This window comes from Anser anser, assembly GCF_964211835.1.
Source record: "Anser anser genome assembly, chromosome: 3".
NCBI lineage: Eukaryota > Metazoa > Chordata > Aves > Anseriformes > Anatidae > Anser > Anser anser.
The window spans coordinates 69066367-69273255 of NC_139722.1; the positions used below are offsets into that span (position 1 = coordinate 69066367).

The following is a 206889-nucleotide window of genomic DNA, read 5'->3' on the forward strand; positions in this document are numbered from 1 at the left end:
GGACAATCCATAGAGTGCATTGGTATTACTCTATGTAAATATCATCGGAATCTGGACCTTTGTTGTGGATTGCTCTCCATCAACTATTTTTTTTTCTTTGAGGCCAAATTTACACTTAAATCAATACAATGAATTCTTCTTGGATGTAGGAGGCAAGACATTTATTTAAACTAATTTTCTTAGCAGCTGATGAACCACAGGCTTGATCCGTGTGTTCTGTCCTGGAGAACACACAAGCTGCACATAGAGCATTGAAAAAAGCAGCTCTAATGCACACTGGGCTGCAAGTGAATAATGACAATGTAAGCACTTAAGTGTATCTACAGGAATTCCTGTGCTCCATTCAAATCTTAACCTGCACTCATTTCAGGGCATTCATGATTTTTCTAACACATTTGGAACCCAGCTACTAAACAAAACAAAAATAAAATGTGCTTTTTTTTTTCAAGGCCTTTTGAAGCCTTCCAAAAGCCCTTAGGTACCGAATTTGCACGCACACACACACACACTCTACTAAATACACACAAATACAACTCCTTCAGCACATCAGAAAAAAAATGATACTATAATATGCATCAATAAAAGGCCTATTCACTTACAGTGACTGCTTCACACATTCAGACTTGCACTGTTTTCAAGGAATCTGCTCAAGCATGCAGGTAGCATCTATCTTTAGACTTTTAAACTGCGCGTATCCTCGGATATGTACATTAAATTGTTATGGACATCATTATGTACACTCACTAAAAAGTTGAATCCTTGACATGGAGCTCAAACTCATCCTATGCCTTGCTGCCTTCACAATTGCTATGTAACTGAAACTCACTGAACACAGACTCTGCTTGTCTAACAGTGAGCGTGGTTAGACATAGGCACTCCTGTACCCCATTAGTTGCACTATTTCCTATAATTAGTTACAGGATATTCCAATCAGCATAACCTAACATAAAGACATCGACTATAGTAGTAAAAGAAGCATCCCCAAACCCTCCTCCAGCACTGTGGCCTGCTGCTATGAAGCAGCCTATACACATGCTATAGAACTTCCTCGCTGACAGGTGGTCACTTCCAACCAGCTATTGAACTAGTCCCTGGTGGTCCATGCTAACTCTCAAACTGCACCTGAAAACCAGACATGCAGACAGCACAGGCAAAGATTATCATTAAACTAATAAATCATCCCCGGCATATATAATAATCACATTCCAGTACCCAGCAACATTCCCTGACATGTTTAGTTTTCTATCCTAGAGGCAGTCAAACAGCAGCACCAAATCCTGTTTTGGACAGTTTATATTATGGATAGGTTGGTCTTTCTTTTCAGTGTCTCTCCTTCATGAGTTGCTGAAATTCTTACGGTCAGTAGACCTTGTGTATATTTATGGTTGACCGGAAGAATCCGACTAACCTGCACAAAGAACTGTTACACATGTGCATGGAGAAAGCCAGATTTACCTTCCTTTCACCTGGGCATGCAGTCCTGGAGTCTTCACCATGTCTGAGACACATTGTCCACTTCTGATATCACAGGTGAGGTGGATCTTAACAGTGATTTTTGAGTTTGTCCCAACAATAGCTGAAGAAAGCCAATGCAAAACCTACTGTTCTGGCTCTGATGGCCCTCAACAGTCTGGGTAGGCAGGACTACCATGAATGGAACAATCCCACACTGCTATGCCAGTCTTATGACATCCTCACCCTTTGGTTTGTAGCGCAACAAAGCAAAGGAGAGGGAAAGGTGTTTTTTTTTTTGTTTGTTTTTTTGTTTTTTTTCATAAAACAATGTATGTGCGATAAGGTGAGTTTTAATTTTTGTTGTTGGTTCTTTTCTGGCATGATGATTTTTTGTACTCACGTGATCTGACTTAAGAGCAATTATCTATAATATCATTGCTTGCCATTTTGACCTTGTTTTAAACACTGCTGAGCAACAGAACAGTTTAGCTTCATAGGATAGGATAGGATACACACAATGCAATTTGGCTAGAAGATATGATAAGAGGACCTAAAAGTTTGGTCAGTATGATCTTGAAAGGGAGCTATCTGCTGATGTAAGCCAGTAAGGCAAAACAAAAATTTTAAGAAAGGGGGTACTTTCCACTGTAGGAAGAAGAGAGGCAGGAATCTACCTAAACTACCAAGGCAGCCGCTAGCAGTACAGTTTCACTGTGACACACTAAAAGGCCAATCAATTTTCCGTTATCCCCCACTAAAACTCATTCAGAATCTACCAAACTTCTTCAAAGTTTCAAGCAATTCAAGGATTAAATGGGCTCAGAATTTGGGGTGGATATCAACAAAGGCTCCCACTCAGGAAGATACCAATATGCATGGCTGGTATGGCCTATTAATTTATGGTAAAATGAATGTTTAAGTTTATATTAGGACTTACCCAACTTGCATGCAAAAATAAATTAAAACACTGCAAATTCAAATTAAGTTAGCCTGCCAATCCTTGCTGGCTCTCCATAGCAATGAAACATCTTTCAACTAGAATAAGCAATCAATTTAGGCAAGCGCTTGACAAACACTCAAATGGAAAATACAGGTTACTGATGTCATTGGAGTGTTTACATAGGTGGCACTGCAGGTGAAATGAAGCATGAGCTAGGTAGTACACTGCTGGGTTTCTCATACCATTATATATGCTGACTTTTGTTTATATTGTATTCTGCATATTCTCCTCTTCTTTACTGTTTATGTAAAAGGACTGCAATGAATGAGAAGAAGCCGATGCAGTCGTCAGCTGGCTCCGGTTCTCCTCTTCCATCGGTGCAGCACTCCTGGCTGCTGGGGCATGCAGGCGGTGAGCGTCCAGCATCTCCAGCAAGAGATCGTAGAGTGGAACTATGTTTTTGCACTTCATATTGTACAGGTGCTCCATTCCTTTGTTGCTGTGGGTTTTAATGAAACAACAGTTACTTTCCAAATGTGCTATAAAAAAAGCTGTCAGCTAATCATAGTTGGGTTCAAATAAATTCCTCCTTGTACAAAGCAACTAACTTAGCAGTGTAATTGCTGCACACTCCTTCTAAAGTTTGCAGAAGTCAGCTTCAAAGAACAATTCAGGCTGTCCATGAGCAATTGCCTTCTAAATGTGGCTATTTTCTCTTTTGCCAAAAAGGTGACCTAGAGCAAATGGACTCCTAATTTAGGCACTTTGATTACGTGGTTGGGATGAATCTTGGTTTTCCATAATTGAACTTTTTTTTCTTTTTTTTTTTTTTCCTAGAAAATAACCTTTTGGCCAATTTGAGTTAATGCTGTCTTTGCAAACTATAGAAACAGTAATTCACTGTGCATCTGAGCTTCCTTAGTTGTTCAAATTCTTAAGAAAACAAATGCCAAAAAGGTGATTAACATGAGAACAAAGAAACTCCCCCAAAACATACATATAAAACACATACCCCTTAACTTTTTCCTTGAGGTCTGTATGTCAGTCCAGTATTTAAAATCTGTATGTCTCAGCTTCAATAGCTATTTTGTGGTGATTAATTTAATTTTAATTTTATTAACTGAGATAATGAAAATTAAAATCTGTTTAACAGCAATGCCTCTTATTACTTCATAAAACTAAAATATGTACTGTGTCTTTGTATAGGCTTGTCATGCTGCACACACTCCAGCTAGTGAGCAGCTACCTTAAGAGGTAATTACATTAGGGAGAATGACTGCTGAGACTACCAACAAACTGAATGCCTCAGGCACTTCACCTCTAATTAGCAAAGGGCACAGTGCTCTAGACTGGGACTCAGAAGATCTGCATTTTATCTTCACCCGTAAGATACATATAATGATAATAATCTCTTTTCTAAAGTGATTTGCAATCAAGCCACTTGTGATAGGTGGCTATACAAATGCAAGAGTTTTATTAAATCTTATATTAAAGGAGACTAGAATTTGTAGAACTAGGCTGCTGTTACATTGTTTTTCATCTGCTCGCTACCTTTCAAACAGAATAACAAGGCACATAGTATTAAAAGCAGACAGTGCTTATGGCACTGTCAAAGCTACAAGTAAAGGAAAAGAAAAAAAAAAAAGAAGAAGAAGAAGAAGAAGAAGAAACAAATTGGGAAAATGTTTACCCCTTTCACACCATAATCCAGCATACTGTTTTGTGCACAAGCTCCATATATACTTATGGAAAGAGGACAATGATCTATCTTTTATATAATGCACACAGTTTGCACTCCCCTCCATGAAGAAAAGCACAACTCCAAGCACACCTGTGCATTTGTGAAACCTCCCTGCACCTAACCTTGTGCTTGCTCTCACCTCATATGCCTGATGTGAGAGAGGATGAGGAGAAGCTGAGCCAGGCGTCGGTGCTGCTGCTGCAGGGAAAGACCTGACTTAGCCATTAAATGTATCAGAGTATCCGTGATTTTGTCTAGAACACGGTGGATATAGTCTCTCTCTTCCAGGGATTTCAAGGTGCTGGAAAGAAAAGTGTACACACCTGGAGCAGGAAGGAGAAAGAAAACAAACAAACCACAGGCAAAAATTACTTTGTTAGAGTCAGACCTTGTGGCTGCCCTCTTCAGCTGTGTTAAACCATACAAGCTGCCTGTGAGCATCCTACTTTGGAAGGCACCTCTACATATAAACTTGTCATTTCCTGGCAGCTGGGAAGGATGTGGCGACAGTCATGACACAGGAAAGAGTGGCTCAGAGAAGCACAGGGGAAAAAATAAATCTCCCAGAAAGGGCTGCTGGGCAATGGAGGCATTATCTACGACGCTGTACACGGAATTAATCAGTTCATTTAAGGAAGAGAGTAAAGAAACTAAACAGTTCACAGAAATGTGAAGAACACAGTCTTTGCCCTGAGACAACTTTCATCCCACCCTGAAGCCTGGATTTGGTCACTGTGGACAGAGCAGAAACAAGGGGTGGCAGAGGTCACACATATCCTGGAGACAGACCTGACCTCAGGCTGCTCATTTCTCTTGGTCACGCAGCTCCAAAAGGAGGAGATGCTGTTGCCACTTGAGAACTCTGCCATACTGATTGAACCAGCCCAGGCTGTCAGCAGTTTTTCCCATTTTCTCTGGTGTTTAATGTTTGGGTTCCGGTAACTTGCTAGGCAGTCTAGGACTGAATAATATGTTACCACAACACGTGTAAACAAAACCAGGGTTTGTTTATTAGCACTGGCCTCAACAAGACCCTCTCAACCAACTAGGTTGGCTGTATTGAAACCTGTTTAAATATAACCATCTTTCATGGCTTCTTGAAATTGAACTACATGAAAGATTTGGACCAGGAGGAAATTTTTCCAGAGATCAAACCATCTTGAGACTCCCCCTCCAGCAAGCCCCTCTACACCTAGAAAAAGCTATTTTCCATGAGTAGCAGCTCTTGGGTACATGAAGCACATCAGATTTCTTCCTAGGAAGTTCTATAGTATTCTGCACTTTTTTACCTTGAATTCATTCTGTAGGAAAACACACAGCCAATGTGAAGTATGTCACAGTAGCGTTATGCTACCAAATGGCAGCTGTTGTCTTCAGAACTACTTTTTAAATTTTCTGGATTGATCTCATAACTCTATATAGATCGTATTAGTATAATCCATCCTTGAGTCAGCAACAGCTTAAGAAGTATGTATGCTGATACAATCAAACAGACTTGATCATGACCTATCTTCACTGACCTGTCTCCATAAAGTACTTGACAAATCCTGTGTTTTATGCTTTCTGCATCAACTTACAGAGCCAAGAAGTAATTTGTGAGGGGGTGTTTGTTTGTTTTTGGTCCCTGGAAAAAAATGGTTCATGAAATTGCTATTCATTTAGTTTTTCTTTAAAGGATCATATATAGCAAAATATGCAATCCAGTTAGGGATATTAAGAAAAAAAGAAACATGCACTAGAACACTCAGTAACACATGTACTACAGCTTGTTTGTACTGTTTGCAGCTGGGTGTTATGCCATCAGATTTGAAGATAAGCATATTTATTAATGTGTCAGAGCAGTCAGGGAATTGAGATTTTTATTTTTTATTTTTAACCATCTTTGTGATGTGTCTCACATCCTCACATCATCCTGGTATATCAAGGACCCAGTACCTAGAAATACTGTAACCTGCAAGTAGGTTTTATGACTTTGGGTCTTCTGCTCTAAAATGAAACATAAATTTGTATGAGTGTATATGTGAGAGAGAAACTGCTCAAAATCAAAAACAGAACAAAAGGGTAACAGAAATAAAGCACAGCTTCTGCAAACCAATAGTCAGAGCTCTTTATTTTGGTAATGATTATTGCTTTGAATTTGATATAGACAGATAGTACAATGGCCTCTTTTCTCACAAAGATTTCAATGATTATTATTTTTACTGAAATGAATTCACTGTGAAGAAACAGCTCTTGGGGTTTTTCTCAGCTGGATGACTCCAGAAGCTATTAAAAAGTATAAATCAAAAAACAAACAAAAAAACACTCCCCCAAAAATGAAGAGACTTCAGGCAAATGACCATCAATAACTGCCAAGAAAAATGACAGTTGGTTTTCCTTTCTACCCCAAATGACTGCTCCTGCCGCAAGCCAATGACCAGAAATTTCCTCAAAAGAAATACCAGCTATCCATCATAGACACACACACAAGCAGAGTTTTGGAAAAAAAGTGCAGAAAACTTGTCTTAGTAAAGTGAAATTTAACTGTCTCAAAGGTCTTTCCAAGCTCTGAAGCAGACAGAAAGCCTAAAGCAGAATTGAATAGCTATCGGTTGGTTTTCCAACTATATGTCATTATTGTAAAACATCATAGGAGAGAGACTAGAGACAGCACTGCCCTGTGAACAAGCAAAGCCTACCAGGCTGTGCCCAAACACAAAGCTATGTACACAGATTTCCTCAGGGACTGCAGTGCTACTGTGCCAGTTGTTGGCATATCATAGTAAAGTTATACAAGTATTGCTATATACACTGATACAGGCATTACTGTAGAGGAGAACATCCTCTAAATTTTTTCTGTCACAATAAATCCTGTTTTAAAACATATTTACATTCAGTGTTCATTCTCACAAAACAAACTAAGGGTCTTTTTCCCTTCTATCAAGCCCCATCAGTCTGTACCTGTAGCAAGTCAGGCTGAGCAAAGAGCAAGTTCAGCTATGTACGATGCACTCGTGTAATTCTCCGCCACCAAAGTAAAGAAATCAATTAAAAGCACAATTCAACAGGAGAAGGAAAAACCAAAAGAATAACAGTCACAGGAATGATGAATCAGGGAAATTTACAGGATACATAAAATCAGCAAAATCTTACCATCTCTGTGGACTTATCAGCAAACTAAGTAAATCAGCTGCTAAGGAAGATGTGACCTAAATCTGTGTCTCCAAAATGAAAACCTGTTGCTTTGTCACATAGCACCACTCCCCTTTTTAGATCCACTCAAAAGTAAAACATCTGTCATTGTGTTGCCCTTTCATGTTTCTTAGAACATGAATGTTCATAAGAAACAGCATTCTGTTATTGAGCTGAACGTGGTTTTGAAAAATCCAGTTTTGCTTTTTAGTCAAAAGACATTGCTGCAGCTTTAGAGGGGCACCTTTGGTTTTGTTATTTAGCTGGAGACAGTGCTGTCCTTGTTGTTACAGACATGCTGTCTCCTTGATATCTCAGGAAAAATTTGGAAGCAGCATAAATGTATATTTTGCTTTATAAACAAAACCTTCCATCTTTTCCACACACACTGAGGGAAAATAAAAATAAAATAAAAAAATAAAAATGTTAAGACCACATGAAAAAGCAGCAGAAAGATATTAAACAGCCTTGAAAGACACTGAAAGAAAAAAAGAGAAAAAAAAAGAGAGAAAATAAATGTCCAGCAAAAGCAAACAGCCCTGCCTCATGTGAAAAGACTAACATGTCCAAGGATTTAACAAAGTAATGTTTGTGTACACTTGGGGAATAAACTCCACACAGACTTTTATAATGCAAATAGAGAATGCTTTGAAATATGAAGTGTAGCAAAATTAGTGCAATTCAGTTTTGGAAATTTGTTTAAAACCTTTTAAGATCAGATGATTTAATCATATGTGTACATAATATAAATAGCAGAGCTGAAGAGATCATTTTGTGTGTATCTGCTGTTTCTTTAGTAAAAGATATGTGTGTATATATATATGCAACCTTAGAGAAGCTAGAAGGGAGGTTTTGTCCTCCTCAAATAGCAGTAACTTCAGGGTCAGATCAACCTGCCCAACGGTTGCTCATTTGCTCAGTTGAGTTTTGGTATCTCTGAGGATAGAGATCCTACCACCTTTCTGGCCAACCTGTTCCAGTGCTTAACCTCTCTCACTGGAAAGAATTTTTTTCTACTCACCTCTGAGGAAAGTCTTTCCCTGTTTTTTCTGTAACCTGCTCATAAGCTATATGAGGACAGCTGTCCCTCACCCTTCCCTTTTCCAGGCTGAATATACCCAGCTCTCTCAGCCTCTCCTCATACACCACATACAATGTGTGCTTCAGAGCACATAAGCACATAACATTTCACGTGTGTCCAGCACTTTGCTTCAGGGAAGCTGGCTATATTATATGAAGTAAAGCATCTCCAGAAGACATTTCAGAATATCTATGCCAAACAACACTTAAACAGATATTACACATACCCCAAATTATCTTATTTCTCTGTCTCTGTAATGCAGCCTAGCTTCCTAAAAGGGATCTGACATTCAGAAGCTTGTGTCCACATTCCGACCATCCAGTAGTTAACTCCTCTGACAGTTATAAAATACTTTGGTTAAAGGAATGTAAAAACAGAAATAGAAAATTACCGTTATGCATAAAGTCAATGAAAAGCAATACAGGCATACATTCTGTGACCATATATATATATACATTCAGTTTACAGTGTACTCAGAAATACTGCAATGAGTGCAGTATGCAAACCAGAGTAGCACATGATGATCTACATAACAATGATATAAATTGTTTTCATCATGATCCTGTAACAGCTTAGCCTGAACTATTCCTTCTGAGCTGTCACCACCAAAGCTCTTGTAAAAATGCCAGCCTTCTGAGCAAATATAAAATTTCACTTAATGTAATAAATAAACATACAAATAAATAAAAACACTCTAAATCAGATCATTAACCAGAACATCAGATCAACTCTGACTTTCTACCATATAAATACCATCATTTCAAACCTGTTGTGTGGTGCTGAATCTTGAAGGAGTGAAGATCCATAGCTCCTAGCCTCGCCTAGTGGGCCCATCTCTCTTATGGGCAGAAGGAAGTCTGCCTCTTACTATTACTGACTTTACTGGCTGCAGGTCTTTTTACAATTTTTTCTTAGAGGAATCTTGAAAGAGAATGCACCATTAATGGAAGAGAGATGTGCTTACAAAGGATATGCCTGACAGGGCTTTGTATAAATAACAAAATTATTTTTCTGGATCCATATTAAATACAGAAGTGGGGCAAAAATTCTTAACAGTATGACTCGAGGACTTCACATTCAAGACTTGTACCTCTAACACATTTCATTCAATTTTCCAATTCTATTTCTTTTCTAATTCTAGTTCAGAACTAGATTTATTTAAGACGATAATCACATTTGTTTATATTAGCTGAAAATCTGGAGCAGCATCACCTTTCTGGAAGAACATTTAATTTTAGTAAATATTCTCTAACAATTATCAGGACAACAAAAGGAAAAAAAAATCTCAAAATGTATTTAATTACAATTATCACACCTTGGCATCCAAGATAAAAACAATAGCTCTTCATTCCTAATATGCTAGATGCTTGCCTCAGATGTCACTTTTTGGTAATTAGTGGCAATCACAACAAAATCTGAACTATATTAATATCTCATAGAACATAAATGAACTATTTTATATGTGATTATATAAGTAAATAGTTCTGCTTTATTTATTTATTTATTTTATTTAGACCAGGTTGTTTCCATAAAGAGCTAAGTGCCTGATCAGTATGACAAAGTCTGGTGTGACTAGAATCATCTTTTGATAAGAATTAATTGAATTTGTATTTCATGCAACTTGAGCAAGTGGTCTGCTAGACTACAGGATAAAAGAGACACACAGTTCTCCACATGTGCTTTGTCTGGAGGCTGATACTGTCCACAACTTTAAATGCAGCAGGAAAAGTGGAGAACAAGTAAATCCTCAGGGCTGGAAAACTTTGGCATTTTTAGTCATTAGATAACTTAGCAGGGAACTGAGTCTAAAATTTTGCCTTTGGTGCCTACGTTATTTTTTTAGACCTCTATCGTTGTTATAAGAATTTTGAGGGTTTCATTTCTGCATCTAAAACAAATTGTCTGGAGATTTTTCTCCAGAAATAAAAAAAAAAATAATAATAATACAATGTTTTGCAACAGAAACTTTCTGCCACACTCTTCAACTTTTATTTGCTTATTTCAATGATGTGATGAAGAATTCATCAGCTAACTTCAGACATTTTTATCTATAGCTAGGCTTGTTATCTAGTTGTTTATTTATTTATTTTAAGTTTATTTAGAATGAGATTTACAGCCTAAAAATAATTTCATCAAATATAAAGGAAGTATAAATTGATGGCACCAGTCTTAGGTGGCTGTATTTTAACATAAACAATCATGATAATCTCAGTTACATCTTTGCCATTCTTTCCCTTCATTTTGCCATTGTCAAAAAAAAGAAAGCATAGGCCCTGGTTTATAACTAAGCATTGCTTTTGGATGCCTGCACTGTGGCTCCAGCTACCTCAGTGCCTTGTAATCAGGACTTTAACAAGACCCACCAGTTCCTAGTTCAACACAGTGCTCCAGTTGTCCTCCAAGCCAGCTGCATGCAGTGTATCAACCTCTGGTCATGTTAATTTGCTGGGTCCAATCCACACCACTGACCAGGTTTGCCGTCTTTCATCCCTACCTGGTGGTTCTGCCCATATGTCTTGATAGCCCTTTCAGTTGCTGCTGCCTCAAAATGAAAACATCACCAGAGACAACAAGCAGCACTCAAACTGCATGCAGAAGCAACGGCAATTACCCGAGTGACAGCAAAGCACTCCACTTACCAGAATTGAGCAGGATGATGGACTTAAGGCACACAAATTCCTCCCCTTGAAGGTTCATCATGCGAAACCGAGCAGCAGTAGCCAGCAGCATGTCAAAGATTTCCACCATGCCCTCTACACATTTCCCTTGATTCCTGTGTGAATACCATCAAGGGGGAGATATTCACAGCTTTAACCTGGCAGTATGAGCTTTTCATTCCCCTGGACCATTCCCCTCCAATTTGATTTCTCAAACCTCAGAGGACTGCTAGCACATGACTTCCTGGTTAATGCTCCTTGGTTGTATGTGTGATTACAAAAGCATGATTCCCAGTATCCCAAATAAAATGAATAAATAAATAAATAATGTTTTTCCTGGCATTACTGTGGTGGAACATGAGAGACTGATTCAGCCAAACCCTTACATTCAGGACACAAAAATGTTTTAAACTACATTTTGATTTATTTTTCATATTTTATTTTTTCTCTTTTTTTTTTTTTTTTTTCCCTTCAACTTACATAGCTCATTTTGTACTCCTGGTCTGTCATAATGTTCCAATATGCTGTTCCAATATGCTGTACTACCTGGTCTGTCATAATGTTCCAATATGCTTCTCACATTTTTTTTCTGCAAGCATCACACCTCCGTAAAGAATAAGCCATGAGCTCAGGAAGGACTCATTGGGCCAAAGTCTTGTTTGTATGAGCGTGTCTGATTAAAGCTTCAACTTCACTTCAGAAACCAGCTCTCTTCTTATAGTACAACTTTAAACAAAGCTGAAGTCTTACGCTGATGGGGAATCTTCATGCATTCATTAATAATGTCAATTAAACACTTCCCTCTGCTCACAACACCAGGTATTCTCACTCACAAATTTTCATCTTGCACATCCAAGAATTAATGAAGACTGTATGTAATTTAATGAAAATTTTGCCTGCAAATTTTCTGGTCATGGAATTTTAGATCACTTACAGTACTACCTTTTACCAAAAACTATCTACTTTTAATTTCATTCAGACTTCCTGAGTGAAATTTTAATATATAAATCTCAATGAGTGATCAGAGTTGTTGACTAAAAATATACTATCTTTTAGATATGGGACAAAAATTTTCAGATTATCACTATAAGAAAATGCAAAGGAAATTTCAGATGATCAGATGGCTGTCACACTGTAATTTGTAATGCAAACACAGATTAAGCGTCTCCTAATCTCACCATGATAAACAGCAACACTGACTACCAGCACGGACACACCTGCCTCATTCCTTGAGCAGCCGTGTTGCTAAGACCTCTTAGCTAATGTCTAAACTTTTGCCTGAGCCTCAAACAAAACACTCACCTTCCTCTTTGACTACAGTCTGAGAAAATTCTTTGCACTTCCAGATCCTAAACCTAAACCTGAGTCAAAGAAGGGGAGAGGACATGGGTGAGCACTTGTGCCGCAATCAACTTTTGAGTTCAAACCCCTGTTCGGTTTAACTTGGTGCTTGAACTTAAATCCGCATCTCCTTTACCGCAGAGCAGTACATATCCACCAGTGACTATGGCATGTTACAGAAGCTATTCCATCTGCTTTCAGAAATATTTAAACAAAGCAGAACAATGTCAAGAAAAGAAACTGGGAGACACTCCCTTAAAACAGCCAACAGGGTGTTGGTTAAAAAACAGTAATATAAAATAAACGATATGCTTATCCAGTGTTCCATTGGAAGTGGGAGGTCAGGGTTTGAGTTCTAGCTCTCCATCAGGTACTAGGGAGATTTGTAAGCATGGACTATGGAGCAAGTTTTTCAGTCACTGTTATAGCTGCACAAATTTGATGACTTTTCTGTGAGAAAGAGATGACTCAGCCTTGGGAGTGCAAAGAGTAGGAAGACATAGGTACTTTTAATAAGGAGGATTGGTTGCTCCTTCTTGCCTTAGGTCCCTGTGGGCTACCTAGCAGCTGCACATTGAGCACTCCCTAATTCTGCCCATGCATTTCACTTGTGAAAATGTGATTTCCATTGCTCAGCAGGCACCCAGTCACAAGCTGAAACATTTGGGAATGCAATTTACATGGCCTGTTCTGGCTTCTAAAATGTTCACTTAAGAAATAGTGATTTAAACTGTAGCAGCTTTTGAGAAATGACCAGCAACACTTGTAATTTCATGTATTAGGATCCCTCAGGCTATGGTAACAAGTGCAGTTAAAAAGTCTTGGACTGAATTCTATGTCCTAGGGTTGGCAGGCATGCAGATTCAGTGCAATGTTCCATGTAGAGCATGGCACCTCATTCACAATGCGTTGAAAGATGAGCTGAACTAAATGACTGATCTCAGCCTGGTACATCTGAACTTGAAATTTAAATATAAATTGTGAATTTGAATATAAATTGTGAATTTGTAATTCCCAGTTCTGCCTTTTTTGCTTGAAGGCTGAATTTGAACTCAGACATGGATTTTTCAGTGATGACTTATCAGTTATACTGCTCGGTGTTAGATAGAGGGAAACCTTCAGCAAAGACCACCTTGCTGAAAAACTGAATTGGTTGGATTCAATTATATTCCTCCTCTGTTTGAACATAAATAAAATAAACAAAGTCAATCTAGTATTTAATAGCACCACTGGCAAATCAAAACCAAACAAAAATCAGGCACTCAAAGCAAGGCATGAGAATACGAACAATTACTATTGCCTCAAAATCTGTTTTGTCTGATAAAATTTAAATTCCATTGAAAGAAAACAAACGTGAACCTTTACAGTGAGACAATTTCCACTGTTTCTGGTACAATTAATATTCATGTCTATAACTAGAGGAAGATTAACTTGCACATATACAATTCAGCACAGTTTCAGAGGACTAAAAGCCTTTAATGATTTTGCAATAATTTAAATGATACCAATCATTAAGATTAGCTTAAGAATTTAGCATTTCAGAATTAGGGAGAATTTAAAAGTTTCATTAGGCCACATTGCAAACCACGCATATTAAAAATAATAATAATAATAATCTTCATGTCTGGCTAAGACATCTACTTGTTTCCTAAAACCCATCAAATTACTGACAGTCAGTGTTCAAAAGAGTTCCAACACAGCCTGAACAAATTGCAAAACAAGTAAGCTATTTGTAAAATGAAACCTTTTAAAATACCTTATGGAAACTCATAAAATGGAAATGATATTTTAATAGCAAATAAGAATTATTGTCAGGTACCTTTTACAAAAATATTTCAAAGGACTCTATCTTACCAGATAATATTCCAGTCAATAATTTCTTGCCAATAGGTATAACTTATGGACAAGAATCTCTAGACTTGCAACATTTAGTCCATGTGCCTAAATTTCCTTGCGTGTCTATTTCCCACCAGCTGAATTCATATGATAGGTGATAAATAAAAATTATGTAAATTCAAGAGATTCTAAATACCTTCTAATCTCATTTGCCTTGGTATCTGCAGTGTGTGAAATACCAAAGAACTCCATAATAAATATTCACATGTGCAAGCAACAAATCAGAAATTTTTGCTTTATTTTCAGAGCTAGACAGCAGCTCCAACTCCACTGAAATTAGTGGAAACTGCAGCAGCTCAGCATCTATGACATGCAGGCTTCTAATCAAGTGTTTTTTTTATCTAGGCTACAACATTGGTTTTCTTTGTTAACCAAAAAAACTATCTGAAATAGGAATTTCCAGTTCTCCTAAATTGCCTTCTAATTTTCTAACATAAACTGAAAGTATTATCACATCTTCACAGCTATATGTCCAACAGATAAGAAGGCCGATCTAGGAAGGCCTAGATAACTTTCCTGGAGGACAAATTAAGCAACAGATGTAAAAATTATTCTTATCTCACCATCGTGCTGTTGTCTTTGTGTAGTCAGCTTACTGAAAACAAAAAAATAATGCCTTGTTTACTGAAAAATGGCAGAGCATATTCTTGGAAGAATCCTTAACATTTGACTGTTGGGAAGTGTTAAGGCAAGTGCTGCATAAGAGTGCTATGTGCATTAATTTTAGTAAGTCTACAGAATCACAGCATCACCCAGGCTGGAAAGCATCTCAGGATGTTTATAGTCCAACCATCTGTTCAAAGCAGGGTTAAATGCGTTCTCAGACCAACTCACTCAAGGCTTTATCCAGCCTCATCTTGAAAACTTCCAAGGGTGGGTGCACAACCTCTTTCAGCTTAATTACTTCCATAGCTATTTTTTCTCCCCTATATCCAGTCAGAACCTCCTCTGCTTTAATTTGACTCCTGTTTGTCAGTCTACCATCAGTCATCTTAAAGAGTCTTGACAACCTCCCTGTAGAATTTACAAGGTTAGGTATGCTTCAAAAGCTGTCTCTTGTTCAGGCTGAACAAATTTTGTTCTCTCAGCTTCGCCTCAAAAGGCATGTGCTCCAGCCCTAACCACCTTGGTGGCTCTCTCTAAGACTTGTCGAAGATTTTTAACATATTTCCTGTAATGTGGAGTGCAAAACTGTACGTGCCACTCCAGATATAGTCTAATGGGTGTCAAATAAAGGCGGAATAATCACTTCCCTTGCTCTGCTGGCTACACTGCTACTGATACAGCCCAGGGTACTGTTGGCCTTCACTGCTGCCATAGTGTAGTACTCAGACCACCTTCAGATTTCTGTTCAGTGGGACCTTAGCTCTGTTCCAGCAGAGCTGTTCCCCATCTTGAACAGGGGCAGTGAATTAAGCCCATCACAAGTGCAGGACTTTGTATTTTTCCTGAATTTCATGAGGTTCCTGTCAGTTCATTTCTCCAGCCTATCTCAGTCTATCCATATGGCAGCTCAATTCATGAAGTGCACCCCCTAGTTTCATGTCATCTGAAAATCTGAAGACTGTGCACTCCTTCTCCTCCTCCAGGTCATTGACAAAGACAGTTAATAAGACACATCCCGTGATAAACCCTTGAGAGACTCCAACTGCAACTAACATCAAGATAGAGTGTGAACCATTAACAAAACACATTGTCATTTTATTGAAGAAGGCAATCAGGTTGGTCAAGTACAATACACCTTTGCTAAATCTATTCTAACTCACCCTCTCCTTCTTCTCCTTATTCTCATAAATGGCTTCCAAGAGAATTTGCACTATGATTTTCCTTGGGATTGAAGCGATGCTGACTATTCAACCTGTAGTTTCCCAGACTGTCTTTCTTTCCCTTTTTGGGGGTGGGTGTAAGATATGCCTTTCTCCAGTCATTGTGTACTTCCCCTGATCTCCACAGCCTTTCAGAGAAAATAGAGAGAAGCCTTGCAATAACATCATCCAACATGTTTGGGTAAAGCCCATCCCATGGACTCATATGTGACTTCTCAAGAGATTGCTGACTCAGTTTTCTTCTACAAATTGAATCCCTTCCTCCTTGAACCCTGTACATATGCTCACAACCTCAGAATTTATTTAAATTTTGGAAAAACCCTTGCTATCAGGAATGTCTTTTACAAAAACATAAGATCAAATGACAGATAAGTAAACATTAACAGAGAAGGGTGTTTAGGTGAGGACAACAGGGACCTAGGGAATGTTGTCATCAAAATTTTCATTCAAAGGGAAAAGATGAAGTAGGAGCAGATACACCCATCAAACCAAGGTCTGACTATGTAGCTGGCATCTCCAGCAACATGCTGGTTTCTTTGATTGTGGTACTTTATTCAGTGAAGAGGGACTGCTGAGAACAGATGGGATCCACCAGACTAGGAGAAGGATGGTCATCTTTACCAACAGACTTGGTAACTTGGTGAGGAATCGTCTAAACCCAGCTTGTCACAGGATTCCTAAGCCTAAAGTTAGGAAACAGAGGATGTGTGATTGAGAAAAGGCTATGGGGACAACATTCCCATTTGTGGTTAGAAGGGGGGATTCGAAGGCTTACCTCAAATGCTTGTGCTGTGACACATAAGGAGAAATGAAAATTTATACAAAGTAATATGGCTGTGAAGAGACTGGAAATGCATAGGCTTGGTGGGATAGTGCACAGATAAGATAGCACGCACAATCAGATGATGGTCATGGTAGGTTCAGCTTAGTTAGGAAGAATAGGTATGGAAGAAGAGGAGAGGAACTTGAGCTCTGTATAAAGTGAGTCCTTGACCGCATAGACCAAAAGAAACCAGAACTGCATGTGTCAGGAGACTTTGGATGTAGGTCAGAGAGAAAGTAATGCTGATGACTTGGGGGGCAGGAGAGATCGCCGCCAACTGTCTGACCAAGACACTGAAGTGGATAAGTCTTTCTATAAATAACTTGTAGAAGCGTCTCAGTAATAGGTCTACAGTCTTGTGGAGGGTTTCTACATGGATAGTCTGCAATCAGTAGCTAGAAAGCCACAGCAGTACTATGCAAGCAGTCCAGAGAGTTTCTGGACTGTGTTGATGATAACTTCCACAAACAATAATCTACCAAGAGCATATCTGTATTGACCAGTCATCACAAAGAAAGAGAAACTGCTGGTGTGTTTGCTCATAGATAGGACATTTTGCTGCAGGAACCACGAGATGTGACTGAGCTTAGGATCCAGAAGTAAGCTGGGAAGACAAACAATAGACTCTGCATTTCAGAACATTCTACAGTTTATTTAGGGAATTGTTATGTAGAATGTTCTTGGAGACATGATGGGGAAAAGCATCCAGGGAGATGGAAAATATTTTCAGGAAAATTTACTGAGAACTTAGGAACAGACTCATGCCATCATAGAGGAAGACCAGGTATTTCAGCAGAAGATCCTCTTGGATAAGCAAGGAGCTCCTTAATGAACTAAACGGAAAAATTTAAAAGAAAATAATAAAATTAAAATAAAATAAAATAAAATAAAATAAAATAAAATAAAATAAAATAAAATAAAATAAAATAAAATAAAATAAAATAAAATAAAATAAAATAAAATAAAATAAAATAAAATAAAATAAAATAAAATAAAATAAAAATTAAATTAAATCAGGAAGCAAAAGAGTACCAAAGTGCTGTTCGAGCATTTACATCAAAATCAATTTAGAGCTAAAACTAGTGAGGGACTCAGAAAGTAAGAAGAAGGGAAGTATGGCAGCAACAAATGGAAGTTCAGCAAGAATGAGCAGTTGATGAATTGGGAAGAAAACCTACTGGCTGACTACATGGAATAGACTGAAGCAATCAAAACAATTTTTTTTGGTAATATTTCACTGGCAAAGCCTACTGACAGCCTTCCATCTGTACCAACTCAGTCTGAGAAAGGACAGAGGCATCCAACAGTAACATATTGACAGGTTAGGGAATTGTTTAGGAAATTAGTAGTTAGAGAAGTACTTCAAATCTGTGGAGCCAGATGGGGTTCATTTCAGGGTGCTGAAAGAGCAGGTCAATTTTATTTGTTAGGCCACTATCTAACACTTAGAAAAGAATATGGAGATTGGAACAGGTCCTGACAAACAGTAGAAGGTTGACTCATCTCTGAAAACAAAAAAACAAACAAACCAAAGAAAAATCATGAAGGAGGATCTATGAAACTTCATGTTTGACCACCCTGATTGATTTTTATGATGAAATGATTGATTAAATAATCAAAAGCAGGGTGGGTGCTGAGTTGCAACCTTGCTGGAAAGTGGATAGCAAATAAAATAAGCTAACAGCATGCTCTCATAGTGGCTAAGGCAAACTGCACACAAACTATGTTAGGATGAATGTGGCTGGAACCAGAGAAATTGTCCCCCCCTTACCAGTTGGTCCTGTTGAGACCATACCAGTTTCTCGTCTCAGGTCTCTCAGCATGGGAAGGATGTTGGATGTCTCCTCTGACTGGAGGTGGTCAGAGGCATGCAGCATGTGGCCTACAAGAAGGGATGCAATGATTTGGATCTGTTCACTCTGGTGATGAGGCAAAGTATGCACTGAAGGAGACAGGCCAAACTGCAATCCACAACTCCTAGAAGGGGCATTACAAACCGGGTGGAATCAAGCTCTTCTCAGGAGCAGTGGGTGTTAAAGCAAAGGGCATCTAACTGTTGCAAGCTGCAGTTAGCAAGGTTTGGGCTGGATTGTGGGCGGGTGATGCAATCCCGAAGGAGGTACCCATAGAAGCTGTGTATTCACTATCCTTAGAGCCTTTCAAGACTCATCTAGACAGTCATAGCTGGCCTAAACATTGCTGGTGTTGGCAACACTCTTGCTTCAAACAGCAGACTGGACAAAATGATCTGCAACTAACATTTTTGTTTCTAAGTAAATTGCTGGAGAAGTTCCTGAAAGAGTTTGGTTTCAGAGGGTGTAACTAGAAGAAAGAATTTATAACTAGTTTTGAGCTTTTTAACAAAGAATCCAAACATGAAGCCAGCATCTGAATAAAGAATAAAAGCAATCCTTAAATCATACAAATGTTTCCTGTACTAATGTAGTGGTTAAAAAAAAAAAAAAAAAAAAGCCTTTTGACTTCGGTTTCTGCATAAACCTGGCACAGAATACAAAACAGAGAAGAAAAAAATTAAAACTTAGCCTGACTTCCTGACTTTCTTCGAATTAAAAATCTCTTCATTAGTTTAAACTTGGATTTTATTTTGGAGAAAGGTTTGAAAGGAGTACAATCCTTTCTATTCACAATAATCTGCTCATTCTCAATGTATAGCTTCTCCATATTTCATCCTCCTTACATCTTATTCTCATAGTTCTTTTATATTTGGTTAGAATTTGTTTCTAATTCATTAAATTATTCAGTCGTGGCAAAGGCAAGGAAGAAATATTTATCTGTACAGGGGTAAGAATACAAATCCAGAGGGAGGAAACGTTCACATTTTTCAGAATGGTACCTCCAAGGTACCTTGATTTTGCTTCTTTTATTATTATTTTTGAGGGGTTGTGGGAGGAGTTCACTAAAATCTTTTTCAGTTGATTTACAACACCGTTACAGTAATTAACTCTCATTGTTTAAACAAATACAATATTTTTGGCTACTTATTCAAAAATATGTGCCTTTAGTGTCAACGCATGAATCACAGTCTCAGAATCACTCACAGCTGGGCAATTGGAAAATACAGGACTGGAATTAACACAGTTCAAAATGGAATCAAGTTTTTTTTCCATTGAAGAGTTGCTTGAGTTAGACATCTTCCAATAAACAAAACTGAAATATCAGTTCCAAACAAAAATTTGAGGGAGGAAAACAAGCAGCACCCCTAAGAGCAAGGCTCTCTTTTCCTCCATTGAGCTGGGGAGTTACACCTGTATTTCTTCTCATAACAAGCAAGTGACCCACTCTTTGAATTACTGCTTTTGGTACTGTAACTTTCCCAAAGCAAGTTGAAAAAAACTGTTGCCCACACACAGCAGCGGTTTTCAGCCATTGTGGCTATGTCTGCTATATCAACAAAGCAACAATTAGGATTGAGCATGAGGCTCTGATGGGTAATTCCTGCCTCTTCCAATACTAATGAAATTACCAACACACCATTCTCAGGTTTGCTAATCTTCTCTGGTGTCTGTTCTGAACCTAAAGTGGTGGCTTATTCAAAGACTAAATGGGAGATTTTAAAGTACAGCCAATAAAGAAGAGGGAATTCAAGAAGACTAGGAGTGTACAAAAGACAGAACAGAACCATCAGCACAAAATACAATTGTTATATACATTTGTGTGTTCTATTAATAGACATTGATAAACACTTTCTACTCCTACATGAAATGAAGCACTAAAAAATCTTGATAACACGTGCTATCAGGAAAGCTCCATCTGTAGTGATTTTAATGCCAAATCAAACACATCCATCTGAATGTCTTAAATATTGCCAAACTGGCTTTGGAGAACCACTTAACTACTTAAGGATTCCCCCTTTTCTACAATTCTATGCTTTATCAATAGTTAAAAAATAAGGAAAACATTATCTGCAGTGAAATTTTACTTCAGACCATCCTGCATTAAAGAAGGGAAGGGAAGACTGACTGGCCTGCAGTTCCCCAGATTTTCTTTTCCCTTTTTAAAAATGGGAGTGATGTTTCCCCTCTTTCAGTCAGTGGGAGCTTCACCAGACTGCCACAACGTCTCAGATATGATGGACAGTGGCTTAGCAACTACTTCTGCTAGTTCCCTCAGGAACCGTGGATGTATCTCATCAGGTCCCATGGACTTGTGCACCTTTAGGTTCCTTAGCTGGTCTCAAACCTGATCTTCTCCTAAACTTCTTCTCCTAATTCTTTTCCTCGTACTATCACTAAATACCAGGAAGAAATGAGCACCACACCCCCTGTGGGACCTGACTGTACTTCCGTCTCCTCTACGCGTTCTATTTATGCCCAAGTTGTTTAAGAACTCCTTATTCATCCATTCAGGCCTTCTGCCACTCTTGCTTGACTTTCTGAATGTCAGGATGGACCATTCTTGAAGCTGGGAGAGGTGATCCTTGAAAATCAACCATCTCTCTTCTTTCTGTAGGACTGTATCCTACAAAATTCTTCCAAGCAGGTCTCTGAAACAGTGAAACTCAGAACAGTGTTTTGATCCTGCTCTTTGGTTCTTGAACTGCACTGTTTCATCATCAATCCAGCTAAGTCTATCCCCGACCTTCATGCCTTTGACTGGTTCTTTCTTTTCTGTAGCTATGACATCAGGTGAAGCACCTCCCTATATCAGCTCTTCAAACACTTGTGTTATAAATTTATCATCAAAGCAATCCATAAAGTCCCTGGATTGCTTGTGTCCTGCTGGGTCGTTCCTCCAGTAGCCCATTAATCCTGACCTATAGGATCTCAGCTGGTTCCTCATCCATTCCTAGCAAGATCTCCATATATTCCCACTGCTCACTCACACACAGGGCAACCTCCCTTCTTGCTGTCCCAGTCTGTCCTTCCTAAAGAGCCTATAGCCATCCAGTGAAGCTTTCCAGATGTGTAAGCTGTCCTATCATGTCCCTGTGTTCCTAACGGCATCGTAGTCCTGCAACTGCACATAGACTTAACGCTTAGGGTGCAGCTCTTTCTACTTGGTTTGGGAGAGACCTTGCAATCAAGGTCTCTGCTGTCTATGTCACCCTGAAATTGCCAGCACAGTCTACCACCTTCCTCAATTGATTTTTCTGTCATCACCTCCCCCGTAATACCCAGTTTAAAGCTCCCTTCATCAGGTTGGCCAACCTGGGGACAAGGATGCGTTTGCCCCCACTTGGTAAAATGGATCACATCTCTTCCTAGCCATCCCAATCCTCAGAGCAGATCCAATGATTATAAAAAGCTGAATCCCTGTTGTTGACACCACCTATGCAAACAGCTGTTGACCTACACGAGACCTTCCTCAAGCCCCTTTCTCAGAACCATGTAGTTATGACCAAGTATCTTTCCTGGCTAGATCAATAAAAGGTTCTCCTACCTAGGCAGTTAAAGTAAGAGTACACTCTGTATATCAACAGTGATGACTCAGGTCTGAAACATATATACAATTAAACACTGTCACACTGTCATATCTTTTTTTTTTTTTTTGAGGTAAAAGATTTTAAATGGACCCATAAATAAGATAGGAGAAATCTCTAAAATGCTGCTATAATTGTAAGAAATCTGTGGGTTTTTTAATTTTTATTTTATTTTTAGCATTTGACAATATTTAGATTAGAAAATTGCTATGAAGGCTTTCTATAAAGGAACAGTGAAATTACAATAATTTGCTGAAGAATGTTATACAGGAAGGCCATTTTCAGTTTAATTTATACTCAGTCTGAACCACCTTACACTAAAAATACTTCAAAATTCTCTTCATATCAAATATGCAAAAAAAGTTTCATTCTGGAAAGATCAGCATCACAATTCACCATGACCTAGAACTGGGGACTGACCTTCCAAGGTCAGAGTGACTAGATGAACAAGCATTCTAAGAAGCTGTGTAGGAAATAAAGGCTATCTCAAATCCAGAAATGTTTCATTCTCTCTGAAAACTTCTGTTCTGTGCCTGCAACACTCAACAGGGAACTTCTTTTTCTAATGGCTGAAAAATAGGATGATCATAATTGTGGGTTTTTGTTTGTTTGTTGTTGTTTTCTTGTTTAGTTTTTTTTGTTTCTTTGTTTTGAGAGTTTACCACTTTGACCATTACCATGCACATCCCTAAAAACTAGAAGGATCTTCTTAAGTTATATTTATGTTTTCTGAATTACAAAATTAAGTAGTCTTTACATTTTTCTCCAAGGCCCAGTAGACTCTGATTTACAATAACTAGAACTGATCCCCTTGGCATTTTTTAAGATGTTTAACTCTGCCTCTTGTAATAATCCTTTTGGATTCTTTGGGCCTGCAATATATTAATACACCTCAAAATCCAACAATAAAGTGAAAGGTGAGGAAGAGTTTAAATCATTTCAAGACATTCTTACAGGTTGAAACATACAGTTCAATCAGGTAAGTAGCCTGATTACAGGGTGATTGTTTGAGTTGGTTTTCCAACACAGAATCTATTGCTATAAAAGATGTGATTAAAATAATATATACACATTTTTTCAAATGTATTTTGAAGTGCAAATTTAGATATATTTGTTTAATATGTGCCTTTTCCCTTTGTAATAATAACAGCAGCTAGTCACTAATAAAGTGAAGCATCTGTCACCACTTTGCTTCCATTTTTCTGGTAAGTCAAAGGTAATTAATGCATCCATAACTACACAGTGGGGAAAATTTAAAAACTAAAAATAAAAAAAACTGTCCATTTACTCAAGTGGCAGACTGACTAAAAGTACAATGTCCTTAGGGATTTGCAATATTTTACAAGGTGAGGGACTAGCAAAACACACTGATTTCATACTGACACTCTTCAACTATATCCAGTCTTCTATGAAAATATCTGAATGTGCTATCTTCACAGAAAATATAAGACTTTCTTCAGATGTGGTAAGAAACCTTCCAACCCATGAAATTTTCCATGAAATCCATGAAAACAATAAATTATTCATCTGCAGAGTCATACAGAGAATGCTGCAAGCCTTTATGCTATTCATGCTATCTGCAGTTTAAAGAGATCCATGGCCTTCTGCCATTGCACAATATGAAGGTCAGTAAAGGGAAAATACTCAATTTCTTCTAGATGAGAAAGAGAAGAATAAGCTTCATCAAGCACTGGAAGAGGATGTGAACAGCAGTTTCCAAATAAAATAACTGATAACTCGATTTCTCCATAGAAAGATTGAAATAACCTGGCAGAAATTGCAAATACTGACTGCATTTAATTGAGATTTTTGAACTCTCTAGACTGATTTGAGGCTAGTAGACTTTTTTTTTCCATAGCAAATAAAAAATAACTAGAATATAACATGAGAACAATAGTATTGGTTCCTTTCAAAAGTATATTAAACCCTGGGCTAAGCATACAGGTGTTTGGATCTGCTGATTTGTAGTAATTACCTCTTGCTTTAGATTGGAAGAGAGATAACATGTGGAGTACCATACTTCTTCTCAACCTGCTCATGACTTTATACAATTACTATCATTTCTGTTTCATTTTCCTTTTTCTACTGAACTTCACAGACAGATAAGTCAGTCTACTTAGTCATTTGTATCAAAACTTATCTGTGTCTTTGCCTATGCAACTCCACTGGATAGCCCTCCTGTTTTTTCAATATCTCTGTTACACAAGGAAAATCAGAAAAGCATGGTTTCTAAGCACAGATTTACACAGTGTACTACCAAGGTTCTGAATTATTTTTTTCCCAGTGTAATGATTCCTGGGAGGCGAGCTGCAATATTTTTACTTTTTGAATTGCTGGTGCCATAGAACTGACTAATGCAACAGTGAGATGGGAAGATCAGCTCGAATGTAGCTTATGAAGTTTAGTACTATTCTCCTCCTATACGCATTAGTTTACTTTTGTCTACACAAAATATAGATCTTGTTTAACACCTTTTGGAAATCAAACTAGACCTCCCTTGTACATGTGCTTGCCAATTTCTTCAAAGAATAATATACCTTCCAATATATCTACACCACATACCTTCTCCTTACAAAACTCATGGTGACTCTTTACCACTATGTCATGCTTATTCATGCCTCAGCCAATTCAATTCATTTCTTTAGACTGTAACCCATCAGTTTCCCTGTAATGGCCATCAGGCTTACTGGGATGAAGTTCTACCAACCTATTTAAAAACGCAGCACTGCTGGTACGCATTTTGCTAGTACTGGGGGTGTTTCAGTTGAGAAGTCATCCACTTCAGGTAGCAATTCAGTTATTTCTACCATGAGGGTTTTTTTAGAATTTTATTTCAAACTTTTAAGTAATGTCTGATCAGTGTAATATTTCAATGCAGCAAATGCTTTAAAAATATAATAAGTTATGACTTTTTCTTAGTCCTGAAGAAACATTACATTTTCCTCAAAATTATAAACAGCTTATTGTCGGGCCTGACAAATTTCAGCCCTGGTCTAATGACATTTTTAAGGTCTAGTTTATTGGGAAACCTCCAGACAGGAAACATCTGTTTCATCCCATTGCAAACGTAACCCTTTACTTCTGGATTTGCCTCATACAAGATACTAATTTTCAAAAACAGTATATAAAAGATTTGCATTTATCCTGGATTATTATTTTTTTATTATTGTATCAGACGCTGTACATTAATTGCAATCTCTGTGAGTGTGCTATTGTATTTCCTTATTGGGTTTATTTTTCTAATCTATACTTATTGTCAATTGAGCTTTTATAATAGTATCAATTGCACACTGTAAAAATGTACTATGTGACTGGCAGACTGCTAAAAGTCCTGATTTTGAATCAAGACTCAAGTGTTCAGGTAGTGCATTAACTGAAGAAGAAAGGGTGCATTATCCCACAGAATACCCTATCTAATTACAAGACAGAGTGGGAGTAGAAAGGGATAATGTGATGATATTCATCCATACAGAATACAATTGTCTAAACATACTGGCAGCTTAATTGTTGTGTAATTATTTTTACAGGCAAAGCAAAATTTTAAGAAGGAACTTAAAGTGGGTAAAAAAGGGCTACTTTATGGATATTTTCAAGGAGTCTTCCAAATGTGAATAGATACATAGGAAAATTATAGAGGTATTTATTTGAAAAGGTAACATGTACTGTCACAGAATGGGACAGAATGTAGTGTCACAGAATGGGACCCAATAAAACCCAAATAGGAGGAGCAAGCTGGAAGAACAAAAATTAGATTTGCTCAAATAAAGGCAAAATAAGAATGGTATTTTTATAGCATTTCAGACAGATATGAACAAGGCAAGACTGTATTTATCTAGCCAAGATGGAAAAAGTTGCTCTAATAAAACTTGAAGTGACCTGAGCTTTATATACAGATGTACACAAATGACAGTCTATCAGACAGAAGGAATCTATCAGTTACAAGATAAGCCTGAATGTGAAAAATGGAACAGATGAAGAAATCGGAGAGGATGCCCGGCACTGAACGATCAGACAGGCAGAGACAACATATTATAAAGCTCTATATTAATGATATTGAACATGCATTAAGTCCACAAAGACATAGGTTAGAGACAGACCAAGGCCTTAGTATCTGCAGTTGGTGACTCTGGATTATAGCTGACAGTTAAATTTACATTTGCACATGCTTTTAACTGCACAGATCAGGTAACAGGGTAAGAGTGATGGGGATTCATGACAGAAAGCTGTGGATGAAAATATTGAAAATAAGTATCCTGTAAAGAATATGTAGGTTAAGGAAAGAAGCCCAGATGAAAGAAAATGTTACTACTGTATGCATCTTTTCCATTATTTTAGCCACTCAATCATAATTTCATTATTTAAATCTACAACAATAATGCATCAAACATTTTTTTGCACTCTTCTTGTGATATATGCCCAAATATTTGATGCAGTGAAAGGACTCCACTGGCTTAGTCTTTGAAACAGTCTCTGTCCCGCCCTCTCAAATCTGGCAAATAATATGGCTCTGCTCTGTAACACTCTCAAATGGAAACATGCTTAAATCAAATTAACACATAAATTAGTGTTAGCACTAATTAATTATTACATCAATGGTTATTAAATTAATTAGCATATCAGTGCTCTCCAGAGTCAAGTAATTTATTATTTCAGTTTTGGCAAATATCCCTAACAAGTAGAGGGAAGAAAGTATATGATGCCCTGGAAAAAACATTTCTTATTATTTGAAAATGATAACATATCATAGATTTAGACTTTTATAAACAGTCCTATTTAAAAGTCAGAAAACAAAGAGTCTGTTTTGGTTATGAAGTAAATTAATTTTTCACCTCTAAAGTAATATGTGTTTCCACTTACATGCAATTGTTTCCTTTGATCCATCAGAGACTTGGTTTAAACTGCATGAATCAACTGCTCAGACTTCATTTTATTCAGAGTATGGGGATTTTTGGTTGAGAAAGACCAAAGTTTCAAATGTTTCCCTTGCTCTTTTTCTTAGCTAACAGGAGGAAAAATGGTACTCTGGCTCTGTTCTTCAGTTTTAAGTTTTTTCACACAACTTACATTACAAAATGTGGAACAGATTAGTTAGTTTTTGGAGGCTAAATTGCATTTTATAGTATTTTTCAATAGCATACTATATTTGCTTTCCTACAGTAGAATTTTTTCATTTTTATGGGCACTGAGAAATTATTTTAAAACTGATGCGTTTTCTCTATTTTTTTGCCTGGTCTAAGAAGAGTATATTTACATTTAAGCAAGCAGATATATTCTGCACAAAAAATATATTTTCTGTGGTTTTTTTTGTACATCTAGTTCCATAGCTCACAGATCATGTGCTTAGACAAGCAGAAGAGGGGCTTTCCTATGGCAATAAACAAGGCAATAAGCACTTCCTTATTTCTATGAAATATTATGTATTATACTTTTAGGCATTATTGTTTGTATTTTTCTAAAATAGAAAGATTAAATCCTTTTTTTTTTTCAAATAGAGGGGAAAAAGATCAAATGATTAGCATTGTACAAATGAAAGCTCAGTACCCCACAGTTAGTCAAACAAGCTGCTCAAAAGATGTAGCCATGGAACAATGTTAGTAACCCATTAGGCGTTTTGTCATACAGTCTTGGAACTTTATGAACTCCCAAGTAGATTTAAAACCTTAAATAAAAAAAATAAAAAAATAAAAATAAAAGAGGAAAAAAACCTTCATTAATTACTGTAATCTTTATTTTGAAACCCTTACAAGAGAAACAATTTTTCTTCTAGCAAGAGTTTTGATTAATTCACCTAACTAATGGTTGCAGTTGCTGAAGGAACTGCCTTTGACTCTTTGCTGCAATGCCTCTGCTACAGCTTACTGTCTCTGCAGCTAAGCAATAAGACCAGTAGCATTGCCAGATCTTAGCTGCCTCACATTATAGTCTAGCTCTGCACTGATGTGACCAATGTCCACACATAAGGTCTCCGCTGCCAACTCTGCTATGTGGGTGTCTTCAACATCAAAAAAGAGCACTACCCATAGCTAGGATATCTCTATCCTAACCAACTGTTCCTAGGTTTGCCACAGTCATCTGTCAAATTCCCTGCTCACTATTTATTCTGTTTCAATGCACTTTCTCAAGGCTAAATATTTTAATGACTGGAAAAAGAAAAGAAAAAAAAAAGGGGGGAGAGAGAGAAGCTTGAGTTTGCACTAAGATAGCTAGAATTCCTGTTTTGATTTTGTGAAGACTGGTAGCTAAAATCCAGGATATTGTTGTATGGCAGAGAAGCATATTTTTCTCTTTCACATAGAAACATCTACAGCATCTCAGCAAGACTACATAAAAAGGCTTAGAGAAGCAAACAGGTGTGCATTTTCCAAATTTGACTCCAGTGTTCAGAAGAAAAATAAAAACTTCAGTGTAAATAAATAAGATTTCAACTTAGATCCATCAGGATTTTCTTACAAAGTTATGTCTGGCTGCCTGAATAAACGAATTTTACCTAAGACTGGCTAGGAGGATTCTAGGTAAGCAGAAATAATTATCTGGATTAAAGTGATTAGTGTTCCAGATTTAATTTTAATTTAATTGAGCTTTGCAACAAACTGTATAAATGATAACTGGAATTTTCATCTGCTTTTGAAATAAAGTACTTCCAGCAGCAGGTAACTTTCAGATATTTTCTCTGTCTAACAAATTACTAACATCATTCACCAGAGCAATTCTAGATATTTTAGAGTTCCTTTTCCAGTCCCACCAACGATAATCCTGCTTAATTCATGACATACTGTCAAATTGTAGTATCAGCAAGATGACTACAAACTAAAAATTAATCTGATTGCAGTAGAAACAAATTAACTTAAATAATTAACAGCAGTACTCAGACTGACCTGTCCAGTAATAGGTTAGGTGCAAATAAAAGCTTTCCTGGGTGTTCCATGGAGCGCCAGACTAAGCCAATCATCAGTATCTCTAACCAGGCACATTCCAGTAGATGGACCTGATCATGGAGTGTTAAATCCACAAATCCTGAAAGAGTAAATAGGAGACAATAAAAACACTCCAGTTTTGTAAGTGGAACAAAATTTTTCAGAGAAACGGGTTAAAAAGTGCATCGGAGCTGGATAACCAAGAAGAAAAGGCAATAAAAGCAATAAAAAGAGCAAATAAAAATTTCTCCTTTTTGAATTTTCTGGTTGAGATTTGTGTATTTTCAGGTTCACTATGTCTATCCTATAAAACATTCAACACTTTCTAGCAGTGTAAGAGCCAGGTTAACATTGTACTGTGTCTGGCTGGGATGGAATTAAACTTTCCCTACAGCAGCCCATACATTGTTGTGCTCTGCACTTGTAGCTAGAACAGCACTGGTATCACACCAGTGTTGTGTCTACTGCTGAGCAATACCGGCACAGCATCAGGACTCCCTCCAACTCCCCCAGAGCCTGCAGGTTGGGGGTGGGCAAGAGGGGAGGAAGGAACATGACCAGGGCAACTGACCTAAACCAACCAAAGGGATATTCCATACCATACAATGTCACACTCAGCAATAAAATATGGAAAAAGGAAGAAGAGAAGAGCGGTGGGCTCTCATTGTGAAAACGTCTGTCCTCCCGAACAACAGCTACATGCGTTGAGGCTCTGCCTCAAGGATGTGGTCTAGCATTGCTCGTTTGTGGGAAATAGAGAGTAATTTCTTTCCTCTGCACTTCCACACAGCCTTTGTGTTTTTTTTTTGTTTGTTTTTTGTTTTTCCCTTTTCCCCTTTCCCTTTAGTATTATTATTTAATTAATAATGATTTTCCCTTAAAAATTATATTTTCCTTTAATTAAATTATCCTCATCTCAACTTGTGAGTTGTTTCTTTCCTTTTCTTCTTCCCCTCCTCTTCTGAGGAGGGGGAATGAGAGAGCGGTTGTGGTAGAGTTCAGCTACCTAGCAAGGTAAAACCACCACAAACATCTTCTTCCCCATGTGTTGCTGTTGGCCTGGGAAGCCAGGCACACACTTCAAGAACAGACAGCAATCTGCTGAACGCCCTTCCTTGTGGAATGCTGTTTTACAGATTTGTGAACTTTTCATCACTCTGGAAGTGCAGTATGGGAGAGGGCCTAATACAACATTTCAAATTAATCAGTAAGCAAATGCTTATAACAGCATAACTAGAATTCACTGATGGAGCCATTTGCTTGTATTTCTATTGGATTAAACCACCAGGAAGGAGGTGGAGGAAGGAGATGACCTCTCTTTGTATTTAAACAGTGCTAGAAACAAGGAATGCAAAATGACAAGGTGGCTTATAGCAATGCTAAAATATGGAAATGAAGAATAATGATGAAGGTAGACACGAAAGCATAATGACAATGGTCATTCATGCATTCATTTGATGGAACAGATGATGTCATTCTCTATTTGAGAATCTCACTGTTTAAGAAAATTACTTTCAATCCAAAGATACATGAAGTGGAAATTGCATAACACAATTATATCCTAGCATAAGATTCTTTAGTTATATAAGCTTGCTAAGAATGAAATGTATAGAAGTTCCCTCAAAACTGATATTTTTTATCCTTTACTCAGTGCTACGTGTGAAACATATTTTTTATCTCTCTTTTTTTTTTTTTTTTTTTTTTTTTTTTACAGTTGTGATTGATTCATATTATTCTTCAGAATACAAGTTACAGGATAGGTTACCTCACCAGCCCATTAAATGGCAATGAGCTTGCTTTAGTATTGTATTCTCACTAAAGGTATATATTGAGTCAAGTTCAAGCAATAACACCTTACGTATTCTCAAGTACTATATTGAGAGAAAAAAAAAAAAGTGGGAAAAAAAATAACAGACACATTTCTAAAGCTAGATGTTGTACCATGAAATATATTTTTGCAATAACAAAGAGAAGGAACAAAATAGAGTTCACAAATAAACTTAGAAAATGTTATAATGTTTTTCAGAACAGTTGGCGGTATAAATATTTTTAATGAAAACATCTGAGAGCTAATCAGTCCATTCATAAACAAGCATTCAAAAAATAAAAAAGAAAAAGAAAAAGAAATAAACAGCTTTGACATTTCTGAAATAAAACTCATCAATCACTAGGAGTGGATTTAGACCAAAGTAGCATTACCTGCTATTTTTATGAAGGTGGTAAGTATTTAAAAAAAAATAATAATAAAGTTGTCCTTTTTTTTTCTTGTATTTTTCCATTTATTTCGAAATGTAAAGATGAGTTTCAGACTTCATAGTGACGGAATTGCAGTTGCCTGAGTCATCACCAAACAGCCTGAATCAATAGAGCTAAAACTTAAAATAGTAATATTATTAACTACAAAGCATTGATTACAGCACTTAAGAATGAAACTGGCAGAAGGAAACTGTTGTCTATATATGGAGAACAAACAATAAACACTATATTTCCTATTAAGTATTGCCTTAATACAACAGCACACAATATAATGTTTTTATCTGTGAATGAAAAGAACCACAGCAATGCATGGGCACAATTCCCTGTGTGGTGTTTGAAGTTTGTGGCCAGTTCATATCAGTCAGTTATATTGCCATCATTTCATATGGCTGCATACTATTCTACAGTGGATTGTTTTGACTTGCAGAAAAACTGAGTTTGTTGCAGCTGTGGTAATTCACTTTACTGTAAAACTCTGCTCATTCTACAGTATTTTGGATGCCAAAATGTTTGGCAGCACTGTAAAGTTCAAGTCATACCTCAAGTCTAGATTCAAACTACGTGCAAGAAAAAACTTTTAACAAGTCTTTTTCTTCCAGAGTTTTTCAAAACATATGAAAAACATAAGAATAACATGAACAGTCATTGAAATATATCTACATATGCTGGGAAAGATTATAACTGTGTGCTATAGCAGAACCCAAGCAGGAACTAACAAATCTCATAGAACTTCAAACACCTATTCACAGCCCTGTCTTTAGTATGCAGAACAGACGTCCTTTCTTCTTGTATTTCAACTTAATGTAGTCAAAGAAACAAATTGAAAACAAAGTATGTATCTTCCAAGCTGAAAAGAGGCTGTGTTTTTCAAAGCACAGAACTATAAGGAATAACAACACCCTTTGTACAAGGGCACTCTTTTTCTGATATAGTTCTCCTTCCTCACTTCACTTCGATCTCCACACTGTCTTGGTCTTGTTTTTACTACACCTAATCTCAAAGCCTTTTTAAGAACTAGGATTTTATTAGCTCTAATTTTCCCTAGCCCTGCATACAAAATTTCAGATTGCACTGAGGTTATGTGATCTGCACAAAAACTAAAGAGAAAAAAGTAAAAAATAAATTACCTCAGTAGTTTTGCTAATCTGCTTTGAGAGAAAGAAAAATACAGCATTACAAAGCTAAAATCATTTAAAGTAGCTAAATATGAAAATTTTGCATTAAAAAGTCCTAAAAGGATTGACGAACAACATTTTTGCTACCTGGAATATTAACTTTAATTTCAATGAAGTTTCATCAGAAAACTAGGATGAAAAATAAAACTGATGATGTGTCTGTATTTTAAAGTCTTAAATGACCTGTCAGCCTTACAGTTTTGGGTTCCATAATAAATCAGCTAACACAAGCCTTGATTACTGAAGGTTTAAAAGTCTGTAATATAATAATGCACAAGAATTGTAATTCATAGAAACCTTATCAAATTAACTTGTTGGCTTTTTAGATGATATTATACATTTATTTGATAAAAATAACAGTTTTTATGAAATATGCTTTTACAAAACATTCAATTTCATAAAAGTATGCAACAGATAAACTGAATTCAAGTGTTTTAAGTGACACATCTCAGTATGCAATGGTAAAAAGAATTGATTTGAAATGATGTGTTTCTAGAGGAACCCCATACAGCTTACTTTTTTATCTTGAGCATTTTTTTAATGATGACATGGGAAAAAGCAGAAATCATAATTAAATTGACATGATGTCATGTGGAAAATAATATAACAAACGGGTTAATAATGTAAGCTATCTAGATCACTCATTAGCTTCATCATAAAACAAACAAATAAACAAAAAGTATAAAGAGAGAAATTTAAAACCAAGAACATTAGGGATATATACAAGATGTAATGGTCAGAGCTCTAGGGAGGAGCTGGAAATGATAGAGGTCATCCCTGTTTGAGCTTCCAGTGGGAAACTACATCTATAAAACCAATAAATTTTATAAAAAGCCAGGCAAACTCAAAAGGAGTTAGGAAGTTAAATTACCTCCATGCTACATGTATCTGGTAGCCACTCTTGAAGGAGGATGAGAAGTTGGACAGAATGATAAAGGTCAAAATGATGAAAGCATTGAAAAACATGCCCTCTAGTGAGGAAAAACAGCAATTTAGTTACTCTCTCTTTAAGCCAAATAGGTTAAAGAGTTAAAGGACTGCAAAATGTAAATACCTAAAGAAAAGGAAAGCGACATTACAAATGGTAATGGTATAACATACAGAAGCCCACAGTGGAACTTAAACCTGCTCCAAGTCAGACTAAAAACGAGAAGCCATTGTTAACAAAAGTAATTACCTGAGCAACATACTAAGGTTCCATGAATTTTCTGTCATTTGAAATGTTAATCAAGATTTAATTATTATTTTTAAGACATATTCTTGTTCAAGCAAGTTAATTCAGAATAATGTTACAGGAGGTTAAATTAAATGATGAATAAATCTTTAGTCAATTCATCATTCAGAGCAAGCTGCACTTTAATTTCACTAAAATTATGTGTTGATGTGCACTGCATTCCCAAATATCAGTGTTCTTTTAATGCTGAAAAGTTTTGAAAGAAAAAATATTTCTGAATTCCAAATTTTCAGTTATTGTTCCTTAAGGAAAGAGAAAGACCTTCACTTCACTGTTGATAAATTAATTGCAGCTTATTCCATATAACCTACATCTGATTCCATCTACCAGACTGACCAATTGAATGATCTTATGACACATATCAATATGCTTATGTGGCCAAAAATCTTAAGGTCTAGACTGCCATTAAGCTATTCATACATCATATGTCTGTCAGAAGCAAAACACAGATTAAAATCCATGTCTGGAATGTCCCTGTTTCATACACAGATAAATTAATGGTATTTTTGAGTGATTGCCAACAGAACACAATAATTGTTCCATGAACTCGTGTATAAATATGGAAATATGAACTTCTGAAAAGCCAGAAAGGTGTTCTGAGCACTCAGCTAAGAGTAGGTGGCAATTAAATTGGTTATGTGCAAAACAAAAATGGTAATGTTCGAACTAAACTGATTATACTTGCTAATATAAAGCAACACTATATGTCATATCGGTGATAATATGATACAAATCTCTCTCTTCCAGACAGTACTGGAAGAGGCAGCAGGTCTATGGAGGAAAAGCAATAAAAATCCCTACTTTGGTAAGCATGTCTCTAGAGGTGAAATTGGACTTGGGAATATAAACTATATCAGTCTACCATTAAGGAAAAAAAAAAATAAAAGGAAGGAAATCAGCATGTATCAGAGGTATGAGCAAATCTCTTTGGAAAGTGGGAATTTTGGTCATTGTCCAAAGGACAGGTTACCATGAAAGAACACAAGGATTGCTAGAATGAGAATTAGGTTTAAAAAGAGAGAGAGAGAACAACAAAAACAACATAAAAAACCTACTCTTGAAAACAACAGAGAAGAGGTTTGCAGTAGGGAGCAACGTAAAGCTCTGATGGTTTTCATTTATTGCTACTGTAATGTATATTGTGAACCCTGCAGCCCTCTGGATCAAATGCCAACAATATATATATGTCAAATGTTACCAGTCCAATATTTTGAAACCAATAAATTCATTATTAGTCTTAATTATTTTTGACATAGTAAGTAGCATCCGATTTAGTCAGAAAGAATTTCCCTAATAATTAACATTCTCAGATACCCAGTGATTGCAGATTTACCCCTACAACAATAAATCCTCCACTGGGTACTTATTAATATTTGGGGATTTTTAAATTATTGGCGTTTCACAGCTTCTGCTATGACTCAACACACAATTATGCAGTGTCCAGACTATTCCTCTTCCCACAACAAATGATAAAGCAATCTTCTTTTTTCATCTGATCTATCCGTAATCCTACTTACATGTTTATACCATGTCTTAATTACCATGAGTACCTAAAATATAAATTTCAAGCAATTTTTGCAAGATTATAAACAAAATTGTGCTATAAAGAATGACTCTGCCTCCAAGTGTTCTGTAAGAAAGTAAAACAAAAGCAGTAAAAAGCTTTAAAAGAAATACCAAAGGTCCATCTAGCAAAGTATCCAATTTACAACAGCAATTGATACCAGATGCAGAACATACAGCAGGAAAAACATAAAGTCATGCTTCTAGAGATGCTTTCTCAGGCTCCAGTGGTATGTGACTCAAGGACTTCCTGAGCCAAAGATGGTCTTGTTTGTTCAGTCAGTTTGTTCAGTTGCTTTTTGAACCTATGTAGACTTTTAATCCACTTCAGATTTTTTATATACTCTGGCAGTAATGCTCTTTGGTAAAAAGTTTCACACCCTAGGTTAACACTGTGAAAATCATAATCTACTCAAATAAATAAATAAATAAATAAAAATACAATAAAAATAAAAATCACTAACTTTGATTTGATACATCTAGTTATTTTAATGAAATATACCATCATTCCCTAGGTCATCATCTCACTGCCAATCTTCTCTTTTTCAAAGAGTTTATGTATATTCAAGCAATTCCTTACATTAAAATTATCCTCATTCATCACTGTCCTCTGAGCATTTTTCAGTTCAACTATATTCTTTTGGAGACAGTGAGACTAGGACTGCACAGTTTTTCACTGGCTCTTGTCTTTATCACCGTAGCCAACTTAATATTACCTGTAATTTTTAACACTGCTATTCATCCCTTTTTTCCAGATAAATTATAAATATGCTGAACCTGTTGGACTTCAAAGGTTATGTCATTTCTAAACGTCCTGTTCTCTTGCCTGGAAAGTCTTTACCTTGGTAGTAAAGAGAATTTTTATAATCTCTTCTATAGTAAAAAATACAAAATGGTATTCTTTACAAAAATGTCCTGAGAAGGCAGAATATTCTTACACCACATCATATATCTGCATATATAAAGCATTCTTTTCTTCTATCTTTTTGCAGTGTTTTGAAAAGTAGTAACTACAGGAGAAAGCTGTTATTTTCATCTTAACACAGTATTTTAGCTATGCAACTGGCATGTAATCGGGCACATTTGGAAGAAACATAAATTAGGTTAGCAAAGACAGCAGGAAAGTAGTGGTGAGTGTTGCTACCTGAGAGCTAGCAACCACTCAAAAAAAAAAATATATGGTTTATATGAACAAAATATCTATGTAGATAAACAGAGAAAAATAATGCCAACAGCAAATTCTTCTTTCAGGAAACAGACAGAAAAAGGCAAAACAACACCTGTTTCTCCTAACCTAAAGGGCACTAGAGGATCAATAGCTCCGCCATGATCGTTTGATCAACATGAGAAATTTATGCTTGCTGTAGTGCCAGTGGGCCAGTGCCAAGACTTTCCAAGCAGAGAGGTGAGACCACATCTCTGCATTTATCTAACACTTAAAATGACATTTTGGTCTGAACTTGCATGGATCGCTCAGATTCTTCAGCCTTTAAGGCAGAGCCAGGAAATCTCTTAGTCCAGCTGAGAAGTGGCTGAAGTTTTCACCCTGACTATAGCCTTGCCAATACACAACAACAGGGCAAAGAGTTCAAGAAGTGAGTCAGAGAATCATAAACACTATTTTCCATGAGTCTCAGTATTCACAGGGATATTTCTGTAATGCTGCTTATTTCTACTTCATTACACAGCTCTTCAGATCAAAATTATGACCAACTTTTATTAAGCTCTCCCTCCTTAGGGCATTTAATGGATAGAATGGTCATATTGTCTTAATTGTTTACACAACTCCAGTGTTTTAAATCAAGCTGTGTTTTGAAGAGTGAAGATCAAAAAGTTCTAAAATTCAACATTTTGGATACAAATGTTTTGGTAACAAAATAAATAGTATGATTGATACATTCTTCTAAAGGGACATTACTTTATTTTCTGTAAATGGGCTCAGGAAAAAATAGTTGTAATTTGCTAAGTTCCTGAGAGAAAAGGCTGAAAGGCAAACACCAAGCAAATGGCACACTTTGTCAACTCTTTCAGAATTCTGTACTTTCACTGCCTGTATAACTATAATAGATTAGAATACCACTCTAAACTTATAAATTGTCTCCTCTAAACCTAAAAAGTCTATCAGAAATGAAGAGATGAGATCAGAGAAAAGACCATCTGCTGTTAATTACCGTTAATTCATTTTAAAAAAAATTACTTTGCATTTGCCATTTTAAACACTAACAGCTCTAAACCTCTTTCTGTATTATAACAATTACAATTTACAGCCATAAACGTAACCTGAGTTAGGGATGTTGCAGGGGTCAGTTTTGTCACTTTTATTTCAGATCCCATTTGTAGAAGCTGGTCAATCTGCTTCCACCTAAAAGCTTCACCATGGCAATTCAAAAATGCATTTCTCAGTTGAAGGAGAACCATTTCAACCATTTTGCAGGAATGTGTAAAGTTATTATCACTTCAGTCAATACCTTCTGTTTGCAGAAAAGTGCATATTTTTTCAGGCCTGCCCAGTCCATATCTTTTCAGGATGAGGAGACTAAAAGGTTCTTGAGGCCATTCCTGGTCCAAATAGCTAATGCCCCATTCAGGACAGGAATCTCTTCTACCTTCCTCAGGTACATACCAGTCCGAACTACAACACAAATGTTCCCTGCGTACCCCAGATCTAATAAATACTGTCCTACATCAAATTTCCTATGCCAAAGCACGCTAGTGGAGAAGCATCCGAGTGGAAACTAATCTATTCAAAGCCAATACTTTGTACCACAGTCTGGATTTAGGTCCATGAAAACACTTTACTGGTAAATGACAGATAATTGCCACTGGTCCGGCATACATTCTCATCACCTGACATACACCTGCCACGTTTTTGTGAAATACTGCTGTCTTGCCTGAGAAAAATGTCAGAGGTCCACAGGACAGCACTAAGATGGCTGGCATTGCTCCTGGGGAGATGCACTTGGTGCTGGCCCAGCTGCAGCATGCAGATGCCCAGCCTAGGAGCCAGCTCCAAGAATGGAAGTGCTCTCATTGGTTTTGGGGACAGTGAATTCTCAATGCACAGCAGCCTCAACTAAATTGCTCTTCAAGGTTTGATTGTCTGGAAAAATCTGTCACAAGCTGGTGGTCAGGCCATGGCTCCAAAGCTCCAAAGCAGAAGACGGAGATTTCTCCCTCGCTAGGATCTCCCTTGCATGGATGCAGTTTGGAGAGAAGACAAGTTGTGTTGAAATGCAGCTCCAGACTGTGGTTGAAATGCAGCACAGACATAGCCAGTGAAGCTAAGTGCTTAAATTTCCCAACTTTCCTTGCATGTGTCACCATGTCTGCCTTGACTAATAAAGTTTTTATTTTGCAACTGTTTCACTTTGATAAATAAGATTATTCCAGAAAGTGCATTAGCACCACCAGTTAACACAAACATGTTGAGGCCTTCCATCAGGAAACACAATAAAAGTAATCAGCACTCACATAGCACTTTACATTTTCAAAGGGCAGTAAAGCCATTAAGTATTATTAAATGTATTTTATAGACAGAACACAGAGAGGTTAAGTGCCTCATCCAGGAGGCGGCAGGATTAGGACGGAGGTGTGGCAGGCTCTTAGCACACTCTCTAATCTTTTCAGCCACAAAATCTTTAGGATGGAGAAGCCTCCTTGAACTCAAGTGCAAGCTCTCTTTCTTGCAAATCAGGAAAAAGAAAAAAACCGGCAACTGAACTTTTCTCAAAGTGATAAAGGAAATAAAGCCTTAAAAAATCAGAGTTGGAGAAAAACTGTTTAGATTGTGAGGCAAAGACCTGCATGCAGTACGCTAAAAAAGCACGAATTCTTTCTTAGATTTTAACATACTCAATGGGCTAGGCAAGGTAACTGCCTATACTAGAACTTCCTAGACCTAAACTTTCTTCCTCATTTATACAAGTAGTTTCAAAAGTCATTAAAATAATAACAATAAAACCAACAATAATAATTGTTGCTGGTGAAGGCTGCCTGGCAGTTTGCTAGAGAAAGCTTATCATGTTGTCTTTACAAAGTAAGGAGGGATACATGCATATATTTTCTATACAAACACCAAGCAATTCAAAAGAGCAAAAAAAATTATGTTAATTATTACAAGACAATTTCCTACAACACTACCATGCTCATGTATTAAAGCATTTTAACTATCATTTATCCCTGGACTGTAATCTGAACATCCAAGACTCAGGCTACCCTTTGACAAAAATAAGATGCTACTTTAGGGCTCCTTTATCACTGAGAGCTGTTCTTTCTCTCAGGGAGTTCAGGCTTGCAACTAAAGCGTGCAGGATATTGTCTACATATTGAAAAAGGGAGAACATAAGCTGCTCCCAAAGATTTTAAGTGTAGGAACAATCAACTTCATGGGAAGGCTTTTCATTTCAAGGATGTTCTCTGAAACTTTTCCTACACAGTTGAGGTAGGATGCTACATCAAATGTATTAGCTGCTGACTAAAAAATGCAGTATGAAGTAATAAACCTTTTTTTTTTTCCCTCTACAACAGTTAATTCTATCACTCTAAATTTATATCAATATTTAGAACAGTTGCAAGTAGGTTTGTGGATTTTTTTGTGCATGATGTTTTTGTTTTTTTTTTATTTATTTTTTGAATTTGTTATATTTTTAAGAGGTCAGTACTATGCAAAATGTTTTGCTCCAAAAGCAGATCCAGCTAAAATCATTTGTGATGCTGGCTACACATTCCTGTCTGACTTTTATGAACACGAAAGACATGCTCATAAATACAAGCTGTCCTCTCCACCTCATTCTTCTTCCTTCCCCTCCCCACCAGGCTGCTGCTCTTCTGGTCTGTGCTGTTGGTTTAACTATTCATCCAACAGATGAAATAACCCCACAAGGAGGAGCGATGAAAGACATGCAATGGGCAGTCAGGGAACACCAACCACCTTGGATGAACCCTTGTTATAAACCTGCTCCAAGATTTGAGGTCATATCCAGCATGACTCAGATTTTTTTTGCATGCTTAGCTGAATTCAGACCTTTTTACTAAAGTACGTGTTTGTGCTCCAATCAGAAACTAAATCAAATATAAATAAGTGATGTGTTTTTTGACTGCCAAGAACAATCGTTTGAGCAAAAGCTTTTCTGAAGCAATTACTCATCAAGTTTCTAAGAAAATGTATAGTCACTGGATGGGGACGAAAGGAAGCAGACTGAAGTGGACTCTTTCACAGCACTGTAAGTGACCACAGCATGACCCTGTGAGGTTTCAAATGCATGCTTCAATGCACAGTTATCAGGGGAGATGTTTGAGAAACAAAGATCAGCCTGCAATACTTGCCAGTTTGCTAGTGGTATTTGCTGCAGCCCAGGCTCATGAAAAAGTCCATGAAAAACCTCAGGCCAGACAAAGGCAATGCAGGCATGCTGCACATGCTAATGGCTGGGTAGCAGGGTTGAGGTGGCAAGTGAATGAAACTTGGTTAAAGTGAATCTGGAGACCTCCTCTACCACAGACAGCTCATTATAACTTCTTCACACCTCAGTTTCCCCACAAATGCTAGGGTATAAAATATCTCCTTTGTTCCATTTTTTATGCTTCTTGTTATATTGGTTAGAAAAGGTACACAAAGGACCTGAAGGCTGTCATTACACATTCGAGAACATTTTGGAAAAGAGATAAAATTATCTTTTCAAGGTAACACAAACAGTGATCATCATCAGCTACTCTTCTAAACTAGTATTATTTATTTATTGAAGTAACTAGAAGCTGAAATTAATGATTACTAACCTTATAATTTACCTGTTTCTTAATATGCCTAAAATCCTGATTTTATTTTATACTTTTTTTTTTTTTAACTCTTTGTCAATTATATTTTCACCATTTTAATTTCCATCTCCATCCATGGTTGGAATCTTGATAAATGTCATTTTTGAACTGAAGACCTTTTTTGACTACAACTTTCAGGTGATGAAACTAGGAGGGCTCTCCTCTTTCTTCCTTCATTCATAAAATCCAGTGAACAAAACACCAAATTTTCTGCTCCTTAGTCTATTTCATCCTAGGATCTAGGGTACTTACCACTGAACCGATTAACATTCATTTCAGCAGCATCTGGAGCTAGCAGAAAAGCAGACTATTTTGCAGCCCAAGGAAAAGAAGAAGAAAACTGTCAGGTCTATACTGAACTTGAAGATTAAAACTGCTTCAAGACCACAAATAGAAACTGCTCAGAACATAATGTGCTGTACCCAAGAAATGGAGCATAACCTCGGAGTTCATGGTCTGGTCATTCTTTATAGTCATTAGGAAATAAAACTAGCTTGACTAAGGCACCTGCATCCATTTTATTTCTTCAGGTTGTTCGCTTTTGGAGAAGTCCTACTTTTCCCTAATGCATGAGTATGTGAGTAACAGAAAAAAAAAATGTATATGTATTCCTTCATGTTCATTATGTTGTTGTACCTATACCAAAACAGAAACATACACATATATAAATGTGTATGCTAAAATGTTTTCCCCTCCTATAACATTTACCCCTCCATGACTGGTTTTGAACAGAAACCAATCTCTGAAAAATTATCCAAGAAACTGTAATGACACATCAAAGAGAAGAAAGACAGCAAAATTAATTGCAGCAATTTCCTTTAACCACTACAACAACAAAAGCATTTTAGCAGCTGTGTGGGAGTGTCACCCTATGACAGAGCAAAAGAATACATTGCAGGGAAATCAAGACTCTGGAATGCAGCTGGCCATTTATATTCATTTTGTTGTCCAGGGAAACCTAATAAGTTAGCAAGGAGCATGTTCCCAGAAAACACATCATTCACTGAAAACCCCTTTTTGCACGCTCTCCTTCAACAGATGATAAATTCAAGCAACATTTCAGAATCTGCTAAGCCTCAGGCAACCTAAGGAAACTCGTTGTATGGACCAGCCTGAGGTGTGAACACAAACATTGCTCTTGGAGAACCACCGCCTTGTCCTCAACCAACCCAAACTGCTGAGGCACACACTGAAGCTGGAACTTGTTGGAAGCACTCTGACAGAATATTTACATTTGTAAGTGACGGGTTGACAAGCTTAATACACTCTGGAGAACTTGTCAACTTTTACGAAATAAAAATAAACAAGTAAAAACAGGGTGGGATCTAGCAGGGAACACATAGCATCCGTCTCAGCTATCTTAGTTTTCAGCACTCCACCAGGCACCTATTCCTACTCAACATTGTGAAAGGTACCTAAACTTCTATGAAATCTAGGGCCTTTTTTTCCAAAATTCTCATTTTCATTTTAAGCCAGTGACTAAAATATTCAAAATATTAATTAAATGTATTTCTTTTACCTGAAATGTTTCATTTTACCTGGAACAGTTACTGTTTAGCAAAAAGATAAAGACGTAATTTTTTATTAAGTTAAAATGATTCTTTTTTATTGTTTGGTACTGTCAGGAAACAAAGATATTAATTATTCACATAACTCTGATGGAAACATCTGGAAAAGTTTTGGAACGTTGTACAAGTTCATCCAAACTAACTGGACCTATAAATCCTATTTGTCATCCTTTGTCAGGACTGGAAGGTTGAATGGAATTCCATTACTTAAAAATATCACAGTAATATCTTCTAATAAGTACAATAGCAGGAATTAAAGATTAGAAAAAATATATGTAACTTAAAATTCACCAAGTTTCATCTGGAATTATAATTTGATCTTTTTTCTTTTTTTTTTTCCAACCATTAAATTGTGGTAGTTTTCATCTTCTTTTTCATTTACAGAGAAAATATTATTTATTGTGTTTTTCTTTTCTCTGTCACCTGGTCTGGAATGTATATTTGACAGATTCCTCATGGATGAAAATAAAACATTTAGCTTGGGTCAAGAAATGGAGCCACAGTTCAGACATAGCCTTGGATATTGTTTTACGACTAGTATCACCCTACTATCTCAAATATGACCTTCAAGACACAAGTTTATTGATATATAGAAGACCTTTCCAGGCTGAAGGCTCCTATCGCCAGAGGCAGAAGAACTATGTTTGGTGTAGGAGCCATGAGGTAGCAAATATGTGCTACTAAAATGATGTTGCCCACATCTGATGATATCCAGAATGTTTGGGGGGCTGAAGCTATTCTATACTACAGCTAATATATGCTTATAAGCTTCTACAAACACAGTTAAATATAGTCCTACCCCTATAAACATTAGTTATTCTCAATCTGTTTAAAGAATCTGAAGCTGAGAGACACAGTGTCACACAGGCAGTTTGTTTATAAAACAGAAATCTTCTCATCACAATTATACTGAAATATCTAGGAAAGCACCAAGATACTTCTGACATCCCAATATTGAATGATTTCAGAGAAGTTACTGACAAGCTAATACCATTATCTCCCACCTACTTAACATCAGCACTTAAAAGATACTCCACAACACTACTAGTAAATAAAATATCTCCTAGGAAAGCTGGTAATAATTATTCACTGTCAGCTGAAGAAGAGCAGATCTGAATTAATCAGACTGCAATGATGGAGTTTTACCAAAATCTCTCAGAAAGCCCACTGGTAAACAAGGTACAAAAAGCATCATCTGGAGTTTAAAGAAAAGAGCACTCTGACTGAACTGTCTGCTGAAGATAGTCAGGGAAATATATTTATGTTGCCTGGCAGTGGCTCATTCAAATGTTAGGATCTTTCTCGAAGGCTTGAGTACAAGTGGTCCCTTCAAAAAAATAAAAAAGAAAAAGGAAAAAGAAAAAGAAAAGGGAAAAGAAAAAAGAGTGGAAAAAAGGTACAAAAACATAGGGAGGAAACATGAGAAATAGATTTCATATGTTACATATTTTAATATATCGCAGTATTTCAGTTTAGCTATAATTCAATTTTTCTTAGAGGGACTTAGGCAGCAGTATCAAAGATCAATTCTTGTGATAGCCTTGCATAATACCTGAATAAAGTAGCAAGCAAAACTCCTGCAAGATATGAGACATTGTGCCAATGAGAAGCATTGAGCAGGAACATACGGAACATTATAAAAAATAATAGCAGATTGAATTTGTATTTATACCTGTAGGCTAAGAATCTTCAGATCTGTTTTTGTTTCACAACAGGGATATTTAACATGCTTCACAGCATTCCCATGCAGCAGACAGAGTCCTCTAATAGCAGTTTTGGCATCAGTAAACTGTGGTACTTTATAAGGGAGTTTTATATACAACTGACACAGAGAGACATTGGCAAAGTCAGGAGCAACAGCAGTGTTACCCATTGGTAAGGCAACATTCTTCCCAAAAGGCCCACAGTAAAAGAACATAACCCTGCATGTATGCTTGGGGGAGAAAAATAAAGGTGCATTTGGTATTCATATCAGAGTAAAAGATTCTACATAGCTGTGCTTATATGAGTACCAAGGGGGTAGAAAAATGAAGCTGAATGAGGTGTTGATAAATATGCTAGGTTTTCACTGGCAGCTCTTCTCTGTCAGCTGAGAACATACCTAGGTATACGGCTTTTAAAATGTGAAATACATAAACCGATTAATACCAGTGATTTATTGCACCATCTCTAAATGAAATACTAGAGGCTTCCTTATCCACTTGCAAAATTCTGCCCTGCAGAAGAAAGCTAATTCAGAGCTGCCCTTTCCAAAAAGTTTGGCACATGATTCTGTTGCTTCAAGTCACTATTTACTACCCACACAGACCAAGCTTAGCCCAAAGAAATTCCATAAGTTTTTGTTGTCTTTGTGGAAGACAAGGGCAGAACAACTTCTCAACAGCATGCGTGAGAACAGACAACCACAAAGTAACTCAGCAGAAAGCAAACCAGATGCTTCCTCTATAATCAAAATAGCAAATGCAAATGAACAGCCAGTCTTTGTCTCATGTGAAGTAGTCTCCTGTATCCTAGGGCTGGAGACAACCCTAACAACTGTGATCCTATATGTACTAGGATGCATCTTGATAAATCAGCTTGGGGTCTTTCTTCTTTCAAAACAAGGAGCAAGGGGAAATTACCATGCTTTTTCTTCCCTCTGATTCTCCAAACCCTCACAGCTCTGCCATAATATTTCAGAACGTATTTCAGAACATTCAGATCAAGCAGAAATACTCAAAGTAGAAATTACACATCTACTTGACCAAGCAGTATAAAGACTGCAAATGGTGCCAGTAACTAGTTTTTTTGCCTTTTGTACAGGAAAGATTGGAAAAGACCTCTCTGTTGAAGTTGGAGTAAAGAGAAATTAAATTAGAAAAAGGCTTGAGTTAGAGCTGTATTTTACCATTGACACTACAGATAACATGAGCACTTCCCTTTCTAGCACTCTTAACACTTGCCTGCTCATTCCTGGCCTACTGTCACCCTCACGTTCCATCTGACTCAACTGTTCTGCAGTGAACTGAACTGGGGAACTCACACACACTAAAGGCAAGTTGAAACACACACCCACACCCACATTAAAATATATATACATATGTATATATTTTAATGCAGATCAGTTCTTCTACTTTGCACAACTGCTATAGCTCAGGCAGAAGCAGCAGGGTAGGAACCACTCTAGCCATCACTGCAACTTGAAGAAATGCTTGTGAAACTACAATGTCACAGCAGCTGAAGCTGATTTCTAGCAGCAACTGCAGTCCCACCTCTTGACTTGCACTCACACTTGCATACTTTTGACCATGCAGTGAGGCTTATGGATGTTTTGCAGCATATTGCTGGTATTTAGACAGCTCAGCACCCTTCCACTCCTGTAATGTCTGGGCCGGAAAGAGGCAGTAACAGCAGCTGAAGATGAGGGAAGGACTGGACTGCAGCAGTCATGATTGGACCTTTCTAAGCTGCCGATCAAGGTTTACGTTACCAGTAAACATCCTCTTAAAATCAATAGAGATCAAGCAAATGGCAGTCTAGGGAACACATGGCCAACCTCTAGCATGCTGAAGGGTAGTAGGTTCTACACGGGATTATTCTTCCCCATCAGTGCCTACTGACTTCCAAAGTGTATCCTACAAATCTATGGGAAACACACATGAAATATCACTTTTGTAGCAATGAAAGGAGATTTCAGAAATAGGTCATTCATGCAGTAATACTATATTCATTTACACTAGCATGGTAATATTATCATTTTAGCTACATTCAGGTCAGTTGTTTCTAATAGAATGAACATATCCAGTCAGAAACTGTTCAGTGTTTTAGTAAACACTTTGCTCACTTCTCAGCCACCTGTATGGCCATTTCTCTATTTGCAGCCATGTTTTCTGAGGGATAGCAGCTGTTGTAGAAGATGTTTCATCATTAGTCTATTCACAAGATTTAATATTCTTTGGAAAAAAATCTAATTAATCATATTCCCTATTCTGTGAATCAAGTAAAATGAGATACCTTGAAGATTATTTTTTTAATCACCTCAAATGCTCCAGAAGGTAATTTAATGGGGAACACCTCAGTTTGTCTAGAGTCTAAGTGAGATTTTGAACTGTACTTTTCCCCTTGTCTTTATATTAGCTTTATTTCTGGGCCTTGTAACTTCCTACTGGATTAACTCAAAAAAACTCCAAACCAAAAATCCTACGCTACAGAGACAAAATCACTGAAACTTCTGTCAATAGGTTTTGTTTTGTTTTCTTTTACTTCTGAGATCAGCCTACTCATAAGGAATACTACATAACTGAAAGAATCGCTGGGTATCACCCTCATCCCCAGAAGTGCCTAGATAGGGAAAGGGTGCAGGACATTCAAGATGTTCATTCCTCCTTCCTGGTTCTATGACTCCTCTCTTCAAGAGGCTTAAGAAGCTACAGGTCTAGATCCTGGCTCTAGCTGAAGTGATAAATAATTTATCTTCATCTACCTGCTGAGTACTGTTGTGGACAGCTATGTTTATCAGAAGGAACAGCACCTTCCATAAGGAAGAAAGAAAACAATGCTTTCTTATGGCCACTTTTATCAGAGAGCAAACTTCTGGAGGAGTGATTTCTCATTCTCCATTCCACCATGGGATATGCTTTAACTTGCTTTTACTAGCTTGAATTCACAGCAGTTCATAACTAACAGACAGACAAAACAACACACCCTTCACACACATAGTTCATTTCCTGGAGAGATAATCAGAGAAAATAAATGAATTGTGTAACAGATGTGTCACATAATGCACCATTGTAGCAATATAAACAGGGCAAGAGTCTATCCGGAAAAAGTCCACAATAAATCCTTCCTAATTATTTCTGTGTATCTTAAAAAACCCTACAATATCTAATGTGAGGCTTTAGTGAATGGCTCACTTGAACAGAAAACTAATACAGATAATATTCAAATAACCTCTAAGTTGGAATTACAGCTGATTTTGCTCAGATATGTAGCACTGGAAAGAAACTAAAAGAATTATGCTGAAGTTATTAAACATCAAGTAAAAAGGGCCAATTTATGTGAATTATGTGAACAGGGAACAATGGGTATGTGCGCATGCACATACATATTGCATCAGTGCTTTCAAAACAATTGCATATTCTTTTTGTAAATTATTTTAAGAAATAAATAAATCAGGAAGGATCATTACTTACTGTTTACTTAGAGTGGAAATTAATGAGCATTTCCTGGAAAGCTCCAGGGTTCAGCATAGCTGAAACCTGTAAGACAGCTATGTTCATCCAAGAGTGTAAATTATTTATCAACTAAGGGAAAATACCAGAAAATGTTTTTATAAAGGGTTCATTTCTTTTAGAAATAAAATAGTACAGTCTAAGTATTTCTTTCATTAAATTTTAGATTAAAATATCAAGATTATTAATATAGATCCTCATTTCTGTCTCTTTTTTTTTCCCAAACCCATAGAATTTCATATTCAAATGTTTATTATCAAACAAACACAAGTTATTGAATGTTCAATGAACTCCATTATGTAAGTAGTTTTTGTTAAAAGAATGTTAGTTCCTTCTTAACTGTTCGGTATTATTTCTAATCTGTCACTATAAGACAAAAAGCTAAAGATTATTTATATATACATTGTTCCTTGTAATTCAAATACTTCTCAGTCTGGAAATTTCTGAGCAGATTCAGCCTTGTAATAGTACTTTGGGTCTTGGTTTTAAAACTACTGTGCACAAAAAGAACCTTACATATGTGGATAGTTCCATAATCTTATGAAATGTGTTTGGATATGTACAAACTTGCAGAAACAGAGATTTACAAGATAATTTCATATTCCGATTTAAATTTATATTTTAGCAAATATTAATTTCAGGGACATTTAGATAAACATGTATTTGAGGTTCATGGTTCTAAAGAATGCCATTATAAAAAAAAAAAAAAAACACTTAGAATAGAATATATTTATTATGCTGAGATAAAAAATGGATGATATTGGAAGCTTTTGTTAATTGTTTTCAGACTATTCACTTCCAAAAACAAAGGAGGGAACTAAGACATCTCTGGGAGGACAAACATTATAGCACGTAAAGATGAACTGGGCTGTCACAAAATGTCACAAATTCACTTCCAAAAACAAAGAAGGGAACTAAGACATCTCTGGGAGGACAAACATTATAGCACACACTCTGTGACAACATTTATTGATTTGTCACAAAAATGTAATGAAAAATGTTGTTAGCTAATTTCCTTATTTCTAAACATCAGAAACATATTGGGGGGGAGGTGGGTGAAAAGAGAGAGAACTTTTAGCGCATTTTACATATTCACCTCCATCTTAACAAAAACACATTTATTTAGAAGGGCAATAGACATTTTCTGTTCCTTTGCACAAAGAACAATAATTATAGCTATGCAACACAAGTAAAAGACAATTTCTGTCATTCTTTGTCAGTTTAGAAACTTGTATCTTATTACAGCTTTACTAAATATGAGGCACCTAGAAGGCTGGATAACATGCTTAATTTAATAGCTCTTTGCTGTCACCTTTCAAAGTAACTACCCCTGTGAATGAGAAGACAATATAGCACTTTCCAGGAATTACTCTATTACTGGACTTTTTTGCAACATAAGAAAAAATAACTGACATTTATCATAAATTTGAAAAAAGTATCACCTCACATATGAAATAGAGCTCTTAACTGCAGCCAAAGAACTTTGCTAAAAAGAAATACAAGCAAATGATGCATAATGGAATCAACTTATGACTTAATGTTCAGAATCTCATTCATCTGGACAAAGAAATAAAATCTGGAAAGCTGCAGAATTAATTTTATGACTTTATAAGAAAATCTAGTGAGAATTTAAAATATTATGAAATGTTGCAAGCTATGCATTAGAAAACCCTCAAAGGTATACTTCTGAGATTATTCAAAGACTCCATTTATTTTCTGATTAGGATCATCACCAAATAAAATTTACTAATATTCCTAATATGTAAACCAACAAGCAGGTAGATGTTATGAGAAGAAAAAGTTGTGAAGAGACTGATTTAAGTCTAAGCAAGGTCCTTGTGCTTAATGAAACTGAGGAAACTGGGGAATCAGTCACTACCTGGTCAAAGAAGAATGGTGATTTGCCTGTAATCATGGAAAAGTAGCTTCCTCAGCAATTCAGTGTTTCTATCTCTACAACATTTTTATCTCTGCAATATGTACTTTATAGTCATCCTTATGGCAAGTGGCAGATGCTGATGGGTTTGTAGGACACTGGCTGTGTCTCAGATACAGAAAGGAAGCAAATAGTAATTCCTTTTATTTATGTGCATATAAATACTTCACTAGAGCACGGGTTTTTACTGATCCCCATGTACCAATGCCTGTGATCTTGTTATCTGCCTCAATTCATCCTCCTCTGCATTTCTTTGGCTTCTTGTCTACAGCAAAACTGCCCATACCCAAGCTCTTCCTGTATCCACACACAGTTCTCTTTCCCTGCCTTTATTTCAAAAGCTTCTCACCAGCCACCCAGATGAGTCCTGGCTTGCTCCTCAGCAGTGCCCAGGTCGAGGCTAGGTTGTGAGGGAGACAGTGCTCACAGCCTTCCACTCAGCAAACCCAAGGAGAAACATCAGCAAGTTTTAAAATTTAAAAGTCCTTTCAGAAATTCAGTCTAAACATAACTTCATGTGAAATATTTTGGCAAAAGAAAATGTAATAGAAAATACACACACTTAATGTTATTAACAGGCAACTATTCTTTCTCATAAAAGCCTTAACCCAGATGCAGAAACCTTGAGGATGAAAAGTTGAGCTAGGGCATTGTTTTCTAAATACTTTTCCCCTCTTCACCTTGTTTCCCCTGTCTGAAAATTTACGCAATTGAATCACCCCCAGTTTGAACATATTCTTGTACTCCACGCCGACACAAAACTCCTGGGGGAAGACTGGAGCATGAAGCTCAAAGACAATGGCTTGGAAGAGGAAAAGGGACAGGGACAGGGGCACAACTTCAAAGAACCCCTGAACAAACTACTGTCCTTCAGCAAGAGCCCTAGGAATAAGTAAGAAGTCCAGGACTGAGTTGCTGAATTTAATACAGATTCCCAGTATCTTCTTCCTCTGATCCTGCTGAATTTGGTACTTTTTCTCCCTGTTGGAGCCTTTTTGATGCTGGTCAGCCTGCTAACTCTAGCTTTGATGCAATTATTTTCCCCTCTACACTCCTACGCTCCTAGAGTTTGAAAACACTGCATTGGATACCTCTTACATTTCCAGTATCAGAGCTGTTATTCAAACCCTGGTCCTTTTCCTCCTGCTATTACTGTCTTCTAGTTTATTGTATCAGCTATTGAAAGCACTGCCTGTTTATAGTTTTTGACCCCACACATACCTGCAGCCAAAGTCTAAGTACCTTTCTGAATACTTCTGCTGAGCTGTTCCTTCTCTGCTTTGGCTTTTCCCCACCTGACACAAGCTCTCAGTGCATGTAGCTCTCCCCCACTTCTCCCTGTTCTTTAGAATCCTTTAGAATCAGTGTCTTCTCCTCAAGATCTCACCAGCAAACCGTTGCACTACATGGTCTGGTCCTTTTCTCTACTTTAAATTTCTCTACAGGAGGAAATACACCTCCCTGCATTTCAAAAGCACTAAAAGACAATTCTATAAATAGTCACAGTAAAAGCTACCTGCGAGAGCAGCTTTGTCTCATCTTCACCCAGAAGATGACCAAGGAGGAGAGAAAGGGGGGAGGCTGTTGTTTTTTACACAGTATAGACATGAAAGACTAAAGACTAAAGAGTAAGAAAACACAGTGATGGAAAGCTTTTATATGATATCCAATAGTTTTAACCTTACTCTGTTGCCTCACATAATCATGCTATTGCATGATACCTCTCAATCTGCTGTTTGAATTCAAATGATAACTGACTACCTTATTCCATTGTAAGGACTGATTCTTATCTCTTGCATTCATGGCAATGAATTGAAACTTCACAGAAATTAAATTAGCAAAAAGCATCCATAAAGTCAAATCCAGGTGCTTGCTAGCATTCCTCTTTCACTTACAGATCTGTTGGCTTCCTTTATTTTCAGGGGATTAGTTAGACTATCACTTTTACAGATTAAAGTAACTGGTAAGCAGAGGATTTTTTTTTCTAATAACATTGCTGCAAAACTCCGCAGCAAACCCACTAGTCAAAGGAGAGAAGCTATTTTGCAGCTATTTTGGAAGGTTTGTTAAAAACAAAAAAAAAAAAACAAACAAAAAAACTGTTACAGCAGCTGCAAGTCTTGTCTTTTTTTAAGCTAATTGTAAATTACTGCCATAAGGACAACTGCACATGAAAACTCTGCAAACTGCCCCATGCCTAAAGACATCTAGAGCTACTAAGATACACCATTCCTGTACAAGGTTGCTTTCTTTCCACTACATGTTCACTTTTTTTTTTTTTTTTCCAAGGTTTGGTGTCACTGAATTGCAATGTAAAATTGTGGCTATTGTTGGCCTCTTTACATACTGTTCCTAACTTAACAATCAAAGCAGTTTAGAAGGTCAAATAGGAAAACAATATCTTTAGAAAATAGCAACTTCTGTGACTTTGAAATAATAATAAAAAAAAAAAAAATCAGTGCCAAAATGTTTATCTCCTCGGTTCATGAAGCCATAAAATAAGTACAACACCGTGAATCATCTCAAAACTTCAAAGCTTGTGTGCCCAGCGTACCATTTTAGGGCTATTAAGTTGTACAGCTACTGTACTTGTGGTAAATAGTTATACAAGATTGTAGCAGCAGTGCCAAAGATTCCACCCTTACAACAAACTCTCCTTAAAGCTGCACACTACCATGAGCTCACTGCGTGAGTTTGTTGTCACTTACCATCTCAAGATCCTCTCCACAAAAAAAAATGTTGACCATTACATTGGCAATACCAGCTTCCTTTAGAGAATACAGAACTTTAGATATAGATATTATGATATAAACAGTAAGTGAATAATAAAGCACAGTGAGTTAATTCCCTTGACGTATCAGCATTTCTGTAGAAAAGCAAATAAATGGTTTTGCTCATTGTATAAAAGACCATGAACAAAATTCACTAAACTAAAAAAAATAAAATATATATTGTTTGAGATTGAAGGTGGTAGTATATCCCCAAGATGTTATGTAGGCCAAGGAGAAAATAGAAAGACATGTTTTTCAGGAATACATGATTCAGAAATGAGCGAGATGGCTACTCATCTCCTCTAATACCTGTTAACATGTGATTTTCAGTGATTTGTCCCAATTAAATGGTAAAAAGCTCAGTTTACACGTGTACAAAAATTCTAGCCCACCACAATCTGTTTGCACCCGCATTGAGTGCAGCTGCTTGCTATCCCAGCTGGCTAGGGTAATCAAGGCATCACTACTGTCTTAAAGAGGCCATCTGGGAGGATTTAAGCCAAAATACCCATTAGGCCATGTAAAGAACAGGTCCTGTGGGGCATCCTGAATTTTTTGTGTATGTCATAGGACACTGTACAAGTTTTTTGCACATGTCATCTGGCAAAACCATTTGTGTCAGTGGCCAAGGTTTCAAAGGAAAATTAAAACAAGCTTTTATGGACTTGGCATATTATGAAATGCACTGTCATGGGAGAGCTTTGTTATGAGCTCAGTTAACAATCATGTTATACTTAAATACTGAAAACTGTTCTTTAAGCTTATGCACAACAAGCTGCCACAAGTTGTCTTTTCCATAGCAATTTGTCAATATCATCAAGACTGAAGAGTGAATTTATGCAAATTTGTTAATACTAAGTCAGAACTTTGAACTAATGTTGAACAACTTAAAACAAAAATTTGGATCAGCTGTCACCTTTACAATCAGGGCACATCTGCAAAGCTACTCACTTCAATTTGGAGACTGTCCTCAGCATGGCTTTACAATATGTCTCTGTCCATGTTGTACTAGGCAGCTGATTACAATGTTTTCATTATTTCTTTTTGTAGAATAAAGTTATTTCTAACAAGTCCATCTTCTAATTAGCTGTTTCTTCGTCCATGACTATCTATTTACATCATCAGAAAGATTGGCTTACCAAAACAAGGACTTTACCAGTTGCCTTGACACACTTGCCTTTAACACCTACATGGCAATATAAATTCCAAACACAATCCTGAAAGTCCTTTTTAAGCTGCATCTTCACAGAATTTCTGTTCTTTTAATATCATTTTCTTCTATCCTCAGTAAATATGCTCTCAACCCAGCAACTCACATCAGCTTTGCTCCTTCCTTTCCATCTGCTAAGAGTCTGCATTTAACTAAATGAACTTGTGCAGTGCTTCCAAGGCTTGAGAGAAGTGCATAGGAGAGGTTGCTTCCTGTAACTGCTTTTGGTACAGGTTAAAAGCACATTCGCTCTTTAGAAAAATGTTTTTACCCTGGGTTCTGAATCTCGAAACCGTAGTAAATTAGTTGAGAAAATAACTGAGTTGAATCCCACAATGCTGTTGTACAAAGTAAATAAAAGAAAAAGCAGTTGCTCAGTTTCTCTGTTTATGAATAATGAATATGAAAAAAAAAAAACCTATAATTAATCAGTATTGTGTAATTCCTAGTAATAAAACAGTATTCAAATGTAACATACTGTAGAGGTGAAAAAACAGCTTGTGTTATCAGATACATTTCTCTTAAAGTACAGCTATTGCTAGTACATTACAGAAGGAAACTTCAGCAAACAATCCAAGCAAGAGTCCTATCTTTGAAAGATGATTATTACTTCTATAATTTAAGAACTAAGAACACTCAGACTTTTCTAGAACCAAAAACACCCCCCATCCTCCCGCCTGAAAAAAAAAAAAAATCCTTTCAGAACTACGTAGAGAAGCAAATTTTAGAGACAGATAAACTATTGGGTCTTAATTCTTTTAAATCCACTTGCTAAAATACATTAATTTATGCTTTTGGACATGTATATAGTTGTGCAAATCAGGATACCAAGAACCAAAGAGGTGTCAAGCAAAGACATACGTTCAGAATACCCAAACTATTTATATTCTGTGTTAAAACTTTCAGTTGGTAAGATTATTCATAAAGTCTCTAATTGATACAACTATGACTGGGAAGGGAAGGGATTTTTTTTTTAAACCAAAGTTCATCTGTTTTATAAAATATTCACCTGTTAGAGTGCTTATTCATGTATATACACAGAGACATTTGTCTTAGTTTAATTAGTTTAAATGTAAAATACATTGGACATACATAAATAATTGATAACCTTATACATTTGGTTTTCCAAATCAGAAGTTTGCTTAAGAAACAAAGGATATATTTGGCAAAGCAAGCTGGATTTTGATCTTTCATGGATGTAATCATCTTGGAACAAGAAGTTTCATGGAGATTTCTGAATAAAAAATAGATTTGAGTTCCCTAACACTGTTGCTATATACCAAAACACATTTTGATTATTTACATTAACTATCTAAATCAAATGCCAAAGAAAACAAATGTTTCCAGTTGGAAAACTTACTGAGTTTAGAATGTGGAGTATTCATATTGGGTATAAAGTAACATTTTTTTATCAGTAGAAAAAATCAGTAGAAATATCGTTTGAATTCAGCTGTTTTGATAGTGTATCACTTTAACATTACGATCATATGTTCATCTTCCAAAAGCATTTTCTAAAGGCATGATCCAAAGCACACCAGATTAACAGAAGAATGCATCCTTGGCTTGAACAGACTGTGGATCAGGCTTTAGCCACTGAAAGAATAAAATTCTCAGGTGATTTCCTATGAGATATGATGAGAAATTGAATACTTGGAGGTTCTCATTGGTCATAGCTGGAGCCCACAAAGTGACATGTGAAAAGTGCTAAAAAGGGAACCCATAAGGACTGGAAAAGACTCAGCTTTTATGGGTTATTGATTTACCAGGAAGAGTCTTGCCAAGTTTAAATGAAGAAAAACAGAAAAATGGCATAACCCAAGTAATGCTGTTGAGGTAACGTACTCTGTAATAGTGAGTGAAAATGGTGGAAGTGTTCTCCAACATCCTTTCATAAGACAGCTACATGATGTTAATGAAATAAACAGCTCCAGTAAAAACTTTAAGAAATCTGAATCCCAATGAATTTAAAGTATAAATTATTGTGTATGCTGGTATTTTACAAAGTAAAATTACAGGATCTGTAATAAATTTTTAATAAGCTTTTAAATGTTAATTTAGTGAAAAGAAACCTTGTAGACTGACACTTTTAAAGATGATGAACCTTAATTATGAAACTGCACTCTCATTTCACTGATATTAATCAATTAAACCACATGAAAAAATGTATAACATAACCTCAACCAAAATGGTATCTCAATTCTTAAATTCCCTCATAGAAATGAGGGGTTAAAGGTAAGCAACTGTGATGCAACAAAATGTTAAAAATAACAACATCCACTTCCAGTGGGAAAAAATATTCAGAAAAAAATTGCTATTCTGTATCTCTTTTCAGACCCAAAACTTACGGAAGAGTTCTAATTTATGTTTGAAATGGTAAACTGACAATTAAATTAATAATACTGAAACTTATGGGATTGGTAGAAATGTTGAGATATATTACAAAAATCTGAGTAAACTCAATCTCAAAAGGGAACTAAATAATTAATGTATTTAGATCAAACAGATTAGATTCAGCTTTTATTAATCTATTTTAGCTTGAATTTTTGTTTGTTTTTTAATCTGAAAACAGTATTTATATTCCCCAAACTATACAATATTCAATAATGCAGAGAAAATATCTTTTCCTTCACTTACAGTCAGTTAAAGTCACTTACATTGCCCTGTAGTTTTCTATCAACCAATATAACACGCAATTTGTGATTTTTTTTTTAATTATTTATACTTGTGAACAATTAGTGTGAAATTAGGAATTTAAAACTGTATCTGTAATCATGTCATGTTTAGCCTTTTATGCTCCACTGGGGCTCTCTTTCCTTACCTGGAACTCTCTTTGCCCAGTTGATCATATGCACTAATTCTCTGTCTGCAAGGTTGGTCAACAGGGTCATCATAGATGCTTCGTTGAATGGTCTATTTGGGTCATATTCAGAATAAACTATGGGTGGCTCAGCTTCCAGCAAGGCACTGACCATCTGTTCTGCTGTCAAGGACAAAGCTGGACTGTTCTTCTTGTTATGTTTAATCACTAGTGGACTTGTCCAAAGGGTGGGAGCTCGCAGCTCTGTAGAAGAAGCCTCCCCGTTCCTGGAATCCTGTTCCTCTCTTTGCCGTTTCTGTTTCATCATTCGCCCGCCTCTGCGGTCTTTCCGGATTCCTAGAGACACACAAGAATATAATGAACTCATTTCCTTAAACACAGGCATTACATAAATATGGCCTCAGCCAGTCAGAATCTGTTGTTGATAGACCCATGGAGCATTAATGCCTGGTTTATTTTGTCAAGGCTTCTTCCTACACATGGAATCTTACATGAGTAGTTGGAGAGAAAAAATATTTCAAAAAGTATAGTGTCAGGAATAGTGACAAAAGGAAGTCAGTACCTGGAAATAAACATCTTTTTTTAAGCACAAACTTCAAGGTCATGTCCCAACCTCTAGCATGCAACTCTTCAATGATTGATCAATGTAACTTCATCATCTGAGTGGACTAGATGGATCACAGAAGTAGCTCTCAAAAACTATCCAAGAAGGTTTTGCTCAAGTTCACCAGTTTTAACTAAACATTATTACTGACGAGTGTATGATCTTCCTAGTTACATAAGAACTATCCAGAAAAGTTCCCAGCATAAGATGGGCTTATACAGCAATAAAGATTGCCATATAAGCAGATAAACAAAAGCAAGAAAAGGGAAGATAATTGCAACCTCTAATCTAATGCGGGAGATCTACTGTCAAAAGTCTGTTACAACTGGAAGAGAAACTATCTTTGTCATTACAGTACATTTCTGCAATGTGTTTAGCACTGAATGACCCTGAACCTTTGGAAATTATGAAGTCAGCCATACTAATTAGAACAATGTAAGACCTTACAGTATAACAAAATCTCCCTTTGTGGAAAAGTTACAAGCAAAATATAATGATAAAGCCCACATGGACTCCAACAATAAAGAGAAGATTAAGGCTGCTTCTGAGTGGAGGAGGCACAGGCATTCTGAGGCTGAGTTAAAAACTTAAATCAGTTATCGAATGGGGATGGGGGATGAGTAAATAAAAAGGAAGGCACACGAGGAATTGAGCTGTGAAGAGAAGCCTATGAAGGATCTAGCTCGCTTGCAACCATACTGAGGATCTCATTGCTGCTGGGTCGGCAGAGTCTGCCAGACCATTTGCGTGGGCAGCCCATGCATGAACCACACCACACAGTATCCACAGTTCATTAGTCCTAACTGAAGCAGATCACTAGAAAACAAAGTGTTTTCTACTACTACAAGTGTAGAAGCTAGGCCAACCCTTCTTTCTCTCCCTCACTTTTTTGTAAAGAGATGAAGAAGCTGACCCCCCCAAGTTAGATGCCTGCTATTTACAGTATGTACCCCTAGCAACACCCAAATCCCATTTCTGAAACTGAGAAAAAAGGAGGAAATAATCTGCAGTGTGGTCTTCTTCCATTAGGAAATAAGAGCCTCAGCTACTGAGCCCCTCCAAATGCCCGTCAAAATGGCAAGAGGACTAGTCAGAGCCTTGTAGGTAGCAGTTCCCTTACTTCCATTTCCAATGCTGTGTGGGCACAGGGGTTATTCTGGAGTTCCCATGCAATATGGTCCCATGAAAAGTTGCACCATTCCCAGTTTGATAATCAAAGGAATAAAGATCTATACAGAAGAAGGAGACAAACTATTCAAGAAGCAGAGGAAGGAGAACAATTAAAAAAAAAAAAAAGAAAAAAAACTTTGAGAACTTCTGCCAGTTGAAAGAAATGAATACAGGTCTTTCTAATGGATGGGAGAGAGGAAAACACAGTCTTTGCTCAGCTTTTTTCATACCACAGAAATATAAGCCTTCAGGTTCCCAGTTTTTGTTATTAGCACCTTCATCCCAAACCCAATATTTATTTGTATAAATGTTCAGATAAATAGCTTTTGGATCCTGTCAGCAGGTGTCCTTTCCCAGTTTCAAAGCAACAGAGTATATCTTTAGATCAATGTGCCTATTTCTTTGAATATGGTGATATTTTCACTGAATTAGTACTTGAAGATTAATACCTATAAGTCTAATTCTTTCAAAATCTAGCAGGCCTCCTGATTCTAGTCTCTCAATCTTTCCATATACAGCAAGTTCAATAAATCTTTCATCAAACTTACTACTGCACCTCTCTACATTTTCCCATTAGTTAACCAAGTTGTAAGCCAAAAGTTTGAAGTGCATCGCTGCTCCCATTTTTCATTCAGTAATACCAATTTTTTCTTACCTCTGGACTATTTCTGTTTAGAAGATGAGGGGGAGATCCTTGCTATCAAGAAAAAATGCTAGACTTATTTTGGCAAAATATCTTCCTAGAGTTATTCTCTTTGATAGCTTACTTCATTAGACTACTCAATAGTATGCATGCTCTTCCATAGCAGATATTTTTGTTGTATGCTTTATATCAGTGTAATGTTGTTGAATAGAAATTACCTTCTGAAACATGCAGACATAATCATGCGAACAAAACCACACGGTTCGTATACACTAAAGCATTTGCTAGCTTTCCCACATCCCAAATTCTACAGCTGCACATGCAGTAATTTCCTTTTGAAGAGTTAGTAGTATCCTTGGGGCCTCCACTGTTCAACATACTCATAAATAGATGGACTCAGTACTGACATAATTCAGAAACAAGATCTTAGGGTTACAATAATACTATAAAAACATCAGATAAGCTAGTTTAGAAAGTAAATAGAATGTTGGAAGTTACCAGGAGAGGAAGGGAGGACAAAGCATATTCATAAATCACAGATTACGTTAACTCATGAGACACACTACAACGAACACTATATGCAGTTCTGTTCTTCTCATTTAAATACATATATATGTAAGATATAAAAAGGGATAAGTGAAAGACATGTAAGATTATCTGAAATGTGGAATATGTTTGGTGCAAGAAAGAGCTGAATTGATTAGGTCTGCCTGGCTTGCATGTAAGATACAAACCGACAAAATCCAGAGTAGCAAGATGATTAAGATATGAAGCCAGTGGAAGGTTCAGACCAGCTGATGAGGTTCTTCTTCACACCATGCAGAAACAAAGCTGAACTTGTGAATACATTAGATATTGGTATGACAGTGAAAGATATAGGTCAAATTTGTTGGAAAAAAGAAACCATCAAGGATTAATACATGCAAGTAGAGTACCTTTGGCTTGAGTCTCTATGCCATAGATTACTGGAAGGTAGGCAAGAATTTTTTTTTGTTTTGCTTTAAACGTATTCCAGCCGTGTCTTATTGTGTAAAACAAGGATATGGTGATAATTTGACATAACAGAGGGCAGGTAGCAAATGTAAGCATGCTTAGTTGCTTAAAAATCAACTAGATTATAACTGAGAGCAATAGTTTTATTTTTAATTCATCTGCACTGGCTTCTCTTCACCCTGAAAAACATGGTACATTGAGTGAAGCTGAACACAACCTGAATTTTGAAGAAATGCCCTGCACAAATCCATTTTTATGTTTTTATTTCATGAATAATAATAACAATAGTAAATCTAGGAAGCCTACATTAAATCTTGTAGAGAACAGATCCGAAAAAATAAGAAAGGGACAGTACACATTCCTTCTGCATCCTGTCAGAAACTTTTATGATGATGGATATAAAGGTTTTTGAATCTGTATTAGCATCACACTACTAAGAGATTTATAGAAATTACTACTAAATTTTCACCTATCCCCTGGATGGTTACACAACATAGTGATTATATTATTCATTTTCTTGGATGAAATAGGAGTGAACTTCTCTCTGAAAAATGTAAGTGCTTCCAAATCTCCTTCAGCTTAATCAAATTTTATCTCTTAAAAAAAAAAAAAAAAAAAAAAGATAATAGTAATGCACAGTCACTAATTCAAAAAAAAAAAAAGCCAATTCTATTGAGCTAGTTTCATTGCCAAAAGTGACATGATCTGTAAGTTTGTTCTTTTTTAATATATGAATGCATTAATTTTGATTCCACAGTTCAGCCAATAAAGGAACTTGAATTGCCAGATGTTAAGAAAAACGATGTTCTACCAAAAATGGAAGTTCTGTGTACCTTACAAAAGCTCTCAAACAATTTCCACTTCATTGTAAAGCTAAAACAGGCAAGATTTTCAAAGACAGTAAAGCCTCGTATCTAAATTCAGCCATGGAGACAAGCTGCAAAACTGTTGAGCAATTGCATACTCCTGGAATTCGGTAGAACCTGATTAGCAATAAAATTGCATTGGGATTGTAGAATCAAACTTTAATCAGATGAAGCACTTCTGTAGCGTTTGCAAACAGGTGATTAAAATAGAACAAAAGATAAATTCTAGATTATTTTAAAAATATCCTAAATCACCAATGCATTGGACAAGCACTGAATCTCAGCCATCCAACAGTGGCTCTCAGCATGCATGCCATCACACAAGTTTGGCTGCAAACTTGTATAGACATCCCTGCAGTTGCAGCACATGCACATCTTAAAAAATAAATGCTAAAGGTTTTGAGAAAGCATAAGCCACTAGAAGGGGAAAGCTACCTTACCATTGGAAACGGGTGCCAGAGGGTAACAGAAAATCTGCATGCTCTTACTAAAGGCAAAGTGTACATTCTTACTCTGTGCTAATTTGTACTTGTGTCCACAAGCTAAAAAAAAAATTGGGGACAGTCTTTACATTCCTACATATTGCAAATGATCTGCAGAATCGTTTACTTATATTATGATACACACTTAACAGTAGTAACAAAAATAAAGCTTCAAAATTTTATTGAAGGCAAAGGATAGTAGTAAGACCACACCACAAGGTAGTTGAATATAAGTCACACAGATAATTTCTGTACTTTCTAACATTTCTATAACATTTCTAACACTTTCTAACATGCAACTTTGCAAAGAATCCAGACAGGAACAAAGTTTCTTTTTTTTTTTTTTTTTTTTCTGATGAGTGATAGGGATGTCACAGCTGCAGTATTTTTCCTCAAAATATCTTATTCAGTAAACCTGGGTTTGTTTAGTTCTGTTTATCTTGAACTCACAACAACATAAAACTAAAATAGTTTAAAGTCACCACCTTTCATTAGTTCATTATCATTGTCTAGACTAGGACATAAAAATATATTCAAAAGCAACTGAAGCAATTTATTTTCTTAACTCTCCCTCAATAAATGTGCAAAAGTACAGCATATGCTGCTCAACCATAAGTGACAGCAGATTTGACTCCAGAATTCCAGGTCCATACAGTGGGATGAGACAGTATTTTGTCCTAGAAACTGCTATATAAAGTCTACTGGAGATAGGAGCTTCTATTTAACCTTTTATAAACAAATAATTTTATCTATTAAAATCAAAGTAAAGACTTAAAATCGTACAGCCAGCAAGCAAGAAAATTAAAAGTAACACCTCATGTTGGTATGCATAAGTATCTTGTGTATTATTTGATAAACATTTCAATTTAAAACTTTAGGCACACAAAAAGCTTTCTGTTTTTAGCATGTGTTACCCCTGAAGCATACAAACAGAATATTTGTAGACAAAATCTTGGCTTCCACATTGTGATTCAGTGACAGTAGAAGGGCTTTGTAACAAAATAACAGAAGTTGCTTTTAATATTCGTAACTGATGCAGTAGTTTTCTACTTTTGCAAGGAAAATTTATGTTCCTTCCAATTGTATTTCAGATTATTCTCTACTTTTGTCAGTGGCCAGATGCTGATAGGTTTAGAGGAGAAATTCAGGGACGTAACAAGTCAATGAACTCTTAAGTCCTGTGCCTCTTTTTTCTGAAAGTACAACCAGAGAATCAGCACACTGTTGAACTCTCAGTCAGAATGTCAAAAATCAAAGACAAAAATAAAATAATCTCTATCACAATATCTGGCTTTTTTATCTTCTAACTGCTTAGAAACCACATAAATGATATGGAAAATGTTTCTTTTCAGCTCACTGTCTTTCCACTACTCACAGTGCTTTGGCATCCTACAGTTCCAAAGCTCAGCTCAACCACGTAGTGATAATGGCATCAGTAACTGCCCCAGCCATGGGCAGTAGAATGCAAGTACTGCATAAAACTCATTAGCACATAACTTGGAACTGTACCACTAATAGTACACGTGCCTTACTCTGGGAATCCTTGCAATAGTCAATGTTCTGCAAATTAACCTCCACTTTTTACTTGACAGACATTCAGATTACTTTTCAAGTATTTAAAGTAGTGGAAACACAGTAGATTTGGAAACTTGACAAGTCAAAATATAAAGGCAGGGTAAGTGCCAGAAGTGGAGAACCAGAGCTCTGTTTCTAGGCAACAAGCATATAAGCAATAGCTTCTCATTCATATCAGTGCTGTTTCATGTCTTACTGGAGCTAGCTTTCAAAACAAATAACTTTTAACACACAGAATACGCTCCTACTTAAAAACTGCCTTCTCAGAAATGAGTTTTTATCTTTGAAGTTTTTCCTGCTTTTTATTTATAATTAAGCCATGTAATGCTTATAAAAGTTTGTTTAATATTTACAGACAGTCTTTGACTGTAATAATTCAAGTCAAATGGAAGAAATAAAAGTATTACAACTAGATCATCACCCTGGAGCTGGGCCTAATCATTGAATATTATATTCTTCCAAAGCAACAGCTTTTTGCCAGTCTATATCAGTAGGTGAATATAGTCCTGAGAATTGGCTTAGACAGGCTCTTAAATCTCCATTTTTCCAACAATGGACAGAACAGAATCTGATATACCTCAATATTTGTTATGCCTCTCTCTGCCACAACAATTTACTGATACTGATTTTCAAAGTCCCCCACCAATTCAAGACATTCAAGATATATTCAAGAAATTCAAGATACTTCCTTGTTTGGGTACCTCACCCAGTATTGGACCTGGATACAGTTCCCCTTTTTTGCAATTAAATTATGTTGGACAATGGTCATATCAGATGGTTGTACAGCACCTAATGCATAAACTAAACTAAACTAATAAAATAATAAAATAAAATAAAATAAAATAAAATAAAATAAAATAAAATAAAATAAAATAAAATAAAATAAAAATAAATTAAAATAAAATAAAATAAAATAAAAATAAAATAAAAATAAAATAAAATAAAATAAAATAAAATAAAATAAAATAAAATAAAATAAAATAAAATAAAATAAAATAAAATAAAATAAAGACTACCAGACTGGAGTAGTGGCTGGTTAGCAGCCTACCAAATCAAGCCTGGGAGTTTAGGTGATGTAATCAAAAATAAAAATCCAGGGAATTTTTCATTTTTTTTTAATGGCTCTTATCTCTTTCCTAACTAGGACTTCTCACTCTATAATCAGTGCTACCTCTATTAAAAGAGAAAGAGATGCAGCAGTAAGGGGTGCCGGGCACAGGGCTTACATACAGAAATCATGGGTCTACCCCACGTTCTGCTCCACTAGTTTGCTTGGTGATTGTCACATTAAACATCGCACAGTCCTAGTATTCACATCAACTACTGTTAGCAAACAGACAAATGTAATTTGGGGTCTCTAGTGACTTTTCATAACTCACAGTTCGAGAACCAGTAAACTACTAACTACAGATAAAGGTCCAAGACATGCTTCCTCCTGATATGTATTTTGACATTCATTCTTTCTTCATAGCACATGTTTTAAAGAGTGCCACAGGATTTGTACAAGAGGAGCAACAGAAATTCAATTAATCCATCATTCAATTGAATCACTTTCAGTGCTGACCCTCCTGCACAAATCATACTAAATTTGGGCTGGAGTAATTATGGCAACAGCCCCATTTCTACATAATCCTTACAGTGAAGGCATAAACATTCTTGGGTTCACAATGAAACCTTTAAAATAACCAGATATTAACCATGATTCGGAAAAGCCAAGTCATTTTAGGAGTATGAGGCCATTAGTACATCTCTCAAAGAGAGAAATTGTAACTGCTACGCTTTAGAAATTAGATCTAATTTCTGATCTTTTCTGATCTTTTCAGTTACAACACCAGGAGCTACCTTCAGTATGGGCAAGCGGGAGACAGAGCTGGAGGCACAGCAGGAATCTTAAACTTCATTTTAAAACTATCAAAAATTTAAACAGGGACAATCTTTCTGCTGTATCTGTCATGAAGTAATATCACAACTAAAAAATAAATTTCTAATTAGGATCTTTAAAGAATGTAAATGGCCAAAAAGAGAATGTAAACAAATAGGTAGATATAATTGGCTTTACAATCTCAAAGAAATAGTATTCAATAGTAAAACATCAACAATTCTTCAGTAGTAAAATATTATTACATGACTAGCTAGAGCATATAAAGAAGCATAAAACAGGTTGTCAGGTAGGGCAAAATCTCTGTCCTTCGAGATTTTCACAACCTGACTGGAAAAGTCTTAAGCAGGCTGATCTGAATTCAGTGTTGAACCTTTGACCAGGTGGCCTGACAAGAGGCCTCCTGATGTTCCTTCCACCCTGGACTGTTCTGTGAAGTAGAAAGAGAAAAAATATATTTGCAAAAACAATAATGTTTTCTTTTTCTTATTTTGGGGGCAGAGCAATGCAATATTATATTTCAATGGCAACAATCCACTTTGCATTTGTACAGTGGGGAAAAGGAAACATTTCACTAAAAAGCCAGATTTCCACTCCATCTTCTTTTCCAAGAGCCTGCTCTAAACTCACAAAACTTTGCTTCAAATGCTGCTTAAGTATATGCTTTCAGCCCATCAATTCAGCCCAAGGTCCTACAGTTACATACTTTTCCTCGTACATTTATCAGGCCCCACCTACACAGTTATTTGGCTGAGTACAGAACAGTATGTCCAATAAATATCATAAAGGTTCTCCTCAGACAAACCAAAATAGTTTCATATTGTTAAGCCATTTGCCCTCATTCACTAATTTCTATTTTTGATATAATATTTCATTAAAAGATAATTACATGGAAAAACAGAAAGTCTGGAGCCATTCCAGTGGTTGCGTCAGACATAGATTTACCTGTGGTTCTGAGAATGATTTTAATAACTCTCTAACCTTTTCTTTTTTTCTTTTCCTTCTATTTATTTTGTTTCTAACCTTTTCTTTTTTTTCTTTTTTTTAATTTATTTATTTTGTTTTTTGTTTGTTTGTTTGTTTTTTAACATGTAAAAAGATAGCACTCATCAAGGAAGTATAGCTCTCTCCATTTAAAAACAAAAAATCAGTAATGTTCTCTGAGGTAATGGAAAATTTGCCAAGTGCTTTTTATTTCCCTGTAAAATGTTGTCTTAAACTTAAGCAACATTGTCACACTGAACTAGACTGAATTCTCATATGGTTACAGTTGGGTACCTGGTTCAACAGAACGTAAGAGGAAACCTGAAAAGAGGAATGTTTTTTCCTCCCTGTTTCTAGTAGTTAATGAACGTTTCTATAGGCACCTGACTTGTGGTTATAGCACACTGCTACATCAAACAGACTTTTATTCCCTGGGCTGTACTGCAGTAATCTTTGAAGTCTTCTCAGATAATCTCTTTGGGCAGCACTGGAGGATGTAGGTTTCAAATACACTGTGATTTCATAGTCCAGAGAAATGACACTTCTGAACAGAGAATCTTCTCTAGACAATATGAAATTCAGGCTGTTCCAAAACAATAAATACCCGTAATCGTATTCATGATCACTATTTGGATATAGTAAATGAGCTCTCAGTCCTTGATCACCATATTTAATATGTCTTGAGGTTGGGAAGCCATCAGCATATACCAGCTGACAGAATCATGTACTTCTCAGAGTCATTAAAAATACCTTACCAGGTAAATAATTGATTCTTCAGAAAGGATGTAGCATTTAACATTATAATGAATATTTTCATAGCCACATCAGCACCCTGTTCTGATCCCATAGGCACTTGATATTAAACCTGCATCAACACAGATGAAAGAAGAGGAAGAATGTAGCATTCTAATAACTAGAAATTCACATCTATTTATCACACTATAACATACTTAAGTGATAGGTAATAATTAAAGTCAGGTGAATAAGACCCTTTGGAGCCAAGCCATTAAAAAGTCATTAAAACAATGAAGTAATGGAGAACTAAGTCTATATTGGAGCAGAGATCACCTGGACCATATATACAGTTGGAGCTTCTGCAACAGCTGTGAAAACTGCTGTAGTTGCAGTTGGAGGACTGCAACTGCTGTAAATACTCCTTTTGGAGTCTGGGGGTATGTTGCAGGACCCCACACAGTGTGAAATATTAAGTTACGATACAATCATCCAAAGCAGAACAAAATCAGTCTTCATAAATGTATCAAAGGATCATATAAAAAAGCAAAGCTACTTTTCTCTGTTACCCAACCAAAAGAAAGAGGCACATGACAAAAAGCTTATTCCATGTGACTGCTATGTCCTCATATACAAACATAAGGCTGCACAGTCTAAATATTAACATATGATTTTAAGGTCTTTTTGGCTTATTCAGAAAAAGAGTATTTGGACAAAATATAACAGCTATAAACTCTGCCTCACTATAAACTTTGCCTCATATGCTATGTCACCAGAGAATCTATCAGTCTAATTGTCTCAAAGCAATGCAATAATGGATGCAGAAGGAACCACTTGCAAATATAAGAGGAGAGAAAGAAAATAGCTCTTCAGTATTGGAAGATATTTTTGAAAGACCAAAGAAAAGCTGGGTGAAAAGAATGACTAAATTTCCACACAACCTCATAAGTAAATGTTCCTACAGTAGAGCTCAAGACCCACTTAAAGCCTGCATTCTTCTGAATGAAGCCCTAAAAACACATTTCAACTGTGTCCACTCTATTAAAAATAATGTTAGATGAATTTTTTAATATTGCATTCAGTTAGATGACTTTCCAGGATTTAAACCTCAGAAACCAGAGCTTATAATTTATGTTTCAAATTAACCAGGAACAATTAATCAGGAACTCATCTAGCTTCTCCTGTTGGTACTGTAACTCAATAATATCAGCTATTGTTCAGAAGTTAAATGACGGATGAAGTCACAACCTAGCAATGTTGGCAATATATTCAAAAAAAAAAAAAAAAAAAAAAGGAATTCGGTGAAGAAAGAAAACAGATTATATTCAGAGAAAAGAGAGATTATAGAATTGTTCAAAAGGTCCTTCTAAAAGGTATATCATCCTAAGCATGTAACAATTATGGAGGTAAATATAAAAGTAAAATCTGACACAAAAGAATTTTTCTTTTCAAATGCATGATAGAACTAATCCTTTCAACAAGACAAATTCTTTTGTATGAACAAAACAAGATTATTTCAATTTAAAAAATATTACAAGACAACTATGAATTATTAAAGGAAAATATGGAACTTGAGTTAACCACAGCACTGTGTGATTCAAAAGTGATGAAGAGAAGCATTGTAAGAGACCTATTACAACAGAAAAGCTTAAGACATCTCCTCAAGGAAAAAAAAACAAAACAAAAAATGGAAAAACAAAAATCAAAGTTAACCAGATGGAATACCAAGAACATGCACTTAACCTTTATCTTCATCTGAGAGACAATATGACAATTATCAAGCAGTATCTGGAGAAAAACACATATTCTTAGACTCTCATCTATGAACCAGTAACGAACTTCAGTGCATTATTAGTGGTCCTGTAGGAGCAGGCACAATTTATACATCTGCTCTCCTTGTTTGTAATACGTAAGTTTAGATTAAAAAAAAAAAAAAAACTACAATATCAACTATTGTAAAATTGTCAGTGACTATAGAAATCTTGCATTATTGTAAAAGGAAAGAAAGAAGTCCACAGGAATTTACAAAAGTGTGGGCCACTGTACAAAACATAAACTTCAGAACACTTATATCAGAAAGAAAAAATAGCAGTCTGTTTTTTAGGGGGTGGGGGTCTTTTTTAATCTACAGAATGTTAGCTATGTTAGCTGAGAATTCTGAGCAATTTTAATGCAATTGAAAACATGTATGTACAGAACAGTCAAAAACAAAACATATCTTATAGAACAGATATCAAAAACATCAATCTGGATCATTAGTTAAATAAATAAGGAAAAATGGATGGAAAGGTGCCCAATTAAAGATGTAACAGCATCATAAAACATAATGATATATCTTAACATACATAATTATGTATCTGGCATATGTACAAGGGTCAGAGCTTAAGGCTGCGTGGCAAATTTATGTATGACATTTTCTTATATTTGCTTGTCTTGCCTGAAGCCTTTACTTCTTCAGACCATTGCTGTTATACTAATTATATAGATATGACTTTTAAGAATATCCACCAGAATATTAAGGTAGAAACAAAAAAACTCTGGATCCACAAACTCAATTTTATGAAAAATAAATGTCTACAGTCTTAAGCATTAGAACTGAAAAGAGCCTTGATGCCTTCCAGCTGTTCGCATCACTAAACTGAGAGTAACAAAATCAGTCTCAGCTCTTGAATTGAGAAAAACGCATATTCAACGTCAAAGCACAACGACACCTTTAATCTTTTCCTTCTGCTCTTTCTCCCGGAATTCCCAAACCTGGCCTACCCTGACTGCACAGACTGGACTTATAAACAACCATTTGTTGAGTGAAGGATAAACATAATGAGGTACACTTCGCTCTTGCCCCCAACACAGTTGATTTTTCTTGGAATAAGTAAACGTTAGTGTGCCACAAAAGGGAGAACCAATATACAATTTCACAATTATCCCCTTCCTACCATGAGACATGGGTTCTAATGTTTTAGTATTTTGCTAAATTTTCATGTAAAAATAGATTTGGATAAAGCTAATGAATACTCTTCATTAATTAAAAAAAATCTGGAATTTTTAGTAGTCTATTATAAGGTTTTCTTCTGCTTTAGAGAAAATATTTCTCATATGAAACCCTATGATTTCCTATTCTTCTTAAATATTGATGTAAGGGGCTTGACTTTTTCAAAAGCATTAAAAATTGGTAACTTCTGTCTGCTTTCGACAAATATGCAGTACTGTAAAACAGAGGAGAAAGCCAGGTATCATGATCAATTCAAAACTGTTACAGAAAGAACTCTTCCATGTAAGAACACACTGTGGCAATTATTCAGTATTGTCAAATATTTCTAATTTTATCTCCAAAAGTTTAACACTATATAATTTTATAAAATAATTCACTGGTGTACCACTTCAGCCTAAGCATTCAGTGTCTAATTCTTCTTCTCTGATATCATTAGTACATAAGTATCTTTCAAGAAAGCAGCACCTATCTCAGTTTGTAAAAAATAAGTGAACCTTTCAGTTTTGTTGAAATTAATTTACATCTACAATATATGTACAGTACTGGAATAAATGAATTTACTTTCCCTTCCAGAACTAAATGAATAAGTATCAAATAACTCACAAGTTTATTTTAACAAATATGGACTGATCTGAGATTATTAGTGTTTTTCACAGTGAACAGCAAAATGTCATAAAATCTTGGGTTAAGTGTCATTCATCACAATCTGGTGTCTACCACAATAGACAAAATAAAAATAATCATGCATCAAAAATACTAACAGAAGAAGCACAGGTCCACCAAAGTCCATGTTCCTATAAGTTTTGATGCAAAATTTAGCTAAGAATAATAACATAAGATTTGGGATGTTTTTACTTTTTATTTAATTGCTCTTTGATTTAATAAACTTCAGATCAAAGAAAGTAGTTGCTCCCTGCTTTAGGAACCATATCATCTGTCCAATGAATTAAAAAACAGGAAGGCAGACACCAATGCTGAGGATTTGTTGGTTGCTGTGTACATACCACCTTTCATCATTCCCACTTCATAGCATTTTCTTAGTCGGCAGGCTTGGCAACTCTTTCTTCTGTTCTTGTCAATGGTGCACTGGTTAGTAGCAGGACACATGTAGTCATTGTGCCCTGTAAAAACAGAGGGAAAGTAATGACACTGTTACACACAGTCTCAAATCACAGACATTACAAACCTGCCTATAATACTTTATCTTATTTTTCATTGAGTATTTAGTACAGCATCTAACATCTCAGTTATCATAATCTATCCCAATAGATCTTAGTGAAGCTAACACATTCACAATATATTTATTCACAAGTTCTTTACAAGTACTATTAGAAACACATAAAAATACCTATAGAATAATTTTTAAAAATGAACAATCACAAAAGGTGATAGATAATTATAAACAAGTCACTTGACTTCCTTCTTCGTAGCCTAAGAAACACAACGCCATCTGGTTCATCTGCCTGTTTTCATGCTTAAGCAATATACTGCACAAAATGATCATAGGTTTATAGAATGAAAAAGGCTTATCCAATGAACTTTTTTAGATATCTACGAAAATTTAGGGCAATTTAGAAGTTAAAAAAATAAAATAAAATAAAATAAAATAAAATAAAATAAAATAAAATAAAATAAAATAAAATAAAATAAAATAAAATAAAATAGAAGCAACACCTTTTAATTTACTTGCATATCAGGGAAAATCAGTCTCTAATTCACTTCTTATTCACTTCTGTCATTATAAATTCTTAAATTACCATGTGGTGCAACTAAGTTTGGTACCAGTACCTTTTCCTTCAGAGATCCACTTCCTCATTTATTAGGCTCTGAACCTCAGTTCTTGCTACAAACATTTTCAGCATACCATAATTTGTTACTGCCAACAAACCTCTATTCTAATTTTCCCTTAAAAAGAAGTATCAAATATGTACTCAAGCCTTCTATTAAATTATTTTCCAAGTATAGATGAAGTTTAGCAAGGATAAAAAGACTATCCAAAATGATCTTATTGGTGCTTGGTATTCATCTAAACACAACTAAGGTACAGCACACAACGAAACAATTTTACTGCAGAACTGTTTGTTCTTTCTTTCAGATCCAGGGATCAGCTTGAGGTAGAGTAGGTTGGAGGTTTGACAGAGGCCTTGGTCTCATCAAATCATCTATCCTTGACTACAAATTAGAAAATGGAGTAAAAACGAGTATCAGATTACTCCAGGAACATCTGCTCTTTAGTGCTACAAAACTGGGATCCAATCAAAATAAGCAGCCAAACTGTAAACTAGTTAACATGGTGACAGCTGACTACATACTCTCTCAAACAGACAGAATTATTATTTGTTAACTCTACTTTACAGAATGGTATATGACTGGAAAAAGCTGAGTCTTCCAGGACTGAGGTAAAGAGAGAGAACAGAAATTCAGCTCAACCTCACCATGAAAGAGCATTTTAATTTTCAGTTCCTCTGGTATGATACACACTGTTCTATATCTAATTCAAAACATTTCACAAGAAAAAGAAAGAAAAAAATAAGAAAAAAAAAATCAAGACAGAAAGAAAACAGCCACAACAGTATAAAAAATGCAGTATCTACAGGGAAAGGGAACAAAAAGGTAAAGCTCTATTTTTATGGAAATGTATTTTTATTAGGTCATACTAAACAGCAGCAAAAAAATAAAAATAAAATTATAGCACCTGTCCTCAACCACCAGCCTTGACTTATAAGCTGAGTTCTGAAATAAGGGGAAAGAAAGACTGAAAACATTAATTAATCTTTTTTTTAAATGAAGGAAAGCTTTGACATTCTATCTGATCTTCATCCTAGTGAAGTTAAAAGGTAATTTCACAAATGGAATGACTGCAGGCTCTGAATTCAGCAAGTCATTCAGAATATCATTTAACTCCATATAAGAAAAGTAGATAAATGGCCCGCTTAGGTCAAAGCTGAAGATGTGCTGTACCATGTTCGCTGTACCAGCGGATGCTCATAAGGTTCAACAATTTAAAATTTAAAAAAAAAAAAGTGACTATGCAAAAATCTAGTGGAACCACTATGAGCAGGATGGTCATTCTTTTCACAGTGTTTAAGTGGGTGATAACCTATCAATTTTCTCTGGACCCAGATCTCCTTATGCAAACTATTATGTTTTGGGAATGGATTTATAATTTGTAGAATAATATATAAAATAATCCTGACTGTGATCAAGCTACAGTCCCTATTGGAATCAATGTGATTCATACTACCTTGTTTCCATAGTTTATATTTTAAATATATGTTTTAGAGTTTAACTTAATTAGTCTGTTTTCATGCACACAACCTGCACCTTAGACATTCTTCTTCCATAGTGCTTGATCAGCTTCACAGGATAAAACCTGTAAAATTTTGAATGCCAATAAAAAGAAATATGTGTGTGAATAGCATAATTCTTCTGATTATGAGTGCCATAGCTAATGTAAATGTTTAGACTTTATATTAGCTGTAAGCCTAGTAAGAAGATAGTGCATTTAATATTTCTTACAATTTTTGGTTTAGTTGAACCCACGTGTCTTCAGAAGACTAGAAAAACATAAGCAACTTGGAGAAAATGTTAGATAATTAGAGTATACAGTAGAAATTATTATGAAATGAATAAGGGCAGAACAGGACAGAAACGAAGGAAGGAAGGCAAGACCATTTCCAGCTTCCTGACAACACCATCAGACTCGGTCACAGGAAATGAGGAAGAAAGTTTCTTTTGCAAGGAACAGACAAGAGTGGTAGTCTAGCTTGGGGTGGGATGGAATGGGAAAAGGTAGAACACAACTAAGAAATAGGTAAAACTCAAAGATTACTCGTGGTTTTAAGTAAAGTAATATAACTTAATTACTCTGCTGCAAGGTGTATTGTCTTTTAATTATTCTATTTTTCATTTTATCCTTAAAGCTCATCTCTTGGCAAAGCTGATTCTGAACAATCTGACATATTAGAAGGGATTTAGAAGGGATTTCTCACTGGTAGTAATCATTAACCTGACAGTGTGTCACATTAACAGGTGCTCAACTGCCCTACCCCACATTTTTGTGGTATGCAAACAACAATATAGGCTACAGGAGAGACTAATTAGATCATTTGGATAATTGGTATCACAGGAATGCTGAGAGGAAGAAATGTCCTTGGTGATCACTGATACTTATAAATGGAAGCACTTGGCTTCTCTGGTCTTACTGGTTTACTGTGTTTTTTTGTTTGGTTGTTTTTGTTTGGTTGTTTGTTTTTGTTTTTTGAAAATAAATTACTAGATAGTCTACACAAAAATAAAGGCACTGAGTTTTCTAGAGTAAAGCCACTCTATTATATATATGACCTTGGTTTAATCTCCACATAGCTCACATAGCTGTTAGTCTAAGGGCTCTCACAGTACATGTGGTGTATGCAATAGCAGAGCATGCTTGAATCAGTGGGAGGATGATTTATCTGTGAGGATTTCAGTCAGCAAAACACTTCATATTTCTTTAAAGTTAAGTGTTACTACATTCAGCAGAACATTTAAGCATCTGTGGACTTCTAGCTAGTATTCCCAGCATATTGTATATGGCTAAAGCTAAGTTTGAGCGTTTCACTGAATTGCATCTTTGAAGACCTGACTCCATGTTGTCCTGGACCAACAAGGATGAAAATTAGGGTCCTATTAATATATTCACATTAATTAGCATAACACAGAAACGGGCAGTTCCATATTATATTTCAGTAACCATCGAGATTAGCCTGAGGGCATGATTAGTTTAAGCAGCACAGAAGTTGTACAAACAAAATGAATCAAAGCAACGAACATGTCAACATGTCAGGTTAAGAATGCTTAAATGATACTTAATTGTACAAAGCCAATATAGTAACATTTTTAGTTAGGTAAATTTTGTGTGAAACCTAAACTGATGTAGTTGAATTGACACACACCGTACATTTCAAACAAAGCTAGTGAGTATTATTATCATTTTACTGACATGTGCTCTTCATTTTATTTATTTATTTATAATTTCAATCCTCACATCAAACAAATCTCTTCAACTTTCTTTACCTATCTACATAAGGCATCTAACAGGTTAGCCATTACCTGGAAGCACCAAGTTGTTCTATGATCCTATTCTGATAGTGAAATTAGCAGAATTTCATAAATGCAGGTGAAATGAAGGCTACAGTGGAGGAGTTTATCCACACATTAATGTACAAATCAAAGAACAGAGTGATGAGTTGGTGGACTGGAAAAAGGAGAACTAAAGAATACATAGGGCCGCTCCTTGATAGGGAAGGTCTCCTCACAGACAATGACATAGGCAAAGCAGAGACGCTTAACGCCTTCTTTGCCTCTGTCTTCAATGCCGATGATGGGCTTCGGGACCCAGGGTGCCCTGAGCTGGAGGACCGGGACGGTGGGGATGACAAACGCCCAACCGACCCTGAACGTGTGCGGGATTTGCTACTCCACCTGGATCCCTACAAGTCCATGGGTCCGGATGGGATTCATCCCCGGGTGCTGAAAGAGCTGGCGGACGTCATCGCGGAACCTCTCTCAATTATTTTTCAACGATCCTGGGAATTTGGAGAGGTCCCGGTAGACTGGAAGCTGGCAAATGTTGTGCCGATTTACAAGAAGGGTCAGAAAGAAGACCCTAGCAATTACAGGCCTGTCAGTCTCACGTCAGTGCCTGGTAAAATCATGGAGAAGATGGTTCTCGAACTTATTGAGGCTCACCTGGGGGACAAAGCAGTCATTGGTCCCAGCCAGCATGGGTTTGTGAAAGGTAGGTCCTGCCTAACTAACCTGATTTCCTTTTATGATAAGATCACCCGTATGATGGACCAAGGGAAACCAGCTGATGTGATTTTTTTGGACTTCAGCAAGGCTTTTGACATGGTTTCCCATAGGATCCTACTGGACAAAATGTCCACCATACAGCTAAATAAAAACATCATACGATGGGTGAGCAATTGGCTAACGGGCAGGGCCCAAAGGGTTATGGTAAATGGAGCTGCGTCAGGCTGGCGGGCGGTCACCAGTGGGGTCCCTCAAGGCTCCATTTTAGGGCCGGTACTTTTCAATATTTCTATAAACGATCTGGATGTAGGAATAGAAGGTATTTTGAGCAAGTTTGCTGATGACACCAAACTTGGAGGAGTTGTGGACTCGAATGAGGGTGGAAAGGCCTTGCAGAGGGATCTGGATAGGTTGGAGAGCTGGGCGATCACCAACCGCATGAAGTTCAATAAGAGCAAGTGCCGGGTCCTGCACCTGGGACGGGGAAATCCTGGCTGCACGTACAGACTGGGCGATGAGACGCTGGGGAGCAGCCTAGAAGAGAGGGATCTGGGGGTCGTGGTAGACAGCAAGTTGAATATGAGCCAGCAGTGTGCCCTGGCGGCCAGGAGGGCCAACCGTGTCCTGGGGTGCATCAAGCACGGCATCGCTAGTAGGTCAAGGGAGGTGATTGTCCCGCTCTACTCTGCGCTGGTGCGGCCTCACCTCGAGTACTGTGTGCAGTTCTGGGCACCACAGTATAAAAAGGACATGAAACTGTTGGAGAGTGTACAGAGGAGGGCTACGAAGATGGTGAAAGGCCTGGAGGGGAAGACGTACGAGGAACGGCTGAGGTCACTGGGCCTGTTCAGCCTGGAGAAGAGGAGGCTGAGGGGAGACCTCATCACAGTCTACAACTTCCTCGTAAGGGGGTGTCGAGAGGCAGGAGACCTTTTCTCCATTAACACCAGTGACAGGACCCGCGGGAACGGGGTTAAGCTGAGGCAGGGGAAATTTAGGCTTGACATCAGGAGGGGGTTCTTCACAGAGAGGTTGGTTGCACACTGGAACAGGCTCCCCAGGGAAGTGGTCACTGCACCGAGCCTGTCTGAATTTAAGAAGAGATTGGACTGTGCACTTAGTCACATGGTCTGAACTTTTGGGTAGACCTGTGCGGTATCAAGAGTTGGACTTGATGATCCTTTAGGGTCCCTTCCAACTCAGGATATTCTATGATTCTATGATTCTATGAAAAATAAAACCTTAGAAAGAATAGCCTCAACAGCAAGAAGAAAATTTTCATAAACTGTAAGAAAAAATGCACGTGGACAATAGTATAACTGTATATGCTAACCCCATGTGAACAAATGTTGAATGTAAAATAAAACGTTATACCAATTTTAAGTTAAAGTGCCCCAATAAAACGCCATATTGGTTTTTAAATCCTGGTCTGTCCTAACGGGAATCACAAAAGAACAGAAGGTTATGCCTAATTCCTATATAAGCACAGACACTCACATTCACAGCTTAATTACCCTCAGCAAGGTCTTTGGATTTGGAACTTGGGTTCTCTTAACAACTACCCAGCCCTGCTGAGAAGATGAATAATTTTCTGTTTTTAAATACACAAGGCATTTCTATATACAACAGTAAGGAAAAGGGCCTAGATTGTAATATATACTTTCTATGCATCCTGCAAGGAAGTCCTCCTTCTACACACATCTCTGACAGAAGGATCACAGAGCCACTAAAGAATGAGAAAGGAAGAAAGGTCAAAATCTATATATTCTGTATTATGCCATGAACTGAGTGTTCATTTTCAAGTGGAATCTTCTGGTCTTTGCATATGTATAGCACTGTTAACATGAGCAGTTAAATCAAGTGAAATGATTGTGATACTGATCTTTCCTTTATCCTTTCCATATACTATTCAGCTAGCAGGAAAAATTAAAAAAGAATGAGAAGAGACACTGCTTGAACATACCATACCTGCTGTCATCTCACCAATTCAGTAACTCATGAACATATACATTGAGAAAGAGTAACATATAAAAAGTAAAACACTACTTTAGCTGTATAACTATATAAATGTAAAATTATATTTTCTACCCCAGCAGATGATTTTGAAGTTTTTCTTATTGGCTTTAGTTCTAAACATTGAATTGGTGTTTCATCTACTATTTCAGCCTTGTGACTCTGTATGCGAAGTCTAGTTCTATCCCAACTCCATTCCTGTCTTTTTTAATTTTAGACAAGATAATAAAATAGGAAGCATGTTTTTTTCCTCATGACATATAAAAGACACTAATCTAGATCCAAATCTCTACAAAATCTGGCAAGGAGTGTGACATATAGTTTCTGTTTCCTTATCTGATAAATCACAATTGTTTTTAATCCTTGGAACATGATTAAAACAACAGCTGTTAAAAGAAAAAATCCCACAATATATTACTTACAACCATCTCAATATGGTCTCTGCAGGGACAAAAACCATTTTCAGAGAGAGTCACAGGCATGCCATGAACATCTTATTCCTGTAGATTTGGAATGATATCTCAGGCATTTTTTAGCTTCAGTTTATTTGATCTAAAATGGGAAGGGGAGGATTCTACTACAGAAAACTCCCACAACTAATGAGGCCAAAAAGTAAAAACAATTGCAAATTATCCTTGTACACTTAAAATCCAATAGGGTTTGGTAACAGGAAAATTAGCATATCTCTATTTTTATTGCAGGTATGTTTTGGATTCTCATGAGACCTATTGAATAAGTTTAGCTGGTCTTACTTTATATTTGGATCCTTGGTAACTGAATGTAAAGTTTGCACAGAGCTGTAGTGTATTTATCCACACAGTTACCCCCCGTAAAAGAAAGTGCCATTTATTTTGTTAAAATATCATATAAATCTTTAACATCAGCACTCCAACAGAATCCCTTTGTTGCCTGTGAACTACATTCTCATGCAAAATAAAACCAAGTTATGTTACTCTTTCATTTATTGATATGGAGCACTGATATGTGCTCGTTGGGTTGCTTATATTCTAACATCATCCATACTCTATATTATATTCATCCATTTTATATTCAGATGGGTCAACAAAGACAACTTATTCTGTTGCCCTACATTTCTTCAGCCACACTTTAGAGTGGGGAGTACCTGTGTTATTTATAACAAAGGAAGTCCAACTATTTCAATAATTTGTAACTAAACTAAAATCAAGTCTGTGAGAGATATATAATCTTACACAAAGAATGCAGACAATGAGAGATCTTCTAGAGCTGTTACTAAATTATTCCAGCAGATAATTGCCATTCTAACTCAGTGATTTTTTTTCTCTTTTTTTCTTTTTTTTTTTCTTTTTTTTTATAACCCTGAACTAGTACTAATACTTCCACAAAGTTTTTTAATAGTCTCATTTTGGAAATAAATTATATCACTTCATGCACTTCCAATAGAGTTATTATTTAAGTCATTTTACACAGTTCTGTGTAGTTTGATTTCCACTTCTCCAAAGAGAATTCAAAGGATAAACTTAACCTGCAGAAAGTCTGAAAGTTCAAGTGAGTGAAATTTATGGAATAAGTTTGAATCAATAGACCCATACAAGTTAAAAGAGGTTACAAAAACATATTTTCTTTCATACCCTCTGAAACCAAATGAAACAGTTACGCACTTTCCTGATGGACACAAAAGCATGTCCTCTTGTTATTTGTAAATGTCAAACTCTTTTCTTTTTCTTCCTCTTTTTTTTTTTTTCCCCTAGTGGATATAGTGAATATTTTGAACTGCTGACAGGCCAAGCACTGAGCTAGGAATAATGTTTGCAAATTAAATATTCCTGAAATACTTGCAACATGAAATACTCTTTAACTTTACTTTGTTGCTTGATGAGACACAACAATCAAATATAATATTCCAGAGGAAGTAAAACACCATTAAAGCTAATAATACAGGTTACATCAAGTACAGTCTCCAAGTGCTAGGAATTTTGTCTAGGATGGAAAAAGTTTTGGTCTTGGTGGAGGAAGAACCCATAACCGTTTATAAAATCAGATAACAATAAGTGAGAGTTCTCTACTTTCTGGTAAAGTATGCTGCTCAACTTCAGAAAGGCTTTCAATATAGCCTGGGAGTAACATTTCATATGTCAGCTATCTATAGTTTAGATTATGTCAGAAAACTGATCTTGGGGAGTAACTACCAGAATTCAATGTTACAGTGGAAGCTGATATTGAATGAGGCTTCATATTGTCTCTCCTAGATCAAGTCCTTCTTCAGAAATGGGTAATAAAACCATATTTATTTCATTAAATGTTATTCACTGGTAGATGATCTTTATGTGTGTTGTAAGAACAGAGGAAAGACCAGACTTCTCTGCTAATCAGACAGAAATAAATCTGAAATAAATGGCAGGAGTCCACAGGAGTCTACAGAATAAGAGTTCAAAATAATCGTGGCAAACTGGTCAAGCATAGCACATGGGGAAGGAAAAAAAAAAAAAAAAAAAGAAAACAGAGCAAAAGCAAAGACCAGTAAAAATCATTGCATTAAAACAGGAATAATCAGATGCACAAAACAAGTGGTTTCTTCTGTAGAAAAAAACAATTGAGTTTATTCTGCATCACACACTGATTGCGTGAACAGTGTCATGCTTTGATAAATAAGGCAAATATTACAGTGGGACAGAATAGAACAACATAGAGGAATACCATTGGCTAGGTATGTAAGATAATCCTATTGCTTTGCTCAGCATTGGTAAAGCAACATATAGATAGAAAACATACCTCAAAAATAAAAATAAAAGAAAAAGCGGGACACAGTACAGAATCTCCAAAGTATCACAGAATCACAGAATGGTTAATGTTGCAAGAGAAGTCTGGAGGTCATCTTGTCCCACTCACCTGTTCAAACACGGCCACCACGAACAGGTTGCCCAGAACCATGTCCAGATGTCTTTTGCTTATTTCCGAGGAGGGAGACTACAAGCCCTCTGGGCAATCTATTCCAGTGCTCAGTCATCCGTACACTAAAGAAGCATTCCCTGATGTTCAGAGGAAACCTCCTGTGTTCCAGTTTGTGGCCATTGCCTCTTGTCCTGCCACTGGGAACCAATGTATAAAGCCTGGCTCTGTCCTCTTTGCACTCTCTCCTCAGGTTTTTACATACATTGATGAGATACCCCCTGAGCCTCCCATTCTCTAGGCTAAAATGTCATAGGAGAGATGCTGCAGTCCCATAATCAACTTCATGGCCCTTTGTTGGACTCTCAACAGTATGCCCATGTCTCTCTTCTACTGAGGAGCCCAGAACTGGACAAGTAGAGCAACTAGATTAGAAAGCTAGATAACAAAACCTATGAGAAAAGGTTGAACAAACTGGGTTTATTCAGGTTAAGTAAAAATAATGTATCTTTAACAGTGTGGTAACACTCTTTGGTGCTCTACAGGCTGTTGAAGGGGAAAAGAGAACAATTTTATTTTTATTTCTTTAATTTTTCCGACAGACAGGAAAATAAATGATGAGCTTAACCTGCAGGAAGGAAGATTCAAATTTCATAGTAGCTTTCGGAGATAAGGAGAGTTAAACAATGGATCAGGGTACAAGTTTTAAGGAAGCAACTAAACAAACATATGTAAGGAGTCAGCAATAGTTGATCCTATCACAGGACAGAAAGATGGACTAGGGCTCAAGGTTCACTGCAGCCCAATGATTTGCTTAGACCATGAAAAATAAGGAAACATCTTGGATGCAATCATCTTAAATCACTGTCATATCTACGCTGTAGCATTTAAAACTCACTGGAATACTACCACTTTCAAATGTCATTGACTAGGAAAAAAGAAGTTACTTACTTTTTACACTTACTTTTTAACAGCCAAGTTTCTGTAACAAGATCACCATTAATTAGGATTCTGATATTCAAAATACGCATTAGGAAGCAATGACCAGAGCATGTATTTAACTCAAGAGGCTCTAGAAAATATATACTAAAAACACAAAAATAAAACAAAAGAAGTTCCAGATGAAGCTGGCTGATCACAGGTGATTAGGACTGTCACAATGATTCCTAAACCCTTCTGGTGTTTCCAAATACACATTTTCTGGACTTTGAACTTCTAACAGTCACCTACCTCTCAAACTGGAACTGAGTATTTTCCACCCTGACATTAGATACTGGTCTGCAGTCCCTGTTTATAGGCTGTGTTTGCCTCTGCAAGTCCCACTTAGGCTTATGTCCTATAGTTTTGCTCTTTCTACTGATAACTCATAGAATCAGCATACAAGCAGTCTTATTAGGGAGTTTCTGTCTTCTTGGCTGCAGGATCAGTACAGAATTTGCAACTGTTATCAAGCAGATTACAAAAATACCATGAAAACAGAATGTAATAATGGAAAGTTATAGGGAAGATTTCATAACACCCCCCTCAAACTGGCAATATTTCAGTTGCTGCACTGCAGCATTACTTAACCATCCACTTATTAGGCATGCTTTACCAGAGAAAGTCTTCTCCTCAACTCAGATGAAAATATGTGTCTTACTACCACTCCTAGCACTAAAATTTGAACTACATACTTTGAATAGAGCACAGCTCTATCACTGTGAAGCTAAAACAATTGATAACACTCCAAGACTACTGCCAAAACTCTCCTACTTGATGTTCACAAGGCATAACCATTAACTACAATTGATGTTCAAGACACACAACTAAAATACTTTCCAGCTTCAAGAATTCCTGCACTTCAAAGACCACTATATCTCTGTGATTCAAGACACTAATGGCAATCCTCTGCAATTCCTCAGCATGGCAATTCATACATTCTCATTTGCCAGCCTATTCTTGCCGGGCTGGTACTGCTTTGCATCATGCAGTAATTCTTAACTAAATATTTGTGAAACTTTCCAGATTTTTGTCTGAATATACAGCTGTGAGGAAAAGGCAGAGAAGGTGCACCTGAAAAAAAAATCAGAAGAGTTTATGACAAAAACAGGAAAATATAAATGGGGATTTCTAAGATACTTTGGCAGTTCTCAAATCAATATATCCTTCAATGTAGAGTTACTGCTCAGTTTTCCAAATTCCTTTTCCCCCAGGGCAGGTTCTAAGCCCCTTAAATACAGGCATTTGTTGGATGCTAGTCAGAGATGCTAGGATTAATTTCTTCCTGTCCCTTTGGTGGCTATCTAAATAACAAGAGAATTAGAAGGAGGGGAAAAGAATGTGTGAGTCACAAGGGGATTTTTAATTTTTAAATGGCATTTGTAAGGCTGATTTTGAAACAATTCATCCAATTCTGATATCTAGATTTTAAAGAGGCTATTACAGGGGAATTAGAAAAGGTCTAAAGACAAAGGAAGTGATTCAGAAAATAGAAAGATATACAGTGAGTGACTCAAGCACTTTTGTTTACTTAAGATATCAAGGTGATTTGACTGTAACAACTTAAGTTGTAAGAACCTCCCACAGGGAGGAGATACTAGGTACTAAGACTAGTTTGTGGATGTGATATAAAAGCCAAAGTAATTTAAGGTAAATAGATTTTTTTAGCAGGTGGGAGGACATTAGAATAAACAATCATCATAGGAAAGCTCTTGAGCCGACAGATCAAGGCTGGGCATCTTCTAAAAGATTTACTTCCATCAAGCTACTGGGCTCTGCACATAGATAGCATATAAAGTTTATATTGAGAAGAGACCAGACTTAATGATCTAATGGCCCCTTTTGATCTTAAAATCCATAAATATTTTAATAGAGAAGTACAGCATGCTGTGATGTGACTGCTTGTTATGCCTCTGGATTCAAGTCAGTTGACCAAGTACATTCCTGAAGGCTACATATGCTGGGCAAAGAATAAAGCACTCTTCTATCACCAAGCAACACACTGTTCTTGGTGTCATATGATTTTTTCCTCACATAAAACTTTATACATTAATATCAGTCTGCACTGTGTTTTTCTCAAAACAAAGTCCCAAATCACTTTTGTGACATAAACTAACAAAATGGACTGACATTGGAAATTTCAGCAGGCAGTTGAGATTTTCACCAACCATTTACTATTTAAAGAAAATTGAACAGTTGCAAATATTGAGAGACAAGTACTAATTCAGGTTGCCTTCTAAGCATTAACTGTTGGGGAAAAAAAAAATTGGCATTTAAATTTCACAAAATATCTCCAGAACCATTCCAAACGCTCTAGATAAAATTAAAAATGAAGCTATCCATCTCCATTTCTGGTAAGGTCCAATGTAGATGTGAGTTTTCACAAAATTTTAGTAGTTACTTATGCAAATAGGTAAACCAAACATATCACTGAAGGTAACATTACACGGTGAGGAAAACAGACTACCCCATACAGCTCATTCATGTCTGTACTCACTCACTTTTTCCTGTGGTTCTATTAAGAACCATATAGTAGTTTTGACTACAATGTATTAAGAACATCCATCTTCATTATGGCAATTCTCCTATGAAATCTCTAACGTGAAACATAAAAATAGCCAGTCCACTCCGTATCTATACATATATTGGAAAATACAGGACAGTAAAGAACAAAAGTAACACGGTCCTTCGGCATTTAAAGACATTCTATACACAAAAAGAAAAATAATTGCTGAAAAAGTACTGTATTGCTTTTGTTTATTAAAAAAAAAAAAAGTCCTATTTGCCTCAATACAGTTAAATCATATGATTCCCAGAAAATTCTTTACCCTTTTTTAGGAATATATGTCATATATACAAGGGAGATAAAATATTTACTCCACACAGTCTTCTACAAATTAGTAATATTTGTTCCTAGATATCCAATCACAATCTCTTTAAAATTATTACCATATGAAAGGTAAATGGCATGTTTTCGCATGTATATTCAGTCTAAAAATAACTGACATTCCTGTAAATTGGATACACATCCAATGAGAATATGTAATTGCCAAAGCAGACGTCTTTTCCAAATCCTGCAGGAAATACAAAAACTCCCTTAGTTCATCAAGACCAGGCACCTATGACTTTAAAATCCCTTTAGAGGGCTTTTTATACCATCTGTGATCAAAAGATAATAATTCTTTCACAAGTATTCAAATCCTTGGATTATTTTTTTGATATTAGTGGATGTCATTTCTTATGACAGCTGTTGTCCAAAAAAAGATGTGGATCAACTGGAGAAAGTTCAGAGGAGTGTAACAAATGGGATCAGAAGTCTAGAAAACATGTTCTGCAAAAAGAATTGTGTTTGTTTAGTCTAAAAAAAAAAAAAAAAGACTAGAAGACTCAGGAAAGATATGATAACAGTCTTCAACTATGTAAAAGGTTGTTACAGTAAACTTTCTTCATGCTCATGAGGAATAGGGCAAGAAGGAATGGGCTTAAATTAGAGCAAGCATGAGTTAATAAGAAAAGCATTTTATGGGACACTGAAAATTTAAGCTTTACATTTTTAAAGCCTACATACTTAAAAATTATATTAAGTATGTAAATGAAGCAAGAACTAAATTTACAAATTAGCATGTACTGTAGCACAAACAGATAACAGATCTATTGTTGAGGACTGTAAGATTTATACACATAGAGACATAGAGACTAGGGCAGAATTACCCAAAGTTTTTAAGTAGAGCCATGGAACTCAGTGAAACAGTCAGACTCATTTCTTCATCTCTAAAGGCCAAAATCTGAAGATCTGTTCCATACAGGTATTTGATAACTAACTCTTACTTTTACATAAGAATACTTCAATTTTGTTTTGTTGATGGGTCACCCACAAGCAAGTTACACTGGTACGAAATTAAGCAATTTATTCTGTCTACTTGGTATTGATCTAAATGATAAATATAAGCTAGGAAAGAAGACAACATTGTTTAAAAAAAGGGTGTTTTGGGTAAGATGACTTAGTTCAATTCGAGTTCAAGTACAGAATTCCAAAATTCTAGAAATAATTCTGATTCAGTCAGGGGACTTAAAATGAAAAAGCACTCAACTGGAGGAACTGTTGTCCCTACCTCACAAGTTTAAATATGTCATTCTGATGTTAAGTAAAAAGCATTTCATCCTTTCTCCCTCCAGTCTGGCTTATTATTGACCTCTGGCTGTAACCACTCTTTTCTAAAAATCACTTAGATGAATTTGGAAAAGCAGAAATACAAGTAACTATTAACTAATCACTGACATTCAAATCATTTCATCAATGTCTACCCTGCAGCCAATCTTTCACTTTTTTCTATAAGCTTGGAAAAGTTCTTGAGCTGAATGCTGGAAGTCTTATTTAACCCAACTCGGCAGTAGTCTTTCGACAAAACAGGCAATAATCACACCTAGTGATATAAGGTAAAAACTGGTTTTTGCTACGTTTACTTCAAAAAAAGAGCTACAGGAATTTCTGTATGTGTATATCACCTGGGAATGTAGAAAACTATAGAAACCTAACAAAAGCACAGCACTTTGCTAGTTTTCTAATTATTTGGAAAGGAAGAAATTTGTTTTATATTCATCTTCACAGTAATACTTAGATACTGAATAAGATATTCAGTAGAATCACACTTTGGTCTTACTCAGTTGTGTTGAAGAAAGCAAAAAAAAATAGCCATTCCATACATGCCAGGGATTTTAATCAAGAATTACCTTAGTCACAGTAATTAACGCTGTTTCTGTTCAATGTCCTCTAATCCAGTGGCCATTTTACACAGAACACTTTTAGCCACGACAAGACTGTGAACTATATCATTCTGTGTATAGTTCAAAGCCCTGCTTTACTGGGAGATGCAAATATTATTTCTTCAAGGATACATTCCTTTTTAACCTTGGGTCTCAAAAGACATCTCAGATCTGCAAGTGTCTGAGGGTTGGAATGAACCATTTTGCTAAAGGAACATTGAATTAAGATTAAGAAATCAACCAACATGAATTAATCTTCATCTGACTAGGAATTCTCAAAAACAAACAAAAAAAAAGTTTTGGTTAGGAAGTTAATCACAGAAAAGAGATATACATAGACTGAAAGAGTGATCATCTTGATCCAATATGGATTTTTAAATTAGATTTCTCACTACCTCCATAGTCAGACATACAGAAACCAAGATGAATACACAGAAGCTTTAATCTTCCCTCATTAATCTTGGGCTAAATAACAACATAATATATAACTGTTAGAAACATTCACCAAATACAGAGCAAAACGTATATGGGAGAGCACAGTAGCTCCTAATGAAAATCCAATAAATGTCATTGTCCTGGGCTCAGGCTGCAATCTCAGCTAGCTTCCTCAGGAGTAAACAGTTAAGGTGACTCACTTGAACAGCTTATTACCTTGAATACTCCTTTTGAAAAAAGCTTTGCAGCCCTCACAAGACCAGACCCCATAATGGTAGCCTGAAGCATAGTCGTTGCACACAGCACAGTACCGGGTCTCCTTGGTGGACTCCATGGATAGGCTCCCTTTCTCGTTAGTACTGGACATCCTCTCTCGGATGCTGTGACGCCTGCTATCAGAGCTTGGCCTGTTAAAAGCAAAAAAAAACAAACACAACTTTTTCAGCATTGTTAGGTCTCATCCACTCCTAAAGACTGAGAAAGAAAGAAGAGCACATCTAATTTTGAAACAAGAGATCACACACACACCCCCCCAAAAAAAAAAAAAAAAAACCTTGTATCTTTGTATCTCTTTCTTTTCTATTCTAATTGGAAAAGTGAAGAACTAATAAGATACAGAGAAATTCCTCACAAATCAAACTGATGTTATTAGGCACTGCACCTTGAAAAAAAAAATGCTATTTGATAAAGTAATCAGTTATTCTCAGGATATTACAAAAGAACAACCACCCCACCAAAAACAATAAAAAAAAATTTAAAAATGTGTACCTGCTCCTGTCCCAAGGGTTCAGCATGTCTGCAGTATCAGTAATGAGTCTGAGAATCTAAAGCAAAAATTGCCTAATATTTGCAACACAATTTGCAAGTCACTTTTGCAAGGCTATTTTCAAGGCTTATTGCCCAATTAGAAATCAAAACTTTCCTTACATTGTCAGAGGTATAAAATAATTCCTGTTCTCATTATAAAGCAATTTATACAAAAATGAAGCGTTTTTACCACTAGAAAAGTCAGAAAGCATTAAAAGCTCTTGCCAAAGAATTTCTGTTCTAGTAATATCCAGAGCCATATGTGCAGTATGTGCAATACTGAATGAAAACTGAAAAAATCTATAGCATAAATGGCAATCAATTCACATCTGGTAAGAGGTTATTACAGGTAGTTGCTACAGGCTTGGTAAACAGGACTGTGAGATGAGAGGATGTGAAATTACCAAGAGGAAGAGCAGTGATCTCTGAGATTGCTCCTGGAAGGTAAACAGCTCTCACATGACATGCTCTGCAGTAAGAGTCTGCACTACAAATTGTCCAAGACACAAATCCATTTGCGTGTGACAATATCATACAAGTTAAAGCATGAAGAATCCTCCTGTTTACAGTCATTACCCACTTATCATGCATGTTTTAATTGCTGGTTAGTAAACAGATGTCTCCTATCTCCCCTTGGTTCCAACCTTTTCTGAAACATGTTTTTGAACTAGGAAACCCAGGCTCTACTTCAGATTTCTCCATGTATACTTAAATTTGCCATATTCCCTTCTTCAGTGCAGAAAAACTTCCTGTGTTTTGATGAACTGAGGCATCTGGCACCAACAGCACCTCCTGCTCCAAACTAATACTCCCCTACAGCTTTCTGATGACTCTTACACTAAACCGTTCTCTTTCATCTAGGCAAAATTCCCCAAAACCTCCTGCTACAGTCTATCTCCTGAAAGCTTTACACCAGACAAAGCCACCCATACGATCTCATGTGAGCTGCCAGCCATCCTCTGGAAACTTTTTATATATACTCTCTGTCCCAAAATATGATATATTTGCATTTAACAGTTTTGCATGAATAACAGTTATTGGAGAAACAAATGGCTGTGCCATGTTAGACAGCACAATCTATTACTGGCATCATTCAGCAAATCCACATTTTTAAAACCAAAAGTTCTTTAACAAACTTTATATACCAGCTAATTTTGGAAATTTATTTTAACATTTTTGTTTTCCTTAGGACCCGTGCAAGATGGAAGAAACTGCAAATGAGGAAATGCTGACATGGCACAACCCTGGTTCTTAGTGATGTGGGAAAACCAGAGAATCTCAGAATCTGACAACATGAGTTTACCAAAGTAGGAAGGAAAAAAATAATAATAATAATAATAAAAAAAAGATAAAATCATTGCCTATTTCCGATGTTAAAATGTGAAAAACATATCATTAATAAATCATTATATATGCAACACCTACATATTATGTGTAAATACCTTTCCAAACCTGCCAAACCTAGATAGTTTTCTTATTTTTCTCCAGGTCTGAATCTTCTTTTGAATTTGCTTTATCTCAGTGCCTCACTTAATTGACTCTTTTTTTCTACTGAGCACTGATCAGAGATGTTTCTCATATTCTCTACCCCATTCCCTCTTGCCTGCAGCTAGATCACTTAATCCATCCCTTTAGTACAAATTTAAATTAACCAAGATGAAGCATTTTTAAAAATATATATTTAGGTGTGTATAACTACAAGAATATTTTAAATATTACAATTTAAAGTAAAAGAGCAAGCAAGCAGATAATTGCCAATATAATTTTACCATCAATAAACTATTCTGGTAGTCATACATGACTGACTACCTCATAGATATTCATAAATGTGGATCTTTTCTTCAAAACTGCTACAAATACGCATGTTACAGGGTTCCCAAAATAATATTCATATCAATAAGAAATAAAAATAAAAGTCTAAGTTTTAAATTAACTTTAAAAAGGACATTAAAATGCTAAAATGGAGAAAATCTCAAGTTCCAAAACAAGTGCATTTCTGTGGACATGTAGTACCTTTCCAACACCACCCACTTTCTGAAGCAATCCTAGCTGGATACAAAACAAAACACTTCAACCAATAGCTAAAACCAAAATAGAGTAAAGAAATACCAAAGAATATCAGTCATCACTTCATCCAGATTATTCAAATGCTCACCTTTTCAAACTATTTGTTTTCACTCAGATCAAGACTAGGCTAACAAATATATTTTTATTAAAATGTCATTTAAGAATAATAAAAAATGACTGAAAATTTTCCTGGAACAACAACAACCAAAGTGCTTCTCCTATCTAGAATGGATAAGAAATTTCACCCAAAAAATTGTAAAGTACAAAAGAAAAAAAAAATAAAAGCTGCATAAACAGTAACAAAGAAGATGTAGTATTTTATCATGCTGCCTGAGGGTAGTCTACTCCACAGACTGTCAGTCACAGAATCAGAGACATATTTTCAGAAGCAATCTAGAGGCAGAGGCATGTAAGACAGTTTGCTTCCTGTAAATACACAGAGGATCAGTGGTGCAAGGGATCACAGAAAAACAAGGGAATAATACCACTGCTCACGACTGCCAATAATACCCCTGCATTTCATAGTTGACTTAGACGTCCATTGCCTTTCTCCTCACAAACTTGTTATGTTGAAAGACCAGTGTAAATCTTTTGATGATGCAGATCTTCACAAAATAAAATAAATCCAAAGGACTTTGCCAGCTTCCACACCCCCACACCCAGCAAAATCCATGACACTCAAGTACCACACCGAGGCAAACTGGCCTTGCAAAATCATCATGTTCAGGCTCTTGTGAACCACAGCAGAAAGCAAATTAGAAAACCCCTAGCTCCATCCTCACCAGAAATAACCAGTTTCCATTTAAACCATGGAAATGAGACCTGGTAATAGACTTTGTGTTATCACAACTGTAGTACTTATTCAAAGATATGAGGAGGCAACCCTTTGGGAAAAGAGGATCCCAATAACTCAGAGATTGCTAAATTGAAACAACATCTCAGATTTCATCTGGAAGTCAGCTGCTAACTAGTGCACATCACAGACCACTGACGCTGTGTCTTGACAAAAAATAACAATCTGCTCTTCATCCAGTTTTCAGTTAGGTTTCAATGGTTAGCCTTCTGGAGAACATAGTGCAACAACCCAACCCAACTTTAATAACTTTGGCAAGACTATCCTTCCCAAAATACAATAGCAGAACCTTTTCAACAGTTTCCTTTGTAATCTATGCAAACAGTAAAAACAACAAAAAAAGACCAGAAGTTCTTGTCAACTATTTTTAACAAAGAGAAACATATATCAAAAAAGAAAGAAAACCGAAGATAAAGCTCTCCATCCAAGGCCCCCAGCAAAGCAGAATAGATTAGAAAGCAAAAAACCTCAGGGAGCACATGATTTACTGCTCTTTTCCAAATGTAATAATACAGCGGACATATAAAATGGAAAGACCTTCGGAACCTACAGAGCAGGACAAGCTCTTCCATGCTCACTTTTATGTTTTCCACCTATGTCACATTGAATCTGCTCTTCAGTAAATTTGTTTGCAAACAAAATTCTGCTTTAAACATTCATTGATCATCCAGGACTCTAAAGCAGCCAAGAGATCTTTAACCCCATGTTGACTGTAAGGTAAAAGGAATGTGTACATGTTGCAATTAAAGTTTTGTAATGTAAACTCGCTTTTTGCATCATAACACTGACTGGGAGGCAGAACGAATTTAGATCAACTCACAGTACACAATACAGCCAAGATTGAGGTAAGGTCCAATTTATTCATAAACCCAGCTTTCTGTGAAATCAAGAAATTTCATAGGAGGGGAGGTTCTTAAGGGGTCATTTTTTTAAGCTGGTAAAGGAGACACCCTGATAAAGATTAGTTTTCTGAATTTAATTTCTGCAAGAAAATTTAATCTGCAGATGCTAATTTTTTTTCTTACCAGAATGGACAGAAATCCCCAGTGTGAAAAGCCTCAGAAACAATGTTCAGTTCAAATGCAACCAAGGTCTAGCAGGAACAATGCTTTCCACACACTGGGCTTATTCTAACAATATTATGTTATTCAGTATGAAATTAATTAACTTGTTTTTAGAATGTGAATCTCCATATGGTGCAAAATTTTTATAAAAGATTATTTACCAAGAATTAAATGCTTGAAGATTCTTAAAAGACATCTCAAGGAGAAGTACTGCAGTAGGAACAACCAAATATACAAACAGAAAATTGCACATAAAGTGCCTCAAAAATGTACTCTCAGAAAATAGCTCCAATGAATCTGGAAAAAAAATGTTTTCAAAATGAAAATGTTGGCTCGAAATGAGTATCCCCAAATGTCTAGGGCTGTAATTTAGCTAAATACAACTTGAAGATGGAGGGGAAGTAAGGTGGGGGAGGGGGGAGGAGAGAGAGAGGGAGAGAGGGAGAAAAAGAGGTGTCACGTGGAGTTAAGTATCCGACATGGAATCACAGGATATGTTAGGTTACACAGGACCTCGGGAGGTGGCCCCAAACCAGACCATTGTTGGCGTGTGATGGGTTACAGCAGTGAGGTTGGGTTCTAGCAACGGGACCTGGAACCAGCAGCAATCTTTGTCTGAGCCTCCACTGGTGATAAAGTTTGGCCAATTCCTAGTCCATGGCTTCCCCAAAACAGGATGATTTCTTCTATGCTGCCAAGGGGGAAGACTTCTGCACAGCTCTGACCTGAGCCATGACCTGGGGGAAGGTTATTCAGCCAGGCCAAACCCCCCTCCGTGAATGTGAAACTATTAAGTGGTGAGAGACGTCATGTTAATGCCCATGCCTGTGTCCTAGCCTGGTTTAGTTAACTAATATACTTGCAAGCTTTTCTTCTCCATTATCCTCAGGTTATTATTCCCTGATCATCTTCAAGTTAATATCTCTGTTTCCAGGTGAAAAAAAATAAGCTATAGAGTGAGAAGGATCAGAATGAAATTCAGGTCTCTGTAAGGATTGCAAATCAATGCTTTGATTTGATGGCTAAACTAAAATAACAGGAAAAATAGTTTGGTATTGTCCAGCAAATGGTACTGTTGCAGACAAGGTCTCTCAACATGAAAACAAAAACATATCTTATTAGGTCGTCAAAACTGCTTATTCAATGAAATCAAACATTTCCTTTGGTATTGGTTTAATCCTCTTTCTTCATCCTTAAGTCATGTTAATTTTAAAGTGAGTGACTGAAGTACTGTATTTGGATGTGCCAGAATTTATGATTTCATGTCTGAAAAAAATTATCTTACATTTATCTAAGGGTATTTGCAAAAGTCAATTTTAGCATCCTTTCAGTCCCTTAAACCTTCACTTTTTACTTTTTTTTTTTCTCAGATCTACCACTAATATCTTCAGACTGCATTAAAATCTAGTGAGGCATGCCTATGCACAGTCACCGTGCAGTCCGTGGCATCTCCAGCCACACTTTCCAGAGTTTCAGTTGATGGCAGAGTCAGGGAGCCCATTCAGATGCTTAATGCCTGAATTTGGATGTTTTCAATATTTAATTTTCCCATATTCTCATTCCCAGGATTGGTGTTCCATGTTTTAGAAATGTAAGCTAACTATTTTGCAGTTGATCCCCTTGACTAACAGAGAAGTTTGTCCAATTTTTCTGAACAATGTAGACAGTTTCCCTGGGGGTGGTGGTGGGGTGATTCTTTAAAAGGGGAAGGCACTCGATCTGTTTGACTGTTCAACAGGTCTGAAATTTGAATTCGAAACAAAACAAAATCTTTGGAATAAGCTAAAATGGATCTAGATCTTGTAAATACTTGGAAATTAGTTCTGTTTCACTCTATTTCTTAGTGCTGTTGGAATCTAAACTAAAACTCACAGAGTCATTCTCATTAGTCTTAAGTGAAGAGTGGTGTTGTAGCTGTATGTCACTGAGCAGTCCAGAACTCAAACAGCCCTGAAGCACTGGCAATTTTCTGTTTGTTTGTTTGTTTCTTATAAACAGAATGCTAATAATTTCTTGCTGTACATAAGGTGACTGCAGAAAGACCCACACACGTGCTTTAAGGCAATATACATTCAAGGAAGATTAAGATTTTAAATATAGCATATAGCTGAACTGCACCTTGCAAACACAACTGAAACCTACATTTATCCCTCCTGTACATATGTATATTATCTTTAATTGTATGAACATACTTTTCATGGGGCAACAGTTCATCAGTGCACAGGACAGTATTTATTAAATGAGCAGCTATTCTGCCTTTGTTTTTTTCCTAACCACTCAGCATCTGGTGCCTTACTATCAGCACACCATCTGAATTCAACTATAACATCAGAATTAATTTCTTTCCAGTATTTCCATGCCACTGTAGCATTTAAGTGTTTGACAACTGCTAATGAATGTACTTTTTTCAATACTTCTGTGAGTTGAAAGGATGAAAAATGAGGGTGAGAGAGATTAAGGTCAAAAGTATATACAGAGTCATATGCAAACCTGAGATTTTAAGTACCCACCATTAAATAGCATTTTATGTGTTCAAAGTGCTACTTCCCTTGTCTGCAGCTGCAATGGTAAATGTTTAACTCTTACATAAATCAGACTGTAGGACTTCCATTCAGCACAAAGAAAATTACAATACAACATAAGACTACTTGTGAAGAATTTGATTTTAAATATTTCTAAACTTCACAGAAGGATTTGTGGCAGAGTTAGACAAAGAATTCAGTTCTTCAGGCCAGCAATCAGCTGCCTTCACATAATAATATTTGGAATTTTTGTCTCATTCCTTTTTTTTAGTTACCGGTAATTGTGAGAAAGAGTAGATAATTTACAAACAGTGTCATATTTCACTACATAAGTATGATACATTCCAGAGTTGATCTTTTTCATATGCTGAGGTAGTTGTTCACTTATGATTATCCTGTAATTATGAACATTATAATAATAATCATATTAGAAAGTGGAAGCACGAAGTTGGTCAAATAAGATTTGCACAGGTCCTTTCAATTTGGACTTATTAAAAATACACGTTGCAAACCGTTTTTTCTGTGTGCAGCTTCTCACCTTCTGAAGAGGACATTGAGAGGAAAAAAAAAAAAGTATCCTTTTGCTTTGTGTTTAAAGTCACAGATAGCAGGTCTGGAACATACTGGCGTACCTCTCACTTGCCTCAATGCAGGAGGCAACAGCAAGAGAAGACTCTCACTCACTACCCGAGCAGCAGAGGAAGGATACCAGTGATATTTGCTAACAGATGTGAATAGTGACGCTGCTTCAGGTTAGATGAAGTAAAATATAGAAAATACACAGAGGCGTATGCCATTGCTGCCAGTGACTATGTCTGCCTAGTCTTTCTGCAGCTGTTCTTTTTTCAAACACTCTTGCCTGATCTACAGAGCTCCTCTTTTCCCATTCTTACACTTACCTCTACCTTTTCATTCCAGTATCAGCCTTCTTGTCCAGAAAGAGCAAATTCCTCTCATCTGGTGCCTGGAGTGACTCCCCTGGCTACTTCTCCCATGCCCAGACTCCCCACAGGCTCCTCATGCAAAGCTCTCCTTCCCCCCTCCATTACTATTTATTTTCCTTGTGTCCTGGGCTGGAAGTTTCCACTCTTCTGCCTCTCTCTACACCCTTCACAAATGTCTGCCACAACAATGTTTCAAGTTGGTCTAAACAGAATTAAAATATTTTAATTAAAAAATATATACTTATAATACCTTTAAAACTATGAAATTTAATTTACATAAACAGCCTTGCCTTATGTGATTTGTACTTACATATTTTCTCCTCTGGACTAGGACTACCTCACTTACAATGCAAGCCCTCATCAAAGTAACCAGTCCCATTGGAGTCCCAGGGTTCTGTGCACTGGGATACTTTGCCATTGGGATAAATGGCAACTGGAACCATATCTTTAAAGTACCAATTGAGAGATGTCATAATAGCCACAAATTTGATAAATGACATAACATTTCTCCTTACCCTCCCCCCCCCAGTATTTCAGTTCTGAAATAAGAAAAACACCGTACTTTTATGTTTTGAAAACTATTGAAATCAACAAAGAAATCCACTTCCTGCAAAGTTCAGAGAACAAAATTAATCTTTTTCAATTTTCAAGGAAAAAAAATATTTTCCATAGGACTTTCATTTGGCAGACATACAAATTCTAAGAAATTTTGACAGAAAAATGCTTTGGTGTTTCAAACACCAAAACATTCCTTTTCATTAAATATACATTCAAAAGGAAATAGACATTTGTATGATATGCAAAAAGTAATAATAATAATAATAAATAAATCTACAGATGCATTGAGAGGGACAGTTTTGCAATTTCAACTACATGCCAGAGTTTCTACCAGCTGTCAAACTGCACTGCAGTCTTGATGTGAAAACATAAATAGACATACAGAAATTACAAACCCTGCAATCACTGTATACTAGCATTTGGTAAAGCTATCAGAATATCCCTTAAAAGACTGTATATCTAGACCTGCCCCACAGGTACTTGTTTTAACTTGTCTTTACAACCTTTCCAATGAATAAGCCTCTCTGTGCCTGTTTGGAGCTTCACTGCCTAATGTGCAGCCTACACCCTCTCTGCTGGAACTTAAGCTCGTTTGTCCTCAGCTATTTCCAGTTAGCCTGGAGAACAACTAGGTCGCTGCCCTCTCAATACAAATCTTCCCTTCCCAGGATTCCTGCCACATCTCTGCCTCCACAGATTCTCCTCTCTAATCCTCCCGTCCTCTTGCTCTCTCATAGGGACTGCACTTGCATCTGAGTGGACATGAAAGCCTCTGAAAGAGGCTTTGCCAGTCTCTCCTAAAACAGCATATTTATCTCTTCATCTGTCTTGGTATTAACAGAATAAAATTTGCCTTTCCTGCATACAACTACTCCGTTGACTTGTATTTAGTTTATGATCCTCTCTAACCCTTAGATATTTTATTGCAATACTTTTCCTAGTCAGTAATTCCCCAGTTATTATACTCGTACATTAGATTTCTCCTTCCTAAAGGCTGGGCCTTAGTGAATTTCAGAAATGTTTAATGTTTCAGCTTCTATTCCAGTTCTCTTACATACTTCAATTTCAAGTGGCCCATATACATATTTCTGCTACTTTTAACAATGGGCAGATACCATCTGCTTATTTAAAAATGAATGGTACTTTCTTTTTTTTTTGTTGGATTAAATTCTCTGCAAATTATTGTTTTGGTATATCTTTTTAATCTATGATCCCTGAGCATCCTCCTACTCGTTAAGGAATAGTACCTTTAAAATATATATTTTGATCCAATTTCCCAGGATCCAAAATAATGACCAAGTAATTTGCTCAGGGTTTCTATGCCCATTTCTACCTCCTGTCAGTTTGGTTGGGGCACTGTTTCTGACATTTTCTCTTTCATTCAATTAAGCAACCTCACAGACTCTGGTGTATAAAGTCATACAATCTGAGGAAATACCTTCATCCACTGCCTAAAAGCATGCCAAATTTTATGAAGAAGCTACTGACAGACAGAGTGCCTCAGGGCACTGCACAGATCTGATTTTCTGGCAGCAATACTGAGTTGTGTGGCGGTGTGGCTCTGGGGACAGAAGTGACAGGGGCCTGAGTGTGGTAATCAGCTGTGTGCAGAACTATGTCAAAGTGGAGGGTCAGATGGGCAAAAAGTCTGAGAGGGAAAGGACATCTCATTTTAGTGTAAACAATCTGAAGAATAAAATATGTTTGAAAAGCTGGAAGCATGGGGAAGAAAAAAAAAAAAGGTTCAGCAGACTATCTCTGGAGTTTATCTTCTGCTACTTTCACACATCTAGAAATATCTGGTCACCTTTGTTTCCATTACAATCATGCCAAGCCTCACAGACTAAGCTGAAAACTTGCACTACTACATTTCTTATATAATTCTTATAATTAAAATATGACTTTTAAGAAAAAGCTGAAGTGCAGCCTTTAATATAAAAATAACACATCATCCAAAACAAATCTTTTCTCTGAGTTTCACTGTTCCTAAGCAAACTTTCTTCAGAATTACTCATTCGCTACACTCATTTTTTGTTTCCTTTCTAATGTTTAAATGAACTACCACAATTCTAGCATCTGAAGAGAAAAAGTTAAATGCACTTAACAGATCAGAAAAGAGTGTTTCAGGAAATTCTGTCGGATTCCTACACTTACCTCCAGACTATTTCAAAGCTAAATGCCAGCAAAAACACAAGAATCAGTCATAAATCTTCCTTTACTATGCCTTTATAGGGATTTCATGGGCTCAAGTGTTCTTTTTATTCTTGGGCAAACCTTTTTTCCAAATATTTCAGATGCACACAATTACACTATAGTTTAGCCAATTACCCAGACCTTCTTTAAATTCCTGTAATAATCTTTCTATGACAACATTAAATGGGACCTTTTTAGAGAAAAACACTTGAAGGATATAAAAGTTCTCTCTCACACCAACTTCAAAAATGATATGTCAAATAAGAATGCAGATTGTATAACACATTACAATTTAGATAACACTGTTTTAAAATTCCAATCTAAATTCCTATCATTTCAAATACCAGTTTTTCTTAAAATGATGTTTTAAACTCAGAATATAACTTTAAGGTGTACACTTCATTTGCAAATGAACCCCTGAAATTAACCACTGTTATAGCCACATATGAGCCCAATAAATAAATTAGAGGGCTCTGGGCCACAGGAAAATAAAACTTGATAAAATAAAGGACTACCTGAAGTAGTGCTTTTAAATTCTTCAAAGTGTATGCAGACCTCTTGAACTAACTGATGTAAAGCATTGAGGAAGAGCTTACCAACCAAGCCATCTACAACACCCGGTGCCAGCTACTATCAAGAATAAAGGAAAAAGACTAAGCGGAGGTCCCAAGCCTCACGATGACATGACATAGGCAGCAAGAAAGGTGCTGGGCCACTTTGGAAAAATCTACGCAAAAGGCATAGCTAACACCTACATGTAAAAATGCTTCTGTATTTGCCTCAGAAGACATGGTTTATCCACAGCTCCATGTTTGTGCCCAAGTTGCTGGAGAGCAACTTTTTATACAGACAGATAATGATAGGACAAGGCAGAACAGTTTTAAACTAAAAGAGGGGAGATTTAGATTAGATGTTAGGAGAAAGTTCTTTATTCAGAGGGCCGTGAAGCACTGGAACAAGTTGCCCAGAGACGTTGTGGATGACCCATCCCTAGAGGTGATGAGGGCCAGGATGGATGGGGTTTTGATCAACCCGATCTAGTTGGAAGTGTCCCTACCCATGGTGGGTGGGGGTGGAACTGGATGTTCTTTAAAGTCACTTCCAACCCAAACCACTCTGTGATACAATGATACTATGGGAAAAAAAAACAATAAATAAATAAATAAATAAACAAACTTGGAACCCACCCCCTGTACTCTTTGGACTAACGGTGCACAATCTAGTTCCCAGTGAAAGTAAAAATAATTCCTAAATGTACAGACCCATTTGTGCTTAAGTCAGTTTCACCAAAACAAATTATTTGTATATGGTACCTGTATGATCCTAGTCATAGGAGCAGACTGACCAACTTGCAGACCATGGCTAGCCTGCAACATCAGCAGCAGATGAAAGCCAGCAAAGGACTGAAAAATGCATGTTGTGGTGCAATACTGGCCTGACAATCAAAAAGACAGAGGCATCAGTCCTAGCTGATGCCCCTCTACAAGCAATATGTTTCCCAGAAATTCAAATATGACTAATCTCTTGGAAGCTTGAAAGCATAACAAGTGTAACAGATGGGACAAAAGTAGATGATGTGCATATGGTTGAGTACTACCAATCACAGGACGGGTGACAAAAGCCTGACAGAAGGCAAACAAACAGCCAGTCTGAAAACATGTCGTACCTACCAACCATTGCATACAAGGGCTGTATCCCACCTACAGAGCTGAGCTATCAGGCCAACAAAATACCCATGCCTTCTAGCTTGTTACATAGCCTACTTCCATAGTTAAGAAAAATGAGTAACAAATTTTGTCAAGAGGTCTTGACCCTAGTAGGGGAAGAAGCAGTTTGTCCTTTCATTCAAAGTGGAGGCAGAATGGATGCACAGAAGTATGATGCCTCACAAAACTGGGGAAGCTTGCAAGGAAACATTGCTCCAGCTGAGGTGCTTGACTCATACTAGTCCTGTGGGAAGTGCTGAATTCAACCCTGCATCCCAATTCATTATTTGAAAATTAATGAACAGTAAACCATGTGATAAACAGATTGGACTTCGAAACAGAGAACTGAAGTCTGGCAGAGACATGTATAGCCTAGCAGTTATGAGTGTGCTAGCAAGGCCTAGTTGTTACATGTGTGCAACAGGGCCGTAAGGCCAGGCCATGTTGACCCACAATGAAATAAAACATAACTTATCTAAGACATTTGTCATAGAGGATCTCTGGAAACAGAAATTTACATATGCTAAAAATACAGCTGAAAGTATAAAAATAAGAAAATAAAATTAATAAGAAATAGATCTTGAACACTTTGTCATATAAAGGATACAATTTGAGACACCCCCACCAAACTGTTTTTTAAAGTGATTTCAAATTTCTTAGATCCTACAGCTCTCTTTCCCTTCAAGGATAATTGTTAAGTATTCAGCACCCACTTAGTATTCCCTAGGAACCACTTCTGAAAATTTGGTGTTAAGGGCTCTAAAGGCTGTCATTTTATTTTATGTTCAAGAAGCAGTAACTGTAAACTGCTGTCAAACTGGCTAGTCTTGCTCTCCCTCCATTTCTGGCCACAGACACTAAAAGCAAATCAATCCTACTCAACACAGTCATAAAACTTGAGCCAAGAAAGGAGGCCAAAAAATGCAGGGTGAAGAGAGAAGGGGCCCAACTCTGTGGTCATATTGGCGTGTTACTCAGGGAAATCATGATCAGAAATGTGACAGGGAAAAGTCCCTTCTAGTGACAGTTTTCAATTAGAACATACTAATGATTATATTACAACAGTATGAAATATTGAAATAGTGGATTGAAAAAATGGACTGTGTTCTTTCCCTCATTCCTCTATATCTTCCCTTTCCTGCATGCAGACTGCAGATCTGATCTGTTTTATTTTGTGTATGGGTGTCTCAATCATCACTGATAATTGAATAGTATATATAGAAATTTTTAGATATCTAATCTAAATTAACCCAAAGTAGCTAATTTATTAATTGAGCTTATTTCCATAGATATATTTGCATAAACTGATTGTTCAATCAATAGTAAGCAAAGAACTTATGGCTTATGAAATGTAGAACATATGTAGCCAACTGCACATAACATGTGTTTGCAAAACTGCCAGCTGTCATAGTTTGGGTAACATGCATCAGTGTGTGAGAAATCAAGCCTGTGAGAAACCCATACTATTGCCCTTTGTGTTGGTGATAATTTCTTTGCAAGACATTAAGAAGTTGCATTTTGTTTGGTAAATACATGTCATCTGTGTCATTTTTTATTCCTCGTAGTAGCAGAGAATAAGCACAAATGCCTCAGAGGTGCCACAACATAGCACCTCATTAAACTTCCCACTTCTTATTGACGGTAGACAGTAATTGCACCCTGCCTAATAAATTACAAAGGAAGGAAAAAGTCTATTAGATAGACAAATGCATGTAGAATAACATATACAATATTACGGACACAGCAGTCACACATTTGTTGTGACATTTATAAACATATTAGCTGCTCACAAGGGACATACATAATAGCAGTGTACTAGACACAAGGAACACCTACTGAATTTTTTTCCCAAATATGCATGCTTCTTATAAATAAAAGAAGAAAAAAAAGAAAAAAAGGAAAAAAAAAAAAAAACAGGTTTCAACTTCAACTTCTGTTTGTTGCACTTGTGGTGTTGGGACTGAGCAGCAGCCAACAGCTATAAGTCACCTGCCTTTAAAACAGCCTAACAGATTCTACATTTCTTCTGACCAAATTAGTCCCAAAAGTTTTCAAGACCCCAGATTCCAGATGTTACTATTCTAGAAAATGACCTGAATGAGCAACAGGTTACAACACAACCCCAAGCTCTCATCTTGGCTTAATGTGGTACAAAGATGACCAAAATTAAAGCTTCATTTACAAATGGTCTCTATATTCAAAATATTTAAAAAGCATATCTTTATAAGAAATTCAAAAGCATAAAAAGATTCAAAAGAAAAAAAACACATAAGCCATATTCCTGATTATTGTTCTCACTTGCTGATAAAATGTGGAAAACCATTTGCACTCCTAGCACAAGAGATCAACTCCAGTTCCATGTGCTTGAGCACACAGCCCAGAGGAATTAAACAATGCAGGTGTACACACAGCAGCAGGCACAGGAAAAGGTAAGTAGCTCTGCATCATGGGGCTTATAAGAAGACATGCTGCTGCACATGCTAGTGAGTCAGGAGGTGACAAAAAGACATAGAAGAAGAGAGAGAAAGAGCATCTCACCCCTGATATGACAGAGACCCCTGAGTATGCACAAAATCTGCCATACAGAACAGATTCTTGCTAAGGACCATCAAATCTTAGTTGAACTTACAGTGTAATAATAGGTCCCTGCACATAGGTTTTGGTTTAGAATTGATTCATATTCAGTGGGCCTTCCAACAAATGGTTTGGGTTGAGTTCAGGGTGACAGGAGACAGTTGTTAGAAGTCATCAGTTGGAATTCAGCTAAACCCCTCGATATATATTCTCAGACAAGAAATTAAATTGGCCTCAGGTTTTTTTCCTAAGAGTTTAAGGTGTTATTAATAAATAAATAAATAAATAAATATTATTTAAAGTTTAGCAACACAATTTTTTTCAATGCAATTTTTTTGTCCTTCAGAATCCATCTATTCCGCTTAAAAATACTCCAGAGTAACTACAAGGATGTAATAAAGTATCCTTGCTAAATTAATGAATTATAGCAGTTCAGTCTTTTGTTATGGATGGAATATATGCTCATAATTTATTACTTACCTCACATAATTAATTTAGGTAAAAAATACAGATTAAATGGGCTTATCTATTATGCAAAATCATATTTAATAGGAATTGCTCTAGTAGAGTGTTAATTCAGTTCAATATTAGACTGCAGCTGACCTAATATTAATCTGATTTTGTGTGTATCTGAATCTGTAAAAAACTTCAAAGTGATCTCAGATCCTCTGATTGCAAATATAAACTGATTTTTACCGCATCAACTTGTGCAAGACTGTTCATTCCACACAGCAGCTATGTACATGTCTAATGATAGAAACATAGCATCTCATGTCCTCAGAATATCCAAGGGCTAAACAGGAAGATAAAAAAGATTGAGAGTGCTGATAGTACCAAAGTAGATACCTAAGGACTAAAAGTAGCTCTTCAATTGATTGTTTCCCATGACAATTTTAGCATATAGCCTAACACGGACAAAAAAAAATCCTGGATGGCATACTCTGTACACCTCCCTGTTGCAGAAATACCTGTTGTAAACATTTCTCTATTGATTCCCATGTAATAATTCACAATATATAGTACATAAACCCCTATTCCTCAGGTATGCTGAGATGACTGAAGTGTAGAGTAAAGCTAGTGATTTCATTTACTAAGGATTGAAATATCCAACTTTCTTTTCAATAGATCTAAATTTCTTTTTTTATTTCAGTTTGGAATATGTTGGACTAACATATTTCTAGCATTATACCTTTTTTAGGAGTCTCACTTCTCACAAAAGCAGTCTTGAATATCTCTCATGCTCAGACAGTTAAAGCTACAATGAAATCTCTGATTCTTAGTCTTGGATTCAGAATTGGCCATATGACACAGGCCATATCTTTAAAAACAAAATAAAATAAAAAGTCCATTGATGTTATCACAAAAGGATCGAGAAGGCAGATGCAGACCTGGTAATTTCTCTGGGACAAGGAGATATTTCCCAAATAATATGGTGACAGGTCTACCTGTCTACCACCTCCAGTTTCTATTCATTTTAGGTTGCTGTGTGACTTAAACATGGCTCTTGGCAAAAGTCATGATCCTGAGCTGCTGGAGACCTGTCCTCACTTATTTCTCACTATATGTGTCCTGTCATAATCAAGACAACACATTTTGCTTAACTCTCCCAGGTTTTAGTTCTGGAACGACTTGGAAGGAGAGCAGAGATGTGAGGCCAGCCTCTTAAGCAATACTGCTTTCAGGTTGCTTGCCATTTCCTCACAGATCAACATTTGTTGACAATAAAGTGAATTAGATAGAGAGGAAATGAGGCATGTATGAGTCAGAAAATGGGTCATACATGAAAACAGCATGAAGCTATTAGTACCTAATGTTGCCATTCAATGAATAAAAAAGAAGCTGGTGCTAGATGTTCAGCAATGTTTTAGTTATTTTTGAAAATACACTCTTGGCCCTAGTAATTTTCTTAAATGCTTTCAAAAAAAGAGGTACAGAGAACAATTAATATTTTTAATGGACTGGCTTTTGTACTGAAACACATCTGTTCCTCTGAAGAGTAAGACCCTCAGTGCTTTGCTGAAATGAAACCAGGAAAATCCTTCATCATTCATTGTATGAACATACAATTCCATGTAAGGACTGAAATGGAAATATATCCATGCCATTTTGTTTTGTTTTTCCCAAGAAAAACACTAGGTATGCATGATTAACAAGCCTGTGAAACATTATTTTTGTTCAGTTTCAAACACTGGTTAGTAATATCATTCTTAGTTTCCAAAATTATGCTCAGTAGGTGACTGTGCACCTACTCATCTTTTGCATGTTTTCACCTTTGTTCATATGTAGCCTCGTGTCTTACTTATTCAAGCCTGCTCAGAAAACAGTCTTACTGATATTCCACATGTGATTTTCAATAGCACTCTTCATTACAACTAGGTACTTCACAGACACCAGTGAATGTTTATTCATTAGGCTTCTGTGTGCTGAAGCAGTGATATTTCACGTTAGGAAATTAGAGAGAGAAAAAGATATACGCAAGCAAATTTAGTTCTGGTACGTCTCAGCTTTTTGAAGGCTGGTGTCGTATTCTGTTGTTACTTTATTATATTTTCTCTGTGTACATGAGAAATGACAAGGCTTTAGAGAAAGTAAACCATCAACAGCCAAAGCAAGATCCCGTGGAGTCCTCTCAGTGGCAGTCAGCGTTTAAGGAGTGATGGAAGCTCATATCAACAGCACTGACCTCTGCCACATGGGCTACTGGAAGAACCACCAGCTGGGCTAATTCATTACCTTCTAGGCAAATCTGTATTGAATATGAATGAAATGCAAAAATATCACACACCCATTGTGAGGAATGTTGTTCTACACAGCCCCAGATCCATATCTCTTGTTTCTCCCTCTTGGCCATATTTGCCCCATGCTCTGTAATATATACTTGTTCTGTTTCAATTCTGTTGGCCCCACTCCTAGTCTCAGTCCTGAGTACCTTGAAATTCCACCCTTTTTCTCCAACTAGGTCTTGTGTAATTTCTCCTTCTACTTGACTTTTCTGGTCCTTCCCAAACTCTTCCAGGTCACAGAATCACTAAGGTTGGAAAAGACCAAGATCATCCGGTCCAACCACCCCCCTACCACCAATATCACCCACTAAACCATGTCCCTAAGCACCAGGTCCAACCTTTCCTTGAACACCCCCAGAGACGGTGACTCTACCACCTTCCTGGGCAACCCACTCCAATGCCTGACCGCTCTTTCTGAGAAGAAATGTCTCCAAATTTCCAACCTAAACCACCCCTGGCACAACTTGAGTGCAAGACCCGGCACTTAGCCATGTTGAACCTCATCCCATTGGCCTCTGCCCATCAAAAAAATCTTCCCTGACCGGGAATCAAACCCAGCCTGCGGCGGTGAGAGCGCCGAATTCTAACCACTAGACCACCAGGGAAGGATAACATGCATATGTAAGGTCCTTGAATAGTATCTGCTTTCTCCTACTAGACTTCTTCTTTTCTATGTCCTTGTTTTGTCTGCCAGTCCACAACAGCCTGCTACAGCATCCTTACCAGAGATTCAGTTTCCACCTTACCAGCTCCACCTGGTTGTTTCACTGGCCCCGTTCTGTTCATCAATGAGACCTCCTTTATTACTCACTCCTCTTCCAATCTTTTAAGCTTAGTTTTTGACCACATTTTACTGGTGTCACTTTTGCCAAACTCTTTAGAACTAATACAAATGAAGCAACAAGACATTAAAAACAGAAGAGAAACCGTATCAGCATATGAGGAGATGCTGAGAGAGCTGAATTTGCATAGTCCTAGACGACTATATTGCTGTCTTCAATAGTATAATAAGAGACCGTAAAGGAGATGGAACCAAGCTCTTCTTGGAGAAGGAAAAGAGAGAAACTACACAAGTTTTAAGAAAATTTTGACTACACATTAGGAAACAGTGAGAGTGGTTCAGCACTCTAACAGGTTGCCCTGTTTGGATGTGAAATCTCCATTCCTGGGTATTCAAAACTCAGCTGGGTAGGGGCCTGAGCAACCTGATCTAACTTTGAAGTTAACCCTGCTTTGAGCAGGCTGTTGGCCAGGTAATCTTCAGAGGTCCCTTCAAACTTATATTACTCTTTGATTCTCATCTCACTGCAACTTTTCTTTCCCCTACCTGATACTTAAAAAGTTAAGGTTTTTGTTTGTTTGCTTTTTATTTTTTGTCAAAACACTTTTAAAAGAGAGAGAGAGATAATCATCCAACACTAAAAATGTAAGTCAAAGCTGGGCAGTGTAAGTAACCAGAAAAGAGAGTAACTAGGCAGACCTAATAATAAGCAACATTACTAAATCTACTTGAAAGTAAAATGTAGTCTTGCTCTATGGTGTTTAAAACATCCTCTGTAGAATCAGATTTTTTTCCTCTTTGTTTTTTAATTTTATTCCTTGGATCAAGAAGAAGTAGTAACAGTAATTTAACTTACCAATGTGCAACCTGCTTTAGCAATATTTAAATTCTTAAGCTGCAATATGCATACATTTATCTCCTATTGATACCCCGGTAGAAGAAAACTAGGACTATATTTCATGTTGCATGGCAAGACAAAGCTATAAATATTTTTCAACCCATATGTGCTAAGTAATCCAAACCATGTAAAGCTATTGTAAAGTAATAAATGTGTTACAGTGGCTCATATGTTGCTCATATCAACATACACATTTTTTCCTTGCTTGTGTTTATCAGTTTGGCTAAAGGAGAAGCATCATTTTACTACAGAATGGAACCAAACAGACGAAGCTGTTCGTCGACATATTAGCTCCCTAAAGATACTTAGATCTGGCACATGCTCTTGGCCTTAGTGTTCTTTGCTGCTGCTACAATTTCCTGGGTACAAGGATTCTGTGATACGTAATTTGAAACAGGGGTCCCATCTCAAGTTCAAGGTGTAACTAATAACCAAAGCAGCAAACACTTATATGAATTAGTTTTCTTTAGAAAACAGCTGATACAAGCAACTAAGTAGTAACTAGAGATACTGTTTGATCAAGATAGCTCAGCACAACAGATGTTTTAAGTAAGAATGCTTACTAGCCTTATGAACTGTAAATACAGATGGTAAGGTGTTATATGACATTTTAGTTTTGCCAAAGAACAGATTTTATAGTACTAGTATTCAAAATTAAAAAATATATTTTTAGAGTTAGCACTTTCTAAGCTTACACCTGTTTACAGATCAACTTTGAAGAGGGAAAAAATGTAAGCGTCTAAAAACTGGAATATGTTTCATGGATTTACAAATGAATAGATCTTGTCTCACAAACCACAATTACATTTAAATTTCAGAAAAAGGAAAAGTGAAATCAAAAGAAAGCTGTAGGTATTATATATTCCAATTTTAACTGGGTTCTATGTAAAACCAGCAGCAGGGGCTATCTGTAGAAGATACTATGAGTTTCCCAGTCTTGTTATTTAAGATTTAAGGCCTAAATTCTGTGCTGCTTCTGCAGGTGCTACTCTCTGCACTATATCTTCCTAACCATTTGTATTTACTATGGAATGAGACTTTTCCTGTGTTGCAGTAAATTTCCTTTCTGTTTTCTTCCTAGGTTAGACACCTCCTTTGTATCATCCTAGGAAGTGTTCTATAGTCATGTCTTAGCAGCACAAATCAATCCTGAAGCAGACAGTAGTGAACAAAGCAGTGTTTCACAGGTCTGCATGATAGCCAGTAATAAAATAACAAAAAGGACTGGAACTAGCTGCTTTGTGATTGCAGTTGAATTGGACAACATTTTCACCACAGATCAATGAGACACCGAAAAATCTTCAATTAAGAAATACAGGTTTTCCCTAGGAAATGAGTTAAAAGTAGTTTCCTATCTGTATGTGATGATTGAGATGAAAAAATGTACTGCTAGCTCACATAGCTTATGACCGTAGAGTGAAATGCATGGACATTAAATGCAACCCAGTGCTGCCTAGCTGCTCACTGGTGTGTCATCTCAAGGGGACAGGAAGGCTCTCTCCTGCAGCATTCAACAGCCACTCAACATAGATACAGCTGCCTGGCTCCTGGTCATGTAAGTTTTGACAGTTGGCAGTGTTGTGAGACAACAGCATGTGGAAACAGAATACAATGTGTTCCGCCCATGTTGTCTGATATGAGATAGACTATACTCTTGAACAGTAGTTGTAGACTGATTTTCTACCCACTGGATGTTAAGTGGTTACATGCAACATTTTTCATGGTTAGCCACCAACAACTTGATTAAGAAACATTTGTACTTACTTCTGGCTTTCAACATTTACTGTTATTTTCTTCTATTAATGTCTTCCATAGAGTGGAAATAATATGAGAGGCGTCATTTCTCATTTAGAATAAGATGCTGGCGGTTGTGTCACTGATTAAGAATGTCACTGGTTGGAAGACCACTGTTATTATTATGTACATCTATCAAATAGAATTTATGTTTAGGACATTCATATTTAATCTCCATGTTTTCTAAGGACCACATTTCCTTGTTCTAATAAAAGGTTAGAATAAATTTCCCAGATCCCTCCCAATTCTGATATTGTTATACCTTGTCAAGGAAGATTATCTTGCAGATTAAGTTTTATGATCTTCCTGTCTCAAAGAGGAACAGTAACTCTAAGTATGTAGTAGGTTAAATCTGGCAAGCAGCATCTTACAAGTTCATTGTCTTGGGCGAGAAGAAATATCTTGAGTAAAATGATACAAGAATCCTCGCAGCAACTGGAACCTGAACTTTGCAGAAAAGCTGAAATGCCTTGCTTTGCCCAGTGTTACACTGATCAGGATTCCTAATGTGCCGTGGTAAAAGATGTCCTCTTTCATTTCACTGGAAAGGCCACTCAAATAAATAGGGATAGTGTAGAATTTCAGATGTGACTTCTCTCTTTTTAGCAAATTTTCCGAGCAGCCCCCACAATTAATGCAATGAAAGCAATGCTTTAAATTAGGATGTTGAAGGACAGCATCTCTGCTCTGATCTCAGCTCTGATGCCTGTATAGACAACAAAAAACTCCATGCAGACAGAGCAGGGAGCCTATGATTGGTTTTAGTGTTTTATTATCAACAATATCAAATTACTTAGTCTCAGTTTGTTAGAAGAAGTGGATACATTTCATTTGCAGGACTCTTCACCTTTACATTGTTTAGAGCTGTCTTAGCTCTGGTCAGCCTTTCTCGTGTTCTTAATCAGAAATGCTGACATTTGATATTCACTTTGCAATTGCTGAAGGAACTAGTGCCAGCAATTAATGCTTTCCCTATCAGAGCAGATATGGCCAGTAGTGTTTGTTGTTTCAATAGCCTCAGAACAAGAGTGATCAAGGCCAATAACACAGAGTCAATTCTCTGTCTTCCTCTCAAGGAATATAGTGCAGTGTCTATCTGAAGGGATATTATAGATGTTGACATCTTTGACTCCTTAAAAACAGGAAACATAAGGGTGGCATTAATTTCATATAGCTCTGGACATCACTATGCATCTACCTCCTTGTCCATTCAAAAGATACCTACACCAGAATGAGTCTCTTTAGTCATCTTTTATTGTACAGAAAGAGAAACTCACACTTTTAGGTAGGCCCTGACACATCTAGTCTATTTTAATTATGTATCTTAGAAAGGGATAATGTGTGTGCTTACAATGCCTCTTTCTCTGTTTCCATAGACTAAGGGAGTCCATGTGAAGGTTTGATGCTGCTGTCCAAGTCACATGACATTTGGGGTGTCTTGGGTGATCATTCTCACTGACACCTACCTGCTGCTCCAGGAAGTTGTAGGTCCTGTGTCATATCTACCAGCCCCCTCTAACCTTACAGCCCCTCAAATGGCATCAACATATTCCCTAAGGAGAGTTGCAAATGCAGTAAAATTGCATGAGTCCCTCATGACTGATGTGTAAGTACCTCAGAACCTTTAACAGGTTTATCTTCACGACACTTCCATAAGAAAGAGTAACTCCACATTTTCCTATCTTTTTCATTACAGGCATCTAGTGCTGTAAAATTAACAGGTATAACAGGACAAGCTCTGAAAACAAGAACACTGAGTATTCAACAAACTGGGGTCAAATGTCATACACTGACACTTAGAGAGAACCTGAGAATGGATTCATGCTGTAGAGAAAAACAAATAACAAGAACCGAAAAAAACTTCACAGTACGTAGCATTCTTTCATGTTATGGAAAACCTCATACAGCATTAAAAAATAGATTTATTCTAACATTCTTTCAATCTTAAAATGTGGAACCCTCTTTAATGAGAACTCAACATGAGCAGCTACAAAGACTCATAATGAATCAGACAACATAAAAAAAATTAAAAAAAGAAAACAAAAGAAAACATTAGACTAAGTAACCTTGCTGTTCAAACTGGATTTATAAATTACAGAAGAAGAGGAGTCAATCTCCATTTGTAATCTTTCTCCATTCTAGAAAGCATCAAAAGTTAAAGCTGTGATCATACTGATTAGAACAACATGTTTATAGTAATTCAGTATCAATTTCAGTATGATAAATACATTTCAGTAAAGCTAAATAAATACTTTATTATATTAATCTAATTCCAGAGCCTGAGGTAATAGAGGGAGTAATGAATGATTTTTCATCTGATATTTCTTTTTATATGCTGATATGCCCTGTCTCTGTCAATCACTACAAACTAAAAGACAATTCCCTCACGAGGTAGCTGGTAGGGGCTGTCTCTTTTTACATGGGTTTTGGTCAAACTTGGACGCAGCACCAAATGTAGGTTACAGAGAGCCTGAAATACAGGCATGATTTTACTTCAGGTCTGAGGAGTGCCCACTCAGTGGGATAACACTGTAACATCACACACTGGAAGAAGAACAAGGATTCATCTTTGCTGTTCTTTATAGGAATTTACTGAGGTAAATTAGATACTGAATGGCTTCTTGTTTTTTCCCCTGAATGAACAAAAACCTGACAAAAAGGATAAGGAAATAATCTGACCAGAACACAAATTTATTAGTTAAGAACAAAAGAAATCTTTCAATTAGTTTACCATAGTATCCGTAAACAAAGGATTTCCTGTATTAATAAACAACTAATAGCCAGCCTTTAATAAGAAACACTACTAAAAACAGTGACAGAAAAAATAAAATATATGTAGGATTCAAAGAGAATCAAAAACATAACTAGTGTTATGCCTTCTCTCCCTTACTGAAAAATACTGACGCTGTAAGATAAGAGAAAGGTATTTTAGTTTGGCTCCCTATAAAAACAAGCCACAAGGTCAGACATAAAAGGGGTCAAGTTCAAAACAGCACAATATGAATTAATTAAGCCCATTCTCTTTTCTCAACTTCTGATAACCCATGATTTAGAAACTACAGGAAGAAGGAGACTTATTTATTTATTTATTTGTATTCTTCACAACATTTGTTCTTTTCTCTATGTACTGTTATATTCTTCAGCTAGACATACAAGTCTGTCATTATCTTGCAATAACATAGTTGTTTAAAATGGAAACACAATTTAAAAGAAAAAATATATAACTTCTGAATGAATACGTGTCAATTAATACACGTCTATAGTCAGCATGATTTTGAATATTTAGTAACGAAATCAAATTACCTTAAATATTTTCTTCACTACATGTGGTATTTTTGCAGTCTTGTGACTGAATATTTTGAACATTTTATCCAAGTACTAACAAAATATTATTTCAGCTCTAACCTACAATGAATATTTATTGTCCTAGTCACTTATATCACAGAATGCACTATTTGCATCCCAAATCCATCATATAACAGGGTGACACAATGCAAACCTCCCAGTGTGGCAAGCTAAACAGCACAACTGTTACACAGAAATGGTGAATAAGAATTCCCGAAGGGTCCTTTGGAGTCCTAAGTTACACTACTTGCTATAGCTGCAAGCAACCATATCATAAACTGATCATGATAGATTTTGAATTTTGCTAGGACTTTTAGTTTGAGATTGTTTTGCATTTACCATTCCTTGTGGTAGGTTGCTCCAGAAATTCACCGTTTTAATAGTTAGACATCTTCCAGTCTCCAGTATCTCTTTATTGACAGATTACACTACACCATGCTCTCTTTTTTTCCAGAATCCAAGTGAAGCCAATGAGATGAGCCAAATGAAGCAAATTGGAAATTCATGCATTTCAATATTTTTGAAAGAACTTACTTTTATACACCATGATTAGGTATTTAAATATTTCCCAGACACTGAACGCCTATTCAAATTATTTCTAGGAGACTATTTGTGATTGGATTTTTGCCAAAGTACAAGAATAAAGACCTAAAATTTAATGTTGTCAAGACAATAACTTTCTAAACACAGTCTTGCTGAAATGAAGAAAAAAACAATGATTTATCAATTTAATTGCAACAGTAGTATGCCTATTAACAAAAGATAATCATAGCAAGGACTTTGATGCACATTTCCTATTACCATATCAAATGTGCCTTACAGAATTATGGCTGGAAGGGGCCATTAAATCTGTTGTATAACCTTGTATACAGATAAACCACCTGCACATCCAAGATCATTAATTCACTTAATTACTGCAGCTTTAAACCCCATCAGCTGTGTACGGATAAAACACATCTTCAAAGGACATAGTCATCCTTGATCAGAAATATCAGGAAATAGGGAATCCAGCACTGCCCTTACATGTTTGCTCCGATAGCTAAACTTCACTACTAAAAAGTATGCTAGTTTTATTTTGAAGTGTCTCACCTCAATTCACTGTTCAAAAATGAAAGAATTTCATTTCCACAGTTCAACATTTATTTCCAGACGATTCTTGTTTTTCTCTCTCCTTAAGGAAATCACCCTGACTATAGCACATTTCCTGTCTGTGTATTTCAACTTCACTAACTCACTGCTCCACTGTTTACACATTTCAGGTCCCTTACATGCTTTCTACCAAAAAAAAAAAAAAAAAAAAGTAATGTAGTGCAAAGTGCACTTTTACCCTGAAATCAGTTAATTAATCAAGATCTTTATGCTCTGACATGTATTCATTCTTCCTAGAGGAACTGCATTCGATTGCACTAAAATGCATTTTGTTTGAATCAACTCAGTTAACAGATCACTTTATTGGACTGCCTGGCATAACCATTATCTTTTCACTAGTCTTTATTTCAACTGATCTCCAAAACTGTTTAATCGTTTGCAAAAAGTGCAACCATAATCTGTTTTTTTGGACCATATTCTGCTACCAGATTCTCACTCAGGCTTAGTTAGACTGATTTTAAGAAGATACATTGCTGTTCCCAGCAACATACTATCTTGTGCAAGTAAGTCTGACAGAGTCTGATCCTCAACAAGGAAACAATAATTTGTTTTTATTTTTTAGAGTCACTCCATGTGTAGCAAACTTACATGTATCTCCCAAATAAACAAATGCAGACAGCAATTATAAAATATATATATAAATATATCTAACTGTTCACCCTGACTCAGTGAAGCCCATTATAATATGCTGATGCAAAATTACGCTATTAACACTGCACAAACATTAACAGTGTGAGCATTGGTATGTTTGACTATATTTTCTTGGAAGCTACAGCTCTATTAATTACTCCCACATATTTCAGAAATTAAGTAAATGTTTTCATAATTGACAATAATATTAAAACCCTTCAATCTAAGAATAAAAGTAAAATTAAAAAAAAAAAAGATAAAGTAAAATACACTTTTCTTTCAAAATGCAGCATGTCAGATTTCTGCTTGATATATATGAAAATATATCCAATGAAAAATATAGGTTATTAGGCATACAGCTCTTATGGTAGCTCACAGAGGTGGTTGCTGACTGAGATACTGTCACTGAGTCAGCTGTAACAGTTTGATTAGGAAGGATACTGCATGTCTGAATGACTTTCTATATAAGCCACTTATATTGTAAAGGAAGTCAGAGGAGGAAAACACTCTTACTAGCAGCTAAGAGCTGAACAAACAACGGCTCGCATACAAAAACGTCTGATGGTGGAAGTATTTTTAGTACACTTTTAGACAGTAGTTTTAATATATTGCAACAGGGAGATTGTTTGCCACTCCTTAATCAATTATTTTTTCATGCTATCCAACATTTCCACTCATGATTTAATTCATTTCTCATTTATATACAGTTTTCAAAATTTACAGCTTACAGGCACAGTCAGCTGTGAGTTACAGTTTTGTTTTATCCTCTGTTATTTTTATGGTCTAGATATCGTGGACGATTCCGTGAGATTACATGGTCCTTTACACAAAAAGCAAAGCCAAGGGCACACATATTGCAACATTCTATTTTTCTCAGCATATCTGCTTAAAGATGAAAGAGAAATCATCTGTAGCACTTACCTGTAGAAGGCTGGAGGACCAGCTTCCCTCATCCCGAAGCTGCCCTGTTCATTTTCAAGGTAGTAGGGTACCTGCTGGCTGTGATGATGGATGAAGGGTGAGAGCTGGGGCGCCGTTTGCAAGAACACCACAGGGTTTGGTGGGACATTGTTCAGTGAGTGAAATCCTGCCAGACTGCTGGACCCAAAAGATTCTGAAGTAGGGGCATAACTGAGAGTAGTAGAGCCGTACACTGGAGCAGTAGTACCAAAATCGTAAGTGGCCCCTTCTGGGTAGTTAAAAACTCCTGTCTTGTTGCTCTCCACATACATGTCGCTGAGTGATCTTTCCAGGGGAATCTTCAGCTGAGGTCTGCTCAGTGTCTCCAGTTCAGTGCCTTGAATCTGGTGCAGCAGGGTAACTCCAGAGGTTTTGGTGTGAAGGGTCATGGTCATTGCTAATGGCAGTGAGCAAGGAACATATCTGCTTTTACTGTCAACAGCGAGATCAGCAGCTGGCAGTCCACCTAAAAAAAATACCAGAACCTATTCTGAGGCTCAGCAGAAATCACATTAAAGCAGCGCTACACAGGTATTACTCTGATCTCGGCAAGGAGGAGGATGCAAACAAATGCAGGGTAAGCACTGGAAACGCACATTCTCCCTCTCCCTCTAACTTTTGAGAACTCCTCATCTGTGCTCATATGCGTTACAAGGTGCTGGCCGCAAGCCAGGAGCTCTTGCCTAGTGCCGACGCTGGTTTAAACATCACTTCAGAAACAATTAGCTTTGGAGTTATACCAAACAATTGTCCCACTAAATGTTACTTTATTCTTACTAGTCATTTAATTTTTCACTGCAGAGTAGCCAGCGCTCCACAGCAACTAACGGGAAAGGACGCTGAAATTAGACCAGGAAGACTAGTCCAGTGGTCAGCCACATTACTGCCTTTTATTTCCTCAGCAGGCTCCAATCTATCTGTGCTTATCTCTCCTCCTGTTTGATTCATTTTCGTGTTTGCTAGAAATATGTAATGTGTACATTGTAATGACCCTGGGTAGGACTATGCTGTAACTGAGATATGGCAAAGCAGAATGTGTGTGCAAGCGCATGCGCCTGTGCATGTCTGTTTGTGTGTGTGTGTGTGTGTGTAGCTAGCCTCAGTCAACAGAACGAACTAACAGAAATTAAAGGATGATCTATGTAGGAGAAAACATTTATAATACACTTGCATCACTAATAGCAAGTTGAATTAGCTAGAGGGTAAAAATAACTTTAAAAGTGAAGAAAAGCTTTAGATTAGCCTAGAATTTTCTGTCTGCTTCTTTTTTGGCCCATAAAATTATGAAGTAAAGCATCCTTCAGACTTTGCCATAATAAAATCTTAAATATTAGGAAAAATTAATTGACTGCATAACACGTGAATTAAATACAGGATATTTTTATTATTCACATGAACAAAAGCTCAGCAAACTTTATTTTTGACATCAGACTAGAAAATCAAGTAATCTAAAATAAACTAATGGGATCAGCTTTAAAACAAACCAAAATGCCTCTCAAAGTTATTTTTAGGAAAGAAAAGGGGGGGGGGGGAGAGAAAACATAATGAAAAGGTGTGGCATGCATGTTTCATCTTGCCATCTCATTCCATATAATTTTAACTTTGCACAAACCAGTTCTCCTGAACCAGCTAAATGGAAACCTCCAGAAGCTGTTCCAAGTTCTCTAGTATTATTGCTGTGGTCTGTGGCTCAGTCAGCTAAACAGATTAATGCCAACCGTAATCACATTAATATATGGGCTCCAGTTAGTATGCATAGACTTTGATACTAGCAAAGTCTATGCTATACTTAAACAACTCCACAGTTACTCGGCTCAACCTTCAGAAAACCCAAGAAACTGAAAAACTGAATATGCATGTCACTAATAGCTTCTAGAAAAGTTTACTAAAAATTGTTTTATTTTAGTAATAACATTGTGTTTTTAAAACTTCTGCTAAAATAGCAGGTTACTTACATTTCAAAGATTATAATGACATAATATATATCTGTACCTCTGCAGACACACAGCTAAGACAGCAGCACACACATAAATATGTACTTGATAGATTTCCTCACCCACCCCGCTACCCTCCCTACCCTGTTCAAATTTCAGATTGCAGACTTTGATCAAAGAGATAAGCCTGTTTAAATAACACTGGACTAAACATGTTCCCAGTTAAAAAGAATAATAATAATCAGACAATCATACCCAGCAGTTCAGAAAGTCTTCAAAGAGTTATACTGAAAATATGCCAGACAGTGTGAGAGAGAAAAAAGAAAGTGTGTGCATGTTTGCATAGAGTGGGTGAATGTGCATCTGCAGAGACTCACAAAACAGCAAGCAAGCATAGCTCTCAACAGCCAGTCTGCTGGGCTACACAGACTGAAATGAATGGCAGTTACGAGTTTAAGGTTGGTCACTCTTATAGATTTCATTTTGTGCTTTAGTAATACGTAGAAGAAGCATTGTCTCATATTATACTGCATAATCTAGGAATTAATGTGAATCTATCTGCCTTAAGGAGTACTCACTTCTTATGTGTGTTACAAAATGGACTTTAAATTTTTATTTAAACCATTATCTGATGTGTATGCTATTTTAGAAATACTACATTGACATGTAATAAAATTCTACAGCATAATAGCTGGGCAGAAGATGGAAGATAGAAGAGTGCACACGCTGAGTTGACTTCTGAGTGTGTCCTGTGCAACCTTAGTGCTCTTTACATGCAGTTTTTTAAAATGTCATTAATTATTTTGGGAGTGTTGTGTGTTTTCAGGGAGACAAATATCTAAAATTTCCGCCATATGCAAACAACACTGAAACACACTTTAGGGTTAAGCAAAAGCAGCTGCTCTTTAATGTCTGCTCTACACCATTTAACCTGAGACCTTATGACCATTTTTCCACAGGCCAGTGTGGAAAGTTTCAGACAGTTTCAGAGCTCAGGAATAGATGGCTGCGGATTCCCTGTAGTACATAGGCTGGTACACATCTCAGAAGAAAAATGCAAGTGCCACCAACAAGGTCTTATGGGTGGGCTAAAAATCCCTGTGATAGCATCTTGTACTGTTTGCGTCAATTTTTTTCTTTGGGGATGATCAAGGGGGCAAGAAAGGGCAAAGACTGGGAGGGAGGTGGGCCTAGTTAATCAAACAAAATTCTAGGAAGAAGGTGAATTTTTGATTTATCCATATTGCATAATATTTTATTATTATTATTATTATGCATACTATTTAGGCATTAAAAAAAAAAGTCAAAATAGTATTTAGACTTTATAAAATAAAATCCATGAAATGCAACAGATTATCAAAAGTGTTTATTTTCCTTGTCCTGTATGGTGATGACTACCCTACTTGCCCCAAACTAACATATAGAGCTTCATCCTGCTTTAGAGATGTCATTGAATGTGTCTGCTTGTGGGCTTGTCCAAAGAAAGAGATCTAGGTTCCTAAAACCCAGTCTTTTTGCCTAAAGGCCAGGACTTACTCCACCACCCAGTTAATCACTGTGATCTGTTAGATGTCAAGTTTTATCCATTTTGAACACAATGTGGAAATACATACAGGATATAGCAAAAAGATTTGGTGGTACTTTTCACCAGTGGATGCAAACAGCCTAATCAAAAACTTGGTTACATTAAATTTCATTTCATATATGCCTTTATATACTTCATGTATGCCTTCATAGAGAAGTGCTTGCCTTATACACTGGGTATGTAAAAATAATAATAATAATAATAATAATAAAATCACATGTAGTAACTATAGAGTAAATAAAAACACAAATTTCCTGCAGCATCTTCATTTCCAGTGCTAGGCAGAAATGTTCAAAAAACACCAAGTCAATGGGAAATGTACCTTTTAAGATTTGATAATTTCTCCACTAAGCTGTATTCAGCTGCAGCCCTATGTATTTCTTTCATTTTAATTAAAGGCCTAATATTGTTTCAGGGATACAGCGCACGTTTACAGGAGAAAGTCATCTATCCAAGCCTTCCTCACACCCCTATAAAATACTGAGGGAAACTGGTTCTGCAGACCAAGTTGCTAAGACAAGTTGCTAAATTTACATCAGGTATAGATTGTTTTTGGGGGTATGACAGAAGTTTGGGGATATACAATTAAAATTAATGCTGGTTTTGAGCCATACATGATATGTACACATTTGTTAGAACAGGGAGAAAACAGGAAGGAAAAACAGAACAGCAATTAATGAATACTGAAAAATCAGGAGGGGACAGTCCACAGTAACTGAGAAGCACTACAGACATTGGCTAGAAAGTTCAAAGCAGAAATTGCTTCTTCACATGCGGTGTTTTTTAGTGAGATTGAGACAAAAGATGAGTTTCTGAATCAATGAAGATTTAGGCACTCTTTCTCATGGAAATTAGAAATAAATTGATTACTTGAAAGTGACTGATTAAATCCTGTGTTCCCCTTTTAATATCTTAGCCTATTTTCCTTTTCTAGTTATATAAAATTTCCAGTGCCCAACTCCTATTTTGCAGACTGAGGTTTTCACCCTAAATAACAGAAAACATGAGCATATTTTCTCTTCAAATCTGGGAAATATCTTATGTCGAAAACAAGAGAATTAGCCTCCTTCCACTGATGGCAAATGAAGTGGCACAAGCCACTCAGAAACAGAAAAAGAAAGGATAATAAAATTTATAGAAAATATAACTTATCTAAATAACTAAAAGAAGGTTTGGGGATTTCCAGTGCCATGATTCATTTTCTATTAACTAAAAGTCCTCAATGCCAATTAGGGTATGGTAATAGAACAAGTTCAATTTATAGGAGACAAAAAAAGAAAGAACAAAAAAAAAAGAAATTGAGGAAGAAACAGCCTGAACAGAACAGATTCTTGATTCCGGAAAAGATAAAATAGCAATTTGAAGGAAAAGGAAATGAAAGTAAAAACCATATATGAAAACGATTCAAATTATAGGAATCTGTAACGATAGCAAAACTCCTAATCCTATACTGGGTGTTTTTTTCAGTGCTAGTTTTAGTACGTATTCCAACAGAAAGTGGTAAACTCAGAACTGAGAAGATATACTATAAATTTTCCATAAACCTGCTGACAGTGAGAGACCATAAACTTCATTGCTTTGGTTCCACAACTATAAAGATAGAAGCTTTTTTTAGCTGCTGCAATTAAAGAAGAATCTATTGCACATAACAGGAGGAACATTATGTTTTTCCAAGATTCCACTGTAGCATTACAGAGAAATTATGTTGAGTTTAGTCCAGTGAGGAAACTCCTCAAGATACACAGCTGGAGAACAGCACCATCTACCCCACTGCTTTACAAATCTTCTCTGAAAATAAATAAATAAATAAATAAAATAAAGCCCTTGATACCACTAGGCAAAGCATGAGGTATGCTGAAAAATTCCTTAGGCTCTTAGTAGAGATAAGCTCTTCAATCTCTTATTGTTAGTTCATAACATTTAAAATTTTTATAAGCTGATTTGAAGACGTATACGTATTTTCCCCGGCCCCCAAATAATTTACCAAAACCATCTATGGCATGAAAAGGCTGGACCAAAGATTTTTAATTCTGCTTTTACATTTTATGTTTGTTTTACAATTACAAGGGGAGTTTCTGCTTTCACATGTCAAATGCATTTAGGGAGTTTGATAGCATTTGCTCAAAATATTTATTGTTCCAAACAAGAAACAGTGGAATACAATTATTCCACATGTTTATTAATTTACATCGTTTAGATATACCTTCAGTTTTATCTATACACTGACAGAGAAGATCTTTTATATATTTTATCTGAAAATTATCTGTGCAAGCAAAAGAAAAACTAGGCTGGGATGTCAGAGTAGGTTTTTGGTAAAGTATTCTAATGCTTTTTCATTTTAAGAGTGCTTACAGCTATTTATGATGTGATCAGATTTCTGCCATTCAGGTGGAAATCTTACACGTCAGGGATGAGCTCAGAAAGAATGTCTTGGAAGTATGTGAGCCAATTGGACAGAAATGTTTTGCTTTTCCCATCTTAAAGCTTTCTAGAAAATCTTTTTTCTTCAAATGAGATGCCCTTTTTTTTGCTATAGGTTTTATGAGCAGGAACTTTGAATCTGGAAAGGACCTGAAACTGTCACAAAAATGCCTTTTGCTGTTCCTCTGAAACTCCACCCACTTTTGGCCAATTTTTAAACCTTTGAAATTCTGCAAGATTTTTAAAAGTTAATATTTCTAAAAAACTCTCCTGACTGAACATGCTCTTTTCTCTCTCAGCTCCTAGTCCTGACTGGACTGGGCATGAAACTTCCCAAAACAGTGACTGACACACTACCATCCAGATGAGAGTACAAAAAGTTTTTCCCTTTCATTACTGTTCTGGGGCAGAGTAAGAGTCCAGGCTTGAGTGCAGATTATTGTGTCAGTTATAACTCTAAATTTCAGTTCCCGGATTTGCAGACTGTATTTCCTGACACCAAAATGGGATACCATCTTCCTTTTCAATTCAGCATTAGAAAACAGTCTGTAGAAATGAACCCTTTCCTAAAGGAGTAGAAAATATGCTGTAATATAACTAGCTTGTGAATTTCTTCAGTGTTTTTTGTGCCTACAAAAGATGGGAGAGGATAACACAACAATTATGCCCAAGCCATACAGGATAAATGACTTACTACATACATAAAATGGGCCAAAATACCTGAGTACTCTGGACAAACTCAAAAGATATTAGCAAATACTAACGTTTCAAAGGGTTAGCAGATGTTTTCATGCAGGCTGGAAAAAAAGAAAGCAGAGGGTGAAGAGGGGAGGCAAGAAAAAGGAAGAAAAAAGACATCTCTCTGCTTTCCTAAGCAAAACGTTAACCACTTGTGAACGAGATGTTCATTGGCAAACATGTAGCACTACAATATCATGATTTAATATTAAAGAATATACCTTGCTTAATCACAAATGTGGCATCATAACATACCTTTCCTCATAGATCTCGCTTCATTTTAAAAACTGAATGAGATCTGAAAAGCAAAGCTGGAGCTTAGTATCCCATGTTCACATTAATTTATTGTGCTTATTTCAAAGACAAATCAATCTGAGTAACTGATCACCATGAGTTAGTATTTTGAAAGGAGTCTACCAAGAAAATTTTCATAGAATTATGAAATGGCTTGAGTTGGAAGGGACCTTAAAGATCATCTAGTTCCAGCCCCCTGCCATAAGCAGGGACACCTCCCACTAGACCAGGTTGCTCAAAGCCCCATCCAACCTGGCCTTGAACGCTTCCGGGGAGTGGGCATCCACAGCTTCTTTGGGAAACCTGTTCTACTGCCTCACCACCCTCTGAACAAAGAATTTTCTCCTAATATCTAATCTAAGTCTCCCCTCTTTTAGTTTAAAAATGTTCCCCCTTGTCCTATCGCTATCTCTCCATGTAAAAAGTCATTCTCTTTTTTAAAAGCCCCTTTTAAGTACTGAAAGGCTGCAGTGAGGTTGTCTTCAGAGCTTTCTCTTCTGGCTGAACATCCCCAGCTCTCTCAGCCTTTGTTCATAGGAGAGGTGCTCCAGGCCTCCAATCATCTTCATGGCCCTCCTCTGGACCCAGAGTAGACCCACATCCTTCTTGTGCTGGGGGCCCCAGACCTGGATGCAGCACTCCAAATGAGGCTTCAAAGGGCAGAGCAGAGGGAGGCAATCCCCTTCCCTTGACCTGCTGGCCACTCCTCTTTTGATGTAGCCCAGGATGCAGTTGGTCTTTTGGGCTGCAAGTGCACACTACTGGCTTATGTCAAGCTTTTCATCCACTTGAACTCTCAAGTCTTTCTCTGCAGGGCTGCTCTCAATGAGTTCTTCACCCAGTCTGTACTCATGTCTGGAATTCCTTGACCCAGGTGCATCATGTTACACTTGAATTTTTTGAAACTCATTAGGTTCACATAAGCCCACTTCTTGGATGGCATCCCTTCCTTCTCACAGCACCACTCAGCTTGGTGTCATCTGCAAACTTGTTGAGGATGCACTCAATCCTACTGCCTATGTCATTGATAAAGATATTAAACAGCACTGGTCCCAAGACAGACCCCTGAGGGACATCACTTGTCATCAACCTCCACTTGGACATAGAGCCATTGACTGCATCCCTCTGGTTGAACTTTGAAAGTCTTCAGGAGGAAGACAGCTTTGTATTAAGGGTGAGGCATCTTCAAAATGGTGAAGTATTACCATGCCTGGACTCCCAGAGTTAGTCAGAAATGGTTAACCCCATTTATGTGGTGATATTAAGTGTGACTAACAAGTTTTGTTTATGAGATTCAAGGTGTGAAACTGAGCACAAAATTTCAGCATTGGCCAGGTAGGTGCGGAAGACAACTGTAGCTAACTTATTTCTAGTTGCCAGAGGACAATTTGAGGAAAAAAGTTGCTGAAACAAGCTCCTTAAATCTGAGTAAGATACCTTGGAGGAGAGATGTGAGAATATTGTCTGTAGGAAAGATTTTTATCTGAATGAACTCTTAGGAAAATTCAAAAAAGTCTGGTTATAAAAACATGCCAGTTTCCCCAACATGGCAGCTTGAGCTTCATACAAGAATTGACACTTCAGATACGAGTTAAGTGAGTGTCTTAACTAGAAGACAACTTGAAGAAGCCTTACAGATAGCATTATAAATTTGTAACTGTGATACCTGTCTTCCATGTTTGTAAATTCTTAATTTAGTTTAACCTTAAAGTACCCTGAGGTGATTTCAGGGTAAATGGCACACACTACAGTATACCCATGTAATGTCCCTAAAGAAATGTAATTCTTTAAACTGATAAAGTACCTTTGGTATAATACATAGCATCCAAATAATGATCTTCAGATCACTTAACAGATAACAGGTTGTACCTCTGGTGAACTATACATACCAATTTGAACATGAGTAATGCAGGAATCTATGTGGAAGAAACATCTAGATATTCTAGATATAAGAATTAGCCAAAAAAAAAAAAAAAAAACACTGAACAGTCTGTAGAGTACAGATAAACACACATCTTCCCCTGCCCTCTTGCCCCCATGCCTTCCCCCAGAGTCTTCCATTGTTTCAGCAGGTTTTTTTAGTGGATGTCAGCTCCATTTACTAATCAGTCATATTTCATAATTAATTAGCCTCACTCACAGTGTTATTTCTCAATACTCATTTTCCTGCTAAATGCATGACATTCTACTAAGGAACAATGGCCTCTCAGATTTCAGGCTTAAACACATATGCCAATACGCCTTTGCAAGTGTACCCATTGGCATGCAAAATATGCATGATGATGTTCTCCTTAGGTAAACTGTCTCAGTTACATCATTTCAAATACTATGCTGTAATTTCTGTCTGAAGGCTATTTTTTTCTTATCTCTTGCTCTAGTTTCAAGTGACACAGCAACAGATACCTATAACAAATACAACTCTATAACTCTATTCTTTCAAAAGATGTTTGCTAATGGGGAAGGGGAAGGGGAAAACAAGTGCTTGCCCATTTTATAATATTCAGATTTAAATAACAGGTCTCAGATTAGGCCTCTTAGTGTGAGAATTCCTGTTACCTTTATTCCCTTTTGGGCCTCCCAGTACAAGAAGAAATTCCAGAGACCCCAAGCATGTGGGTGCCAGGCATAAGAGAACCTGCTTCAGGTAGCAGGACCTGCTCATTCTGCAGAAAGAAAGGTTCAGGGTAAATCTTATTGTTATTTACAACTGCCTGACCAGAGAATACAAAAAAGAGACAGATTCTTCTTGGAGGTACACAGTGACAGGCCAAGAGGCAACATGAGACCAGGTGGTTTAGAAATTCCAAATAGATATTAGGATTTTTTTTTACCATGAAAGTGGTCAAATACTGGAAAACGTTGCTCATAGAGGCTGTGGACTCCCTGTCCTTTGAGTTTGAGACTCAGCTGAACAAGTCCCTGAGCAAACTGATATGAATAGACTTCCTTTTAGCAGCTATTTGGATGAGATGACATTTTATCATCCCTTCCAATTTAAATTGCTGTACGATTCTGTGAATCTAATACACAGATCTGCAACAAAATATTCAAACAGAAGACATTAATAGGTTAATTGATTATCTGTTTCTTTCCTGTTCTCCACAGAAGCCTAATTTCAATATCCCATGTCATGGTTTCATCTCTGCTGCACTTTCATCAAGATAAGTTACCTGTCTTTTTCAATTGGCTTGTGATTCTCCCTAAATTAGATAGGAACTAAGAAGGTTCAAGGGGCAAAGACACCCTTCCCTTCAATTCATCTATTTGCTGGCCTGATCAATGTCTTAAGAGTCTCAGTTCCCTGGCTGAGACTCTATAATAATGAGAGTTAAGAAATATAAGGGATCTATTGTCCTCTCCTTACCTTCTCAGCATCCCTGTAAAATGCTCCCATTCAGACCCAAAATGCCTTTGTAGCCCACTGTCACAATAATGGATCAGCCTGTTCTCAGAAGTCAATAGCATATATATGTTTGCACACCCACCAAATCTGAGGTGCTACATGGTTGGCGGGCTCTTGTGGCTTGCACAAAATAAAGCCTGCTGCCTCTTTTGATGGAGATGACTGCCTTCATCAAAAGGGTCAATCTGAAGCATCATTCTGCATGTCTAGTTTTCTCTGGCAATGTTTTCCTGTACATACACATGATGGTGTGGACATGTACCAAAGTGACCGGAGTGTCCAAGTGTTTAGAAGATAGAGCTTAACCCCAAGCCAGAAGATGGTATAGAATCAAACTAATGGCATGGCCCAGTTCCTTCAATCTATTTCTTTCTAGTAACAGTATTCAAAGATATCATGTTTTGTTTTAACACCTCACACATTCACATTTCTTTGCTGGCAGCTGGTCCTTCAACAGAAAGTTCCTTGTGGTGAGGCTAGCCCTACTACCCCATGAGATTATATTTCCTGTGACTGAGGCCAAGGTAACTCTTGGCAAAATAATTCAGCTTCAGCAACCCATTCTTGTCTACAGGAATATTTGGCTTCAGTAAATGGTAGCAGAAGTCACTCATTTTCTGTTTGTCTTCAGAGAATTGGTTTTGCTTTGGATATGCCACTAAATATTGCTAATCTTTCTTCTCTGCTATTACAAGCATGGCTACATATACATATGAATAATCTGTAACCTGAACATCAAATCCTCCAGTGTACCTTGTCTTCTCTCTACCCAATTGCAGATTATCACAGAGGCACTGGACTGTTGCCACTGCCATGCAAGGAAGATATCTCAGTTTTATTCCCTGCCTGTCCTCATAAACTTCAAATCCAAATGGAAATATCCACAGGTTTATTAGTTGTTGAACTAATTAGTGCTGCTACACACTTTCCTGTATTTTCTCCATGATGTCAAGAACTGGCTTGTTACTGTCACCACCAGTTCAGCAACAACTACAGACACATCTGATTGACTCATTGTTGCTACTGGTCATCCATCTAGTACATTGTCTAGAAAAGCAGTCTGTCAGCAGCTGTTCATTAAAAATGGTTGTGTCCAGCAGGAAAGGTACTGACTACAGTCGTCTTGTGTAGACTCCAAGTGAAATAGCAAATTTGATATTCTAGATAGGAGAAGGATGATAGATGTTGTAGAAAAATATGCCATGAGTTAACAATTCATCAATTCTGCTGTTCATTAAAAATGGTTGTGTCCAGCAGGAAAGGTACTGACTACAGTCGTCTTGTGTAGACTCCAAGTGAAATAGCAAATTTGATATTCTAGATAGGAGAAGGATGATAGATGTTGTAGAAAAATATGCCATGAGTTAACAATTCATCAATTCTTTGTAAATGGGAGCTGTATCTTCTGTCCTCCTTTGATTGATAGTTGTTTTTTAAATAATAACAAAATATTTCTTTATTCTAACAAAAAATCAACCCATCTAGAAGAGAAGTTTCAGTAAGAGGTTCCCTCGGATTATATGTTTCCTTTTAAGTAGCAGAAATGTACTATATATTTCAAAAGATGTATTTTTGGAGGTAATTAACAGCTTCTTCCATAACAATTATACTACAGATATGCAGGCCCAGAAAGATCTTGAAATTAATTTTTATATTTCTGATACTTTCAGATTTTTAAATTAAAAAAGAAAAAAAAAAAAAGAAGTGTTAGAGATTGTATTAAATATATAATCCAAAATAGGGTTGCACTATATCTTCCATGATATTATGAATCAGTCACTGTCTTCAGTGGAACTGATCATGATGAGGTAAGATAAAAATGAGTTTAAGTGCTTTGCTGGATCAGGGCCTAAGTCTCTGATCCTCATATATCATCTCCAACCATCAGAGAAGTCCAAAACTAACAGCCATAGAGGCTATATCTCATTCTTTGGGAATAACTTGCAAACTTTCCAAAATTCTGTTTCTGTGATATAAGGTATACTCCTTAGTCCAGAGAAGAAGTCCAGTTTTAAAACTGACTTAACAAGTCTACAAGCACAGTCAATGCAATCTGAACCAAAAAGTGATTCAAAATATTCAGTTCTACAGTGATTATTTTTTGTACCTGGGAGCACCTAAGATCACCATCAGAAGGTTCTTGTTGTGCCAGTTATACATACACTTAAAGAATGTTTACTTAATAGTGTAGATTTAAATATCCAGCTTTATGCCAGTGACTGAAAATAGCACCCTAAAAAAGCTTTGCCATTTCTTCAGAGAATTCAAATAGACCTGTATCTCCTGCTTCTATTAAATGGTTACATTTATTCAATAAAACTGAGATCTGCTTTATAAACTCAAAATATAAACTCTTCTGACCAAGATATCAAACAATTCAACTGCAAATACAAGAAACTTATACAGAACTAATGAATTACCAATAACAATTTGTTCAAAGGACCAGGGTATTACAAGGAAGGCAATTACAAAGGGCACTCAAACTGGACGTGGTCCTGTGCAATTTGCTTAAGCAGGGGAGTTGGACCAGATGACCTCCAGAGATCCCAGCCAACCTCAACCAGTCTGTGAAACTAGCCATTATGTCACTGAAGCATCAATATGTTACAACTGTTGAAAACTTCATTCCCTGCCAAAACAGTAGGGATAATGAGCAACAACAAAATCATTCAACTTCAGTGTGCTCTAACCAGCATCAAACAGAAAATGGCATCACAATTATCTGCAGTATGCTGTCTCAAGGAGATGAGAAACAAACCCCCACCCATACCCCACCCCATCCCCCTCCCCCCCAAAAAAAAAGAAAAGAAAAACAGACTATGAAAAAGAACTAGGCTTCTGGTTAGTGAAAGCTTTCAAAGTCACTTCTATGCTTCTTTAAAAAGGCAAAAATGCATTGTCATCTGTCAAGCGGAACAAATAGGACCTTAGTGATTCAGTAACAGTTGCACTCTCTTGGCAGATATTAGCTTGTTTAAGGCAGGGAAGATCAAAGGACACAACTGAATGCCAACATTGGGGGGGAGAAAAAAGGTCAAAGTTATTTATTATTTCAGCATACCCCTATCTTTATTTGTTCTACTACCACTTTCATTGTTTTGTGCAACAAGATGGAGGTCTTCCTGAAACAGAGCAGTCAATAATTTAATGCAATGGTTCTTTTTGCAATCCAGGCTCACCCTATAAGTTCAGAAACCCATCAGAGCAATAGTTTTCCCATTCCTAATAGTATGTGAAATACACAGTCCCACATAGTCGTTTAGTACAACAGTCTACAAAACATAGAAGCAACTATTATCTATTAGCAATGACTTAGAGAAAGGGTTATAATGAACAGGAATCATCGGCATTGGAGAAATCTAACAAAAATATTGATATTTGATTTGAAAAAAATAGAAAATCCAGGGTTAGTTTTATCTGGCTGGTATTTTCCATGATAGTGATCTTACAGCTGAGAAACCTTCAAAAGCTGCCAACGCTACTGTCACAGACATCTTGCAGCTATGGTAAATTAATTTAAATGTTAAAGTTTTTGTTTGGTTGGTTTTTTCAGTTTGTTTTGTTTTGTCTAGGAAAACATCAAGAAATTGCAGCTCTTATTATGTAACTATGTGATAGGGTTATTTCTAATATTTCCTAAATGATGTAATCAAATAATCAAAACCTCAACAATACATCATTCACACAACCTCCTTCCTACCACACTTTGAGTAGGATAGGTATGCTTAGAAAGGCCTCGTCACAGAAAAAGAAAATACTTGGTAGTGTTGGCAGCCTCTGCTGTTGATTTTCCATCCCAGAGTACAAACAGTCCTGACATCATCGGAGCTGCATGGACTGGTGACACATTACAGCTCAGACCCAACATTGTGACACTGCAGGTGGCACCACAAAGGCTGCAGCCACTGCAAGGAGGTTAGCACATGGACACCAGTGTCAGCCAATCTCATTGGGGATGGCTGGCAAAGACAAGGTGTCAGTGAAGATGCTGAAGGCATTTTCCTCATGGAAATACTCATTTTGTAAGCTAGAGGTGGATGAAACTACAGGCTGCTTTGACTCTATTGAAAATAGAACATACCTGCAGATGCTCTCAGGCACTGGAAAGCAGTTGTTAACTGTTGGAATATTCCCTGGAGTAAGTTTGGCATGTGCCAAATAGCACTACTCCAAACAATCTCCAGGCATGGTTGAGGCATTAAAAAAGTAAAGGGACCACTGTCATTATTTAGTTTGCATCCATCCACCATTTTGTGGAAAGTAGTAGCTTGGATGCAAGCTACTCCAGGGCAACTGGTCCAGCAATCTGGTAATAATTTGGGGTGAATTTGATTTGTGATTATAGCTAGAGCCCCTGGCTTTTAAGTTTGTTACAAGTACTGATTTGCAACCTGTTTGTTAGGTGCCAAAGTTCAAGAGCAATACAGACTGTTACAAGCTGGGCATGCCTCATTCTCAGTGGCTTCTGCATGACTTTAGGGTCATGCACAGTGAGTCAGAGGGCGCTTTTGACCCAAAGCACCCAGGAAGCATTTCACAGAGGAAACACATCCCCATTTCAGAGTTCAGGGAATTCAAATTCCTGAAAGCCAGCCTGGAAGGGCAATCTGGCATGCTGGTCAGGCCTTTAAAAAGAATAGTTTTGCAATACAGTTCAAGTGGTGAACCGCTGACAAAAGTGGTGGTAACCCTCCTCCTACCGTTGCATTCCTGTCCCCTTCCATGCTTCCAGCTTGGAGACTGACATCTGCAAAATGCTTTTATTTGTGTTCTGAAATGTGAGTATCGTGCTGGTGCAGCTCTTGAGCCAGCACAGGGGAAGCTGCAGAAGTACATTGACAGAGTGGGGAGAAGGTGATCACCTTTTTCAGAAGCAGCTATCTGCATATGTATATATATATATATATATCAGAATCTGCTATTTATGTGTACCATAAAAGCACACCCAGAGAAACCAAGGCAAAGCAGAAAGGAGGCAAACTGCCAATGAGATATTTGTCCACCACGCATTCACATTGGTCATAGTGAAACTGAATCAAATACACCATGGATTATGTATATGTGTTATATGGTTAATTTATTTTTCTGTTACCTCTGTTAACCTATGCTCTCCTTAACAAATTATTTTGTTTTGTGTAAACATTCAGTGCTTGCAAAAGAAAATGTTTGTTAAGACCAAGAAGAAATATTTTGCTTTTCAAAACTTTTTATGAAAATGCATAGTTAAATTTTTCCACATTTCTGTGCAACAACCCAAGCAGTAAAATGTCATTTTTAGAGGAACTTCTAAATATTTGAACTTAGCGAATGTTGGCAAAGAATAGTATGTGATTTAATTTATTTTTACTGGGAGAAAAATATTCTATAATATATACTGTTCAATTAAGAAACAGGAAATAAAATATACTGTTAATTTCAGTAAGCCAAAAATACAGGCTTAGTAATGGAAAGCTCAAAAATTGTTCCTCCATAATATTAAGGTAGGTACATTATATATCTTTATAAATAAAGGTGTTTTCACATAGGCTTTAAAAGGTTGTTGTAAGCAAATTATTAGGGGTGACAGATCAAGTCTGCATTAATATCACAGCATATCACTGTATGCCTATGTTTTCACTTTTCAGATAAAGATTGAATATGAATAGATCAAATTACAAAAATACTCCTTATCATACTAGTACTATCATGGAAAGCCTGCATCTGCTATTGAAGCAGAATCAAACTTGTTCTTGCTTTCCACCATCATATGGTCACTGCTAATTAATCAAAAGAGCTCCAGAGATCTAGTGTCAACTGCAGTCTGCAAAATCTGCACACCCAGAAAACACATGCATTGCACCCATGACTACTTACTGCAGACTACCTCTACACCTTCACCACCAGTCGCTGCAATACCTTTTAGTATTCCAAATAGTAAAATAAGTACTACATAGCATTCCACCTAAAAGACAGCTTGTGTTATTTATTCCCCACTTAAACATATCCCAGTGAAAACCCCCATATTTCTGTCCTCAGATATAAAAAACTGTTAGAGTGCAATTCTAAGGTAGTCTGAGCCCTAATACATAGTATACTTCAACAAAACATTTGGCAGTGGATGAAAAAGTTCCTCTTTTCATGCAAAATTGTATCCTGCAATGCTCACAATTTTGTATGGATGAAAACTAGTTTGTATTCTTTCACCTATGTTTCAGTGAACCACTATTTTATTATAGTGCTTGAGAGAGTGATCCACTGAATTTGGTACAGTTCTGGAATATATTTAGTGAGGTAAGGGTTTTAGGGCAAGTATCTAGAATTTACTTGAACAGGTGTGTCTTCTTGAGCTGATGCCATAAATCAGTTGAATCGACTTTAGAAATGAGACTGGAGTTAAATTCACTCCTATTATGTAGTTTAATTTAATTTAACAATATTATAGTTAAATGAGGGTGAGGGGTCTGGAGAACAAGTCTTACAAGGAGCGGCTGAGGGAGCTGGGATTGTTCAGCCTGGAGAAGAGGAGGCTCAGGGGCGACCTTATCACACTCTAGAGGTACCTTAAAGAAGTCTGTAGCCAGGTGAGGGTTGGCCTATTCTCCCATGTGCCCGGTGACAGGATGAGGGGGAATGGGCTAAAGCTGCGCCAGGGGAGGTTTAGGTTGGATATTAGGAAGAACTTCTTTACTGAAGGGTTGTTAGGCATTGGAACAACAAAGGGTTGTTAGGCATTGGAATGGGCTGCCCAGGGAAGTGGTTGAGCCACCATCCCTGAAGGTCTCTAAAAGACGCTTAGATTCAGAGCTTAGTGATATGGTTTAGTGGAGGACTTGTTAGTGTTAGGTCAGAGGTTGGACTAGATGATCTTGGAGGTCTCTTCCAATGTAGATGATTCTGTGATTCTGTGATAGCAATTGCAAGTGAAATGTGGATGCTATGTTTGCCCAGAAGACTGAAATATCAGACAGATTGTGTTTTGGCTAGTAAACAAAAATGGTTAGTTATCAGTCTGAAATATAAGTTGAACAATTTATTGTTGCTCTTGTAAAGGTATCTCCAAAATCACTGTGTGGTATCATTGCTCCAAATATTTCTAACATACAAGTTATAATGTTACCAGTGCAAATTCTGGATTTGTGACTTTGCACACAGCTTATGTTCCCAACTAGTTTGAACCCCTCTTCCCCACTTAATATTCTTAACTTGCTGTTCATTGTTCATGATCAAGTAACATAAAATATAATTTACATCAAAAATAAAAGCACAGTTACAAATCTACTTCTGCTCTGTGACAGAACAGAACTGTATTCTGAATGCAGATGGCTACTTATTTTATTTGAAGTATCCAAACTGTATTAAACTACCCTTGATAAAATTAAGTGAACATTATCTAAACTTAAAAAGTAACTGACAAATTTGCATGGCTGCATCCTCACTTAAATCAATGAATAAATAATCCCTGTAAAATCAATATGATTATTCATGAATAAATTTCCATCAGTGCTAGATATGTTTAAATGCTATGGCCCTTATTATTAAAAGAAAAACAATCCTCTGCTAGGTAGTATGACTTTACACTACCTACGTTTTGAAATGCTGATTCTGAGGAAATACAGGAGCAAATGCTAAAACATAGCACCACTAACACAACTAGCAGTTGATTCTGTGATAGAAGTCTTTCACTGATTGCTTACATTCCCTTGAGCCTAAGAAAAACAAACAAACAAAACATAAAAGATATTGTAGCAACAATATCTGAACTCCAACAAAGTTGAATTATTTTTATTTTTTTCAAGTGCACAGTTTTTCTTCCTTAAAGGAATGAACATTCATTTGTTTTAATTTCCCATACAGTGCCACTAGCAGCTAGGGATACCCTGTGACATCTCTAGCCAAAGGCACATTTGACTTCTTTTGCTCTCATGAGTGAAAGCTCATGAAGATAAACAGGGTAACCTTACCATCTTAAACACTTTCTAGATAAGCATGTTTATTTTACAGAGTGGGGAGAAAATGTTTCCATTTGAACCTGATGTACTTTTCCTTTAACAGATATAGCAACTTTCAGATCATATTTGGCAAAAAGGCTTGCTTTTTATATATATACTTAGCTACAGACATTATAATAAATAAAGCAGGGCCTGGAGCTCAGTTAGCATGCTAGAGAAAATCTTGAAAACAGCCACATCTCTAGTATCCCACATTTTTTAGCTTATAAAATCCCATAAACATGCCAGTCTTGCAATAGGGTTTGCAAGTCAATACATCTGGCCTAAACAGGACAGATGTGAGGGCATGAGATCAAAGCACTTGAGTCATTTACCTCATATTATATAGAGATCCATCGTTTAATAGCTTCATGTCTCCATCTTCCTCTCCCCTAAGCCAAAGCAGGTGCATTAACACATCCTTTCAGATTGAAACTACAGCACCACCAACTTGAAGTGTGAAGTATTTTCTCAAGTAAAGTTTCTTGTGTTGCTTAAAAACATGACTCAGAAAGAAGCAATCAGGAGAGAAAAGTGTGGAACAATCCCAGTGTGAAAATTCAGATACTATAATCTCATCTCAAAGAGCGCACACAGCACCGTAGAAACCAAATTCCAGAAGAAGGGGTTACTGCTTTCAAAGCAGAAATAGCTGGAACAACTTTAATTTTTATCAGAATCTGGTCATCTCATAGCAGCTGAAGTTCTGAAAAAACTACCAAAGTTAAGCTCTCTTCAAATGAGTGGGACACGCTTATTGACAACTTAGTGGCCAGTAATGCCTGTCACTGCATCATCCCAATTGCTTTCCAGAATCTCGGAATTCCACACAAATGTCATTTTTAATTCGATCTACATACTCCATACTCTCTTCTTTCACAATCCATCACTAGGTAATTACAAAGTATGACAACAGAAAAATTAATCTATTGAATAACACCTATTTTAAGGGAATCCAGTGTAACAAGACAGCATTTTTAGATGCAGTCACAAAATATAAAACAATTTTTATACGCTAGAGTATTTTGAACAGGCTAAGATGTTGTTCAATAGTCTTAAATTTCAACATCTAAATCTTTACGCTCATTTTTATTTTCTTCAGAAGTGTGCACCCACTTATATTATGAAAGATAGACACCTGGATCTATGCAATTATTGGATTTTTTTTTGGCCTTGTTCCATCAGTGTGTTGTACAGACAGGAAGTCTGAAGAAAAAAAGTAAGTAGAGCATGTCTGGATGGTTATCTTCATCCACATTGCTTAAGAGTAGTAGTTATGCAAATCTTCATTACCATTATTTTACTGGCTTCCAGACAGTCTTACAAAACCTTGTCTCCTTCCCTGAGTAAATACCAGGTCAAGTTTAGTACTCCTTGCTTTTGGGACTACAGAAGTTCCTTCAGACCCATGAAAAAAATACCATATAATCCAAATAGCAAACAATCTGCTATATTTACATTTAACAACAGTCCTTTAAGTGCAATTCACTAAGCCTAAATATATCCATTTCATGTCATTTGAGACACTCTAGGCTATCCAAGACACTATGTGAAGTTGGCATATATAACCCAGTAGTTAGAGGAGACCTATAACCTCTGGAGCAGCTATGGGTGGGCAACAGGCACTTACATCTCAGGGGCCATTATGTTACTATTGGTACTTAAGTATACATACTTGGATATATATATGTCTACGTATATATCTGAGAGGTGTACATTTGCAAACAAAAACTATAAGCTTTCTACTCATGCCCTTATGATAAAAAAAAAAAAGTGAGTCAGAATAATTTGCCAGTATAGCTTACACATATACAGAGGCAAAAGTATTATTTATCATAGAAAGCAACTCATTTTGAGAACCCCTCTACAAACACAATTAAAAGGCATTCCCAAATCTTTTGCCAAAAAACACTATTACCTTTATCTCTCATGTTTGTACTTTCAGTTGAAATGTGGCCTACTGTGTTAAAAAACTGACATAGCTAGCATAAATTATGTTTCCTTGTGGGATTAAGTAATTTTCATCTCATCTCATAGATGCTTTATTACCACTTCCTAAATATATGGAACAACAAATACATTTCAAATATATTATGTGTATTTAACTCCTATCCATATCAATTAAAGACAAAAAAGACAGCTTTTAAAAACATTAAGTAAACTTTAAAAAAGAAAAAAAAAATTAGACATAAGAGTTTTTAAAAATGCTTTGGTTTCAGATATATCCATTATTATCCTTCCAAATGGATTTTTTTCTTCTTGTATTATCAACATATTTTACTTTCAAAAATAGCAAATTTTGATAAAGTTCAAATTCAAATTTGGTATAGAGCTCTATCCTGTGGCCTTTTCATTTCATAAATCAAAGTCAGAATTGAAGCATTCATTTTGTTTTTCCAGGCTACTGTCAATGTTTTGTATTAAATTATTCACATTGATTCATACTTCCTTTGGAAAAGGAAACAGTCTCAGGTGACTGGAAGTGGACTGGAGGAGATATGAAATATCTCCTTGTGAATACCATACTGCTTCAGACACAGTATCCCTATAGCCCTGTGTCCCACATTCAGTAATTGTGGTTACAAATGGATGTTCTGTGAAGAGAAAGAACAGGACAAGTATATGTAGCATTTCTCTTCTATATTCTCATAGTTTCTATTTTCTGCTCACAGGACTTGTTGAGTCTAATACAATTATCTATTCAATAACCCTCAATGGAATTCTCTTCCAAGTCATTTTTACTCTCCCTTCAACTTGTCTAAACTGTTTGTATCCATACAAGCCTTTGTCAGGAAATTTCACAAATCCCTCCTTTGTGGAAAATTACCTTCTTTTGCTTGTTCTGAACCTTGTTTCTTGATGTTTCTCTGCATGATCTAGCGGTAATTCTCTTTACAGAAAAACTTCTTAACACTCATCCATTCCCTTCTCTACATCCAAAAGTAGAATCCAAAAAGACCCATCAAATCAACTCTTAAGACCCTTGGAGAAACCTAAAGTCATTAAAAATATCCCTGCTTTATCTGAAAGTCCTGGATATAATTGCTCTACTGTTTTGGCATAGCACTGAAGCTGTCTTCCCTTAGCAGCTGGGTACCCAGTTTCATGCCTAAAACAGGCTGGGATATGAAAAAGAGGCAGAACAGCACTAAAATCCACAAGTGACAATTTGGAAGGAGTGCTCTGAGTATGCCTAACACATGTAGCACAGCTTAAAAAGAAGTCTTAAAATAAAATAAACAGCCAACTTTTGTTAAGTGATGAAAGTATGAGTAGAAGCAGGACTGAAGCCTTGTGGTTAGAATTTTCACTTGGGAAAAGGAAAACTTACATTTTAGTCCTCCTCCTAGAACAATTTGCACTTTATTCAAAGTCTGTTTTCATATAAAACTCAGAAAATAAGTTTTAGATCAATACTGTAAAGTGCAGCCTCCAGAAGACAGGAAGATAATTTCACTTGGTGTCTGTTTGAATTCTAATAGCATCATGCAAATTATACATGCTATAGAGGACCCATAGCACCAAGACAGAAAAGCAGACTCAGAAACCTACTGTAGACAGAGTATGTAGTCGCCCCTTGCCAGCATTAAGACAAAGTTTCTGCCTGTGAAAGAGACAGAGTCTGAAAAAAATATTCATTAAAATATTCATCAGATCATTAGATCAAAATTGTTAGATACAAAACAAGATTTGTGTTTCTGATATCCTTCTCTGGACACATCCTTCCTCGAACACATATTTAAGTGTGAGGTCAAAGGAAGAAAGCTTCTACATTCTCATTAGAGTCTTGGATGACAATGTTACTAACACATGCAACTCTTCCATTCAAAACATAGAAAGGCAATTACAAACTGTTCTCGTATGTTCTTGGGAGAGGTGTTAAGGCATTACATTAACATAAATTACAGTGTTTCAACTGAAAAACAGAAACTATTTTTCACTAGAACATTTCTCATCACAAATGACTAGCTTCCTGCCAAATTTTAGCTAATAGTTCTTATGCCTGAACTACCAGGATAACTTTAATATTTTGGTAAGTGACTAAATCAAAGGAATTCTAAAATGAATCTGCCACATCATTCAGAGCTTTGCTTAGTTTTATATTTGTACATGTAATTGCAGACCTTGGTTGATATATCATAAAGCAGTACTCCAGTCCTGTAATTCTTAGCATTGCTAGTTTGTTACTTATCCTCACTAAAGCACACTACAGTAATTCATAAAAAAATCCTCATCCATGGGTCTTTTGTGCCTGACACATCCACATTTTTCGCTTCCCTATGTCCCAACCTTATATACATCCTGTAATTATGTAATACCCCACCCAATCTCATATCACATTTTATATACTGGAACTAACCAGTGTTCTCAAAACTGTTCATAAATACTAAATGTCAGCAACTTCTTTCTTTATACAACACTGGGAAGTTGCAGTGTTTGCCCAAAACATTCCAATTTAGTAATGGAGCAGGACGAAACCTGGAAATGAGATACTGTTTTCTAGCTTCTTGATCTAACTATGAAGCTTTTGCTCATTGAATATCATCCATCAATAAAGTGTATGACTCAAAAAACACATCTATTTATAACGTAATTCTGTAGGATGTGAACTTCTGACAAAACTAAGAAATCTGGAATTGAAATAAGGCAACTTTTAACAACCAGAAACTATGCAAATAGTATCCCTGACAGCCAGCTGTGCAATATTATCCTTGCTGTCCACAGGTGGTATATATGTATGGGAATGGTTTCTGTTAAAAAGAAATGAAAGTGTAGGAGAAGATACCACTGTACTGTAATCCAGATGTCTGTCAGCATTTCACTGGAGGATCTGCAGCTGAACAAGATACAACTGCACTGAGAAGTGGTAGGATTAGTCAAAATAGTCTGAGAGCCACTGTAACTGGTTTAATAAATAAATAAATAAATAATGTTTTCCCTTAAGAGATATTTTCCAATTGTGCAATTTTCTTCTTGTGGCTACTTAGCAACAGCAGTCATTTTCCATACAAGAATCCTCCTGGTACATTTGAAAGAGCCCCAGGCAAACTACCATATACAATATTCATTACTTTGAATGAACAAGTGGGGAAAAAAGTACTGAGTTCAAAATAGCTCTGCATTGTTTGGTAATCATTACAAAGTATCTTTTTCCTATATTCCACACACAATGTGTTTTCGTTTTTTTGTTGTTGTTTTGTTTTTTTGTTTGTTTGTTGTGTTTTTTTTCATTTTTAATCACAAATGGCTTCTTTCTATACAAAAGAGAGAGAGAGAGAGAGAGAGAAGAAATTCTACAAATCTGTAAATCATTAACATCAGTTCATCAACACAGCCTCCAGCCACATTAGGAGACACAGTGCAGTTCAATTGCTCTGTAACCAGTTCAGACACTATTTTCTATCCTCCTAGTTGGAATAAATGATTCAACATTAAAAATTTTGGATACTCACCTTCTCTAGTGTGTCTAATGATACCATCATCAGTGGTATGGTACTTCAGGACCAAAAAAATGTTTAGAAAACTTAACATAGGCAGAACCATACCACTTTATCATCAAAATATACCTCTTGGAACACCAAATCCATTTCTAATTCACTACAATTTAGTAGCATTGTGGTTATTCAAAAGTGTTAATTAAAATCTGACTATACTGTTAAACTCAATCTGTTCTCTCTTCCAGACTATCCTGTTGGTAGAATGAGACATCCCTATCCACAGGAGTAAATAATGGCCGGTAAAGATGGGTATCTGCTTAATACGAGAAAGGGTTAAAAAAAAAAAAAGATGCATTGTTACTCTGTATTAACTGTGAACACAGTTCAGCAAAAGCTTTAAGCATGTGCTTAAATCTGTGAAAATAATTAAAAGCTATTATATATTACTATATATATATATATACATATAAACTTCGATAAAACAGAAGACCTTTACTCTCTTAGACATTTTTTCCAGGTGTCAACTAATTTTTGTCTCCTTTTTCAACTTTTCAATATCCTTTTAAAAACATAGACAAAGGAAACTATTTTCTCTGCTGGTATACTTAGAGCACTCTTTATTCTTCATGCTGTTTCCCTGTTAAAACATCCGAAGATTACAGTAGCTCTTTTTGTCACAATACTACACAGGCAGATCATAGTTTCTTGGTTCCCTCAATATTGTTTCCAAAGTTATTGTTTCCTGAAGCACAAGATAAGATTATACAAAAGTTCAAATGCAACATTCCCTTGGCTCATTGTATGATTCATCTTCAAAGCCCTGATTCCCTCACCAGCTACCTGCAACCAGGCACAAAACGCATGTCCTTTTCACTCAGGTACAGCTCTCTTATTATCCAGGATAACATTAATCTTATTAAGAATTGTGCTTCAGTGCCATATGAGTGACATAAATTCCAACTCTACGTGGTACAGATGTAATCATCCACTCAAGAGAGGACTCACATTGAGTAAGTTCCTTGGTGTGGTCCACAAAGTCAGTATGGGATCATCTAAGGGGATATTTGCTTTGGAACAGATGGTTCAATTGTGCAGTCAGGTACAAACTTACATGGGAAAAAAAAAAAAAAAAACTGCTATTCCAAACCATCTAGATGAATGAAAAGTTTCTTGCATACTAACAGAAGCCTACTGAAAAAAGGGATAAAAACCACATTTGCAATCAGGTTGAATTCTCTACAAATTTGTTTGTTTCTACTTGAATATGAGTCACTGTTGATAGGTAATTATAGTCCTCATTTACTGTCCTAACTCATTAACTCTCCAAAGTGTTTGCACATTTTCACATTGAAGACAATACTAAAGTATTATTGTCATGATGATACCCCAGTGGCTAGGAGAGAATAAAATGAAACATGCAAAAACTGTCCCAGAATTGATGCTTTCAGCAGGCAAAATACAGTATCACTGCCACAATGGCCCCACAATCAACATTTATGGCAAAGAACATTATGGTTACCATTAGTGATAAAGTCAGTGTTGACATAGAAAAACACATAGGAAACAGCATATTGCTTTAAGCTGAATCATTCTGATATCTGTGAATACAGTAGTAGTTTGGCTTCAAATGAATTGGTATTTTTTAAGACCTTGAAAATGAAAACTATGAAGTAACTGTGGAGCAAGTGGTATTGTTTGTAAATGTAGCCAGACTGAACTCAAAAAAAAAGGAACATTCTCTAGGAAAAAAAATACAAAAGGAAGGAATATGTATCATAGCAGATAAAAGCTAATACTCACTTAAAAATACATCACAACCACTACCATTTGAAATACAAATGGTGAGGGAGGGGGAGAAGAGGTATGTTTTCTTCAATGTCTTTATCAATGATCTGGACAAGGGGATTGAGTCCACCCTCAGTAATTTTGCAGAAGACACCAAGTTAGGCACAAGTGCCGATCTGCCTGAGGGTAGGAAGGCTCTGCAGAAGGATCTGGATAGGCTGGACCAATGGGCTGAGGCCAACTGTATGAGTTTCAGCAAGTCAAAATGCTGGGTCCTGCACTTGGGGCAAAACAATGCTATGCAACACTACAGGCTGGGGGAAGAGTGGCTGGAAAGCAGCCTGGCAGAAAGGGACCTGGGGGTACTGGTTGATAGTCAGCTGAATATGAGCCAGCAGTGTGCTCAGGTGGCCAAGAAGGCCAACAGCATCCTGGCTTGTGTCAGAAGTAGTGTGGCCAGCAGGGCTAGGGAAGTGATTGTCCCCCTGTACCCGGCAATGGTGAGGCCGCACCTCGAGTACTGCAGAATATAACAGCTATTACAGTAGGATTTCCCAGTGTAAACAAATTCAAGGAGAATACATCATAGCAGAATGCGCTGGATGATCCACTGCAGGAAAGCAATGAAGCAGAAAGTGGTACAGCCTGGAGCAGTGGGGTTATAAATAAAAAAGCAGTAAGTTGAGCTATTTCATATAGGAAAATGGGCATCTGTCCAAATTAGGAATAGGTGATGTAATTTACCTGTGCTGTGCTTACCTTTGATTTCATCACTGGAAAAGCTAGCCTGGAGAATTTTGTTTTAAGATATTCTTATCACAGTGTATTGCAGGAAATCTGAATGAATCTGAATGTCATAAAGACGTATTTTAAAACCAGTTTAAATAGAGAAAATGTTATAAAAATTGAGAATAACTTCAGGATTAACTATGAAATTCTAATTGTTATTTCTCTTACCATTTTATATTCAGAAGTGAAATATTTGTACAATGGACATTAACTTCTATTTGGACAGGGCAGGTAGGGACTAAGTGACAGATAACCACTTATTAACTAGAAATCAGGTTTGTGAAAGGAACATCCTACATATAGAATAAATAAATGTCAACCCCTAAGAACACTGGTCTGAAGCAACAGCAAATTTGAAGTAAAAAAATTATTAGTGATTACATTACAAAATATACAAAATTTCCAGTGCTTCCAAAAGAGAAAACAAATATTAACAAGTATAAAAGCATAGACTTCATGCAGGAGGTTAGTCAGCCAACATATTTGGATATATGCCAAAAGTCTGAGATGAAAAAAGAAATGGGGAGTAAGAATGTGTACAGATTCAAAGCTGTTGAATAAAGCATTGAAATCAGAAAGATTTATGTTTTCTGCATTAGATGAATGTTGTTTTAAAATTAACCAAAGCCTGTGCTTTTTTTCCTCACTCAACACTCTCAGTGGGTCTTGGCAAATACTTGTGCTCCATGACAATGTTGAATTATCATGTATAATATAACTTGGAAGAGTGTTTTTTTCAGCTAACACCATTTTGGAGTTGCCTTTCTCATGGAAATAAATGTCTGAATTCTGGAGCACAGTAGTAAAAACAGGTGTTAGCATCAATGCCATCTTTATGGGTTAGAGGGAAATAATTGACACAGATGTACTAAACCAACTTGCCTCTGGCAAATAATGTCTCTCAGGTAGAAATTGTCATGGGAGACCCTGGAACTCCCCGCCTTTGAACTAAGACTCCAGCTTCATCCTCACAGTTCATAACTGTGGTTCATTAATGCAGGCAATAAGTAAAATGTACTCCACTTTGTCCCTCTGAAAGACACATTCACAGGCATCTGCATACAACACCTTTTCTGCAACAAAACAGTGATTTTTATTTGTAAAGCTCTAACATTTCAGATCATTTTAAGAATAGTATTATGAAGATTGCATAGAGAGAAGTCAAACAAAAGTGATCAGAGAACTGGAACACCTCTCCTATGAAGAAAGTCTAATAGAGCTGGGGATGTTCAGCTTGGAGACGAGAAGGCTCTGGGGAGACCTCATAGTGGCCTTCCAGTACTTAAAAGAGGCTTAAGATGGAGAGAGACTCTTTACAAGGGCCTGTAGTGACAGTACAAAGGGCAATGGTTTTGAACTGAAAGAGGGTATATTTTGATAAGGTCAGAAATTCTTTACTCAGAGGGTGGTGAGGCAGTGGAACAGGTTGCTTCAAGAAGTAATAGATGCCTCATCCCTGGAGGTGTTCAAGATCAGATTGGATGTGGCTTCGGGCAACCCCATCTAGCAAAAGATGGGGTTGGAGTAGATGGTCTTTAAAGATCCCTTCCAACCCAAACTTTCTATGATTCTATGGTCCTATGAACCTGGTAACATAACTTGCTTCTCTTGCAACCATGTTTTGGGCAGCAGAGTGTATCTGATATCTTTTTCTTCATTTCAAAACTAGACAGTTCTGCCATGTTTTTAACTACCAATCACTTAAACTTGGCATTAAGCTGTTCCTTATCCTATTTGTCTTCCAAGGCAACCCCTATTCACACTGCCAGTAACACATTGGAAGAGAAAGATACTAACTCAGGAAGCCTGAGTTGCAGACTTCTGAATATTGGAGGAACATTCATGGGAGTTTAACCTGAGTTTATTCTTATATACTTAACTATGCATACACCTCTACCACTGCCGGAGGCAGGACATTGGGCTACATAAACATTCGATCTGATGCAGGGTAGCCATTCTTTTGTTCTTGGAGGTCATTTGAATCAAACTGTGTTTACTTAGCCTAACTTCTGTTTCAAAGATGAAATCAAAATGTCTTTGATCTCATGGATTCCAGGACAGTGAGGTATAAGTAGACTGCATCTTACTTACAGATATGTAAGAAAAGTAGCTTTGAAATACTCTACACCTGCTGATGAAAACCTGTAGTAGAAGAGCATTTCTAAAAAGTCAAGACTTGGGGTAAGAGTTAGCAAGCCTAACTGATGTATTTTTAACTAGTTGATTGAAAAATAGTGATCTTAAACTAGAGATTGTTGTGCCTTGAAGTCTCTACAACATCCGCAGAATTCAGTCTTGTGCATATATCCTTGTTACCCTTGTTGTCCTTAGAGCAGAGGAAGAGTCTTCCATCTAGCTTCTTATTTTGTTGGAAACAGACACGCTCCCACAAGGTCCTGAGCCATTTTCTAGAGGGAATCCCCTCTAAAGGAAGTGTAAAGAAATCTTCCTGGAAAGCTTTAAAGTTTGCCAGTTCCTTCTAAATGACTATTACCAGAAGTTAAAACATTTCACAAAATTTGCATATGATCATAAGGGTTGGAAGCAATGTCACAAAAGAAGGAGTATTGCTCAATACAGACTCAACTTCTGAGGGCCCTGCAAAACCCGGTCGTGTCTACAGTAACTCATTTGCACAGCTACAGGTGACAGGCAGCCCAAAGTGACCCACGGTCATAATGACATTCTCACATTCACAGGGACAGAAGACATAACCACTTCATGTTTGCAAACAGTGCTGAACGCTATGATTAAAATTAAACAAGGGTGAGTGCTAAGTTAAGAAGAGTGAAATCAGGGGCATAACAATACACAGCTATATGAACTCTTGAGCACAGAAAAACAAAATGGAAACACATCTTAAGAGCTCCATTTCTGCAATAGGACAGACACAGATCTAAACTGGAGTCTGCTCACCCTGGAATATATCATGTAACAGGAGCAGAAGCACCTCACAACTAAAATGATGTATCTACCTGAGAAAACCTCCATCATTGCCATTTGCCAGCTTATTCTCCTTTCTATATCATCATAATCCTGTAGTAAAATCTCACACATTCTTGCAGCAATAGGATGATGTCACTAACAAGAAGTTTCTAAGAATATACATGTAGAAAAATAAGATATCATTTCAGAATGAGAAGACCCATGCCCAATATCATGTTGCCACTTTTCTGCAAGATACAAAATGGTGGATGGATATTTGTTGTCCCTGCACATTAGAAGAAAAGTACGAAAAGATAACATTTCCTTTTTCTCTTAAAGACCATCCTTCCTAAGCCAAGGATCAAAGGAAAAAAGCAGTGTTTCTTGAACCTAAGTTGGTTAGGAAACATTTGTGTATACTTTCATGCACTTAGATATAGTTCTTCTTAAGTGAGAGCTCCCTAGAAATTATTGGGTTTTGATCCTTTCCTTTTTTGCTTGCTACTTCCCACAAACAAGATATCATTCCACCAGATAATGTCCAACATAACACCAGCTACTAAAGAAGATGTACTTTCCCCAATATTTTAACCCTTTTTTAATGTCTGAGGTAATTAAATTAATTGAATGCTATATAAAGTCATATTGTCTGAACCATGCAGTTAATGAATGATCCTAAGAAAGAGGTGCAGCTGAACTGGAAGCAGAGGAAAAATAAAAAATTCCCATGAAACAAGTTGAAGAACAGGATTTCAATGCTGGCATTTCCTGAATGCTCCCAGTATTCTGCTTAAAATCAGAAAGAGAGGAGAAGAACAAAGATTTAATGCCTACTTCAGAACATGGCAGAAAGAACAGAGATTCAGACTCATCAGGAATTAGGGCTGCTTTCTGCAGAAAAAGAGACCTCAGCTGAAGAAAACAGGAACCAAGCTGTTGATGCTTAAAACTAAGAAAGGAAAGGAGGAAGGGGGAGAGGTAGAGAGAGAGGGGAAAAAAAAAAAAAGACAAAATAATTATATTTTTTTTTAAAAAAAGGCCAATGGGGGACAAGAGACAACGTACAAGTTAACACCTCTGTTACAGATAAGAATAAGAAAATTCAGTGCTATCTGTTCCAGAGGATGAAAGCAGTCAAACAGGCAATATCAGACAAGGTGTAACTTTCAATAGAGTGGCAAGAGGACAAAAAAACTGGTGTACATGCTTGTACTTGAATGCTAGAAGGCATAAGAAATACGATAGCAGAAATGCATTGTCTGGCCCTAAATGAAGGCATGGATATCCTAGGCATATCAAAAAATTAGTGAAATACCTGTAATGCTAGCATGCAAAATACACAGGCAAAGTACATAGGTTATCAATGATAGAGTTACTCTATCTTAAAGAGACCTTAATCAAAACAAATGAGTGAGCTAAGCACCTCAAAAAGTAGCATTGACTTTATAAAGACTGAAATAACAGACCTAAACAGGAAGTGTTGAACATGAGTCTACCAACCAAAATGATGACATGGTTTGTGATATGCCTAGAAACATGAGACAACATGGAGAAAACACGATAGTAATGGCAGATTTCAGTTATTCCTATGAAAGTAAATAAACTGTATCAGGATATATAATACAATGACCAATTTAAAGACACGATCAATTATTGCTTCATGGAGCATATACTTAGACATTCCACAACACAACAGATGTAGTAGTGTCTGGCTTGGTTCAGAAATCCTGAATAGCTGAAGAGTCCATCTATAGTAGAAACCATAACATATCCAAATGTGCCACCTGTGCCGAGGTATGAAATTCTGAACACCCACCACAATTGTCCTCAGCCTCAAAAGGCCATGAAAATAAAGTCATATTAAAAAGGAACCCACAGGGGGAGCTAAGAGAATTAAATCTTTAGAAGTGGCCAATCGACAACACCATTACAGGAAAACAGAGTTAGGAATGGTTTGAGGAAAGTCAATGAAAAGTCAGCAGGGCAGGGGAGGTAGATTAGAAGCAAGAAGACAATCTTCCAAAATCTGAAGCAGTGTATAAATGAAGAAAACAGAAAGGACGAGGAGCTCTGGCAGATTAAATGTACATACACAATAAGTCAGACCAAAGAACTTGTTTAAGAAACAACAAAAGAGAAACTAATACAGAGAAAATAATACTATGTATTTCTTGTATTTCTTGAAACACATCAGGAGCAGAAGCCTGGCAATATGTCTATAAGGCCAACTGAAAGTCAGGGTACGAAAAGAGCAAGCAGGGAAGGAAAAAAAAAAAAAAAAAGAAGAAAAATGAAAAAAAAAAGAGCAATCTTTTGCAGTATTGTGTAACAGTAACTGGAGAGTTTTGTAAGGAAACCTGAATTTTCTTAGTGAAGACTCAGGAAAAGTCTGAAATTCAGGTGAATATAGAATAAGCTATAGAAAGATTTTACAAAATTAATATAAACAAATTATCAAAAACAGGTGGTATTCACCAAAGACATTTAAAAGTATTCAAGAATGAAATGACTAAATTATAACAATGAGCACTAAACTCTTATAACTGCATTTGTACAGTATAATTGAAGAATGAAAAATATGGCAACTTTTAGAAAACATTCCAGGGTAGGTCTGTGAACTTGCAGGCTGTCCAGGTAAATTAATAGAATATATGGAAATAAAGTTAAAAGAGAACCTGCATGAATATGATGAAGTCAGGAAAAGACAACAGAGATGTTTTTTTCTAAGGCAGACCTGCCTTTTTACTCGTTTGGTTTCTCTGATACAGCTGACACTGTCTACGTCAGTTTTCAATAGCCTTTTACTGAAGTCTTTTGCCAAAACTGCAAGGAACTGCTGAAGACCCTTGCAAAACTGCATGACCGGCCACAAATTAGTAGATGTTCAAAGTAAAGATGAAAGTACATCAGGAAAAATAATGCTAAATTTACATGTACAACACCACAATGATACACCCTGAACTGGCCATTACCATGAGGGAGACATGATAGATGTTCCATGAAAACATCAACTCAGTGCTCAGTTTAGGTCAAAAAAAAAAAAAAAAAGGAAGAAAGGAAAACAAGTGTCAGGAATTCATAGTGAAGGGACAGAGAACAGAACAGAAAACACTACCATAAATCTATATATAAATCTATGGTTTGTCAATATGTGGAGTACAGGTGCAGTTCTAGTCACTTCCTCCTAATGAGGATATGGAAGGATATAAAAGGTTCAAGATAATAAGATGACTGAAGGCCTGGAATGTATGAGGGATAAAGGATAAAGTAAACTGTGAGTGCACTCTGAAAAAGACGTAATTTGGAGGGAGTATGAGAGGTCAACCATATCGTAAGGGACATGGAGAAATTCAGTGAGCTTTGACTACTTGCTCTCTGCCAGTGCAAGAACCACAGAGCATCAAACGAAGCCATTAGGAGCCAGGTTTAAAACAGCAGAGAGAATTCTTCATATGGCAGAAATCTCATTGCCAAAGGATGTTGCAGATGCTATAGGTTCACCTGGATTCAAAGGGACACAGAAACTTAGAGAAATCCACTGAAGTTCACTAAATTTTCAAACTCTCCATCAGGCTCAGGAAGTCCCTAAACTAACTGAAGACATGGAGGGTATTAGAGGGAGCATATGCATTTACTGTTCCCTTTTGCACAGCTTTTACCTTCGTCCCTGCTAGCAACAGGACACTGGGCTAAAGCAAAGGGCAAGGGCATGCTCAATCTTTGAGTTCCTCCAGTCATATGACCTCCCTACAATTCTTGCTGAGGGGGTTCCAACACGTGTAAAGAGGTGTAGAAAGAAGGTGCTGCAACACACCTATGACCTATTGAATAGGTCTTACTTAACCCATAGGCCTCCGATTATGGCTCTATGTCTGTGCTGTTGGTAATCTGAAAATAGACCAGGTCTGTCCAGGTGCTGCACAGTCTAACTAAAAAACGAGAAAGAGACTAGAAGCACCTTTGCCTTTTCCGCAGCACTTGATTAGAGTACACCAGAACAGACTCTAGATTCAGCACATTATCTTGGAACATTAACATGCAAATATTACCTTGTGCAGAGAACCATTCTACATTCATATCTATTTAAGTAAATCCAGTCAAACACAAGTCATAGATATTCACAGATAATCAGAAATCCTTCTAATAAACCTGATTATTTAAGTGCACTGAATGCTCTGCAATAGTGATACACATGAAGTAGTTGTAGCCTGCTGTATACTGTAATTCTTACCACTTCACACATTTATCTGTTTGGCTCTTACAAAACATTGTTATATGATTTGAGATACACTGTAGGACTGCATTATAGAAAAGATCTAGTGACAGTGATGGTAGTTAAGGTTGTGCAACAGTTCTTTTCATATTTTCAGCTGCTTGTAACAATTTGGGCTGAAATTTACTGCTGTGATTTGCTGTGCTGTGCACAGGCAATTTTTTTCCATTGACAACCTGCAATGTTTCCAGGAACAACACTAATGGAAATGCATAATTTTGGCTGCATTAAAAAAAAAAAAAAAAAAGTGGCCTTTTATTGAACATCTAATGCATTTCTGTATTTTGAAACAGAGATCAAAGACGCAACAAAACCTATGTCAGAAGGGTCTTCAAATTCTCTGTGAAATTCTACTTCATTTTGGCCAAAATAAAGTTATCAGCTAAAATCTCTCAGCTTAAGAGTAAAATTATTCTACAATGTCATTCCATGTGTTTTAAAATCATCTAATTTTACATAAACTTTCAGCTCAGCTGTTCTAGCACTGCTTTTTAGCTTAAATAGCACAATCTGAATAGCACTACCTGAAGATTATGGTCCTTGATTTACAGCATTGTGTCATATCCCTTGTACCCCTTCCAGATCTTCTCCTTTCAAAATACTGGTTCTACATTTTGTTGATCATCCTCTACTTCAAATTAATTTCCTGCCACAGCTGTGACTTGAAAACTGATAACTTAGATCATATACAGTATTCCAAAAGAAGCCTTAAAGAGACTTCTTCAATTACATAAATATTTCCCTATATCACATTATACAAGAATGACTGAGGTGAGAAACGACCTCTAGAGATTTAGTCCAACACTCCTGCTCAAGCAGGGTCATGCAGAGCATGTTGCTTAGGATCATGTCCAGTCAGATTTTGAATGTCTCCACAGGCTGAGACTCCATAACCTCTCTAAGCAGCCTTTTCCGTTGTCTGACCATACTGACAGTAAAATAAATAAATAAATAAATAAATCCTACATTCAAGCAGAATTTCTCATGTTTTGGTTTGTGCTCATTGCCTCCTGAATTCTGAAGTCAGTATGTAGTTATCCATTCACAATTTTCCTTATCAAATAACAGATACTGTCTTTGGAAATATTTAATCAAAGTATTTACAAGTTGTCAGATGATAAAAATATGTTCCATGCTAAGTTTTGATTTCACCTTCAGTCACTTCCATATACAAACACTTATTCTTTTCAGTCATTCTGCCTGTATCATAAATCGTTACTGAAAAAACAGGCAAAGAATGGTGTTTTTTTGTTGTTTTATTTGTTTTTTATCATATATCAACTGTTTCCAACAATGTCTTCACCTTTAGAATATTTACTCTAAGAAAATATATCTGATTTACAGAGGAGGTGAGAACTTAAAGCTGCTACTTATGGTTCAGGTCTATATTTGAAAATAAATAAAGTGCCTTATAATGTTAAGCCCTGAGAAAAATAAGTTCTCAAAAGTCTCTAAATTCTACGAATATGGAGTGCCCAATATTTATCCCATCCACAATCTCTAAAATAAAAATAATACAACCCTATTGGCTTCAGTGATTTTGTAATGGTTTCTTATATTAAATCACTAAAAAAAATCATAAGGGAATTAACTTAAAGTCTCCATAATATCAACATTTAAAATAAGAACTTTACCATACATTACACAATGATGATGAAAAGTGGAATAGTTTATTCATGAGTTATACAACTGGTGTTCTGTGCCTGAAGAAGAAATATTACAGAAATATCATGCAATCATGTAATTACAATTCTATCACATACTATGCATATACAATAAAGCTGAATTAAAATAGCAGTTATTACAATTTTGCAATCTTTATACTTTTCCTTTGATGATCAGTATTTATCTGGTGAAACTATCACTGCAAAGGTAATTAAAGCATCTCTCTTGTTAGCAGTAAGGCATCAAGTATATGCATCTATGTGCATCTGATTTCCTAAAGTGCAGTTTCACAGCTGAGAGAATAATTTAATGTAAATGGAGAAAACACATTGTTTCCCAGGCCACATGCTATTACATGTGCCAACAGACTGACGCACTAAGAAGTTTTGTGGTATCTACTGTTAGCTACTAAGATGGATGATTAAAAAAATAAATAAAAAATAAAAATCCTTATTCTCATACATACAAAACAACATTCCAAAAACAATTGTAAAGAGGAAAGAGGAAGGTGAGCAATGTTTATAGAATAACCACAACAAACTTCCTATTCTTTTTTAAATGTCTTCAAAAATCCCTCTTGATTTGCAGTGGGAAAAATAAATAAATAAATAAACTACAGTCACCAGGAATTTATTTCCAACTATTCTGTCCATTTTCCTTTTTCTCTTCTTGGGTCAAGTCAGTAAGAAAAGGAATGCTTCCAACAAAACTAAGAAGCCTATAAGATGTAGTTCAGTTCTCCAGGAAAGTATTGCATTGTGTTCAGATTGTGTTCAGATACACAAGGTAACCAACAAAGGAAGACACTAGCTTTTAGATGATCTGCAGTGACTTAAAGCCAACTCTTCAGAGAAAAATCATTTTGGATATCATAACAATAATAGAGTCTGTCTAGCTGAGGATCTTTAAAAAGTAATTTGCTTTCAGACTCCAGACCGTTAAATTGTGGCACAGAACATAACTAGGACTGATTGTCTTCAGGGGGAAAGGACACACACAGCCATCACAGGTTAGAGTTTGCACACTAGAAGTCACTTTTATGCCAATATGAACAGCAGAATCAGGCACATATCATTTCTACACAGATCAAAAGAGAAACACTCCTTAATCTTAGATAATGGCTTCATGTCAAAACCATTCTGTAACCATTTCTCCAGTCATTGTTATAGCAATCAGTCTAGGACTACTGATAGAAATATTATATCTGTTTTTTTTCTTGAAGAGGTTAAGAAACAAGAAGACTAAAGGCAAACCCTTACGTGAAGACATGTTGTGTCATAGACTTACAAATCCAGTGTGCAGTGATGACCATATAATTCTTACTACCTGTCTTGAATCTGCAATGCCATGGTCTGCACTTTCCAAGGCATTGAGAGCACTGTCGTCAATGGGACTTTAGGTTGCACACCTGAACCCGGCCCCAAGGTGGGATTTAGACATCATGGTTCCTTTTCTTATTGCTTATTTTCAGAATTGCGCAATGCAATTCTGACTTACAGGGTTCTTAACCTTCCATTTCTGGTAGCTCCTTCCTAAACCCAAGCTGCTCCTTTAGTTGGGCCACAAGAACTGTTTGCAGTTTGAGTGGTTTTCTGCTCCAAGATTAAAACAAACACACGCACACACTTCACACACTTTGTCTCTTTTTTAGATTACAGTGTAATTCAATAGATGTTGGTGTCAGCTCTGCTGAAGGCGTGACACCAGTTCTCTTAGAGTCACTGACAAGAGAGTTGGTATCAGAATCTTCATAATGTGAAACCACTGTCTTTCTTATTTTCCTGCATTATTAACATTCACATATCTTGACTGTAGTCTTTCTGGTTGTAGTCCCTTCATTTTTGAACAGGTAAATTAATTTTTGTATGGAAAAGGATATTCTTTTTAACAACTATTTTTTTATTTTTTGTTATTTTTTGAATATAAACTCATCTCCAAACCCCTCTACATCTGAAAGGATTTTCAAGTGCATGTGAAAGACATGCAAGTCTGTCAAGATACCTCAGAAGCAAAACAAAACATTACAGAAACCTCTGTGTAAATTCACACAGAGGCATATATACATGTAAAACTAGCATGTATTAAACATGCCAACAGACCATGCTCTTGTGATATGTTGAAGACAGGAATGATATGTGCTTTTAATTCTGCGTTGTAGGCAGTAGGAAATAAAGAAATTAATATTTTAATAGCCTTTTTTCAAATCAGATATATCACTTGTCAACAGTCAGTAAAGTAATGTAGCATGGTAGAACAGACAATCAGAAATCATGACAAAAAGGTACTTAAAACCTAGGGTTCAGGATTTAATTATTGCAGTCTCAAATAACCACTTCTGGAAAAACAATATGGTGTTGAAAAAAACCCGGCCCTCAACTTACTTCCCACAAACCATCTGTCTAGTCACTTATTAGTTCATCAGACACTAACACACAAACAAAAACAGATATGATATGCTTAGTGTGAATTTACTGATGCCTTCCTTGCACTCATGCTATGTGAATGAAAATGTACACTGTATTGTCACTTTATGAAAAACTGATTAGGCTCACAAACTTCCTTGCTGCCTACATACACCTGAATGATCAAAGCAGGAGAAAATTAATAACAGATCTTTGATTAACTTAACTGCTTTTGAGAACACATAATTCAAATAACTTAATTTTGCATAATATTTAAATTTAATAAATGTCATTTTTAAAGTGTAAAGATTTGATTAAGAAAATTATTTTTTCAAAATCTCCCCACCGTGAAAACAATGTAAAAACACACATAAACATATATATATTATTTACACGTATTTATATTATTATTATTATTATTATATTTATATATGTGGGTTGTATCTACATACAGAAATAAAATCCCTCATTTCATTCATATCCCTCATTTCATCATATCTCTCATTTCATTCCATACACCAAATTCTCTCCTTGACAAAATAAATTGCATTATCGGTATAAGGCACATAATTTCCAAATGCTAAGCTCATAGGTCTGATCCCTTTACCCTTTCTCTCTCTCAGATAAGATGCATATATCAGGACATGTACACATGTGCCCTTTCTACTGCTGAAAGAATTTGCTTAAGAAACAAAATTGTCAGAAATTCAGAACAGAAAAAAAAAAAATACAAATGGTTTTATTTGCCTTCTATGATGAATACTAAACGTACATAGATTATAATGCATATACCTATAGCACCCCCTGGCCTCCAGAATTAATTTTTTGCAAAAATTGAGACTGCAAATCTTACAGAGAATTCCTTGGGAGCAAAATGAGAGAACAATCAGTTTCTATTGTGTGATTCTCATGTCTCTCTAGAGGAACTCTGCAAAGTGATTTCTCTGGAGATTGCAATCCATAATATACAATTGTACAAAATATAAGGGAGAGACTTTCTTCCTCCAATCCAGAGAAAGAGATCATTCCATACACAAATGACTATTTTTCCACATTCCTACTTTCAGTTAAGGTTGCAATACCTACAAAAAAAAAAAAAAATGCAGATCTCCCTAATGCACAATATTAAGTGTTCAGGATAATAGAAGGAACAGTGGGACTGAAAACCTAAATGCAAGCAAATTTTATTTTTGATTCAATCACAATGAGACTACAGAAAGCATTACTATTTTTCCATTAGTAAAAGATGTTGCTAAGGGGACCCATATAAATGAACAGGTAAGAGAAAAGAGAGAAGAAGAAAAAAAAACACAAGGACAGTCAGAAACAAAAATTTTCACAAAGTGTATTGAGGGTGTTTTCATCTGAAGAGGAGTTTGACACAGAAGCAGTTTTTCAAACTAGAAATAATTTTAAAAGTAGACAGCCCTTTACAGAAAATAAAAATAAAAAAAATAATAAAAAAAACTAAAGGCATATTCTTTAAACAATCAAGGACATGTCTGTGAATAGAATTGTGCTCAATAATAGACAGCAATATTTCACATTACTACTGCACTATCATCATGAAGATTTAAAGAAATCTAGCAACATTTATTAAAGAATTTCCCAGCCATCCCTGCCTAATAAACAGCATAGCAATGGGGAAGGTTCTCTGGAGTCACACCAAAAATAACCAGCAGTCAGAATTAGAATGAGTGGGCAATGGGTTAGGAGTGGCAAAGAACCCACACATATGAAAGACCCAGGAAAATTCACTTCTGAGTCCTGTACTGAAGTCAGGTAATTGATCTTCTTCCCTTACACCCCTCACTTCCATAAAGTATAATCTAATACAATAACTCATGTTTATTAGTAGATTTTTTTTTTTAATTATAATCTCTGCCTTGAAAATGGCTTACAGAATTGTATCTTTTCCAGTGGTTAATTACCCCCTCCTTAAATATTTGTACCTTTTCCCCAAGTTTTTGACCTTACTGTATTTTCACCTACTATCTCAAAGAGATTTATGTTATATAAAACCATTATTTATATTCAGAATTTAACAAGACAACGGCATTTCTATGGCTGATTCCCTGTGGCTGAAACAAAGCTAGACTTTCTCCTGGAGCTCTCCTACAGCTGAAGCAGGGTTCAGTCCACAGCACCAGACTAGAGATTTTCCGAAGTAAAATCCCCTGAAGCACACAGTGTGGAGGTCAGGTTCCTCACCACCAGCTGTCTTGCTTTCCAGGCTTGTTGCTATCCTGCTAAACTACTTGCAAGGGGGGGAGTACATCCACAGCATGTCAGGAAAAGGATGGAATACGTTGTTTATAATTGCCCTATATGTGGCCAAAATACAATATCAATTGTTGGTTTGAGCTAAACTAAACAAACTGCCCAAGGGTCGTCTTTTTTTGCCAGCATTTTTTTCCTCTGTAAACTTGGAGCAGTGCTTTAGCACTCCTTCCCAAATAAAATAACAATATTTTTTTTTCACTTGCTGAAATACTTAGTGAGGAGGTGTTTCTTCCATTTCTCCATTTTTGTACTCTCATTTCTAATTTTTCAGCTGTGAAAAGTTTATTTAGAGGTAAGAAATATACATACCAACACTTCTTCCAATCACCTTTAAAAGAAAAAGCTGTTGTGGAATGAACAAAGTAATTCGGGTAAAATATAAAAACCCCTACTCTGCCCATACAAAATAATAACCTGAAAAAGCTCACATGTTCATGAATCCAATTGTCCATACTATTTGGCTAACTCACATGGTTTTGCAGGACAAAATCTATTAAAATCACTGAAAGGTGTATTGGCAACTCTTTAAAAAAACTAAGTAAAACATACAGAAATCTACACTGAATGTATATTTCAGAAACACAGCAGTTTAAGTATAGCAATACTTTTCAAAGCAAATGCAAAACACTTTCAGGTCTGAAAGCATAGATGTTGCGGGAACAAGAAGGGGCAGAAGAACCAAGTGGTGTCTCTCCAAAATGAACTTCTTGATGTATGACATTATCTCTGTGTTCATTATAAACAGTAATATTTACATAAATGCATGCATATAGGCATATTCACACGTATATATGAATATATTCATTGCAGAGTGAAGCCTAAGTCTTCCACAAAATTTGTTCAAACTCAGAGAAGGAAGCAGCTGTCTCCCAGAATAAAAATAAATAAATAAATAAACAAATTAAAAAAAAAATTAATCAAAGCTTCCTGATCCACTCAAGACTGGGAAGAAAAAAAAAAAAGTGTCAAACACTTCTTCAACATCTGAGCAGTTTGAACATTCCACTGCTCTAGCTATGTTTCTCCTATCTGCTCAAGGCAACGTGTGCAAACCTTCCTGCTGCTCACGTTTGTTGTAGAAGTGATGGAGCTGATAGCTGCATGCTCTAGGGAGACCTCTAAGTGGTCTCTGCCATCAGCAGGAGGAATGAGGAACTTTCCTGAAGGAATCAGGGAACAGCACACAGACAAGGAGCTACTACACAGAGCAGGCAATGAAGTCTTGATCAGTTGTGTCATCAAGCTGAGAAGCTGCAGAGAGAATGCAGGGACAGTGAAGAGGCTAAAGCCTGGGGGAAAGAACAGAGAGCAAAACATGAAACAGATGGTGACAATGAGAAGACAATGAGCAAGAGGGAAAAAGTGGTGACAGCCAGCACAGAGTTTGTCAAAGGGAATAAGCATTAAGAGTTTCCTCCTGAACAACCAGGCATCCAGTGTAACTTCAACCTTACACTGCAGAGGAATAGTATGTAAACAAACAACAATGCCTGTGCACTACAACCTGCTACAGTGAAGCTGAATACGCCTTCCGGCCTAAACCAAGCTAGAATGTATACTACCAATGGGCCTTGACAGTAGTGTTCGCAGTTCAGCTGACCTAGAATTAAATTCCTCCTTCACTACCCCATTTCCAGGGGAAAGAATGCTACAAAGATGACTTTTCTTCAGGCAGACTTGTTCAGGTTTCTTCACTAAAATTTGCTATGTTACATTCTGCAGAACAAAAGGGCTTAGCCAGCAGACATCATTGGGATGGAGGAGGCCCATGCATCTTGATTAGACACTGCATCAGTTACCTTTCAAACTGATCCACAGGTTAAAACCAAAAAAAAACATTATACACACACAGGGGAGGTTTCTCCACCTCACAGACTGAAACATCCGGATCAACTAAAAGAACAAAGATGTTGGTTCAAATACACACAGAACTGGAAATCAACTTTCCTGTCCTGGTTGCCAAGAAAAAGTGAAGAAAATTGCTGAAACCGAACCACCATGTTCTTTCATAACTATTTTATTTTAATTAATGACTCCCAGAACAGGCTAACATCCTCTGAAGTTAACAGGCAATATGGAAAAATAACTTATTTTGCTATTTCAATTTAACAGCCATTCTAGGATGAAGAGAATAGCTCTGTTGTGAGGAATGGAAAAGAGAAGAAAGGATGGGGAAGTACGAGGAAAGAGAGGAAGAACAGGAGAAATGGAAGGAAAAGGAGCTGTCATCAAGAAGCAAATAATGTCATTGCTCTCATTTACGAAATGGGGCTAAGGTTCATAGCTTAAAGTTCATGAGTCTCAATGATTTTGCAAGAATCTATGAACTCTGACAATACAGAACAGTGAATTCATTTTGCATTAGTTCTTCATTTCAGCCATAGCATTTTTTCATGTCCCCAGTGATGGCTTTTTTCAGGTTAGCAGCATCAAATGTTTCATGAAAGGAAAGGGAACAGATCACAAAAATATTATCAGTCATTGTATCCACATGTATCCATTATTATAACCCTGATGGTACTGTAGAAATAATAATAAGAAAAAAATTGGTCTTAAGTCTGCATTCCTAATATTTCTTCATGCACGTATCACTCCAAAATTACAGACATCTTCTAGGATAGGCTTAATAAGACACTCAATGAATGAAGGTCAAGAATAGTAATTTTGATAAGGTAAATCATTCTACAGAGACAGAAAATGTTGAGAAAGATGGAAAAGACAGAAAGGAGGGCTGGGGAGCAGAGATGCCAAGAAAGGAAATTGCATGAGAGATATGTGGGATGTGTAGACTAGGTAAGCAAATAATATGAAAAAGAAGAGTGAGTGATAAGAAAGTGAAAAGCAAGATGAAAGTGGCCATAAAAAAGCAACAGATACTAGGGCCTAGATCCAGAAAAGCTCTTATGTTCTTAACTCCAAGTATGTTATTAAATATATGAAGTACACCACAAATAAAGTTAATGATGTACTTAGCAAGACAGACAAATTTAAATATATATATATATATATATATATATATATATCAAGGAAAGAAGAGTACAAATCAAAGAGTAATAATATCTAAAGAAAGAAGAAAAAGGGTCAGCAAAAGACTAAACACAGAATATGAGCCACCCTTGTCACAGGGTGCTTTCTTATGAGGAATATATGCTATCAGTATTAATGAATATTTGTATATACTACAAATCATACACAATAATTTCTCAAATTAAAAATTGCTGGATATAACATAGGGTTATCATTTGACAAAAGAAGCAGAGATAATTGTATAACAGAAAAGTTTACAACGATATAGATGCAAATGATAACAGTTTAACTGTAATGAGGTACAAATATCATCAAGTCCAAACTAGTTACACATACATATCCTACATACACATACAAGGATACACATACATATCCTTTCTTCTTTAAAAGTGAGTTTCACAGATATGAAAACAATCAGAACTATAATCAGTTGAGAGCAAGCATTTGCCTAGAAAGTATGAATGACATGTGAAAACTTTTTAAGAATACTTTACTAGCTGTTGCAAAAGCTACAATTCAACAAAATAGCATGGCTCAAAAAAAAAAAAAAAAAGGAAAATTAAATTTGACTTAATGAACAACACGTGAAAAATTATAAATTTAATAATAGTCTGGGGGCATCAAAACTTTAGATTCTCAAACCATACTTGCAATCTTATATATGTCCAAGGAATAGATTCATAAATTGAAAGCAGGTAAAAGACACCACTTCAGGAACTCTAGAAAATTATTGACTGAAACAAAGGGTCAGAAAAAGAAGGCAGCAGTTCAGGCAATGAAGGCATTTTTCTAAAATATTAAGAGAGAAAAATGAATCCTAATATTGACATCAGACCATTTTTAGAATGAAAAGTTAGTATTCTCAGTAACAATGCACACACACACACAAAAATTTACAGCAGCATTCAAGTAAATTGGTTATGGTTTGTGAAAAGCTACATCCTTGTAGCATCTTTGCTGCATCCTTTTTATATCCTTGTAACGACTCACAAGAATGTTAAGCAATGGTTACTGATATTACATTTTGTTAGCAAGTATGTCTGAAAAAAAGTGCCAGAAGTCTTACAAGAGCTGGCCAATGACTTCTCTGAATATTAACTATGATTTTCTACTAAATCAGAAACATTGTGGAAATCTAGGGGGGAAAAAGGCTGAAATTACATTAGAATTTTTAAAAGAATAAACAGGATTCCAAAGTAACTTATGCCCAATGTCCGATTATGCTTTTAAGGGAAATCAGGGTTTAAATTAAGAAGTAGAGACTAATATAATATCAACCAAGAAGGTTATATAGTGTTATGCGTACAGTGATTCCTTTTAAACTACCTGAACAACTATTAATTCAAGATTAATAGTTGATGAAAGCAATAGCATTGTGTGATGTACTTTTCCTACTGTAAGGCATTTGATAAAATAGCTAGACAATTTGATTAAGGTAAGAGTATGAAACAAAACAAATTGTCATATATTCAAAGTGTTAGATTACAAAAATGTAATAGTGAACAAAGAAACATCAACAAACAAGGATGTCCTACTGCGATTCAGAGGTTGTTTAACAGCTATACTCTTTCATATTTTCCTCAGTGTCATAAATGTAAGAATAATAGCATTGCTAATGAGATGTGCAGAAAAAAATGAAACATTTAGAAGAAATATGAATAAAAAATACTACTTTTAATGACACAAAACAACCTGAATTGTTATATAACCTGCCTTAAGGTAAACAACATAAATTTCTGCTATAGCTAAATCCAAAAGCATATATCTAGAGGAAATATATATATATACACAAAATATATATATACACGTGCAAGCCATTGCATAGTGCTCTGTCCCAAGGAGAAAAGACTGACAAAGATCTGGAGTACTAGTAGGCAGCTGAACATGAACTCCCAATATTACCCTGTGGCCTCAAGGTTAAAGCAATAATATAACTAATAAATAAATAATAATATAATAAATAATAATATAATATAATGTAATATAACGCAATAGGGTAAAATGGAAGAGTAAAAAGAGTCATATTTGCCTCTATTTCTCACTGACACACAGCATTTACCAGGATACCACAGCATCTACCAGGATACAAGGCCAGAAATAGACAGCACATTTTAACATTACAGATAATTACCCACTGGAAAACTACTCTGCTTGTCAGGACTGATCTAAAGCATTCTTACAATGAAGCAAAGAGTTTCTTTCCTAAATATATATATAATCTCAGACAGAAAATAATTCAGAAAGATCTTATAGGTTGTGCTACAGAGGAAGTCAGACAAGATGGTCAGAATAGCTCCTGTTCAGCAATGCCAGTTCTGCAAACAGGACTATACACATACGTGGGAATTAGGCAAATGTTACAGCAGTCAGAAGATGCATTCCCTGAGGTGCCTCTTATAAATCCCCACAGTATCACGATGCCAGGAACAATTAAAGCCGAGAGGAGAACTGCATGTTTGGGACAGACTGCAACCCACAATGATGTGAAGACTGAGCAGCTCTGCTGCTCAGACCTTTCTAACCCAGGCTGAGGCTTTTCCAGCTCCTTCAGATGGCTGCAAGTGCAAGAGGAAGCTGACTTCTTTTTACTTCGACTACACATTTCTCAAATATACAGAACCAAATACAGTAACTTGGTCACCACAGAAATCATACTGTCAGATTGGGTGGTTTTCAGAAAAGAAAAGCATGTGCTAGCAACATATCAGCAATTAATAAAGTCACTAGGGCATATGTATCTGGCATATTTTAGAATGTAACATATTAAAAAGTAGATAGCACAGGGGATTCATGATACAGTACAACTTAGAAAGATTCATTTAGAATAAATAGCAAGAAACAAAATGTAGCTGTCAAAACAATCTACTTAGCAGAGGAAGCTATTCAACTGCAAAACACTATTTAAAAGGAAAAAGACAGGAAAACTCACTGGAGGTACTCTTAGGCAGCTAGAACGTTAAAATAACCCTGCACTGCGAGGGACATGAATGTGAGGTATCTGTATGTTTTTACTATTCCTGACTAAACTGTAGCTGATGACTGTCTATATGTTCCAAAAACCTCAGAGACAAATTAACTTACTCCCATATAATCAGGTAAATACCAAGTTTGGGAATGAATGGAAAATAAAACCTTTAGACTATAAATGAATGTTTCATGGTGCAGCTAAACACATAACCCACAAGATAAGCAGATATTAATTTGATAGTGCCTGGTATGTAGAATTTTTGCTAACAAGGAGCCAATTTTTAATAGCAATCATAAAGCTCTTAAATTAATCATCTACATAGGGGCAAGCAAAGCCAACAAATCCCCCAAAATATTGCTTGATTTCAAAACCAGTAATTGCGTAGAAATAAAGAAGTTGCTGTAAAGGAACTAGCAAATGGACATGTAGAAGAGCAAAGAGTTCATACGTAGTACACAGAATATGCTGAGTGATGTGAAGGAAACTTGGATAAGCAGCACACTTAATTACCAATGTGGCGAAATTATTTGAAGCAGTTCTTCAAAAAAATGAACTTGTTGACTTAATGGAGGACAACAGAAGATAAAATAAAAACTGTGGCATACTAAATGTAAAAATGCAATAAGACAAGCCAAAAAAAGTTTGAGAAATAACTTGCAAGTGTTAAGGTGGGTTTTTTTGTTTGTTTGTTTGCTTGTTTTTTTCCAAGTACATCAAGATTAGGAAGCTTGCCAGAGTGTCTACAGGTATGGTGAGACATAAAGGTGTAAAAGGAGCACTGAGAGAAGATTAGGCTATGGCAGAAAAACTAAATGAAATTTTTGCATCCATGCTTATAGCACGGACCTGAAGAGGAATTCTCATAACAGAACCTTTCTTAAGGGGGGCTGTTGAAGTATCTGTCTGAAAGTTAATGTGTCAGTAAAAGAGGTTATAGAAAAATCATCAAAGAGAACAATAAGAAGTCACCAGGAGCAGCTGGTGACTTTTAAGGGTAAAACTCTTAGTATTAATGGACAGGAAAAAGACAAAATGGATTGCCAACTCTTAAAAGGATGTGGGAAAGAGGAGGAAGAGAGAGGTAAATTTAAGTTAGCTGAGATCAGGTGTCAAGACATCTCTTCTGGGTAATTTAACAGAAACTGCTACCAAGAACACAATTAGAGAATCCTTAAATACAATATCTGAATAAGAGTCATTGTGGAAAATTCTCTATGAGGATGTTGATTCTATAGTCAAATATAAAAGTAAATTAAATTTATTTGGATTTCTTTAAGTAGTTCAGCAAACTCTGTCTCCAAGAGCTCTCAGAGAAATGGGCTAAAATAATTGCCTAACAGGTAGGACACAAAACCAAATACAATCAGCCAGGTTTTTTTTCAGTGGAGGGAGATCTTGAGGGAATTATTTCTGTTAGTTCCTCTGCTGTTTAATATTTTCTTAAGGAGTGTATATTGATATAACTACTTTTGCTGATGATACAAAGCGTAGTAAGGGTGAGGGCCAACTGCAATGAGTTGGAAAAGGATTTCATAATGTTAAATTATAAAATGGCAGCTGGAATTCAATAAAGATCTGAAGGTTGAAGAGTGTATTAAATAAATGATGGTGAAGAATTTGGCTTACTTGACTAAAAAAAAATGGTGATAGGAAATCTGACCGCCTTCTATAAAAGCAACATTAGGCATAAACACAAGAGGTGTCTAAGCCAAAGAAAGAAAGCTGGCACTGAAAACAAATTCAGTATGGAAATTACAAGACTCAGCTGCCAGAGGGGCAAAGCTCTAGATCAGCTTGTCCATGAGAGGAAAAACAGCCTAACTGGGCTTTAAGATAAACATGGATAAACACTGTGAACAAATTACACAATCTGGTTGCTATGACAGCTCAGCCAATCCAGAATTGGCTGGATTCAATAAGTGAAACTAAAGCAAAAACTTACCAGCACAGAGCAGATGCACAGTGACTTGTGTCTATGCAAAAGTAAGTCCTCATGCGTTATCTATGCTGAAATAAATTCCTGCTTCTCTCTTGAGATTACAACCAGTGAGTTGCTGCGTGTGCGGGAAGCCTCGGGGTAGCTAACCGTAACTCAGTCATGTTATCTCATGTTGGAGGTAACTAACAGTACCTCGAGCCTTCTATCACCAGAGACATAATTAGATTTAAGGCATTTTCAAGGGGGAAATAATGTTCCACTTTTATCCAAAATGTCTGTTTTTCCTTTGGATCTTTCTATGACAGCAGATGTGGGTTTAAGTGTAGAAATAGGCAGGCTCATATGATGGTCAAGTCTTTTGCAAGCAGAATTATGATTTGCCAAAGTAGACCCAGAGCTGAGACAAATTAGTGACAGATTAGTTAGCTAGCACAGAGAATGCTATTAGTTAATTAAAATAAGCTGTGTCCATGTTACCATCTTTCTTCACAGTAGTGAGGTTTTGAAGTGATTTCCCCAGTGCACTGGTTTGGTATGTGGAGCAGCTGGGGTGTGCATAACAGATTCCTTTTGGGTTAAACTAAACTGGAAGCTCTGCTCCAAAAGTGTCCCAAATGCACCCCAACCCCTCAGGGACCCATTAGGATCTGGACCCAAGAGTGGTTGGTTGGATGGTTCTTACTTCCTCTTTCTCCAGTCAACCACCACAGGAACACATGAACTGTGCCTACACCAGGGAGGCAGTCCCAAGCTGTTACATGCCACCAGGGACATCTGGTCCTCACTGTCCCACCACAGTGCTGCCAGACATTCCCAGGGGCAGTCACTGATGACTGGAAACCTGCCAGGAAGGGCACACCGGGAGAGCATGGTCCTACCCCAGCCCTGATACTCAAAGGGGAGGGCAGAAAGTGACCTGGCTAGGCCAACTAGGTTATTTTACAATTGGCAACAGGACAGGATGAAGGGTTGTATAACACCAGACAGATGATATTGGCTCACTTCATAACGTATACACTTCCCAAGCATAAAAATTCTGCCTTGAGCATAATTAGTCGTCTGATGTTTTGCCTAGTTTTTAATCATTTAAGTTACCAAAGATCAAATTTGCTTAATGGTTTGTCTTACTCGCCTCAGTTTAATCCCCTTAGGGAAGAAAGATTAGTTACTTGTGCTTTTTCCTCATTTTAAAAAAAAATCATAACTGACTCACCACCTAATTCATAAAGTTTCTTCTTGAGTCTCTCTTGACTTAGCTTTCTCTAGCTTTTTCTGTTTTATTTTTAAAGACATTTTTACAAGCACATCCTTCATGTTGCTAGGTTTCAAGAGAAAAGAAATAAGGAAAACAAATCAATATTTTTTTTAAAAAGACAGCCCTTTGTCAAAAGTCCAAAAGGAAGTATAAAGTAATATTGTTCTATTACTTATGTACCAACCTTCCTGATGCATTTTTTCCTAATTTCACTTTTTTGTTCTATACAAAATTGTGTCAGCAAGCAACAGCAAATCTTTTAAGAAGACTAACCAAGAAAATAAGGTGCTAATGAAATAATTATGAACTCATGTGTCATATAATTACAGAATTTCATTTAAGTGGTACCCTTGCTGTCCTCTTGTGTTTATACATTTGTGTGTATGCATGCAAGCTTATGTATGTCCAGTGAACTGGCATAACACAGAAACATCACTGAAGTGCAAAGATATAGCAATGTATGCAACAGATTAGGACAAGAAACAAAACCACCTGAAATGCATCCAGTTTAAACTACAGAAAGAATTTAGGTTGACAAAACAGAGTAATCAGACTGGCTGGGACAAAAATATTACTGCTTTTTACTCTTGTGAAATGTGCCATCAACTCTCTAATGATCATGCGAAATCAAGGCTTCAGGGTAAATTTCACATCCGAAAGTGTCCAGGCAAGATATCAATGTCGACAGAAAAAGGGCTCTTCTGACACATCCAGAGGTAAAATACAAGTAGAAATTGAATGATTTCTTTGGATGGTGAGGATACAGCTTGGCACCAGTTGTGAACGTATTTGAATACTGGGCAGCAGCACAGTCTGAGATTTATAGTATTTTGGAAGGAATGAGTAGGTTGCTGATTTATAGCAACAGAGTAAGATGAGCCCACAAATATCATTTCTGTCCATTACCTCAAACTTGATGATGTTAATAGAATGAGACCCACGTATGAAATATTTCCTACTTTTTCACTGTAAAATCAAATCTTAGTGATCTTTTTTGTAAAGCCACATTCAGTTTTTTATACCTCCACCTGAAGAAGATACAAGCCAAAACTGTAAGCAGTTACATGGGAGTTACACGAGCTTTCAGAAAACAAAACAAAACCAGAAAAAAAAAATCCAAACAAGATCCTAATTCTGTGTTGATTTGGATTTCAAATCAAGGGCTTAAAAAAAATGCCAAAATACAAGCCCAAACAATTCTGGCCTCGCAATATTTATGTTTAGCTGCCATAGTGGATATAAAGACTGAAGCAAACAGTTAAGACACAATATTGATAGATCTAACCTGTTACAGTTTATGCAGAAAACATTGCTATGCTATTGAGAGCCAAAAACATCACGAATGAAAGCTATCTAGAATAGAATAGACACAACACTAGTAGTTGTATATAGAAATCTAAATGGACTTTTAGAAAATAAAGTATATGAAACATTATCTGCATAGTCTCTAGACTTACTTCTCCATAGATTATTCTTTTCTATTCAATATTTTAGGGTAATCCAACACAAGATAAATGACATTTCTATTATCTGTAGGAATTTGCATAAATATAATTACTAAAATCTGCACATTAATAAAAATAGAGAAAAATCCCACAAAAATGTTATTTAAAAAATAAAAATACTATCTTCCATTCAAAAATTACCCAAGTTTTAACATTTAGACTATAGAATGTACTTAACTGGGGAACTGATAAGAGTCCATCATTTTAGCCATTAATCTACCTTCTGCAGTAAGTGATAGTAACAACAGAAACTATTGGGAAGAAAATAATAACAGAGTTGACCCAAATTATAGGCCTAGGAAATTGAAATTAATTAAACTTAAAATCCTATATGAAAAAGATTTTTTTTTTCAAATCAGAGATCTGCAAATTCCCAAAGTTATACTATGCAAATGCTAATCACCAAATAAACCAAAAGAAAAATATATCTTGTGAAGCTAGTAAATTCTTTATTATCATGTAATTATTTGAAAATCTTTTCCTCCTCCTTTTATCTTCTTTCTCAGACTAGTTACTATCATGAACTGAATGTTGCCAGAATGAGCTTTTACAGATATTTGCTCCTTGGAATGTGGGGTGGGTTTTTTTTTTGTTTGGTTGGTTTGGTTTGTTGTTGTTATTGTTGTTTTCTCAAAATTAACAACATATCTTACTTTACTCTTGCAAAATTCAAATGCTCATATCCCCCTACAAAAAACTTTGTAAAAATTTCATTTTCATTTGCAGTGTTGCTGTCAAAAAGGGAAGAAAAAAAAGTTTAATAATTTGGTGAGAAAAGATGTATTCATATTTTAAACTGTTCCTTCTTGAGGAAAAATACTGTGTTTAAATTCCAGTTATGCTATTGAGCTAGAAAAGGAAATGGCCCTCTGAGTCACTCAGTGTAGTCCTTACTACCAAGCCTTCACCCCAAGTAGCCAGCTCACTGTGCTCCTTACAAACAGGGACCTGTCTTAGCCTACCCCTCCCTTGGAGGCTGAACCCTTCTACATTTCCAGCTCCACTCAGAATTTATTCACAGTAACACCCATTTGGTTTTGTGTCAGCAATAACTTTCAGGGCAAATATTTAAGTTTCATGAAGATAAGTAGTATTAAACAAAATCACCTACTTCTTTATGGCAGAAAAAATAAAAATCACTTTTTCTAAATACAAGTTACTAACTTTGGGTATTTTTATTTAAAATTGATATCCATATGTTAGTGTGAGGTGTATTAAATGAACTCTGTATACTTTAATGTTTGGCAAGTACATTTTTTACTTACATATGTATATATACATACTTTTTTAGATTTTTTTTTGTACCTCTTTTCACTGTTCTTCTACTTCCATTATTGCCAAACCATGTCATGTTTCCTTGTACCATTCATAAGACCTGCAGACTACAACTCCTCACATAGTGTATAGGACTGGAGCTTAAATTTTTCTGTAGCCTCTGAGAGCCTGCAAGATAATTGTTTCTTCACATCCTTCCGCACATCTAGGCATTACCTTTGAAAGCTTCTAGTGATCCTGCAGTAAGATTCAAATATGGTAGCAAGATATCCACAGGAAGTGCTCATTGGCTCTGTCCCTTCACTTTCTACTTTTGCTTTTCCCACAGTACTTTCATTAATTTTACTCTTAATTTTCTCGTTCTCTTTCTGTCGGTGTCTCTCCCCGTGCCAGCCTGTGGTGCCTGAGGACACAGTGCAAAGAAGGAATGGGACAAGAAACGGCTGCCAGAAGTAAGTCTGAATAGCCATGAGGACAAGGTGAAAAGGAAGCCTGTTCACTGTCAGTAGCTGCTTCCCTATACGTGACATTTCAGATGGCTTGCATGAGAAGGTGCCAACAAGACATATACAGCTATCACTCCAAATGAATGAATGACTGCTGGCTGAACCAAGACAGCAAAATGACAAGGTCTAAAATATGGGTGTCATTTTAAGACTCCAATCCACACTCGACTTCTGATCTCCCCTAAAATCAACAGTGTTATTTTTCAAGGAATCATGGAATTGCTGTGATTGGGAGAGACTTTGGAGTCCCCTTCATCTGACACAGCACCCTGCTCAGGGCAGGGTCACCTGCAGCAGGTTGCTCAGGGCCACGTCCAGGTGGGTTCTGATGTCTTCCAGGATGGAGACTCCACAACCACTGGGCAACCTGTGCCAGTGTTTGACTGCCCTCACAGTAAAAACAAGGTGTTTTCTTGATGTTTTCTGATGTTTCTTTCAAGAAACAAAAACAGTTGGGCATGAATGAAGGTAGTAAATAAACCAGTAGGGGGAAAAAAAAAAAAAAAGTGAAAACGGATCCTCTAATTCAATTATTTGAATTTTACCACTTGTAATTTCTCTGGTCACAACAGAAATTAGCATATCTTTCATGCTGGGAACTCATGCTCACAAGCCTTAGTGCTAAACTGTGGGAAGCATCGTGAAGTCCTGCTGTGAGGTGAAGTCTCAAAATTCCAGTTAAGTGCACGTTGTCATTGTACAAAGTCTTGAAACAAAGGCAAATAGATGAAACTGAATTAGAACTTGTTTTATCATCTAATATACAAATTCACTTTTTAAAAAAGCAGTATAGGCACTCTCCTTTCCTGCCTGTGTAATGCTTTATCAACAACCCAACAATTTAAACTTCTAAACAAAAATGGCAGTAGATTAGCTCCTAAATTTCATCCAACTAGCATAACAAAGGTGTTTTTTTCTAATAAGCTCCTCAGACAAGTATTTACACATGGATGCTGTTGTGCCTCTGACACTTCAGGACAAGGAGTGTTTATATTGCAGCAAACCAGAAAATAATTTGGAACATACAATTTTCCTTCATCTCTTGTGATGAGGGGAGGAGCTGCACTGATAAGTTAACATGCCTCACCGGTCCTTCTTGTACTTCAGTGTAAACATTAAGTAAATTTTTTCTGTAACCAATGGATTTTTAGGAGGAAAAAAAAATAAGAAAAAGATTTCAAATGGATGTCTAATGCATGGTCATTAGGGTATAGATGAGTAACACACAGAGAAAATAAAGAAATGTGTGATAATGGTCTCTGCACCTGCAAAGGATACAAGTTCCAAGCCAGAGGCCATGATGGGAAATCATGAGATCCCAACTTATTTCAACAGGTCTTTCCCACAAACATTTATTCTTAATTAAAAAAAAATAAATAAATTAGACAAAAACTCTACTCACTATGAATTACCAGGTAAACTTTACCTATAAAGTTTAGACACTGTATTAAAAAAAAAAGAATGACAACACTAACTCTAACAGGAACAACCTCTGAAATAAAAAGCATATGACAAATCTCAATGAACACAATTTAAATATCATACAGGATAATTATGGCTCAGCATCGGCTGAGATCAAAATACAGTATTTCACTTCATTCATAAGCTCCCCAGAAAATGATACAATGCCTTGTGTACCTGACTGCCCTTTAATTGAATTAAATCCTTTCACTAAGTACCAGCCAACTTGCCAAGACGTGACCGTGTGATTTCAGATCATTTTGTTTACTATTTTCCTTCCACCAAAATAATCAATTGTGGCTGGCGAGGGCGAATCACTTCATTCTTTCAGAACTGCAGATTGGGATTTTTGACCCTACCTAAAGCACAAATTAAATAAAATACTACTACACTTGCAATATTCCCTATTCAACTTAAAATGAACTTTAGGCAGTGCTTGGAATGCATTTCTTTTGTTTTATGTTGCTTTTTTAGGCTTCTCAACTACATTGCAGGATACAGGAAAAAAAGGAACATAGTAAGAAAAAGTAACGTTAGGCAAAGAGGAAAAAAAAATCAAAACCAAAAAAAAAACAACTTCTAAGCATTTCCATAGACATCACTAGGTGTGCCCCGCAAAGTTTTGGGTAAAAGCAGCGTTTAAAAGTGTGTGTGAGCGACAGAAACTGGCAGAAGCTAGGAGTTTTTGTCACTTACATTTATCCCAGAAGGTTGTTGCCATTACTTCGGCAGCGCTCTCACTGGCTGGGAGGATCACGTGACATGGGGAACTAAAATAGAAAAGTCTCAGTAGCGAGGAAACTGAACCAGAAGCACATTTGCAAGAAAACACGTATCACGAGCATAATAACACCCCCTTAGCAGTGAAAGGTGATAAATTTAGAAGGAAACCTATCCTGTATTCAAAACACGCTGCCTTGCACAGTGCAGCCTGGCATCAGTCCCCAGTTCGACATACGGGAAGTGTTTTCTGCTATAAATCTCAGTCCATGTCTATACATAGCTAAACCTGGTAACTGCTCTAATAAATCTCAACAAATTACCAAACCCTAAAAGAAAATCTGATCTATTAAATTTAAAAATAAACTTCCAGTGCTGGAACATTTTCGTCTTCAGGCTGAGGTTTTTACAGTTGTTTGTGTCTACAAGAGAAGCAATTTTTTTAAAAGCATATGCTCTTAAGGTAATTGGGAGAGCTGTAAACATGTTGGAAGATTGCTTTCGATTCTTTTATAAGTAAGTAATATGGTCGCAGAGCTATAAACTACTAAAGCATGGACCATAAACCTGCAAATTCTAAATAAAGAGAAGGCTTGAGTAATCCAAGACAAAGGCTGCACAGATGAATTAGTGACCAAATGCAGGTTCTATACAATGATATAATATTATTCTGGTTTCAAGTTTGCTTTTTAATCGTCACCATCAGAATAGCAGTTCTTTCCATTTCTCCATTTCATAAACCTCTAGAAAAAAGTTCCAGCACAACCTGTTTGGATTACAGGAAATACATATTACCTTTTGCACAGTTAACTTTTTCACCATTTACTGTTTTGTTTTAAATCAGATTATTCCTGTTTTATATAATGTCAAGCATTCCTTGTTTCTAACGCATGTCAGGACAGCGTAGAAGGAGACTTTACGAAAAGATGCAAACAGCAACATGAAGGAGACAGCGATCAAGGAAAAGAGAAATGTGTTGTACATATTAACAGGACAAGGGCAGGAAATAATTTATTGCTCTACTCCCTAAAGTCAATCTTGCTCTTATAAGACAAAATATTGTAATGACCACCCTTTGAAAGAAAATGGCTTGCAAGGGCTGTTAAATTAAAACAGAAGTAGAGAACACAATGCAAAGCCCGTCATAGCAGACTCCCACTGTGCAATAAAAATGGAAATAATACAGAGAGGAAACAATAAACCAAATTATTCTCCTTGTATTGAAATAATACAAAGATAATTCTTCTTAATAGTAAAATCTCAAATTAAATTCCCCCCCCAAATTATACTTTTTTATCAACCTACATACACACACACACACACACACATATATATATACAAAATCAGAGAATATTTTCAATCAAGACCGAAACTTCGAAACCACATAACCAAGATCTATTTTATTCTACAGCATACCCCAAGACTTACACTGAATATTTCACAGAGTACTGAATATTTCACAGAGTATTTTCACAGAGGTACTAGTTCATGTACGATAGAGTAACACTAAAATGTTGCTCTTATGTTCCCTGATTCTATTGAAAGTTGTGAAAGGAAACATGAACATTGACTCAGAGTCAATAGACGAAGCACAACAGAACAACATACCTAAGCTGTTGCCATTGATTAATTACTAAATCTGAAAGATTCAGAGCCTATTTTTTCCTTGAAAAAAAAATACATTTTGAAGCCTGTAGTACATATTGGTGTGCACATAGATCCAGGTATTCTACCAGGTACACATTATTTTTATTACTGTGTTCTCAGGAAAAGCTTTGCATGACTTTAATTGTGCCATTAAGAAGATAACGTGGCAGAACTGAACGCACTGGAAGGTTTCTATTGATTGCAATAACAGAAGTGTTGGGATACTGGAATTAATACAGTAAACAGTGGATTCTGCCATAGATCTTAAAAAATGACTCAAAAAAATGGTTTGTTGTATACTCTTCACTGATTTAAGAGGCCTGGATGAAAAATTATCTTAAGTCAATTTTAAAAGTAATAATGGCACGCTATAACATATTTTAGAGAAAGTCTAGATAAGCACTAATACCCTTCTCAGGGTATTGTTGCAGTGCATCCCAAACACATTGCAAATCATCTCAGCAACACCTTTGTTGTCAAACACATACCTTGTTTTACATCTTTTATTTTAGATATTTTCTCACATTTCACTTTTCAACTTGAAAGATGCAAAACATACGGAGGAGGAAATGCAACAGCATTCCACCATAGATAATTTAATGGACAGAAATATATGCAAAACAAACCTACAGGCAAAGGTAATGAATCAAGGGCTAAAGGAATGCCAAAGTAGGGAAAGAAATACACCCTTGTGGGGGGAAAAGCATGACAAGGAAGAAGTACATCATCTCCAGAATAAAGAGCCTTAGGTGAAAAACCAAAAGAGTGTCAGTAAATCTTGGAGCCTAATACAAAGTGGGCAAAACCAGGAACAGAGCAGAGTATCTTTTTGTACAGCTGGAACCATGGCACCAGGTCTGGTATTCCACATGCCTCCTTCCCCTGCTTTTATTAATATGGATGTATATAGGCAGTAATGAATTGCTAATTTAGGCATTCATCAAAGGAGCAATTTGACAAAGACAGCATTTCAATACTCAATCCACTTATTTACTCAGGTACTGTCCAATACATATCTATTACTTTATAACATTTCTATTGAAAGTATGATAGAGATGAACACATTTGGCGGTCTCATACTTGACCTGCCTTGACAGCACATTCTGATTTTCCAAAAATCAGTTCATAGCTAAAGAATACAGTTGCAAGTAGAGTGCAGACAAGTTTTACTGACTTAAATTGGTAGAAACATGCATCTGTATTCTTCCTTCTTGTTAGACCTAACTTTGGTCTTGAGCCAGGAGAAAACAAGTAATCTTCTTCAAGCTCGGGGTTCACTTATGCCCAGAGGCATGACTAGCTTGAACCTGTTACATGAGAGTCTCTTTATAAATTAATAGAATAATTAGCAAGCAAAACAGCAAGGACAGCAGTCTATTCCACATCTGTTTTAAAACACACTATTTTGTCCATTTTTTCACAATACTAATATACCCTCAAACAAGTTTTCTTCACCAGCACCAAATTTTAATCTTACTGCTATTGCGAAGTTCCAATATGTTCTAAAAGTGCAGTTTTCAGTAAAATTTATGTGAATTTTCAGAAAAAAATGTACACAATTTGATTTACATGTTCATATACTTCCTTACGCACTTAGATTATTTCCAAAACAGGAGTAAATTATATCACTCTTTCAATCTCTCTTCTGTAGCTGTAATCCACAACCATTTGAACTAACTCTAGTAATCCTGGTGCTAAAATTGGCCTTTAAGAGCATAAATATAAGCCTCCGCAACAGATGGCCCCCTAATTTATTTCAACTCACCACACACATCCCTGCAAATTTACTAATATCTAGTGATAAATCTGTTCAAAGCACTAACATACATATTGTACACACAAGCTGTTCTCCTGGAAAACACAATCCTCATGTAAGATATTTAAACACATTTAATGACCTTCTATAATTGAGGATATCAAGTAGTGGTACAAAGCTAAAAGATCATATCCCCTGACTCCTAGAAAAAAATAAAATCCAAACAGTTTTAATTGAATAACAAAATCTAATCCTCCTACTCTAAGGATGACTGCTTTGACTAAAGACTTTTTTTTCTTGTTTAAAATTAATTCTAAATTCTCATCCCTAGCAAATAAAACAACCCCTAATAGAAACACAAACACTAATTGAGAAATTTTGTGCTGCAAGTGAGAAGAGCATGGAAATACAAGGCATTTCGTAATCTGTTCACATACAAAATACTTCATGCATCTGAGACAACGGCTTTGCCACCAGCTTTCAGATATCATTCTCAATAAACAATTCTGTTTTTTGCAGTCTTTACTTCTGCTAAGAGAAATAGCAGAAAGCAGAGGAATGTCAGGTTATATAGCTTTATCTGACACGTGCTGTCTCAGCCATCAGTATGTCACAACTACTATCTATTCCACCAATTTATTGCAAAGTCTTGAGACAAAAAATTCATATTATTTTTGCAGACTGCTACTAGGATATTTTTCAATTTAAACAAATTAAGCAAAATAAAATGATACATATGCTATAAGTGGTTTAAATGAGATTTTAATTTGGGGTTATTCTGATACTATGCAATTCTGTGAGGCATTTTGCTAGAGTAACAAAATGCAAATTAAGTCTCTTTTATAAGGAAAGTCGTCATCTAGTTCTGTACTGTCACCTAATATTACTAGTCAATTTAAATTCCATGCAGCTGGAATTTATCCTTTACTACAATACCAAAAATGTATGTTCAGAAAAACATTATTGTAAGAGTATGCAACATGCAACTACACAACTAGGAGTCTACTCAGTGATCAATAGCACTGAAACTGAAAAAAATTTACAGTAAACCTCAGGCTGCAACAGACTTTTTCAAATAAAATATCTTTGTGATTGAATTAGGTTCTTCCTAGATGACCATCAAATGTGTTATTTTGGACTCATATTTCCGATATGTCATTCAATAACAAACTCATTGTCATCACTATCACCATCTGTTCAAGAAAGCTCAGGATTTATATGAACAAATTAATTCCTAGAAACATAATATTAGAAATGGTTTAAATCAAAAAGTTAAACAAACTATCTTTCTTGTTACAGCTGTAGAACATTAAGATTGACAAAGTCCATTCAAGTCAAGACAGATTCCCTTTTCCCTTATTGGGCTCGAGAGTATCCAGAAACACTACACAAATATACATATATATTTATATATATTTGTCCCCTATATATATAACTAAGATCATGGGGGCCTAATAGCAAATCAGAAATACATACTGGCTTTAACAATGGTATCTGACCTAGGTGAATCTACTGTATGGACTTCACATCTGAAGTGTCCAGCTACAGAGTATTTTTTTCTTTAGAACAAGACTACTTCAAACCAGAATCAATTTAATTGTCTCCCAAGGGGATATGATTAGACATTAACTGTGGAAATTTTTCCTGGCATTGAACTGATATCCCAGGAAATACAACCCTATTTGATTTAGCAAATCTAGAAATTATTTTACAATTTCTATTTTATAATGTAAAAATCCTAGGGGTCGACCCAGTTAAAAGACACTAGTGATTTTCCTTTTTTTTTTTTTTTTTGTACTTCAACATCTGAGAATGCAATCAGACACAGATGAAATAGATCTATTTTCATAAAGATATAAACATACAATCTTTTGAAGGAATACAGGAGAGAAAGTCTACAAAGCTGAGCAACCGAAAATATTACAGTGTAAACATACATTACAGAACCAAGCTAGGGAATCTGTAACATTCTCAAAATAAGTTATAGCAAGGAATGCTTTTATTTCTATGAAATACTCAAAATAAATTTGAGAAAGTGGTAAAAACAAACAAGCAAAAAAAAAATGCCTTCCATTTCATGAGTAAAGACCAGTTTAAAATTTGAATACAAAGATGATCTGTCTTCATTAAATTTTATACTACCCTTGTGTACATGTATCTTTCTAATATCAGGATCTACCTAGTCAAGAAGCCAAGAAGTTGAAACCTGCATTGCTGACCTCCGGCCAAAAACTGATGTAATGAGTAACAGGTTAGGAATAAATCAAGGAGGCCATTTCTGCTGTTTCAAACCTACATGGTACTATGGGCCATCTCTAATCAAAAGAAACATTTTCAGAGGTCAGACTGGTAAATACAATAAAGGAATTGTCAGACATTAAAGAACATATATTACAAGTGCATATGTATGGTTGGATAAAAAAATATTGGAAGAGAAAATGTAAGGACAGAAATTAATATATGCAGATAAAGGTTCACAGGGATGTATTAAAAAGACACAGTTTCTGTCAGTCATTATGTTTGCTATATTATTACCTGTGCAAATTTTCCCGATGATTACTACAGCTGTAGAGACATGCTTGAAGAAGTACTATTCAGGTCAGGTGCTGATAAAAGGACAGGCACAGCAACAAAGACATTTAGCACAAATTACAAAATCTGCTTTGGGGGTCTGGATACACACTAAATATTTAAGAACAAGTAGGTTGCATGTTGCCATGACTGCACGTAGTCAAGCAGTTTAAAGTTACCTAACAACATAGTCTGCAATCCCAAATTTCAGTACATTGTAGATGTATCCTAAGCAATCTACTCACTCACACGCAGTGTCCAACTTTAGTGAAGAACTTGAGGAGCTTTACAGAAAGATCCTATAGAAAACGCAATATATATGACTGTACTGTGATTTTCTAAGATCTATCAGAGAGACTAAACAAAACCAATTTGCAAAGATTATGCAAAGAATATCACTGGTGCGGATTAGATCGTAATCTTCTACCTTCCTCAGACATATGGTAGGCAAAATGTATGTGAAGACCTTTTTTTTTTTTTATCTCTGACAATAATATACAGTGAACAAAAACATTTTCCCTCTAATTTTCTAACAAGAAAGGAAGAAAGAAAGGAAAAAAGTTGTCTGTTCTTAGGGATCAAGTACAGGACATTTCAGTCCAAAAGGTGATTGGTTTGGAAAGTAATAAGAAAATGTTAGAAAGATAAGAGATTTAATAGCATCTTAATTTGAGCAGGCATCAGAATTGCCAGTTAAACAATACTGATACTAATCTACACAAGCCAGTGAATTAATAAAGGAAAACTAAATTTTGTTTTCACATAATCGTTTTCAGTTGAAACTTAAATAAAGATCAAATTTGATTACCTACAACTTTATATTGGTAGCATAATTTAATAACAGTGATAGTGTAAATTTTGTGGCTACTTCTTGAAAAAAGTGTAGTGAAGTCAAGGGAAAACAGAACTGTACAAGTATATCTCTTTTTATGATTTGCTGTGAGATGGAGTTGAGCAAGAAAAGAAGAGGGAAGATCAAGAGAGATGAAAAAGGGATGGACTACATGCTTGGTAGGAAAAGTTAAAAGAAAAGCAAAAGAAATTCCCTTCTCTCCTTTGCCTTCACTTTTCCAACTTTTCCTTTAGTTATGAACACATGAAAGCACTGAAAATGTGTGAGAAAAAGCTACAGATCGTCAACAACATTTTGTTGGACATAAAGGAAGTGGTTAGTGTCAAATATTTTAAACAGGAAAACTTACTGTTTAAATATCATTAACAAAATGTAAAATGAAAGCTGGTTTACTATCAAAACATCAAAATATTTTATCATGCAAATAACAAAGTTTCTTTTTTTTCCATAATGCTTTTTCAAGTTTTCATTTTAACTGGAAAAAGTGGTGGAACTGGGATGAATTTTTAAAATATTTCTTGAGAAGCCAAATGAACTTTTTTTCCAAGAATTTCATCCTTCTCCTAATGTACCAGCTAGCTCATTCTAGGTACAGTGGGACTGCAGATCAGACACAGAATTAAAGCATTTCATATTAAAACATGCATGCCATTAGCCTAGAACAGTGTACAGTGAGATGATCCTTGCAGAAGTTGGTCATCTCACAGTCTGAAAACAAACACAAACCACTCAGAAATAAAACAGCACATCAGCAGTAAAGCACACAACTTAGACTGCATATTTAGAAAAGGGGAATTGTCACTACTCATTGACGTCAACAGGTAGGTCAAAAGGAGTTTCTGTTATTGTTATAATTATTTTACTTCACCTCATGGAATCAATATTTTGAGGACAAGATCTATTTAAAAAGACAGATAGTTTCACCTTCCAAAAGAATATGATCAAAATAAATACACCAACACATTTTGTAACCTCCAACACGTAACATAATCTTCAACATTTAGAAGAAGAAGCTTAGGTTTTAATTATTTTGACTGTCACAGAATGACACGCATTTATAAAACATGTATTTACCTGTTGATGGGTTGTGCAGGAGTCCCCAGCTTCTTTTCTTTCTTTCCCAGTATTCCTGGTAGTGCTCACCAGCTCCTCTGCCCTCATAGTCAGGGCAGGATGTGCACAGTGGCCAGGTCACCCAACCAGATGGAATTGTCCTCATCTACCTGGGCCATTTGATATTCCAGCTGAGGCTGAGTTTTCAACAGCAGCCCATACCTCCTTCCTTGGCATAGAGGGGTGTACTGACTCTACCACTCAAGAACCATATAATTTTCAGCCCTATTGTTATTATATCATGGAATTGGGTTATTAAAGGAAAAGGAAGAGTCTGCAGACAAAGAACAGTAAGAAGATTGATGGAGAAAAATGTGGTGCCTAGATTTTCAGTGGAGGAACCGAGTAAACAGTGAAAAGGGAAAGCTCCCCTCCCTCTCTTTTTTCTCATCTCCTTCCAGAACTTCATTCACATTTGTTGAATCTAAACTTGACCAGCTGATACATTGCTTTTGCCTCTCACTAATTACTTATGGACTCTTCAGAAGGATGGATGAGCTCTGATGCACGCTGGCACAGGTGTTACAGTACACAGACTAATTCCACAACTTGCCATGCAAACCGACCAGAAAAACTCTACCTCGCTACTAAAAGCAGAGATTTCTATGACTACTGTGAGGAAAACTATAACAGAGGAAATATATGCTATCAGCCAGAAACACAGCTGAGGCAACAACTACTCTCCTAAATGGGATGAGGAGTCAAATGGGCATAGATAGCCAGAAACCAGTAGACATCTGTATTTGTGAATCTTCAGTACGCATAGCATTGCCAGCTTCATCTGCTCCCCATCTGTTTAGTAAGACAGGCTACTAGGAACATAAAGCTCAAAATCTCTACCTTTATCTTCCACAGTACCAGTGCTCTGTGCTCTGGACATCAGTATCTGAACCTTTGGGGCAGAAGCAAGAAAAGCTAAATGTACAAGAGATGAAGTTCCTGTACAGCCAATCTAAGACAGCAGAATAAACTCCTAAAAAAGACTACGCTCTCATTGCTCAAGCCAGACTCTCTTTGTCATGATTAAATCTGACCGGTATACTGGCAGTCAGATGATGCCATGAAATCGTTCTACCACACCTTTCCTCTTGACAGACTGAAACTATGTAGTTCATCTTCCCTTTGATTGCCAACTGCTGAGCTTGCCCCATATACACCTTCTTGCCTGGTTCCCAAGAAAGCAGGCTTCCAGTTGGACACCAGTGATGTGCCTTGCCATTGCAACCCTCACAAGTAAGTCACCTCCAGAAGCACTGCTGGAGAGAAAATCTTGTTCATTGTACTTAGGGAAATTAAGGCAACAGGGCATAGATAGGGTAAGCCATGCTGTGTCAACTTGCCCAGCAGCAAGTTTCCAACACTGTCCAGAGGTCTAGGGAAGAGAAAAAAAAGGTAAGCAACCATGGCATTTCTCCCCACACTTGCCCAGTTTCCAGCTATTTTCATTTATGGAGACTTCCTGAGCCAGATGCAGCTTCTGTAAACCACATACAAAACGTGTGTATGCCATCAGGAAGGTTATTTGAGGAAAAAGAACAGGAATCCAAGGACTTCCCTCTCAGCTGTAGCTTAACATGCTGTATTTTCAGTAAACACATTCTTGAGAAAAATCTACAAAAAGCCAAAATCTAACAGAGAAACATGGAAGATAAATAAAACAAGGATCTTCTGTCCTGTTCTCAATCCCATTTGCAGAACAATTTAATACAAATTATCTATCAGCAAATTTATCCTTAAAGGCACTTTTTATATTTTAATACATCTTTGTATTTTAACACATATTTATATTTTAATACTTTTTTTTGCAGTTGCTGTTAACAATGGAAGAAAAGTCTAACACCTCCAGATATACAAGATGGGAATTTAGAAAAAGAACTGGCTATAGTTTTTAATGTTAATCTTAAAAAAAAAAAAAATCATAAAAATATGAATAGAAAAAAATATATATGTTGACAAATTTACAGGGACATGCACACAGATTTTTAAACTTGTGGGACTGTGCACTCTTCAAGCAGTAGGAAGAAGTCACTGTGAAGAAGCAGTGAATGTTTCTTTAACATGCAAGCCAAGAACATTCTTTGAATCTTGAGCATCTAAGTAGGGGTATTGCTCCTGGAAAAGAAAGCAATCCTTCTTCTTCATTTGTACTTCTGTGTCTGAAGTAAAAGTGAATTGAAGGAAAAGAAAAAAAAAAAAAAAAAAGCGTAGTAGGCTTATTAAGTTCTAATAGTTTAATTCACACTACCTCAGCATAATAGCCACCTTACTCCAGTTTATTACAAATCTCTGTCCAAGTAGCAGTCGCAACGGGCTGCTGAGTGATAAACTGACACAGTGAAGCACAATTCAGGTGTATTTACTCAATCAACAACCATCCTGACTCACTTATCTTTACACAGCAATCTACCAGAGGCAGTTAATCCTTTGATGGCATGCCACCTCAACCATCACACTGACCATTCACTCAAATCTTTGAGAAAAAAAAAAAAATCTGTTATTTGCTTTTAACACCTAGCCTCATAGCAAAATTGCCTGAAAGCTTCTCAGAAACATGGGCAACAGAGCTCTGCAAACACAAGTATAAACGTAGTCAGATGTGCAGGGGGAGGGAGGAGAAAGAAAGGGTTAAGGCAAAGGGGGAGAAGCTGAGGTAGATCCCTAATAACCAGACTTGCTGGCCTGTGACTGCCAAAATAGTGAGGTGAGCCTGGAGAGCTGCAAGAACTTCCTCCAGCAGTAGCCCCTGTCCACTCACTCATTTGCTCCTTGTGGGTGGCAGTAGCAGCTCCTGCACTTGCAGGGCTCTGGCACGGGCAGAGCTAGCAGTATGGCTGCAGGTCACCACCAAAACCTACAGCTAAACTCAACATAAAAGGTAGGAAAAGCCCAACAATTAAATTCCCAGGAAATTTAAGGAGAAACAGAAAAGGGAACTGTTAAGTCAGCCCTCATGGGAAGATAGGAAATTTTAGAAGTACAGCCTCATCGGTTATAGTCAGGTGTAGAGCCTATTGGAGCTGCATTTACTGGGACATAAACTCAAAACTGCTCTCTTATTTATTCACACAGGTTTACTCTACAGACCAGCCAGATGCCCACCCTTATGGTCTAGATTGTTAAATACAGAATTTGGAAATACTGTCTTTGAAATCTCACTTACTGGAGCACCAGGCTCTTTCTCCAATACTATCATAGTTTATATAGCACACAGGCCAAAGAGCAAGATGAATGCACTCAGCAAGCGCAGTTAGACGATGTAACTCTGTCCTTATGCCCTGCTTGTTTCACGTCAAGCATATTTCTTACCTTAAACTGCTACTTCAAACAAACACCACATTCTTCCTGTTCCCAATTATTTATTCTGCCAATTCTAAGTATCCAAAAGCCAGGTCTTATTTCAAAAACAGCATGATCTGTGTTGGGGATTTATTTTTTTTTACTTCATATTTTTACCTTTTGGGAAAAAATTTCCAACTTTTCTTTGCAGCTGTGAGGAGCAGAAACTCATCTTAAACGAACAGGGAGTGTAATGTGATCTTTTTTAAGATAACTCTTTTTTTCATCATTAAAAAAAATCCCCATATTGTGGAACCTGCAATAAAATCATGAGGTAGCTCATAAAAGAGCACACTCCATGTCTGCCCCATGCCAGAAGTCCTATCTCACAGAATCACAGAATCATTTAGGTTGGAAGAGACCTCCATGATCACCTAGTCCAACCCATGACCTAACACTAACAAGTCCTCCATTAAACCATATCACTAAGCTCTACACCTACCTCCCCACCTCACTACAGCCTCCTTTAAGGTACCTGTAGAGAGCAATGATGTCTCCCCCGAGCCTCCTCCAGACTAAACAACCCCTCAGCCGCTCCTCACAGGACTTGTGTGCCAGGCCCTTCACCAGCTTCGTAGCCCTTCTCTGGGCATACTCCAGGGCCTCAATGTCCTTCTTGTAGTGAGGGGCCCAAAACTGAACACAGTACTTGAGGTGCAGCCTCACCTGAGACAAGTACAGGGTGACAATCACTTCCCTAGTCCTGCTGGCCACACTGTTTCTGATACAAGATACCTCTTCCAGGCAGCTTTCCAACCACTCATCTCCCAGCCTGTAGCGCTGCTTGGGGTTGTTGTGCCCCAGGTGCAGGACCCGGCACTTGGCCTTGTTGAACCTCATACAGTTGGCCTCAACCCGTAGGTCCAGCCTATCCAGATCTTCCTGCAGACCCTTCCTACCATGAAGCACAATTCCCTTGTGCTTCCCACAACCATTCCTCCCTTCTAGTCCCTCTGCCCCACAGCCTCCCATCTCAGGCTCATTCCCAAACTGCATTCCTCAAACTCCTCATCTACTCACTTTGCTCTTCCTCACCTTTCCAATACTGCCTTTTTGTTTCCTTCCACCACATACCCTCGCTCAGTTTTATCTCCAGAGCTATCAGCCTGGCGAAGGTGCTAGTTTCTGCTCACCCCACACCACCCCGGCCTGAGCGGCCTCCTCCCTGCTCCGAGGCTCCTGTGGAAGAGGGAGCAAAGCAAACCCAGCCAGCCCTTGCCCTCTGCCTCTGGGCCCCCAAGCCTGCCCAACTCCTCCCTGACCAGCGCTCCCAGGCAGTTTCTACACCCCTGGCAGGTCCTCCAGGCCAGACCCCCAGCGACCATAATGCCCACCATATGTCTGGACCATGCAGACAGCACATCAGTGCTCACTTTGCTGGCACATCTGGGCTAACGTCCCAGAGGAGAGGGCATTTCGAGGTAGATCCCAAGGCAGTGCTTCTCTGGATTTCAGCGGGAGCAAGGAATTCCTTCTGCATGGGGGGATTCCCTCAAAGCACAAAACTTCATCTAGCTGACAATCTGGTAAGTGCACTGTACAATCCTGTATCACAGCCTGGATAAAATTAGGGATTAACTTAAATTTAATCAATCGATTTGTATTAATTTAAATTTATTTTTAATTAAAGTATTTAATATTGATTAGCAATTCAGAGTTAGACTGCGCATCAACAAGGATGTCCAAACCCAAGCTGATATCCATGCCTGAGCAATAAGAAAGATGTGTTGTCCAAAGTGATCAAAAGAGGAATCAAACGTGACGTGTGGAGAAGGAAGAGGAAAGGGAAGAAGGAGAATTAAAAGAGTTCTGGTTTAGCTCTGTTTACTTTGAGCTGATGGTCAAACATGAATGAGAAATGTGCCAAGATTTTGGACTAAGCGGAAAGGAGAAAGAGCTGAAAGGAAAAAAAAAAAAAAAATCAGTGCTCTGGGCTACTCCCCTTCCTTCCAGTCCCACATTTGTCACTCCAAAATAGTGACAAAGAGGAAAGAATTAATTGCATGGGCAGGAAGGTGCAGACAAGCTCTAACAAAGTTGAATGGTACAGGAGAAAATGTATGGGTTATTGCCAGAATTAAGGACTTATATAAATATATTTAGATTTTATCCAAATGTAGACCCATTGTTAACTGGAGAAGATAACATTGATAATTAGGAAGAAAAGAACATCTCAGGAAAAGAAGCAGAATGATGTATTTGCATCACAGGTAAGAAGAAACAATTTTCAAATCCACTAGTAACTGAGGAAAATGTTAATCAACAACTATTAGAGATAAACGCTTGATGGTGTGTACTCCCAGTCACAGTTTCACCAGCAGAGACATCTTTGGCCTGCTAATCTTGCAGCAATGCAGTTCCAGAAGACTGTCTTGGCACTTTTCTGAAAATTTCCACAGTGTTCTGTGCACGTCAGTCTGATCTGATCACACTTATTTGTCAGAGATGGGGAGGTAAACCTGAAATCTCAGAGGATAAAATTTGCAGAGGATTCGAAATCTGGTTCTCATACACGGATTTTGATCACTTCATAGATATTAGTACTTTTGGCTTATTGAAAGCAAATGCAAAGTACTAAGGAATGTCGGTCACCTGTGATGGAACAGGGGGCTTGATCCTGTAAAATAATGTCTCTGATGAGTTTCAAGCTGCTCTGCATAACTTCTGTCACCCGACATACTTAAAGGCCTGGTATTAAGCAATGCAGTATTCTTGCCAAGCTTGCTCTTCGGTTCAGCCAGTCTGACCAACATGAAGACAATACATCTGTTTCTGGCCTGCTAGTTACAATAAGGGATAATGACTCTCTATCCAGCACCCAGCATAAGAGCTGAGGCTGCAGCAATGAGCTGCATTGATCGTAAAACTAGCACTGGATCTCAGCTTCCCCAAGACTTCAGAAACACTTATTTTCCAGGACTGCAGACTCCTTGGTCCCCTGGCTGGACAATTAGAAAGGAAGTAGGAGTTAAGTGGAAATTTTATAACATCTGTACAAGAGTACAGACAATGAACCCCACAGTAAATTCTGAGAACTATCTTGTGGAGAAGGGCTGCCAATCTTTTCAAAAAGTTATTAATATCTAGGGAGATACTGGAGGAAAGGATAAAAAGAAGTAAAGTACTCCTTTCCAGAAAAAGAAGAAAAGCAAGAGAGTGTTTCTGGTAATTTTCCTGTAAGTTTATCTTTATTGTTCAACAAGGAATGGAACAAATACTAAAAAAAAAATTTACTGGCTAGCAGTAAGTTTGTGTGAATCAAGCAGTATTAAATTATAAAAGAAAAAGCTTGCCAGAAATCCATGACTCTTTCAAAAAAATATGTAAAATTATATAATTAGTGAAAGGAGTGAATATATTAGCATGTGACAGTACAAACAGTGCTAGACATATAAAAATAATGACTTAAAAAAATTCCAGCTGACCGGAATAGCAACACTGCAAAATTAAGTGGTTATCTATAGTTACACTGTTATGGCCATTCAACATTTGCAAAGGATAAAGAACACAATCTCTAATAGGGTAAGTTTTAAGACATGGCTTACTTAACATCCATGAGATGGAGAAAATAGCATAGTTGTTTAATTATTTCATTAGTGTCCTTCTGTTCTCATAAAATAATTCTTTTTCTTTAAACCCTGGGCAAATCAACATAACTCAATCAGATGTTGCAGTTTTCCCACTGTGTAGTGCTGTTCCTCTTTGGATCCACAAACCATGCACTAACCTCCTGATGTACCAACATTTTACAGGCAAAATGTCTTGAATTCTGCAGTCACAACCAGACTTCGGTTTAGAGATGAATCTACCCAGCTTGCCTATGATTGCCACCTGCTCACCACAAGCTCTGTGAATATTTCCAGGAGAAAATAAGGGTGAAGGAGGCAATAAAACCAAGACAGCATCCTGTGCTGCCTCTGGAGGGGACAGCAGGTGCATCAGGCACTTGCTGTGCACTGAGAGGCACAGGAGGAGGGAGGAACCAGCCACTCAGGTGTAATGAGAATGCCTTGCTGAGTACTGCTTCTGGATCATCTGAATGATGTCTGCTGAAAGTCCATGCTGCTATGACACCTATAAGAAATTAGATAACCTAAGAAGAGCTAGATTGAGAAGCTGATAGTAAAGAGAAGCTGTCACTGCATGTGTTCACTGCCTTCTCCTCAGCTCAAGCGTCACTTCTTCTGAACTGTGAGCTTGTGAGGATGTGATCTTTTGAAACCTGTAGCAAGAGACTGAAGAAATGTTGTTCTATCTTGCAATGGGACAGTACTCTCTTAAGAGCTTTGGGACATCGAGATATATGGATTTGAGGGGGACATTTCTGCCATAAGGATATTGACAAGGAAAAGTCTCTAGTAGAATTAAAAAAACTGTTGGCAGGGGTGATCTGTCAGGAAAGACATAAAAAGTTATAAAATCTACTTTGGCTAAGTGATTTTTAAGACCACTTCAATGGTCTGCATGAATTTAAAAGTTGCCAAGGAAGAAGAATATACATTTAATATGGTAGAAAGAATCATAAATATAAAGGGTGGATTGAAATTATAAAGAAAAGGTAGGAGTAATCTTTATGAATTAATGCAATATTCCCAACTCTAAAGAAGTCTTCCAAAGCGCTCATCAGCTAATGTCCTGGGATTTCCAAATCTTGAGCATGCCAGACACTTGAAAACAATCAAACCTCTGGAAAATATGCCCAGAGATACCAAAAGCAATTTGAAATAGATTTTCATGTCTTAACTTCTTGTTTTGTTCAAAACACAACTACATTACTCCTTAACCAAATGGTGGCCTAGGAACCTATTTTTATTGTAAATTTAAATAGTTTGAATCCTGTTATAGAAAGGATTAGAACATAATTCACTCTGCAGCTCTGTAGAGCAGCTTTGCTGCTTCTAGGACCTTCCATTCTAAATTTGAAAGCTCCCACAGCTTCCATATAACCATGAACAATCTTCCTCTTATCTGATTGCTGAGAATAATCATCCCAGGTTCTGTCTTCTGTCCTGAAATTAAAAATACACTCTTTTCCACAAATTGTCTGAATATTCTACCATGTGCTGTATGACAGGCCCAATCTGTTAGTCCTTTATGCCAGACAGAGAAAAAGTTGCTCCTTTGAACGATTTACTACCCTCTGTGTTTTCACTGACACAATAATTACTTTCTCTGCATTTTTTTTAAGACTCTTTGTAGGCAACTCCCCCATACCCATGAACAAGCTTAACGAGTGCTTTAAAGTGCTATCTGTTTTCCAGAGTCTGAAACACAGATGTCTCTTTTTGGTAATGTTGCAAGCCATTGACCTCAATGCAAATTTGATGTGTTCCATTGGTGCACTATTCAGACATGATTTGCTATGTAAAGGGTTGGGGTTTTTTAATTATTATTATTCCTTTATTTTTTTAGAAACTAGTTTCAATTCCCAGCCTTCATTTAGGGAGTTTATCTTGATATTGTTCCACTTTTCAGCAACTGATTTATACACAAAGATACAGCCACTATGCCAAATTATAAAATGCATTAACCAGCAAAGAGGAAAACATTCATTTAAATTTTCTTTTCAAATTTGAATCTTTCTGAATTTTCTAATTCATGCTTAATCTACTTTACCTAGCTAGCCTCTCTTTGCTATTCCATCTGAATTTTGCAGACAAAATTTGGGCGAACACATTAGGGCCTACATCTGTAGGAAAAAAAAAAAAAAGCCTTTTCATCTTTCAAACTTTTGGCAAAAATGTAATGCTGTTGGGAAACTGCTTTGGTTTTTGGTAGCAGGACAGCATTAGAATTAGTCCATTGGTTCAGAGAGTTCATCCATTTCTTTTAGTGCCTGATCTCCAGCACTGGTCGGAAGCAGATGCTCAGGGAACAAGCAGGTATGACACTCCTGAATACATTACTACCCTCCAGCTCTTCTCTCAGTGTATTCCCTGAAATTGATCTGGTTTATCCATTTACTAACACTGAGTGAACTCTTTTCCGTGTATTTATCCACATTTATGTAAACTATCACACGTGAATTATCAATAATATCCTTTGACATGAATTTCCAAAATCTACTGCATGAAAAACATCTCCTTCTGTTTGTTTTGAACCTGGCTTCTACTAGCTTCAGTGTACTGAAAGGCATGATGAACAGAAACACAACTCACAACTTTGCAGATTTCTATCAAATACTCCCCAAATCATCTATTTTCAGAGTCCTAGCCTACTTAACCATTCCCCATTTTACCTCAGAGCACGAACAAAACTGACAAATCTGTGACTCTTAAGAGACACTGCTAACAAAGTTCCTCCCAGGTGCTTAATTCTGTGTTTTTACAAAAGAACTGTTAACAAAAGATGATTTTTAATAGTCAGACTTGTTTGTTCTGCAGTGCCTTTTATTTAGAACATTGCCAAGGGGAAGATATTCGTTTCTACATTCTATATTCATTTTAGATTAAAAGAAACCAGGCCATGAAGGTATAAGTTATAGATACAATCGAATCAAATGCACAAACACAATACAGAGAATATTTAGCTAGGCAGTAAAAGCATCCCATGTATTCGTAGGAGCCATTAATTTGCTGCATTTGGCACAGATGGATTCTTGCACAGAGAATTAATTTCACCTAATTTCAAGAAAAATGCAAACAAATCAGAATCCAAAGGACTGTAATAGTATTAGAGGATTTTAACAGAAGAGGTGATGAAAAGATAAAGAAGGCTGTACTGATTGGGTTTCTTTTCTCTGAAGAAGTGGAGGCTAGGGACAAACATGATAATGATCTTACAACAGGTAACAGTGCTGTAAGGAGGGCAGTAATCGATAGTTTACCACGGCCACCATGAGAAGCAAAATTTGTGAGACGAGTTACACATTACAAAAAGCTTTCTAATGGTCAGAGGAAGAAAATGCCAAAATAGTCTATCTAAAGAGATCTGGAATCTCCTCCCCAGAGGGCTTTTAATATCTTCCAGGGTGGCATGTTTGATCCTTCCTCAGTCTATGCAGATAAGTGATCTAAAATCCCTGTCAGCTCTGCACTCCTATGGTTTCCCATTGATGTAACATGTGGCTTTAATGGGACACAGCTGCCTAAAAGCATTTTATGAGTTCTGGTAGCTAGCCAAAGGACCAATATATGGACCTGCAAATAACAAGAATAGGACACAAGAGCTATTGTTCCCAGTCATATGGTTTTATTTGAATGTTACTTGGTTTGAAAAAATCAAATCTTGCCTATTCAGTTTTTGCTGATTCAGTCTGTTTAAGGCATACAAAGTGGGAAAATAACATAATTGATGCTCTTATTCTGAATTCAAAATTTCCAAATTGCTAACAGTATCAAGGGGCTCTCAGCACAATGCAAACAGAATTTGTTCTTAGGAATAGGCCTAACTGCATTTTGGTTCCAATTAAAACATATTTTTGGCTTCTTACTGCTTACCATTACAATTACTATGACCTAATGGGAACTCAAGCTTTAGCATAATCTCCAAAATCATAACCATTCTGTTTCTTCATAAATTATAAAATCACACACCTTCCAATTGTTTGTGGCAGAATTTGCTCTGATTTCACAGGCAGAAGGATATAAGCATGGGCTGCTGCATCTAATGAAAGCAAGGTTCATCGTTAAGGCCTTCTCATGACAACTCAGAGACAGTAAGTGTGAAAAAGTCTTTTTCTCACTAGACACTAACAGATGACTACAGGAAAATAGCACACTGCTGCTCTTTAATTTGGTGATGCTACTTTATTCTTGATATTCCTGTCTCATTTCAGCTTCCGATATAATTAATGAAAAGAGGTAGGTCTTAAACTACAGAGTAAACTCAATCCATTGAGCAGACAAAAAGATACCATTTCTAACAAGCGCCTAAGTTAGACTGCTCTAATTTATAAGCATAAACCTTCTCCTTAGGGTGCAAGCTGCCAGTCTGAGGTAAAGAATATTATAATACGTGAGAATTTTGCTCTACCAGGGAGCTCATCTGCTGATTAAGCAGGCAAAATGTTCTAATAGAAACAGATGCAAAACACCCCATAACAAAAAATAGGAATAGAAGTCTAGGTAAACATTTGCAAAAAGTTAGATACACTAAGTGATTCATTCTTCCAAGCAGATTCAAGAAGTAAAAAAAATAAAGTAAAATAAAACTATATATACACCTGCCAATACTGTAAGAAGAAAAAATTAAAAAAAAAAAAATCAGACATCATGATAATAATTCAAACTCACCCAGTATCTATAACACAGCTCTTAAACTTATTTAAGTAGTGTGTACAGTGACAGTCTAGCGACTGCCCAATTCATGCTTAGGTGCTCGCCCACTGTCCCCGACTCTGCATGCTTACTATATCATTGCTAGACTCTCTTGTGGAGAAAACCAAACCCTTTCCACCAAGAGAAGAATTAAAAGAACATTTTTAGGGTCACAAAGTCAGGCACTCTAAGGTAAAGGCATGCCAAAGCTTAAAACAGTTGTCCTTATTGTTTCCATTTGTACATCTGCATTGCCACTTCACTGCATGTCTTAACATGAATTTCTTTTTTTCTCTTGGTTCCAACTGATTAGCTCGGTTTTTTAAATTATTACTTTCAGAATTTGTTCTAATGTCTGGCATACTGTTCAGGTCAGAACAAGAGGCTTTTTGTCACTTTCACCCCCCTCTGCCTGTTATAAATATAGATAATACAGGTGTTGTACTCGGTAATTCCCTAGTGAAATTATCACCCAGCATGAAATATTTATCAAAATAGTTTGCTTTTGACCTTACAATAATGTTGAAAGAAGCTTGAGCTTTAACAGACTATTCAATTCCCCTGTTTTACGTATGTGTTAGGCAATGAGAAATATTTTCAGGCTGTAGACAAGTCCAAAATTAAAGCTGCACAAGATGTTTTATCTCTGGAATCTAGTCACTGAGTTATTGATACTGCAAAACTCCTAAAGTATTTAAAGTAGACGTTGTGTGCAAGTTTCTTGGTTTGAAAAACAAACATTCTTCCTTTCTCAAAAATTCAATTATGTGCTGCCTTCTGACGGTCTCAGTTACTGTGAAGAACTAAGGTCCATCACAAAAACCTCTGCTGTCACTTCTCTTCATAGAATCACAGAATGGCTCACGACCTTAAACATCACCTAGTTCCATCCCCCCTGCCGTAGGGAGGGATGCCACTCACTATTTTACAGCCTCTCTTATGCTGGTACTTCCTCACAGGTAATTCTTCCAATTTTGTCTTTCTTACCCAGTTTTGGTCTTTACTCCCCAGCTTTCTGACCTCCTTATAGGCACTAGAGGGAAACATCTTTTCCACCTTTCCAGTTCCTCCTGCAGGAAGCTCCTGTTTAGGCTGCACAGCCCATCCTTTTCCCCTGCCAGACCTATTTATTCTGTACAAGCCTTAAAATATAAATCCTCACTTTTCCTCGGGCTATCTACCCCTTAACTCCTTTCGTCATCCTAACCTCTTTGTCCAGCCCATCCTGACTTCTTACCCAGAAAAGTAAACCCGATGTCTAGTTTCCACTCCCACATACGCCTCCAGTCCCTGTATTTCATCGTCTTCTACAAATAGATCCAATGTCTCAGTCTATTGCCTTGATCCCTGGCCCAAGGTCAGGCTCTCCTCCATTATTCTTTTCAACTTTAGGCAGCTTCCTCCTAAATAATGCATAGATAATGCAGAGAAGGAACCCCATACCGATGAGCCAGTGAAGCCAGCAGCGCTCCAGGATCTTCAGTTACAGCAGAGGTCTGCTCAGCCCTGCACCGTCCCAGCCTGGGCACGCAGAGATAAACGTTAGGGAATAAAGCTGAAAACATCCAGCAAATATGAGCATTTTTAAACGATGTTTTATTTAAACAGCTTACCATTTTGCCAGATTTGGGTTGATTTCACAGAGATAGGTCACCATTTAGCCAATGGCCATTTCTTTTCCAGGTGTCAAGCCTCCACTCAAAGCACAGACAGAGTCATGCAAGAAAGCTTTCCTTTAGTTAGGGCCAAGCAGAACTTGAAAATACCTTCGCCAGCACACACAGTATATGTGCAAAACTCCGTTAGGGTCCACGTTTTCTATACTAACACAAAGCCTACACTAGCTCTCACTCCACTTGTGCAATCATGAAACTATGACCTGCAGATCAACGGTCCCACAGCTACATTTGGAGTCCCACAAAGAAGAGATTATCCCTGCAAAACTATTTGCATTTCAAAATATATATATGTAGTTGGGGGCGGACTACTTCCAATTCATTTTTAAAATGAAGTATTTGGGATATAATTTTGCTAAAAGACCTGTGTCGGTCATGCAGACCAGCATAAGGAGAAGTCAGATTTCAACTCAGACAGTTATAGTTCGACTACAATATAAGCATCTGAAAACAAAGACCATAGTGGGAAGTGTCAGGCAACTTTAATCATAGGTGGGGCTGATATAACCACTTTATCACAGGGAAACACACTACATATGCAGGGAGATCAGCCGTAAAATAACCTCCTTCCCGTTATTACCCTGCAGATCCAGTAGCTCCCACACTTCAAGCCACTTGAATTTTGGCAGCCTGGTGACTAACAGCCAGAAGCACAATTTCAAGCTGATGATAAAACACTAACCTCACAAAACAACTCGTAACGGCTTTTCCAGCTTGTGATTTTCAATGGGCAAAATTAACAGCGGTTGTACGCTTGCCGCTACATTAAATGGTCTAAGTCATCCGCAATTTCTGGAAATTTCTTCAAACCTAAAACCTGTAGCTAATAGTTATTTTCTTGAACTGGCACTGATATACTCAATAAACACACTTCAAATCTATGCAACAGTTATTATGTATTACCAAAGGGAAGGTTGTCTCCTATGTACTTTCCCAACCCAGTGCACAGTCTGTAAGACTGCTATGATGCCAATGGGTATTTCTGCAACATGGAACTTCACAGGGAGATGAATACAATATATTTTGCTTGGAGTACAGTACAGAAGCTGTCATTGCTGCTTTGGGAGAAGGGCACTCTACATCCTACTGATTACTGCTCCAGAAGCCAATTTTGGCAAAATCAGGCTCAGACAGAGTCCTGTGCTCATAGTCTAGAACACAAATGCATAATAGGTGCAGCACAGAGAAACGTACATCAACCCACTGTACATATAAATATAGACATGCAATTAAGTCACAACAGATATGAATCAGAAACAACAAAACAGAAACAACAGCAAAAAAAAACAGATTACCTACTTTGACAGATTCATACCAGCAGTCTTCTCATTTTAAAGCAAAAAAACAGGAGAGAGAATATTCAAATTTCTTGCCCATTTGGGTGGCTTCTTTGCACATGTTCCTGAATTTTCAGCTATGATGAGATCTGCTCATTGGCAGTCACCAAGAGGCTGATATGACCATGAAATGAGGAAACACAGGGAATGAAAAATAAGGTGCTAGCACCACCATTTGCTGAGGGCTGGAAAAACTAGCAGAAACTTTAAGAGACTACAAAGACCTGTTTCTATAACACAGGCTGCTTTTAACTCTCTTACCATTGCTGTTATGTGAGATGCTTGATCAAAACATGCTGTCAGCATTAATTATTTGCCAGGAAAATCTTAATGAAGTCTAGATGATAATTTTTATTTCCAGCGCTATAAATCTGCATGTGTAGACACAGTTTCGTACAAGGGTTGTTTGGGGTTTTTTTAAGTGTTATTTGAGTTAAACAAAAATATTACTGAGAGCTAACCATATACTGACAGTGAACATACAGCGGCTGGCTGAGGTGAACTGAAACAGCTTAAGAGAGTTACTATGCCCCTGGAAGACATATTTTACTGCTGCTCCCTGCCATCCTGACATGAAGAAATTGGGGGGGAGGGTTCTGCCAAGATCCCCTGGCAGGGGTGAGCTGTGCCAGCAGAGCCCTTCCCCTCCGTCACATGGTGCTTCCATGTCGGCCTCCTGCTTCCGGGGGCAGCTTAGGTTCGCTTCTAAGGAGGAGGAGGCCTGCAAAGGAGGAAAGCAGTACGAGTCTTATTTAAGCAGTCTGAAGGAGCACGGCCTGATTTTAAAAGACACTTGCTAAGAAGCAGATCACAACACCTGTATTGCTCAGTACACACGTGATTCCCAGACTTGATGTGGGCTTTTAAAATCAAATTTGCTTCTTCCTTCTGTGCTGTCTGCTAGCTTAATTTTGCTCCTCTTGAGCAACAGACACTTACTTGTGACAAAAATCAAATGAATTCATGACAAGGGATGCACTAAATTTTTTATTTTTTTCAAAAAAAAATCTATACTGTGGAGGGGAAATGTTTTAATGTGGGATAAAAACTACAATTACTAGTTTTCAGAAAATTGACAGAAGCATCTCTATTGCACTAACACACTGATAAGCATTTTTGTTATCAAGACATTGCTACTGGCCCAAAAGACCTAGTAAATTTTCCTTTAACAAAGTTTTTTAAAGTCACACTTTTAATTCCTTACATGAAATAATGAAATGAAATGAAATGAAAAATTTTCTGTAGATTTTGATCTGTGAAGAGGATAAAGAGCAAGAGCTATACTATCTCGTAATAACATTATCTGATATCAGCTCAATGCAGAGTAGGTTCAGAGGGTATGAGGAAGAAAAATTAAAGAGTATCTTCCTCAGCTTTGTAACTGTTTTCTGAAAATTGTTTAGACTCACTCACCATGACAAGATTACTGTTACAAATCTGTAGCTGAATTTCTTCCTCTGCTAGATCTTTCCACAAACAGCATACTTCTTTCATCCTAAAGCATCCCAAACCAGATAACCTGGATCTAGCAGGTGCTCTGAGGTGCAGGTAACAGTGTGGACTCAAGTTCCTCACAGTCTCAAGATCTTTCAACAATTTCTCGCTGTCACAGTGAGTTAAGAAAGCATCATCTAGATTTACTTCTATAACAGGCAGAATTGAGATATGAGTGCACATCAGGTGATGCAGAACAAAGATGAAAAAAGGTTTCTCTAAAGACAGCTATCAGTGGTGGCCTCTGCTTTGGCTAGTGTCACAATACATAACCCTATAGAAGTTAACAAAAACCACTTAGATGTGCACAAATTAAGGCTTTTTTGCATTAGATATACAGAAAGACAGAGAAAAAATACTTGTCTTGATCATATGTAGTAGCTATAGACACAATGAAAAAAAAGGAAGAAAGCACAGACCAATTTTTTTAAAGCTGGATATTTTGGCAGCTCCAAGTATTTTCAAGTATTTCATATATTTCATCCAATTTATGCAATTCCGTAGAATGAAAATGGATTAAAACTTTTGCCTTCTTTTCCTCAAACATTTTTAGCCCCTCAGATTTCTCAAAGCTGTCTAATTACTCCTAAAGCTGCTTTAAAAACTCTCAATTTCTTGGGAGACGTACCATCAGGACTTGTCAGTTTCCTCACTGTCATGAACTTTGTCTCAAAGTGTGTTTTCATCACTTACCCCAAGTCACAGCTGACACAGTTATATTTGTTAAAGTATTTAATTTTTCCCAAACTGTTTTTTTTTTCTGCACCATTTTCAGATGTGACTACACTATACAGGCAGCTGATAACAAATCTCCCTGCTCAATGTTTTCACGTATGGCCTCTCCAAGTAGGCAGGACAAAGATAAACGCAGCACAGTGATAGATATTTTGTGTTTCTTATTTCTAGCCTTTTTTACATTGTTCTTCCTCCTCTCTAACAACTGCACTGTGACTTAAGACTGACATACCTAACTATACTGAAGTATAGGGCAGCTATGGAAAACACACTTTAAAACTGTGCTCAGGGTGTATACGCAAAAGATAAAGATAATGAAACAGAAAAACAGAGTGAAGTTCATGGCTTGTAGACAACCCATGAAGCCATGAACCAAAGCCGTGAAGCAGCCAGTAATACTGTCTAAAGCTGGGCCAAAATTGCTCATTTCTCTTCCCTTTCTCCATTAGCCACTGTCACTATTACAGGCACAGGCACACTCAGAAGAAATTCATAAGGCTAAAAAAAAAAAAAGTATCCTTAGGAGCTTCTGCACTGTAGTTACTTGTCCTAAGTCACTGCAGGATTTTCTGGGGAGGTCACACACTCCTGAGCCTCGCAGATTGCTGAGAGAGGTAGGACTGCAATTGAGAAGATGCATTAGTCCCAGGAGCCAGATTCTTAGAGAGGGATCAGTGCAACCAAAGGCCTCCCTTCACGGCAGGCTGTGGAGTGTCCTTGCAGGACCTGAGGGTGCCAACACTCAGCTTCTCTCCCCACATCCCTTTGGTGGCGTTAAAGGAAAAGATGGGAAAGAAAGGAAGAAAGGTGGAGCAAAACTGCAAAGGCCTCAAGGACACTGCAGAACTGGGGTAGAGAAAGCTGCTGAACAAAAGTCCTGTGTGTGCTCCAGGAAGGTAAGAAGGAAGAAATTAATGGGATCGGCTAAAACTTAGGGCTTTGGGCCCCAGAACACTCCCAGCCTCACTCCTGTCAAACCAATTTAGAGAAGAGGGCATCTCCGTAGGTAAAACCATAGCTTCCCATACACCGTGAACTCAGCATCACACAAATATGTACAACATGCTGTTATATGCATATATACTCACATATGTATGAGTAGCAGCACAGTGTCACTGTATAAACTAGGGAAAATACTATCTCGCTTGCTCTGCAGCCTATAGGTATTAACACCTCTCTTACAGCAGTGCTGACATCATGAAGGATTCTGCTCACAAACAGGCATATAAACCAAAAATATTTCTGTCTCCAGCTTCATACGGCAACACAAGTTGCCATATGAAGCAACAACAAACCAAGCAAAAAATCAGGATTTAACAAATAGCAATAAATTTGTATCTTCAACCTGCTACAACTGACACCATCTGAGCAATTACTGAAAACATCTGCTAATTCTTTAATCATATTTATTTACAGAAATCACGCAGGCAGATATATTCAGCATTATTACTGATTTTTTATTTTTATTTTTTTTTGTGCAGTGCTTTTGCACTGCAGTAATTTAATTTATTCTGTGAATCCACACATAAAATTTCCAGTTCAGTTAAACGATCATATTATCTTTTGTTAAAGACAGAGAAGTCTTTAGTCCTTTCAGATCTTTGTAAAATCAAGCCAGTGGGTTCTGCTTTCATGACCAAGGATGCAAAAGCCATCATTCTTAAAAAAGAAGCTAGAACAGATAATAGATGCCAGACCTGTGGAATGCAAGAGGATGAAAGACGCAGCAAAAGACACCAGAGGTTTAGCAGGGGAAGCAGCTTCACTCTTTCAGTTAAGAAACGTACATCTCTGATACTTCAAAAGAAAAATTAATATTAAAAGAAAAAATATATAATTCACCTATTAAGAAAGAACGTATAGTTTCTGTGATAATTTTACCAGGACTTGTGGGTTTCTTATCTCTTATGAAAAAGAAGAGCTATGCACATCTTGAGATATTATTTGCTCCCTGAGATGAGGAGTGCTGCAACACTCATGGAAATCCAAAACACTCTCTCCGTGCAGAGATGGCGTGGAGAGATTTACAACAGCATAGCAAAGTAAACATTTAGGCTAACTCCTGAAGTTAAGCATGCGTCCAGCTGATGGTATCACATGCAGTTACATTTGTTAGCTGGAAGTTATTCTACAGCTGTCCTCCTTCTGCAGCCCCCAGCATTGGCCACATCCATATGTCAGCACTGGATGCTAGAGAATATCAGGTTGCTTTGCTATGGCAGGCCACATACACGTTTTCTAGGCCATCTCACTACAGAGAGTTTAAGATCTTTTCAAATTTAGGTACACAAAAAAGCAGTTAAAGATTCATTCTCCAATCTGAAAGGTAAATGTCTACATGAAATTGTTGTCTTTTTTATGAGTAGTCTCCATATTCCTCTTTTTTCTTCTCTGTCAGCTGCATTCAGCCAGTTTAACTGGTGGGAAGAGTTGTCTGGCTAAAGTAAAAGCAAACAACATCTTACAAAAACTAAAAGATACCATTTTATTTAAAACCAAGTTCTTGGCTGTCAGGATACCCAAAGAACCCCTGATGAACAAGAAGTACTGCTAGGAAAGTTGATATTAATATTTCCACCATAAAATTTCATTGAAGATTTTCAAAAAAGATGGGCAAAAGATGCTTCTATAAAAATAACATTTTTTCCTTCCAAAACAGCAAATGAATTCATGATTGCCCAGGTCACTTGGTTTGTGTAGTGACTGACTGGGTTTTCAATAGCTGACCTTTATCAGATTGGCTGATTGACAGTTGGTTAAAGGTAATTTTGCATTTCTTGGCCCCAGAAATATATCACCTTATTTCAGTTCAATATCTTTTTGGTGTTGTTTTGTTGTAGTTGTTGCTAGAATCAAGTTTCTTTACCTTCTTGTTTATTTAAATTACTAACAATAAATGTAAAGTCAATTTAAATCAATAATTATGTTTACAAATTTTATACCAAAGCTATAAGTAGACCTTAGTGCTTCAGACCATTTCTAGCAGAGTCTAAGGAGTGTGGGCTACTGAAAGAAAACTTTTACTCCGTTAGTAAGTTGACTGTTTTTATTAATGTCCAAATTTTCTCGGCACAAGAAATGAGACTCCATAACTGAGCTCTGTCTACACTGATACATAGCAAAGTTTGATGTTTTCTTCACGTTAAACTTACCAGGTCATAACATGACAAATGCCGGAACCCTGGCAGCCTTGCAGGTCTGGAGTTGAATGCCTTCAACTCCTCAGGATTTGGATCTTCCCAGAGGTACACGAGCAAAGTGGCCAGCCTCTGCTGGCTGACGGTGCTGGACGCGTTTCTTTGCAGAAGACACTCATCTGGCAGCCAAATGGCAGCATAAAAATCACAGAAGACTTGTTCTCCAGACCCCTCACCAGCTTCATTGCCCTTCTCTGGACTCGCTCGAGCACGTCCATGTCCTTCCTGTAGCGAGGGGCCCAAAACTTAACACAGTACTCGAGGTGCAGCCTCACCAGAGCCAAGTACGGAGGGAAAATCACTTCCCTAGTCCTGCTGGCCACACTGTTTCTTATACAAGCCAGGATGCTGTGGCCTTCTTGGCCACCTGAGCACACTGCTGGCTCATATTCAGCCGACTATCAACCAATACTCCCAGGTCCTTCTCGGCCAGGCAGCTTTCCAGCCACTCATCTCCCAGCCTGTAGCTCTGCTTGGGGTTGTTGCGCCCCAGGTGCAGGACCCGGCACTTGGCCTTGTTGAGCTTCATACAGTTGGCCTCAGCCCATCGGTCCAGCCTATCCAGATCCTCCTGCAGAGTCTCCCTGCCCTCGAGCAGATCGACACACGCACCTAACTTGGTGTCTTCTGCAAACTTACTGAGGGTGCACTCGATCCCCTCATCCAGATCGTGAATAAAGATATTAAAGAGAACTGGGCCCAGTACTGAGCCCTGGGGGACTCCACTAGTGACCGGACTCTAACTGGATTTAACTCTATTCACCACAACTCTTTGGGCCAGGCTACTCAGCCAGTTTTTAACCCAATGAAACATACACCAGTCCAAGCCATGAGCAGCCAGTTTCTTGAGGAGAATGCTGTGGGAAAGTGTCAAAAGTCTTACTGAAGTCAAGGTAGACCACATCCACAGCCTTTCCGTCATCCACTAAGCGCGTCACTTTGTCATAGAAGGAGATCAGGTTCGTCAAGCAGGACCTGCCCTTCATAAACCCATGCTGACTGGGCCTGATCGCCTGATTGCCCTGCAAGTGCCGCGTGATGACACTCAAGATAATCTGCTCCATGAACTTCCCTGGCACTGAGGTCAAACTAACAGGCCTATAGTTTCCTGGGTCTACCCTCCAGCCCTTCTTGTAGATGGGCGTCACGTTTGCTAGCCGCCAGTCGACTGGGTCCTCCCCTGATAGCCAGGACTGCTGATAAATGATGCAAAGCGGCTTGGCCAGCTCTTCCACCAATTCTCTAGCTACAGCATGTAAGAGATGTTGGTCCTGAGGTTCTGTCATCGCAACCAACTGATAGTATTAATCCAGCAGCCTTTTGAAGCACCGATGGAGCATCCTCAGGAGTACCGACACAAGGCTGTGATGTGCAGCCCGCAAGTCTCTCTGCATGATAACAAGAGCACCGGCAGCTATTTTTCTCCTTGTTCTTTTGGATGTTCTTCACTTATCCAGCCAGTATTTGCCTAGCAGTTGTTCTGAATTTTTGCCTTTTGTCAGTGATGGCTGCTTCTTACTTCCTAATTAATAGCATCACGCTGACTTTGTATCTGTTAGCTCATCTACTAGAGGTTGAAAATTTCCATATGTATCAGGCAAAAAGAGCTCTGAGGCTTTTCCTTCACAGCCAACTCCTACTTTGTCTTATGTAGTGGTATTCATCTTCTTTGACTATTTCTTACATTATTAGCTGTTTCACAATAGCTTTTCACACTACCATGTCCACTAGAATATGACATCTGCAGTAAGTATCCATTTTAGTTTCCTGCTAGTATTTAGTAAGAGGATACAACATACATGTACACATACAATATAATATGTTAAAGAAATTACATTTGAAAATTTCAGGGATTTTGTACGTCACTTATTTTGGACTATCTAGAATTCTGAGCAGAGGAAAGAACACTTAAAAGCAGTTAAATAAGAAATCCCACAATAGCCAAACTACTTAACTTACTGCCAGAATATAATTTCCTTCATTTACAATTTGACAGCTTGTTTTGTAGCTCTTTGAAAAGCAGAAGTGTTACTCTGTTATGTGTAAGACTTTAAAAATAACCATAAATAAAATACTGAACTCCAGCTGCTAACTGCAAAGCTGAGGATAGAAACAATATGGTAAAATATTGCTGTTGCTACTTAAAATATTGAATATATTACCAGCCTTGGACAAATTTCTAAAACATAATTATGTACTTGTGAATGGAAAAAAAAAAAAAAACTTAGGTTCTATTCATGCATGCACACATCTTTCCCACAGATAGTCCTGTCATATCCTACTCCACTACATCACATCCATGCAGAGACTTCTGTATTTTGGGTGGTTTTCCACACCAGCATCCCTTCACCTTTTTGCAGTCTGGTCCCATTCCCCATTTGGAATTCCCTTTCCATTGTACACATCTAAACCATCAGCACCAACTGTTCTCACCCATCCCACAGGGCTTGTCAGAGGAACAGTCTTCACTTACCGCCTAATTGTGGATTCTTCCACATTTTACAACATTGTTTTTTTGTTTGTTTGGTTGGTTTTTAATAGATATAATTTAGGGTGAAAATGTAAAGTCTTCTTTCAATTGAACATGTTGGGCCTTTTGCATCATTTTCAGAGCTCACATATATAAAAAATTGCAGTTGTTTTCCATTCAGAAGTGTGAAAACCAACAGTCCTAGCTGGAAAACTGCCTTACGCTTCCAGGAGAGACAAAAACCAAACATATCCAGAGGTAATTGGTAGAACTGGGATTTTGGTATTTTGACTGCTTCTGACCACGTATTCCTCACCTCCTACTGCCTGTGACAAGCAGGTTTCACCGGCAGGGACATCCCGCAAGCCACACATGCCCTGTGGCAGCTCTCCCTGGGGAGCAGCACAGCCACATCCCAGGTGCAAGACACGACCCCACTGTCTCTGCCCAGCTCCCTACATCCTTACGTCTTACATCCTGGGATTTCTTCCCATTCCCTCCCAAGGTTGGGTACCAGATTTTAAATCTGTGATTTTGTTGTATTGTGGGAAGATTTGTGCTCTGTAACAGTTTCACATCAGGGAATATGGCTGAACAAGGAGCCCAGAAAAAGCAAGGGAGTATCATGTCTACTAGATGCAGCACGGATGCACAGCTCAGCACCAGGGCAGCACTCGGAGGAGGCAGCAATCACCTTGCACCTTGATGTGGTTTTCTGCAGGTCTCTTCATGTTGCTGCGGTTTCTCCATCTGTAAGGACAGAAGCAATAGGCCAGCACCCCTTGCCAAGCACTTTGAGATCCTGTCGCAGAAAGTACTACGTCAGAGAACAGTCTTATTATTAAGTAATACATTTATGTAAATTACAAGTATTTATTCTACTGCAATTTAAGATAGTCTAATTATATTTGTAGTTATTAGCAACTGAGTATTAAAACATTTACTAAGCAATGTGTTTATTAGAAATAAGTCAGCGTTTTCATTTTGTTATCATGGTCAATATTACTATTATCTGGTGGATAACGTAGCATGCATTTTCTGTTCATAATATTTTTGTGTTCTGACACTTTTCCTTACAATGCTAATCCCATTTCTACACGGGCAAAGGACTTGGTACTCGACCTGAATTTGTGGTCCACAGGATAGGTGCTGACCAGGGGAGTACAATACAACAGTTTCCATTTTCAGTCACTCTTCCAGCAGGTTCTCCAGCCTAGCTTAGAAATAAATGTCATTACAGTTTATTGTAAGCTAAAAGCAAAACTAGTAGCAAATAACAGAAGGAAATTTCCACAGATTTTTTTCTAAAGAAAAAAGAAATCAACAAATTATAGGGAGTCCTATAGGTAACCAAATATAATTTTATAATACTCCAATATTTCATCTACAAAACTGTTAAAGAACTTTATCAACGTGGTTGGGCAACTGTAATTACCTTCCTGTTAAACAGAGAACACAAACTTCAGTACTTAATCTTTCCAGAACCATAGCCTTGTACCATCAAACAGAAAGGAACATGCTCATGTTGTAAGAAATATATATTTTTCTCAGACAAAAGTAGTGCCTTACAAATGGACTTTTGAAATTTAACTGTGACAGAAATAAGGGCCAAAGTTCATAACAAAATGTATCCTACACATGGGCCAAGCAGCTGAGGGCAGGCAGGTGCCAGCAGCCTTGTGGGGGGTGTCAAACCCAGAGCCCTGCCACCACGGGGTGAAACGGCACCTAGCTGGCTGCTGAGAGCTCACGGGTGGCAGACCAAGACCTCTGGCAGTGAGACTTGGGAGGCATTCCCCATTGATTCCCCACTTTTCCAAAACAAAAGAACAAGCGTCATTATAGTAAGCAAGAAGCTGTAAAGCACTGGGTGAGAGAAAGAGAATTATTTCCATCCTAGGAATTCCTGTATCTAAGAAAGTTAAATTTTTCGTCTTCGCATGGAGACCATTTTCAAACCACTGTTTTTTTAATTCATTTTGACAGTAACAGTGAAGTCTGCCCAAGGCAAGAAGCAGATTGTTTTATTACTTTAGTTTGGGCTATATACACTTTTCAAGCTCAATTTGTGTCCGCAAAGGTAGAGCCTGAGTTTCAGAGGGCATTCCCCTTCATAACTCCTATTGATCTTCAACAGCCATTCTGGGTGCTCTGCACCTCCAAATGCCAGATATTAAAGCCCTTCCACTATGAAGAATGTGTAAATCCATTGAAAGATCATCCAGAAGACTGCACAGCACGTCTGCCCATGGAGAGAAACAATGGGACCACTGATGTTCGTGCAAGCAGAATGGACTTGAGACGGTCACAGTGAGCAGTGGGTGAGGAAGCAAAGGGCACTTGCTAGCCCTGATCCCGCTGGCACACCATGCTGCTCAGAGGCTCTGGTAGCAACTGCAGTGATGCACACAAAGCAGGAGTCCTTGCACAAGGAAACACTCTGTCACGTGGTGTTTTCCAGACCGTGCAACCTTGCTTCCTCCCGCTCTTCATCAGTGAGGAATGCTCATTATAAAGGTCAGTCTTCACTCTGCTCTGAACTGCCCAAAACTGACAGATTTTTATTTATAGATATAAGCAAAATTATGGTGTGTTTTTTTTTTTTTTTCCATTTGTCTTGTTCTGAGGAATGACAGCCATTTCGGCTTGACTTTTCAAATGAGTAAATGTTGTCACCTAGCATCAGAGACTTTGCTCGTACTGTAAATAAAAGCAAAGTTTTGTAAACGGGAGCACCAAATTGTGTTGCAGGCAATGATAACGTTGCTATAGACAAGGATGTAAACTGTACCTTCAAATCAGTCAGGAGCTTCTTAGGAAAATCACAGAGGGTACATTTCTGGAGGAACACAGTCTCTGATTTAGAGGCCATAAAGACATTATAAAGCAATATATTCTCAGTATTTGAAAGCACACTGCTTAAGAATAAAATAATAAAATAACAATAATAATTAATAATAATTAATAATAATAATAATAATAATAATAAAGTAAAACCAAAACTGGCCATCCCAGCTGGAGGAATATGGGATCTCTGTCCTTGCAGGCCAGGCATTTTATGCATGAAAGGGACAGCTGTAAGCAGCAGTGCTGCCCTTGCCACTCCTACAGCTTCACAAGACCGACAGGATGCTTACCTGCCTTGACTCAAACTCCATTTGGGCTGCAGTCCTCAGGCAGGTTGCCAGCCCTTCCTCCTGCTCTAGCTTCCCTTTTTCTCTCTGCGTCAAGGACAGGTTTCCCAGGGCAGCTAGCTCCTCGTGTTTCTATCCCAAAGCCCATCCACAAGTCAGGAGAAGTTTATAAAGCCTTACAATGAGGATTTATCACCAGGTAACTCTGAACCCATGACATCAATTTCTGCTTGGGTCATTGCTCTAAATCCATCTCTGTTTACTAGTTGCTTTTTCAAATATTTATTCTTTTTTTATTCCTACGCTCTCCACAGCCTGCTAGCTTGAACTGTTGTGATGAATAGTTTCTCACAGCAAAAAGGGAATTCATCTTCAAGTATATTTTTAGCTACTTGAAGTCAATCTATTTCAGCTCCTTGACTGAGATGCATCTCAAATCCCCTTTCTCTGTCCCCTCTTGCTTCCACAACCTAGATATAGCTGCCTGGAGGTTTGCATCAACCTCACTACTTCTCTTCACTCCTGCTGGACACTCCCCAACACCATTGTCTATCCCCTGTTCAACTGTTCTCAATTCATCTTCTCCAAGACAGCCAGGCCTAGCTAATGGTGTCACACGATGGTGACACCATGTAAGTATTGTTCTAAAAACATACAACACCAAACACTATCAAAAAGGTGATGCATTGGTGAGACTGCGATAACCTCAGCACTAATCTAGCACTTTTCTGCGCAGCCTGGTTTGGGCCAATCTCCAAGGAAAGCTTTAAGGGACTTTTAAGTCTCAACCTGTAGGGTTCCTTCACCAACGCTGATGGCCACACTACTTCTGTAATAAAAAAGATTGCAGTCTGCTTCCCAAGCATCTCCACCAGATTGTCTTGCTGCCATCATTTTATCCTTGTATCTCTCCTTCTTTCTGCAGCTCCTCCTCCCTACCATGGAGCAGCAGTCCATGCCTGTCCCCTTGTGGACACATGCCTGACATAACCTTGCAAGTTCCTAGGATCCCTTTAGGTTGACCAAAACCTTTCTGCCCCTTTGGCTCCACACTCAAAAGCAGACTTACACCCCAGCAGCTCCAGAAAGCCACCTAAAGGGAGTACGAAGCACTGCTGTCTGCTGAGGGACAGAAAGCGGCAGAGCAAGGAACTGAACAGCAGAGCAAGGGTGAAGGGATTGCTCAAGCAGCCCTGCGCAACCAGGCTGACGCTGGAAGCCTGCTGGATGAAGAACAGGGCTGGCCACAGACATTTCGCTGCAGATTAGCGATCTGTGAAAGAGCAGGGTGAGAAAGAAAAGCAAATTTAATTGAGGACAGAGGCCAAGAACAAAAGATAAATAAATAAGCAAGCCAACAAAAAAGCAAGCAAGCAAACAACAAAACAACAGTGAATTACTCCAAAGAAAGGTCTGTTGGTACTGAATTTCTGATCGTCCTTTGAGGCACCTGTCAGGTTAACTGTGAGACCCCAGACATCCATAAAGGCAAGAATTCAGCCGGAGCAGCTGCCCATGTCAATCTATGCTGCTGCTTTTAAGTTGCACACTTTTATACTGTCACTGCAGTATGAGGGATACACAGAGAAAATACGTTGAAATATTTGTATCAGTGCTTCTTTCTCATTCACTGTGCCAGCCTGAGTCCAAGAGCAGCCCGGCAACAGTCCGAGGGCTGCAGACACTGTCGGGACCAGAAGCATCTTTTGGACCCGCCCAGATTTGCAGTCCTGTTTGCAAGGCTTCCCTCTGCCCCAGCCCCAAGAGCTGCTGCAGTCACTCTCTTCCTTGGCAAAGAAACATGGCCAGGAGGGGAAAGGGCTGAATCAGCTCTGCTGGCACGTCACTGCCTCCATATGAACACCAGACAAATCTCCCGGCATCCAACAGATGCCACCGCATGTTTGTTTTGCGGTCGGAGCTGCCAGCGCACGGTCGGAGGCGCAGTGCGGCCTCCCCGCTGCGCAGGGCTGTGGTTGAGGAGGGAGCTGGGAGCCGGGGCGAGGCAAATGTCGCACCCAGACAGACCCCCGGCCAGGACCAGGCTGTCCGCAGGGTGAGCCCACAGCAGCTGGGGACATGGACTCATCCATGCAGGCAGCTCCATCATTTCCAAAGGGGAAACAGAGCTTAGCTTCTGGAATTAATTCACACCTCATCGCTTAATAAAAACACCTCTCTGCTTGCACACATCTATGGACCTAATCCTATTCTGGTTCTTGCCTGCACGCTTAGCGATTAGACTCCACGCTCTCTAGCCCCATCCCCAGAAGTACCAAAGTCCTCTGACAATTGGTTTCTCTAAATTGGGCTGCGTGGAAGAGAGCAGCTTGGTCTCCATTTGCTCACACTGCAGCTTTCTTTTCCTTATTTCTACTACTTACCAAAAGTGTAAGTAATTACAGAGTAATCAAAAGTGTAAGAAAAAACACATCAACAGTTTTGTTTATTGCCATTTCAAAAGAAGTGCTCCTCTTTGTTTCTCGGCTCATTAGCTGATTTCAAACTTATCAGAAAAGCATTTTTTTTTTTGTTCAGGCAAAGTTGTTTTTTGTAGGTCTTTATTTCTGACTCAGTTATTCCTGAATAATTATGGATACAGTTTTATAACTCACCCTTCTTTTCTTCCAGACAAGGAAACGCTGCCATACAGGATTCTTGCTTATTTTGACAGAAGAACAAAGTAATCTGAAATCCTCCATTTGAAAATGATTATGTTTGACCGTTCTTTCCAATTTCTATTCTGGCAAACACCCAATTTTTGTATGTTCCACACAATTAACTAATTTTAAATTGTTACTTGGTTTTCTGTGATTCAATAATATCAGAGATCCTTCTTCTCTAAATTCACAGTGAATTTCAATTCACTTTGTTCCTTTCCTCTTTTTTTTAACTCAATAGAAACCTATAGTTTTAAAAAAGACTTCTATTTCATATGAGTCCAAGAGGACACAGAGTCCAGGAGTCTTTTTCTCTAGCAAGGTCCCTGATTCCCCACCTGTTTTTGTTTTTGCTTTTTAATTGAAAATCTATTAAGATTTAGAGTCATCTCTAGTCGCCCTCCCCTGCACCATCATAATGGACAGAATTACTCAGTAACTGAACAACCCCAGGAGAACGTGAATAATGCACACATCATTCACATCACTAAAAGGTGGAAGAAGCAAACAAACAGCTTTATACAGGAATAATAAACTCTAGAGCGACATACGTTAAAGTAATTTAATATAATCTTTAGTCTTCCTAATGCTAATTCAGCAACACATTTAAGTGCTCTTGCACTTAATTTCTTTGAGGAATCATGACTCTACCGCTTTAATTCCTCAATATAAATTTTGAAGAACAGATTACTGACAATACGTTATATAAGCAAAAGTTTAGTTGCATACATTTTAATACTTATAAAATATTTAAATATAAATCATAATCACTCGTTTCTACCTGCACTGTGATTTTATTAGTAAAATATTTATGGCATGTAAATTGTTTCACTTCAGTATCTACAATGGCAATGTTTGTTGAGTTTTGCCTTTTTTTAACTACCAGTCTGATTTATTGCCTTCATTAGAGTTGGTTCAGCTATTATTTGGAGAAAAAAAAAAAAAAAAGGCATTAAAAAGCCCTTATTCTACTTTCTGCTGGCATAACACACAAAATAGTAAGCAAGCTTTTTTTTTTTTTTTTTTTTTTCCAGTGTCAAAATCTGCCTCCTCTGAAGTAATTGAGCAAACTTTGCTGGTGGTTTTGCTGGAACATCACAGCTGGTGCCACAGTTGTGGTCATGGGGGGACAGGGTACAGGAACACATGGCATGGCAGCAGACTAAGTTTTTTTGCAGGAAATCATCTGACTTAGCCATAAATTATGGCCAAATATGAATACTTATTTATGATTGGCATGCTCAGAGTCTATTAAAGTTATGACTGTTATCTGGGCTGACTAAAACTAATTTCTTAACACAGTTTATTAAATTCGTACAATGTAGTAAAATATGCTTTGTAGAGTATTTATTAATGTATATGAAGAAACCAGGTTTTGTTGCTTATTTACACAACCCTAGCAGAAAAGAAATGCCCAAAGAACCAGCAACACACACACTGAAACTACTTGTGTTTTTTTCCAAAAATTATCAAATTCCTACACACTTTTCCACTCTCTAAATTCCCAACCAACATATCACACCTAAAAAATATTTACATTTCAATTTGTTATTTTACTTTGAAAGTGTAGTGCTTTCCTAAGTTAAAGTCTATGTAAGTTAATATTAGATATTTCCATTACTCCATTTATTAAACTGTACTGGAAAGAAACAATATCTCATCCTAAAACAAGAAAGAAATTTGATTTTAATTCAAGTAGCCTCAGGAGCATAAAAATATATGATTTATTGTGTGTCCTAAAAACACTGATTTTGCAAAAGATTGTGTTTCCCTTTTTTTTTTAAGCCAAGTCACTGCAAAATGATTTTGCAGAAATGCAATAATAAAAGCAACCTGGAATGCTCTAAGTCCATAG

General features: G+C 37.0%; 1 protein-coding gene and 1 long non-coding RNA gene across 10 annotated transcripts; one reads left to right on the forward strand and one right to left on the reverse strand.

Moving 5' to 3' along the window:
* Positions 1–1739: 1739 nt before the first annotated feature.
* ESR1 (estrogen receptor 1) lies at positions 1740–191457 on the reverse strand. 9 transcript variants are annotated; one of them, XM_083830466.1, is made up of 9 exons: positions 191307–191457; positions 114201–114705; positions 86828–87018; positions 70765–70881; positions 56841–57176; positions 29247–29385; positions 11028–11161; positions 4276–4459; positions 1740–2894 (listed from the first exon to the last, which is right to left on the reverse strand). In XM_083830466.1, exons 2-9 carry the CDS (start codon positions 114632–114634, stop codon positions 2660–2662), a joined length of 1770 nt encoding a protein of 589 aa, XP_083686592.1. In that variant the 5' UTR covers positions 114635–114705; positions 191307–191457; the 3' UTR covers positions 1740–2659. The 9 variants fall into 9 exon arrangements, with proteins under 9 accessions (XP_083686592.1, XP_083686593.1, XP_083686591.1 ...); XM_083830467.1 differs by lacking the exon at positions 191307–191457 and adding an exon at positions 189775–189852; XM_083830465.1 differs by lacking the exon at positions 191307–191457 and adding an exon at positions 168774–168977.
* On the forward strand, positions 116517–162048 carry LOC310897165. Its single transcript, XR_014582110.1, has 3 exons — positions 116517–116631; positions 138265–138318; positions 156254–162048. It is a non-coding gene; the product is annotated as an uncharacterized lncRNA (long non-coding RNA).
* Positions 191458–206889: the final 15432 nt, after the last annotated feature.

Excerpts from the sequence above, each read along its gene's own strand:
- ESR1 (XM_083830465.1), bottom strand. The coding sequence starts at position 168,798 with ATGGCAACAACCTTCTGGGATAAAT. Across the intron at positions 57,177-70,764 it reads AGTGGGAATGATGAAAGGTG|GAATCCGGAAAGACCGCAGA; the intron begins GTATGTACACAG and ends GTGTGTCTCTAG. Across the intron at positions 29,386-56,840 it reads CTGGGCAAAGAGAGTTCCAG|GATTTGTGGATTTAACACTC; the intron begins GTAAGGAAAGAG and ends TTACTCTTTCAG.